This window comes from Lissotriton vulgaris, chromosome 5, assembly GCF_964263255.1.
Source record: "Lissotriton vulgaris chromosome 5, aLisVul1.2, whole genome shotgun sequence".
NCBI classification, from domain to species: Eukaryota; Metazoa; Chordata; class Amphibia; order Caudata; family Salamandridae; genus Lissotriton; species Lissotriton vulgaris.
Window position 1 is genome coordinate 469,151,900 of NC_141693.1, and position 288,358 is coordinate 469,440,257.

The following is a 288,358-nucleotide window of genomic DNA, read 5'->3' on the forward strand; positions in this document are numbered from 1 at the left end:
GCTAATCACCCCTGGATTTAACGGGCACATCAGAGGTGTTGGAGGGGCACATACAAATGGGAAACGCAGGCCCCGATAGTAAATAACAATAAGAAATGAACCCGTACGGGACGGAACCGGCTAAAACAACCACGGCAGCTTAACCGGACCACGGAGAGAGAGTAGGTGGGCATCCATTACTGAAATCGACGAATCCAAGACTGGACCTTACCTAGACACACACATAATGGATGGCACATGGTGAAACTGACGAGATAGATTTATACATGCCGGACCACGAACGGTCAACTGGACTTGAGACTCCCAGCCTGGTGCAGAGGTGGGCCCTTACCGAGTGCTGATCACCGCTGGATCTAGCAGGCCCATCAGAGGTGGCGGAGCGGCTCAGACAAAGGGGAAACATACCCCCTGTAGCCGATAGCAAAATGGAATACATCCCTTATAGTGCAGTACCGGCTAGAGAAACCAAGGTGGCCACACCGGGCCATGGAGAGAGCGTAGGTGGACATCTGCTACTGGAAGCGTCAGATCCAAGACTGGATCTTACAGTGTCGCTGACGCGGGACAAATGGAGCTCACTGTAACACCTACAGGCCACGGGGTGACACAGAGCCCTTGGCAGGCGGTGGTTTCGGTGGGGATCTCATGATTGAGGCCCAGTCCCTCCCCCCTAAGCAAGAGGAAAAGTGAGAATCAGATTTGACTGCGTGTCACAGAACCTATGAGATGGCTGGCAAAAGACCCAAAAGTGGCCACTAATCAAATTGGATAAATAAGCGATCCATTAAGAAGTGTTGGCCCTGGTTGAGGTAGCAGATCCACCCCCAACTACAATGGCCGACCCCACCGCTGATGACTCACTAACACTTCGAGATGTCATGACAGCCATACAGGGAGAGCAGTCATCTCTGGAGAATAAAATCGTCACGATGAAAGTGTAACTCATGCTAGTCCGAGCCGACCTGCGTAATGTAGGGGCCAAAGTTAAGGAAGTGGCGACCACTACGGCAGCACTAGAGGTGAAAACAACCTCCCTCAAGGCCCAGGTGTCTGACCTGGAGTCTGCCATGGCAGACTGGTATGCGCGTCTAGAAGATGCAGAAGAACGCTCAAAAAGAAATAACATCTGCATACTTGGCATACCAGAAAAAGTGGAGGGCCCTGTGACTGACCTATTAGCTGAAGACTTAATACTGAATATATCCTGCAACCACGAGGACTATCTAAATTCTTTTCAGTGGAGAGGGAGCATAGGGTGCCGGGGGCCTGTCAACGGCAGGGGGGTCCCCCACGCCCTATCATTGCGTGAATCTTTAACTTTTGGGTTTGAGATGTGATCCTGCAAACTGCGAGGAATGCCCTGATACTGAAACATGACAATGCACTATCACATTCTTCCCTGATTTTACTCTTTAGGTCCAGAGGATGCAACACTCCTTCCTGAAGGTTAAAAAAGTGCTTCGAGATAAAAACATCAGCTACTCTATGCTCTTGCTGGCCCGCTTGAGTGTGTTTTCCGAGGATAAAACCTGGTTCTTCGACTCAGCTGACTAGGCCTGGAAGAGGCTGGAAGGTTGGAAAAGAGCCCAGGGATCCACATCTCAGAACCAACGCGAAAGGCAAAAATGGGGAGAAGAGAACAGCGGCCAACAGCGTGGGATGAACGGGCGAGGCATCCTGGGAGGCTACCCCCGGCCCAACAGCACCTGGTGACTCTGCAATAGACATAAACCAAAAGTTGCTGGGCACAACTGACTGAAGCTCTTAAGGTTGGATGAGGGAGAGGCGGCAGTGGATTCCCTCTACACAGTTGTTTGATCTGTTATTTGGGATGCAAGGTGCCCTGCATAGTTGGGGTGATGGGCAGTTCAAGGCTCGTTTTGCAAGGAGGCAGGGTGGGGGATAATGTTGGGATTTAGGCACTGTTTTTATTATTATACTTAAAATGTTACAAGGAAATCCTCATGAATGGTACAACTTATCACAACAAATAGAAATAAAAGGCAACACTGGCTTAAATGACAGTAATGAAGAACCATGGCAGACACACTAGATACAGTGCACTTACGAATTCTGTCCTGGAATGTTAATGGGCTGGGCAACAAAATAAAATGAGGGGTAGTACTCCAACATAAAATGGCATGCACCTAGAGTGGTCTTCCTCCAAGAGACGCACATGACAAAAAACAAGAGTAAAGCATTGGACAGATGGGGATACAAAACGATGACACACGCTAGCTAACATCCAGGTCTCGGTGAGTGGGGATACTCATAAAAAAAATAGCTTGCATTTCAAAAACACATCCCCCGAGGGGATGAGCATGGCCGATACGCAGTAGTGGCCAGCGCGTTGGAAGCATCCCCATTAACCTTATCAGCATATACTGCCCACCAAAACTCCAAGAAGCCAACCTGATGGGATTAAGTGAAATACTACTTACCTTCCCTCAAGGGGCACTATGCATGGGGATGACTTTAATCTAACCCTCGAAAACTCTGTTGACTGCTGGCCTCCGAGAAATATCCGGGGGGCGGCTACAGTTGGGAGACTTCATAAACGCCATGGGCCTGACCGACATATGGCGTACCCACCACCCAGGGGAGCAACAATTTATGTTCAATTTGGAAGCGCATGGCTCCCTCTCCAGAGTTGATTACCTCCTGACATTGACACAATACTTGCCACCATACCCAACAATTAGTCATTTGCCAAGAGGCATTTCAGGTCACGCACCCCTATGGGCAGTATATAGTGGAGCAAAACTGAGACACCACCAACACATGAAGTTAAATCCATGGTTCCTCAAAGTCCCCACCATCAGGAAGGTACTAACAGTAGCAACAGAACAATATTACACTGAAAATTGGGCCTCGGTGGACTCTGCAATGCTACTGTGGGAAGCGTACAAACCCGTCATCAGAGGACAGGGGGTCTCCTTCGTCGTGGGGCAATAAAGGGACAAGAGGGCACAAATAGAAGCCATTGAAAGAGACATAGACCAGCTTGAGGCACAGCTTAATGATACCGACAATGCAGACATAATGCATAGACTGGCCCTTAAGAGTAGGAATATCGTGGGCTCGCAAGAGAAGAAGCCAGGGTGAAACAAAGGGCGACTCTCCATCGTATCTATGAGATCGGGGATAAAGCCAGTAGATTGCTGGCCTGGCTAGACAAGAAAGAAAAAGCGAGGAAATGGGTTCACAAGCTTTATTCCAACAAGGATGAGGACATAACAGACAGAATGAATAGCAGAGGAGTTTTCCAGATACTACACAGGACTCTATTCCCCATCTGGATACACGACCTCGGCAGAATGTTGTGAATTTCTGAGAGATATTCCATTCCCAGTTCTTACAACTGAAGACAGGACTCTCCTTGAAGGAGACCTGACTCAAGAGTAAATAATGCAGGCAATCCGAGACTTGAAAACAGGCAAGGCGTTAGGACCAAATGGACTGCCAGTAGAACTATACTAGCTTAACACCGCAACACTGGCTCCATACCAGTTGGGGATGTTAGAGGAAAGTAGGGACTGGGCAATCCTTCCAAGAGACCAACAAAGTGCTAAATTATCGCTATCCACAAAACTGGGAAACCCCTAGGAGAATGTGCCTCATAAAGACACATATCAATCATTGTTGAAACCAAGATACTGGCAAAGGTGCTAGCCTCCCAGCTGGAGCCGGCCTGCCAGACTGCTCCCCTCTCGAAGATCGTAAAGCGACCTCACAAATAATTTGCCTGACACACTATCACAACTACGGGAAAATGGGTACTTACCGTAGGAGACTTAGATGACGAATGGGCAGAGGCGCTAGCTGCACCTAAAGAGATTGCCATCAAGGCTGGGTTCAGATTGATAAAACTCAAGGTACTACACCGGGTCTACTACGCTCAAACTACATTGATCAAAATGGGTGAGGCACAAACTGAGACCAGTCGCTGCGCATGTAATCAAAAAGGCAAATTTTTTCACATTATTTGAGAATGTCCAATGATACAACTCTATTGGGAGGCAGTAGTAGCTAAGATGAATGAGGACTGGAGCAAAACTGTTACCCCAACACCAAAATGGTGTCTCCTGAAAGTATGGGACAAATCAAATGTTATGAGAACGAGGAAAATATGGATGACTTTAGGGCTGGTCATCGCCAAACGTAATATAGCTCAAGGATGGGGTGCAACTGGGGCCCCCAGCCTCAAGGACTGGGAAAAAGACGTGGACACAAATATGGTCGCGGAAAAAAACTGTATATGTTAACAGAGACTGTCCCAGAAAATGGGACAAGGTCTGTGGCAAATGGAATGATGCACGAGAGGGGCAGTGCTCCCCCACAACCCTCCCGGACAGGACTTAAGTGATCAATGGCGCTGGACAGATGCAATGAGACAGCCCACATGGACAATGCTGTCTGTGTTGCTTAAATGAAAAGATAACAACCTGATCTATGTAAACTGATTCTCAGAGGTGATTATGGAGCATTGTTACCTTTCCTTTTTCTCCCTTTCTCTTTGTTTCCCTTACCTCCAATAAAACAAGTTAATTACCTTCTGTAACAATATATCTGTAAGAAACATAGGTTAGTTATAGATTCCTTACCTTAGAATTACCCCCAGGCGTCAGACTGGATCCGGAAAGTTTTTCGTCAACAGTACCCCTGCGCATCGGAAGGTGGCGTCGGTCAACTCAGCGTCCATCGTTGGCGTCGCGGTTGCCGGGATGGCGTCAAGGTAGCTACATAGATGACGCCCTCTCGTGCTGACATCTGTTCTGAACACGACTTTCCATGCCAGAAGCGCAGAGCCATGCAAGACACTGACCACTGGTGCACAAAACTAGGGCCCTGAAAGGATATCCTTAACCCTAGAAATCAGTTCGTAGAACTGGGAGGATGGGTGGGGTGGTAAGGAATTTATAACTAACCTATGTTAATTACAGATATATTGTTACCGAGGGTAAGTAACTTGTTCATCTGAAAGAAACAGTTATTTATAGATTCCTTACCTTAGAATAGATACCCCAGCAATACCAACCATGGAGGTGAGTTGCAAACCAAGTTCACACCAGGAAGTCCTGTAGAACAGAACGGCCAAAGAAGCCATCTCTACGGACTTTGCGGTCCAGGCAGTAGTGTCTTGTAAATGTGTGCAGTGATGCCCACGTAGCTGCCTGACAGATGTCATTTAGGGGGCTCCTCGTCCCAAAGCAGTAGTAGCTGCCGCTGACCTGGTGGAATGGGCAGGCAGCCCCAACGGAGGCAAATTCGTAGCTAAAGAATAGCAGGCTTTGATGCACCTAACAACCCACCTGGAGATTGTCAGTTTGTGCACGGCCCGACCTTTCTTAGCGCCCACATAACCAACAAAAAGGTGGTTGACCACCCTTAATTGTTTGGTGCAATCCAAGTAGAAAGAAAGTGCACGTTTTGGATCCAGACTGTGGAGCCTCTCTTCCTCTTTTGAAGGATGCGGAGGTGGAAAGAAGGCGGGCAAAGTGATCCTTTGGTCAATGTGGAAAGAAGTAACCACCTTAGGAAGAAAGGAAGGCCTAGTTCTAGGGATGACCTTGTCCGGATGGACAGCCAGAAAGGGAGGCTTGGAAGACAGATCTTGTAGTTCACTCACCCTGCATGCAGAGGTGATGGCCACCAGAAAAGCAGTTTTCAAAGTGAGGAGTCTGAGAGGACAGTTATGCAGTGGCTCAATGGGAGCAAACATAAGATATGTCGGAACCAAGTTCAAGTCCCACTGGGGCATTACGAAGGGAACAGGAGGAAAAAGATGAGTAATGCCCTTCAGCAATGTATTTACAACAGGGGAATTGAAAAGAGAAGGCTGATCAGGGAGACTGAGGAAGGCTGAAATGGCCCTTAAGAGTGCCAAGAGCAGAGCCCTGCTGGGCCAAAGATAGGAGGAACAAGAGAACCTCAGAAAGAGAGGCAGAAAGGGAATCCACAGCCTTTGCTGTGCACAATGCCACAAATGTATTCCATCTGCAGGCGTATACCGTCTTAGTGGAGGGACGCCTGGCTGTCAAGATTACATCACAGGCTTCGGGATGCAGGTCAAATGACATCAACTGCCACCGCTCAATTTCCACGCAAGGAGGTGGAGGCTGGACTGGTTTTGGTGGAGGACCGTCTCCTGCTGCTGCTGACAGAAGATCCTCCCGAAGAGGCAGTCGGATCGGAGGATCGATGGCCATGTTGAGCAGCTCGGGATACCAGACTCTTAATGCCCAATCCGGCGCCACAAGAATGACTTGGGCCCAGTCGCGCTTGATCCTCTTTAGCACTCTGGCCAGAAGTGGTATAGGTGGAAAGGCATATACCACTACTGTTCCGGAAACAGCTCAAGGCACATCTTTTTGCTAAATTTTTTAACTAATATTTTCTTCTCCCTCCTGTCCCCACTTAGCTTCCGCCCTCATGTCCAGTTCTCTGTCAGTTTAGCGCCATGAAACCGCTGGTGTACGTGCGCTGTATAAATAATTTTAAATAGAAATAGAAATATAGAAGACCGCAACTCCACTCGCGATGAAAAGGGTTGCCTAACGAGTGCCGCCTTGGAAATTCCAATGTGCAGAATTGCTAACATTGCGTGTTCTCTTTGGTGGCGAATAGATCTAACCAAGGCTCTCCCCACTGTTGAAAGAGATCTTGCACCACCTCCGACTGAAGAGGCCATTTGTGATCCATCAAGCACCTGAGGCTTAGTTTGTCCGCCCTGGCGTTCAGTGAACCTGTCAGGTGTTGCACCACCAGGGATATGCCCTGATGTTCCAGCCATGTCCAGAGGCGGAGGACCTCTTGACATAGGGTTTACGACCCCACCAGCCCTGTTTGTTGCAGTACCACAGGGCAGTGGTGTTGTCCGTGAACACCTGCACTATTCTTCCCCGGACAGAGGGAAGGAATGCTTTCAGTGCAAGACAAATCGCCGAAGCTCCAGAAGGTTGATGTCGAGCCCGGACTCCGCCGGAGACCAGAGGTCTCTGATCTCTGCCTCTCCCTTGTGGCCGCCCCACCCCAAAAGGGATACGTCTATCACTACTGTGCATTCTGGTTGGGGAAGGGAGAGGGATCTGCCGTTGACCCAATCCTGGTTCGTTAGCCACTATTGCAATTGTCATGCAGTGCCCTCTGAGATCTGGACGCAATCGGACAGATTCCCCTGATGCTGCGCCCACTGGAACTTCAGGCCCTACTGCAGAGCCCGCATATGCCACCGGGCATGATCGACCAGTTGGATGCAGGAGGCCATGAGACCCTGCAGCCTCTGGGTCATCCTGACCGGAACCCGGGCTAGAGGCTGAAAGAACGGAATCATAGCCCGAATATCCTGGACTCACTGTTCGGGAAGATAAACCCGAAACTGCGACGTGTTCAGAACCGCTCCGATGAAGAGGAGCATCTAAGAGGGGGTCAGGTGTGACTTCAACGCACGTCGATGGAGAACCCCGACCACCGCCATCACTTTTGTGAACACCTGAGGGGCACTGGTAAGGCCAAAGAGAAGCACGGTAAACAGAAAGTGCTTGTGGCCTACCGTGAATCGCAGGTAATGCCGGTGGGCCGGCAGGACAGGGATGTGAAAGTAAGCTTCCTGCAAGTCCAAAGCTACCATCCTGTCTACAGGGTTGAGGGCAGACAAGACCTAAGCGAGCCTCAACCTTTTTGAACTTCTCCTTCTGGAGGAAGCGGTTGACGTTCCTGAGATCCAAGATAGGACCCAGGCCTTTGTCCTTTTTGGGTACCAGAAAGTAGTGGGAATAGCAACCATGACCTATTCTGGGGCAGGAACGCGCTCGATGGCACCCTTGGCCAAGAGTGCCGAAACTTCCTGTTGGAGAAGGGCTAAGTGATCCTCCGACATGCGATGGTACTGAGGTGGCATGGAGGCTGGGGTAGTCTTGAAGGGAAGGGAATAGCCCCTTCGGGCTATTTGCAAAACCCTCCTGTCCGGCGTGATGGTGTACCAGTGGGGGAGGTGATGGGGGATCCTGCCACTGGCATTTGGTGGCCCTGAAAGGTCAGATTAGGAGGGTTTGGAGGCTGTTGCAGAGGGGGTTGTGGTGGACTGGCCCGGCCGCTGGCCCCCAGAAACACGACAGTGGTTCCTACGTCCCCAGCCGCACTGGGGCTGTGCAGCCTGTGCCGGCCTGTGGCTCTCGGCGAGATGTAACGGGGCACCGCTTCTGTAGCCACGAAAGGGACAAAAAGAAGACTGTGCAGGGCAGGTGGTGGAGAGGCCCAAAGAGTTGGCCGTAGCTCGAGAGTCCTTAAAGCGCTCTATCGCGCTGTCTGCATTGTTGCCGAAAAGGCGACAGCCATCAAAGGGCATGTCCATAAGGGTGGATTGGACAGAAAAACCAGTCAAACGCAACCAGGCATAGCATCGAAGGGCTACTGATGTGGAAATCGTCCTACCAAGTGCGTCTGCAGTATCCAGCCCACAGCAACTGCTGCATCGCTCCCCTCGGCAACTGCACGGGAGTGTATGGCCGGGCCTCCTCTGGGCACTGAGGCAGGACCTGCGCCACCTTATTCCACACAGAGTGGGTGTAACGACCCAACAGACATATGGTGTTTACTGACCGAGGTCCCAAACTGGAGGAAGAAACATTTTCTTCCCAAGATGGTCCAGCTTTTTGGATTCCCTATCCGGTGATGCGGTAAGGGAAGGTGCCTATAGCAGTTGAAGCTTGAAGCACAAAGCTCTCAGGGGTGGGGTGTTGAGAGCAGAAAGAGGGGTCGCCCGGGGGCGTCGGCCAATCATCCTGTCCACAGGAGCCCCTGTGTTGGGCCTGCAGTAAGTGCCCAAACGGATGTCCGTGAGGGCTTCATTAAAAGGCAGCAGGGGCTCAGAAGAGTTCGCTGCCGGTTGAAGGACCTCTGTCAGTAGGTTAGTCCTGACTGCCACCGTAGGTACCTCGAGGTGGAGAGCGTATGACGCTCCCTCTTCAGTAGCCACGGTAGGAGGAGACAACAGGCCTTGGTCTGGGGAGGTGTCCAGACCACTGGCATCCCCAAGTTCCTCTCTCCAGTCCGGATCGTAATCTAACTGGTCTGTTAAAGGGACACTAGACTCCTCCCAGTCTTCCTCACCCTCCTCTGGCTGCCAATCAGGTTGAAAATGGCAGGGTGGAACACAGGGACAAAAGTACCCATTGGCACTGGATCCGGCGTCGATCAATGCCGGTCCGGCTCCGTGTTCACATCGGGGCAGAAGCCGGGGTTGACGCCAGCTGGGGGTCCAGCCGGCATCGGCTGCGGACGTGGTGCTGGTGGAATCGGCACTGTTGGATGTGTAACGAGGTCAACTGGCGCTGATCCGGATCCAGGCCTGGATCCAAGAGGGCCCTACAGTGCTTTTCATTTTATTTATATCACTTATGCAACCTGTTCATTTCACTGCATATATTGAGGTATAAGTCACTATTCTGCATAGGATTTAATGCATCCCCCCCTGGGTCAGCGATACATGTATTTTCATTTGTTTCTTGTAGAAAATTTCCCCTGAAGAAGAGCTGCGGCTCGAAATGCATCAGGGATACATTTTTCAACGTGTTAACGTATTAACCCCTTCACTGCGGGGCTGTTTCCCTCGGTATGAGGTATAGGACATCAATGGAAATAATGATCAATTATCCATCATTGTTGCGTTAACCCCTCCTGTGCTCATGACGAGGTCAGCTCGTCATGAGCAACGGCGCTCCGGAGCTCATGACGAGCTGAGCTCGTCATGTACACGCCCTTTCCAATGGAACGCTCAGCACAGCAGGAGAATTAGCCCAGCATGCGGCCATTCCATTTAACGGGCGCGGTCATGACGAGCTCAGCTCGTCATGAGCACCGGAGTGCCGTTGCTCATGACGAGCTGACCTCGTCATGAGCACAGGAGGGGTTAACGCAACAATGATGGATAATTGATCATTATTTCCATTGATGTCCTATACCTGATTGATTTACTAATGGATGTTTTATCATATGACGTAATATAATTTAATATTATAAACGGAAAGAGGGACAGGTAGGGCTTTATTTAACAGGGTCCAGTGCATGCGCCCTAATAGCACAGTGTCAAAGAAGGAATGCACAGTTCCCCTGGGTCCAAAGACCTTGGATGCGGCAGTTGAAAGGTATAAGTGAGTGGAGGCACACAGGAGAGGGATCCTCCTATTCGGAACTAGAGGCCTCACACACCCAGCAAGCTAGGTGTCATGCTTCATCATATGGCCTTGCCCCTCATCGGGTCGGTGGTGCAGTACCCGACGGGCACCCATAAAGGGCCTCTTTGGCGGGGATCTTTTGTTCCTGCCGTATGGTGCTGTGGGTGTGAGGGCCTTAGGGAATAGTGGTGAGTGGTGTAGATGTGTGGTAAAGTGATATTAAAAAAGGTTGGGTAGTCCACAAAAAATGTTTTAATAAAGTGGTAACCCACCTTGCTAAAAACAAAGAGAGTGGTTGCTTAATCAGGCTCTAAGGTCCGTGAAAGCAAGAACCTACTCTAACATAAAGTAGTCGACATGTTTCATGCTAAAGTGTTCAAAGCGATACTCAGCATTTCTTCATTACCAAAAGGGAAACTATCTACACAGCTAGATGTACACAAAGTTAATCTAGACTAAAGTGTGCCTGGTTCCGCCATGTAGAAACCCACCTATCAAGGAGCGAGTGCACTCACATGTTCACCCGGCGCTAAGACACCACGTAGTTGATGTCCTCTTCTTGTTAGAAGACCCGCCAACCTCCTAGAAGACGCTCCTGCCGAGAGAACGGTCTTGGTCTCTCAGATTAACTGTTGTTAAGAGGAGCTGCAGAACAGGACACAGATATTACATTTGATAGTTTTGAAAAAAGAGATTAAAACATTTGTGGTCTCAAAAACCAAAGTGTGTTTGTATATGTTGTCCGCGCACTCACCAGAAGATTCAAACACAGACTGTTGGCTTGAATTTAAAAAGTGAAAAAGTAAATAATGTTAACCGGCAAAAGTTATCTATGTATTTATTTGTAGAGGAATGTTTTGACTTGTCCATATGGTAAGTTATATGTAAGAAGTGTTACCATAAATTAGAAGATAATAAAAAAATGAAGACCACATAGATATTAGATAGCCATTTTGTAAGATAATAAAATACCTGCTAATGTAGAAAAACTATGAAAGGCCAAAAATAAAAACAAATCAACATTTATGATTCTTTGCTCTCCAGCACTCACTACGGCCCACAATCCATGCAGTATGATGCCATCCGGGAAAACTGTGGAGCCAAATCGTGAAGATAAAATTAGACCTCTGTCCTGGTGTTGTTGCGGTTGCTATTGAGGTTGAGGGTCCTGCAGCCTTACATTGCCTTCTGGCTGCTTTATCACTATTGCTATGGTTTGTTTTTAGGTGGTAAAGCATGGATCTAGTCCCGCAAGAATATTTTTTATTTGTACCCCCTGACAATGTCTTGTGACATATTGTGCATTGCTGAAAATCTGCCCACTATGAACTCCTCTTAAAGAATGTTCAAGATGGATAAATGGGCTTGTTCTTTTTTTTTGTTGAAAAATGTATTATCCAATGACATTGCTTTATTTCTCGGTGACATGATTTTCTGTTTTGTTTTTGTAAAGTTTTAAAAAATATATATTTTTCGTGGTAACAAAATGGCAACTGGGACAGAAGGAATTCGAAAAATGTGCACTGAGAAATGTGCAAAAAATATAAAATGTGAGAAAAAGTTAGCTTGTATGTTTTTTTGCAGCATTGCGAATAGCTGTAACACACTGCTCACCAGCACTTATAGCAATACTACCTTCCATGCAATACGTGGCTATTCTTGAAAACTCTGGAGCCATATCTGTTATAGTAGTCTGCATCTCTGAAGGGACTTTCGATTCGGGTATTGTTGCAGCTGCCACTGATGTAGATGGTCCTCCAGCTTCCCTTTGGTAAATTGCCAGTTGGGAGACGTTTTCTATGATAGGTTTCAAAATAATATAAGATGGATGTCGTCCCCATTAATATTTTTGGTTTGTACCCCTAGAGAGGGTCTTGTCACACAATGTGCATTGCACTAGTTTTGCAGCAGTTTCTGATTCCCCATGAGCTTGGGTACCAATGGATAGTTTGATATTTGTTTGGAAGTTATGTAGTGTTCGTGAGTTCAGATGCTGAAAGTTATTTTTTTAAACTGCGTTTTTTTCAGAAATATTTGTCAAAAGAAAGTTAAACCAATATGTAACACGAACCTCATAAAAAACACTCACAGTCGCTGGATGATGTTATCAGTGATGTCACTGACCATGTCATGAGTGATGTAATATGTGAGGTCATAAGCAGTGCATTGTGGGGGCATGAGTTATAGGTAGCTCAGCTAAAATGTGAACTGTCAGCCTACCTATATCGTCCCTGGAACCTTGGGTTTTTCCAGTGAATTTCTAAGGCTTTTTAAAATTATATTTCCTATCTATAACGGGCCTGGAACCTTTGTTTTGTTTCAGTATATATCTATATATATATTGCAAGCTCGTTCTCCGTCAGCTTCCCCTCACTCGCGACCGGGTGCTGTTCAGGCGGGGTGACGGACACCACGCTGGTCCCTCAGACCTAAGCTATATTTTGTACAGAAAGTACACAGCACTCGCGGGGACGAGTCCAATAATCTTCATTGGGCTAACACACTCGTAGACGCATTTAGGCTACCGCCTTTGTCAAAAGAGGCCGGCGCCACCATTAGGCAGAGTTTAAATAAATCCATTCATTAACATAAATAAAGGACACATTTCTTCCTTCAAAGAAGGCCACCATTACTAAGTGGTAAATCCAGTTTGAGTTCACTGTTTGATATTGCGCCCTGGATGGGCAAACACAAATAACAATTGCAAGCGTCTTAAAAATATATACATTTTCAAAACAAACAAAATGAATTATAATTCAGCCCTGAGTGATGTAATATGTGAGGTCATAAGCAGTGCATTGTGAGGGCATGAGTTATAGGTAGCTCAGCTAAAATGTGAACTGTCAGCCTACCTATATCGTCCCTGGAACCTTTGGTTTTTCTAGTGAATTTCTAAGGCTTTTTAAAATTATATTTCCTAACGATAACGGGCCTGGAACCTTTGTTTTGTTTCAGTATATATATATATATATATATATATATATATATATATATATATACATATATATATATATATACATATATATACATATATACATATATATACATATATATATATACATATATATATATATATATATATATTACCTACTGGCGGTCGCCAGTAGGTATATATAGTTAGGATTTTTTTGAATAGGGATTTCTGAAAATTCTATGTTGAATAACTTTGGCGTTGATGGACGGAATTGGCTGAAATTTTCAGGAAAATTGCACATTTTGTTTCTGAGCGTCCCCTGAAAGTTTGGGGGGGGTTTCGGCAAGCGGGGGCCGAGAAAAAAGGGGGGTCCCAAAACGTGTTTTTAACATTGAGTTTTCCATAAGGCGGTTGGACTCATTTTTAGTTCGAACGGCTGAATGGATTTCTATGAAACTTGGCAAAATTGTAGAGACTGTTTGCCCGATGTGCCTTTGCTAGGTCTCAAAATATGTGCTCCAGTGGATTTTGAGAAATTAACGTTCAAAAAAATATATATATCTGTGACAGCGTCCCGGTTAGCGCCCCGGTTCGCGTACCAGACGCGTAACGGAACTTCGCGAGGAGAAGCGGATTGGCTCTCCGGTGACTGTCAACATTCTAAACAGTCCGGAGCGGCCGCCATCTTGTCTCTCGGTAGGATCGAGAGACAAGAGGTGGAAATAAACGAAGGGGGAAATTAATGAAAGGGGGCAAGGTAGACCCCTCCTGACCCCCTAGGATTGATGTGGGGGCAAAAAAATAAGATATTTTTTTTTCAATTTTTCGTGGATGTCATTTGAGATGTCATCAGTGATGTCATCAGTGATGTCACTGACCTTGTCATGAATGATGTAATATGTGACATGATCAGCAGTGGATTGCGGGTGCGCGATATATAGTTAGTGCAACTAACTATATATGCGAATTTCAATGGTTTTGTGTGAGTAAAATAAGGTTTTGCAAATGCTAATTCCTAACTATATATGGTCTATAACCTATGGTTTTTTCAGTGAATTTTCAAAGTTTTGTAAATGCTAATTCCTAACTATATATGGTCTATAACCTATGGTTTTTTCAGTGAATATATATATATTCACTGAAAAAACCATAGGTTTCACACCGGTTATAGTTAGGAATTAGCATTTAAAAAACCTATTAAATTCACTGAAAAAACCATAGGTTTCACACCAGTTATAGTTAGCTGGAAATTTTACTGATATAAAACCATTGAAATTCCCACGTTATAGTTAGTCGGACTCACTATAACTTGCGCGTGCAATGCACTGCTGATGACATCACATATTACATCACTCATGACATGGTGAGTGACATCACTCATGACATCACTGATGACACCATCCAGTGAATATGTGTCTTTCTGAAAAATAAATATTAGTGAGTTATGTTTAAATATTTAAATACATATATTAGTGTTTCACTTTGTGTATAAGTGGCTACATGTGTTGATAAGTAGCTACATGCGTATGTATATGGGTTATTTGATATTTTTATTAGTATCAGTTTGAGTGTCTATATGGTTTGGTGGGGGTATTACTTAGCACATAGATGCATGAGTGACTGACTCTTTGTTTGTATGTGTTTTGAAGACAGCATATGTACAGGACTGTATGGGTGGATGAGTGTCTATATGTGTTTGTTAGTGAGTGAATGACTGTCTCACTAGTGTCTTTATCAGTAACTACATATGTTTTAATCTAGTATATATGAATATTGATGTATATAAGTGAGTATATGTGAGAGTAAGAGATTGTAAGAGTTCCTGTTTAAATAAGTATGTGTTTCTATAAGTGATTGTTTAAGAGAATAAATATGTGTAATTTTCAATAGAAGTAAGGTGGAAGTGTGTGTATAACTCTATATTCAAATAAATGGTTGTTCAATAGTTTATTTGCACGTGTGAATATGTGTGTGAGTAACTTTTGGATGAATGTCGGTGTGTAACAGGATGTATAGGTGTATCTCTTCATATGATGAGTGAGTATATGTATGAGTGACTATATAGAACTGTTGGTGAATGAGTGGATGTGTATATAGATAGTGGAAGTACAGAATTGCTTGTTGTAACTGATATAGGTATGTCCATTTTTTTAAAATTTCAGTTTCTATTTTTGAATATGTGTCTCAAGGGTTACTTTACACTGAGAGGAGGTCTGTCACTGTGTCACAAGGATGGTGTCATCAGTGATGTCATGAGTGATGTCACTCACCATGTCATGAGTGATGTAATATGTGATGTCATCAGCAGTGCATTGCACGCGCAAGTTATAGTGAGTCCGACTAACTATAACGTGGGAATTTCAATGGTTTTATATCAGTAAAATTTCCAGCTAACTATAACTGGTGTGAAACCTATGGTTTTTTCAGTGAATTTAATAGGTTTTTTAAATGCTAATTCCTAACTATAACCGGTGTGAAACCTATGGTTTTTTCAGTGAATTTCATAGGTTTTTTAAATGCTAATTCCTAACTATAACTGGTGTGAAACCTATGGTTTTTTTAGTGAATTTCATAGGTTTTGTTAATGCTAATTCCTAACTATAAGTTTCACTTTATAAATAAGACTGTTAGCACTCTAGTTGTTCTTTTTAACACTCTGGTACATTCTGTCATTGGGCTACAGTTGGGCTACATCTAGTTGAAATTTGGGCTACATTTACAATTTTTGGTCTCTGGTGGCCATCTTTGGGCTACATTGGGCTACTTTGGGCTACATTTGGGCTACATTTTGGCTCTAACATATATTAAGCCCAATGTAGCACAATACATATTTTTATAAAGTTAATTTTTTTACAAACCACTTCAGAATAGGGCTACCTGTCCCTACAATTATCCCATTTTTTTTTTTAATTTTTGGGGGGAGCGCTCCCAGAGCGCGCCCCGGAGAGCGCCCCGAAAAGCGTATTTCTGAAAAGCGCCCCAAGGCGCGCTCCGGGGAGCGTCCCGTGAGCGCCAATATCGCAAACGAAAACATGATCGTGACGTATCGCGTAGCCGCGACCGCGTGATACGCACGGCGTAAGCGCACCCGGAAGTACTCGAGCGAATACGATCGCACAACGTAAACTTCCGACGCGCTTACGCTGCGCGCCCCCGGGCGCGCCCTGGGCGCGTAGCGTAAGCGCGTCGGGTCATGTGAGCAGAAAATAACACTTTTCATTGGTTCATAACAGTTTTAGTTTCATAATGATGAAGCCCCTGGTCTTGTGACCTGAAAATAACACTTCTCATTGGTTCAGGACAGTTTTTTTTTCTAAATGATGAAAGACCCCACCTTTTTTCCTTATTCTGACTTTGTCCTTTGACTGAGGAAGACCTGTTTGTTGCTCTCTCTACTTTTTTGCTCCAAATAATGGCTTCAGTAGTAGCATCAGCTGGTGCATCTGCCCCACCACCACCACCACAACCACCAAGAGGACCAGCTCCAAATTATATTGGTGGTCAAGAACAGGAGGAGGAGGAAGAGGAAGAGGAGGAGGGGAGAAGAAGATGGCTGCCAGAAGAAAATACACCTTACAAACCCAAACCACACATTGTATGGCAGTTTTTTTCAATCCCAGAGGGGCAAAAAAAGGTGAATGCGCCCAAGGTGACTTGCCTCATCTGCAATGATGAACTTTCACGGGGCAACCCAAACAAAAAATATTCTTTTGGTAACTATACCATGATTCGGCACATGACCAGAAAGCACCCAAACAACTACTCTCGTGCAGAGTTCAGGGAACTGGCCAGTAACCACCCCCAGTCATCAAGGACCCCCTCCCAAAGAAACCAACCCACCTCATCAGAACCAGAAACATCCGAGGTGATGCCTTGCATTCAGCCGAGATTTGCTGATTTTAAAATCACTTGTTCTGCATGTGGCAAGCTTATCGCCTATGGCGAAAAAAGCGTTAAGCTCATCGTCCTTGCAGGTGATAATCACAAGTGCCCCAAAAAGAAGTAATTTTTTGGGTTTTTCTGTTTTTTTGCTCCAGTTGAGCCAGTTTCAATTCCCTTTTTTTGTTTCTCCCCCTAAAAAAATACCAAAAAAATATAAAACTGTTTAGAAAAGCCAAAAAAAGTTCAAAAAGTTCAAAAAACACAAAAAAATATAAAACATCAAAAAGAAGAAAAAAAAAGTTCTTTTTAGAACTACCTCCAATTTCTAAATAAAAACTTCATTTTTTAAAAACTCTGTCATCTTTTTCCCTCATTTTACGCTCTCCGGTGCGCTACCTGGTGCGCGTACCGGGCGCTTCCCCCGCGCAAAACAAAAAAAAAAAATATTTTAAATGCCCCGCGGGGCCCTTTTATAGCCCCCACATCAAACCTAGGGGGTCAAAGGGGTCTATCCCTGACGCCTTATGGTCAGTTCCCCCTTTGTTTTAGCCACCTCTTATGTCTCGATTTTACCGAGACACAAGATGGCGGCCGCGCTGGACTGTTTCGAATGTTTACAGACACCCGAGAGCCAATCAGCTTTCCATGCGCACCTCGTGTCACGCGCCCGGAGCACTCCCTGGTGCGCGCACCGGTGCGCAGCTATAGATATATATATTTTTTGTAACCTAAATTACTCAAAATCCACTGCAGCACATATCTTGAGACATAGCAAAGGCACATCGGGCTACCAATCCCTACAATTTTGCCAAATTTGGTGGAAATCCATTCAGCCGTTCGGGTTAAAAGTGAAATCGATCGCCCTATGGAAATTAACATGGGGAAAACGCGTTTTGGGACCCCCCTTTTATCTCGGCCCCCGCTTGACGTATCCCCCCCAAACTTTCAAGGAAGGACCGGAGCTCGACGAGGCCATTTTCAGGAAATTTTCAGGCAGATTCGTCAACCGGTGCCAAAGTTATTCCAAATAGAATTTTGAGATGTAACATTGAAAAAAATCCTAACTATAACTACCTACTGGCGACCGCCAGTAGGTAATATATATATATATATATATATATATATATATACATACAACACGTCCTTCCCCTTCTTGAAAGGATGTAAGCCCACACTAAGTAAGTGAAAGTTCCTCCTTTTATTGCAGTGCAAAGAAACAATCTGCATGATGCATTTCATGGCCAATAGCCTTCCTCAGATGCCTTTGGTCGAATGGTGATTAACTGTTCACTTTTTGAAGCACCTCACTTCGATTGGTAGAGACACTCCCACATGATTTCAGGGGCGGGTATTCAAACCAATGTCCGAACTTCCACAGCTGCAGCACCACCTGTGTAATACTCGCCCAAGTGGACGGTGTCTGCAGCTACACCACTGAATCCTGGATCTTGTAGTGAAGGGAACAGGACTTTCATTCCTTTATCCATCCGCAAGTCACCACACGAGCCAAGGCATCCACCGCTTCAGTAAGCATGAACGTAGCCACACAGTCATGGCCCAGCAAATCCTGGCTTAACAACTCACTGTGGAGTGTGGCGGTTCGGCATTTATATATGTATATATATATATATATCCGTTATAGTCACGAAATATAATTTTAAAAAACCTTAGAAATTCACTGAAAACCCCAAAGGTTACAGGGACGGAATATATATTATATATATATATATATATATATATATATATATATATATATATATATATATATATATATATTCACTAAAAAACATAGGTTTCAGGGACGTTATACTTAGTTGAATATTTGACTCATATAAAACCAGAGAAATTTGCCTGTTATAGTTAGTTGAGCTAACTATAACTTGTATGCCCGCAATTCACTGCTGATGACGTCACATATTACATCACTAATGACATGGTCAGTGACATCACTGATGACATCTCAAATGACATCACTGAGGACATCATCTACGTGATAATCTGATGCACATACTGATGCTCTAATATAAACTTTGATACACCCATTCTAAAACGCAGACTACTATTTTTGAAACCGTATAGACAAGAATGCCATATACTACATACCACTCACTATTTCCTAGGTCTACACACACATCCAGTCACTTATACTTGTAGTTACTCATCAATACAGGACTATAATATGCACTCATACATCTATACATGCAGTCACACTCTGCCACTCATCCATAGAGTTACTCACACACCTAGTCAGTAAAGCAAAGAATCAATCACATACGCATTTACTCATGTATACAGTTATACACACCTACTTCGTTATTTGTAGACATACCACATCACTTATTTATACAGAAACTAACACATATTTACTGTCTTATACAATCACTGATAGAAGCAGACACTTATTTATACACGCACTCTTCTAATAAATTAGTCTCACGTATATTCATTTATATACTTAAACACTCACATATAATGCCTTAAAACATATGTAGTTAGTCACAAATATACCACTGAGACATTCATTCAGTCACCAACACACACACTAACTCACCCATACAGTCCATCCCAGATGTACTTTTTAATCCATACAACCATTGAATAACCCACTTACACATCTATGCACAGACTCATACACCCCCTCACGCAGCCACCCACACAGACACTCAGGGAGCCATACAGATACTCACACAACAAATCAATAACCTATATAGGTACTCATGTAGCTATTAAGCAACCCATGCAGTTGCTTACATACTAACGGAGAGACTAATACAGACTGTCACACAGTTTAGTCACTAACCCATGCATTCAGTAAGACACATTCAATTACTCACTTATACAGTCAGTCATATACATAAATAATAATTCCTTTAGGGACTTGTAAATGCATTCATTCTTTAATACACCTTGATATATATACACCTTGATATATATATATATATATATATATATATATATATATATATATATATATCATATTTAACCTTTACAGAAACACACATTCACTGGATGATATCATCAGTGATGTCATGAGTGATGTCATTTGAGATGTCATCAGTGATGTCATCAGTGATGTCACTGACCATGTCATGAGTGATGTAATATGTGACTTCATCAGCAGTGCATTGTGGGCGTGCATTGTGGACATCACTGATGACATCTCAAATGACATCACTGATGACATCATCCAGTGAATGTGTGTCTTTCTAAAAATTAAATATTTTTTATATATTTATAGCTCAAAGTCGATGGAAGAATATATAGGTAAATAAGTGTCTAAATGGATGGTTTTCTTTTGTAAAATTGATTGCATAACTGACTGTTTAAGTGTATTTTAGTGAATACATGGGTTAGTGACTAATGTTTAAATATGTAAATATCTGAATCAGTCTCTCACTTTGTGTATAAGTGGCTGCAAGGGTTGGTGAGTAGCTACATAAGTGTCTCTATGGGTTATTAGTTGCTTTTTGAGTATCAGTATGAGTGTCTGAGTGTCTGTATCGTTCGGTGAGGGGTATTACTCAGCACATAGATGCATGAATGAGTGACTCACTGTTTCTATGTGTTTTGAAGACAGCATGTGTGCAGGACTCTATGGGTGGATGAGTGTGTGTATGGGTAGGTTAGTGAGTGAATGACTGTCTCAATACTGTCTTTATGAGTAACTACATATGTTTAAAACTAGTATATGTGAGTATTGGCGTATATAAGTGAGTATATGTGAGAGTGAGAGATTGAACGAGTTCCTGTATAAATAAGTATGTTTTTCTATAAGTGATTGTTTAAGAGAGTAATTTTGTGTACATTTCCGTAGAAGTAAGTGTAGTGGTGTGTGTATAACTGTATATGCAAGTAAATGGTTGTTTTATTCTTTATAAGCATGAGTGACTATGTGTGTGAGTAACTCTATAAATGAGTGGTGGTGTGTAACAGGATGTATAGGTGTATGAGTACATATTATGAGGGAGTACATGTATGAGTGACTATACAGGACTGTTGGTGAATGAGTGGATGTGTATGTAGATTTTGGATTTACTGTTGTAACTGGTATTAGTATGTCCATTTTTTTGAAAATGTTAGTTTCTATTTTTGAATGTGTGTATCAAAGATTATATTAGGGTGAGAAGAAGTCTGCCACTCTATCTCAAGGATGATGTCATCAGTGATGTCATGAGTGATGTCACAGACCATGTCATGAGTGATGTAATATGTGACGTCATCAGCAGTGCATTGTGGGTACGTGAGTTATAGTTAGCTGAACTAACTAAAACGGGGGAATTTCAATGGTTTTGTATGAGTGAAATGTCTAGCTAACTATAACGCCCCTGAAACCTATGTGTTTTTTCTGTGAATTTCTATGGTCTTTTTAAATGCTAATTCCTAATTAGAACGTGCCTGAAACTTATGTTTTTTTCAGTGAATTTCAAAGGTTTTTTAAATGCTAATTTCTAACTTTAACCTCTCCCACGCTCATGACGAGCTGAGCACATCATGAGCCACGGCGCTCCGGTGCTCATGACCAGCTCAGCTCGTCATGGCCAGTGGAACGCTCAGATGCGGGGAGAATTCCCCTGCTGTGCTGAGCGTTCCACAGGAGCCAATGCATCTGTGACGAGCTCAGCTCGTCATGAGCACAGGAGCGCCGTGCCTCATGACGAGCTGAGCTCGTCATGAGCATGCGGGCGCTGTGCACGCCCCTCCCCCCAGCACAGCGGGGGAATAACCCCCACAGCAAAGGGGTTAACGTAACTGAAACCTATGGGTTTTTAGGTGAATTTCAAAGCTTTTTTAAATGCTAGTTTCTAACTAGGCCTACATAGGTAGGTCATGTGAAGAAAGAAGAAAAAACACACAGAAAGAAGAAAAAGAAATGCAGAAAGAAGCAATCGAAGTCCTCAAAGACGAAGAAAAGTGCTGGTAGAAGGAAGACGTGCAGAGAGAACAAACAGAGGAGCAGAAAGAGGCCTTGTTGCTAAATCATATTTTACCCTCACATTTTTCAGATGGGTACTTGTGGTAACTGACTCTGGCTAACCAGTCCTAGATCCAGTGCTATGCTAAAACACACTTAGAATACAGTTAAAACACCTACATACACCAGGGAACACTATGCGTTGGGGTATCCCTGTTATTAGCATGACCTCCTATGTAAGCCCCTAGCATATAATAGGGCAGGGGGATGAAAACTACCTCTTAAATGTGCCACAGGGCACGTTTGCACACTGGTGAAGAGAGGGAGGTGGCTGAGCTGACGTGTGCAAACCAGCCCTGTGGCCGTTTTAATTTGGGGGATAAAGTCCCCTTGAATCCTGAGTGTCCCTTTGGTACAACTAGCCCATCAGGTATCTCTAGTTAGCACCACAGAGCTAAGTTGCAGAGAAAATGGACACAGCCTGGACCACCTCTCTGCAATGCAGCACAGTGGCGTTTACTGGAAGCACCTGGTGGGCTAGTTGGCCCCCAGAGTCCATCAGGGTTGAAGGGGAATTATTTCCCCAACTTAAAACACGCCACAGGGCGTGTTTGCACACGTCACCTCAGGCCCCATCCCCTCCCTTCCCCACTGTGTAAACGTGCCCTGTGGCCATTCTAAGTTGAGTGATTAAGTCCCTTTAAATCCTACGGGTCACTAGGGTCAAACTAGCCCACCAGGTACCTCCAGTAAGCGCCACAGAGCTGCGTTCCAGAGAGGTGTAAAAAGGGGGCCGGCAACACAGCTCCCTGGTGCATACTGTAGATATCTGTTGGGCTATTTGGCCCTCAGGGACCCTCAGTATTAATTCTCCAACTTAAAACGCGCCACAGTGGTGAAGGAAGGGGGCGTGGCCTGGAGGTGACATGTCTGCAAACATGCCCTGTGGCTCGCTTTAAGTTATATAATTAATTCCTCCTCAATCCTGTGGGTCCCTGGGGGCCAACTAGTGTACCAAGTACCTCCAGTATGCGCCAGGGGACTGCGTTGCAAAGAGGTGTTTAGAGGCCACGCCCCTTTTTACAACACTCTGCAACGCAGCTCCTTGGCGCTTACTGGAGGTTCTTGGTGGGCTAGTTGGCCCCTAGGGACCCTCAGGATTGACGAGGAATTAATTCCCTAACTTAAACTGCGCCACAGGGTGTGTTTACACACATGTGCACTCAGACCCGCCCCCTCTCTTCTCTATTGTGAAAACGCGCCCGTGGCGCGTTTTAAGTTGGGGGATTAACTCCCCTTGAATCCTGAGGGTCCCTTGGGTGCAACTAGCCTACCAGCTACCTCCACTAAGCACCACAGAGCTGCGTTGCAGAGGTGTAAAAAGGGTCGTGGCCTCTGACCACCTCTCTGCAACGCAGCCCCCTGGCACATACTGGAGGTTCCTGGTGGGCTAGTTAGCCCCTAGGGACACCCAGTATTCAAGGGCAATTTGTTCCCCATCTGCAAACGCGCCCCCAGGTTTCAGAGTGTTGAAAGGAGGGGGCGTGGCCTCAAGCTAACGGGCACGAGGGGTTGAGGACCTCATCACTCATTAGAAGGCCGAGGGAAGGGTACTCACCTGCACCCCTGCAGCTTTGCTTTCCTGTTCAGTTAAACCTGCCGGGGCTTGGAGGTAGTTCACTTTTCATAGTGAGTGATACTCGCGCATTGACCTCTCGATCCTCCATTTAGTAACAACGTCCTCGCTTCCCTTGTCACTCATGCGCGGCATCGGCTTTCTCGCCATCCTTGTTTTTTCTTCCATGGTCAGCGCACCCACAAACACAGTCCCTCAGTTTGTTCTTGCTCCCTCGCCCCAGCTACTCACTCACTTCCTTGCTCGGCACATGCTCATTCGCTGACACGATCGCTAACCTCATTTACTCAATCCCTGATTTGCTCACTCACGCCATACACTCACTCCTTCACTTGCTTACCCAGTCCCTTCCCTACCCGACTCCCCAGGCCCTCAATCACTCTCAGTCTCAGTCGGTAGCTCAGTTAGTCACACCACTCACGGACCTGAAACCAATCATGGGATGATTTTACAGAGAGCGCCTCAGCAGTTCGGTTTGGGTATCTGTGAGCTACATTTGACGAGAAGGAGGCGCCGTCCCACCTCCCCCCACAGGGCCCTGATATAGTCTAAGATAATTAGTGCCCGTTGCAGTTTGACCCAAATTTCTGGTCTGGCAATGCGCTTAGGCCCCTGGCACCATCTCACCCAACGTGGTGCCCTGGCATCGCCCTACACCACTTTGTGTGCAATGCACTGGCACTGCCCCACCTCACTCTGTGCCCAGCCACCGGCTCAGCCAGCCCGGTGCCCCAGTACCTTCTCACCATAGTCAGTGTCCTGGCACAGTCTCACCCAACTGTGTCCGGCCCCGTCCAACCCAGCTCCATGCCAACCCAGTGCCCTGCGAATCAGCGCCCACGTACAATTGAACTTTATGCAGTGCCACACTGCCCCATTCTATGCACTGCCCTGGCTCCGTCCCAACCCACTGAGTACTCCGGGCCAGCCTCACCAAACTCAGTTCTTTGGCACCAGCTGAGCCCACTCAGTACCTGGACCCGGCACTCCAGACTGAGTGCCCTGGCAGTGACCCATCCCGCTCAGTACCCAGGCACCTTACCAGCTTACTGAGTACGCTGGACCAGCCCACTGAGTGCCCGGGTATGTCCTGAGCTACCCAACCCTGGCCACGACTCAGCCCACCGAGTGCCCGGGCTTTGCTCTACCATAGTCAGTGCCCTGGAACGATTCAGCCCACTGAGAGCTCCAACCCAGCCCGCTCAGTACCCAGGCATCAGATTAGGCTACAGCGTGCCCCGGCGCTGCAGCACCCCCTGCAAGTGTGTTTTCCATCAGGGCGGAGTCACCCTGGACTCTGCGCCACAATTCTCAGGGTCGTTCCAGTGGACGGGTCTTGAGGCCAGCGGTCTTCAGCTACCAGCAGGTCAGTCTCAGGCCCTTGCAGGCTGCATCGGTCCTGTCCCCTCACAGAGGACATGGAACCAAAGAAGCTAATCTCGTTTTCTGTATTTGAACCTGCTGGGGCCTCTCGGGTCATGCCCACTCCGCAGGGTATTTTTTCTTTTTAAAAAAAGCCCCGGCGGTGGCGGTCCCCGGGGCTCGGTGGGGCCTTAGTGGCAGTTCCCGGGGCTGCGGGGGGTCATGTGCCCCCGCAATTATTCATACTTTGCCCCGGGGGTTGGCGGTCCACGGGGCTGGTTGGAGGGGTTTGCCCCCCCCCCCTACACTTTATTTTCAACATGCCCCCGGGACTTGGCCCCCGGGGGCTAATTAGCATCGAAGTTTTTTTTTTTTTTTAAATCGGCAGGATTCACGCACCCTGCGTGGATTTATCCGATTAAAATTTTTTATTTTTTATTTTGGGGCCTTGGGAGTCCTTGTGGGACCCCCTAAGCAGGCCTAGGGGGTCAGGGTGTTTTGTGCCTTGGTTCAACCGATGCACAAGATGGCTTCCAACACTTCCTGGTTTGGAGTGTTGACAGCCAATTAGCAAACAGCTCGGTGCGCGGATCCTGCGCGGCCATAGATATATATGTGATATTGATTTTGATTTTCTCAGGAACTACTGAACGTATTTACACCATTTAACCAAAAGCTACAGCTCTGAACCAAGGTCTACCTTTCTACCAAATTTGGTGTAATTCAGTCCAGCAGTTCGAGCTGTAGCTGCGACTAAAGGTTCCTAAGGGAAATTGCATGGGGGTAACACATTTTGGGACCCCCCTTTTTTCCCGGCCCCTGCTTGATGAATCACCCAGTGACTTTCGGGATAGGAGCGGACCGGAGTGCCCCAACAGTTTTGAAAATTTTGCGAAGATTCCTCAACCAGCGCCAAAGTTATTCCAAATAGAATGTTACAGATTTCCTATGGATAATAGGTCCTAACTATAACTACCTACTGGCGACCGCCAGTAGGTAATATATACATATATTCACTGAAAAAACAATAGGTTTTACAGACGTTATAGTTAGTTGGACATTTCACTCATAGAAAACCATAGAAATTCCTCTGTTATAGTTAGTTGAGCTAACTATAACTCGCGTCCCTGAAATGCACTGCTGATGATGTCACATATTACATCATTCATGACATAATCAGTGACATCACTGATGACAACTCAAATGACATCACTGATGACATCATCCAGTGACTATGTGTTTCTATAAAATGTAAATATGTTTTATATATATATATATATATATCTCAAGGTGTATTGAAGAATGAATGGGTGTATAAGAGTCAGGATGGATGATTAAGTAGGTATGTGACTGACTGTATAAGTGAGTGATTAATTGTGTCTTGCTTAATGCATGTGTTAGCGACTGATACAGACATTCACACAGTTTAGGTTGTTAGTTGGTGTGTAAGTGGTTGCATGGTTTGGTTAGCAGCTAAATGAGGATATATATGGGCTATTGATTGCTTTTCTGAGTATCTGTATGGGTGCCTGAGTGTGTGTGGGGGGGTGTGACTGTGCATAGATGGGTGAGTGGATAATTCACTGGGTAGATGTGTTCGGCTGGGTGAGTGTGTGTATGGGTGTCTTGGTGAGTGAATGGATGCCTCAGTGGTACATGTGTGAATAACTGCAAATGTGAAAGGCAGTATATATGAGTGTTGGACTGCATAAATGACTATATGTGAGAGTGACTGATTGTGAGAGTGCCTGCATGGATCAGTATGTGCTTGTATTAGTTATTGTATTAGAGTGTAAGTATGTGTTAGTATATGTTTAAATAAGTGAGGTGGTATGTGTATAACTGTACAGGTGAGTAAATAAAAGTGTGATTTATTATTTCCATTACTGACTAGGTGTGTGAATAACTCTATGAATGAGAGGCGGTGTGTGAGTGACTGTATAGATACGTGACTGGATATGATAATGCTGTATTGATGGCTGACTGTATGTATGAGTGACTGTATGGGTGAATGAATTGATGTGCGAGTAGACCTAGGAATTAGGGAGTGGATATTTACTAACTGGTGTTGGTGTGTTCATGGTTTTGAAAATTAAAGTCTGTATTTTAGAGTGGGTGTATCAAGTATTATATTAGGGTCTGATAAGGTGCATCAGATTTTCACGTGGATGATGTCATCAGTGATGTCACTGACCATGTCATGAATTATGTAATATGTGATGTCATCAGCAGTGCATTGCGGGGGCGCGAGTTATAGGTAGCTCAACTAACTATAACAGGGGAATTTCTATGGTTTTCTATGAGTGAAATATCAAAATAACTATAACGTCCCTTAAACCTCTGTTTTTTTCTGTGAATTTCTAAGGTTTTTTAAATGCTAATTCCTAACTACAATGTCTATTAAACCTATGTTTTTTGTGTGAATTTCAAAGGTTTTTTAAATGCTAATTCCTAACTATAATGTCTATTAAACCTATGTTTTTTGTGTGAATTTCAAAGGTTTTTTAAATGTTAATTTCATGTGTTAATATTTATAAAATCTATATTTTTTCTAATTTTTTTATATTTTGGAACTCTGTTATCCTTTTTTTACTTTAAAAATTATGTAATGTTTAAATCTTAATATAATATTTTTTTTGTGAGAAAACTAGAGTCCCGTACCGGTAGTCTACCAAGCTCCATCGGTATGCGATGGGTACGTAGTACCAAGCCGCGCGTTATGTCATGTACATATGGGTTCGCGCCCGCTGCATGTTGCGTATGCGACGAGTGCACGCTGCCAGGTCCTGTGTTACATCATAGACGTGTGGTGTTGCGCCGGGTACACAATTCCCAAATTTTTTTTGCATTTTGCATGTCTCAAAACTATATCTATATACCTTTAAAGTGTATATGAGAGAAAGCAATAATCTAAATTATTTTAAACATTTATATATTTCTAACTGTAATAAACTTATATTATAGTAAATATATTTTCTCAAAATCGCGTGGGGCGCGGGCTCCTTGCGCGCTGGGTGCGCGATTGCCATGTGACCTTAATAAAAAGCATTTGATTGGTTCATAACATTTCCCATTGTAGCAGTTGGTAAATGCCATCCATTTTAGGCATTCTCTCTACAGCATTTGATGAGACACACCTCTTCTGCTTAGAGAGCTTTTTTGAAAACGTTCTGCTATGTACACATATCTTACACTACAAGCAACATGCAACCATCATCTTCATCAATATTCATGGTCTGTAAAATAGCCTTCCACCTGTGTTATGTAACCTAAAAGTTACATAACCAAAGCTTTCCCCACTGCCAGAGGTAACATGGTTGCATACGCTGTCCACAACACAATGTAATGTGGTACGGCTCAGGGGCAGTATCATGCATAGATAATGAACACACGGACACAGATAGATAGTGGAAGTGGATACGGGCACGTGCGCTCGACACCTTTTTATTACCAGGGTCACATATCCAGTGACGTCTGTGCTGGATGCGTGTGGTGTGAGTTAAACCAGGCCTCAGGGAATGGTTGCTGCTAGCATCAACTACAACAGTAATCATTGGATCACACACAGAGATTCAATAATAAAAGAGTCAATAGTTTGTGCTGCAGTAAGGTAGGGACAGTAGATGTAAAATAATACAGACAAAGTTCTATTGTAAAAGAACCATAACTTGTGATATACTGTGACACAGGCAATAGATCTGAAATAATACACAAAAAGATTGCATCATAAAGGTTCCACCATTTCTAGTGTACTCAGATAGCCACATAAAAAGCATCCAGCATGTGCACAGCCAGCGATGATGCGTGCTGCAGGCGGGCCGTACTAGGAGCAATGTCTGTTGCCATCAACACTGCATCATCTGCAATAGCGACTCGATCTGAATTGTGAACACTGCTGTCTGCAGTGTAGGCCAGAGAGAGCAGTCAGCAAGGGCCCACAGCCACATGCCGTGGACTTGAGCTGCCCAGTTTGTCATACCCAAAGAAACAAAAAGCATGTGCGGAGCCTACGATGACGCGTATGCGTGGTCGGACAGAGCGCACTGGAGCAATGTCTTTTCCTAGAGGACTGCGTAATCTACAATAGCGACCCAATCTGAATTGTGAACACTGCTGTCTGCAGTGTAAATTGAAGGCAGTAGTCACACATACATCCATGAATACTTTTTCTCACTTCCTCTTCACAAAATACAACATAAATTACAGAAAACTCTGCAATAAATAAAACAAAACAATGCAAATTGCGATTTCTGCTGTCCACAGTGTAGACTATACAGTGTTCCTTTGAACTTGCAAGATGAATTTCGTCATTGTAGTAAACCTATAACTAGGCTTTCCTGTTTTCAGTTTCTATTTTTGGTCAATTCTGGTGTTTTTTTTCTGTTTTATCAAGTGATGTCAATACCTTAAAAAAACAGTTATCAGTGGTTACACATTTTTGCTCCACTAAAAACAACAGAAAAAGTGTTTATCCGGTGTTTATGGAACATTTTGCTTTTATTATTGCTTGTTTTCTGCACTGATAGAAAATGGTATATAGACATTGTACGTAAAGTGAATATGAGGTCCAAATAGATTTTTGCAAATTAAAATTATTGTAGTACACCATACAATACTTCTTCAGTGAGTCTTTGGTCATGTGCACTCGCTCTTTCCTTCCCATGGAAACTCTGTGAAAAGGCTCTCAACATTGGCACTTGAGACAGGCAATGCCAAAACAGCCAGTACACAATTTCTTAACTCTGGCCACTGACATAGCTTTCCATGCCAGTACTGGTGCACTTGCAGATTGCGATTCTGAGGGCAGGTTCTGCAACATTTGCGTTAAGCTGGGCCCTTATGCCCTCAGAGTTATTGAAGTGGTGAATATGAAGCATTCCAAATGACACTGCGTTCCATGTTTTCCAAATGTTTGGGGTCATGTTTTCACCACTATCCCAGATACTTGGTGATAGCGCTCTTTATACATATACCTGTCACTATACCTTGCATTGAATGTTTAAACCCAGAGGTGTTGGCAATTCACCTACTATCAATACTGACCCACTAGAAACTGTGGGCTGATGTATTAATGGTTTTTACCCTTTCTCTGTGGGTAAATGTGATGACACATATTAGGAAAGATTCTTATGAAACCAGCCATTTAACTATCAGTGAAAGAATCAAATGCAGCCCAAATATCAAATATCATTTTGATATTTCCTGATTCTCTACAGTTCATAAAATAATTAAACAAGACCTAAAACATGCTTCTAAATCCTGCATCTTTAGACCAAAGACCACAAAACTGAAAAAAGCAGAAGGAAGAAGAAACAATATTTTAGTGGCATCTCTAAACAACAAAACTTAAGCAGAATGTTAGCCCAGTCTTTCTTACTTCTAGCGTGCATAACAAAGTTACATTGTATTGACCCCTTCAGGAAGAAAATAAATTACTCTTTCACTCTATTTCCTTTCATTGAATGGCATTTAGTTTGCGGTTGTGCAGGTGTTTTTTCAGTTTTTATACGTTTTTACTGGTGAGGACTAGTTCTCTTTCAGTGGGGTTTTATCAGTTAGTATAGGTTTAATCCTAAAACCCCACAGCCTACCTATAACTCATCTAAAAAAAGTTCTTCGAGCAAGTATACTAAAAGGATATTGTGTATATTTCAAGAGACATTGTAGTTAGTTGCCTACTGGATTCTGTAATTAAACAATCACCACTCGATCTGAATTGTGAGCCCTGCTGACCACAGTGCAGGCCAGAGCCAGTGGTCATTAACGCCTCACAGCCACGTGCCATTGGATTCGGAAGCACGGAGTTGGTTGCACCTGATCGGAGGGGCTACACAGAAATAATCACAGACTTTAACTTCTTACATCCTCAATCATAGAATCAAGACCCCGTTTCACTGTTCGGACCTGCTGTAACGCGGTGTACTCCACCGACTGGTGTCAACCAAGCACAACAATCATGTGCAACAGTTAGCTACGCAAGCACAGAGTCTGATGCACCTCAACAGAGGGAGTTCTATGAAAACCAAGCAACAGGTAATATCGGACATCTTCCATTGTGGGATAAAGACACCGTTCCACTGTTGGGATCTAGAGTTGGTTGCACCTGGTCGAAGGGAGTACCTTCATCTCCACTCTCAGATGCCTTGCTAACATCGTCCATTGTGGGATCAAGACACCGTTCCACTGTTGGGAACTAGAGTTGGTTGCAGGGGGTACACAGAAATCATCACAGACTTTAACTTCTGACATCCTCATTCATAGAATCAAGGCCCCGTTTCACTGTTCGGACCTGCTGTACCGCAGTGCAGTCCAGCGAGTAGAGTCAACCAAGCCCAATAATCCTGTACAGCAGTTAGCTACGGAAGCACAGAGTCTGATGCACCTCAACGGAGAGAGTTCTGTGAAAAGCAAGCAGCAGGTAATATCGTACATCGTCCATTGTGGGATCAAGACACTGTTCCACTGTTGGGACCTAGAGTTGGTTGCACCCGGTCGAAGGGAGTACCTTCATCTCCACTCTCATATGCAGTTCTAACATCGTCCATTGTTGGATCAAGACACTGTTCCACTGTTGGTACTTGTTCGACTACTGTGTTAGTAGTATACAGAGCACTCCAGGCTGCTGGACCTCAGGCTGAGCACTGTGTGCCTGTGTCGCGGTAGCCAGCGTTGATCTCAGGAGCCTTCCGAGCTCGCATACCTCGGGCCAGCAGCTTCTGCCGGCACGTGGTGAGCCCTCTTTCACATACGGCGGTGTCGAAAGATGAACTGTGCGGCATATATGCGTTGCAGCGGCCATGACGGATTCTCGGTACCAGCACGCTGAGAGCATCATTCACGCAGCCACCTTCGCTCACGGGGTCAACCTCGTGGAGGTGTAAGCTGCGCAGACCTGGCAGACACGTTTGCCATTCCGGAACAAAACCACACCCAGAGAAATGTGCCTTTTATTCATACCCCTACACTAGCCTTGCGTACGCTGAGCCAGCCCACTAAGCTAAAGATTTGGGGGGAGGAGGCACGTACGCGCTGTTTCCGTAATCTTTCCTACTGACTGTACTATCATGGTTGCGTCCACTGTCTACTTCACTCAATAGACCATCAGTGTATGTTGACATATACATGTCTGTGCTCTGCATACTCAATTCTGTCCAGCACATCCCCTCAACACTTTGCATAGTATACTTTTATAATCGAGAATCACTTGCCACCTTAGCACATACTTTACTCCCATTTCTCCCCACATTCTGCATTGTGTAACAGAGGTGCCATGCCATGTTTGGTTTGTGTACATGGCTAGCCACGGTTCCCACAGTACGTAGTGTTGTTGTGTCTGCTAGGTGTACATGTTGTTTGTCATGTTGTATGTGATTAAACAAGGTAGTACGTTCATTCACAAGCAGTGGTTTCCTCCCATTTACATATTGCTGTCTTAAAGAGCATACAGAAGTTTTTCTCACAGGTAAAACATGCGACCACAATGGCAGTCATTCATTACTATCCATGAATGTCCAACTGCACAACGCTTCTAAGCTTACAGCCCCCAATTGTGCGTGCTTTCTTAAAAGCACACCAACTCTCACAATCAGACCAACATTCACACAGCTTTATAACGGCAGTTATCTGCTTCTCAATAACATGCACTCCTATGGAATGTGAGCTGGCATACCATATGTCCTTACTCTTTCAAATCGAGTAACTTCCAGTGGGAATGTCTATTCCCACCCACACAAAGTAACTCCCAAACTTCAACTTGGCCTTCAATCCATACTTTGAAAACAGATTTCTTTAAACTAACCAAGGTAAAGCGCTTTTGTAAAGAACAAAAGTGTCCCTCACTTCTGCAAAAGAAATTTATCGACTGCAGATAGCACGAACTTCAAGTAAAATACAGTCCCATTTAAATACGAACCTCCCATTACACTTTGTGAATTGTTACACAATTTTTAACACATCTCACACTCCATTTTCAATTTCATACAGTTTTATTCGATCATTGTGAACAGATCATAAAAGCAAAAGAATACATATAAAAAATATCCAGATCAATAAATATTTATATATACATTAGTTAAAACATTATTAAATACATTTTGCTGTGGTCCAGTTAACCCTTTCGATGCTGATGACGAGCTCAGCTCGTCATCACCCACGGGTGTCGTGTGCTGATGACGAGCTGAGCTCGTCATGGAAACAGCAAAATGGTAATTCCCAGCACAGGAGGGGGAAAACGCCTAGCAGCCAAGGTGTCAAAACATTTAAAATCAGTTATAGTAAAAAAAAAATTAAAAAAAATTCAAATGGGTCACATAGGGCTTTTAAGAAATACATTGCGACCCGACATTGCCTAAAATGATGATGCTTCAGAATTGGCAGTATACACAATTTTCTTGCTTCAGAATATTTTTGACAAAATAGTAGGATATGCAGATCTGTCTGCGCTGCAAGGTTGATACAGGGGCAGCGATCAAGAGCTGCTAGCCTACACTTCTTTTGTGGATATCCCAGGAGTAACGGGATCATGTTTAATCTGAAGCGCAGTAGAATAAATCTGTGCTGGGCGTTGATTATTCGTGCTAAGTAATGGAAACCATCTCCTGGTATTAATGGGACCAAGCCATACGCAATAGTAGAGTGATGGATCTGTTTTTTTTCCCTGCGGGCGAATTCTGCTCTTTGGGAATATAGATCTTTTAACCGTTTCTTTGTGACCCCCTTACAGGAGTGAGGGTCCTGAAAGAGTTTTTACATCCCTAGCCTTTAATACAGTTTCTAAATGATTTAGCCACCTAATTCTTTTGTAATAATCTAGGTTACAGCATTCTCTTATAATGGTATGTGTCAAATCTACTGTAGTTCTTTGCCAAATAAATAGCCACAAGAGGACCAGGGCCATACTCATGTGTCGCTCAGAAAGGGGAGCCCTAATTCAATATGTAGAATATAATTTGAAGCCGATTGGGGTAAGGACACACGGTTTTTAAAAAAAGAGTCTTCCATTTGCTGTAACAGGCCAGTATTGGCCATCCCCCACACACCTGCTCCATATGTTGTGGCTGATTTTATTTTGACTTGATAAATATTCTTAGTTACGCCCAGTGAGCTTCCACCCAATTTTTTTGCAAATCTTTTAAATTCGTTTAGGCTCCTTTGGATACCCTGGGCTCTTGTTTTTACTAGTTTGGACCAAGAATGATCCTTATCAAAGAGCACTCCTAGGTATGAAAAGGAGTCTACCACCTTAATTTCATTGACGGCTATCTGGAATTGTGGCAGTTATTCTCCTCTGGCAGCTCCAGCTACAATTATGAAAGATTTTGTTTCATTTACTTTTAGGTAAAGGGAAGCCATAAAGATGGCGTAAGCTTTAATTCGTTTTTGTAGGGCTAGGCCCGTTCTTGCCATCCGCACCGCATCATTGGCGTATGCCAAAATCAGGAGGGGGGTTTGATCAAATTTGGGCACGTCCACAGAGAGAGCAGACAGGGAAGACAACTCCGTTCGTATAGATTGAAAAAAGGAACGGGGCTAGCACACACCCCTGTCTAACTCCCTTTTCAATTTTAAAATGACGTGTGCACTCCCCCTTCCTACCATACCTTACACAGGCAGTGGCATTTGCATACAGCTGGCGGATTAACCCAATAATAGGTGGGTCTATACCCATGTCCTCCATCATGGACCATAGCCTAGAGTGTCATCACAGACTTTAACTTCTGACATCTCACACTCAAGGTCTGGCACACTTTTTTAACACGGTCTCCTTCGGCCTTCTCACAGGCTTTCAAACTGTTTTTGGTATAATACCAGACTTAATTCATTCAATCATCTCTTGAATTACAGGAACAGTGCCCATAGTTCTCGCTCTCTTTGCAGCCATCCTACTAATATTTTTGCTTGTAAAAAATGGCTGCGCTCCCTGTAGTAACAAGCATGTAACAATAATAATAATAATAATAATAATAATAATAACACCTTTTATATAGCGCCTGGTTACACTAGGAACAGTGTGTCCCCGCGCTTAGAAACAAGTTCCCCAGCACTAAACCCCAAAACAAAAGCCACTAAGGGAGAGGTCAGGAGAAAATTAAGCTTTGGAAAAGAGGTGAGTTCTGTCCGACAGAATATGCCTCTACGCGAAGCTATATCAATACCGTAAAAAAATTGAACTACTTTTCGGCTGCCTGCCTCTATCTATTATCGGAGTCAGCTACATGACACTTATTTACATATATGCAATCTGCGTTCAACCATCTTTTTATTGCAAAACCTGCCCATTCGACTGGCGAATGGATGTATGCCTTGCCAACATCCCAACAATTGCTCCCGCAGGTAATGCAGTATCTTGAAAACCATGGACTTGATTGTTCATGCAGTGGAGCAATGGTGGATGCAACGCAATGGGATTGGGAATGGGAATGGGATTTCTGCGCAGCTGCGAAAGATCTCCTGCAACATGCGACCTTTCACAACATCGCAGATTGCCTGGCAATTCAAATTGCCGCTCCAACATTCGAGGAACATTACTGTCCTTTCGAGGATATGAATTGGATCGCTTTGCTTTTCTCACATGATGGGCATGGCCTTGGACCACTCTCAGCAATCCAGCTGTGTGGGGCTTACTGGAGGTACCTGGTGGGCAAGTTGGCCTCCAGGGACACTCAGGAATGAAGGGGGCTTACTACCCCAACTTAGAACGTGCCAGGAGGCGCGTCTGCAGAGTGGTGGAGAAAGGGGACATAGCCTGTGTCCACCTCTCAGCAATCCCACTGTGTGGGGCTTACTGGAGGTAAGAGGTAGGCTAGTTGGCCCCTAAGGATCCCCAGCAGTGACGGGGACTTCAATCCCCATCCAAGAGGACGCCAGGGAGCGCGTTTGCGGAGTGGTGGGCAAAAGGGGTGTGGCCTGCTATGAGAACTTAGCAATCCTGCTGTGTGGGACTTACTGGAGGTAATAGTAGGGGTCCTTGGGGGCCAACTACCCCTCCTGTTACATCCAGTAAGTCCCACACAGTGGGATTGCTAAAACATCTTTGGAGGAGAAGCTCCTCTTTCTCCATCACGCCGCATATGCGTATCCTAGCAGACTACGGGATGGGAATGAGGTCCACTTTACTCCAGAGGGACTTTGGGGACCCAGAAGCCCTCCTGGTACCTCCTGTAAGTCATTACGCAGCAGAATTCCTGAGCATTGGTTGGAGGCCCAGCATCCTTTCTGCACCACTCTCCAAACGTGTCTACTAGTTAAAGAAGTGTTTGCAATGCAATAAGGTTCGCATTTTCTATAGGCATTGTAAATGTAAAAGTTTTTTCCTAATGTTTTTTGGAGTGGACTGGATTTACGTTGTGTGTATTGGAATTATGTTTTAAGCTGTGCAGTGAAATTATGTGGATAGAAAGTATGTGGTATTTAATGTGTAGGAATTATGTAGAGTGGGATTATGTGTTATGGAGAGTAATTATGTGGTATCGTAGTCTTTGTTGTGGAGTGGGAACCTCAGGTTTAGTCTTCCTCATTACCGTAGAAGCTCAACTATGAACTCAGTGAGACAAAAAAGAAGGAATCACTGAGGAGCACTTGTGGACCTAGGCAGAGGCATGAGCAGGGCCACTGGAATTATGCGACAGTTTGGCTGCACTGAGTTTCGCACAATTATACATTTTCCACATTAGTCACATATTCCATCATTTGCTCCCTAATCTGCAGATTTGAACAAAAAAGCCTTGTTTCCAGCTCAAATGTTACTAAAAACGTGCTTTAGCATGGTGAAAGGCCCTATGCAAACCTAGAACTTATTGCTAAATGTGGTTGTTAAATTAGTACTAATAGTGTACAAGCCACTCTTGCTTCTTTCTGCGCCTCTCTTGCCTCTTTCTGCATTTCCGTTGCTTCTTTCAGCACAGTTTTCTTTTTCTGCAAATCTCTTCTACTTTATGCACCTCTGTTAACTATTTCTGCACCTCACTTGCTTCTTTTTTAACCCTCTTTCTGCACCCTTCTAGTCTCTTTCAGCACCTCTGTTGCTTCTTTCTGTACTTCTCTTCCTTCTTTCTGCACCCCTCTTGCCTCTTTCTGTACCCCTCTTGCTTCTTTGTGCACCTCTCCTACCTCTTTCTGCACCCCTCCTGCCTCTTTCTGCACCTCAGATGGTTCTTTCTGTACTACTCCTGCTTCTTTCTGCACCTCTTTTGCAAATTTCTGTATCCCTGTTCCCTCTTTCTGCACCTTTCCTGCCTGTTTCTGCACTTCTCTTGCATCTTTCTGCACCTGTTGCTTCTTTCTCTACTTCCCTTGCCTCTTTTTGCACCCCTCTTGCCTCTTTCAGCACCTCTGTTGCTTCTTTCTGCACTTCTCTGGCTTCCTTCTGCATCCCTCTTGCCTCTGTGCACCTCTGTTGGTTCTTTCTTCACCTCTTTTGCACATGTATTTATTCTTCCTGACTCTTTCTGCACCCGTTCCCTCTTTATGTACCTTTTCTGCGCTTCTGCACTTTTCTTTCTGCACATCTGTTGCTTCTTTCAGCAATTCTCTAACCTCTTTCTACACTTCTCTTGCCTGTTTTGTACCTCTTGACTCTTTCTGCACCTCAAGTGCTTCTTTCTGCATTTCTCTTGCCTCTTTCTACACTTACCTTGCCTCTTTATATACATCTCTTGCCTCTTTCTGAACCACACTTGCCACTTTCTGTTCTTCACTTGTCTTTCTCAACCTCACTCTCTTCTTTCTGCACCTCTCTTGCCTCTTTCTGCACCTCTCTTGCTTCTTTCTGCACTCCTCTTGCCTTTCTGTACCCTTCTTGTCCCTTTCTGCACCGCTCTTACTTCTTTCAGCACCCTTCTTGCCTTTCTGCATCTCTCCTACCTCTTTCTGCACCTCGCTTGCTTCTTTCTGCACCTTTCCTGCCTGTTTCTGCAACTTTCTTGTCTCTTTCTACACCTGTTGCTTCTTTCTGCACTTCTTTTGCCTCTTTCTGAACCTTTCTTCCCTCTTTCAGCACCTCTGTTGCTTCTTTCTGTACTTCTCTTGCTTCCTCCTGCACCCCACTTGCCTCTTCCTGTATTTCTTGCTTCCATGTGCACCTCTTTTGCTTCTTTCTGCACTCAGCTTGCCTCTTTCTGTACCCCTCTTGCCTCTTTCTGCACCTCTCTTGGTTCTTTCCGCACTGCTCTTGCTTTTTAATGCACCTCTTTTGCAAATGTCTCTCGCTCTGGCTTCTTTCTGCACCCCTGTTCACTCTTTTTGCACCTTTCCTGCCTCTTTCTGCACCTCACTTGCTTGTTTCTGCACCTCTCTTGCCTCTTTTTGCACCCCTGTTTCTTTTTTCTGCACCTCTCTTACCTCTTTGTATACATTTGTTGCTTCATTCTTCACTCTGCACCCTTTGCGCCTCTTTCAGCTCCTCTGTTGCTTCTGTCTGCATCCCTCCTGCCTCTTTCTGCACCTCTCCTACGTATTTCTGCACCCCTCTTGCCTCTTTTTGCCCCTCTGTTGGTTCTTTCTGCACTGCTCTTGCTTCTTTCTGCACCTGGTGTTCAAATGTCTGCATCCCTCATGACTTTCTGCCCCCTCTTCCCTATTTCTCCACCTCTCTTGCTTCTTTCTGCCCTTCTCTTGCTTCTTTCAGCACTGCTCTTGCTTCTTTCTGCATCCATGTCCCCTCTTTCTGTACCTTACTTGCCTGTTTGTGCACCTCTCTTGCCTCTTTCCGCACCTGTTGCTTAGTCCTTCACTTTTCTTGCCTTTTTTGTACCCCTCTTGCCTCTTAAAGAAACTCTGTTGCTTTTTTCTGCATTTCTCTTGCTTCTTTCTACATCCCTCTTGCCTCTTTCTGTACCCCTTTTGCCTCTGTGTGCACCTCTCCTGGCTCTTTCTGCACCTCTTGCCTTTTTCTGCAGTTCGCTTGCCTCTTTCTACACCTCTTTTGCTTCTTTCTGCACTTTTCTTGCCTATTTCTGCACCTCTGTTCGTTCTTTCTGCACTGCTCTTGCTTCTTTTTGCACCTGTGTTGCAAAGTTCTGCACCCCTTTCCTCTTTCTGCACCTTGCTTGCCTCTGCATACCTGTTCCCTCTTTCTGCACCCCTTCTGCCTGTTTCAGCAGTTCTCTTGCCTCCTTCTGCACCTCACTTGCCTCTTTCTGCACCCTTCTTCCTTTTTCTGCACATCTCTTGCCTATTTCTGCATATCTCTTGGTTCTTTCTGCACCCCTCTTGCGTCTTTGTGCACCTCTTTTGCTTCTTTCTGTACCCCTCTTGCTGCACCTCTATTGCTTCTTTCTGCACTTGTATGGCCTTTCTGCACCTCTCTTGCTTCTTTCTGCACCCCTGTTGTATGTATGCACTCGTCTTCCCTCATTATGCACCTCTCTTGCTTCTTTCTGCACATCTCTTGCTTCTTTCTGCACTGCTCTTGCCTCTTTGTGCACCTCTTTTGCTTCTTTCTACACTTTTCTCCCCCTTCTTTCTGCACATCTGTTGCTTCTTTCTACACTTCTATTGTCTCTTTCTACACTTCTATTGTCTCTTTCTGCACCTTTCTTGCTTCTTTCTGCACCTCTTGCCTCTTTCTGCACCTCTCTTGCCTCTTTCTGCATCCTTCTTCCCTTTTTTTGCATCCCTCTTGCCTCTTTCTGCTGTTCTCACCATTTTCTGCACCTTACTTGCTTCTTTCCACACCTCTGTTCCTTTTTTCTGTGCTTCACTTCCTTCTTTCTGCACTCCTCCTGCCTCTTTCTGTACCTCCCTAGCCTCTTTGTGCATCTCTCCTACCTTTCTGCACCCCTCTTGCCTCTTTTTGCACCTCTGTTGGTTCTTTCTGCACTGCTCTTGCTTCGTTCTGTACCTCTCATGCCTCTTTCTACCATTCACTTGCTTCTTTCTGTACCTCCCTTGCCTCTTTTGGCACCTCTGTTGCTTCTTTCTACATTTCTCTTGCCTTTTTCAGCACCTCTTACTTAGAGGTAGTTTTAATCCCCCTGGCTGATTATGTACTAGGGCCTTGCGGTGGAGTTCATGCCAATCATAGGGGTACCCAATCCATAGTGTACCCTAGTGTATGTAGGTGTTTTCACTGTATTCTAAGTGTCTTTCAGCAAAGCACTGGCTCCAGGCCTGGTTAGTCAGTCAGTTTCCTACCAGTACCAATACCAGTACCAGTCAGCAAAACGTTGGGGGCACCGGATGCCTTTGCAACAAGGCCTCTTTCTACACCTCTGTTGGTTCTTTCTGCCTATCTCTTGCTTCCTTCTGCACTTTTATTTATCGTTCTGGACCTCTGTTGACTCTTTCTGCATTTTTCTTGGTTCTTTCTGCACCTTTATTCTTCTTTCTTCACATGTCCTACCTATGTACGAATAGTTAGAAATTATCATTTAAAAAACCTTTGAAATTCACTGAAAAAAAACATAGGTTTCAGGGACATTATAGTTAGAAATTAGAATAAAAAAATAGAATTTCACTGAAAAAAACATAGGTTTCGGGGACTTTATAGTAAGTTGGACATTTCACTCGTACAAAAACAGATAAATTTGACTGTTCTAGTTAGTTGAGCTAACTATAACTCGCGCCCCCGCAATACACTGCTGATGACATCACATATTACACCATTCAAGACATGGTCAGTGACATCACTGATTTCTCATCACGGATGACATCATCCACATGAAAATCTGATGCACCTCCTCATACCCTAATATAAACTTTGGCACACCAACTCTAAAATATAGACTACCATTTTATAAACCAAAGACACAACAATGCCAGTTACTACATACCCACTCACTGATTCCTAGGTCTATACATACATTTACTCATTCACCCATACAGTCACTCATCAATACAGCACTATCATATGCACTCAGACACAGCCAGTCATCCACAGTTACTCACACACAGTCAGTGCAAAGAACCAATCACACTCCCATTTACTCACATTTATTACACAATTATTCATACACCACCTCACTTATTCATATAGATATTAACACATCCTTCTCTTTTATACAATCATTGACACAAGCACACACTCATATATATATATATATATATTCACTGAAAAAACCATAGGTTTCACACCAGTTATAGTTAGGAATTAGCATTTAAAAAACCTATTAAATTCACTGAAAAAACCATAGGTTTCACACCAGTTATAGTTAGCTGGAAATTTTACTGATATAAAACCATTGAAATTCCCACGTTATAGTTAGTCGGACTCACTATAACTTGCGCGTGCAATGCACTGCTGATGACATCACATATTACATCACTCATGACATGGTCAGTGACATCACTCATGACATCACTGATGACACCATCCAGTGAATATGTGTCTTTCTGAAAAATAAATATTAGTGAGTTATGTTTAAATATTTAAATACATATATTAGTGTTTCACTTTGTGTATAAGTGACTACATGTGTTGATAAGTAGCTACATGCGTATGTATATGGGTTATTTGATATTTTTATTAGTATCAGTATGAGTGTCTATATGGTTTGGTGGGGGTATTACTTAGCACATAGATGCATGAGTGACTGACTCTTTGTTTGTATGTGTTTTGAAGACAGCATATGTACAGGACTGTATGGGTGGATGAGTGTCTATATGTGTTTGTTAGTGAGTGAATGACTGTCTCACTAGTGTCTTTATCAGTAACTACATATGTTTTAATCTAGTATATATGAATATTGATGTATATAAGTGAGTATATGTGAGAGTAAGAGATTGTAAGATTTCCTGTTTAAATAAGTATGTGTTTCTATAAGTGATTGTTTAAGAGAATAAATATGTGTAATTTTCAATAAAAGTAAGGTGGAAGTGTGTGTATAACTCTATATTCAAATAAATGGTTGTTCAATAGTTTATTTGCACGTGTGAATATGTGTGTGAGTAACTTTTGGATGAATGTCGGTGTGTAACAGGATGTATAGGTGTATCTCTTCATATGATGAGTGAGTATATGTATGAGTGACTATATAGAACTGTTGGTGAATGAGTGGATGTGTATATAGATAGTGGAAGTACAGAATTGCTTGTTGTAACTGATATAGGTATGTCCATTTTTTAAAAATTTCAGTTTCTATTTTTGAATATGTGTCTCAAGGGTTACTTTACACTGAGAGGAGGTCTGTGACTGTGTCACAAGGATGGTGTCATCAGTGATGTCATGAGTGATGTCACTGACCATGTCATGAGTGATGTAATATGTGATGTCATCAGCAGTGCATTGCACGCGCAAGTTATAGTGAGTCCGACTAACTATAACGTGGGAATTTCAATGGTTTTATATCAGTAAAATTTCCAGCTAACTATAACTGGTGTGAAACCTATGGTTTTTTCAGTGAATTTAATAGGTTTTTTAAATGCTAATTCCTAACTATAACTGGTGTGAAACCTATGGTTTTTTCAGTGAATTTCAAAGGTTTTTTTAATGCTAATTCCTAACTATAAGTTTCACTTTATAAATAAGACTGTTAGCACTCTAGTTGTTCTTTTTAACACTCTGGTACATTTTCTCATTGGGCTACAGTTGGGCTACATCTAGTTGAATTTTGGGCTACATTTTCAATTTTTGATCTCTGGTGGCCATCTTTGGGCTACATTGGGCTACTTTGGGCTACATTTGGGCTACATTTTGGCTCTAACATATATTAAGCCCAATGTAGCACAATACATATTTTTCTAAAGTTAATGTTTTTTACAAACCACTTCAGAATAGAGCTACCTGTCCCTACAATTTTCCCAATTTTTTTTTAAAAAATTATTTTGGGGAGCGCTCCCGGAGCGCGCCCCGGGGAGCGCCCCGAAAAGCGTATTTTTACAAAGCGCCCCGGGGCGCGCTCCGGGGAGCGTCCCGTAAGCGCCAATATCGCAAACGAAAACATAATCGTGACGTATCGCGTAGCCGCGACCGCGTGATACGCACGGCGTAAGCGCACCCGGAAGTACTCGAGCGAATACGATCGCACAACGTAAACTTCCGACGCGCTTACGCTGCGCGACCCGGGGCGCGCCCCCGGGCGCGCCCCGGGCGCGTAGCGTAAGCGCGTCGGGTCATGTGAGCAGAAAATAACACTTTTCATTGGTTCATAACAGTTTTGGTTTCATAATGATGAAGCCCCTGGTCTTGTGACCTGAAAATAACACTTCTCATTGGTTCAGGACAGTTTTTTTTTCTAAATGATGAAAGACCCCACCTTTTTTCCTTATTCTGACTTTGTCCTTTGACTGAGGAAGACCTGTTTGTTGCTCTGTCTACTTTTTTGCTCTTTGAGTAATATTTTGTACTATAAAATGGCTTCATTAGTAGCATCAGCTGGTGCATCTGCCCCACCACCACCACCAAGAGGACCAGCTCCAAATTATGTTGGTGGTCAAGAACAGGAGGAGGAAGAGGAAGAGGAAGAGGAGGAGGGGAGAAGAAGATGGCTGCCTGAAGAAAACACACCTTATAAACCCAAACCACACTTCATTTGGGAGTTTTTTTCAATTCCAGAGGGGAAAAAAAAGGTGAATGCGCCCAAAGTCACTTGCCTCATCTGCAATGATGAACTTTCACGGGGCAACCCAAATAAGAAATATTCTTTTGGTAACTATACCATGATTCGGCACATGACAAGAAAGCATCCAAACAACTACTCTCGTGCAGAGTTCCGGGAACTGGCCAGTAACCTCCCCCATTCATCAAGGACCCCCTCCCAAAGAAACCAACCCACTTCCTCGCAACCAGAAACATCTGAGGTGATGCCTTGCATTCAGCCGAGGTTTGCTGATTTTAAAATTACTTGCAAAGCTTGTGGCAAACTTATCTCCTATGGGGAACAAAGTGTGAAACTCATCGTCCTTGCAGGTGATAATCACAAGTGCCCCAAAAAGAAGTAATTTTTTGGGTTTTTTGTTTTTTTGCTCCAGTTGAGCCAGTTTCAATTCCCTTTTTTTGTTTCTCCCCCAAAAAAATACAAAAAAATATATAAAACTGTTTTGAAAAGCCAAAAAAAGTACAAAAAGTTCAAAAAACACAAAAAAAATATAAAACAACAAAAAGAAGAAAAAAAAAAGTTCTTTTTAGAACTACCTCCAATTTCTAAATCAAAACTTCATTTTTTAAACACTCTGTCACCTTTTTTCATCATAGTGCGCTCCCAGGGCCGCTCCCCGGTGCGCGCACCGTGCGCTTCCCCCGCGCAAAACGAAAAAAAAAAAATATTTTAAATGCCCCGCGGGGCCCTTTTATAGCCCCCACATCAAACCTAGGGGGTCAAAGGGGTCTATCCCTGACGCCTTATGGTCAGTTCCCACTTTGTTTTAGCCACCTCTTATGTCTCGATTTTACCGAGACACAAGATGGCGACCGCTCTGGACTGTTTCGAATGTTTACAGACACCCGAGAGCCAATCAGCTTTCCATGCGCACCTCGCGTGGCGCGCCTGGAGCGCTCCCCGGTGCGCGCACCGGTGCGCTGCTATAGATATATATATTTTTTTGAACCTAAATTACTCAAAATCCACTGGAGCACATATCTTGAGACATAGCAAAGGCACATCGGGCTACCAGTCCCTACAATTTTGCCAAGTTTGGTGGAAATCCATTCAGCCGTTCGGGCTAAAAGTGAAATCGACCGCCCTATGGAAATTAACATGGGGAAAACGCGTTTTGGGACCCCCCTTTTATCTCGGCCCCCGCTTGACAAATCCCCCCCAAACTTTCAGGGAAGGACCGGAACGCCGCGAGGCCATTTTCAGGAAATTTTCAGGCAGATTCGTCAACCGGCGCAAAAGTTATTCCAAATAGAATTTTGAGATTTAACATTGAAAAAAATCCTAACTATAACTACCTACTGGCGACCGCCAGTAGGTAATATATATATATATATATATATATATATATATATACATACACATGTTAGGTGTTGGAATGAGAACTGAGCTTATATTAAAGAAAAATACTGAAATATATATCAGCTGTAATTTCATTAACTAACTGCAACTTGAAGCCCCATCATGAACTGCTAATGACCTCACATATTACATTACTCCTGACATGTTAAATTACATAGCTCATATCCTCTGGCGTGACCCAACATCCAGTTCTAGGAAATGATAACACCATTTTTTTCTGGATAATTTCCATTAACCGGTTCAGTTTAAATGGTTTTCAGTAATGGTATTCTATGAAATTGTTTTTCTCTGAAATGAGAGTCAACTTCATCCAACATAGGGACCTTCAAATTTAGATCTCTTCGTAAGTCCAGAGAATGCACAAAAACCTGCTTGCAAGCAAGTGGTAGTGTCCAGGAACTCATGGAGAAGCCCTTTCAATCTCAATATAAATTCCTGTAACCTTAATTTTACAGCAACTTTGAGCCAAGAAAAAATAGCCTTTTTAGATACGGAAGTGTTTGTAACTGAGAATGGTCTTCAAACACGCCAATATAGAAAAAGCACTGCAGGTAATACCACGCTACATGCAGGCAGTGCGCATCCGGCTCATTTAATTGCAAGCATACCCTATGGGGAAATGATCCGGTTAAGAAGACTGTGTAGCAATGACAAGGAGCTACAGTTGGCACAAGAATCTAGCATGGCCAGATTCTTGGAAAGAGGCTATCCTAAAAAAACTATCAGGAAGGCTATACGGAAATCGATGTTGATAACTCGATCTCAGTTGCTTAGTAAATATTGTACTACACAGGATATACCTAACTTGCAGCTGGTAACTACAAGCTCCAATACTGTGCCAATAGAGCCATTCAGAATCATAATGGGCTTTTGCAATCAACATACAGAACTGCGTAAGATTATAAACAGAAATTGGCCTATTGTATTGAAGGATGTCATAATTGGTAATTTACTTCCCAGTAAGGCATCTATCACTTACAGTCGTGCACCCTCAATGAAGGACAAATTGGTAGATACTAGTCCTGAAGTACTTGACAAAACCTCGTGGTGGCAGACCAACAAAGGTTTCTTTAAATGCAAAACTTGCAAGGCCTGTGCACATGGCATCAACAAAAAGATCTTCAGAGATGGTTTTGGCAATAAGGATCATATAATCAATAAGGTCCTCACATGTAAAACAGAATTTGCCATTTATATTCTCGAATGTCCATGTGCTCTGCGATATATCGGGAGTACCAAACTCCCGGTACACAAATGTATATTACAGCACCTTAGGGCTATTACAAATCAGGACAATACGTATATTGTAGCAAGGCATTTTAAGGAATTCCACCAAAGTAACAGTAATCAGCTACAGTACTATGTCATTGATTCGATATGTGCAAGTAGAAGAGGTGGCAATAGAGAGGCCCAGTTAAGAAAACTTGAGAGTAAATACATTCTCCAATTAGATAGTAAACAACCTAACGGTTTAAATCTTATGGAAGATATGTATACCTGTTTACACTGAGGCCTCCAGATATAAATTCAAATCTACCTAGTCACAATGCAAAAATACATTGTTGCAATATATGAATTTTAGACGGTTTTTAACTTTTGCTAGTTATTTATTGTTTTATATTTCAAGATTTAAAAACTTTGTACAACAATTTGCACATGATTTCATTGTACTGTATGAACTGTTTATGCTGCTATGCGATTTGCACTCAGGTATCTAGTTAAAGTTATCATATGGCTCTGAATCTCAACTATTAGTTCTTGCCTTTATAATTCTCAGTATCAATAGCTATTTTATATAAAAACCAGCAGGGAGGTCGGTTCCTCTGTGATCAATTCTGGGCTCAGTCTGATCCAGAGGAACAAGTCCAGATTTAATTTTAGACTTAAGTCTTTTTTCAATAGCACATAGCACCATGCACTTTATTTTTAGCACAACTTTGGGTATATGTCACTTAGGTTGGCAATTATACATAGGGATTTATCCCGTGATTGTTATCAGTTTTAGGACTAGTAATTCAATGGTGATAATTTAAATACCTTGACATTCAAATGTTTACATACGGATTTTATGTTTACATTTTGGCTTTATATTGCACATATATCTTTAGCAATGTATAGGGAAAAATATTGTAGATATTTATATATGTATGAATTAATTTTAATATATATTTATATCCCCTCAAAAGCCTTTATTTAATCGTCATGTTTTAAAGTATGTACTGCTTTTTTACAATGACATTATATGTATTTTACTAGTCTTTTATCTATGTCCAGCCCGTGTGACGTATTTGAAATGTGGCACAAGCACTTTAAAAAGAAATTAGCACTACCTTCACGTTGTCATGTGATCAAGGCTCGTTGTGAGCAGAAACGTTATGGCGACAGCACTGAAATAAACCGGCATCTACTATCTTGTGGTCTGTGTCTGTTCTTGCCCCACGTCTGGGGAAGCTGCAGCTTGTGGGGAACGGAGTTCGTGCATATATATATATACATACATACATACACACGTTAGGTGTTGGAATGAGAACTGAGCTTATATTAAAGAAAAATACTGAAATATATATCAGCTGTAATTTCATTAACTAACTGCAACTTGAAGCCCCATCATGAACTGCTAATGACCTCACATATTACATTACTCCTGACATGTTAAATTACATAGCTCATATCCTCTGGCGTGACCCAGCATCCAGTTCTAGGAAATGATAACACCAATTTTTTCTGGATAATTTCCATTAACTGGTTCAGTTGAAATGGTTTTCAGTAATGGTATTCTATGAAATTGTTTTCTCTGAAATGAGAGTCAACTTCATCCAACATAGGGACCTTCAAATTTAGATCTCTTCGTATGTCCAGAGAATGCACAAAAACCTGCTTGTAAGCAGGTGGTAGTGTCCAGGAACTCATGGAGAAGCCCTTTCAATCTCATGACCAGAAACCTTTGATTACATCTTTCTACCAATTCCACTGGCTCCCAAGATTCCTAGGACAGTTAAATGGGAGTCATGCCATGTTGTCCTGATTACTTCTGCATGAGCCAGACATTTTTCATACAGAGATCTATGGATCTACTGATGGGCAAAGTTGATCCAAGTCAAGATAAAGCCATATCTCCTGGCGACAGACCACTGCAAGTTGTTACACCACAACACAGACTCTATCCAATTAAATGCTTTGAATTCTGACCTTTAAATATACCTCCGAAATGTCTTAAGATCTTCCAAACAGAAAGGATTGATTCCACTAATAAAGCTTACCTTCTGAAGGGGAAGGGATTTAGCATTTTGGCAAAAACATGCAATTTAAATTCGCTCCAGGTGAGTCCTCAAGATTTCCTGCCAAATAGCCTTTAATAAGAGTTCAATTGGTATCCATATCCAGATCTTTATGATCTCCATCTAAACCACTGCTGTTTTTTCAGAATTGTAACCCTTTTAAGCACAAGCCCCCATTATAACGTTTTCTAAGGGCAAAGTCACATCAGCCACCAATCCACATTTTATTCCAAAATTCCCATTATCATTCCACCTGAATGAGAATATCCAGTTGATGACATTTTTTATCCAGCCTTCCACTTCTGAGCAAAGGGCACGAGATTACTTGGGCGTTAAACAATGCTCACATTTTTATATGGACTAACGTTTGTATAATTTATCCATGACCCTATCTCTAAAAAGGTTATCTCTTCAAGGGTTGCCTCATGGATCACTTCTACCAGTTAAAAACTGACAGGCAAATATTACACAAAGTGTAATACACTGGAGCTCTTTGCAGGCATGCCACTTACAGACATATGTAAAGTTGCAATGTGTGCATTTACATTGACTTTTACAAAGCGCCACTGCGGAGATATGCAGTCCAGATTAGAGACAAAGACTGGACAGGCTGCAATGCAACCACTTTTATTATAACAAGCCTCTTCCCACCATCCTCTTATTTTGTAAATTACTTTCATAGTCCTAAATCAAGCATACAAATCTGTGAAAGTCCCACTGCTGGAGAACAAAAATGTTACTTGCCTGTAACTACAGTTCTTCACTATTGATGTTTGGAAGGGAGTGGAGTAAGAGGGACCAAAGATTGAGTTATAAAATGAAGATAATAGACTACTTGTGGTCTATAACTGCTTTCAATGCAGTTGAATGGATAAACATACTGCTAGGTTAACATTGATTATGGAGAGTTCACAGTCTGATGTCAGTACATAATTCAATCATGTGAATCTAGAACAGATGTTAATCCTAATTTTTTTTTACTACAAATAAGCAACCTATTTCTTCTCATACCTTGCCTTTTCAGTGCCTTGGAGGAACTACGTGAATTTAGGAATATAAAAGAGTGAAGAAAATATCTTTTGAAAACATAATCAAAACCTGTGCCTAGAGATACATGAAAGTACAACTGGGCAGTAGTAGGGGGTTCATTATTTTAATTAGTCAAAAAATGAATCTATGAATGCATATACACCATAGGGAATGACATTCACATATAGAGTTGTTATTGAATAATGTGCAGCAGAACTAATTCATGTCTCAACAATACAATAGATCACTCACTCTATTGCATTGCATGAACACAAAAAGAATTCACATTTATATAGAGAAATAGCATTTTTCTGTCTGGAAACCTATCAATTTTGGTAGTCTTCTTTCAAATACTTTTACTAAGCACTGTTCATGCTTAATTTATTTCATACTTTGAATACCTGTAACATTCATTTTGATAGGACATTTAAAAAAACAAATAGAGAACACAAACGAAACCCAGAAAATAAGAATTCATAGGACAGTCTACAAACAATTTAGAACATGTCACAGAAACTTAATATTAGTAAGCATTTCATAAAAAGAGAACAAAATGGAATATTGTTCAGGGCTAAATAGACAAACAAATCTCTTTGGTAAAAATATTAGTGTGAAGTAGACATTTTACATGTATGAAATTCTGACAATGGCACAGACTTTTCATTTGAAATTAAACAGTTTAAAAAAAAAAATGAAAGTCTTTGCAATACTGGGTTCTACCACAATGATAACAGTCCATGTTGTTCACACTAAATCTAAGACAAGTAGAAATCAATTTTACTGATGGCAAATTTAGTCCATTTGGTCATTCAACAGTTAAAGATAAAATATGGAGGTGAAGAGGATTACAATTATCAGACTGCTTTCATTAGCATAGCCACATAACCCCCTGCAGATAACTAGAAAATGAAAAAGTCTGAGGTTCTAAGGACACAAGTATTCCACCTACAAATGTTACTGTATTTTGTTTTCTTTGTAATGCATTTACATTCTAGAAAACTCGTAAAACACCCGTCGCAATTTGAGGCCCAACCATTTGAGAACGTTTTAGGAAGTCTTCTGATTGGATTTCTTTGAGAAGGTTAGTTAATTATTTTAGAAAGTCTAAAAATTAGAGTGAACCCCTAATAAATTCGGCACAAGTGCAGTAAAGCATCAAATTCAATAATTTAAATTAACACCAACAATAGTACTTTTAAATACCTACAGTATCCATAAAAAGGTTTGGAAGTACTGCATACGCAGTCAAAATATTAGTAAGGTAAGAGGAGTTGAGAAAAACTCATTAACTCTCTGTTAAAGTTCATCATGATAAAAATGTTCATCATGCAGTTGCCTGCCAAAATCTGTTGCTTCACTGGTAAGAAAGAGATCCAGGTTTTCAATAATTTCTGCCTCAGTCAGCCTGTTATCTTCATCCATGTCGATCTCTTCAATGACATGAATAGCCTTTAAAATAAAAACAAACTTGTAAGGATGAATGTATGTAGTACCTTTACTGTTTTAACTCTTTAGCCAGGTATAAGACTGCACACAATTTTAGGTCAAGATAACTCAGCCAACTTCTGAAATGGTTTTACATAACATCAAACACATCAAAGAAAATGTCTCTTTTTTTGTTTCATTAAACTTCAGAAAAAAAATGTGCATAGGTGACACCACCATACAAAGCATAATTGTGCAATTACATCAATTGGAATCACCCCCCCCCCCCCATGAAAAGCTTTGAGGAATATTATTTGTTAAAATGATTACAAGAAAATCAGCAATAGCCATTCAACAATAGAGAAATGCTTATTTCAGATCTTGTAAAATTTTGCACCACTGTGGACCCTCTGAAGAACTAAAAACAACAAATTACTTACCTGTAACTTTAGGTCCAAAAATATTTACGCGTTGAGTATGTTACCAGTCGGTCTCTCCATGACAAAAGGTAAATGCATGAATTACTGTCCATGCATCACTTTAATAATAATAATAATGATAATAATAATAATAATTAAGAAGTACCATTCCCTGTCCATTGTTCTCATCATTTTAACACAGAACTTGGTGTGCCTTTCCAATGGCCCAGTCTAAATAATAGCTACCACAAGTTAAGGAAGACATTTCTAAGCTGTCTCTGGAAGATAGGAAAGTTGTAGAGGTAATCACCACTGTGCTTGCTGTCCATAGTTACAGATACGTGTCATACTCTGCATCACACTGAATATGTAAGTTCACACTCTTAAGTCACTCCCACCGCAGTGTCAGCCTGGGATTTGGGAAACTACAAATATCTGACCATTATTATATTTGCAGAGAATGTCTCTCTAAAACTGGCATTAGCCCTGAAGTGAATGTCTGTACAATAATGCCTTACAAAGCAATCCAATGATGTTCAGGTTGTAGCCCTGAACATCACCAGCAAAGATGTTATCCTTATTAACTTGAAAAGCAAACAGCAAAGTGATGGTAACAGCCAGTATTTTAAAACAAGAATAAATGCTGAAAACAGTCAAAATTATAATTCAGTTAAGACAGCAAGTTGAATAGTGGAGTGCTTTATGCAGACACCCAAGGCCTTATGACTGCTGTGATTCCTGGAGCCTGACTCAAGTTTCTAAACGAAGGATTGAAAAATTGTCATCAAGATAAATCCCCCCTCTAAAAAACTTAGCATCTTTTATAGATTAGCCAAGAGGTCTGCCTCATTGTAGATATAGCAATCTGACATTTAATGGTCTGCTATAATCAATACTTACAGCACTGTCATTGGAAAGCCTGGAGTTCCAGACATACAGACTTGGGCAGCAAATGTCCCCCAACCTTAGACCAAGATGGAAAGATAGCTCTCTGTTAATATTCCCACCTGAAAACAAAACTGAAATAAATAAAAACATCTTATGCAGTGGATTGGATAACCTAGCTGCCTCATATCCTATTACAGAAATAAATGTGTTACTTACGGTATGTGTCATAGATTCATATCCTTGATTCATTCCTCGCTGTCAGGCTAGGAATTCCTTGTAACTTTAAATCCCAGTAAACCGTGTTAAAATTGCCATAGTACCAATAACAGTTTGTTTAGTGGCACATCCCCATCTTATTCGGAACAGCCCACACTTCAGCTAATGACAGAGAAGGGCTGAGTGCTCTACTCCTCACTAGAAGCCAACATTGCTCAGATTTCATAACACAAAGGTGAAGGATACACAGGTTAGGTAGTGAGCCTCTGACTAAGGAGGGCCACTTTCAAATCTAAGAAAGATACCAACGCTGACGAACTGCAGTTACTGGTAGCTTGTTTCTTTTACAGCATTAGATCTTTCACAGATTTGCATGCTTAAATGAGAATTAGAAGCAGTACAATAAAGCAGGAAGCGAGGTAACTGTTGAAAAGTAAAAATTCAAACTCACGAAGGAAGGTAAGTTCCTCCAAGATTTATTGCAGCATATACAGAGTCCGTAAGAAGACTTAATGTAAAGAGCGATACCAGCCACTACTCCCAAGTGCTCCCCCACTGGCAACTTCAAACCACAACGACCAATGTTCCCTTCCACCCGAACCTCCACCTCTCCAGCCTTCTCTCCCCATCATCCCAATGTTCCACACACCTTCCCCCAACAACCTATAACAAATACAAACAACGAAAAAACACACACAGAATATATATATATATATATATATATATATATATATATATATATATATATATATATATATATATATATACACACACACACACACACACACAATTAACAGTAATTGAACACCCTTGTACACAGGTCCAAAGAATGAATCGCCAGGTCCTTAAGGTCCATTCATCCATCATGAACTCTTTAAGGTGCTCTGGTAATCTCCTCTCTCTCACACTAAGACGTACCAACACTTCAGGAGCACTTTGAGCCTCAGGAGAATACCAAGCTCTGCCACTTGCCACAACAAAACGTCCACTCCCACACCCCTCATTCACCCTCAAATTAGGTAAATTTCCTGCCACATTACCAATCAAATATACACCCACATCCTCCTGAAAATTTCACTCCTGACCACCGTGAACACCAGGGGCCCCTTTACACAAACACACATGGCATAAATTCCGCACCCTTCCATCCTCAAGTTTTACTGCACCTTCTAATACAATCACAATCCTCAACGGATCTGACCAACTAGGTGCTCCCTTTTCCACCAAAAGCGGTACAAAAGGGGGTGGTGATGGACGGAGCATTTGAATCAATCAAACACTCACATCCAGTCAAAATATATGGGTTTAATCCATCACCGTTCTTTAGCCCACTCTGCCACCCCAGTTCAGACATGGCTATATGCAAATCAGTCTGACCCTGTGCCTCATGGGAACAGTCCAGCCCGAACTGCCAAGCCATGTCTTCCCTGGACCGGAAACAAGCTTCCGAGGACCAGTTTCTGGCATTCCAGCCGTCTTCAGCCCGGCTTGCTTGAATCCAGTGGCAAAGTGAGCAAGGGACTCACGACTGAGCATACCCTGCCACACTTATGGCGGCCAAAAGCGGTACAAAAGGGGGTGGTGATGGACGGAGCATCTGAATCAATCAAACACTCACACCCAGTCAAAAGATCTGGGTTTAATCCATCACCGTTCTTTAGCCCACTCTGCCACCCCAGTTCAGACATGGCTATATGCAAATCAGTCTGACCCTGTGCCTCATGGGAACAGTCCAGCCCGAACTGCCAAGCCATGTCTTCCCTGGACCGGAAACAAGCTTCAGAGGACCGGTTTCTGGCATTCCAGCCGTCTTCAGCCCGGCTTGCTTGAATCCAGTGGCAAAGTCAGCAAGGGTCCGCCCATCACCACCCCCTTTTGTACCGCTTTTGGCAGCCATAAGTGTGGCAGGGTATGCTCAGACGTGAGTCCCTTGCTCACTTTGCCACTGGATTCAAGCAAGCACCGTCCATCACCACCCCCTTTTGTACCCCTTTTCCACCAAGCCTGGTTTCCTCACTCATACTTATTGACCTACCGAAATACACAGAATTTTCTTACCCACATTGAGCTTTTCCTGGAACAGGCTTTTCTATTTTTTCACTTTCCACTTCATTCTAAGATCAAACTCCGACTTACATTCCTCTCCCTTCTTAAGTCTCAACCACCATGGTACAAGTTTTGAAGAAGGTTTCCTCTCTCTTAACACTTAAAACGCCGTTCTGTCCGTTATGGAGCACGGAGTAAACATACTATGAAGAGATTACTTCCAAGACAACCCAGACTTCAGTGCTAATTGTATAGCCTCTTTGACCAACTTATTGAACCTCTCAACTTGCCCATTACTTTCGGGATGATACAGCGGCACCCTCACATGCTTGATCCCACATTTTCCCCAAAACAATTTCATTTTACTAGACGTAAGCTGTACACCATTATCAGATACCAATGTTTCAGGGACACCTTTGATGGAAAAAAACAACCTCCATAAAATCAATAACCACCTCTGTGGTCACGCTACCAAACATGCGTACTTCCAGCCACTTAGAATAATAATCAATAAGAACAATGGCGTACGCCTCCTTAGATGGCAACATGGCGAATGGCCCAATAAAATCAATTGCAACTTTCCACCATGGCTCGTCCAGTAAATCTGTTGTTTGTAAAGGACTACAATGGGTTTAATCACCTTATCACTCGATTGACATGCACTACACTCCCTCATCCAACGGTATACCATTCCATCGACTCATGGACACCAAAAATGTTCTTTAATTTTCCTCCTGGTGCTGGACATTCCGCAATGACCCTCATAACCCAATTTACCATGGTCTTTGTGCATTCCCGTGGGAGGTACAATCCCATCTCCCATCAGAACCATACTATTGCACACAGACAATTCCTCTTTCACTTTCTAAAATGTACAATACTCTCCTTGTAACTAACGTTCCGATGGCCAACCATTTACAATAAATTCCTTAACACCTAAAAAGCCCTACATCTTTCCCCATTTCATTCATCCACTTGAACCTCTGACAATTCCGACCAACTCTCAACATCACTTTCCATACCACATGTCACATCTTCATACGCGTATGCCACCTCACATTCATTCACATCCTTTTCATGTATGTCACATGATTCCAGAGAGAGCTGTGAAAACCCATCAGCAATACATTGTTCTTACCTGAAGTATGTACAATATCATGATGATACATTTGCAACTTTGAAGCGAACTGTGCTAACCGCTTTGTAAGATTTCTCCCACCCCCTGGTTTTAAAATATTTACCAAAGGTTTATGATCTGAACAAATTTTTAATTGACTTCCCCAAATGTAAATTCCTAATCATTCCATAGCCCAAGTTGCAACAATTAATTCCTTTTCTATGACAGAATAATTCCTTTCCATTTGTGTAAGGGTGTGTGATGCATACAGGGGTGTGGAATTTAATAAAATATCTACTTGTCCGTGGGGCAGGTTGCTTCACAATTCTACTTGTCCTGTAACAAAATACACTTGTCCCCCTAAGTGCCATGTAGTGCGGTGACAAATCATGGCAGCAATCTCATTATATAAGAGGTCTGATACAGGGCTCATACCATAATAGTGTCTGAATACTTGCAATCCACTTATGTTGCCACGTTTTTCGCAGATCTATATACTGGGGCTGAAGGTAGTGGTAAGCAATAGTTTAAGGGTTATAATTAGGGCTGGGCGTAGTTTGTGAAGTAGCGCTTCGCGAAGTTACGCAAATTGAATTTCGCACTATGCGAGCTACGTGTAGCACTACGCAAACTGAGTAGTAGCCTGTTCGCACTGTGCAAGATGCCTTTTCAATGACTGCACAGTGCAGACAAGCATCCGGCACTGTGCAATCATTGAAAACGGCATCTTGCATGGAGCAAGCTGTAGTTTTCTGCCGCTCGAGTAGATTTTTACTCGAGCGGTAGCTTTCTCAACGCGGACTGGTACTTTCTTATCGCGAACGGTCACAAGCTTACACAACTATTCGCAATGAGAAACCTGACCTCTCTACGAAGAGAATCTCGCCGGGAGGTTTATTTTCCACGCTCGCGATCAGCAACTTGATGTTGCTGATCACGAACGAGGAAAAGTCTCGCCGGCATGTCATTTTGCTTGCTCGCGGTCGCCAACTTGACGTTGAGGACTGCGAGCAAGCAAAAAATGACCGCTGCACTACGCTACTCAAGTTTGCACTTTGCTACGTGCAGCTCGCGTAGTGCGAAGTAGCGTAAACTTCGCTAACTACGCAAGCATAGCATAGTGCTGCACCCAGGACTAGTTAGAATGCCCTTTTAAATCTGTGCAAACCTTCTAACTTTCATGTTTTTAAGGGTTTTCAGTAACTCCTGACAATGGCAGATGTAAACCTTCTTCTAGAGTTGGGAAAAAAGTGGTTGGAGGGAAAGTGAACTAGCAAACACTCAGATTTTTGCATAAGCAAATCTACACATGCATATTTGCTCATGCTAAAATGCAGTTCACAAATATTTTCTAGGAGTACAATTTCTTCTCCTACTTCTGTAAATTCTAGGGAATTCACGAAAGCTGTATAGCTGCACTTTATGCAAGAACATATACCATGGCTGCACTTTTGAGACTTTCTTTAATATTGGGCCCCTAATCTGGTCTGGCATTGACCTTGACCTTTAGCGTTTATTAAAATTTTCTCTCTCTCTCTCGCGCTCTCTCTCTCAGTATCGGCTGGCATCACTGAGTGACAGCATTCTGCACTTTCACAAGGCATATCGGCACACAAAGTAGTTTTTTTCAGTGCCAGTAACTACTGCGCCAGTGTGAGCTTTATAAACCAATAACAGTTTTTACTTTTGCCAATGTTTGTTATAATGATGAGGGCCTGGCAACTCCCACACCAATAAGGTTTTACAAAAACCATGCCAAGACAAGTCACACATTGACAAAACTAAAAAGCTGACCACCAAATTCAGTCCTACTGGCTTTGCCAATGCTTGCTTATTTTTGTTTCCCATAATCTTATTGAAACTGGTTACACTGATTTTCCATTAGGAATATTTTTGGGAAATACTAGCATACACATGTTACTAAATTATGCTGCAAATAAATGGTACCAGAAACCTTACAGTAGTCTAGTAAAATGTTTATTTTCCTGCTTTCATTTCTGATCAACATTTTATTTTGAAAGCAAAGAATCCTCAATCTTGCTTACAAGCGTCTGCAAATGTTTGCATCAAATCAGAAAGCATTCTGGAAGCATTATACATAGCCTCATATTGTTAAACTTTGAAAACGTGTGTACACATTTTTATACTGGAACCACTGTCGGTAGTGCAGTTAGAGCTTACGATATTTACTTAGAGGGCTCCTCCTAATAATAAAGGCTTTCAAATAGTGAACCATAAATACAAATTTGAACAGCATTAACATATGGACAAAAATATTACCTTAACTGCAGACAGTGCAGTTAAGGCTTCCCTGATCCATAATGTGGCACTGCAAACTGGCAGCTAAAGGGTTTGAGCTGCAAGGTGTTGGGCCTACTTATCCCAAGGACAAAATATACACCAAAACTTGTTGCCCTTGACCCCAAACAATATGTCCTGGGCGCCAGGCTATAGGAATTCCATATCCCTGTGTATATGCTACAACCTACTCATTATCGTCCTTCTGCTGGGATAATACAGCTCCAACCACTGACATCCACTGATATGGTACAATCAACACCCATTACAAATGATTTGAAACACCCTGCTTTTACAGCAAAATTCTTAATTGTTGCAAACTCCTCACTGTGCACTTGTCACCAAAAAAATAAAAATAAATTTAGTAAGGCCAGCAAGTTCTCCCCCTTTAAAGCATAATTCTTCAGTTCAATCTGATGATACGCGCTAGTCAAATTAATTGTGGTGAAAATAGTAGCTTCTCCAACAGACAATACCAGTTCTTGCAAATTAAGTAAAGGAAAAACATCCACCCAAATACCCTCATTAAGACAGCGTAAATCCACGCACAATCTTAAATCCCCACTAGGCTTCAAGAAAATTACAATCGGGGAAAACCAGTCTGACTTCTCTATTGGTTCAATAATGTTTTATTCACATAAATCCTACAACATACTTTTTAACTTTGCTCTGTAGTTAAATGGAACATTTCTAATTTTCTGCCTTACACTAGCATCTTTGCTTAAAACAATCCTATGTTCAAAACCTGTCATCCTGCGCAACTGCCCTCCAAACACACACAGAAAGTCTTTTTTTAAATTAGACTATATAATTTTTTCTACCATAGAGTAGCAGGATTTTGCGATCGCAAACGCTGCGAATCGCAAAAATCGGCCGTTTGCGATCGCAAAATCTGCTTTTGGAATGCATGAAGGGTGAAGGCCCTCGCAATTTGAGAATTCGCAAATATTTGTGAATTCTCAAATTGCGATTGCATTTAAGGAATCACATTTTGCGATTCCTTAAATGCAATGCATGAAACTTTAAAAAATTGCGAATTCGCAATTAGGGGGAGCAAATTACCATGAGGTTGAACCTCATGGTAATTTGCGAAAACTTTAAAAAATGCACTTTTGTGCATTTTCAAAGTTTCATGTTGTGCACACACATGCCCTAAGGGCATGTGTGTGCACAACATAATAATAATAATAATCCACATTTGTAAAGCGCACAATCACCCGTTAGGGTCTCTAGGCGCTGGGGGCCATTGGGAAGATTAAGCAAGCTATTGCCCAGAGTCACATGGTGCTGGGCTAATCTGCCGCCGGTGCCGGGGATCGAACCGTGATCCCCAGATTCCGGAGTCAGTCGCCCTAGCCGCGGCGCCACACCTCTTCCTTTCAGGGGTGCAACAGGGTGTCCTTTCGACACCCCTGCACTCTTGAAATCGCATTCTCAATTTGCGATTGAGACCCATAGGAATGAATGGGGAGGTATTCCTTAATTGCGATTCGCAATTTGCGAGTCGCAATTAAGAAATTTTAAGAATTCGCACATTTTTCTGCGATTCCTTCATGCATAGGCTTTTGCGATTTCTTAATTGCGATTCCTTAAAAATCGCAATTAAGAAATCGCAAAAGCCAACAATGATGCATGTGCCTGTTACTGTCCTCATCCACTGCATACACAGACTGATTCGCACATGGATCCATCTTCAACCCAAGTTCAAAAATATGCGGCTATCCCAGAATAGTAGACCCCTTTTCAGCCACAAACACTTCACCAACACACTTCCTACTATCAAACTTTAACTCAGCTTGCATGCACGACGAGTCAATTCAATGCTGTAGGATCCTCTGAACTGAACTGAGTGTGTCACCAAGAACACACATGCACTGCACAAAGAGCTCAATACAAAACGCATTGCAGCTTATTCCACTATGGCAACGACGTGGCGTGCCGTCGTAACATGCCGTAACGTGCCGACGTCACAGTATGCTTACGTATCGACACTGCTTGCCTCGCTCCACTTTACAAGTAACCTTAGGCCTTGCGCAGCAACTGCTCTCCAGCTCCACAATGCACATGCTCTCTGGTAAGTAATCGCAGGCCCATTGCTGCCCTCCAACTCCGCAATGCACGCGCTCTACGGCAACAGACGTCCCAACATCAAATATTACCTCCGATCCACGGAGAGCACAGATTCACGTCAGGGCAACAAACTCCTCGGATCTACTTCAGCTTCGTCCCGCTTGGAGCCCGTCATGACATCGCTCTCGCCCATCGCATCGCCATTGTTGAAAAGTAAACCTACCCACTCACGACGGCAGGTAAGTTTATCAAAGGTTAATTGGCACATATACAGAGTCCGTAAGAAGACAATGTAAAAAGTGATGCCAGCAAGTACTCCAAACTGCTCCCCTCCTGGCAACTTTAAACCACAACCACCAAAGTTCCTTTCCACCCGAACCTCCGCCTCTCCAGCCTTCTCTCTCCATTATTCTATTCCATCCCAATGTTCCACAGTTACCTTAACACAGGTGGTGTAGAACTGCTTGACACACCGACGTATCAGCAGCTGCATCGACATGCTGGCAGTAGTGCTTGGTGAAATTGTATTTGCTTTCTCATGTGGCTGCGCAGCAGATACCAAGAGGCACACTCCTGCGTATTATGCAGCTCTCATTACTTTGCTTCTTCTGGAATGTGGCCATTCATTGATGAAAAGCAGATGTTTTGATCTACTGTAGCAAAAGGTGATGGAGGCTGACAGTCAGTGGGTAATGCCTATTTGTGACAGAGGTGGACGCTGATAGAGTATCTAAGAACAGATAGTAGATCTAAGGTTCCTATCAAACCCTATGCATCAGTGTACATCCAACAAATGGAAGATCTTTCTACCAACAAGGATGGATTTGGGGGAAAAGTGAGGAGAAAGACAGGCTTGTTTAAATAAAATTTTGAGGAGATCTTGAGAATGAAACAAAAGGTTGTATGTAAGGTGACTTTTTCTCTTATTGTGAATGCCTGCAGTGTACCAATTCTCCTTTATGAGGTGAGAGCCAATAGTAGCCCAAAAAAGACTGTTCATGAATTACTTAATGATTCTCTGATAAAACAATGATTCAAATTCATCTTTTTTTTTAAATCTCGATACTGAAGCCAAATACATTCCAAGTGATGAGTATGAGTCCTTCTTGGCCTCGGTGCAATAAATACGGTAGCATTTAACACATCTACATCAAGTTGGGATTAAGTCCTTTATTCTTGCACCACAAGCAGATGAGTTTCTAAACAGCATTTTAAGTTTTCCTCACATTCATTGCTCATGCTTGAAATAGGATTTATAAGCAGTCAGCAGGGATATTGAGATGGCCAAATTCTAAGATGTCAAAAACCAGGCTGACAAATTAAGTGATTTTAGGATGTGGTGGAGGACCCAACCGTTGTGTCTGCAGAGGAGCTTCTTAGAATGGTTCTAGAATTTCATTGGTGGTATTGTAACAGTCACAGTAGGTCAGTATAGCCAAAGTGATGCAGACACGCTGAGGAAAACAGATTAATTGAACAGTTGTGCTCCTTGTCCTTGCTCAGCACCCTGGGAATGGGGGGGAAAGTGGGGGAAAGGTGGATGCGAAGATGATTCACCTTGTCATCAGAAAGAGATTGCGCTTGGACCCTGGGTGCCAGTACCAGCTTGCGTAGTACAGGCTTTTTTTGTTCTGCATACTGGCAAATAGTTGTATAGTCAGATGACCACACTTTACAAAGACCTGCTGCAATTAATCCTACTGGAGGTTCCACTCGTGGCAGTCTGACAGGGAGCAATAAAGAGCAGCCGCCTAGTTGTTTTGAATTCCTGGTAGCCGTTTCACGGAAATGTCCACCTTTCTAGCTATGACCGAAGCAGGCAGAAAGGCAATCATCCTATGCATATTGACATCTGCTTCAGTAATGATTTTTAAATCCTGAATTGGATCAATTGTTTGCAAAAGATGGTTTTCGCCAACCGGGCCAGTTCTAGGATTTGTGGGCCCAGGGCAGGAGATGAACCTGCGAAGCCCCTCTAATTTGCATAAAATGCAATATCACAGGAAGTTACATCGTGGGAAGTGTCAATTGACTATTTATTTTTGGCTCTGTTGAAGCAGCTTTGCAAGAAGCTACTTATCTAGTGTGGCCCCCCTCCCGTGCCACTAATAGCCCCGGGGACCCCATCCCCCAGGGCTTACCCTCTCTGTTGGGGACCCCAATCCCCCCACGGTCCCCCTGGCCCCACACGTCCTGCGGGAGTCGGCATTGCTTTTCCACATGGGGATGCAGCTCCCCATGTGGAAAAGCAATCATCTTTGGTATTTGGAAGAGAGAGCAGGTAACCTGCTCTGTCTTCCAAATACCATAGCAACCTACAGTGTCCCTGGGGTGGGCACCCCGGGACACTGCAGGAGCCGGCCCCGGGGGGTGGCGGTCCCCAGGGCCATGACAGGGCTCCAGGAGGAGGGCCGCGCAGCCCCCCTCCCAACATTACAAAAGCCCCGGTGAGGTGGTGCTCCCCGGGGCCGGGGGGTCCGTCACGGACGCCCCAATTATAATACTTAGTGCCCCGGGGAAGTGGTGGTCCCCGGGGAGTGTGGAGGGGTTCAAGCCCCCTACACAGGAATATTTTAAAATTAAAGCCCCGGGGGTGGAGGTCCCCAGGGCTAGAGGGGCTCTGCGCCCCCCTCATATTTTTAAAAAGCCCCAGGGGGGGTGGCGGTCCATGGGGCTTGTGGGCCCCTCTGGGCCCCCCATTACTTAAATATATTACCCCCGGGACATGGCCCCCTGCACATATTTGAGATAAGCCCCGGGGGTAGCGGTCCCCAGGGGTTGGGGGGCCCCTCTGGGCCCCCCATTACATTAAATATATTGCCCCCTGGGGCTAAATACTAACGAAGCACGGGAGTCCGCACTTCGTTTTCTTTTTTCTCTGCAGGATCCATGCACCCTGCACAGATTTTGCCAATTTAAAAAAAGAAAAAAAAAACATTTTTGGGCCCGGGGGGTCCTTGTGGGACCCCTAAGCAGGCCTAGGGGGTCAGGGTGTTTCTACCCTGCCCCCTTTTTGCGTTTTGCGCCTTAGTTTGACTGATTTCTTGTGCCTCGGCTCTACAGAGGCACAAGATGGCTGCCAACACTTCCTGGTTTGGAGTGTTGACAGTCAATTAGCATAAAGCTCGTGATTGGGATGGTGCGCGGAGGATGCGCGGATCCTCTGCGGCCATAGGTATCACTATCTTTATTCCTTAATTTCTCAAAAACTACTGAACGGATTTACACCATTTTTAAAAAGGTAGCTTTGAGCCAAGCAGTACCTTTTAGCCAAATTTGGTGTAATTCCGTTCAGCAGTTCGGGCTGTAGCCGTGTCTAAAATTTCCTTTGGGAATTAACATGGGGAAAACGCGTTTTGGGACCCCCCTTTTTTCTCGGCCCCTGCTTGACGAATCACCCCCAAACTTTCAGGATAGGAGCGGACCGGAGCTGACCGTAAGTTTTGAAAATTTCGCGAAGATTTGTCAACCGGCGCCAAAGTTATTGCAAATAGAATGCTGCAGATTTCCTATGGAAAATAGGTCCTAACTATAATAGGCAGTTGAGTTATGCCTTTCCTCTATATATGGCTTCACCCTGACAAATAAGGTGTTCAGGTTGGACATATTTACTGTTATTATGTCTGTTTGTTATTTTGGATTCTTTGTACATGTGGTTTTTTTCTGACAAATATGACGTTAAAGTGGGTACAATGATTTGTATTGTGCCCACTGCTTCATTTCATGAGTATGACTGCAATTATCTTGACAGTTGCATCATAGATATCTGAATTTTATGGTACAGTTAGCCCTTCTTTTCCAACGATGGTCTCAAATGGATAAATGTGATGTAAAGGGAACTGTTTTCTCTTTGGTTTCTTGCTCTCCCCATTCGAAACCTTTACCAACATGTCAGAACCGGACATTTATTTTACCTATCTATTGACCTGTAGCACAAGTTACTTACCTTCGGTAACGATATATCTGTAAGAAACAGTAGTTAGTGTTATATTCCTTACCTTAGAATATCCCCAGGAGTCAGACTGGATCCGGAAAGTTTTGCGTAGCAGTACCGCTGCGCGTCGGTAGGCGTCGTCTGCGGGTCCGTCATCGGCACCGGGATGACGTCGTCGGAGTACTTAGATGCCGCCCTCGCCGCTGACGTCAGTTCTTATACACAGCTTTTCCGTGCCAGAACGCAGAGCCATGATAAAAACCGACACTGGTGCCATGAAACTTGGGCCCTCAAAGGGAAGAACCTTAACCCTAGATATCGGTTCGCAGAACGGGGAGGATGGGTGAGGCGGTAAGGAATCCAACACTAACTACTGTTTCTTACAGATATATTTTTACCGAAGGTAAGTACCTTGTGCATCTGAAAGAAACAGGTTAGTGGGTTTGCGAACCAATGATCACACCAGAAAGTCCTGGAGAACAGAACGGCAGAAAAAGCCATCTCTCCGGACTTGGCTGTCCAGGCAGTAGTGTCTAGCGAACGTGTGCAGCGAGGTCCACATAGCTGCCTGACAGATGTCCTGCAAGGGGACTCCCCGACCCAGGGCAGTAGTAGCTGCTGTGGCCCAAGTGGAATGGGCATGCAGCCCCACAGGAGGCTCCTTTTTAACCAGTGAATAACAAGCCTTTATCCACAAACGACCCATCGAGAAATGGTTTGTTTGTGCACCGCCCACCCCTTCTTAGCGCTCACGTAACCAACAAAGAGCTGATCGTCCACCCGGAACTGGCGTGTGCAGTCCAGATAGAATGAGAGCGCATGTTTTGGGTCCAGACGGTGGAGCCTCTCTTCCTCTTTCGAGGGATGCGGAGGTGGAAAGAAGGTGGGAAAGGTGATGGACTGCCCGATGTGAAAGGCTGTAACCACCTTGGGCATGAAAGAAGGACGTGTTCTTAAAACAACTTTGTCCGGATGGACAGAAAGAAAAGGAGGCTTAGAAGATAGAGCCTGGAGCTCACTCCCTCTCCTGGCAGAGGTGATGGCAACCAGGAATGCAGTCTTTAGAGAAAGAAGACGAAGAGGGCAATTGTGAAGTGGCTCGAAGGGAGCGCACATCAAATAAGTCAGAACAAGGTTCAAGTCCCACTGAGGCATCACGAAAGTAACAGGAGGAAACACGTGAGTGATGCCCTTCAAGAATCTATTTACAACAGGGGACTTGACAAGAGAAGGCTGATCAGGAAGCCTCAAGAAGGCAGGAATGGCAGGGAGGTAGCCCTTAAGAGTGCCCAGAGCAGAGCCCTGCTGGGCAAGAGAAAGAAGGAAGAAGAAAACCTTTGAAAGGGGGGCAGAGAGAGGATCCACAGCCTTTGCTGTGCACCATGCCACAAATTTGTTCCACCTGCAGGCGCATACCGATTTGGTGGAGGGACGCCTGGCTGCCAGAATTACATCACAGTCTTCAGGAGGCAAGTCAAATGGCCTCAACTGTCGCCGCTCAATCTCCACGCATGGAGTTGGAGACTGGACAGGTTCGGGCGGAGGACCCTCCCCTGCTGCTGCGACAGAAGGTCTTCCTTCTGGATAAACCTGAAACTGCTCCGAATCCAGAACGGCTCTGATGAAGAGGAGCTTCTGAGAGGGACACAGTTGTGACTTCGGCACATTGATGGAGAACCCCAGCAAGTGCAGGCGGTCGGCCGTAGTCTGGAGGTGGCTGACAACTGTCTGGGGCAAGCCCACCTTCAACAACCAGTCGTTGAGATAGGGGAAGACTGACAACCCTAATCTGCGCAGATGAGCTGCGACCACCGTCATCACTTTCGTGAACACCCAAGGGGTGCTGGTAAGGCCGAAGGGGAGCACGGTAAACTGAAAGTGCTCTTGGCCTACCATGAACAGCAGGTGACGCTGGTGGGCCGGCAGGACGGGGATGTGAAAATATGCATCCTGCAAGTCCAACGATACCATCCAGTCTCCGGGGTCTAGGGCAGCTAAGAACTGAGCCAAAGTCAGCATATTGAACTTCTCCTTCCAGAGGAAGCTGTTGATGTTCTGCAGGTCCAAGATAGGGGGCAGGCCCCTTTTGCCCTTCTTGGGAACCAGAAAGTAGTGGGAGTAACAACCACATCCTACTTCTGGCCCCCGAACGCGCTCGATGGCCCCCTTGGCCAAGAGGGCCGTAACTTCCTCTTGCAGAAGTTGCAAGTGATCCCCCGACACGCGGTGGTACTGCGGTGGCATGGCTGGAGGGGTTGCGCGAAGGGGAGGGAGTAGCCCCTTCAGACGATTTGCAGCACCCACCTGTCCGATGTGATAGTGCACCAGTGGAGGAGGTGATGGCGAACCCTGCCCCCCACTGGCGTCAAATGGGCCTGAAAGCTCGGACTAGGAAGGCTTTGAGGCGGATACTGGGGGTGGATGTGGACTGGCCTCGCTGCTGTCCCCTGGCACCGCCACGGCGGTTACCACGGCCGCCGCCGCGCTGGATGGTAGTCTGCGGCCCGTGGCTGGCAGGACGTGAGGGCGCGCCCCTTCCTTGGCCACGAAAGGAGCGAAAGGCAGAAGTTTGCTGGCACTGGCCCGACAGGCCCAAGGACTTGGCCATAGCCCTGGAGTCCTTGAAACGCTCAAGCGCACTGTTTGCCTTGTCGCCAAAGAGGTGACGGCCATCAAATGGCATGTCCATGAGTGTGTTCTGGACATCAGCCGAGAAGTTGGCGGACCTCAGCTAGGCGCGGCGGCGAACCGCCACCATCGTGGAAACCGCGCTGCATAGCGAGTCCGTGGTATCCAGCCCACATGAAATAGAGTACCGTGCTGCATCTCACCCTTCCATAAGGGCTTGAGCACGTTTTGACCGGGCCTCCTCCAAGCAGTCTGGCAGCACGTCCGCAACTATGTCCCACAGAGAGTGGGTGTAACGGCCCAAAAGGCAAGCGGTGTTGACCGACCGCAACCCCAAACTAAGTGAGGAGAACAGCTTCTTACCGAACTGGTCATACCTTTTGGATTCCCGATCAGGAGGGGCAGTCGGGAATGCGGTCTGGGAGTTAGAGGCCTGGATAACCAGGCTCTCGGGGTGGGGTGGGTGGACAAGAAGCTCGGTTCGCCCGGGGCCGGGCGGTGGCGTCTGGCCACGTTCCGATCTACAAGGGGGCCTGTAGCGGGCTTGGACCAGGTGCCCAACAAAACGTCAGTAAGGGCCTCATTAAACAGCAGAAGAGGCTCCGAAGAGCATGCCTGCGGTTGGAGGACCTTGGTGAGGAGGTTAGTCCTCACGGCCGTGAGGGGGAGGTCAAGAGCCAAGGCCTTGGCCGCCCTTGTCAACACCACGATGTAAGCAGCCCCCTCCTCCGTAGCCACGGTAGGAGGGGAGACAAATCCAGTGCCAGGCGAAGTGTCCAGCTCTAGCTCAACTGCCAAGTCCTGATACGACTGGCATTCCTGTGCCAGAGGGTCCTCAGACCCCTCCCAATCCTCCTCACCTCCCATCTCCTGATAGTCTGGTGCAAAGGATGGGGCCGGAACATAGAAGAATTGCTCTTCTCTCAGCGTCGAATGCGGTGTCGAGCGACGCCGGTCCGGCGTCGGATCCGGACCGAAGGAGGGACCGGGGATGACGTCGTCCAGGGACGGCGTTGAGGGCGACACCCTGGGGGCCGGCGGAGGGGTCGTAAGGTCGACCAGCGGCGACCCAGATCCGAACCGAGCGGGGCCCTGCGGCGTTGGGACCGAAGTCGTCGACGGGGCCGAAGCACCTGACGGCGCTGGGGCCGAACTCCCCGGCCCGCTTGGGCTCCTAGTCGGGGCCGCGGGGCCCAAAGGCACCACAGCGGGACCAGACAGAAGAGAGAGCGACCTCATGGCCATGAGGAAGGCATCGATCTCCTCCGGCGTCACATTCAGGCCAGGGACCGGTGGGTACGGAGCTGCCCTGCGGCTCCAGCGGAGCCGCGTGGGCGGTGTCGCCCGAACCCCCGGCCGCATCGCGCAAGCATCAGGGGGATTCGGAAGAGGGATGTCGTCTCTTCAACTTCTTGTGCCTCTTAACGGAGGACTTGGAGCCCGCGAATGGTGTAGACTCGCCGAGTTGCGATGACTGTGGCCCTACGACCGGTCCTTCGACCTCCTCCTCGACCGGGACCGCGAACGGCGCGGGGCCGACTGCCGGAGCTCGAGCCGCTTACGGGGACAGCTCCTGCCTAGCCTTCCACGTCAAGGCCCGGCAGTCGGGGCACAACTTGTCATCGTGGTCAGCCCCAAGGCAATACAGGCACCGATGGTGGGGGTCGATAACCGACATCAGGCGGTTACAATCAGCACAGGGTTTGAACCCGGGCATCCCTATCAGCACAGAGAGTCTACCGACTCGAAAAAGTTAGTCAAAAAGTGACTAAGAAGTACTGCTTTTTCCGGATCTGCGCTTGCTGGCGCGGAAAAAAAGAAGAACTGACGTCAGCGCGCGAGGGCGGCGTCTAAGTATTCCGACGACGTCATCCCGGCACCAACGACGCCAACGACGGATGCAGAGCCGCAGACAACGCCTACGGACGCGCAGGGCTTCTGCTACGCAAACTTTCCGGATCCAGTCTGACGCCTGGGGATATTCTAAGGTAAGGAATCTAACACTAACCTGTTTCTTTCAGATACCCTTACCAACATGCCCGAACCTAACGGATATGGAGTTCGCATTTTGACATCACTTCATATAGCAACCCTGGGTGTAGTTCCATATTCAATATAGTTGTTTTCTATCTTTAAATATCTATTATTAATATATTGGGGACAATCTGACATGACTATTTTTATCCAATGCAATGTGCATGGATCTTTAAATTGCATTGGTTAAGATGGTGGCTATTAACACAACTTAAATACAGCTTACACCTGCATACTCCACAGATACCCGTAATTGTTCGGGTTTTAAACTCCGCCCTTTCACTTGAGCACGAATTTTTGAATTTGCCTTTTCTGCCCGACTGGCCACATTCTACACGCATGGTAAGAAGGGGGATTTTGTTTGTTTAGACACATGTACTTGTGCATCAAGCAATGGTTGAAGGGACTTATGGGTATATTGACAGGTCTTGCACTACGGATGTATGGTTACTATGCAACTTAGGGGGACAATACAGGGTGTTTATTTATTAACAAGACAGACGGGCCTGAGGTGGTACTGTACATGCTATGATTTGCTGAAGGGGTACAAATTTGGGGCAGTAATTCAGTTCAATTCAAATGGATACAGCAACAAACAAACCGTTGGAGAATGTATGGATCTTTTAATGCATTGAGGGACTCTTGTTATCGAACAGGCAATGTTTTGATGGTACCCTGTATAAAGTAATGTGGGTGCCAATTATAGGAGCACAATACAAATACCAACAGTATACCCATTGTAAATATTGAACTAGGATGCAAATGAATGATATTGGTTGATCATATCCACTTGTGCCTGCGTGGAACGCGTGATGTAGCAATAGTTTCCTTTAATTGGAATCGTATTGGCTGGCCCCTCTTTTAAAAAAATATATATATTTCCGGAGCAGCCGTAAATTATCACTTGGGCCGCTCATTCAATATGGGCATGGGGAAATCCCTTTAACAGAACATTCATAAACTAACAAGTGTGTTACCCTTGGGGTACAATTGTAATTTATGAATTAATGATGTGTGTCTTAGAAAATGTAACGTGGTGGCATGCAGCATTGCAAGAATAGGAACAAACCATAAAATCAGTGTTTATCAAATATTTTGAGAAATAGGGATGTAGAAGAGAGGTTGTGTTGGAAGATGTAATTGCTTTCTCCTCTTCATACTCTTGATAGATTCTGACGCCGACATGGGTTGGACTTTATAATACATAACGACATGAAGTACACTAATCAATATTTGGTTTTAAAGAACTATTGACGTCTCCCCTTGAAAAATGACCCACAATAATTTTCGTTTTAGTGATCATAAATTTATCAACAACTGACAAAGGTCATAAAACAAATATTTGGACTTTTTTGATTGGCTACCAAACTTCGGCTTTTAGGCTAAGAACGTACAAGGCTTTCGTAACCAACAATTGACACAGGTGCCAATATGAACATCAAGGTACATTACGTTTAAATTGATTGGATACACCATTCTTTGTCCAATGTATTTGGGAATGACTGGTATTGTGCACCTTAATTTTATGGGTATGAGCAAAACCTGAATTGAATATCACTGTTGGTCTAATCATAAAATATCTTTTGTGTGTGGATGTGTTTTGAGATGCATGCCATATATGAAAACATTACAACGGCCGTCGCGTGCACTACCTTTGGAGTGCTGCGCACGTCCATTGGCCGTCGGGCCCCGCCCGCGCAATAGAACGTTCCGCACTAGCGCGGAACGTTCGGCGCAGTTCAGGAGTTAAACTGGGATATGGTTTCGCATTGGGTAAATTGAATTGGTAAACAATGAGATGTGCACAGCGAGTATATTGTTTGTAGGATATTAATCGAATCATTACTTGACAGTACGACATGCATCAATCACATGGATTGGCAGTTTGAGTGGAAAGGGATTTTTGTAATTGATTTTGATTATGTATGTATTGTCTAAATTTTGTAGCCCTGAAGAAGTCTCTTTCAAGAGACAAAACGAGTTAGCTAAATTGGGGAGAGACTCTTAAGCAGATATGAATAAGCAAATCTATTTTCGGAAAAAATGTGCATGCGTCTGTGCACCTTATGACTTAATTAATCCGTATCTCTTACATATTGTATATGACGAATGGTATGTGCCGATCATGTCTTTGTGACAATGACGGCAAACGTTGATTAGCACCAAACTGGGAGAAGAACTCCTGGATAATAGCTTATTTGTTATGTCTTGGTCATAGTTAACCACTTGTGTTCTGTCGCGGGATGTAGAGCATGAAAAAAAAATTCTGCTATGGCAAACAGGAAAGGATAGCTTGTGCGCTCGACAGAAAAAGCAATGTGAGAGAGTCTGATTGCTTTTTACTGAAGTAAACATGCTGGTCTATTTCTCATTACATAGCAGGTAATAATTCATGCTTTCTTTCATAATTGTTATGTTGAGAAACAATCATATATAACTGGATTGCACAGTTGGCTGTGTTCCATGGAATTATTTTATAGTTACTGATTGAATTAAGAAGTTTGATAAAGCTGTTGTGAGCTTTATATGGAAATGGTATATCCTAAGGAACAGAGCAAACACAATAAGATGATGGGCGGAGCGCTGAAACTTTTCAAACCCTCAACCCCAGTCACTATTCGATCTGGGTTAAATCCATCATTGTTCTTCTGCTCACTTCGCCACCCTAGTTCAGACCCAGCTATATGCAAATCAGTCTTGACCCTTCTCCTCATGGAAACAGTCCAGCACAAACTGACAGGCCAGGTTCTCCCTGGCCCGGAGACAAGCAAGCAAATTAGGTTCCTTTTTTCTCCCTTCTGCTTCTGTCAGAGTGCTGACATTTGATACACAAGACTAACAACTTTGTCTTTCAGTGCTATGATATTTCAGAAGTTCTAGGTACTACACTCTCCTGGCGCACTTTGGGACAATCAAGATGACTTGGGCCTGGAATGTACTGTTGTTCGTTGGAGCCTAAAGCAAGGGAGACATCAGTGGGAAGGTGTACAGGAGTTTTTCTCTCCAGTCCAGGTGGAATGTGTCTTCTAAAGAGTGCCTTGAAGGAAGCCCCAGTGCACAAAATTACTTACAGTACACGTTTCTTATGATGACAAGTAGATCTAGTCAGGATTCTACCCCAGTGGTCAAAGACACCTTGAACAACTAGGAATAGAGACGCCACTAATGAACTGCCAAACAACACCTACTCACTTCATCCACTCTGCCATTCAAGGACTCTGCTTCGTGGTTGGCAACCAGGAAGATGTTCTTTTTTTCTATATTTCAAAAATTGTCTGACTGCAGAATAAAAATATCATGAATGTTTGGAAACAGAACTAGTCCTGTGTTGTTTCTAACACTCTGTTTAATCATTGGCATTAAAGGAAGAAATCTTATCGAAGCTGCCATCACCATAAGGAAACCCTACATTTGAACCTCAAATATTGTCTATTTATGCTTTTTGGTTTGTTGGTGTATGGGGGAATGCACTACAATTATTTTTTAGGTTGTTTAGGTCTAATTATAAGAGCTCCCTGTTTCTCCTCCTTGACTCTTAAACCAAAACCAGGTGGGCATGAACAAGGATAGGACCATGTAGCAATGAAGGCATCAATGAGTACAGCATTAAGTGGTAGCAAGTGCTCCAGCAACATCTGTTTGTGTCTCAATGGGGAGCAAGTGCAGATCTAGCACCTTAGTTGCCCTCTGGACCACTGCTGCAAACAAGGCACTTTAGGTTGCCTGTGTGCAAGTCAAGTTCTGTTTAAGGGGAGGTGCCTAATCCACTGACATTTTTTCAATCTAACAATAGTTCATCATCAGTATAGTGAAGGGGGAGAAATCCATCACCATCATATTAGTTCTGGGGCACCCTATGTGTATCTTTTAAAGGGTCGAAGTTAGAGCCAAAAAGAGAATGGAGTCTCTGCTAATAGTTGAGCTACAACAGAGGCACTGGGTTAGAGTGAGGATGCATGAATACCAGTTGGGCATTTGTGATCTTGTGGCACACCATCGGTCAATCGCAGGCTGACGTTGGTTCAAACATCAGCACTGCTGGGACTTCCACTGGTACAGGTTGAGTCGATATTAGCGCCAGTGTTACAGGAACTGGCGTGGATCCCTGGGCCAGTGTAGAAGCCTGTATCAGAGTCTTTGTGGACCTGGTAATGGATTTCAAGGAACCATACAACTCCAAGTAAGGCCCACTGGTGGTAATTTCACTGGAGGCGCCTTTGCGTCTGTGGGGCTCAAAGGCACACACTTTATAACTCTAAAGATATGTAGCACGGCCTGCTTCAAGGTCACTATATACTGCATGGTCGACGATGGTCCAGGAAAATGTGAGCTTGACAGACCAGCTTACAAAGCAGTTCTGAAACTCTGAACTTTGAAAAAGTGCAATGTTTACACCCTCAGGTCTTCTACTCTAAGCATGGGTGGTGGGATGGGGCGAGTCCAGCTGTGTCTATTTGAGTTTGGGCTTGAACTTCGAGTTACTCAAAGATTTCGGGCAAGAAATGGATCGTTGGTGGAAACGACCGTGTGAACGAGACCTGACCCACAACCTGAAAAGTGAGCAACACCTGTGCTGCTTCTTATGTTTGACGATAGTCCCGGATCATCTTTGGGTGCAATAGGGCGCACAATTCACGACGCAAAGCTCATGACTGGAGTCCAAACTGTCAAGACAAATCGCGTGCAGGACAGTCAACATCTATTTCCGGCAGTCTTGGCACGGTTTAAAGCCTGCAGTTTTCAGAGGGGATGTAATTCCCTAGCACACTAATACTTTTGGAAACGTCAGAAAAATAACAAAAGATGGGACGATAGTAACAGATTATAGGTCTTCCTGTTGAGATGAAGATCAAATATGAAAGCACGAAAAACTATAAAGCTTGAATAATCACTGGCGAGATGGCACAGAAAACACAGTCCTGCAATGAAGTCTCTTAAATGAATCCCAAAGAAGGACAATTTTACAACAAAGTCTTTTGTGCATAAGGCCTTAATCATAACTCAGAAATTTATCACCTCAGGTTAGGCACTCAAAACCCACTGCTCTTACATCCAGTAAAATATAAACGTTTAGAGGTAGGTTATTTCGTGTTTCAAGGCTGTCCCTCTGAAACTCACCTAATTTCCCCTCTGCACCAGAGACAAGTTCTTAAAGTTCCGACAGACCCATATCAAGGATCTCTTCAGGCAGGCTTTTGGCCTGAACGCTACCCAACAACACAAGCTCCAGTGATCTCTCATTTTAATGCAATCATTAGGTCAGTTGATTTTCCCACTTGCAATTCTTTGTACCCTATTTCCCTGAATAAAAGGAAAAAAATACATTGACCAAGAAGGTCCCTACTAATAAAGCATGTTTAAATGTACAGCTACTTATTTTGAAGTTGGAAATCCCAAGATAAAGTACAGGCACATCTGTGAATTTAAATTAAGATTTTGTGAGTTGTATTTGTTAACTTAAGTATGTAACTTTTTGTTCTCTTCAGAAAAAGAAGGAGATGGAAGGAAATGTCCAATTTTCAACCCATGTTCATTGCTAAGTTCAATTAAAGGCCAATTTGAATAGTTCCGTTTTCAGACGTTTATGTGAGTCACATTTGACTGGATTCAGATTTCAAGTGTAGGCTGAAAGTATTCCTGTCTGGGTCCTTGTACAGATCTTGACTGGAGGGCTCTGCTGCTGCATAAAAATGGCCAGTTTCTGCAGGTATAACACAACTTTAGAACAGTAAGCATAGTGGACAGGGAACTTAACATGAATTTTAATCCTGGCAACCACTGGAGAGCTTTAAGGGCAGATTGGTTGTGGTCCCACTTACGAAGGTTCAGGTTCATCGAGGCTGCTTTGCGCCAAAGTCTTTTAAGCCTGCAATTCCATTATTGGAGAAGTCAGACTTCATGATAATTCAGTGGTCAAGGAGAGTCAGGAAAATGGCTTACATCAGCTCAACTCTGTGGTCAGTGTCAAGAAGAGGGGGCATTTTTGGAAGACAGAGCAGCCATTTGCCACTAAATTGAGACGAGGAGCCAAAGTGATATCAGCATCAAATAGTATCCCCAGACTCCTTAATTTTGTGAGGTTTATGGCACTGTACACTTTTAGAACGTGGGTACCTGAAGACATCAAAGAAAAAAACGTGTTGCTGCTTAGGGATTTTTGGTCTGTATTTTGAAAAGAGAACGTAGATCAAGTTAGGAAAATGTTATCTAATGAAACAGCCTTTGGTCTTTGGTTCAAGCAGTGTTACACTAAGCGGTTTTAATTGCTTTGTTTCCCTTCTCATTTTACTATAGCATTAGTTAACAATTTTGAGAACACACAAAGTCTGATGATTATATAGGATTTTCCCATCTTCTTTGTGAAAAATATAGTATATTTGAATAGAGAGACCTGCTGTTTTCTTTATCAACTTGCAGTTACTCGTTGCTTTTACTTTGCCCAAAGGATATGGTTAACACTATTTTTTTTTGTTTTATAGATTTTTCTCAACCTTTTATTTTACTGATTACTTATTAACCACAATCAAATATTTTTACTTTCCCTACTTTCAAGTTTATGTTAATTTGGCAATTCCTGAAATTTACTGTGATGACCTATGGATAATTATCTCATACAGTACCTCTTCTTGTGCGATACCCTCGTTATTGGGAACTATCCAAGACAGTAGCTCTTCAGGGTTCAGTTGCCCATCACCATCTTTGTCATAATCATTTTCAAATCGGTCCTTCTCAACAAGGATCCATTCTGGGTCATCCTTTGCTTCTAAAACAGAAAAAGAACGACAGATTAAATGTTGTAAAGAGAAAATTATTTCTATTCATTTTACTAATAGAGTTGGATTTCCCTCATAACTAGATAAAGATAATTTACGTTCTGTGGTTTCATGTCTTAAACATATTTAGTTTTTCTGACTCTTCAGCATCCCAGAGTCATATTTTTTTATTGCTGAGAACCTGGGATATTTTTTCTTCAAACTGATATTGTTGCTAAAAGAATCCAGTTGAGTGTAGATGGCTGAATAGCCTAGCTGCAATATCAAAATGTATATTTCTTGAGCTACTGGGTAAAGACTCGTGAAATCGCCCCCAGTTTTGAAAACGTACACACCGATTACTCCAGACAAACACACTTGTAATAAATCAGTGGGGAGATCACTCATTCAGGATGCTTTGCAAAACCAAAAACTACATTTAAGGCAATCGTTATCTGTAAACAAGTCTCAAGAAAGCTTAGTGTAGATCGGTGGGGTCCATCATAAGTCAGGGAGGGCTAGATCCAGACCAGATGATCAAGATATATGTCTGAGACACATTATCATACAAATAATCTAAGTGGGACGTATTTATAGTTACTCAGCTAAGGGGGAGGGGGTAACCCCAAAACACAATCTGGGATCAGCTACACAGTCAGAGTTAAAGGGAAAGTTAAGTGGTCACAGAAACCATGGAAGATCAGGAAACTGGTGAAAAAGAGGCAACTTGGGACAGTCCTATAGGTTGGGGTGTACATTATTAGGGGAGGATTTGCCAGGAAAAGTGGTTTAAAAAGTGGTTTCTATGGAATTCAGTACTGGAATGACACCAATGTAGATGACAAAAGAATGAAATGTTTGACTTTGTAATAAATGTTCATTAAAACTCCTTACATTTACATCTTAATATTCCTTACATTAACATGCCAGTGCCCATTAAGCAAGCTGATACATAAAAGTCTTTCAAATAGGAAAACAATCAACTACCTTCTTAGGCTTGCAGATCTGCCTGATGGTCCATCTTTCCGGTGCCACTTCTTGACTTATTGTCTAATCTGATCAAAGGAGTTTGTTACCACAGTCTTCAATGCTTTTGTGAACATCCCTGCTTCTTTAGTTAAAACCCGACACCTTGCACCACACCACCACTAGAGATACCACTAATACAACTGAAGTGCTCATGAAAGGGTGGGCTACCCTCAGGACTCGATCATTCCAAAAGTCATCACTGGAAAGGTATGTCTCATCTACATTCTGAAATCCTTGCTGTTTCTCTGCCTGGCCGATACTGCCTCTTGGATCCTTGCTCTTACCCCGCTATATGCAATATGCAATTTGCAGCAGTCACTTTATCGGTCTGACACCACCCTAGGGAACTACACTGTAGGCACCTTTCCACCAACCCACCTCTCTGCCATCAACAAAGGGTGGGCTATTTCACTGACGTTACACCATTCTGAGGATTATTACTGGAGGCACGTATCCACATGTACAGATCTCATGGGTAGGTAGGTCAGTACCCGCATTCTCTGCCTCTGCACCCTGGTTTAGTATATCATAATGTCAAATAATAGGATGCACCTACCAGGGCTTCCAAGTAGCAATCTAATCAGCCAATGGCACTGGCCTTCTCACTCAAGCCAGGGATGGTGTGCTCATCACTTTCATATTTTAACTGCTACCATCATGGCTGCCTTTTCAGCTATTTCTTTCTTGCCATTATGTCCCTTTTTTTCTCAAACACCTTGTCATTATCCACCTTGTGCCCCAAGCAACCTTTGTCTTTCTAACCTCATAATTGAAAGTGCTGCCTGTGTTTTTCCAATAACAAGCTTCACTCATAGGAATTCACGTGCTTTGTGCAACAAGACCATTTACACTGCTAGACCCTAATTATGAGATTCTCGAACTCTCTGATAGGGGTAGTAACGGAATTTAACAGATCCATAGATTCACAGTACAACCTCAGACCTAGATATATTCTGGCTGCTTAAAATAACTGAAATATCCAGGGGAAAATATGTGAAATAATGGGAAATAACCAGGGAAATGTGTCCCAGAATTACTGATTTCACATACTAATTCCCCTTTCCTCAGTGGAATCGCAAGGTTCCACCTGCAAATGTTAACGCCACACCCTTGGATTAGTACCTGGGTGATGTTGGATCTCCACTGCAACAACGGGCACTCGTATGATGGTCTTGATCTTCACTTTTCCTTCTTTTCAACTTCAAGCCAAGTTCTCTGCATCAATGCATCATTTATTTATTTTTATTTATAAAGTTTTATATTGCGCAAATATGACCCGATTGGGTATCAGAGTGCTTTAGAGGTGATACAAAGTAAGTAACATGTGAGGAACAGTGGCACAAACTGAGAAACAGCAAAAATACGGTAAGTAAGCTCAATACATAAGTTCAGCAAGGCAAATAATATACATATGGTGGAACAAGAGTGCAAGATAATGCAATTAGGGTAGCCATTGGTTCATATAAAATGATTTCATTTCTTTTTTGAATGATGCAGTAGAAGGGATCGTCCTGATTTCAGGTGGTAAGGAGTTCCAAATTTTCAGGGCAAACCCTGAGAAGGCTCTGTTGCAAGTTTTCTTTTTATGGATCATCTGTGGTTTTCGCAACAGGGAGCGGTTACTTCTAGAAGGTCTGTCTCCACCAGATCGTTCTAAGTTGTATGCCAAGTATTGTGGTGTGTTGTAGTTTTGGGACTTTGACTTTGGGAGTCATGCAAGCAAGCTTTAGTTGTATTCTTACCTCATAAGGTTGCCAGTTCAGGGACTTTACATCTGGGGAGATGTGTTTGTATCTTTTAGTTCCAGTGACGAGTCTGGCAGCAGCATTAAGTCCACAAAGAGACGCACTTCCAGAATACAATCTTAGAATGACTAAGGCTTGGAACACTGATTTGAGTTAGTCATGAGGGAGGAAAGGTTTTAATTTCCTTAGAATGTTCATTTGGTAGTTTGCTCCTTTGGTGGCAGCACTAATGAGCTCCTGCATATTCAAGTACTTTATTAATGCTATCTCCCCAGAGATTTCTCCGAATCGAAAATGTGAGGAGAGCAGTTAAGGGCTGCTATATGCTTCATCCATAAATCAGTCTTGGGTTTCGGATTGGGTGGGGCGATGAGGAGCAATTGGGTTTTGATAGCGTTTAGTTTGAGATGGTTATGCGTTAGCCAGATTTGAGAATTTTGTAGAGTTGCATTGAAGGACCTGACGTCATCTGGGGAGATTTTCAAATACAGTTGAGCATCGTCTACGTACATGTGCTATTGAATGTTGGAAGCTTTCAAGGAATCTGCTACAGGTGAAAGAGAGGACCCTTGTGAAACCCCTAGGATGACCGATGTAGCAAAGGAAAGGGAGTGAATCACCTTAACTCTTTGGGATCTGTTGTGGAGAAATGAAGTGAACCAGTCTAGTACGGTTCCTGACAGCTCCATTCTATATTCAAGTAAATCTAGTAAACTGTTGTGTTTGTTGTGTTTAATAGTATCAAACGCAGAAGACAGGTCAAAGCGGATGAGAAGGCACACTTCATTTTTATTCAGCATCTTCAGAAAATTATCAACTATGCGCGTGAGCACTGATTCAGTGCTGTGGCCTTGGCAGAAGCCAGATTGGAATTGGTCTAGAAATTTGAATTGATCTATATGGTTGTAAAGTTGGGCCTGAACACACTCTCTAGGAGCTTTGCCAGGGTGGGAACGTAGGAGATGGGCCTGAAATTGTTACGGTCCAGGCCACCTGCATCAGGTTCTTTTTAGGATGAGGGTTACCTGCTCTACTTTTAGGCAATCTGGGATAGTGCCTTGGTGAAGTGAACAATTAACTATCTTTGTCCAGAGTGAGAGTAAAGAAGATTTGATCTCCCTGAAAATATTCGGAGGTAACGGAACTATGAAGTCATTAGAGGGTTTCAATGCTGTAAGAAAGTTGTGGATGTTGCTTTGAATAAGGGATGTGAATGAATGTCAGGCAGCATTGTTTTTGAGGGAATGTACTGCGCGAACCCCAGAATCAATTGTCGATTAAGGGGGCAGATTAGTGTGAGGAATGATCGGAAGGAGCATCCTCGCTATCTGCAGAGCATCCTCGATTTTCTTTCCTTTTGCTCTCGAAGAAGGAAGCAAAATCAATGCTCTTTGGAAGAGGTTTGTACCATTGCAAGAAGAATTGGGATTGATCGAATGTTGTTTGACAAGTTCAAAAAGTTTTTTAGGCAGGTTTTTGGCTAGATCCAGTTGGGTTCTCAAGAAATTTGCTTTCAAACTTTTAATTCGTTTATTGCAGGTGTTCCTCACCGATCATTGGTGTTTTAGTTGATCAATGGACAGTGAGGATCTCCAAACTCTTTCTGCTAGTCTCAGCTTGCGTCTTTCCGCATGCAGGCTCTTGTTGAAGCAAGGTATAGAGTCTTTGGTAGATATTCTTTATAGTTGTAAGGCCGCAACTGAGACAAGAATGTTCAAGATGGAAGTGTTGTAGGAATCAGTGAGAATGTTGAGTTCTGCCATGTCAACTTGGGGGACATGGCAGAAAATTGTTAATGAGGGCAGTCCGGTCATTAGGGTTTTGGTTCCACAGACTTATTTTCCATTATTTGGGTTACTTTAGTTGATACTTTTTTAACTCATCACCTTAGAAATGAGGATGGTAATACAGTGTTGATCTGATCAATCACAAGGGGATAATGAGTTTAAGTTGGATGTTGTTCCTTTTCACAATGTTTAAGTCCAAGCTCTGAAGCTTGATGTGAGCAGGGGTGTCATAGATTTGGAACAGCTCAAGGTCTGATAAAAAGATTTTGAAGCTGTTCACTGCATGTTCATTCAGATTATTCTAGTGTAGGTTGAAGTCTCCCAGGAAGAACTGAGTAGCTTGCTGATCAGTGTTGGTTGAAAAGATTTCCATGATTTGTTCAATGAAAGGGAGGTTGTCTCCAGGGTGATGGAAGATCGCGTGAAGTTTGCAAACATGTTTGTTTTACTAGCAATAGCAATGCCTAGCTATTCGCAAGCGGGAAGAGTAGCGGTATTTGATTGTTTCTCGTCAAGGGTGTTACGGAAGATACAGGCTACCCCACCACCTTGTCTGTTTGCTCTATCTAGCCTAATGATACAGTGACTAGGAGGTCTAGTATAGGAGCTGAGGCAACATTAAGCCAGGTGTCTGTAAGTATAAGGATGTCCAGCTTATGAGTGAAGATGAGGTCAAAAATATCTGGTGCCGCCGCTCTGCAGTTGAGGAGCATGAATTTAAGATAAGTAGAGGCATTAGCTAAGGGAGACTCTGTGATGTTAATGCGCTTAAGATTGTCTTAGTTAACGGCTCAGGAATTATGCCTAGGTTCTCTGTGTGGATTAGCAGGAATAGTTTGGATTTGGCTCCTCCTATCAGTTTCGGAATTTTTTAGGGGGTTTGAAGAGATGAGGCGGGCTTTGATGTCACAGTCACGAAGTTGGTTAGTCAGTTTGAGAGGCAGAGAGGGGACCTTCAGGAAGGGTATAGTCTTCCTAGTTAGAGGAGAACTGTGAAGGAGGGTGAGAGGGTGCCCTACAGCAGAAGTTGCCGGATTGTACATGGGTACCCGTAAAGCTCAGCAGGAACCTTTTGGGCCTTTGAATGCCCACCAACTCTGCAGTGATGAATGTGAAGCTCCATAGATCTGCCTTGAGTTGACAAAGGTTGAGTGAGATCTCATCTAGTCTGGATTCCATAGAGGTGTGGTAGGGCGTAGGCCGGTAGAGGAAGGGAAGCCAAGGGTAGTGGTAAAGAAATGTTGCTGAGCAAGGAGGTCCAGCACAGGGTATATCTGGCTGGACTAAAGTGGCAGTGGGGTAAGGGAGAGGTCTGAGAGTTGAGCGGTGTTGTAAGAGACGCAATGTTAGTCGTGTTAGGGAACTGATTCCGAAATGTCTGACGCTTGTACCAAGGGGAAATCAGAGGGCGTGCAGACAGGAATCACAGGGGTGAATTCGGAAAACCATAGTACAGTCATGAGGGAGGGCTTAGAGTCAGGCCTTGGAGACTCTGTGCTCACTATTCTGAGAGCACAGACTTAATGAGGACCTGCTTGGGGCATCAATCGGAGAGCCATTGTCCTTCGAAAGAGAGGAATCTAAAAATTAAGAGAGGGGAACGAGGTACGGGCACATGGTATAAAGCAGCTGAAATGGGTCTGGAAGTGGCTACGGCAATAGTAGGTGATACTAGAGATTCCTGAGAAAAGATCGAGGGGCCAATGTGAGCTTGAGAGGGGAAAATAGCCCCTTTTGGCCACAGCAGTTTTGATGGTGGTAAACATTTCGTCCAGTATTTCTAGGTTGTTATTAGACGATTATAAGAGGAGGATCCTATTGATGTATTAGGAGGTGGTAGTATCTGCTCTGTAAAGGGGAGAAGGGGCTTCCGATAGTCTGAGACCATAGGGCGCTTTCCTCCATTGTGCTCATCTTTTAGTGAAGAAGATGAGGTCACTGATAATAGTCCCCTTATTAGAGCAGCAGAATAATGGTTTGGAGATAAGAGTTTCTGGGTGAGATTTGAGGAATCTATGTTTAAGTCTTTTAGAGGCATTTTTAGTAAGATTAGGAGGGTACTTAATTATGTAGGCATTGCATCCTGTTGGTTCTAGTTTAATATCTATTACTCTTGGTAAAATGTGCTCATATTCTGCAAAGAGATCCATTAACAATAGAGGAGGGTTCCAGAAATGAACATGCAGTACTTCGGTTACAGTGTTGGCTGTGAAAAGCGAACAATGTTAGTATTCTTTCCTGTTTATTTAATTATTTTTCCCTCTTTGTCTCTTTCCTTAATTCCTTCTTCTTTATTTCACTTATATTTTGTCAATTCGTTTCTCCCTTCATTTCTTCAACTCTTCCTCCTTTTTTATTTTCCTTTTTTTCCTTCCTTCCCTTTTCTTTTTCTTCTCTGAGTGCTTTCCTTCTCGCTTTAGCCACCTTTCTCATCCTTTCCTTTTTACTTTTTTCTTTCCTGGGGTAGAAGGGTAGACCTTATCAAATGAAGCGGGAGAAGAGAAAGAAAAAAAAGTAATTTGTTTTTTTCCATGTGGGTAATACCAGATCCACCATCTTAAGTTGGTCCTCAAGTCCAAGGATTAAGAGGGAAAGTTAAAATGGCCAGGAATGCAAATGCTACTTACCAGTATGCATCTGTTCTTGGCATGTAGGGCTGCTGACATTCATATCTGTGCATAGATCGCCGCCTAGTGTTGGGTCCGGATGATTGCACATTGTTGTCCTGGAAGAGTCTTCGAAGTATCACGAGATAGGTGGCTCCTCCCCTGGACTACAGTGCGCATGGGCATCGCCTCCATCCCCAGATTGTTTTTAGCCATTGGCAGAGATGGAGTGAAGTATGTGAGTGATGCCCATGCTAAGAGCATATAAATATATGTAAATGAATACTGCAGCTGCTACAGGCGCCGGGGAGGAGGGCGGGCGATATGAATGTCAGCAGCCCTACATGCCAAGAACAGATGCATACTGGTAAGTAGCATTTGCAGTTCGAGGCATGTGGGCTGCTGAATTCATATCTGTGCATAGAATACATAGCAGTCCCTCCATTAGCGGCGGCCGCCCGTGCCAGCTGCAGCAGTTTGAAAAAGTGTTCTGAGAACAGCCTGACCAACAGCTGCCTACTGTTTAGAGTGCACGTCTACACAGTAATGTTTAGTGAAAGTATGTGTGGTAGACCATGTGGCTGCTCTACAAATATCTTCTAAGGGAATGTTACCTAGGAAAGCCATAGAGGCCCCCAACTTTCTGGTGGAGTGGGCTCTTGGTGGAATTGTGAGAGTGCGTTTAGCTTTAGCGTAACAGATCTGAATGCATTTCACGATCCACCTAGCGATCCCAGCTTTGGAGATAGCGTTTCCCTTGTGGTGTGAGGCAAATGCAACAAAAAGTTGCTTGGTCTTACGAAAATCTTTTGTCCTGTCAATGTAGTACATCAAGGCTCTCTTAACATCAAGGGTGTGGAGCATCCGCTCCGCCAGTGACTCTGGGTTTTGAAAAAACACTGGTAACTCAATTGTCTGGTTTATGTGGAATTGAGATACAACCTTGGGTAAGAATTTAGGGTTAGTGCGGAGCACCACCCTGTTAGCGTGTACTTGGAAGAAAGGTTCTTGGATGGTGAGCGCCTGCAACTCGCTAACCCTCCGTAGCGATGTAATTGCTACTAAGAAAGCAACCTTCCAAGTCAGAAACTGAAGCTCACAAGAGTGCAGTGGCTCAAAGGGAGGACCCATCAGCCTTGCAAGAACCACATTGAGGTTCCATTCCGGAGCTGGTGGTGTCCGTGGTGGAATGACTCTTTTGAGACCTTCCAAAAAAGCCTTGATAGCAGGGACCTTAAAAAGTGATAGGTGTTGCCTATTCTGGAGGTATGCTGCCATCGCAGACAAGTGAATGCGGATGGAAGAGTACGCCAAATTGCATTGGTACAGGTGGAACAGGTAGCAAATGATGTTCTGAATGGAAGCATCCAGTGGGTCAATATCGTGGTTTACACAGTACATGACAAACCGCTTCCATTTGGCCGCGTAACAAGCTCGAGTAGTGGGCTTCCTTGCCTCCCGAATGATGTCCATGCAATCGGGGGGAAGATTGAGGTAGCCAAACTCTAGGACTTCAGGAGCCAGATCGCCAGGTTGAGCTGTTGCGGATCTGGGTGCTGAATGTCGCCATGGCTCTGCGTCAGAAGGCTGGGGGTGAGATGAAGCCTTTGATGCGGTACCACGGAGAGTTCCAGAAACGTGGTGTACCATGGTTGGCGAGCCCACGTTGGAGCAACCAGGATGAGAGTCATCGAGTGCTGCCTGAGTTTGCGTGCCACCAGCGGTATCAGAGGTGCTGGGGGAAAAGCGTACGCAAATCTGCCTGACCAGTTCATCCACATCGCATTGCCCTGCGATTGCGGGTGTGGGAACCTGGCGGCGAAGCTTTGGCATTTTGCGTTCTCCTTTGTGGCAAACAGGTCTATCTCTGGATGACCCCACTTTTGGAAGTACGGGTGGAGTACTGATGGATGTATCTCCCACTCGTGCATTTGGTGGCTGTGCCTGCTGAGCAGGTCCGCCATCTGGTTGTCTTTGCCCGGGAGATGCTCTGCCATGAGGAAGATGTTCCTCTGAATGGCCCACTTCCACATGCTCTGAGCCAGATGAGACAGCTGCGGAGAGTGTGTGCCCCCCTGTTTCTGAATGTAGTACATGGCCGTCATGTTGTCCGTCCGGATCAACACGACCTTGTTGCACAGATGTACTTTGAATGCCTTCAGGGCCATGAAGATTGCCATCAGTTCCAAAACGTTGATGTGCATCTTCCTCTGCTGTAGTGTCCATAGTCCCTGCACCGTGTAATGGAGTACATGCGCTCCCCATCCCTGGAGAGAAGCGTCCGTTGTCAGGATAATCTGTGGCACAGGCTCCTGGAACGGTCGGCCCTTGCAAAGGTTTTGTGGATTCCACCAATGCAGAGAGTTGTACGCCCGACCGCTCACCAACACTAGGTTTGTCAGTTGCCCATGAGCCTGAGTCCACTGACGTGCCAGGCACTCCTGAAGCGGACGCATATGTAGTCTCGCGTGCGGGACGATGGAGATGCAGGAGGCCATCATGCCTATCAACTGCATGAACACCTTCGCTGGAAGCGAGTGCTGAGGTCTGAATCGTTGGATCAGTGTTTGGATACTGGCGATTCTCACTGAGTTTGGCTGCGCAGTGGCTGCCAGGGTGTTTATTGTCGCGCCCAGATACTGCCGCATATGGGCGGGTTGGAGATGGGATTTCGGATAGTTCAGCGAGAATCCCAGATCGTGCAGGAGATGAATGGTACGGGACACGTGGTCGGCGCACTGCTGCTTTGTTTTTGCCTGAATGAGCCAGTCGTCCAGATAAGGATAGACGTGGATGTTCTGGCGTCATAGATGCGCCGCCACAGTCGCCAGGCACTTTGTAAAGACTCTTGGTGCTGTGGTGACGCCGAACGGCAGAACCCTGAACTGGTAGTGCTGGTCTTGAATCGTGAATCTGAGATACTTCCTGTGGGAAGGATGCAGGGGGATATGAAAGTATGCATCCTTTAGATCTAACGTAGCCAGGAAGTCCCCCTGTTGAAGCAGAGGGAGTACCTGCTGTAACGTGAGCATATGGAAGTGCTCCGAGAGAATATACCAGTTGAGGGGCCTGAGGTCCAGGATGGGCCTGAGGGATCCGTCCTTTTTGGAGATTAGAAAATACAGGGAGTAAACCCCTGTTCCCCTTTCTTGCAGTGGAACGAGCTCTATTGCCCCTTTTTGCAGCATGACTTTGACCTCCTGCTGCAACAAGTGCAAGTGCTCGCCGGACATAGGACGGCTTCTTGGAGGTATGTTTGGTGGAGTGGAAGTAAGTTCCAGACAGTAACCGTACTGGATAAGAGATTTGACCCACCTGTCCGTGGTGATGGATTTCCACGTGGGCAGGAACTGTTGGAGTCTCCCCCCGGCCGGTGTTGTGTGGTCGGGGGGCAGTGACAAGACGTCACTGCTTGTTGGCGGTGGTGGACCTGGAGCTGTTGTTTCCACGTCCCCTGCCCTTGACGTTGTTGCCTCTGTAGCCACCTCTACCCTTGTTGGTGTATGAGGTTTGGGTATTGCTCTTATAGTACTGTGTGGATTGCGATGCCTGACCCTTTGAGGTGCCTCTGGTATTGAAGCGGCGAAAAGAACCACCCCGAAACTGCTGAGATTGGAGGGCCCCCATAGACTTGGCAGTGTCTGTGTCTTTCTTCATTTTTTCAAGTGTCGCATCCACCTCGGGGCCAAACAGGTGGTCAGGATTAACTGTTTGGTTCAGTATGGTTGTTTGTATATCTGGTTTAAAGCCTGATATCCGAAGCCATGCATGTCTTCTTAGCAACACACTAGTGTTGATTGCCCTGGAGGCTGTATCAGCCACATCTAGCGCACATTTGATGGAAGCGTTAGTGATTAGCTTGCCCTCCTGAATTAACATCTCCCCAGCCTCCTTGTACTGGTCAGGTAAGTGCTGCAACAGTGTTTCTAGGGTGTCATAGTGAGCCCTATCGTAGCGTGCAAGTAGGGCCTGCGTGTTTGAAATGCGCCAAATGTTAGCTGCCTGCGCAGCAATCCGTTTCCCTGAGGCCTCAAATATTTTCGACTCTTTGTCTGGGGGAGGAGCGTCACCAGTTGTCTGTGAATTCGCCCTCTTCCGAGCGTTGGATACAACCAAAGAGTCCAGTGGCAAGTGTCCCTTGATGTATGTTGGATCCGAGGGCGCTGCCTTATACTTTTTGTCAATTCGAGGATTGATGACACGTGCCCGAGTGGGCTCCTTGAAGACCTCCGGCGCGTGCTTTAGCACTCCTTTGAGCATTGGCAATGTCTTGACTGACTTCTCGGCCACTGAGAAAGTGTCAAACAAAAAATCCACATCCACAGGATCTGAGTGGAGCTCAACATCATGATTAGCTGCGGCCCTCTCAATCAAAGCGTTGAAGGCTGCAGAGTCCTCCGTCGGTGAGGTTTTAGCCGCAAAGAGCTGCGGTTCTTGACCCGACTGCGGGTCGTCTGGGTCGGCTCCGGCCGACCAAGGTTCATGTTCCTCCTCCGGATCCGAGTACGCCGGGTAGTTGTACTCGACCTCCTCCTCATCGTCACCCTCCCCCGCGTTGGAACGCGTTGGAGAACGTTCCACATGTTTGGGAGACGAAGGCTCCATAGGGGCCGAAGTACCCGCCGAGTCTTTGAGAGGAATCCGAAAATGTTCTAACACCGGCTCCGTGGTGATTTTCAGTTTGAGGAGAGACAATTTCCCATTATAGGTGTCGATGATGACATCTCAACGCTCTTCCTCCGCGAGTGGCTGGAGTCGAAGCTTCGACACCACCAATGACGCTTTGGACGTCGACATCCCCTTCGAGGGCACGTCCGCCCCCTGCTTCGGAGCGAAGGCTTTCGGCGTCGACTTCGGCGGCAGGGTGAAGCGAATAGGCGTTTGCACCTTTGCCGTCTTCGATGCGGTCTTCGGCACCACGCCCTCTGGTTCGGGAACCACAGCGTCCTTCCGAATCCGTTGCAGGGACTCCGCGACCTTTTTCGTCAAGGCTGGAGAGGGCTTGACCGGCTCGAACGATTTCCCCGAGTCGGGAGTCGGGTCGGCTGGAGGCACCCGTCTTTGGAGCCGACACAGTGCCATCCTTGGCCCCGACGGCCGGAGCCGGCGCAGCCAGAGCTTTGGAATCGCCTTGACGCTTCTTCGAAGCTTTCTTCGGGTCGTCGACCTCGACCATCTTCGGCGCCGACGCAGCCGCGTCGGCCGCCTTTGCCTTCGGCGTCGACCCCGAGGCTTTGGGGTCGGCCATTTTGGCGTGGCTCTTCAAGTCGGCCATTTTGAGTTTTTTAGATGTTGACGACTCTAGAGCCTTCTGTCCCACCAGTGGAGCTTTCACTTTCGGTTTCGAAACCGTTGGTGTGGATCCCGATGGCTTCACTTTCGTTTTCTTCAACGGGAGTGGCGCATCAGAAATGTCCGTGGCCGGGCCGAGAGGCGGGGCTGCTGGACTAGTAACAAGGTCTTGGGTAAGGCCCGAAGGCGATCCCTCGACCTGGGCCGTATGTTGGGGGTTGACCCCTGAGTCAGTTTGAGGGTGCTCTTCCTCCGAGCTATCCCCCACGGTGGCAATGGCCCCATCGTCGTCCCCTACCTCGTCGCCGGCTTCATCAAACTCCTCATCTCCCGCGTCGTAGTCATCTCCCTCCGACGCAAGGCTAGAGTCCGAAACCTGAAAGACATTGTCGTCTTCCACAAACTCTTCGAAGATGTTGTCCGGCGGGGGCGCCGGGGGTGCCGACAACTGGGCCTGGAGTCGAGCGGCCCGACGATGCTTGAGGGTCTTCTCACACCGGAACTTTGAGCAGGCCATGCACCTGGCCTCGTCATGGTCCGGTGACAAACACTTGTTGCACACAGGGTGCACGTCGAGGTGTGAATATTTGGAGGTGCACACCGGGCACCTCTTGAACGGAGTTCGTTCCATGTTCAGTAGTTTGGAGCGTCGAGTAGGCCCGTCCGCGCCGACAGCACGCGGAGGGGCAGGAAGCGTTCGGAGCTGAGAAGGAAGACAGACCCGAACGAAACAATACCGACGCTCAGCCTAAAGACCTTTTGGTCTCAAGTTTAGAAAATTAAACAACTATCGATCCCGACAGAGGGAACCGATACACATCCGAACCCAATGGCGGAAAAAAACAATCTGGGGATGGAGGCGATGCCCATGCGCACTGTAGTCCAGGGGAGGAGCCACCTATCTCGTGATACTTCGAAGACTCTTCCAGGACAACAATGTGCAATCATCCGGACCCAACACTAGGCGGCGATCTATGCACAGATATGAATTCAGCAGCCCACATGCCTCGAACTAGTCAATACCAGTAACTTGCCAAAACAGAGAAGGGCTCCTTCACACAAATCACCTCAATCCGGAGAACACAGCCAGAACTCCATCCCAGGCGAGTTACACAGCACCTCAAGCGATGGAGGAGGGGGGTGCTGAGGGTGTGGTTCGGGGATTTACCGTGGTCAAGGCTCAGTTCGGTAGACACCGGCTGCTGAGGGGAACATCAGCGAGCGGAGAGGGTGAACCACCAATGCTGATCCACAATGCGATGAGGGCGCCGAGCCCCGGAACCCCTTACTCCAATCAGCTTGGTAATGATCACCTAGTAGGGAGCAAGTGTGGAGCTCGCAGCGAGAATTGTGGAAACAGTCCCTCCTTCAGTCAAGACTCAGCCGTGCTTGATCCCCGGCCGACAGGACCATGACCAGAACCAGTAGGGTGGATAGTGTTCTCCAGCTGGAATCCGAACATTGGATCCGGCAACAATGGGCAAGAGGACAAGTAGAGAGACTCGGAAGAGGCAGGGAGAGCCAAGTCGCAAGCAATCGGATGTGACAAGGCAAAGACACCCACCAGATCATGCTAAAAAGCATACTGGGGCATGGCCAAGCTACCGATGGAGTGAGGCGTGTCTCGCTGTGTCCCCGCTCCTACGTAGCCTACCAAAGCAGATCTTAGACCATCAGTGCCTGCAATCTCACCACTGCGGCTGCCCGAGTTTCATACTGCTGCCTGCTGTTGGGGGAACAAGCCAGACGTCCTCCATTACTGCTCGACAGATCCGTTGATTGCTGCCGGAGAGAATACCATGGCATGAGCTGCCATTTTGAGGCCTGCGACGGAGCCGCCTATCTTCCCCGGATAGCCTTGCTGAGCCCGCTTCTTGACTCCTGTGTCCTCGGCGACAGCCTACCTTCTGCTGCTGTGGAGGGGATGGGTCGAACACCTGCCGCTCCCTCCTGGCACCTTCTGCGGCCGATGCCGCACGGGCCCTGGCAGTTTGACCAGCCATCTTTCGGCCTGCAATACCGGCCCCCGCCGTGACTGGGGACACCGCGGGGATCGTGCCTAGTCTCTTGGTCCTTGCGGGGTGGCTCATCCGGCACTGTAGCGCACTGCAGTGGCGTTTGACCAACGAGGGAGACAGCAGGACCTGCATCACTATGGGGATCGGCAGTCTCCTCAACTGCTGCTAAGATGCCCAAACTACTGGTGTCGCTGGCTTGGGGCCTGCGGTGGTGCTGTTGATTGCCCCTGGGGGGCCCGGTGTGGCTTGTCGAATACATCTTGAGGCTCTGACAGTGACCTGCTCCCCCCCGATGCAGGACTACGGTGCCTTTCAAGAACACAGCCACACGCACTCCAACGGATCCAACCTGCAACTTCACGGCCTGTACTGCTGTCATTAGCAGCGAACAGTGGAAGCCATGGGCCTGAACTGAACTCTGCTCTCTGGCCCCCGCCGAACATTCCGCCCGTCCAGTACAACACACGTCGGAGGCCTTCACGCATCTGAGAGGGGGTGACGGGGACTGTGGTCCCCCACTGGCAATGGAACCATTGGTGGGGGAATGACACCCGAAGCCTGGATTGGAGCCAGCCGAAGCTGCAGTACTGACCCTAGCGAGTACCCCTGAGCTGGTCTGGGACCACTGAACACTGTCTCTACACCACAGGTAAGGGGTGATCGGCTGTGATATCGCACAGCGGGATTCTCCCCCACCCTTTCCTATGGGTCACTCACCTGGTCCCTGCCAATGAGACCTGAGTACATCCTTAGACTCCACGAAGCTATGGCTGATGTTTATCTTGGTGCTCCTCCTCAGGACTATCACCTACCTCATTGGTATGACCTGCTGATTCCAAAGTCTGCCTGCGCCACCTCTGGGCCCCACTGACACTACACTTTGGCGAGACCTAATGCTGTCAAGGGACATTCTATGTGCCACCGACTCTCCTGCTGACCCCACTGCGGTGTTCGTGGTCTGACTTTGGGGCCTGACCTGCGATCCATAGGTCCACAGTCTTCTTGGGGTGTCAGTGTACCTGAACGAACACCCGGTCGTGCTGGGTATAAGGGGACTCTTTACTTCGGGGGACCCAATTTGTGCCTTATGCAACAAGGTAGCCTGCACCCCTACTGGTGCCGGGGGGATCTGTGGGTGGGGCTTTACGGAACTGGTTATCAGTGGTGGAGCTACGCTACATCCTCTCCTTTGGTCGGAAAGGACTGCGTCTTGCCATAGCAGACCTTTAACTAATGCCGGGTTCGCAATACGAGGACCCCAGACGGAGGCTACGCTCATCTTGGCCCAGAGATATCATAGCAACCCCCCCATGTCACTCATCAGACACTGGCAATTGGAGTTATCTGCTCCTGATCATGCCACGCAACAAACCTAGCAAAGACATTCCAACCAGCCTTCCTAGGGATAATCCAGTTCCCTCAATGTGGCTCAAATCAGGCCCCCTGGTCCAGGCTCCCACTGACCCGCGCCTCCCCCCACCCTCCCCTTGCCCGGCAACCGCGGGCGGTGAATCAACGGCCACCCCCTTATACAGGCCTATATGAACAATTTCCTCCAGGAAATAAAAACTGAAATTGGACCCCACTAGACCGAATTCAAGGTCTGTCTTTGTGTCCTTCAATGTGATATTACTGAGATTGGGGGACGGGTTGATGACCTAGAACATACAGTAGATGCACGCTTGGAGGAACAGGAGAACCTGTGGCGCAGAATGGCCACTCTCGAGGAGCAGCACATTGACCTTAAGCTGAAACAGGAGGATTTAGAAAACAGGAGCAGAAAAAACTATCTGCGCATTAGAGTGGTACCTAGAGGGGCTGAAGGCTCAGATATCATGGCGTTTACAGCGGATCTACTCCAGACTGTTAGAGGTGACAAGGATGCCTCACCACCGACCTTAGACAGAGCCCACCAAGTAGCATGGCTCAGTGCTGTCCAGACTTTGTCTCTGATATACTCACATGTGTACACTTCTTCACTAAAAAGGAAACTACCCTGCAGTCCGCACAACGTAAGGCGGATTTGGACTAGAAGGGGACACTATTCAAGTATTTCAAGACATCGCTCCGGTGACGTTGCAGTGTCGCAGAGATTTCAAGGTTGTTGGAGACAAACTACGTGACCTCCTCATCAAATACCAGTGTGGTCACCCCTTTGCTTTGATCTTTACATATGAGGGCAGACGCTGGGTGCATCGCTCCCTATGGGATACTAAACAACTTTTGCATATTCCAGTAGATTCTTGCCAGGCTTGCCCGTCTCCCCCTTCCCATCTCGTCCCGAGAAACCATACGCCCTGAGTGGTCCATGGTGCCCCCTGATAAACAGAGCCCATGATAAGGAACAGTCCTCCGCTGAAGCCTAGCAAGACATCATCCAACACCTCCGCTCCATGGACAGTGCACACTCCCCAGCCCGATTTAATTCAGCCTCTGGGTGAACACAGGATTGCTCCTCCCTTGGCTGGGGCCCTAACTGTTTACTTGGTGTTACTATGCTCCAGCCGCCAGCACAATGTTACTCTGGATCCTATGTACATGGTAGGGCCATACTGATGAGACATACACCCAGGGACTATTGGCCTCCTGTTATAACAGTCACGGACGCTGGCTTCATAGTGGGGAAACCCCTCGTCCTGACTACCACTCGCTGCAGAGGCTGGAGACTAGAAGATTCACTGATTTCTTCCATGCCCCCAGCTCAATATGTTCCCTCGGAGAGTGACTTCTACAGAATGGCCCGTGCCCAGACTAATGGGCCATTCAGGACTTAAGAGTTTTTTGCCCGGTTTGCCTTTTATTGGCAATTCCTCTCTCCCTTCCCTTATCTGTATCCTATCCTCGGGGGAGCTCGGGTTGGAGGTGGGGACTTTTTGGGCTACTCCCTATATCTGCTCAACTCTATGGGAGGGTGGTTATCCACTTCAAACTCTGATGTAGCCTCTTGACCTCAACTTTTATCGCTTTTTTTTCTCTCCTCTGGCACGGGGGGGGGGCAATCTCTTAGATCACCACTAATGCTCACCGAGACTCTTGGAATTGGTCCCTTCAATACCCGGGTTGGACACCCTTCCCTACTTCCTCCGCTATAACAGCGGACCCTCTCGCTCTAGACAATGGTTGATGCCCCATCCATCAAAGCTCTCTCTCTCAATGTGAGGGGACTTAATGCTACTAACAAGCGACGCCAGATATGGCGCTACCTACTTATACACGACCCAGACGTCATTTTCTTAAAAGAAGCTCAGCTTCTACAATATTATATACAACGAATGGCCCACCCAAAACACCAGACTCAAAACTGGGCCCTCTCCAATTAAGAAGGCTGGGGGTGCAAACGTATGTAAGGAAGTATTCTGCTCTAAGGGTTCGCGGGTGGTATGGGACGGGGAAGGTTGTTTTTTAAAAATCAAGGTCCAACACAATGCACAGCCTCTCACCCTTCTCAATGTTTACACACCAAACCAGTGGCAGGACGCATATGTTAGAACCTTCTTGAAAAAAAAGTTATCACAGGAAGGGGACCGCTTAATTATGGGAGGGGATTTTAATTTGGTCTGGGACCCTGAAAAGGACTGCTTTGCTGCTACCTTCCAGGGCATGGGGGCGAGGTCCGCTGCCCTGAACAGGGATTATACGGACTTGAGCCTCACAGATGCCTGGCATTACAAGTTCCCAGACACTCAGGACTATTCCTTCTACTCACATGTTCACCACTCATATTCACATACTGATTACTTCTTTTTCTCATACTCGCTAACGCGGAACATGGAGTCAGCCCTCATCTTAGACATATTCATCTCTGACCATACTCATCTGGAGATGGTGCTGAGATGCTGAAGCGCTACATCACGATCCTCCCCCCGCTGGTAACGCTTTCCCCATATCCTATGCAACCCAGTTAATGTAGATGAGATATGGTGGGAAATGTCAGCCTACTTTGAATTAAATGACTTACCCGATATTCCAGGCTTTATTCTATGGGATGCCTTTAAGGCGACAACTTGGAGCATCATTACCTCAATTGTTATTGCCCGCAATCGGGAGGCTCGGCTAGTGGAAGCCGGACTGACTAAGGACATCAAGGCCCTGGAAAGGCTGGATCACTCAGCGCCCTCTAGACGTCACAAGAAGCAGCTTGCCCTACTGCGGGGCCAACTGAGGGTCCACTGGATGAACAAGGCGGAGCGATCACTATTGGCATTGAAACAAAGATATTATGAGGGAGGAGGTTAGGTGGGATCCATTCTTGCCCATCGACTCCGCCGGCGGGCTACACAGACCCATATCTCAAAGCTCAACAAGCAGATGGTACATGGGCTACTTCTGAGCGTGACATGCAGTAAGCGGTTCACTCTTTCTACTCTATTCTCTGTGAGAAGGAAAGCCCTCCCCAAAGATCTGCCCGTTGGCAAAACCCATGGCTCAGATTGCCTCCCGGTTTTATTTTATCGCATGTTTTTGCCCCAGCTACAGGACCACTAATAAGTCTTTTTAATTAGTTCTCTGAAACCACGGGCCTCAACCCCACTATTTCCACGGACAAAATAGCTCTCATCCCTAAACCAGAGAAGGAGGCCTCTTTGTGTGAATCTTCCCACCCTATTGCCCTGCTGAACACAGACACCAAGATTTATACTAAAATCTTAGTAAATCAACTGGAACCATATTTGCCCAGCCTGGTTGCCAATTTAGTTGAGAAGGACTACCAACCACTGGGACATCCCAGAATGCCTACTCTCTTTAGATGCTGAAAAAGCCTTTGACCAAGTTGCTTGGGTATTTTACGCGCAGTCCTGCCGAAATTTGGCTTGGGCCCGGCTATGATATCTCCGATCATGGCATCTCATACCTCTCCCACAGCACAGATTCAGGTTTAGGGCCAGCTTTCTCCACCCATACGCATACAAAGGGGCACCAGGCAGGGCTGCCCACTCTTTCCTCTGCTTTTCGCCCCAGTGGTTGAACCACTGGTGATTGCCATATGTCAAGCTACAGACAAAGTGCATCCCCTTTGGCGGCCTAGAACACAAGGTTGCTTTATTTGCTGACGACCTCTTGCTCACACTGACTAATCCTAGGACCTCCCTGCCTACATTAGTATCTCTTCTTCGATCCTATGAGGGACTCTCAGGAGTCAAAATTAACACGGCCAAATCCCAGGCACTGAATCTATTGATCCACCCACAGGATGTACCCGATTTACAATCACTTGCTCCCTTCAAATGGGCTTCGCACTCGCTACGCTACCTAGGTTTGAATTTAACTCAGTCCCTGTCATCATGGACCCAAGCCAACTGGTCGGAGTGTAGACGATCTGTTCCAGATGACCTGTGAACCTGGAGACCACTTTCCTTGTCTTGGATCAGTCAAGATGTCCATTCTGCCAAAAGTCTTGTATTTATTTCAAACATCGCCCCCTCCTATTCCGCAGGCTGCTATCCTATGACTACAACGCAATGTGACTACCATCTGGGGGAGGGGAAGACGCCCAAGATTCTCTAATACATTTCTCATGCTGTCCAGAGACCGAAGGGGCCCGACAAGTCCCAACCTCTTGGAGTACTATTGGGCTTCGCACCTCCGATATATTTTGGAATGTGTCATCCACGAAAGCGAAATGCACTGGTTTCCATATGGATCATGCGGTAGCCTGTAGGCCCCTTTGGGGTGGCTTCCGAGGTATATCTGACCCTGTAGCGCCTAAATAGCCACCCTAATGAAAACGGTCCTCGATATCTGGGACAAGAATGCAATCTCCAGGGGTCTCACCTCCTTTCCTTCTCCCAAAACGCTTCTGGCCCATAACCCCGATTTCCTCTCACCTAACAACCGCAATGATTGGTTATATGATTAAACAACTACTGCCTGAACCACGAATTCCTTAACCACGAAGGCTAAACGACGAATAATGCCAAACCACTACATTTTTTTCAACGAGTTCCTAAACCACGAAATAAAAAACACCTCCTGACTGGCCAATAGATGGCACTATTGCAATTACAATACTTCCGTTTGTGAAGCAAATTGTCTAACTGAGAAGAAATTATGTGTAGAAGTCAGCCCACACACTACCATAAATCCGACACACAAACCTACTTGTCAGAGTGACCATTCTGGCAGTGCCAGATTGCCCAATATGCCCGTCTGACCCTGGCCCCAAACTGAAGGGATGGCAGCAGCTAAAGTATCAAAGAAGAGGCCACTCCTGCGCCATTACTTAGGTGTCAGAAGGTCTGATGCATCTGTTTTATCTCTAATTGAACCTGTACCTGTCGCACCATTAGAAACGCAGCACGGGAAATCTGCTAATTTTTGGGCAAATGCTTTATTCCTACCCTCCTCTAAATGAAATGAAAAGAACAAAGTCGCCGCAGTTTATGTCAGCAGTTGTGCAGGCTGAAAGCCCATCCTATGTGATGTATATACGGGAAAAGTACGAAGGTAGGAGGCTTCAACTTGGAATAATACACAATCAAAATGTTCAAGCCTCACCAGATGAGAGAATGACGGCACAGACAGCCATGGAGTGTGTTGTTATGTGTGGCTCTGTTTGCATTTTGGAAAGTTTGTGTAGTCAACGTCCTCTACACGCTGCACAGTTGGAAACTTTATGTGCGAACATTTTGCTTCTGCACAGATCTAAATTTAGTTAAAACTTGTATGTATCAACATGTTTTTAAAAAAAATAATATTGCTTAATGTGATGCAGTTAAACGGTAAAGTGATTGATTGGTCGGCTCCCTGTATTCTGTAATACAAGGAAGGAAAACCGCGGCCTCTGCCCTCCTGCCCTCTATCTCAGTAAACTTCAGAGGCTAATTATCAGTTATGCTCCAGTGACAGGCACTCCGGGGCCAGTTCAAAGCACAGATCACGCACAATAATTGCTCTGCTTCCAACGCCCTGACCTTCGAGGAGGGGAAGAGACTTGTGGTTAAGGAAAGTCGTGGTTTAGAATTGTCGTTGTTTTGGATTGGTCGTGGTTCAGGATTCGTTGTTCTGGTAAGTAGTTATAAAAACTTCGTGATTGAGGATGTTTCCCGCAATCATTCTTAGCTTGGGGAGAGGGTGAGTGCTGCATGATTCAAGATCTCTTTGAGGGGGATGTGCTTAAAACTTTCAACCAATGCAAGAAAGAATTCTGCCTTACTGATGCATCACGACTGCGGTATTATCAAATCAGACATTGTCTGCTCGCACCACTGAATGCACAGGGGCAACTCGGCCACTCACTCCTTTTGAGACACTGGTATGCTCTTTCGACGGCACACGGGGATTGATCTCTGGCACAAATCAGGCGCTACAACACTCCACCCCTTCCCAGCTCCACACTTACCAAACACAATGACACACAGACTCTATAGAGGAAATCTCCTCGAAACAATGGGAACAGCTTTGGTGCGATATTCCTAGGATATACAGGAGCATACCCAAATGTGAAACCGCCTATAAACTCATGACTAGGTGGTATTACACTCCAACATGCTTACAGAATATATGTTCCCCGCCTCCTCTCCTCGCTGTTGGCACTGTCAATCGGCGATTGGCGATTTCACTCACATTTGGTGATCCTGCCCCCTACTCACTTTACACTGAAAGGAAGTCCTGAGGCATATCAAAGACACAGTAGGCTTTCCCCCACCGAACTCACATACAGTGGTCAATCTGGGTATTTGGCCCCAAACACTTACTCTACGACCCATTCCGACTGGAACCTTATTGCAAATATGCAAACAATTACCAGCTCTCCACTGGAAGAAACCCTCTGTACCATCTATTACTATGTGCTTCACACGCCTCTGGCATGTCATGGCAATGGAATTCTTATCACGCCGGTTGACACATACAGAAGCCAAATTTACTTGCATTTAGCAATCACTGATTGATCACTTCTGCAAACTGGAACACTCCTGTTTCATTGCTCCCCGCCTTCGCGCCCTCCAACTCTTTGAAGATGTCCTCCTAGCTCGTGGAGCCGAAACTCCTCTGAGAGATGCCCAGCCCCATAACATCGAAAATCCGATTCCCTCCCCCTAGCCTCCAACAGAAGCATCAACGGATATAACTCAAGATATTTCATCCCCTCCTCTCTCACCCCCTCCTTTTTCCCCCCCATTTCTTTCTATTCTCTTTCTGGTCTCTTATCCTCTCTTATTCTACTCTTCCCTTCACTCTCCCCAACTTTAGCCCACCCATGGCCCAACCTGCTGTATCTCTGGCTCATCTACTCTCCCCTTCCCCTTCCCTGTTTTCATGTTCTGTTGACAAAGGCGTTGACCCCTCTTGAGATCGGGGGAAGTTTTTGTTTCTACCTATTGAAACAGCTGCTGCTTCTCTGGCCAGTCACAGCTCTACCTTTAATGCTTATCCAGCTGGATATTTATTTATTTATTATACGTTTTGTATAGCGCTAGCTGGACCCAAGGGTATCAGAGCGCTTCACAACAGGTACAACAATGTGCCTTAGCGGCGAAGGTAGAATCCACATCTGGACAACTTATGGGCATTGCAAATAACATAATCATACAGATCATTAGGTCTACAGGGGGGTTCTATGAGCTTCCCCTTCAGTTCAGGTGCACTCAAGGAAGAGGGCTTTAAGTAAAGTCTTGAATTTCGGGAAATAGGAGGTCATTCTAATGTGGGGGGGGGGGGGGGGGGGGGGGGGGGGATGGCGTTCCAGATCTTGGGTGCATTACCCGCAAAGGATTTACTTATTTTGCGTTTCCGAGATTTCAGTGGAATGAGAAGGAGCGTGTTGGAGCTTCTGAGATTCCTGGACTGGCCGGCCCTTTTGAGTTTCGCGGCCAGGTATTCTGGTTTGCCTGTTAAGGGCTTTGTGTGTAAGGCATGCTGTTCGAAAGTTGGCTCGTTGTTCAATAGGGAGCCATTTCAGATCCTTGAGCGCGGGAGAAATGTGGTCGAATTTCTTGGTTCCTGTGACCATTCTAGCCGCGGCATTGAGGGTGGTTTTCAAGGGGCCTAGGTGTGATTTAGCTGATCCGGTCAGGGCTGCGATTCCATAGTCAATTCTGGAGAGCACCAGTGCTTGAGTGGCCTGTTGAAGGTCTTTTGGAGTCAGGAAGGGTTTTATTTTGTAGAGAAGTTTCAGATTGAGGAAAGCGCTTTTGGCGGAGCTCGCAGTGTGTTTTGTCATGTCTAGTTTAGGTCTAGGGTGATACCTAGGGACTTAACAGAGTCCTTCGGCTTGAGGGTGCCATTGAGGGCGTCGATGGCTTTGAGCCATTCTTCAATTTGGGAGTTTTCGTCTTTGTTGGAGATGAGTAGAACTTCAGTTTTCTCTTGATTAAGCTTCAGGTGGTTCTGTGAGAGCCATTGTTAAAAGTCTTTGAGCGTGTCATTAAGTTTGAGCATGTCGTCCCTGGAGGTGGTTACCAGATAGATCTGCGTGTCATCAGTGTAGAGGTGGAAGGGGATGTTGGAATTCCTGAGTAGCGTGGTGAGGGGTTCCATGTAGATATTGAAGAGTTGGGGAGAGAGTACTGACCCTTGTGGGACTCCTCTGATGAAGGGTAGGGGGTCGGATTCAAAGTTTTTGATTTTTACTCTTTGCGAGCGATTGTGTAGAAAGGAGGTGAACCAGTTTAGGACCGTCATTTCCAAGCCTGCTCTTTCTTGAAAGACTTTGAGGAGCAATGTGTGATCAACGGTGTCAAATGCGGCCGATAAGTCAAGGAGAATGAGAAGGCAGCATTGGTCTGAGTCAAGTGATTTTTGCAGATCGTCTATGACGTTTAGGATGGCAGTGTCAGTGCTGCATCCCTTTCTGAATCCCGATTGGTGTGGGTCGAGGAGCTTGATGTTCTACAAGTGTTGGGTTAACTGAGGCAGAACACATTTTTCCAGTATTTTGGATAAGAGAGGTAGATTTGACACAAGCCTAAAGTTGTTCATATCGTCCGTGTCTAGCCCTGGTTTTTAATAGTAGCGGCGTGACTTGTCCGACCTGGAGGCAATCTGGGATATTTCCCGAGCTCAGCGAGCTGTTGATGATCTTGCACCAAATTGGGGCTAGGGTGTGTTTCAGGTCTTTGGCCAGATTTATGGGAAGCTGATCCAGGGAGTGGGATGACGGTTTGGCGTTGGCGATCAGAGTGACTATCTCTGCTTCCTGAATAGGGGTGAAGACGGACCATTGAGTGGGTGGGATCAATAGGGTGCTTTCAGTCAATGATGGTGTCTTGGTCTCCCTGAGAAAGGAGGGGTTTGTGCTGAGAGAGAGGTCGATCTTGATGATTTTTTCGTTGAAAAAGTTGGCAAAGTTGTCGCATTGTTCTTTGGAGGACACTAAATCGGATGTGTTAGATTTGGATGTTTGGCTTCTGATGATGCTAAAGAGCTCTTTGGGACGGTTTTTAGCACGATCTAGAGCGGAGCAGAAGAAAGAAGATTTTTTGTCCTTGATGAGTTTGTTGTAGTTTCTGCGTGCTGTCTTGAGTTGTTCGCGGTGATGGGCGGAGGGATTACTTCTGCAGATTCTTTCTAGGGATCTGAGAAGTCTTCTTTCATCATTCATCATTCATGTCAGAGGTGAACCAAGATCTGGATGGGGTGTTTCTGTTTTTTTTTAGTTTCAAGGGCAGCAGGCGGTCTAGGGTGGAAGTCATGTTGGAATGGTAGAGAGAGGTGAGATCTGTGGTTGAGAGGTGCTCCGTCGTATTCGGGAGGAGCATGATTAATTCTTCTTCAAGGATGTTCTGTGGGACTTGGGCAGTATTCCTGATCAATTTGGGAGGAGCTTGTTTTAAGGATTGAGTTGGCACTCGTTGGTTGATATGAAAAAGAATTAAGTGGTGGTCTGACCAGTCTACTGGAATGATGTAGTCAATAGTGATTGTGTAATTGTCCGCAATGATTGCGTCGAGAATCGCTCCTCTGTGGTGTGTTTCTTCAGAGCAGTGTTGTGTCAGATAATTTTCTAGCAGAAGGCTGTTGAGGGATTGGATGAGCGGGTTATTTGTTTCATTCCATCTAATGTTGAGATCGCCCAGGATTATGTTGTTGGCGTTGTGAGCGCGCATTGGGTGATTAGGTCAGAGAGCTGCATTCCGAATTCCTTTGAGTTTCCTGGAGGGTGGTAGAGGAGATGGCAAAGTATTGAACTCTTTGCGCAAGATTTGATGTTAATAGAGAGGCATTCGAAGGAGCTGTACAGGCACGATGAGCTTTCTGTGATAGCGAGTTTACTTTTATGAATGATAGCTACATCTCCACCTCTCTGCTCATGACGGTCTTTGTGGGTAATTGAAAATCCGGGTGGCACCAGCATGTCCATGATAGGGATTGACAGGGAGTTGAGCCAGGTTTCCGTGATAAAGGCTACATCTAGATCATGGGAGAGGATAGCTTCTGCTAATTCTGTTGCATGTTTGGAGGCAGATCTGCTGTTGATGAGCATGCATCTGATGAGGGGTTCTTCATCGGGCATCGACTTGCTGGGTTGTGCTCTGGTTAGGGAGGTTAGGTGAGCCGGGGGTCTGGGGAATCTAGAGGGGGAATGTTCCCTGCCCACTCCTGTGATTACTTGAATAGAGGACTTGGGTGAGGAGATCAACATGGGGTCCTGTGTAAGGGCAGGTGAAGTCCCTCTCTGTGAATGCTGTGAGGTGTTCTGGTCGGGGGTCGTGGGGTGGTCATTTGATGAGGCAAGTGTGATCGCTTCCTGGGGGAGAGGGAGGGTTTCACTCTTCTCGGTCTGTCTGCTCGCTTCTCTGACTCTGGTATAGTGACGTGCGGAAGCGATCGGGGGGGCGAGGGTTAGGATGGGGGAGGTGGTTTGGGCAGTCTGGGAAGGGTGGGGGTAGGGGGGTGAGCGAGCTGTTGGGTGGACACTTCAATTTTGGCTAGGGAAGAAAGGGTTTCGTTCAGGCCTCGGACCAGGGTTTCGAGCTGAGCTTCCAGAAGGGTGAGGCAGTGCGAGATATTTGTGTGAGTAGGAGGAGGAAGGAGGATGGTGCTCTGTGTTGATGATGAGTGTGTGCTTGTAGCGATGTTTCTGGTATGGAACGGGGGCGTGGGTGAATTGACTCTGTGGTTTCAGGATGAGCTTCCCGCAAGCTGTCTCGGTGCGTCTGGTTATTAGAGTGGGTGGGAGGGGGAGGGAGGATGATGTTCAGCGTTGGGGTGGAGTGTGCCGACTCGTCTTGAGGGATGTGTGAGGGCGAGCCGCAAGTGAAGATATTTCAAGGGAGGATCAGGGGGAGTGGGAGAGCTCTTTCTAGTTGGGTGATAGGCTGCACTGTGGGAGGGTGGGTGTGCGGGCCAAGGATCCATTGAGTGTGGGAATGTGAGTGGGGCTCTTCTCTGGTGATCGGACTATCAATGTTGGGGGTGTGTAGTGTGGCGGCTGTGGGAGGACTCTCTAGTTGGGAATGTGAATAGGGCTCTACTCTGGTGTGCTGAATATGATTGATGGTGGGGTGGAGTTGGGTGGCGGTAGGAGCTCTCTCTAGTTGAGTGATTGGCTGCGCTATGGGAGTATACGGGGACGGGTTCTGGGGCAGTTGTGAATGGAGATGGAGTGGAGCTCTACTGTGGTGTGTGGAGTCTGAATGGAGGGTGGGTAGAGTTGGGCGGCGGTTGGCACCATCATAGCGGTGGACGTTTGGTGCTGGTTGTCATTGGGAGGCGGGGGTGGGGCATGGGAGGGGTGTTCAAGCGGGGTCCTGTGACTTGCTAGGAATGGAGTTTGGCCAGAAGAGCTTTCAATGCCTGTGGAGGGATAAGAGATGAGGTCCTCTTTAACGTGAGGAAAAAGGAGTCTAAGAACTCGAGGTTCTCATTTTTTGCCTGTATCAGGATGGTGCCATTCTCGAAAATGGTTGTGGAAATGGAGCAGGTGAGGGACTGGTGTTTTTGTAGGGAGATGGTTAGTTTGCGACTTTGTGCTGTGATGGTGGTTTTGGCGACTAGGAGGTGAGCATTAAGGCTGTTGATCCAGTGGTCGGGTCTGACGGTGTAAAAGATGAAGTCCCTGTATGCTGATGATATTCTTCTTTATTTAACTCTTCCTGGCCGTTCGCTCAGGGTTCTTCTTAACATCTGTGAGATCTTTGGGCGAGCCTCAGGAATACAATTAATTGGTCCAAGTCGGTGTTATTTGTTCTCAAGGGGCCACCACCGCGTCTACCGGACGGATGCCCCCTGGTGATCGCTAATGGGCCCTTCAAATATTTACGGGTGTGGGTGACACCTAGTCGGGAGATTTTTTACCATCTCAATTTACTACCCCCACTTGAAAGATTCCGCACAGATGTGAGGCATTGGCATACCCTACCATTGACCCTTCTAGGTAAAGCTGCGTTATTTAAAATGATGACCCTACCGCGCTTGCTGTATATCTTGGAAAATACTCCGTTTCTAGTGCCTCCTAAATATTTTACATCCATAAACGCCCTAGTCTCTGGTCTCCTCTGGGGGGATAAACCGGCATGCATTTCCCGGCAAAAGTTGGTACGAGGTTGGTTCGATGGCGGCATAGCGCTCCCCGATGTCCAGTTGTACTACTGGGCTGCCCAATTGAAGATTATAAACCACTGGCTCCATGCTTCGCAGACTGAGCCTGCGTTTAAAGCAGATAGGTACGACCTGGGGGGCGGAGGAGTGATGGCCGCACTCTATGACCCTAGAGGAGTGACGGCCCTGTTGGGCCCTACGGCTCACACAGTAAAGTTATGGTATCAGGCTTCTGCTCGCCTCAAGTGTAAGAATACGATCACACAAATGACGCCACTTTGGGCATCGCGGCGCCTCGGTCGTCTCTGTAATAGTAAGGGTTTTGAGGCCTGGGACCGCATAGGTATATCGACGATTGGAGACCTCTATAGGCGGGGTGCGGTTCTCACCTTTGACCAGCTGGCGGCTCAATTCAACCTGGTGGAGACGGAACGTTTCCGCTACCTGCAAATCACTCACACTCTCAAGTCTGTGCTCCCGGCTGACGGAAAGTTATTAGAATCCACGCCTTTGGAAGATAGACTACTTACGGAGCACATGCTGAAAAAGGCGACCTCGTTGGTCTACCGTAAGTTGGTCAATAATATGCCTGACCCTATGGAAAGACTTAAAATGGCCATGACTGCGGAAATCGGTGAATTCGATGAGTCGGACTGGCAGGCCGTGCTCTCCTCTCCTCAGGAGGTCGCTGTGCCGTCACGGCTCAGACTGATACAACTGAAAGTCCTACACAGAGTATATTACACCAGGGTCACACTACATAAGATAGGAAGAATCGCACACCAGTACTGCTTGAGAGGCTGCGGGAGGAGGGGACGTTTTATCATACCATCTGGGATTGCCCATTGATTGCTGGTTACTGGTCCAAGGTTATGCGAACTATATCTCAAGTGGTTCATGTTTTGCTGCTCCCTGAGCCACGCTGTTGTCTATTGAACGTTTGGGAGCCGAATGATCTCCAATACTCTTCGTTCTGTTCACAAAACCATTGGCAATAGCCATTAAGCAAAAAAGCCGCATTTTCAGCTCCTATGCATGGTATGTCTAATATAACATTATATGCTGATGATATTGCCTTCTTTCTTAAACCTAGGAAAAAATATTCAAAAGGAAATCTTTGCAATATTCAGGGAGTATCAAGCACTTGGCGGGTATAAAATAAATACTGGCAAGACCGAAATCCTACTTTGTAATGTTCACAGGATACATTAATACCTGAATTCCAGCCATTACATAAATTAGAACCTAAGTGATATTTAGGTATATTTGTCACTGAAAATGTAAACGACTTATACAGATTAAACTATGCTCCATTAATACAAGAGATCAAGAGATTATTCGTAAAATGGAACCAATTTCAGTTATCAGACAGGTAGGTCTAATACACATGTTGATTTTACCACTTTTTAACTTTCTATTTTCAGCGATCCCGTACGCATTACAAAAGTCTTTTTTTAAAGAAATACAAAGGCTATTTTCATCTTTTATATGGGCCAACAAGTCACTGAGATTTGCACTAGCCACTTTAAGTAATCCAACCAAGGAAGGAGGTATTGCCCTTGCTAATCTTAGGGAATACTATCATGCACATTTTGCAAATAATATGCACAGAATTTTTAGCTACTCTGGTCCACTTCATACAGAGAATTTTTTTATAACAAGAATTATGAAGGAATATAAAATACCAGCTCTAATGAGGCTAGTGAAGAATCCAAAAAAAGTGTGTTACAAGGTGCTCCAGTGGCTTTTAAAACAAAAAGCGCAAATGTTTAAGTTTAATAGTATTCCGCTTATAAACTGCACCACAAGCCTGGTAGACTTATATGCTGGGAAGCAGCGACTTGTCGAACCTAATATTGAAATGGAAGAAAAGGGATACACCATGGTAGTAGATTTTATGAATGTTGAGTCCTTGAAAAATTGGACAGAAATTGAAGGAGGTCTAGTGTCTTTTAAAGATATACTTAAATGGTCTTTTATCCAAATTAAAACTTAAAAAAAATATATAGATCCTACTTCTTGCAAAGTTAGACCTTAGTAAAGCCCTTTTGGAACTAACCACATGTAGATCGATCAGCGGTTGGCAGCAAATAATTAGAGTGCATAAGGACAAGAGGTTGTTTGATAAGGCCCGAGATAAATGGCAACTAAAGAAGGCCTATATCTATCTGGAACAGAATCAACAAATTCAGTACAACTCTACTGCGAGGAGCAAATTACAGGAAAATGCAATTCTACACCTAATGGTTGCTATATAGGACCCCAGATTTTCTAAACAGTATACACCCCCAGATAGAAGATAAATGTTTTCGCTGTTCAGCAGAAGGAGGGGGTAGCTGGACTCACATTGTTTGGGAATGCACTAAGAGTAAGCCACTCTGGGACGAGATCGAGAAATACTGTAGAAATAACGTAGGGCCGGGGATAACTATTGATAGCCATATTGCAATTCTCATCAGCTCCCCAAATATAACAGTCAGCATTGCACAGGTGGAAGGTTTATATATTCCTGCCTTATTGGCAAGATCACCAACACTTCAGAACTGGCGGAATGAGTATATACCCACTTTTGGCCACCGGCAGATTAATCTACACAGAGTTTGAGAACAGGAGAAACGATACGCCCTTAGGTCAGTTCTTATGCTACGTTTCAAGCCCTATGTAAATCTATGTGAATTAAGCTGAGAATTATTGGAGATTAAACATAATATGGTAATATTTAAATTATGTAGGCCATAAGTGGGATTGTGCAATAGGTGTGTTTTTTAATATACCGCTCGAGTATACCCTCCTTATTTATAAAAATTACATTGTATTGTTTGAATATGGATCCTCGATGTTATGTTTTAAGCACATTACTGGATAAGAATACCTGACATATTTATTTATAAGAAATATACTGTATCAATTGAATATGTATCCTGGATGTTTTACCTGATATATCAGGATCATTTGTATATGTGTTATTACTAATTGAACTCTAAATACAAAAAAATCTATGTGCGTTCTCTGATGGTATCCCATGCCTGAAAAACAAGTGTTCAGCTTTTGATTAGTCTGTCACTAATCAACATAAAGGTGCAGTTCAAATGTTAAACTCTGCATTTCATCCTAATCTTCAAAATGCATGTATCTATACATGCAATACTACCATCGGCTCCCTTGCTAGTAGCATCATCTTCCAAAGTAGCACAGCCTCCTTACATGCCTAAACAGCGAATACTTCACATGGCAGGCAAGCGAGATGAACGCGTGTTCACCCTGCCAAATGTAATTACAGGCTGTTACTTAGTCACTCTACATTCCAATGGAATACATACAATGGTGTAAGTTCCAAAACAGTTATCGCCGTTTTCCTCATCCATTTAGCCAAAATGTACCTTAAATTGCTCTCACTAGATACCACCACCTTATCGCCAAATTGTATCTACCATAGGATCTATCACAGAACCTTTATCCAAATTAAAGCCTGCATTCTACGACCACATGTAATTTAGGATTGAATCATACATTAAAGATACTAGGGAGATTATCAACAAAGTAGAATGTTTATCCTTCAACTTGAATACTGATACGCTGATAACTCTAGATACTGAATCTTTCTACAGCAATATACCTCAGATCCAGGCGTTAGAAGCAATGAAATGTTTCACAGAGGCACAACACATTATATGCCCACACGCATTTGTCATTGAATGCCTCAGTATTGGATTATCTGAGAATACGTTTGAGTTTGGAGGTAAGCTATTCAAACAAACTAAAGGTGCCCATAGAGTTAGCATCTGTAGCCCCATCATTAGCCATTATTTGTGACTTCTTGAAAAACATCAATACTGACAACGAGGTCGCTCCTTTTTTTTAAATCTGCGACCTATTGGTCATGCTATATTCATGACATCTTTTTTTATCTGGAATGACACGAGCAACTCAGAGTTGCTTCTTTGGCTCAACCACTGTGACTCTAATGTTAAACTCACAGCCCATACGAGCGATTATCAAGTAGATTTTTAGACATCTTAAATCATAACAATGATGGGATCCTAGAAGTAGACTTGTATGTGAAGCATACAGCTAGAAACACCTTTTTACACTATAAGAGCCCCCATCTTGTGGCCCAAACACAAAGTATACCTTTTGGACAATTCTTAAGGCTTCAGAGATATTGCTCCAATTTACAGGATTACGACACACAAGCGATTGAAACGAAGGAAACTTTTTATGAGAGGTTATCCAAAATGACTTGTGGGAGACACATTTAAAAGAGCTAGAATTTTTGATAGAGACCATCTCCTACGAGAACAATCATGTCAGTCGGTACCTGAATTAGTGTGGATCACTGAACATTCCATCATGAACGAGAAAATCAGACCGATAATTCATTCTAATTGGCATATTCTAAATAGTGATGCCACATAGGAATCAAAACTTCCCAAACCAATTTTTTTTCCTTCTGCGAAATAAGAGTATCAAAGATATTGTTGTACATTCTTGTTTTAAGACTGGCGTACCCGTCATACAAAAAAACTATAAATGGGAATAAACCACTAGAAGGTACATATAAATGTACACAATGCAAAGCCAGTGATAGAGACAGGCACTTTTACCCACAATGGGTATACAATAAAGGCAAAAAAGTTTACCAACTGCAAAACTATAAATATTCTCTATCTAAGATTATGTCCATGTAATTTGGGCTACGTCAGTGAAACGGCTCGCCCTATTGCTACACGTCTTAAAATCCGGTATTTGTAAAGCGCAAACTACTCACCCCTAATGGTCTCAAGGCACTGCGGGCCGTCGGGGAGATTAAGTGAGCTTTTGCCCAGAGTCTGCTGAGCATAGCTGCCGCCGGCGCCTGGGATCGAACTGTGAGCCCCACGCTCCGGAGGTAGCTGCTCTGGCCGCTGCACCACACCTCTCCCTTATTGAACACTGGGCAGCTATACGCACATCTAAACTCACAGCTCCTTTGGTAAAACATTATTTAGAAAAGGAGCATACTGCAGATGAGATTAGATGGCTTATACTGGAGAAAATCGAAGTAGATCAAAGAAAACTTAAGCCAAGAAATCAGAAAAAGACGCAAAGGCTTCTGGATATTTATTATGGACACCTTTATACAGAGACTGAATAATAAGATTCGTCGAGAGAATGCTATCAGGTACAACATTGTCATTTATTCAATTTACTCAGACCTTTGGGTATACTCCACCGTCAACATAAATAGATTTTTACACATATTTACAGTTCTATAAGAGTACAATAAATTGTACGTAACCAAGCAGTCAGAAAATATTAAGATTTATAGGCTTAATATATTCTGTCTTTTAAGCCGATTAGAACTTCTTTGCCAACATTGAAATCCTTATTTTGTTCTCATATTAGTTTTAGTTTACCGTATAGTCTTTTCTTTATTTTGTTCTTTTTTTTATTCCAAATAAATAAAGTTAGCTGCCTAGATGTAAACATAGGGTCACGTAACATAGAGAATCATAGGCATTACAATAAAATATATTTTCAGCATTTAAAGATTCTTCTGATCATCTGGCAGCAGTTCATGTAATCCAATAATCTTTTGTTTATTTCCCTATACTAACATGACTTCCGTTTACACGAGTTAGCAGTCTACTTGTTCCCAACTCCATGGTCGTCCGTAACCACCTTGACACCTTTTACGTCAGTCATATCGTCTCCCAAAATCCTTTATAAAGGAAGCTTTTTCCTCTTCATCCATCTATCACCATTCTGGAGCAGATGACCTTTGCCGACCGCTTGTAATCTACCTACTATCACAGGTACATTTTTTTACCCTTTTGCATGTTAGTTCCCTTTCAAATCTCATGCAATCTCATATTATTATTTTTTTAATGTATTTATTAGCATTTTTCATCGTAGCAGTACAGAAACAACCCTCATCAATAAAGTGAAGACGCTTTGTTAATAATACATCAACATCATGTTCTTTTAGCAGTGGTAAATGGTAAAACTGCGGTTTCACGTCACTCAGGTTCACCTCAGGCCCACCCTTCTCATCCCACCCCCCACCCTGCCTTAGGATATCATTGGGAGTCAGTGAGCGTAAGTCCATAGTGTTTGAGCCACAGCTTCCATATTCTTCAGAACTTTTTGGGATAGCCCTGTGCCCAATAGGTTGTTTTCTCCCCAAGCATATACATGGCCATATTGTTTTTCCACTAAGTCCGTGATGGGCACAGCATAGCCCCCCATGCCTTGGCCACCACCAATCCCAGCTGGAGTAGCAATAACTTTGTTCTGGGGAGATCGACCTCCATGGAAATTCCCAGCAGAACAAACTGAGGGCTCAGGGGAATAGTCTCCTCCAGGATGACTCCTAGCTCATCTAGAAGGGTCACCCAATACCTCTGAATCTGGGAACAATCCCAAACCGTGCGGAAGAAGGTACCCTCTCCCGCTCGACATCGCTAACAGTTGGGTTCTTCCGCACTCCCTATGCGGTGTAATCGTGCTCTATCATAGTACCCTCTATGTAAGTACTTGAATTGGATCAGTCGTAATCGTGATCTGATGGCCACCTCACGGGGTGCATCAGCGCCATTTCCCAGTCCAGATCATCTATTTCCCCCATACCCAGCTCCCACTTTGCCCTCAACTTCTGCAAGGAGTCTGGCTTATTGTTGATTGTGGTTCTGTATGTCCAGGAGACCACCTTGTCCCCTATCTCACCCATCAGGAGGCGACCCTCTGGTGCTGCATATTCAGGGATATCCTTCGTGTCAATATGTTGTGCCCGCCATGCGTGTGTTAGCCGTAGGTACTTATAGTGTTGGGACTTTTCCATAGCATACTCAGTCTGGAGATACGAAAATGTTACCAAGTCAAGTCAAGTCAAGTCATAAAATTTATATAGCGCACTACATACCCAGAGGGTTTCAAGGCGCTTAGGGAGGGGAGGAGGATTATTTGTCAAATATCCACGTTTTAAGTTGCTTTCTGAACGCTAGGTGATTCTGGGTGAGGCGAAGGTAAGCGGGGAGTGAGTTCCATGTTTTGGCAGCCAGGTATGAGAAGGATCTGCCTCCCATGGTGGTTTTGTTGATGCGAGGGACAGTGGTGAATGCTTGGCTGGAAGAGCGAAGTTGGCGGGAGGGGGTGTAGAAGGACAGTCGAGAGTTGAGGCAATCTGGTCCGGTGTCGTAGAGTGATTTGTGTGCGTGGGTAAGCAGTCAGAAAGTAATCCTCTTATTGACGGGTAGCCAGTGGAGGTCTTTAAGGTGACCAGAGATGTGTTCGTTGCGTGGGATGTCTAATATGAGCCTGGCTGAGGCGTTTTGGATTCGTTGTAGTTTCTTCTGGAGTTTAGCGGTGGTACCTGCGTAGAGGGTGTTTCCGTAGTCCAGTCGGCTCGTGACTAGAGCGTGGGTGACTGTTTTCCTTGTTTCGGAGGGGATCCAGCGAAATGTTTTTCTGAGCATGCGAAGGATGTTAAAGCAGGAAGAGGATACAGCGCTGACTTGTCTGTTCATTGAGAGTGAAGAATCCAGGATGACGCCAAGGTTCCGTGCGTGGTCTGTCGGGATGGGTGCATTTCCGAGGGCTTCCGGCCACCAGGAGTCGTCCCATGCAGAGGGGGATTAACCTAAGATGAGGACTTCTGTTTTGTCTGAGTTCAGTTTCAGACGGCTTTGTTTCATCCATTCGGCGACTTCTTTCATTCCTTCGTGTAGGTTAGTTTTGGCGGTGCTGGGGTCCTTGGTGAGAGATAGGATCAGTTGAGTGTCATCCGCGTAAGAGATGATGTTGAGGTTGTGTTGGCGGGCGATGGCCGCGAGGGGGCTCATGTATACGTTGAAGAGGGTGGGGCTGAGTGAGGATCCTTGTGGTACGCCGCAGATGATTTCAGAGGCTTCGGACTTGAATGGTGGGAGGCGGACTCTCTGGGTTCTTCCGGAGAGGAACGAGGTGATCCATTCCAGTGCCTTTCCTTGGATACCGATGTTTCTGAGGCGTTGTAAAAGGGTGCTGTGGCAGACTGTGTCGAAGGCTGCAGAGAGGTCAAGGAGGATGAGGGCGACTGTGTCTCCATTGTCCAGTAGAGTTCGAATGTCGTCTGTTGCTGCGATGAGGGCGGTCTCAGTGCTGTGTTTTGCCCGGAAGCCGGACTGTGAGGAGTCGAGGGATTTGTTGGCTTCGAGGAAGGCGGCGAGCTGGTTGTTGACAGCTTTCTCGATGACTTTGGCCGGGAATGGAAGAAGCGAGATGGGGCGGTAGTTTTTGAGTTCGGTGGGGTCTGCTGTTGGTTTTTTCAGAAGGGCGGTGAGTTCAGCGTGTTTCCAGTCTTCTGGGAAGGTAGCGGAGGTGAAGGAGCAGTTGATGACGTCTCGGAGGTGCGGAGCTATGACGGAGTCTGCTTTGTTGAAGATGTGGTGAGGGCATGGGTCTGTGGGGGATCCAGAGTGGATGGAATTCATCAGGCGGATGGTGTCCTCAGTGGAGATTGGGTTCCAGGCGTTAAGGGTGTTAACGGGGGGAAGATAGTCAGCTGATGGTCGGGTGGGTTGGCTTCCGGGTTGGTTGTCAAAGCTGTTGTGGATGTCAGCAATTTTGTTGTGGAAGAAAGAGGCTAGGGAGTCGCAGAGGGTTTGAGAGGGGGTGATGTCGTTGGCCGAGGGGTTGGAAAATTCCTTGACGATGTTGAAAAGTTCCTTGCTGTTGTGGGCGTTGTTGTCGAGTCGATCCTTAAATGCTGTTTTCTTGGCTTTTCGGATCAGTTGGTGGTGAGTACGGATGGCGCTTTTGTAGGCGTCCTTGTTGCTGGTGGATGGGTCTTTTTTCCAGGCCTTTTCAAGGGAGCGGCATAGTTTCTTGGATTTCTTGAGGTCTTCGTTGAACCATGAGGCCTTCTTGAAGCCAAGTTTGTGGTGGCGTTTTTTCAGTGGTGCTAAGGTGTCGGTGGTGTTGGATAACCAAAGGGTGAGGTTGGAGGCGGCTTCGTTGGCGTTAGAAGAGAGGGCTGGGGAGGTTTGAAGGAGCGAAGTGGAGATCTGCTCCGTGGTGATTTTGTTCCAGTTTCTTTGAAGAGTTGGTTGGAGGTGGATGATGGGTTTCGGCTTGTTGTAGGAGAAGTGGACGCAGCTGTGGTCAGTCCAGAGGAGATCCGTAGTGTGGTTGAAAGAGACGTGGTTGCTGGAGGTGAAGATGGGGTCGAGTGTGTGACCTGCGATGTGGGTGGGGGAAGTGACCAGTTGTTTAAGTCCGAGGTTGGCGAGGTTGTCCAAGAGGGTGGCGGTGTTGCGGTCGTTGATTTTCTCAAGGTGGAAGTTGAGGTCTCCCAGAAGGATGTAGTCTTTGGAGAGGAGCGCGTGTGGGGTGATGAAGTCCGTGATGTCTTCACTGAATTTTGCGCGGGGTCCTGGTGGTCTGTAGAGGAGGGTGCCTCTGAGTGTGGTCTTGGGGTCGATGTGGATCTGGAAGTGAAGGTGTTCGGAGTTGGCGAGGTTGGCATCAGAGCTGGTTGAGATGCGGATAGTTTTCTTATGGACGATAGCGATTCCGCCTCCTGTATGGTCGGTGCGGTCCTTGCGTGTGATCTTATAGTCATCAGGGATAGCGATGGCGATGTCAGGGGCGGAGGAAGCGTTCATCCTTGTTTCCGTTAGGAAGGCGACGTCAGGAGAGATGTTGTCTAGTAGGTTCCAAAGGTCAATGGCGTGCCTGTGGACCGAGCGGGTGTTGAGAAGGATGCATTCTAGGTGGTTGGGGTCGGGAATCTGTGGTGTGGTCGGAGCGGAGACGTTGTTGGTGCCGCAGAATTTGCAGGAGAGGCAGGAGAACGGTCCATGGGTGCGTCCAGGAGCGGCTTGTACGCAGTTGGGGGCGCGAACGGGGTTAAGGGCTAGGAGGGCGGCGGCATCGTAGGTAATGCGGGGGGGCTGGGCTGCGCGAGGGGCAGGGGGACTGGCGCTGGGCGCGGTCCAGGCGCGGACGGGCGTAGACGGGCTTACCTTTGGCGCACCTTCGGCGCGGATTGGGCGCGTGGACGCTGCGCGTGGAACCATCAGACATTCATACACTTTGAGGGGGGGAGGGGCGTGGGAGGGGCAGCAGGGAGGCGGGAGCGTTGCGAGGAGGAAGGGCTCTGACCAACAACACAAACAAAATGGACGTAGAGACAAGTCGAGTGAGGCTGGGGCACAGGAAAAGGTCACAGGCGCTTTAAATATGCTGAATAAAGAATGAAGTAACCAGGTAGAGCGCTGCTCCGTTTCCGTCGCGCTTATTAAATGGCCTGAATTATGTTGCGCTGCAGAATGCCTGAAACGTGCCACACACAGAGCGGACTGAGCAGTAAATCACTAGCGCTGAGACAGATTCACAGTTACAAGCGCTGATGCAGATGCAGGTTAACAAAACGCCAATTACAAATCACGAGTGCTAATGCAGAAAGCAAATCACGAAAGTAAATGCAGAGGTAAACAGAGCCAATCCCACCTCCGGAAACCTCTCAGTTTCGCAATTTCCTTGAGTCTGTTACCTATCTAAAGTGAGGTTTCCCTTGCCACCCGGCCTTCCAATTTCATCTGCCTTTCCGCCTTTTTCCACGTCGCTATAACGATCTGGTGGCTGTTAGGAGACGTGTGGAGCCCTTGCCACCATAAATATAATGTGTATAGGAGTGCCCAGTAAACTGCGTATGTTCAAGTGCGTATGTCGGGTGGTCTCTATCTAGGTGGCCCCATTTGTTCACAACGATGAGGTGGGTCGCCCAATAATAGGCCCGCAAGTCAGGCAGGGAAATACCGCTAATATATTGGTTGCATTACAGTGTCGCCAGCGCTTTCCTCTGCGGTTTCCCATCCCAGAGGAACGTCCTCAGTGTGCCTTCTATTCTGGTGAGTACCTCGTCCGGGATCCATTGATACGTGTTTTGCAGAACGTACAAAAACGTCAGGGGCACTATCATTTTATAGAGTGCAGCCCTACCCAGCAGAGTCAGCGTCAATGTATGCCACCTGTCCACATCCGCACGGAATTCCATGTGTAGCCTGTAAAGATTGCGATCCAGTGCCACCGCTGTGTTCGTCGTGACATAAATCCCTAGGTATTTTATACCCTTTGGGTATTTATTATAAGCAAATTTCTGATAACTAATTGGCTAGAGAGAGACCAGCCCAAGTTAACTTAGTACAATAAAAATAGGCTGATATTAATTTTCCCTATTAAGACAATGTTTTCATGTTCACAACCTTAGTAATTGCATCTATCACACATTAGTTCTCTACACCATATTACATATAGGTTGGCGTACCGGTAATATTGACATGTTCACTTTCTGAGGACCTTTTTCTAGTGATTGGGTTACAGTACTTTTTATATCTCCTTGAACATGTTAGTCCTATTAGCTTTTATTACAGCATATCAGATCATTTAAAAGGGATATTTTAATAGCAGTTTGAAACACCATCTTCTCCACTCATTTATACTTCTCCTTTTTACCTAGAAAACCACTAGTGGCATCACTTGATACAAATGTATCCACAAACAAGCTAAGCTGTATCATCAATACCCTTATTTCCTGATTCGTGGAAACGATAACGATGAGAAGAACCTATATTTCAGGGTAAATACTTATGGATAAGATCCATCATAGCTAAACCGACACTTAAGATGGTTACTTCTGTGGCAATTTTAAATAAGAATGACAGAAATGTTTCTTTATTCAATCTTTCCAAATGAGTCATACTTGTTTATGCCCTGCACTTAGATTTGTTCAGATGGAAAACTTCTTGAATTTCTTTTATCAATTTTGATGCTTGCACCAGCCTACTAGAAATTACTTCTTCGGCTATTTTGTGTGGCACCCAACGGTAACGGACCAAGGTACAATATGCATTTTAAAGATCTTTTAAGGATAATTTCAAAGGATTCTCCATTATGTGCACACTAGACTATTTCTTCATTAATTTGAAATTCAAAGGCCCTAAATATATTTTTTATTTGTCTTTACAGTGGTCTGTTCAAACTATTTGTCTTTGCATATTTTTTCTATCCTCATTTGTATGATTTCTCAGTTGCATCAGTTTTCTGCACTACCAGCTTTTGTAAGAGTTGGTTTTTATTCATCCCACTTTTTTGCAAGTCTGAGTTGCAAACACCCTGTTGAATCTGGGATCAAAACAGGGCGCTCATTATTCTTTTTTATTTTTTCTTTGTTCTTTTATCTTTTGATGATAAGATTCATATTTTTGCTCAAATTTGGTGATGGTCTTTATGACAGGAGAATTCACTTTCTTTGCAACTTTTCCTTTCTCTTTTGTATTTTCTTACAATTTTTTTAATAAGAAACTTAGAAGGCTGAATGTACTTACTATATATTTTTAGGTACGTTTTACTTGTGGCTTGACTGATAAAGGCACTTGGGTGGTGAAGCGCGTGTAGACTTGATTCCATGAAGATTCATCAATAATGGAACGCAATACTTTCCCTCTCATGTTGAATATACTTACTGTTAAATCCTATGACCTATTGTATTTCTACTTGAAAATTATGATTACCATAAAATATTAGATTTTATCCTATAAGAAAGATTTATCACAAATTGTATACTTTGATCTAAGGCTATCAAGCAAATCTGTATTCAGGTCATCAAGATCTTGTTCTGACTATTGAACACGTTTGTATGAGAGGAATGCCTGTTATGATTGTTTTTGAATTTCATTGTTTTTAGAGATATTTTGTAAAAATAAAGTGTTTTTTTCCTTCTTGGGTATGCTTGGCCTTCATTTTAATATATCAAAAATTGTGAAGTAAACAGTTAGTTGCTAGGAATCTGTTCGCACAATTGTGTTTTCTCTGCACTGGAAACTGTTAGCAGTAGGAGGGGTCCTGATATATACCTTGATCATTGGTTACTTGCCATATGCAATAGCCCAGTAGCAACTGTCACGCCCAAAATCTTCATATACCACTGCTGGGATTGAAAATTATGATGGAACCCACCCTGGTGGTAAAGGGAGATGAGACAAGATATCAGATTGATCAAAGTTTTGGGAGTTTTTTGATCAATCTGAACAAAGTAACATCTGCTATGTGCATGCAAAAGAAATAAAGGAACAATACCGATATTCAATTGTTTTTATTATTTGTGTAAATAATACACTGTTGTGGTTATTCACAGGAAATCCTAGTACCCATCATATGTAACTTCCATTCATTCATTACTACTCCAATCTCGCTGCAAAGCATTTTTATAAAGATAAATATCCAAATGAAGAGCGGTAATTTTACGAATGCTTCCCTTAGGCTTTTTATTCTTTTGTGTGGAATTTTTTTTTATGAAACGTGAATTAAAGGAGATTACAGGGCAGCTTTGTTATTTCATTCCCCCATAAAAAATAAAAAAAGTACAAAAACACAAGGAAATTTTGAAGCCTCAAAGACAAAGGATGCACTATCACTTTAAGACAGGATGCCTGCTAAATGGTCTCACAAGGTACTGCAAAGGCAGTTAGCCCTATGTTCCTTTTGACTGCTAAGTTACAGAAACAAATATGAGATGCTTTACCCTTACAGAATATTGTATAAATTTCCTGAGAAGACAGATCTCCCACTATTCCTTCTGGTCAGCACAGTGGGAACGAAGAAACCTATTTTCCATCAAATATGAAGTCTCAGAAGGACATTTGCTTCAAGTATTTTAGGCACTCAGTGAACCTTTATTGAGGACGGTATACCAACCACGCTAGACCCAAGTGGGAAGGAATTGCAATTTCTTATTTGCATGTTTGGAATATATTTACCCATTTATACACTACATGCAGATTCCATTCCATCTGGAAAGATCTTTGGTTACTTTCAGAGTGTTGATATACAAGGAAAATGCTACTTACCCAATGTGCATCTGTTCTTGGCATATACAGCTGTAGATTCATATGCGTTAGCATAGATCGCCATCTGGTGTTGGGCTCGGATGTTTGCACTTTGTTTTTCTTTGAAGAAGTCTTTGTAGTCACGAGGTAGGCAACTCCCCCTTTGGGTGATAGTGCACATGGGCATCAACTCCATCCTTAGATTGTTTCGCCTTAAGGGTGATGATGGAGTTAGTACGAATAGAAAGTGATGCCCATGTATAGTGTATCTAAGTAAGATAATACTGCAACATGTAAAGGTACCTGGGGAGGCAGGTGGGTGCATATGAATCTACAGCTGTATATGCCAAGAACAGATGCATACTGGGTAAGTAGCATTTTCCGTTTGAGGCATATGAGCTGTAGATCATATGCGTTACCATAGACTATATAGCAGTTCTTTCCCAAGCGGAGGCTAACCAGTATCTGTTGCAGAAGTTTGAAATAGTGTTCTTAAAACAGCCTGGCCCACACCAGCTTGTTGTTTTGCTAATATATCTACACAATAGTGTTTTGTGAATGTGTGTGGTGTAGACCATGTTGCAGCTTTGCAGATGTCATTTAAGGGCATGTGTCCTAAAAATGCCATGGAATCCCCTATGTTACGTGTAGAATGCACTTTAGGGAGAACGGTTAAGGTGCGTTTAGCTTTGAGGTAGTGTATTTGTATGCACTTAACTATCCATCGCGCAATATCTGCTTTTGAAATGGGGTTGCACTTATGTGGTGGTGAGAAAGCAACAAAGAGTTGTTCAGTCTTCCTAAAAGGTTTGGTTCTTTCAATGTAATAAAGTATCGCTCTTTTTACATCTAATGTGTGAAGAGCACGTTCTGCTACTGAGTCTGGTTGAGGCAAAAAAGACGGGTAACTCAGACTGGTTGAGAGGAAAAGCAGAAACGACTTTGTATAAATTTTGGGTTAGGCCTAAGAACCATTTTACTTTGGTGAATTTGTAAAAATGGTTCTTGTATGGTTAGTGCCTGGAGCTCACCAACTCTCCTAAGAGATGCGATAGCTATAAGGAAGGCTACTTTCCAGGTTAGAAAGACAAATGCTACTTACCAGTATGCATCTGTTCTTGGCATGTAGAGCTGCAGAGTTGCACACTATGCATAGATCGCCATCTGGTGTTGGGCTTGGATGCTTGGACTTTGTTTTTGTGTTGGAAGAGTTTTTTGTAGTCACGAGATAGATGACTCCTCCTTGTTGGCTTCTTAAGTGTGCTGCTACTGCCGCAAGGCACTTTATGAACACTCTGGGAGCGGTGGTCACCCCGAATGGAAAGACTTTGAACTGATAGTGTTGTACGTCTACTATGAACCTTAGATACTTCCTGTGAGCAGGGTGTATGGGTATGTGGAAGTAGGCGTCCTTGAGATCTAGTGCGGCAAGGAAGTAGCCTTGTTGCAGCAGTGGGAGGACCTGTTGGAGAGTGATCATATGAAAATGATCTGACTGTATATAGAGATTGAGGGGTCGGAGGTCGAGTATTGGACTTAGGGTCCCGTCCTTTTTGGGATTAGGATATACAGCGAATAAACCCCTGTTCCTTGATGCTGTAAGGGAACTGGTTCTATTGCATCCTTTTGAAGCAGTGAGAGAACCTCTTGTTTTAAGAGCGTGAGGTGTTCTGTGGTCATTGGATGCTGTTTGGGTGGTATGGTGGGCGGGGTTGCTGCAAGTTCCAGGCAGTAACCATACTGGGTAATTTGTCTTACCCACTGTGTTGTGGTGGAATCCCAGACAGGTAGGAACTGTGAGAGTCTTCCCCCGACCTGAGTGGAATGGTCTGTAGGGTGTGGTGGGAAGTCACCGTTTATTAGTGGGGGAGGCGCAAGTGTTGTTGTTGCCTCGGCCTCTCCCTTGGTTGTTATGTCCCCAGTATCCGCATCTAAAATATCCTCTGTTGGGGTATGTTTGCGTGGTGTTTTTGTAGGAAGAGGAGGCAGTGTCTGTTGCAATGTTTTTAGATGCTCCTCTATAGAAGGAGAGATGAAAGGACCCACGTGTGGATGGAGACTGTAAAGCTCCAATGGATTTAGTAGTCTTGGTATCCTTTTCATCTTCTCCAGAGTGGTGTCTACAGCCGGTCCAAAAAGTTGTTCCTGATTGAACGGATGGTTGAGGATAGTTGTTTGTACCTCCGGTTTAAAGCCTGAAATGTGTAACCAGGCATGTTGTTTAAGTAGCACAGTAGTGTTAATGGACCTACAGACTGTGTCTGCTGCATCAAGGGCACACTTGATTGATGCGTTGGTTATTAATTTGTCCTCTTGAATTAAATCATTTGCCTGGGTTTTGTTTTGATCAGAAAAATGTTGTAATAGGGTTTCTAGTCGGTCATAGTGAGCCCTATCATACCTAGAAAGTAATGCTTGGGGGTTGGCTATGCGCCAGTGATTAGCTGCTTGGGCAGCAACTCTCTTGCCAGAGGCATCTAACAAATTAGATTCCTTATCCGGAGGTGGTGCGTCACCGAAGGTTTGAGAGTTGGTGCGCTTCCTAGTGTTATATTCCACTAGTGAGTCTAAGGGTAGCTGCCCTTTGATGTAGGCGGGATAATCTGGGGCAGGTTTATCTTTGTCAATCCTGGGATTGAGAATTCTAGCTCTCACTGGGTCTTTGAGTATGTCGGGCATGTTTAATAACACCTTTTAGCATTGGCAGGATTTGGACAGTTTTTTGTGACTGTTCAAAGGTGTCTAGAAGGAAGTCCTCGTCTGCAGGGTCTGAATGCATGTGAACACCATGGTAGACAGCAGCTTTATTTACCAGCTGACCAAAAACAATATCGTCATCTGGGGGAGATGGTTTGGTTGGATATGGCTGGGGATCAGGGAGGTCTGGAGGATCTATTGGATCATCATAATCATCCCAATTGTTCTGTGGTGTGTTTGTGTCATCATCAGGGTCAGTGAAAGGGTCATTGTTGCCTCTCCCACCCCTAAATTATTATCATCATCATCCTGTGGTGGTGGTGAATGAGGTGGGAGGCTTGGAGGCTGTGGAAGAGAGACAGGCTGAGGAGGAAGAACAGGCTGAGAAGGAAGAACAGGAGAAGAGGCTCTTATAGGTGAAGTGGCACAGTCTTTTTTCTTGACAGGTACTGCAGGAGTTTCTGGTGTGTCCAGCTTCCTCTTGTTATGTGGAATAGTAGCCATGTGTCCTGTTTTGTGGTCTATATGGAGTTTTTTCTGCTTGGGATCGACAGAATCCGGGCAAAAAAGTTCTTCCTCTTAAGTGACTGTTTTCGGCACCGACTTTTTAGGATCCGAGCAGGGTTTGGATTTCTGCTCCGAGGCCTTCTGAGGTGGTTGGGGTCCTTTGGCTTGGCTATGGAGATGGAAATCTTTTTCGGTTCCAAAGATTTAGGCTTTGGATCTAACGGTTTTTGTTTCAGCGTCGAGGTGGTCGGTGCTGACTACTTTTTGGGAGTAGGTTGCTCTCCAGTCTTCAGTGCCGAAGGTGCCTGCGGGACACTAATATGCAGTTTGCTCGGTCCCGAGCTACTGAAGGCTTGTCCTTTATCTTCGGATTCGGGCCCGAGGGCGGGGCTTCTGAAGCTTGTTTTCGGTTGCGACTGGGGCCAGCAGGCGAAGTCTTGACCAGGGCCTTCTTTTTTTCGGGTGGAGATGGGGTAGGGGCAGTTGTACTCACTCTGGCACCAGGAGTGATGTGGTCGTCTGAGTCTGAGCCGTCTGCTTCGGACACGATTTCCAGGTCCTCAGAATCCTCCTCCAGGACATCGGGGCCTTCAGCAAAGATGTCCACTGGTGCCCGAGCTGCTTGCTGCACCATGATGTGTCGTCCGGCCTGATGATCACGGATGGTTTTCTTGGATCAAAAAAGGGCGCAGGCCTGGCAATTGTTCTCGTTGTGCTCGGGCGTGAGAGACAGGTTACAGAACTTGTGATGGTCACTGTGGGGGAATTTCGCTCCACACTGGGGGCATTTTTTGAATGGAGTCCTTTCCAAGAGCTGTAGACCCAAACGGCGTGGATAGGCCCAGCGGCCCACGTCGACGACCGGAATAGAGTAGTTGAGATGTACGTCGAAGATCACGTGATCGAAAACAATACCATCGAGTTGTAGATAGTTTTGGCATCGAAAAGGTTTGGAAATACGGCACCGAACCGGAATGCAACAGTTACATCCGATGGCGGAAAAAAACAATCTAACCATGGAGTTGATGCCCATGCGCACTATTGTCCAAAGGAGGAGTCACCTATCTCGTGACTACAAAAGACTCTTCCAAGACAACAACAAGTGCAAGCATCCGAGCCCAACACCAGATGGCGATCTATGCATAGTGTACAATCTGCAGCTCACATGCCTCAAACCTGTAGTTTGCATTTGTGCATAGGCTCAAATGGTGGGCCCATGAGTTCTGTAAGAACTATATTAAGATTCCACAAGAGAGAAGGTGGAAGTTTAAGGAGGAATGATTCTTTTCAGTCCTTCCATAAAGGCTTTGATAGCGGGTACTCGAAACAAAGATAAGTGTTGTCTGTTTTGTAGGTAAGCTGCTATAGCGGCAACATGTAATCGTATAGACGTATATGCTAAGTTAGCACATTGTAGGTGTAACAGATAGCAAATGATGTTTGGAGTTCAGGCATCTAACGAATTGATTTGGTTTTTAGTACAATAAATTGCAAATCGTTTCCATTTTGCTGTATAGCATGCTCTTGTGGTAGGATGTCTGGGCTCTTTAATGACGTTCATGTAGTCTGATGGGAAGTTAAGGTAGCCAAATTCCAAGACTTCAGGTGTCAGATCGCAAGGTTGAGTTGACTGGGGTCTAGATGTCTTATCACGTCATTGTTCTGAGTGAGAAGCTTGGGGGAGAGGTGTTGCTTTTGATGAGGAACTATTGCTAGTTCCAATAGGGTTGTGAACCATAGTTGTCAAGCCCATGTGGGAACAACTAGGATCATTGTGAAGGATTGTTAAGTGAGCTTCCGAACCACTAATAGAATTAGCGGGAGAGGTGGAAAAGCATAAGCAAATTTTCCTGACCAATTCATCCATAGAGCATTGCCTTTGGATAATGGGTGTGGGTATGAAGGACTGGGTTTTTCTAAGACCCAGCGGTGCCAGGGATAACACCTAAAACCTTCGTGGGTAACCTGTTCCGGCGTACAAATGACAGAGACACGGGACACTTCCTTCGGCGTCAAAGATTCGAGGTTTATTACTGCAGGGAACACAGAAGTCACAGGAAGTACAACACGTGTAGGTTCGAGGAGACTGTTTCAACTTGTATCTGTGGGTCGCTCCTTTTATACAGTTTTCAAGCATAGGATAACATGGTACACAAAGGATTACAACTCGGTTCCCATCGTAAAGATCATGAAGGGTCGCTTTCATGTATTCAGAGCCCGGAACATGATTACAGTAACATTTGGCAGTTCCCAACTGTAAAAAGTACATCTTCCCACCATTAGTACATTCCATTCAGTAGTAAACGAATCAAGGAAAGGACAAAAACAGGTGCAGAGGAAGACGAGGACAGTGAACAAAATGAAAAGGGTGTAAAAGGGGTGGTACCAGGAAACACGAGTTGCAGGCATCAAAGGGGACGTGCCTAATGAATGCACAACTGAGACAATAGACCGGCACGGCAAGATGAGCCTCGAGTGGGGCCATCTGCCTTACAGTGTCGTCCCCCTCATCATAAAGACACCTTCAAAGGAAACGTGTCTTCCGCAAGAGTTTGGGAATCCCAGGGTCGCGAAGCGGACAGCGTCCGTTCGCTGGCTACTTGAGGGCAAGAAACAAAATGGATGCCGTATCTAAGATGGAACCCGTGGGTTCAGATGAATAAACCCACGAAACAAACGAACGGTTCAGGTTAGCACAGCGAAAACGCGTACACCCACTAAACACGTCATTTGCGGTTCATAGATACCAGACTCGACCATATTCGTGCGAGTCAAAAACACCACTTACAATTGTCACGGAACCTCAGGTACCTGGATGCGAAGTTTGGGCATTTTGTGTTGTGGTGTGTGGCGAACAGAACTATTTCTGGGTAGCCCCATATTTGGAAGAATGGGAGGAGTATTTGGCGATGTAGTTCCTATTTGTGGATCTGTGGTCTTTGACTACCGATCTGATTATCTACTCCTGGGAGATGTTGTGCAAGGAAGTATATGTTTTGAGGAATGGCCCACCTCCAAATGCTTTGAGCTAGGCATAAAAGCTGTAGAGAGTGTGTCCCTCTCTGTTTTTGTATGTAGTACATTGCTGTCATGTTGTCTGTACGAACTAGGAAAGCTTTGCCTACTAGATGGGTCTAAAAAGCTTTCAGTGCTAGAAAAATTGCAACCAGTTCCAGATAATTTATATGAGGCTGCTTTTGTTGTAGTATCCACATGCCCTGAATGGTATGTGTCTGAGGATAAGCTCCCCAACTAGTGAGGGATTTGTCTGCTGTTAGCACTATCTGTAGAACCGGATCAATGAATGGCTGCCCCTTGGAAAGGTTTTGTGTATTCCACCACTGCAGAGAGCAATGAGTGCGGCCGTCCACCAACACCAGATCGTATAAATGACCTTGAGCCTGGTTCTGACATGCTAAACATTCCTGTAGGGGGCGCATTTGGAGTCTTGCGTAAGGAACAACTAGAATGCAAGACGCCATCATTCCGATCAACTGCATAAACACTCGGGCTGGTAGTGAGTGTTGCGGTTGAAATTGTGATATTAGGGTTTGCATGTTGCGTATTCTGACTGGGTTGGGGTACGCTAGAGACTTGCGGGTGTCTATTGTAGCTCCTAGACACGCTTGCGTGTTGCAGATGAGACTTGGTGAGGTTCACAGTGAATCCCAAGTCGGAAAGTAGTTAAACTTTTTTTGAGTGTGGTGTAGGCAGCTGTGTTGCGACTTTGCTTTTATTAACCAGTCATCTAAGTAAGGGAAGACGTGAAAGTGTTACTTCTTAAATGAGCTGCTACTACTGCTAGGCACTTGGTGCATACTCTTGGTGCAGTAGTGACCCCAAATGGGAGGACTTTGAACATGGTAGTGTTGTTCGTCCACCACGAACCTGAGATATTTCCTGTGAGCGGGGTGAATGGGAATGTGAAAATAGACGTCCTTTAAATCTAGAGTGGAAAGAAAGTCATCTTGCTGAAGCAATGGGAGCTGTACGGTGACCAATTGAATGTAGAGGTTTAGCTGTCTGAGGTCCAGTATGGGCCTGAGAGAGCTGTCTTTCTTGGTAATTAAAAAGTATAGGGAGTACACTCCTGTTCCTTGGTGATGTAAGGGGACTGGTTCTTTTGCATGTTTGTCTAACAGAGCGAGAATCTCTTGTTTTAACAGGGCGAGATATTCTGGTGACATTGCCCGCTCTCTGGGAAGGAGTGTTGGCAGTGTGCTGGTTCTAGGCAATAACCATTTTGGATCATTTATATTACGCACTTTTTTTTGCAGAGTTTTATATAGCGCGAACTTGACCCGAAGGTATCAGGTATCAGAGTGCTTTACATAACACCAGTTCTGTACATGAGGACACACATTCATTTTTGTTAGGCACAGGGAGATTAAGTGATTTGCCCAGAATCACAAGATGTTTTTAGCGTCATTACTGAGACTCGAACCCAGTTCCCTAGGTCTGAGATCGCACGCCCTAGCCGTTTTGGTAGGAACTGTGAGAGAAGTCCCCCAACGGGAGTGGAATGGTCGGGGGTAATGGGGGAAAGTCACTGTTTGTTGGCAGGGGAAGTGTGGGTGGAGTTGCCTCTACTTCTGCCCTTGTTATTGTTCCCTCTGTAACCTCCACCAAATAGCCTATGGAGGGAATAGATTGGTTGTTCCCTTTGTAAGAAGAGGAGGGGGTTTCTAATGAAATTGTTTGTGAGCCACCCCTGGTAAAAGAGCGACAAAAGGAGCCCCTGCTAGAAGGTTCTTGTAGGGCTTCCATGGATTTTGCAGTGTCAGTATCTTTCTCCATGTTTTCTAATGAAGTATCCACTGTTGGCCCGAAAAGATGTTCTTTATCGAAGGGCTGATTAAGTATTGAGGATTGTACCTCCTGCTTTAATCCAGAGATTCAAAGCCAAGCGTGTCTTCTGAGGAGTATGCTAGTGTTAATAGCACGCAAAGCTGTGTCTGCAGCATCTAGGGCGCATTTTATGGACGTGTTTGTGATAAGCTTCCCTTCCTGAATAAGGTTGTTAGCTTTGGTCTTATGTCCTTCTGGCAAATGCTGTAGAAGTTTTTTTCTAGTTCGTCATAATGTGCCCTGTCGTAATATGCCGCTAAGGCTGGAGCATTGGCAATACGCCACGAGTTGGCAGCCTGGGAAGCTACCCTTTTTCCCGATGCATCGATAAGCTTTGACTCCTTATCAGGAGGAGAAGCGTCACCAGCTGTGTGAGAGTTAGCTCTCTTGCAGGCATTAGACACAACAAGAGAGTCTAGTGGTAACTGACCTCTTGGGTGTACAGGGTCTGAAGGAGTCGCTTGTATTTTTTATCTACCCAAGCTGTTAGTATTCAGGCTCTAACTGGATCCTTGAATACCTCATTTGTATGCTTTAACATACCTTTTAGCTGGATAGAGTGTTAGTAGACCTCTGGCAATATGTAAACGATTCTAACAGGAAATCCTCCTCTAGAGAGTAACTATGAGGTTCCACCCTGTGATATTGGGCAGCCCTGTTGGTGAGTTGCGCAAAGCAAATATTTTTATCTGGTGGGGAAGGTCTAGAGGGATAAAGATCTGGGTCATTAGGTATATCTGGATCCTTATCGTAATCATCCCATGGGTCAGTGTTGTGTGGTAGGTCTGTGTCTTGTGGGTTGTGATAATCATCGTCCCCAATGTCGTCCCCATCCCCATCATCGAAATTGTCATCCTGTGAGTCTGGTAACATTGGAGGTGGTGAATTTGATGGTGTGATATCTGGAATAGGAGGAGGAGATGGAGGAGAAGGGTTGGTACCTATGTCTCTTTTTTGCTTAAGATGTATAGGGGCCTCTTGTGGAAGGTCTAACTTCTGTTTTTTGGGAAGAGTAGTCATAAGGTGTTCAGTATTGGGATCAATACTGAGTTTTTTCAGTTTTGGATCCAGAGGTGGTTCTTCAGATGGAAGTTCTTTGGAAGGAGTCTCTGTCCCTTATGGAGTGGATTTCGGCATTGAAGATTTTGGTCCAGAGTCTTTGGGTGCAGAGTGTTTGGGAACCAGTTCTTTAGTTTTAGCCAGTTTAGGCAGTGTCGTTTTCGGAGTGGTTTGTTTCGGCTCCAAAGTTTTCGGCACAGAGGTTGTCGGCTCCGAGCTTTTAGGTGTGGAGTTTTTTGGCTCCGAAGATTTCAGCTTGGACGACTTCGGTTCTGGCTCCTTTGGCCTGGAGGGTTTCGGCGCCGAAGATATCCTTGGTACCGATGACATGTTTGTCCTAGCTTTGGTGCCGAAGGTGTTGGTTCGGCACCGGACTGGGATCGGCTCGAGCCCGAGACGGAAGGCTTGTGTTTGTGTTTCATAGCCGGGCCGGAGGGCAGGGCATCTGAAACTTTTTCACAGTGTCGACCGGAGCCCGAGGGTGACACCGGAGCCTTTTCCTTAGGTTGAGTGGGCAACTGGGGGGTCTGTACTCACAGTCCGTTGAGCCGGAGTGATGCTGAGGTCATCTTCCATGTCGGAGTCAGCTTCAGACACGGAGACAGTGCACTTCTTCTTCGGCTTCTGCGACAGGACAGTGTTTTGTTTCGTTGCCGAAGATGTCTGGTACGGAGACGCTGCTGCGTTGCATCTCGCTCTCGCCAGGACTGGCGGGGTGGAGTAGGATTCCAAAGTGTTTGACACCAAACACGACATGTTTCCATGCAGCCATTCCAAAGTTAGCATTTACCGCGAAGTTATAATGCACTTAAGAGTAAATGGTCTGGCTGCATCACAGAACAGCCTCAGAGAATAGATTCTGAGAGCTGCAGAGGGGTCCTGCTCATTAATGGACACCCTCTCACACTAAACCAAGCACTCTGCCTTCAGGATTGATAAGGCCTGCCATAGGAGTGACTTATAGGTGTATATGTGTCATTGATTTAAGGTAGATATAGGTAACCTATCTTAGTAAGGGGTGCATGCGCCACCTTACGCAGGCTGCAGTAGCAGACCTGTGGTGCCATTTTGGAAGGCTTTGCACAGGTGGCATAATACATGCTTCAGCCCCTGGTAGGCCCTGGGGTACCTATGCCCTTAGTACTCAAGGTACCATATACTAGGGACTCACAAGGGTACCCAGTAATTCATCTGGAGTGTACCTAAAGTACATGCAATCAATTTAGAAAGGAAGCAGCTAGTCTGGGGTCCTGGTTAGCAGGGCCCCAGCCAGACTAAAGTAAAAAAACAGTGAAACACCAGCAAAAAGTGGGGGTAACCATAGTAAGCCGATCCAGCTCTCCTACAGTAAGTAACGTGTTCTTCTGATGGATACATCTGCCTGTGGATTCCTCACCTTTTATATTGAATCCCCAAGCAGTCCCGCTCCTGGCGGAGGGTGCCTGCCTCCCTATACCAAAAAATCCTGCAGCACAGAACGTGCAAAATGGTTGTCTCCCCTCAAATCCGAATCTAAGCAATAGTGCTTCGCAGAAGTGTGGAGGGAGGCCCAAATTGACGCCTTGCAGATGTCTACCAGAGGGACACCTCTGGATAAAGCCAAAGATGAAGACTTAGCTCTGGTAGAATGAGCTTGAATACCTTCAGGAGGCTCCTTCTTGGCCAAGGGGTAGCAGATGATCCACCTTGACAACGTTCTTTAGTGGACCCCCTTGCCCTTCATCTTGCCCACATATCCGATAAAGAGTTGGTCATCCAACCGGAGGTCCTTAGTCCTATCCAAGTAGAAGCTGAAGCCCTCTTAAGGTCCAGGCAATGAAGTCTCTCCTTCTTAGAAGGGTGAGGATAGAAAGTGGGTTGAGTGATGGATTGTCCTAGGTGGAAAGGAGTGACTACCTTAGGCAGGAAAGCAGATCTGGTCCTAAGAACCAACTTATCCGCGTGGAATGAAGTAAATGGAGGCTTGGAGCTAAGAGCTTGCAACTCACTCACCCTCCTAACAGAAGTGATTGCAATCAGAAATATAGTTGTAAACGCTAGGAGCCTTAGGGGACAACTATTTAAAGGTTCAAATGGAGAACCCATTAAGAAAGTGAGAACTAGATTTAAATCCCACTGAGGCATGATAAAGGGAGTCGGATGAGACCTTTAATGAATCTCATAACTATGGGAGATTTAAACAACAAGGGTTTTATCTGGTAAACTGAGAAAAGCCGACAAGTCAGATAAGTGGCCCTTAACAGTATCTACTGCTCAACCCTGTTGAACCAGGGAAAGAGAGAAACTCAGAACATCAGACAAATGGGCCTGCACAGGATCAATTGATCTCACCCCACACCATTTAACAAACTTGGCCCACCTACCAAAATAAGTAGATTTGATGGAGTGTCTTCTGGACGATAAAATAACATCCACCACATCCGGTGGGAGAGAGAAAACTCAGGTTGCCGTGTGCAATCTACAGGCATGAAGGTGCAGGCTCTGAAAGTGGGGTGTAGAACCTGCCCCTGCGACTGCAAGAGGAGGTCTGCCCTGAGCGGAGATTGTGCGATGAGAGGTAAAAGAGGTCTGTGTACCACATCCTTTGCAGCCAATCCGGGGTGATCAATATGACTTGGGCCCGGTCTTGGCGTATCTTTCCCAGAACTCAAGGAATCAAGGGTTTGGGAGGAAACGCGTACAGAAGTTGTGAACCCCAATCTAATTGAAATGCGTCCCGCAATGCTCCCCGCATTGTATACTGAAGACTGCAGAACAACGGGCAGCGCACATTCTCGTGAGTGGCAAACAGGTCCATCTTAAGAAACCCCCACATCCTGAATATGTGATGAACCACCTCTGGGAGGGATTCCTCTCTATCTTGGACGTTGCTGCCACATTCTCCAGAGCATTTCCTTTTATTTCAACTCAACCCACATCTTGCGGTACCCGCTCCGCGGGTCCCGCTGCGAGGAAGGCGGACTGAAAGCTCTAACGAGGGAAAGTGAGAGAAGCAGGGCTGCGAGCTGTTGCTGGCGCAGGACTACCTGTCCCAGGAGCGCCAGCAACCTCCCCAAATTGCAATCAGCTGGGGCGCTCTCCCTGCCGGCTCCTCCCTCGCTCCAGCAGTGCAGATAAGCCTCTTTCCTTCTGCTCACCAGTGGATTCCTCTCTATCTTGGACGTTGCTGCCACATTCTCCAGAGCATTTCCTTTTATTTCAACTCAACCCACATCTTGCGGTACCCGCTCCGCGGGTCCCGCTGCGAGGAAGGCGGACTGAAAGCTCTAACGAGGGAAAGTGAGAGAAGCAGGGCTGCGAGCTGTTGCTGGCGCAGGACTACCTGTCCCAGGAGCGCCAGCAACCTCCCCAAATTGCAATCAGCTGGGGCGCTCTCCCTGCCGGCTCCTCCCTCGCTCCAGCAGTGCAGATAAGCCTCTTTCCTTCTGCTCACCAGTGGATTCCTCTCTATCTTGGACGTTGCTGCCACATTCTCCAGAGCATTTCCTTTTATTTCAACTCAACCCACATCTTGCGGTACCCGCTCCGCGGGTCCCGCTGCGAGGAAGGCGGACTGAAAGCTCTAACGAGGGAAAGTGAGAGAAGCAGGGCTGCGAGCTGTTGCTGGCGCAGGACTACCTGTCCCAGGAGCGCCAGCAACCTCCCCAAATTGCAATCAGCTGGGGCGCTCTCCCTGCCGGCTCCTCCCTCGCTCCAGCAGTGCAGATAAGCCTCTTTCCTTCTGCTCACCAGTGGATTCCTCTCTATCTTGGACGTTGCTGCCACATTCTCCAGAGCATTTCCTTTTATTTCAACTCAACCCACATCTTGCGGTACCCGCTCCGCGGGTCCCGCTGCGAGGAAGGCGGACTGAAAGCTCTAACGAGGGAAAGTGAGAGAAGCAGGGCTGCGAGCTGTTGCTGGCGCAGGACTACCTGTCCCAGGAGCGCCAGCAACCTCCCCAAATTGCAATCAGCTGGGGCGCTCTCCCTGCCGGCTCCTCCCTCGCTCCAGCAGTGCAGATAAGCCTCTTTCCTTCTGCTCACCAGTGGATTCCTCTCTATCTTGGACGTTGCTGCCACATTCTCCAGAGCATTTCCTTTTATTTCAACTCAACCCACATCTTGCGGTACCCGCTCCGCGGGTCCCGCTGCGAGGAAGGCGGACTGAAAGCTCTAACGAGGGAAAGTGAGAGAAGCAGGGCTGCGAGCTGTTGCTGGCGCAGGACTACCTGTCCCAGGAGCGCCAGCAACCTCCCCAAATTGCAATCAGCTGGGGCGCTCTCCCTGCCGGCTCCTCCCTCGCTCCAGCAGTGCAGATAAGCCTCTTTCCTTCTGCTCACCAGTGGATTCCTCTCTATCTTGGACGTTGCTGCCACATTCTCCAGAGCATTTCCTTTTATTTCAACTCAACCCACATCTTGCGGTACCCGCTCCGCGGGTCCCGCTGCGAGGAAGGCGGACTGAAAGCTCTAACGAGGGAAAGTGAGAGAAGCAGGGCTGCGAGCTGTTGCTGGCGCAGGACTACCTGTCCCAGGAGCGCCAGCAACCTCCCCAAATTGCAATCAGCTGGGGCGCTCTCCCTGCCGGCTCCTCCCTCGCTCCAGCAGTGCAGATAAGCCTCTTTCCTTCTGCTCACCAGTGGATTCCTCTCTATCTTGGACGTTGCTGCCACATTCTCCAGAGCATTTCCTTTTATTTCAACTCAACCCACATCTTGCGGTACCCGCTCCGCGGGTCCCGCTGCGAGGAAGGCGGACTGAAAGCTCTAACGAGGGAAAGTGAGAGAAGCAGGGCTGCGAGCTGTTGCTGGCGCAGGACTACCTGTCCCAGGAGCGCCAGCAACCTCCCCAAATTGCAATCAGCTGGGGCGCTCTCCCTGCCGGCTCCTCCCCCCATAGCTCTAATAGTTCATTAGCAGTCGAAGAGACCCGCTGCGCGGGAGCGCGCGGGAGGGCGCCGGGAGAAGCCCGGGACAAGGGCGGGACCGACTGTGACCGACAGAGACTGATAGAGGCTGGGCTGGGACACATCCCTTTTATCCTTCATTTAGGTTAATACTGGTAACATTTTCAACCATTTTTTTCCATCTTCACTGTTCAATTTTATATTATTGATATTTATAGGATTGTATTGTGTCCCACATTTGCCCTCGTCTTTTATATACAAGATGACTACCAAGAAACTAAGATCCGGGCGAGTGCTAGTTGGTAGAGCTTGTTCTAAAACCAAATCTAATCCTTTGCGAAATAGAAACGGGCCAGCGGTACAAGTAAAAAGCACATGCCAGTTATATTCATTATGGGATAAGGGTAAAGACAAAGCGGATCGAGAAGAAGTCAACTCTGATAATACTATCATTAGTGCTAAAGATCAGGTACAAGACTTCTGCATGAATAAGATAGTTAGTAATTCGCCAGATATTACAGCCCCATCCCACACTGAAGTGTTAACCTATAAGAATCAAGAACAAGATATAGTTCCCCCTCCAGAAACCCAAAACTTGGTAACTAAAGAGGTAAATCAAGATTCCCCATTATTAATTATAGCTCATAATCCTTCTCCCTTTTTAAATAATGATCAAAATATATGCCCTGGTTCATCATCCCCGCTGCATATTCCTCCAGAGGACTACACCCTTCCTGATATTAATCTTGAGTCCCAGAAAGTTCTAATTCAGAATCTTACCCCAAGACAGGATATTATGGCTACTCCTATGTTGCATCTATACAGCAGCACACCCTCTCATAAATCAGATTTTTCTACCCCAGAAATGAATCTATTTGTTAGTCCTTCTCACGACCAAAATCAAGATAATGATCGGCATAATTCATATGTACGAGAAAATAATGTAATCTCCGATTCCTTATCTACTCTAGAGCGACTAATTTCTTCTATCTTAATACTCTTGGAAAAATTAGTAAATGGATCAGATAATGTCTTTGACACAGTAACTCTGATCCTAAAGGCACTATTGAGTAATCATACAGGACTGGAAGATATCATCTACCCAAAAATATCAAATTCCCCTCAAAATTTAGGTGAGGAACAACAATATGAAACAAAGGATAAAATAATAACTGACCTGCCTACTGCGTCTGATTTTCCGGGTAAGACTAATACAGATCTTATAGTTCCGATCCACTCTCCCATCCAAAGGAATGGGAATTTAATTAAAAATAATTGTGCCGCTCTTATTGGACAAGAGATTAAGACATCTCCGCTTTTGGAGAATAAAGAGAGTAATACCTTACCTCCTATCTTTCCTATTTTTGTCCCCCAAACAAATAAAGAAACCCTAAATTCATTGGCCATAGTGGATAAAGTGCCTCCCTCAGATGAGAATAAATTCGAAATAAAGGTATCTAAAAAACAAAAAGGGAAAAAAAGAAAACTAAATCGTAGATTCTATAAAAAGAGACAACGGAAAATTATTTTCGAAAATGTTAAAGATTCTCTAATAAACAACTCCAATCTGGTCGATTCGGATCCTAATTCATCAAATGAACTAGTGTCAAGTCCAAAGGTAACTCTTTCAGTAGTACAACAAGAACCAATAAGCCACACAAATCAGCAATACGCTGATGTTCAACGTACTATTGTAAATGATTCAAATCTAACTCCTGCTTCTGTTCCAGTTTCAAGAGCAATTCTAAATCCTTTGGCTATTCCTTTCTCACAAGTTGTTGTACCTGAAATTACATGTAAGACAGCCCCTAAGACTAGAGAATACGTAGATACTCTCTTTCTTGATTTTATTCCCATCTTTGATCCAGACCTGATTTTAAATAGATCTGTATTAGTTAATTGTTTTCAGGAAATAGAGAGCCTAAAATTAATCCACTCGGCAGATATAGATGTTGTAAATCTAATAACTTCGAATAATGGAAAGATAGCTCGTGTGAAATTTTACTCCAAACTGGTATTAAACCACATTCTCCAGTGGGCAGAAGAATTTCAAATAAGAGGAATTGATGTTGATACTCACATACCGGCCAAATTAGTCGGCCAAAACTGTAAAGGATTGTTAACCTATCAGGGGTTGAAAGCCTGTTCTTCGGATAATCTTCCTGTAAAGAATGAAGAGTTGAAAATACGGATACAAAAAAATAAGCGACAAGTGATAGTTAATAATCCACTCTCGTTAAAACAGACTAGGGTAAAAGATGCTGATTTTGAGTGGAGTTGGTTACCCTCTATCCTGTCGAATAAATCGGGTCCTTCATTCGGAGTCAATCCTAATCTTTAGCGATAACTCAAAAATAATTTCATGGAACGTTGCTGGTTTAACCCAGAGTTCCGATAAATTGTTATTTTTAAACTCTTTAGATGCAGATATAATCTGCTTGCAGGAAACCTGGCTAATAGGGCACTTTCCAGTCATGAAAGATTATTATGTGCTAGAGAGCAGCGCCACTCCCTCTATCAGAGGCCGAGCCAAAGGTGGGCTAGCTTGTTTGCTATCTAACAAAATAACATGGAATTATACCCACTTTGTAGATTCGAATAAATTATTCCAGGCGATCACATTAATAAATTTCCTGAATGATGGCTCGAACAAATCGGTCATAATAATAAATGCTTACTTACCTCCTGATTTAAAATATAACTGTGGTATTAAGACGATTTCCTCCTTCATCCTTAACCTACAGGAATCCTGTCCCCCTCCACACATTATACTGGTGGGTGATTTAAATGCAAAAATATCAAATGGAGCTTTAGGGTTATTTAGAAACAAAACAAAGGAGGAAATGTTCCAGATACCAAAAGCCATATTCCCAAAGAATATTAAAACAAATAAAAGAGGGAAATTAATCTTAGAGAGCTTAACCGAAGCAGACTGTATTATAGCCAATGGGAGGTTTCCCTCTGACAGTCCTGCTCATTTAACACATAAATCAGGAAATGGTGGTTCAATTTTGGATTATGTGATTGTCGATAGCACATTTTTTAATTTTTTGAAGGACCTGGTAGTGTTAGCCACCGATCTTAGTGATCATAATGTCTTGATGCTGAAGTTGAATGTATCATCTCCCAAAAATCACTGGAAAATCGGGGATGATTTATTGAACTTTAATACTAAAAGCAGGAAGTGCTATTGGAACCCCGGGACTATTAAAAATCTGTCCAACTTACTGGAATATACAGTAGATAATTTAGCTTTATGGGAAGGCAGAGAATTAGACTGCTTTACGTCATTTTTACAAATTTTAAAATTAAAAGCTCAAAAGCAACTAACAGCTAAGGTAATGCATAAAATTCCCTCTGATCTCCTTAATTTAAATAAGGAAATAAATAAGCTGGTAAGGGCCCAATACCTTTCTCCCTCTCCAGACCGTAGACAAAGAATTTCACTCTTGAAGAGGAGAAGAAACAGGCTGAAGGTCAGATTAAAACGTCAGAAGGAAGACGCTCTTTGGTGTAAATTACGGGAAGCAGCCAAGAATGGTCGGACTAAGACCTTTTGGTCACTAATTGGGGAGGGTTGTGGGGTGAGAGCCAGACCCTCTCCGATATCAATAAATGAGCAGACTTGGGTAAATTTTGTTCAGGGTCTATATAGTAGTAATGGCGAGGAGTTTGATCGCAATAAATTGCAGGAAGATTTATGTCCTTATGATCCTCCTTCCGAATTAGAAATTGAAACTGCAATTAAAGCTCTCCGCTCGTCCGGTGCCCTCGGCCCAGATGAAATTCCAATCTCTGTATTGAAAACTCATAGTGCCTTATGGGGAAAAATTCTATACCCCGTCTTTAAAGCCTGTTATAATAATGGCATTGTTCCACATTCTTGGAAAGGGAGCTTGCTAATTCCTATCTACAAAAAGGGCGCCAGGGATTCTCCTGAAAATTATAGACAAATAGCTCTCCTAGACGCTATAGGCAAGGTTTTCACCAAGTGTCTATTGAATTCTATAAATGACTGGGTGACCATGTCTGCAATTCTTCCACTAGAGCAGACCGGATTTAGAAAACACCACGGTACCTTAGATAACTCTACTGCTCTTCAAATTTTAATTGAAAAATATGTCACAGTCCGTAGAGGAGGTCTTTATGGAGCATTTATTGACTTCTCTACGGCCTTTGACAAGGTGGAAAGAGCTCTGCTTTGGAGTAAGCTAATAAAATTAGGAATGCCCCCGAGCCTATTGAAACTAGTTATTGAACTCCATACAGACACCTGGTGCAGAGTTTTAATGGGTGGTGATAGAGGACTCTCCAGGATAATATCTACCAATAATGGGCTTAAACAGGGCTGCCTCCTGGCCCCACTGTTATTTTCCTTATACATTGCAGATTTACCTAAAGCCATGTTAGCCACGAGTAATGGTATTGCCCCTGTATTAGGGGGATTATCCATCGCATGCTTAATGTATGCTGACGATATTATAATTCTAGACCTCACCCCAAAGGGTCTGAATAATCGTTTAAAAAGTTTGTACTCCTACTCCGTGGCCCACTTTTTAAAAATTAACACCTCAAAAAGTAAAATAATGTGCTTCTGTGGAAGGAGAAAACCTAAATACAGCGATTATTTCTGGTCTGTCGGGGGGGAAAGATTAGAAGTAGTTAAATCCTACCCCTTCCTTGGGAAGATCGTCACGAGTAATCTCTCAGAAAAAACCCATACAGAGAAGAATGGTAGGAAAGCTCTCGCTCAAGGGAGGAGTCTTATCTCCTTATACAAAGCGACAGGTCGGAGGCATTTTTCTATATTGCTCGAAGTCTATCGGGCAAAAATCCCCGCATCTCTAATCTTCGGACTAGAAATAGTGGACATGGCATGCTGGAAATTCCTGGATTCTATTGAGGGAAGAATTCTTCGTAATCTAGCCTCTGTAAATACTGCAAGCTCTACGTCATCGTTGCGACAAGAGTTTGGTCTACGTAGTGCACGGTCCCAGGCAGTGGCGAGTGTTGTGAGATGGGTTTTTTATATTGCTGAAGGAAAACCTGGCACCCTGAGGTTTCAAATAAAAAAAGAACTGCTGGGTTCCTATAATGTTTACTCCTCTATAGTAAAAAACTTCAGACAGGCAATTTCTCTATTACAGATTGATGAACAAAGTCTTTTTACACTATCAACTCCCCAATTAAAATTATCTTTAAAAACCTCATCTTGGGAGTTGAGTTTTAGAGCTGATAGTACGATCCGAAAGTCTAAGAGAGGAATGTTCACCCTCGGTAACTCTTGTGAAATTAAAAAATTTCAACCATATTTAGGTTGGAATCTTCCTCATGCAGTTAGGCGATTTATCTTACTGTTAAGATATGATTTACTCCCATTGAATTGTTTATTGTCTAAATGGCATGGTGGTACAGATATCTGTGACCTCTGTAAACTCTATCCCCAGGATTTATACCATGTAGTTTTTGTTTGCCCAGCCCTTATGGTACACAGACGAAAATGGGTAAAACCTCTGTGTTTTCAGCTGGGTATTTTTACTGCTTATGATTTCATTGTAGCTATGTTTAATCCTCCAAACGAAATGTTTTGCTTTAAATTGTTTTCCTTCTTTAAATGTTTTTTAACACTGTATTGACATTTCTATTTAAATATGTATTGAAAATTGTTTCTTTTCTTTTTTTACTTTATTGCTAAACTGTTATGTGGATCTCGACAGAGTTCCGTTATCATAAAAATAAAAACTTGAAACTTGAAACCTCTGGATGGAGACACCACTCGTAATCGGCCAATAACTGACAACTGATAGTGGCAGCATGCACATTCAGTTCTCCAGCCAGATGATTCGCAATCACGCAGATCTGATGGTCCTGAGCCCATGACCAGAGTCGCAGAGCCCCTCAGCAAAGAAGATACAACCCTACTCCTCACTGTTTGTTGATTTACCACATCGCTGTAGTGTTGTCCGTCATGACCTGAACCGACGGACCGTGAAGGGAGGGATGGAAGGCCTTGAGACCAAAACGTATCACCCACAATTCCAGAAGATTGGCGTGAAATAACCTTTCCTCTGGAGACCAAAGGCCTTTGACCTCCAGATCCCCCAGATGAGCTCTCCACCCAAAAGTGGAGACATCCGTGATCACTCTGGCCACCGGAGAAAGAGGTTGAAATGGCTTCCCTTGAGACAGGTTGCCTGGAACACTCCACCATAACAGCTCCACTGCAGTGTCTCTGGAGATTCTGACCAACTCTTTGGGATCTCCTTTGTGTTGAAATCACTACCTGCAGATGCACCACTGGAGGGCCCTCCTATGCCAGCGTCCATGGTTGACCAACAGTATGCAGGAAGCGAACAGACCGAGCAGGCGCAAGACCTTCAGGACTGGAACAAGCGCTCCATTCTGAAAAAGTGGAATTATTGCCTGGATGTCTTGAATCCTCTGTAGAGGCGAGAAGGCACGACTCACAGTAGTGTCCAGTTCAGTTCCTATGAACAGGTTGCGCTGAGAGGGCATCAGGTGAGAGTTGGGTACATTTATCGATAACCTCAAGTCGAACGACAGTCGTGTTGTTACTTGCAAATGATGCAGCAACATCCCTGGCGACTTTTCATTGAGCAGCCAGTTGTCCATATAGGGAAAACAGGAACCCCTGATCTTCTGAGATGTGCTGCCACCACTGCCATCACCTCTGTGAAGACCCGAGGTGCGGACGTAAGATCGAACAGAAAGACTGCAAACTGGTACGGTTGAGACCCCTCTGTAAATAAAAGATACTTCCGATGCGACTTCAGGATGGGAATGTGAAAATGTGCATGCTGCAAATCAATCGACACCATCCAGTCTTGCTTCTGCAGCGCAAGAAGAACGTGAGCCAGGGTCAACATCTTGAATTTCTCCTGTTTGAAGTAAAAATTAAAAACCATGAGGTCTAGAATCAGCCTCAAGCGACAGTCCTTTTGAGAATCAGGAAGTATCGGAAGTAGCATCCATGACCCCTTTCCTGCTACGAAACCACCTCAAAGCAGGAGGTGCTCTTCTGAGCACAAACCCTGACGTGGAGGGAAAGGAGGGGGGGAACTCCTGGAAGGGTAGGGTGTATACATTCTCTAGGAAAGTTCAACACCCAGAGATCTGTAGTAACAGACCTCAAGTTTTATAGAAAATTGAACACCCATCCTCCCAATGGACAAGCATGCTCCAGGATGGAGGAGCTAGAGCTGCTCCCATGCCGTACCAGCTGAAGGGGTAGAAGAAGAGGAGGAGGAGACTTGCTGTTGTGCTGAACCTTGCAGACAACCTCTGTCCTTTCCCCTGTATGACCTGTACAGGGGGGTTACTAGCTGTTGCTGCTGCTGCTTGGCACGAAAGGATAGTGTCCTGCAAAACCATGAAACCTACGGTATCTAAAGCCCTTGGATTGAGACTGGAGACCCAAAGATCCTGCTGTGGCTCTGCTGTCTTTAAAGCACTGCAGTGCAGAGTCTGCTTTGGCCCCAAATAGATAAGGTCTAACAGGGAAGCTTGTAACTAAGCGTGCCTCCTGGTCGCCAGAGAGAAACCCATTGCCCTGGCAACCGAGTCAGCAGTGTCCACACCCTGTATGGCCTGGCGGGCCGCAGCTTAAGCATCAGAAATAGCCTCCGAAAAATGACCCTGAACATCCTCCGGAAGTTTTGGGAGCACTTCCCTTGCCAAGTCCATAAGTGCATGGATATAGCGACCCAACAGACATGTAGCATTAGTTGACTTGAGAGCCATACTGCTAGAAGAGAACACCTTCTTTGCAGATTGCTCCATGCGTTTGGACTCCCTATCTGCAGGTGTAGACGGGAATGATCCTGCAGACTGCCTCAAGGAGCACGAAGCCTGGACGACCAAACTTTCCGGTGATGGATTAGTGGATAGAAAAGCAGGATCCCCAGGAGCCACCTTATACCTCCTCGCCACTGATCTGGACACAACAGGAGCTGTCATCGGCTTCTGCCACACATCAAGATGGACTCAGTCAAAGCCTTGTTGAATGGAAGCAAAGGCTCCGAGACAGAAGAAGGGGAATGAAGCACCTCTGTCAAAATGTTAGACTTGAGTTCTACTGTGGGCAGAGGTAACTACAGCAGATCCGCTTGCTGTCTTCCGGATCATTGAGTTATAAGATGTTACCTCCTGCGTTGGGATACCTGTTGGGGGAGGAGAGTTCCCATTAAGGAGATGTATCCAGGCCACTAGCTTCCTGCAGACCTTCAAATCCTGATCAGGGTCCACAATCTCCCCTTCCTCAGCCTCCTCGTGTTGTTCATGATACTCCTCTTCTTCCATTAACCTCTGTGTTTCTCTTCTAGATCTCATCCTTGGAAACGGCGTTGGTGGTGATGGATGCGGAGCTGGCGGCTTCAGGATCAGTGTTGAAGGAAGGTCTACAGGGACAGTAGACGACACTGGTCAAGGTCAAGTTGGCGCCAGTTCGGAACCAGATGGCGCCGGGGAGATCCGTCCAGTGGCACGTGCCCCTCCAGAGATTTTACCGACGTCGAACATCTCGGCGCCGGGAGAGGCCACCTCACTGGAGCCATCAGCATATAAGGCATGAGAGGTGACTGAGGGAAGTGAGGAGGCAAACATCCCAGGGAGTATGCCAGCGGGCCCATGGGACAACCGGCGCACCAGCAGGGTTGCCGCTCTGGAGAACAAGACGAACATCGCATTAAGAAAATGCGCAGGATCCGTACTCAGAATTGGGAAGGCATGATACCCTGGATCCAGTACTGCAGGCTCTGAGACTACCCGAGGAGGAAGCATATTCGGCTCTGGTTGCGGCACCGGAGACACTGGAGCCAGAGGTGAAGTGGTCGGCAACAGTGGAGGGGTTGCTGCTTTTGGCGCTGGTGAAGTCTCCGCTCTCATAGCCGGAAACGGGCTGGAGTCACTTCAGGAGATGGAGAGACTTTGTCCTTCCGATGACGCCGGGGACACCAACTTCGGCGTATCATCTTTTGATGAACAACCCTAGACCCATGGCACCGCTTCTTCTTATGCTTCCTCGACTTCGAGGTATGCAGAGGCGGTGACTTGGATTGGGACCTCGACCTTCTTCGACCCCCTTTTTTTTTTTTTTTAGATTTGGCCATGAACAATTTGGCCTCCCACTCCTTCAATGCCTTGGGGTTCATGCGCCTACATGACGAACACTCCCCGATGTGGTGGTCCGACAAGAGACACCACAAACAGTCTTCATGAGGGTCAGTAATCGACATCTGACCCCCACATTCCCTGCATGGCTTGAATCCGATTTCCTCTGAGTCGCCATGGTCGCTGCTACAAAGACCCGAAGACTTGCAACAAAGAAGCTCCCAGAAATGGAGAGCCCTGGGAAAAACCGTTACACGTCGACGGCACGGAACAAAGGGAACTGACGTCAGCACGCCGATGAGGACTTCTTATGGCTCAGATTACTTAGGACTATAGTGCATCCTCTTGTTCCTCTAGTAAGCAGCAAAGTTAAAGTTACCTTTGGTTCAGGAGAGTGCTACTCTGTGAATACTGAACTAGGGCTGAACGTTGTGATGGCTAGCAAACAGATATCAGAGAATAGTTAAGCTTGTACCAGAAAGTGCTGAAAATATAAGTGAGGGTTGCCCCCATAAAGTGATATTTATTATATCAACCTCCAAAAGATGGAAGGATCTATTCTTATTAAAACCTGTGACCGAATGGTAGCACAAGACTTTTTGCGGGAGCCACATTAAACTGTTGTTCTATTTCCTTGACTGGTTTCCCAAATCAGACATAAGCACAAGCACAACTGAATGTTTTCAACATTTTCAAATACAGTTCTCATTTATTTACAGTAAACTTAAACTCCTCCATTTTCAGCTGAAAATCCTAAATATTCCGCCACCATAGGGATGTTATTGTGGAAGAAATTCATCTGAAAGATGCCATTTCATATTTAGGGTTTCCTCCAGCTACTGGAGGATTGTCAGTTCCCTCCAAACCCTAAATGAGACCCTTAGCCATGGAATCTCTAAACCCTTCTCACAGTGAATATGAAAGGCTTCATTTGTTAAACCATTTAAAGCAGTTTCAACAGTTCCCAAATCTGAAAACAGAAATTCAGAAGTTTAAAGATTATTCTGACCCTAAGTCACAACTAAGAAGTTAACAAATAGAGTGGTTTAGCTATGTTCCATGGTCTGAAGGTTAGGGTTGTGGTGGGAGAGGAAGGGTGTTGCCGAGTAAGAACAGATGTTAGCCATTTCAAATGGTTTTTACAAGTAATTTGCCTAGTACATTAGTCGTGTGAACTACTGGGGTTAACAATGAATTGTGTGTAAAAGGTAAAAATCATCATCTGTTAAGAAAAGACTTTATGTGAAGACAAAAAGTTAAGTGTATTTGTAATTTAACTCCTAGATTATCCCTCAGGGAACCACTGCAGGCTAGAGTGAGGCAAAAGTATTGACATCAATGATTTTACTGGCTGTCCTTGCACTGTCTAGGGACTTTTATGAATTCCACCACACCACCAAAAAAAGAAGAATTGATTGTGATGTAATTTTGTTGTTGTGAATCAAACCCAAAACGTTCTGTATGATACAAGTAGGATTAATTTCACACAGCACCACAGCAATGGCATGTTGAATTTCTAACTTTTTTTCTTACCTGGGTCTCTCCTGTAATCACCAAGGAATTCTTCTAAACTTACAAATCCGTCACCGTCTTTATCATGTTCTTCTAATGCTCCATCAATGACAAACTCCTGAAAGAAGATTCATAAACATGAAATGTTATAAGTATTCCTAATAAAACCTTCATTTGGAGACTCCACTGAAAATGTTTAAAATAAAAAGACAAATTAATAAAAATGTTATGAACCACCTGTGGCATTAATCAATGAACCTCTGGAATGCCCCACCTCCACAGGTCGATCTTGCTATATTTTTTCCAATATTCAAAAAATGCTTAAAAAATATTTTTTTTCTATATTTAGTCCAATGACCCATTATTTCTTTGTAAACATGATCAAATGTACTTTTAACTGAGTCTCTAATGTAATTACTGTATTTTAGCCAAGCCAACCAGTGGTCACTGTATACTATAGTCGGTATACCATATATCAATACTGTATCAACCACTATCTTCTTATCAAGCGCTCTTTCATTCTTCCTGTAGGGTTTAGTTTGCACTATAGAAAAACCAAGAAAATAAATATAAAATAAATAAGATCATCAAATTTAAAGGTGATTGTCAAAATCATATTTCTTTGCATTCCCAACAGATTTGCTTTCACAGCAGGCTATGACAAAGAATTTGAGGTGACTGCTTCACGTACATAGATGATGTCTTTCACTTACATACCCAACTATCTTTTCACTCATGGCCGACAAAGCTGTCAATTAGAAGCTATTTTGGTGACAGAAGCAGTAGTCACGTAAACATGATATAGAAACGAATGAGGTCTTGTTCCAGTCATATATATATATAGCACACTCAGCTATTAGTTGGGTCTCAAAGCAGCAACAGAGTTTAAGTAGCTTCCGACCGTTGTTTCGAGTAATCAAATCACAGATGAGGGTACAATTCATCTTGTGAGTCGGGCATGGCCAAGTAACACGGCCGGCAGGACGTGAACCTTCATAGCTCCCAGTCCGCTCGCTCGTGAATCCTGCTAATATCCTGCTGCAGATGTCCTTCACTGGTCAAAATAGATGCACACCGATCTCTGGAGTGCGAGGAATCGCCCGGGAGACTGCTACAACAGGATGTGAGCTGCTGTCCGTGAAAGAGATCGCAGCGGTCGGGAGGCCTGGCTTGGGAGTGGTGGAGGCCTTCTGTGGGCGCTGGAGTCTGGGAACGCCTGGTGGCGTGGCGCCGCATTTACAGCTGACTGGTGGGGATTGTTGCCCTACACTACTCGCCTCCTGAACGTTTAGGTGGATGCCACGGCAGCGGACTTTGATCCTGGTCCTGGACAGGCCCGCCCTGTTGACAACGCGCGGTGGGGCAATCTCCCTGCATCTGCACAGTGCCGGAGAGGCTCATCGGCAGGAGGTCCGGGACGGACTCCGGCATGCTGTGGCTTAGGACCACCTGGCGATTTCAGCGGTGGAGGGGCCGCGTGGTGCGGGGCCCAGCTGGAGGAGGTTATTGCTGTAGAGGTGAGATCTGTACGAGTGTGGCGCCCAGCTGTGTGTGGGGCAGGAGAGCCAATTTCATTCCTCTGACCGGGGCAGATCCAATAATCATCTGAAACTGCTAGTGGCCCTGAAGGAAGGGACGCACCAGCGTGAGAATATCGACGTCGATTATGACCGGCGGTGTCGCCTCGACGGCGAGTGCCGGCGTCTTGACCCCTCTCGACGTCGATGAGAGCTCGACGACGAACCAGTCCTCGACGTCAACCTAGACGGAGATCTCGACGTCAGTCCCCTCGACGTCGAACATTGACGTCGCTTCGACCCGGAGCCCCGGGGAGACGGAGAACAGACTGTGGTCATTCCTTTTGACGCCGACGTCGAGGCTATCGACGTTGACCGAGACCGGTGGCGTTTTCTGGCCTTTTCTTTACTGGGGAGCCCCCCAGAGGCCGACGCACAGGCAGAGGAAGGAGCCCCTTCATGCCCAGACCCACCTTGTCCTTGCTGCCTTCTCAGATCCAAGCCCTGGAGCCTGGTCTTCACCCTATCCTTGAGGGTTCTTTTAGGAAACTGCAGACAGATATCACACTCCTCAGGAACATGAGAAGAAGGCAGGCACAGGATGCACACCCTGTGAGGATCCGATTTTGTTTTTTTCCTGGAGCACTCAGGACATCTATCAAATAATGCAGGCATATTTGATAAAAAGAACAGCCAAAACAGCAGAGAAACTCTAGTCAGATGTAGACAAGGCAAAAACACGTCAAGTGAACACACTCTAACACTTTAAAAGTGCACAATTAGTAGAAATAAACCCAAAAAAGGGAGAGCTCAATGCTCCAGGGTCCTGCTAGCAGGAGCCGGAAAAAAGAACTGAAAGTGGAGGGAGTTGCTGTGCATTCTAGGATACCAGGAGAGTTCTGGAAAGTTTCCTTAAAGGCACGGTATCCCCTGTTAAGCCACATAATGGCAGCCTATGAGGGCTTGTCGGTCCTGTTCTTCCTCTCTATCATTCCAAGGGGGGGGGGGGGGGGGGGGGGGGGGGGAGAGTGTTTTCCATGGTTAAACCTGGCAGACAGGTCTAGTTGAAGTACTGGACAGTGTAGCCTTGCATGTATAGGCTGCATTATTTGTCTTTAATTTTCTCTTAAGTGTCTATGCAGCACTGCAAAGAAGAAAGCTTAAGAGATTATTTTTGATTGCTCCGGGGTCCCCGCACATGAGCGGAACTATTCACTAGATTATGACTATACACAGAGATCCCCTACTACAGAAATGTGTGGAATGTACAGCTCTGTCTCAGAGTCAAAATACAGGGGCCTGGCCAGCTTCTGTCTTGACCTGGACACTGTCCAGTACAGTCAGCTCGGTTTTTCGTAACAGACGAAAGGGGGCGAGGCTTCTAGAACCTTCGCATCAAGTTGAGTAAAGGTATTAAAGGCAGGGAACCTTGGCACCCAGATGGGAGCTCGCTTGTGGGGCAAAAGTGTCGTCACAAGGAAACAGAAATTTTGAGAGTGCCAATTGGAATCCTGCCTGCCTGTCAGAAGGGCTCCTCCAGCCCGAGTTGACAAGGATGTCGAGTGAACGATCGGTGAGGTGTTACTTACTTTGTGCATATAATTTCTAAGTTTCTCTACTCCATGTATATATGAAACATGTTATTCTAGTTTTGCGCCTAAGTTACTTGATATTTGGGAGTCTCCATTAACCAATATATTCTGCCTTCCTTTTCAAAGTGCTGGATTAATAAATATGCACCTGAATTCGTTTTCTTGCTTCGCCTTAAGAGAGTGCTGCGTCTTGTTTTGTGGTCTCGTCTTTTGGGAGTGCTGTTTTACAAGTTATTTAAAAAGGTACAGCAGTACATTTGCCTCCTCTCGGGAGTGCTGGGCTTAAGTGTGTCCTATTGTTTCAAATCTGAAGCATGACACCTACTCCTACTGCTTGGGAGATCTATCATATGGTCAGGCAAGCATCAGAGTAACGGCTGATCCTGCAAGGCCGTTTCTGCTCAGAGGAGCGCTCCAACCATTCCGGTCCTTACACACTCACAGAACCGGTACTGGAAACAAAACACGGCATTCACAAAAAAACTAATTAAATGAGACATTCTTATAGCACAGATTGTCCGCTCCTGTAAAGAGTACGACTTAAAGACTCCTGGACATCATATCAACAGTTTGGTGTAAACATGTTGGAAAGAACGAATAAACACAAGTTAACCACTCCTTTAGTACTTGTACTGGAGCCCCCCCCCCCCTTTACACCAGAAATTCACTGCAACAACCTTCACTAATCTCACCTGATTTCAACATTCTTTTTAAGCTGTGTTTGAGGTTATGCGGGCAGATGCCATTTGTTTATTTCATTGTTTTTATAAAGTTGTTTTGAGTCTTGAAGGCTTAAAGTTTTGGCGAGAAAAAACTATGGACCTGATTTAGTGTTTGGCAGAGAGGGTACTCTGTTGCAACTGCAATGAGTACTCTCTCTGTCAAATGCTTCGTTCGCCATCTGATTTACTGATGGGTGAACCCTTAGTATCTCGACAACGGAGCCTGCTCTAGCTCTATCACAGTAATAGTGTTCATATAGCCAGACAAGAAGTATGATTTATTGGAGTTTGGCAGTTTGACCACTTGCCCAATTTAGAGTGGGTGGGTGAATGACCAGTTTACACTGTCCAACACCGCCGGGTACACAGTGAGGGTTGTGTTGGACTTGGCCCTTTTTCCAGGGTCATCTCTGAACTTTTTGGCTTCCTCCTGGTATTTTTTCTGACCTGGTGTTGGTGGTTTTAGGACTCTTAACACTTTATCACTGCTATCCAGTGTAAAGTGCATGCGCTCTCTATTATAAACGTGGTAAGATTGATCTGTTTGGCGTATTTAATTTACCTATCAGTACCTTGTAAAGTGGTATCTCATATACCCAGGCAAGTAAATTAAAAGCTACTGGTGGGCTTGCAGCGCTGCTGGCGCCACCCACCAAAGTAACCTTTCAAACCTGTCTCAGGCCTCTGCCATTGCAGGGCCTGCAAGCGCAGTTTACTGCCGCTGTGACGTGGCACATAAAATGGGTGCCACGTCTGTGACTCCCCAGTCACCACTATGGTAGGCCCTAGCTAACCCTATGGGCAGGGTGCATTGTAGGTAAAAGGTAGGGCATGTGCCTTAACTGTGTGGCACATCCTGGTAGTGACAAACAGCCATTTTGGTTTCTCACTACTGGGAGGCTGTCCTCTCATAGGAATGCTTTGAGGATTCCCTGATATGTGCTTCAGTGGTAATTCCTGGTAGGAGAGGAGTAACGTGATCAAGTGTGGTATGTTTGGTATAGTGGTAATAAATGCTGTGCATAAGTGTTCGCAGATTTATTATCACTATTTTAGAAGTGGGCATTTCTGTATGCTATGTGTCTTTGTGCCTGCCTGATGTGTATTGCATGTCTGGCTCTGGATGACAGGGGCTGGGTGAGTCAGCGCTAGGCTGAATAGGCCAATCTGCATTAGGATTAGTGGGAGGAGTAGCACCTGGACCTGAATAAGTCTGTGCCTGCCTTACACAATGCTGGCTCCACCCCCCTGTGGTTTGTCTGGGGCCAGAGCCTACACAACAATGATAGTGTTTGAGCAGTGTAAAGAGGTATAGAAGGTACCCCCAGAATTAGTTTGTGCTGGGATTAGGCCTGTGCCAGGGGGAGAACAAAGGCACTAACTGATTTAAATAGTGGGGCTGTGACCCTATTATTGGTACCTGCTGGAAACTGTGCTGCTGAAGGACTGCTGGGCGCCAGGAGGAACCACCACAAAGGACCACCCCTCTGCTGGAGGGCCCTGTGAGCTGGCCTGCATGGGCCCAGCTCTGCCTTGTGGGACTTTGGGGACTGAGCATTTTGTGAGTGCTTAAATTTCCCTGGCAAGCAATCAGCGCGCTGGAAGTGCCCTGCTGTCCCATACAAGTAGAGTGTGGTGAGCTTTGTGCATCTAGTCACCGCTGGAGCCGTTTGACTACTTATTTCCCCACAACGGGGAGAGGGCTGGCCAATGCTGTTCTAGGAGCCCGAGAAGAGAACTCAACTTTCCTAGATAAGGAGGGCACAGTGTGCGTTTGCGCAGTGAGGAGATCGCCCGGTCTTTCCCTCGATTCATGTCCGGAGCACCGTGTGGCCGTGCTGTGGGCGTGGGGCTGCCTTCCCCAATCCAAGAAGTTGCGGAGGCTTCGCTCCGTATTCGGTGGCAAAGGAAGTGAGCCGCCAGAATGGGACACGGAGATGGGACCAGAAGCCAGGCAGCTGCTGCCTGAGTGTGGGTGGGGTCGTGCAGCAATAACTGACGGCGAGGGCGGACGCCCCCATCAGTGGAAGTCAGGCGTTGCCTGGTGGTGGCAGAGGCGCCGCAGAGTCTGCATCCTGCCGGGAGCCTACCCTGCCTTGCCGATCCGCAGAAGGAAGCAGACAGAATCCAGGCGGGGTCTGGGTGTAGGCAGGCGAAGCAGGCTCGTGCTCCATGCCCGTAAGACGGAGGAGCACAGGGGCCTGGACCATCGGTGGCGGGTTGACTGCCATGTAACTCGCTCAGCCCCCAAGGAATGGTGAGTGGAGCTGAGCTTCTGTACATTTGAGCTCTGGTCACCGTGAAGGTGGGAGCATCACGCTTCCTAATCCGTGGCAGAGGAGGGGGAGCAAGGTATCGGTTTCCCTCCCCCCTCGGGGACAGAGACTGCCCAGGGTCGCTTTTGTGTTGCCCTGAGTTTGAGGGCAAGGATATGTGTTCCCAGCTGCACAGCCAGATCGCTGGCAGCTGCTTGATGGACACCTAGTTAGGAGAAGCCTGACTTTTGGACAACGGGCCCTCCAGGTCAATGCCAGTAGGCCTGATGGTGGCCCCCTATGTTTAGGTGGGGCCTGAGGTGATATGGTGTAAGGGTCACCTCCAGCGATTCGGGTGTATGCCTAAGAGGGGCATGAGGTAATATGAAAATGATACATTACTGATGATCTTTTCTGCCTAATGTGTTTACACAACTGGTGGTTTGTATTTCACTACTTGTGTGTGCTAATGGTTAAGACAGTGACCTGATTGGCCCTGTAATGTATATAATCCCCTGTAAAGTGATACCTAGTGGCAGGTGGCACAGTGTGTATATGTGATTGCATTCTAATGTGTTTTATGAGTAAGGCTCCCCGTTTTCCGTTTTTTTTGGATTTTTACAGATAAATACAGACGGAAAACAATATGTTTTCGGTCTGCATTTATTTTCAAAAATTGATGTATACGGAAAATTGTGCTTCTTTTGACTCCCTGTGCTTTCTTTCACGAACTATAGGCAAGCAGCTGGACAGCATGGGAAATTAAAAAACAGGATGACATTTCTTTAAATAACGGTTATGTCACCATACATTTATGGTATAATGCTAGTATTTACCATGTGGATAGAGGGGGGGGGGGGGGTGGTGTGTGTGTGTGTGTGTGTGTGTGTGTGTGTGTGTGTGTGTGTGTGTGTGTGTGTGTGTGTGTGTGTGTGTGTGTGTGTGTGTGTGTGTGTGTGTGTGTGTGTGTGTGTGTGTGTGTGTGTGTGTGTGTGTGTGTGTGTGTGTGTGTGTGTGTGTGTGTGTGTGTGTGTGTGTGTGTGTGTGTGTGTGTGTGTGTGTGTGTGTGTGTGTGTGTGTTGCGCAAACGCTTTACACATTGCCTGTAGGATAAGCCTGAATGCTCTGCAAAGCTACCAATGGGGTGAGCATGGGTAATCTTCAGTGTGTAACTCCCTTGCCCTGACTAGAATGGTGGTTTCTGCCTGGCTTAGGCGCATGCCCTAGCCAACCAGAACATTGAAAACAATGGGGTAGACCCAAGAAATCAATAGGACCTGGGTAAATGAATGTATATAAAAAGAAGGCGGTCCTAGATACAAGTTTTAAACACGAATGATGATGTGAATTATTATTACTTCACAGTCAACAAAAGATCAGACTACATCTGAACATACACACACATGGAGATGTATTATTAGCTTAATCAGCTCAAAAGATGCAAAAAATGCAGGAAACCCAACACAACAAGAATATAACAAATGTTAATGCAGTTTATTTACAAATTCATAAAATTCAGCAAAAGAGGAAAGGCAAGAAAAAGAGTTGGTGCTCAGGTGAAGGAAGGTGTAAGGATAGATTTCAAAGTGATTTAGTGCAACAGAAAGATTATTTGTACATTGCACATGTAAAGCCTACCCATTTACAATCTATATACAATATTATACAAGGGGACAGGGAGGGGCAGGTGTAGGCTTTAAGGAAATAACGGGGGGGGGGGGATCGTCGGCTTTAAGGAAATAACGGGGGGGGGTCGTCAAACCAGAATTCCCATTTCTAACAGCGACTGAGTATTTTACTTCTTCACCCTGATGGAGTTCAACCAATACTACGCACTATAAAATCAGTCCCTATGTAACATTATCAAAGAATTGAAAGTTGTATACAAAAAAAACACACAGTTCATTAGATATGGTGGTAGTCTACACAGTGCTGCTTTTGTAAATAAACGCATTCTTCTTAACAATAACACTGTGTCATCCTTGGACTCTTCAAAGGACATAGCCATCTTCAAGTTTCATGAATTTTAAAGATACATACATAATGATAAGAGTTTCAGCACATGCCATTTTAAAATAATTTACTTTTAAAAGTAATTTTCCGACAAATTACATTTTTATAATGACTCACAATCACATATTCTACTGCTCTGCATATATTTCCTGCTATCAGAACTGAAGTTAAATAGTATCTGTTACACAAAGGTGAAAAGAGCTAAAGAAAATTTAAGGGGCTGATTACAAGTGCGGCGGTCTTCTCAGCAGTGGCGGTCCACCGTCTGCTGGATTACGACTTTCAAAGTTGTAATGGCGTTGGACCGCCGCCTGCAGTGGACCGCCGCCTGCGGTGGTACAGCGGAGGCCCAATGTAACATGCTGAGCGGGACCGCTGAGTATATTACGAGTTTCTCCACCGCCAGCAATTTCACGACGAGCTCCCTACCATGAAAAGGCTGGCAGTGGCGGAACATACGGAGCCCAAAGTTGTAATTGGCCCCTAAGATTTGCACAACTTTTACAGAACATGACATACTTTCACCATCTGAGCAAATGATGCCGGACATTGGAAAATATTTAATTTAATGCATCAAATACAAGTTAAAGAATATCTATAACACCTTCATGTCACCCAGGACTGAATGTGAGAGAAAACGTTCTCCACAGACACAGTGCATGCAACGTGCCAGTGTGAAGATGGAACAAACCTTACCATCATGTGCTCGGTCTCTTCAGGGTGTTCAAAATCGGTGAATTCATTTACGTTCAGCCCAGGTACCCCATCTATGTCAGCATGTTCAAAACGCTTCTTGTCCTTCAAGTGAATCTTTAAAGACAACATTGTTTTTAAAATCTATTAATTTCCAAATAAATTGAATAACAAAAGGAATTTAAAGAACTAACAAGTCATAGATTGGGGGTAGCTTCTTTTCCTTTTTTAAAAAAAACTTTTTGTGTCAGTATTTAGTAGCTCTTTTTCGCGTTGGCTAATGTACCCTCCATGAGAAGTACAAAGGTAATTGCCACCCAATGTCCGATATTAAACCACCTAGTGTACTTTCTGGCCAAATGTAGTCACACATGCTGACTTCAGACCAGTGAAAGCCATCCTAAATTTCTTCAGGGTAGCTTTCAGGAATGAGATTTCTCCCTTTCTAGCCCTACATCTTCCTCAATCCTGTCCCCAATAAAGTGAACAAGTGGGCAAACTCTACCGGGCTAGGCCAGGCTAGCTCTGGGCAAACAAGATTAACAGTGACTTCTACAGATATCACTACTGAGTAGATGTGGCCACATTGAGAGGATTCTTTGGGCATATTATGCCCTTCTCGGTCTATCGAGAGCCATAAAGCTGTAACAAAATTAGTGATCAAACAATGGAAGGGTGCACTCTGCAGGTCTAAATCCAGGTATGTGCCCAGGACACTCAACATAGTGGGGAAGGGAGTCTCAGGCAATGTCACCCTTCCTTCCATAGGGGGCCTGAGATGCCCTCTCCCAATCGCAATCTTCTAAGCCATTTTTCCAATCCAGACTGAACACTCTATAGCTTTGCTTTCAACCAGGACATTACCACACGGTAATATTAAATTCTGGTATGCTACTTAATCAGCATTTCTTTAAAAAAGATGGGAACTATAGTCTGTGAGAAAATAATCAATTTAAAATATTACCCCTACAAAAAGAACTGCCTATGCAAAGATTAATTTACAGAGAAACTCATGACTCACAAATTCCAAACATTGTCATAACGTTAAATAGGCTGGGACTCTGGGGGGTTAAAAAAAAAAACCGGAGAGCACATAAGTATGCAGAGCTTTCATTATTTTCAGAACGGACAAGGAGTTTAGTAAATCACAACAAAAGGGAAGGAAAATACAATGATACTCCAAATCCACTTACAGCACTGAAAAGCAAAACAAAGGTTTTCAGTCCTTTGAACAATTAGGGCTAAATCACAAAGCTGTCCAGTTTCTCTGACTTCAACAGGTGGGGAGCACAGAAGACTGTGGAAGACAGGATTCTGTCTCATTTTAAATTGCAGAGGAAGAAAATCTAGGAGAAACCTCTTTGGCGGCAAGAAGGTTCCAAACCATGTGGACATCAGAGTGTACACTAACATTTCCAAAATATTTTCCCTTACCTGTCTAAATGATTCTTCTTCATAATCATCCAGTGCGGTGTTTTCATCAAAATCTATAAAGCGATCATACATTTGAATATTGTACTCTTCCCAAGTTACTACTCCATCACCATCTTGATCATATTCGATAAACTGTTGTTTTGCATCTTCATCTCTATAATGCTTGAAAGACTTTTGGATCCAGTGACTGATTTCCGCTGCAAAGTGTGTTAAGAATCTCACAATTAGTTTTCACGTCTTTAACACAAACTTTTCAATGATCAAAAAATATATTATACAAATGGACAATGTTTTATAATGTAGTGCAGTGAGGTTCAATTTAATTTGCCAAAACAGGTCTCACATAATAGGGTAGAATTAGTGGCACTGCCAAAAAAACATTAACCCCTTAACTGCTGCCGACGGCCAACGGTCGTCACGAGCACTACCTCCCCAGTGCTGCGCACGACCGTTGGCCGTCTGGCCAGCATTCGTTCTTCGAACGTTCAGCACTGGGCGCTGAACGTTCGAAGCTCTGATGAGGTTAACCTCAGAAACTGCTTCATTAAATTCAAAACAAATTACCAACCATCTATCCCCCTGCTTTTACAATCAATACAGCTTTTAGATTCTTTTACATGTGAGAGAGATTTTAAGGGAAGAAACAGTTATATATCTCTGTAAGACCTGGACCTTTTGACAGGGTTATCCCCATACTTTTTGCCTTTTGCCTCCTATTTTTCTGACTCTGTTTTTGTTGGCTATAGGATTCTGGGCACTTTTCCACTGCTGAGCAGTGCTAAAGTGCATATGCTCTCTGTATAAATTGTGACAATGATTGGTTATCCATAATTGGCATGTTTGATTTACTGGTAAGTCCCTAGTAAAGTGCACGGTGTGTGCCAGGGCCTGTAAATCAAATGCTACTAGTGGGCTTGCATCACTGGCTGTGCCACCCACATGAGTAGCTCTGTAAATGTATCTCAGACCTACCACTGTAGTAGCTGTAAACTGCCATGTTGTCCTGACAAGGGTACCCACTTGCTAGGCTGAAACCTTCCCCTTTCTTACATGTATCGCCCCCTATGGTAGGGCCTAGGTACCCTCATGGGCAGTTTGCAGTGTATGTGGAAGGTAGAACATGTACTGATGTGTGTGACATGCTCTGATACTGTGTATTTCATTTTTCACTATTGAAAGGCTATCTGTCCCATAGACTTATCATTGGGGCTGCACTGTAGCATTTGTAGGCCTCGCCTACGCAGTGCGCATGAAATAGAGTCACTTTTTCGCCCAAAAACGTGCACGCTTTGCATTGCTTTCAATGGCAACGCGTGCACGTTTGGCGATTCCCTTGCGGGAGCGAGCTTTGAAACCATCTGTTTGTAATTAACTTGCAACCAGATGGTGCCCCTGCTTGCTCCCGCAAGGGAAACAGGCGCAGGGTCCCTCCTCTCTCCCCTCCCCCTGCTGCCTCCTCCTCTCCTCCTCTCCTCGTCAAACTTATCCTCTATGGCTTTCGTTTTTCTGCTCCTACTGTTTTTTTTTTTTACACAACACCGGCTGGGTGGGATCCCGTCTCTTACGCATCCGTGCTGTCAGACGACTTACCTTTTGTTGCAAACTGCTTAAGTATCAGGTAAAACCCACCTCAAAGAGGGCTGAGATATTAAAGCAAGTGGCGTATTCATTTTCACAGCGCTCCTCCCAGAAAAATGTCGCGAAAAAAATCTGATCAACCAACCTCCTCAACGTACGCAGTCGTCACCCTCAGCGTGTCACATCACACGACCAGTCCCCGTTGTCTAGCTCGCACACCTCATTGGCTGACGTCTAGATAGCGTGAGCTCTACTCACACGGGAGGCCCACCTCCAATTGTTCGGGGAAAGTGAATCAATGAGGAGAGGGCGGATGTTAAAAGATAACAGGCTCTTAGGATTAGCACGTGGCTTGCAATGGGCTGAGGACGCGTGTTCCGTTAAAGAAAATAACTGGACTGTACTGTACATGTATGCTACTGAATATTGCGCTTGGCCCCTCCCCTTTACCTGCCAATGACCGTAGGGTGGCGTTCATGAGGACCAGAGGAGCGCTTATAGGATCCTGTGTCACCAGAGGGCGGCCTCATCCTCCGGCCAGCCATAGGCTTTCTCGTGATCTGCTACATCCTTCTCCATCACCCCACCAAAAGAGGCAGCAGCACCCGGCATAGGTGGGATAGCCCACAGCACCTCATCAAAAATACCCCAAATTAGTAGCACAGATATTATTCATCACTAGCTCCATTCCAACACCATTCCCTCTCTACCGCAATTCCATTCTAAATAAGATCTTCAAGCATTAACTCGAAAGAAAAAGCTGCCACCCCACTAAGTAGGTCTATCGCTAGCTAGCAACTGTTCCTAAAGCAAGCATTTCCTCTCAGTCGAGATAACAGACGGACAGGGGCAATGTGGATCCCTAGCGTACTGTAGGAGCGACTGACTCCACTTTACATGAAAGTGGATCAGAATGCATTCTCCTCTGGACACCAATACCACGGTCTATTAGTTTTGTCCCAATGCGCTCCATTGGCCTGCAAATTAGAGATGACAATTAATTCTGAGCTTCACACCAAGAAAAGCCTCACCTTAAAGCTATTGTAGCTAATGATTGTTCTTAGTATTAACTAGACAACAACCACTCCAACCACTCATTAACTTGATGAGTGGGCTTTTAAAAGTCATGCACAGAGGGTATGGTTTTATACTTTGACAAAGTCCTCAAAGGAGGGTGAAACATTGATGCTTTTTTCTTACAGTGAAGACTGTCAGACAACCTATTTTTAAGATGTATATTTATCTAAATAAATAAAATGTTGTTCCTTTATTCATTTGCAGTCCTGGGCATTTGAAACTTAGACAAACTAATATGGAGAGATACTCAGTGAGGCATTTTGTTTCTGTCGGGTTTAATTACTACTGAAATGTCATATAGGTTTTTATTGTTTTACATCAACTGTATGCGGTTTCCTAAACTCTAAGGATTCTTGTACTCTGCATGATTATAATGTTTCTTTTCAGTTGTAGCTTTGATGACACTCGTCATCAAGGTATTTGTGTTACAAACTTCTGTTGCCCTTGGCATCTTCCGGATGCAAGAAATCATGGTGTTGCCCATTGATTGCATTATTCCTGCTGTCAGAATGTAATCATTAAAGAAATGTTTTCTCTGAAGGATGGCTAAAACTCGCTCCTCCTAAGCAATTTAGAGTATTGTATGACTCCTCAAAAATAAACCTTATGGGCGATTCAGAGGGGATTTTTGACATTTCACACATAGCGTTGCAAATGTATTGTATGAAGTGCATTAAAGAGGTTTTTTGTTCACTCAAAGGTAATTTATCTAACTGGTTAATCATCCAAGTATTGATAAAGAAAAAAGTATTTATTCCTGAGAGAAGTATCTAATCCTGCTAAGCACTTGTAGAAGATTCTTGGGGTAGACTACGAGCTCAGTGGTAGAATATTGAACTAGTTTGACTTATCGGTTTATGATTTATAAAGTGTAAACTTTAAGGCACGGCCAAATTACGTTAACCATTGAATACATTGAACAACATAAAACAACCAGAAAACAAAACGATGATGCATACAAACAAAATATATTAATACAGCTACACCAGAGCACACTATCACTGGAAATAAAGTGGAAAGTTGCAAAAAAGACCAGATTGTTGGAACTGTGATTGAAACATTTTTTGGAGCCTCTAAACTTGGAATATTGGAAACAATCAACTGTTGGAAATACACGGGTGGGAGACTGCCCTACATTGATCTCTGTTCTCTGAATAACCTGGGTTGTGTTTGGGATGACAGATATAGTGATAGAGTGTGCTCTGATGTAGCTGTATTAATTTTGAGCTCTGGGCCATTTTTGGTCTCGGGAATTATTGTTACCCTGGTGAGTGGGTACGTAAACACCATCTATTGAGCACCTCCTACCAATTGAACTAAACACTGTCCCAAGATGTGCAGACCATACAGCAAATCCACAACTTGTGTCGTAACATTAAACAAAATATATTAACACCGACCTACAAAGATAATTACTGCCTCACAAACCCCTTTGACAATAATTCAAGTACCTATTTGAAAAGGTGGTCCTTGCTGGAATCGACATCCTCTGTATAGCTTCTGGGAGATGGACCACCCTGTCCTTGTTAGATTTTCTGTAAAGCCTGCCCCCCCCCCCGTGAGCTTGTCAATCATGCAAGCCCACCGATTTGCTCCATATCATTAGGTCTGGCTATTGAGACAGCTTTACATGTCTCAACTGACTATTGTTTTTCCCAAATAAATCATACATAATAAACATACATAAAGGGGCTTCCGGTAAGCGGACTTCATACTTCATCCATTTGTCTGTCCAAGTAACCTCCACATTTTGCTTATGGCCACAACAGCATTCAGCACGAATCAATTGGTCAGAACACTTTACCCACTGACTCCCTTCACTCTGAGTAAATGTACTAAGCCTGTACACTGTTCAACATCTACCTAAAAGTACTTTCGTTGTCTTAAGTTGTAAACTGATTGAAAGTGTGCTTTTTAATTGCATCAATTTTTGCATTAACTTTAAATGCCAGCTGTGTTTTTGCCTGCACTCCATTCAAATGTTTTTTTTAACGTTTTTAAATGACATTCTATCATGGTACCTGGATGCAATTTGAGTGCTTGGTTAGGTGGTGATTTATTCTTGCCTGGTTCACAATTAACAATAAATCGACAGCCTTGCCGTAAAAAAAATTTTTTTAAAGGAGAATAGCTGTATCTGTAAATGTTTTTAAATGTGATATTTTTAATACAAGTATAGGGCGGCCATGTTTAGGTGAAGACCCATTTTCTTTTTTTTTTCCCCCTTTTTCTTTTTGGAGAATATGCTTGCAGTACACAAGAAAAAATAAATGCCACCAGTTTGTCAAGGCCAGGGGTTATATCTTGGCTGGAAAATTTACTAGCGCCTTCTCTTTTCTGAGTAGGTCTTCATTTCAACTGTTCGATTTGCGAACAGGATAATATCATTTTGTTTTCTAAAGAACAGCACAGACTGAACACTGATGTGGTCAAGTGTTCTACACTGTGACATAGAAAATCAGAGTTCCTAACCACCTCCACCTCTTGGATAAAGCCTTAACTGTTCTCATGAAGACCTTGAAAGAGTTAAGTGTCTAGAGACAGTAGTATCCTGGCTATCCAATTGGAGTGCACCAGTGCTCTGGCCCTTGGACACCAGTGTTAAACAGTACACCTAGGAGGAATGCTGACCAGAATCCATTGCCGTTCTCTGGAGCACATGAAAAGTCCTTGGAGACCTCACATTTCTATCTGCACTTTAGGTACTTCACATTGTACTACTGGGCACCTTCAACCTTCAGGGTTTTCCTTCCATCAGAACCTGAAAATAAGTCAGGATTTACAGGGTTACATCTGCAATAAAAGTAAGTTGCTGCAGAGATGACTAGCCTTCGACATTTTCCTCAAAACTGTGTATTGAGTGCACTTCAAAGTTAATCACAATATATGAACATTAGAATTATACCTTCAGTGAGAAATCCATCTTCATCTAAGTCGATTTTTTTGATGACACCTTTAAGTCTTCTTATCTGTTCATCGGGACTAAGTTTTGCGAATTCCTCTGCATCTTCCTTTGGGAAAAAACATACAAATGTAATACCTCAAAAACACATATTTTCAAGAAATACACATGTTCAAAATACAATTGTTTGAAAAATGAACTAAGGGGAGTACTGTACCGCATTACCTTCGTACTTTTGATTCCACAGTTATATGACTGAGAGTACACCTGGAGCCAAAGAAGTCAGCGGATGTTTTGTGGAAAGGCTCTCCTGCCGCCAGCCCAACAATCCATTTATGCTGTGAAAATTGGCATGTTTATGCACTAGCAATAGCAGTGGTAGTGCATGATAAGAAGAGGACCCCAGACACACAATGAAAGATGTTGGATGGTTTCATATTTGACCTTGATGGGAGCAACGGTCAGCTGGGCTGGAAACAAAATGGCGCTGGCAGACTTTGAGCTCTGTGTTTGCCCTGTTGGGAGCTGCACTGTGACCTAGTGGACACCGCTGACCCCATGCTGCAAGGCTGCCATCCTTTCCTGCACGCAAGTACTGCTATGGGAGAGTTGCTGCAGCGGGTTCGAAAACATTTCCGCTACCTCGAACTGGATAGCCGTCTTTTTCCCTGTGTGAAGTGCAACACAGCTGGTTCCTGGTGAATGGAATAGTAGGTGTGCCCCCAAAGAAGCCTCCCAGGCGTGAATCAAATTCAGGCACCATCATCGATCAACATATTTGCGGTCACCCGAGAAGTTGTCCTGTTTGCCACTGTGCATCCGTCAATGTGTGACATGCAAAAGAGAATTAAAGATCTCTCTGAAGCTGGATGTATGCTGCACGATGAAGCAGAAGATATCAAGGGCTGCTCAAGGAGGAATAACATATGTATAGCAGAGCTATGCAAGAACGCCCAAGGTTCCTTTGTTGATTTATTTTTGGAATTATGGCTGACAGAAACAGTAATTCCAGAAAACCTTTCACTTTGATATGGAATTAGCATATAAGGTACCAGCACAATCCCTCTAGACCTGGTACCCTCCCAGCTAGATTGCGATTCAACTTTTACATTTGGAGGCAGGGATAGTATCTTGCAGGTGGCCAGAAGACATGGCCCATGGGAGATTGAAGAAGGAGAACTTCAAATTTCTCCAGATTATACGCCAACATTCCAGTAATTTTCTGACTGTTAAAAAACATATTGCAATACATAGGCCTTAAATATGGTCTGATATGCCATGTGAAACTCTGGATGATAATAAATAATGTGGTTATTTTTTTTACAGCCTCATATGAGGTTTGGAAATGGACTGAGGATAGGGGAATTTTAGTCGTCCACCCTCAGACCAATGATGGACAACGTCACAGAAGCCATAATAAACAATATATACAACAAGCATTGGCAAGCAGACCTCTCTAGGCAACGGGCAGCTGTGCTGCAGAAGCATGACGGCTCTCTTTGCATGATCAGGAGTTGTCTGGAGCAGACAGACACAACTACATCCTCTGAGGGTGTTGTAACCCAAAAAGGCGCCCGTTCACCCAATGACTGCAGAAAAGTTTGTGTGACGCTAAGAGCAACCAAAAAAGCACTGTATGTGCAAATTTCTTAAGAAAAGGTGATATAGGAGATTGCAGTTTATTTCCTACTGTATTATGGAGAGGCCACAAGTCAGCCTATGAAATTATTTAATGCACCACTATCTGTGCCCTGCTGACTTCCGTAGCACAGTAACAGTGTTTCCATCAATATTCAGTCATGCCACCTTCAATCAATCAAGTGGATTTATATAGTGAGGCTAAACACCCAAGAAGGTATTTAGGTGCTTGCGGGTCATGATGGTTCATGTTGAGGTTCCGTGACAATTGTAAGTGGTGTTTCCGACTCGTACGAAAATGGTCGAGTCTGGTATCTATGAACCGCAAATGACGAGTTTGGTAAGTGTGCGCAGTTTCGCTGTGCTAACTTAAACCGTTCGTTTGTTACGTGGGCTTTTCATCTGTACCCACGGGTTCCATCTTAGATACGGCATCCATTTTGTCTCTTGCCCTCAAGTAGCCAGCGAACGGACGCTGTCCGCTTCGCGACCCTGGGACTCCCAAGATATTTGCGGAAGACACATGTCCTTTGAAAGTGTCTTTATGACGAGGGGGTTGCTACTGTAAGGCAGGTGGCGCCGCTCGAGGCTCATCTTGCCGCACGGACTTATTGTCTCAGCCGTGCATCTCATTAGGCACGTCCCTTTGATGCCTGTATCTCGTGCTCCCGACACCTCCCCTTTTACACCCATTCCGATCTCCCCACTGTCTCCGTCTTCCTCTGCACCTGTCTTCGTTCCTGTTTCGATTTGCTTGATTGCTGATTGGAATTTGCTAATGGTGGGAAGATGGGTTTTTACAGTTGGGAACCGCCAAATGTTTCCGCACTTATGTTCCGGACCTTATGTGTTTCAAAGCGACCAAAGCGACCCCTCTGGGAGCTTGATGTGGGAACTGAGTTGTAAACCTTTGTGTTTAATGTTAGCCTATGGGTAAAAACTGTATAAAAGGAGCGATCCACATAACCAATTTGAAGCAGTCTCCCCAAGTTGCACGCTGTGTACTTGCCGTGACTTCTGTGTTCCCTGCAGTAAATAAACCTTGACTCTTTGACGCCGAAGGAAGTGTCCCGTGTCTCTGTGACTTGTACGCCGGAACAGGTTACCCACGAAGGTTTCAGGTGTTGTGCCCTGGCACCGCTGGGTCCAAAAGAACCCAGTCCTTCAGTTGGCGCCCAACGTGGGGCTGCATCAGTGGTACCGGTCCAAGCCCGACGATCGTGAGGAACTTCGTGTGAAATCTCCGAGGGAAGGTGCACCCCGCTTCATCGATCCTGTTGTCGAAATAAGTGGCCGAAGACTTTTCCCGCGAAGATTCCCGCCTCCTGACGGCTGCGACGGACTGCTGCCCTGACTGTAGACCTGTTTTGGCGCCTGGCGTAGACCTTGGTATAGCGAGACGATTGACGGGCCTTCCTGAGGACGCCATTGATCTTTGAGTTAAGTATTTGTGGGTCGCTCCCAGAATCCTTGGTTGTAAACACTTTAGCGAGTGTTTTTGTTGTAGACACTTTTAGCGAGTGTCTTTGTTGTAAACACTAGTGGCTTTGTTGTACACGCTGTGTGAGTGTTTTTGTCGGTGACACTTTGCTAGCGTAACTTTGTTGTTGTATTTGTTTGACGACTGCAGCCGCCAAAGACCGAGGGTTTTGTTCTTGCTGGGACTTGGTAAATCCCGTAACCCTTGAAGTTTGTGAAACTCGGCTAGTGTGCAAGATGCCTGGTCGCAGTACTTTGTTCAGTTGTTGTAGACCTTGTGGTGCGGATTCCCTGCTGGAGGACTCGTGTCCGATACCTCCGGTAGGAACTCCTACTTATGACTTATATAGCAAACATGGGCTAGGCCCGATTGCTTTTAATGATTACTGGATAAAATATACAAAGAAAGACGGCGATCTTCGTTGGCCACCTCACGGTAGCTTCGAAGCGTCGATCTTAGATAATTTGGAAATTAAGTTGTTCGAACGTAAATCTAGGCCGGCCATGTTTGATGCCTTTCGGTTGTGGCGCAAAGAAGCCCGACAGAAAGAGATCAGACAGAATAAACGTAGTGAGCGAGATAATGTTGCTACTATTGTGAAGAAAGCTGAGCAGTTTCAGCGTGATAAGGAGGATAAGGATAAGGAAGTGTTTGAGAGGCTGCAACGTATGACCATAGATAAATGTTATCCTGTTTTGCCTACGGAGTCGGATAAGAAGGAAGAGGCAGTTGAGGATCCTTTAATGTCCTATCTTATGAAGTCGCCACCCCCGTACGTACAGGGTACCGCAGCTCCTGTGGTCCCTGCTGTACCTGTTCTTCCACCTGTTATTCCTCCACCCGTTCCTCAACCTGCACCCGCTCTTCCGACTGTTCCTGCTCCTGTGCCTGTTTCTATTCCTACTGCTCCTCCGCTTCCACATACTCCTGCTCGCGCTACTGCCCCTGTGTTGTTAACTCCTGTTGTTGCTAACGCTTCTATTCCTCCTCTTGTTAGTCCTGTGTCTTACTCTTGTCCCTCTACTCGTAATCGTAGCTCTCCCATTGCGACAAATTTTTTCCAGTCGCTCGGACCTGTCTTTGGGTCCGCTGGTTCTGATGGTCCTCAGAGACGTAGCCAGCTTCCTGGTAATAGGGAACGCGCTGCGCTATATAATATGGCGATGGGTTGGATGGACAATCCGCAAAGAAATCCACCCCGAGTCGTTCTTGAAACATTTAGTCAATTCAACATACCGACTCAGAGATATGTGTTTGACGAAATGTGTAAACTCCTACATGATCAGATAGCGGCTGTTGCGCCTGACGAGGTGCTGACCGCCCTGTCTAATCTTCGGCTTCAGTTCGCAACTGGACTGATAGTCGATACTAATGTCCGGCGTGCTATCGAGCAGTTGCTGTCTTTTCGCCTTGCTCCTATTCCTCACGCACTGTTTGTTGAGGATCTTGAACGCCAACAAGCCGAGTCTGGCCAATATCCTATGCGTGAAGTTCCGCCGGTTTGGGTACCCGCTGATAATACTAATGCTAACGCTCCAATTCCGGCACATTTCCAGAGAATATGGATACATCTCCCATGGAAACGATCGGAAGTGCTTCAGGTGAAACAAACTTTGCCCGATCCTCGCAAAAACCCTGCTGGGTATTATAAGGAATTATCGCAGCTTGTAGATGCTACGGTAATGAATCTTGCCGATATCGACATGTTGTTTGGCAACGTCGTACCGCAGCCGGTATGGGCTAAGATTCGTCACCAAGATCACACGAATGAATTAGGTGGTGATTGGGCTGCTATTACAGCGGCAGACGCTGGACAAGCGGCTGCTACTAAACCCGATCAGTTGATTGAACTTCTTCCCCAGCGAATCATTACGTTAATGAAAACGCTCATGCCAGCTATGAGGGTAAATTGGGACAAGTTGTCAGCCTGTAAGCAAAAGAAAGATGAGAGTGTTTCAGACTTCTTTACGAGGTTTGAGGAAACATTCGTTGATCATAGTGGACAGGATATGGGTACTGAGGGTGGACAAAGGCTGTTTGTGGATAAATTTGTATCGAACTTATTGCCCGATTTGTGCAATAAATTGAAGAATTCAGAAAGTGCGTGGGCCGTTTCTACCTCAGCTCAGATTCTGGCTACGGCACAATATTATGAAAATAGAGAGAAAGAAGAAAAAGACCGCGCTGATAAAAAGACCAAAGAACTGAAAACTAAAGTGTTGTTACAGCAAGCATATCCGCCGCGTTCTAATCAGAATGCGTCTCAGCAGAATAGATCACAGTCGCAATCGAATCGATCGCAGTCGCGTAATGATTCCTCTTTCAACAGATCTTCGTTGGGGTACAATCAATGTGCTTATTGTAGACAGGAGGGACACATTAAATTTGATTGTCCTGCTTTAAATGATCGTAATAGTGGTAATTCGTCTAGAGGAGGCCGTGGTGGTTCACAGAATGCATTACGTGGTAGAGGTCGCGGTGCTCAGAACGACCGCTCTGACAACTCATCAAATTCTAATAACTGTTTCGACCAACGTGGATCATCGCAAGGACGATCTGCGCAGTACAATGTAGACGATTATTACGTCGATCAGGGAACTGACGACAGTAATTACTAGGACAGCCGAAGACAAGGAGAGGGAGTGGTATCAGTTCCGGTTGATCAGAGAGGGCCTTACGTCGCGGTTGCTACATCGGGCGTCGTTGAGCCTTTTCTGTTGGACACTGGTGCAGCGAAAAGTTCCATTATGCATTCGAAACTCCCTGGCGCACCTTTGTCTGGCTTAACAAATGTATCCGTTGGATTCTCTGGCGCCCCCGTTAGCAATCCAGTTTCACGCCCTTTGCCCCTTCAAATTGGGCCGCGTGAGCTCGAAGCTCCACTGATTTTGACCACTGGTTGTGGCGAAAATCTTTTGGGTCTGGATTTGCTTAAACGTTTGTATGCAACTTTGTATTGTTCTCCTGCGGGTGTAAAGCTTACGTTTGGGGAGAAAGTAGTCTCTCCTATGTATTTGTCTCTCGATAAGCTTCCACCGGAATTGGATTCTCTTCCTGCGTCTTTGTGGGCGACGGGTCCAAACGATGTGGGCCTACTTGATATCTCCCCTTATGTTGTTCAGTTGAAATCGAATGTGCGATTGCCGCGTATTCCCCAATACCGTATCTCCCTTGATGGTGAACGAGCACTGTTAGCGATCATTTATGATTTGATCGAGAAAGATGTTATTGAGGAGACTCGGGGAAACGTGTGCAATAGCCCTGTACTGCCCATTCTTAAACGTACTGATCCTACCAAACCGCCTGTTTATCGTTTTGTTATCGATTTACGGGAGGTAAACAAAATTGTGGTTCCTCAATTCCCTGTTGTGCCTGACATCACGGCGCTACTGACTCTGATTCCAGCTACTGCATCATGGTTTTCGGTGATTGACTTGAAAAATGCCTTTTTCAGCATCCCGATTGCCGAAGAGAGCAGGGACCTTTTCGGTTTCTCTCTTGGTGGACGTAGCTTCCGCTTTAAATGCGCTCCTCAAGGCTACTGTTAAAGTCCATCGATTTACAGTCAAGCTTTGAAGGGTCAACTGGATGCGTTTAGGTTGCCGGTTGGTGCGGCCTTAATTCAATATGTCGACGACTTATTGGTGGCTGCTGATACTCAGGACATTTGCAAAATTGCTACGGTGTCTTTGCTGCAACATCTCTGTGAGTTGAATCACAAGGTGTCACCTTCTAAACTCCAATATTGTTGTCAAGAAGTAACCTATCTAGGTCACTTATTGTCAAAGGAGGGAAGGAGATTGACCCCAGAGAGAATTGCAGCGATTGCGCGAATGGCTGTGCCACAAACCCAAAGAGATGTGCGTGCCTTTCTAGGTATCACATCGTACTGCAGGCAGTGGATTCCTAATTTTTCATTGCTAGCGAAACCATTGGTGGCTCTTACATGCAAGGATGTTTCAACTCCTTTACCATGGACGGAAGAATGTCAGAAAAGTTTTTCTGAACTACGTGATTCATTGTGTTCGGCTCCTGTGTTAGGTACCCCTGATTACAGCAAACCGTTCACGTTATATGTTCACGAGAGAGAAGGCTGTGCGTTGAGCGTCTTAACGCAACCTTTTGGTGGTAAGCAACGTCCATGTGCATATTTTTCCTCGACCTTAGACCCAGTAGCTAGAGCATTGCCGAGTTGTTTGAGAGCAACTGCGGCAGCTGCGGTCTCCATCCGACAATCAGCAGGATTGGTCATGGATAATATGCTCACGGTGATGGTTCCGCATGCAGTCGACACTCTTTTGAATCGAACGAAAACTCAGCACTTGACGAGTGCGAGGTTGTCTGGGTACGAATTGACGCTTTTGGCAAGCCACATTCAAATAAAACGTTGTAATGTCCTGAATCCGGCAACTTTGTTACCGATTAGTGCAGAGTCAGATGCAGTAACAGAACATGACTGCTACTTGCGTACAGAAGAGGAAACAAAAGGTCGAGTGGACCTTAAAAACACCCCATTGGAAGACCCTGACGGCACTTTGTATGTGGATGGGTCATGTTTTAAGTTGCCGAATGGTGATGTGACTACTGCTTATGCTGTTGTGACGTTGAATACTGTTGTTGAGACTGCGAGATTGAATCAGAATTCTGCCCAAGCTGCAGAGCTGATTGCTCTTACTAGAGCATGCGTGTTAGCGAAAGGTAAACGTGTGAATGTGTACACCGATAGCCAGTACGCTTTCGGTGTAGCGCATAGCTTTGGACGATTGTGGCGAGAGCGTGGTTTCTTGACGTCACACGGCACGAAAATACAGCATGGCCAGCTTGTGAATGATCTTTTGGATGCATTGACTTTGCCTGCTCAAGTTGCGATTGTTAAGTGTAGTGCGCATCGTAAAGTAACGGATGATGTTGGTCGTGGTAACGCGTTTGCAGATGAGATTGCTAAGGAGACTGCCCGGAACCTTAGCACTCGAATGTATGTGACGAGTTCGGTTAGGTGGCCTACAGAATCGAGTATGTGTGAAAATACTATAGAGAGCGTGAAAGCAATTCAGAATGAGGCCACCGATACGGAAAAGACGAAGTGGAAGGAAAGTACGGGAAAGTTGGATGTGAATGGTTGTTGGATTGATTTGTCGGATCAGAAAAGATGGATGTTGCCTGATGCGTATGTGCTGGCCGTTGTGACAATGGCACATGGGTTAGCACATATCAGCGCGAAAGGCATTTGCAAGTTGTTGTCGCCTGTGTGGAAGAATGATGGTATTACGAAGTGTGCTGAACGTCTGGTGAAGAATTGTATGGTGTGTATAATGTACAATCCTGGCAAAGGAACCCCAACTCCCCCTGGCAGTTTTGCTCCTCCTTCGTATCCCTTTGAGGTGATCCAATTGGACTTCATCCATATGGAGCGATGCAATAACTTGAAATATGTTTTGGTTGTGGTTTGCGCATTCTCCCGATGGATCGAGGCCTATCCCCTCAAAGACAATACTGCTTTGTCTACTGCGAAAATCCTACTGAAGGAATACTTTCCTCGGTATGGAATGCCTAGAGTCGTGTGGTCAGATAACGGAAGTGAGTTTGTTGGAAGTGTGATGAAGAATGTGTGTAAGGGCCTTGGAATTAATCAGAAATTCCATAGCGCCAATCATCCCCAGTCAGCTGGATTGGTTGAAGGGTACAATGGTACCCTTAAACTGAAGCTAGCGAAGATTCAGGCTACGACTGGACTTTCGTGGCCTGACGCTTTGCCTCTAGCATTACTGTCAACTAGGGCGACTGTACACTCCCGAATAGGGCTTAGTCCCTATGAAATAGTGTTCGGCCGTCCTGCGAATGTGTGGGGGGTTCCTAGGCCAGGCATATTCGTTGATCTTGAGTATCCGATGTTGATTGACTACTTACATGACTTGACTGCTAAACTGAGGTTAATTCATCAACAGGTTTACGACGCATTGCCGACGCAGACGGAGGGTCCAGGCCACCAGCTCCAGCCCGGTGATTGGGTTGTCACCCGAAATTTTTCACGCAAGAAGAATCTGGACCCCCGTTTTGTTGGACCTCACCAGGTGCTCCTGGCCACGAGGACTGCCGTTCGTCTTGAGGGGCGGAAGAATTGGGTACATGCTACCCATTGTAAACGAGTCCCTATTCCTTTACCGGCAGACCCGTGGGTGAGGAAAGGCATTGCGTCAACAGAAGCAGAGACATTGCCGGCGTTTGTACCTTTTAGCGACGCACAGCTTGTTGGTGAACACTCAGCGCAGCAGAAAGCCACTGTTGAAACATTGTCAGCTAAGGACTCAAGATCAAATCAACAAACTGATCAGCAGGACGCTGTCTCTTCAACGGATCCTTTGTTCGACGAGCAGACACGTCCCGGGAAACATCGATATTCTTTGCGTTCTCGCATTAAGGACTAATAAAATTTCTTGCTTTGCTGAAATTGATACCTGCAATATCCTCGTTTCCCCTGATCAACTTTGCACATTTCGTATCATTGAAACTTGTTTGTATATACATCAAGCTTCTTCCTTGTATCTTTTTCCTTCCACAGCTGAATTATTGTGCTAAATAAATACATATTGTGTATTGAGGGCCGTAGGGCCGCGCGCGTACTTCCTTCTGGACAGTAGGTCTTGACGCTAGGTTAAAGGCCGTCGGTTCCTAGGAACTCCTAGGGATTGACCATTGCTGCACAGAACGAAGTGCGTCAAGAAACGTTGCGGACGGTCATAGGGAAATGGCATTTTCGAAGCTGAACGATTTGGAAGGAGCTCAGGCGTATAGAGTCAAACTGCAGAAACTCAGTCGTACTAAATGTTTTGTATTCCAATTGTTTGTATTGTTTTTAACTGCTTCTGCATTCTTGGCGGGTGGGGTGTATTACGCTATGTCTTACTTTTTACTTCCTATCCCTACTCCTACTCCTTACCCTAATCTTACTCTTACTGCTACTACTGTTTCTCCCCATTCCTTTCACATTTTACCGGAACACGAACAGGCTAGACGTGTAGAATTCCGCAACAATTCCTTTATCCAGCTCCTCCATCAGCATCAGTTAGTGGTTAACACTACTAATTGTTGGGTGTGTGGGTTGATGCCACATACTACGGTTAAGGGAATTCCATATCTGGTGTTACCGTATAGTTCCCAAGGGTCAGCTCGAGCATACCAAACAATGCTTCGAAGCGCACTAGGTTTCCACCCCACTCCAGAACAACGTTCCCCCAAACCTGGTCCTACCTCGTACCAGTGGGTGCTATCGATGGCAATAGAGGATATGGAAGATGAGATCCATGATGCTTTTCTCATCCCTAAGGAAGAGGTACAAGCCTATAGGGTCCTGAGTAGAGGGGAATATAGTATGTTCGCTAATGAAAAGCAACTTAAAAGCTCGCCTCCAATATGGGTCGTACCCCACACTGGTAATCTTTGTCTTGTGGGTCGTGGTTCGCAAGCCTCACTTGGAGTAAGTGCTTGCATTGAAAGTTACGTTCTGCCAATGTCCCCGACCCCTGTGTTTCTGGCTGCCAAGGGTACGTACTTCATCTGTCATGATCGTGCATACACATGGTTGCCCTCAGACTTCATGGGCTCATGTTTTGTTGCAAATCTGTTGCCTCCGACGTTCACTGTAGATGCCGATTACCATAAGACTAGAGTTGTACGAGGCGTAATTAGCGAAGAGGACACTGCCGGTCAAGAGGCAGGAGACTTTTTCAAGGGTTTCCTCCCGTTTTGGGGACCTATGGTTAATAGTAGGAACCTGAGACATTTGACTCGAGTGGTAGAATCGACAGCTAATGTTACTGCCAGTGCCCTTGGTAATATCACCACAGAACTTCAGGCGGAGAGACTTATGACGTTGCAAAACCGTATGGTTTTAGATGTCGTCTTGGCAGATCGTGGTGGGGTATGTAAAGTGATCCATTCGAGCTGTTGCATTTTCATACCTGATAATGCTCCTACTGTCTATCAAGCCATCTCGAAGTTGCATAAGATCTCCGAATCCATACACGTGGATGTAGGGGATTGGACGCTACTCGGTTGGTTTTGGGGCCTGATGTCGACTTGGGGTTGGAAGATTCTGATGATCATCGGGGTTGTGGTAGTGTTCCTGTTCACGTGTTGCCTTTGTGTGCAGTGTGGTCCTGCCTTATGTGGCCTCTGTGCTACAACGTGTATGAGACAACCACCTGTTACCAAGGGGACTCGGTTGGACAAGGCTATGCTACAACGACATCTTGATGGTCTGATGAATATCGAATATGATTCCGACTAGTGCTTGCCTACATGAGGGCAAAAGGAGCGTCTGAGGTTCCGTGACAATTGTAAGTGGTGTTTCCGACTCGTACGAAAATGGTCGAGTCTGGTATCTATGAACCGCAAATGACGAGTTTGGTAAGTGTGCGCAGTTTCGCTGTGCTAACTTAAACCGTTCGTTTGTTACGTGGGCTTTTCATCTGTACCCACGGGTTCCATCTTAGATACGGCATCCATTTTGTCTCTTGCCCTCAAGTAGCCAGCGAACGGACGCTGTCCGCTTCGCGACCCTGGGACTCCCAAGATATTTGCGGAAGACACATGTCCTTTGAAAGTGTCTTTATGACGAGGGGGTTGCTACTGTAAGGCAGGTGGCGCCGCTCGAGGCTCATCTTGCCGCACGGACTTATTGTCTCAGCCGTGCATCTCATTAGGCACGTCCCTTTGATGCCTGTATCTCGTGCTCCCGACACCTCCCCTTTTACACCCATTCCGATCTCCCCACTGTCTCCGTCTTCCTCTGCACCTGTCTTCGTTCCTGTTTCGATTTGCTTGATTGCTGATTGGAATTTGCTAATGGTGGGAAGATGGGTTTTTACAGTTGGGAACCGCCAAATGTTTCCGCACTTATGTTCCGGACCTTATGTGTTTCAAAGCGACCAAAGCGACCCCTCTGGGAGCTTGATGTGGGAACTGAGTTGTAAACCTTTGTGTTTAATGTTAGCCTATGGGTAAAAACTGTATAAAAGGAGCGATCCACATAACCAATTTGAAGCAGTCTCCCCAAGTTGCACGCTGTGTACTTGCCGTGACTTCTGTGTTCCCTGCAGTAAATAAACCTTGACTCTTTGACGCCGAAGGAAGTGTCCCGTGTCTCTGTGACTTGTACGCCGGAACAGGTTACCCACGAAGGTTTCAGGTGTTGTGCCCTGGCACCGCTGGGTCCAAAAGAACCCAGTCCTTCAATGTGACCAAGCCGAACAGCCAGGACGTGAGTGCTCTGTTGAATTCCAGTAGAGAGGTGGAGATCCGTAGCTGCAGAGGGAGGTTGCTCCAGGTGTTCACCATGAGGTATAAGAGGGAATGTCCTTTGTTGATGCGGGAGAGGTGGGCGAGTGTGAGGGAGGCTGAGGTAGAGGTCTGGTAGGGTGGTGGAAATTCAGGTGGTGGTTGATGTAGGCTAGGTCTTCAGGGCTTTGTAGACGTGGATCATCAGCTTGAATTGGCATCCCTTCTGTATAGGTCAGTGGAGGTTTCTGAGCTGGGGGTGATGTGAGTCTGTCTGGGGCGTTTAAAGATGAGTCACACAGATCCTTACCGCCCCTGTTCTATCAAAAGAACGTGCTCTGGTTAGCTTTGCCCTGATCACAGGAAAAAACACAAAAGGCCTATGCAGTGCTACCTGGAGAACTCAAGATCTGTGCCCTAAGGACCTGGTCGCACTGGAGGTACCTTCACCACCTGTGCCTCACTGACTGAAGATGTGCTGCTGTCTAGATGTTTCATAATAGTCATGTCGTGTTGACTGGATGTGCCATCAGTGCACATACCCTTTTGATTCGGGGTACTCTTGCTGTCCATGACCTGCTGACCACAGACCTCAATATCTGTATCCTAAGGCACTCGAGGTACCCTCACTAGCTGTGCATTGCCGACTTTAGATATGCCCATATGCTTCTGACTTGAGATTCCCTTATTAGTCAGGTCTAGTTCACTGGTGCCATCAGTGCACATGCCCCGCTGACTCATGGTGCTCTGGCTGCCCATTTACTGCTAACTGGATGTATCATCACTGTGCATAATCTCTGACTAGAGGTGCCAATACTGTTCCACACTGCTGACTCGGGGGCTGTCGCTGCCCATTTACTGCCGACTGGAAGTACAATCAGTGTACTTATTCTATGACTGTAGGTGCACTCCGTGTACAAGTGCTAATGTCTGAAGATGACCGTACCGACTATAAGTGCTGTATGCGCCTTGCTGACTGAAGGAGCCTTTGCTTCCTTTGTTTTGTCTACAAGAACCAGAGTCATTGCCCATGTGCCACTGACTACTGCCACCCCATGCTCCAGTGCTTAGACCTTACTGACTCTGGGCTGTCTCAAAATCCCCTTAGTTCCCCCATTGTTGCTAGGGTTCTCACAATCCCCTTTGCCCATCTGTAAGTCCCTAAACCCTGAAACGGGTAGGCAGGATCCAGGTGGCAATTACTATGAGGATTATGGCAAGGATACTGGCAACATGTGATCTGATAACTAGGAGTGATAACTATCCTTCTCACAGCTGCCTACCTAAGAGATTGGCCTCCTTGGAGGACATGCCCAGCAATGGCTTAGTCACCTTCACAGTGTGGCCATGTAGCAGAAACTGCCCCAGCTTCCTGGCCAGTGCCCAGAGAACACCCTCTAAAGTTATTGATTAACACTTGTGCCTGGTCAATATGAAATGCTGGGAAGTCCGAGTTGTGGGTCTAATAGGCAGCGTAAGAAACAAACAGCTGCCTGCTTTCTAAATATTCCTTGCTTAAAGAGCAGTAACAATTAAGTGGAAGGATAGGGCACCTAGCATGCCACCTTACAGTGGGTCGAGCTGGAGAGTAAAGCTTTGTGCAGAAAGGAGACCAGAAAGGCCTGAGAAAATGCCTGCTAGCTACCAATTGGAATGACATGAGGTTTAATCGAGACTTGCAAGCTTATTGCTCTCCCTGAACATAATGTGCAGTGCATGCCACCCTGCACATTGCATCTCACAAAAGAAACAGGAAGAACTTGGAAGAACCCGCGCTAAGTCACTGCAACCTTATTATAATTGTGCTACTTTTCATACCCCGCCCCCTTTTTCTTTATTTTTTTAACTGAAAATGTAATTGTCATTAATGCCCCACTGCTTACGCCATATGAAGAAACCTAGACTGCTCCTCTGCCATAACACTAACAAATATGCTATCTGCCATCGCCCAGCCTGCTCCATCAATGGTTTACACCCAAAGTTTACTTTTACTCAGCATGTTGGTTCATCACAAATTGGCATTATATACCACATTCTTACAACGAACACAATGCTGTTCACTGTGACTACGAGTAGTGACACAATCCCATATTAAAACTGCAAGATCCAGAATCGAGATACTTTATTCGGTTCCACAAGCAGCCATAACAGTGCATAAATACAATAAAACAAGCAGAAATATCCAGCTTTTACTTGACATTTTCCATCGACTAAACAAATGTGTGAGTGCAATAATAACAAGCATGCATGTCCGACAGCTCCTTAATGTTATACATAGGCTAACAATGCATCACAAAAAAGTGCGTAAGTGCAATAAAAACAGACTTGGGTATCCGTGATCACCTTGGCGTTTACAATGAACTGGCAGCATTCAAGCCTTATAACACATAAATCAGTAGTCTAAAAAAGTATAAAAGAATGAGCAATAAAAAAAAAACGTAATTGAAGTGCATTGTGCCTCAGGAACGCACTGCAGCACGCAGGAAGATATCTGTTGAACATAATGATATACTCGAGTATATTGTCTGAAGTTTCTAGATTTCATAAAAGGAACTACAAAGGTTTTCTCTGTATCTTTTGTAATAAACTGCAGAAAAAGATAAAATGTAACATTGATTGACCAGAAGTGTCCTTGCAAGGGCATATTCTAGATTATGCTGATAGCCTGAGGGAAACCAGGCAGGTAATTTGAAGTGAAACAATAACTTGCGTCCCCATCTCCCACCAATATTCCGCAGAAAGTTAGTAGGGGAGTTCTCAGGACTTAAATGCAAGTAGGCTGCAACAGTCGGTTTATATGTTTCTATACTTGGCCTATGTGCTTGTGCCAGTGATAATAACAATGCTTGTACTTGCTTTCTTCCCATGGGGACATGTGATGCAGCCTTGGAAAAAACGCAACTTGGGCCAATATCGTCAAATGATTTATTTACATAGGCAAAACAAGGGATGGTGAGACCTCTGTCGCAAGCTAAACAGTCGTTAATTAGATCTCTTGTTAGAGAGGTCTCTTCTGTTTTCTAAGTGGGCTTCAATAACAATGGAGTTCGAATAGATGTTCGATCACTCGGTAGCTTTAACCCAACTACATTTGGCAGATGAAATAGGGGACGGATAGGGGTGCAGACAGAATCTTGCTACAAAGATAGTTTTCCTCCATTTGTAGGACCATGGAGGAGTGTGGCTCACTGATTAGAGCGGCAGACCCTGATGCAGAGGTCTGGCCCGGGACCAGGGTTCAATTCCCGACGCGGCAGGGTCCTGAGCCCAAAAATGTTCACGGACTCGATAATTCTCGCCTCGGTGCCTACTCTAATCATGGGGTCCCACGCTGCAACTCTGGGCAATAGCTTGCTTAATCTTCACTACGGCGGCCCACTCGGTTGGTATGCCTGGCTTTCACCTTGGGGATTCCCAGTAGGGGTTATCTCACAGGGAAAAGCCAGGACGGGTTCCCAAGGCAAGCGCCTTGATGCCTTCGGGTGATACGTGCGCTTTATAAGTCGCAATACATTTACACATTTACATGCCGTTGGCAATACCCCAAAATTCTGCCCCGTAAGATGCTACAGGGACTCATTGGGTGTGTGTATCTGCAGAAGTGGAGCGAGTGCCCTGCCACCCAGTGGGAATGGGAGACAAAGAAGTGAGCTGACTGCCCTAGATAGCTTTGCCCTGCACTGTGCTATGATTTGGAACCGAAGAACCAGCCGCCCTGAAAGTAGCCCCCAAATTGGGGAAGCTGCTAAATTAACCGACAGTTAGAACCAGCTAAAATGCTGGAGAGATGGGTGACAACTGTCAATGTTGATAATTCGTATGCATTGCAGTACAGGCTAATGCCACGTTTTTATTATCATTGCAAACGTTTTGATTATAAACTATATTTCTGAAAATGCTAATATAGATGACTTTAAAAAATAATGGGAGTTGCTGCACAGAGTAAATAAGTCCACTCTAAGCATGGAATTAAGACAAGGGCAAAGCTGTATTCTCAGAAAACAAGCACCATTGTACTGTCTTCAGTGGTTATTTCAATTCTGGTATTTCACCTTGTACATTGGGTAAGGAATTGAAATATTCTCTGTTTCTATAGTTTTCAGTGGAATAGGAGTGAACTGCTACTATCTACTAACTACACTTACTAGAAGGTCCTTAGAGCAGACTATGGTCCACTGAGGGTTTTATTCTAAAGGCTAATATGGGCTGTGCTTCATAAGAGGAATGTAGTGCATAATGGTCTTGAGGGTAAAGAAAAGCATTGAGCATGCCTACTGTGTGAGAAAACAAGTTGATCAAAACATGGAAGGCAGCACGAAATCAATCGTAAAATGTTTTTCATTTATTGCTAAATATTGTTTTTAACTAACTTGCGATGATTTTACACAGAGATGCACGTTTTACCCAGTGTCACATATTTTGGTGAAATGGGACCTCTAGATTAGATCCAAGATCTTCTGGCTCCACTGCAGCTTACCACTCAACCATATCTTCTTAGACATGCAATGATAAATAATATTAAAGACTAGCAAAAACACCAGAGGAAAATAAATCTTACCTCTCCACCCAGAAATGCCTCCCGGTCATACTTTGTGTTATGGTCTCCATCCATATAGTGCTCCTCACTATCAGGTGCATGTGAATGGTGCACGTGTGAAGCACAAAGTGCAATGCACACAATGAAGAAAAACATAAAAGTATTCATCGCCTTCACAGATGTGCATCCTAAAAAAGCAATAAAGAAAAATATGAAGTACACCGTACAAAATATTTAAAGGTTCTGATATCTGACATATTATCTATATTTGAAAAGATGATATGAAGAGTAGTTACAAAGAATGTAAATAATTGTCACTAAACTAGAAGTTGGAAGAAAAATGGAAACTTGATAATCAAAAATAAAATTAAAATATGAAATACATTCAATCTGATCACCGAAGGCTGAACATGTTCTAATTATTTTATAAAACACTTAGGGCCTTATAACAAGCACTGAATAATTTGGTGAAGTACTACTGCACGTAGTAAATACCGACACCATTGATAGCAGTATTTACCGGGTATGATATTACCCTTTCATTCAAAGATAACCACCATGAAATGGGGGCTAATGCAATAACACTGCAGATTTCCAAGCTGCAAATCTCAAAATATCTCATTGAGAATAAAATCTGAAAAGCTTTTTGCAGATGGGCAAAAAGAGTACAATAATTTTCATTAACGGTTCGAGTATTAGACACTCAAATAACAATAGCCCAGAGACAAAATTAAATAGAAAACGTAAGGTTAAAAGATACTGTGAATTGAGTCGTCTGTTTGGGACCTGACAGCACTGAATCCAGAGCTGAGAGCAACACTGCAACCTTTGCTCATACCACCTACCAATACGAATCACAACATCTTAGTCTGATGAAAAAGTACATTGGAGTCTCCATTAGTCCAGATTTGCAGCGTTGGTGAGTTATATCTGTGAACAATAGTCTATCTGGAACGAAGCAGACTCATTCTTCAGAGGCAGCTAAGTAAATCTTCAAAAGGCAACTTTTGTGTTAAGTAGTGTCTTAGATCGAATTTTTAAAAAGGTATGGCCTGTAAAGTTGGGCCAAAATGTTCAGCAGTTATCACAGATGCTGCTAAGATAAACTAACTAAGGTATTATTACTCTGGGAGTTTCTGGCTGACTTGGAGCTTCTCAAAGAAGACACATCCACTGTGCACCCTAAAAAACTGGCACCATGTGATTTGTCTCTGGAATCATAACCATTAAAAGGCATATCTGTCCAGACATGACTCTTCTTGGCCACACATGGCAATGCTAAGAACAGGTGAAGCTAAGGATGGGGTCGAGAAGGGTTTGATGGAAAAAAGAGGGGTAGGGGGAGGATTTGAAAAGAGGGTATTTATATCTTCTTTGTGGGCAATTTTCCCCAAAGCTCTCGTTATGATTTCCAAGACTGTAAAGCCTTTTCTTACAGCAGTAGTGTGCGCATGTTATGAGAATGACTGGTATATGTATCTGCCTGTGAATGGATGTACCCAGTTATCAGCAGAAGGGATGTGTGAACATGGAAGCAGAGAAGTGACAGCTTTGCTTATTACAGACTGCACTGCAAGGCCTGTGTTTACCAAGATGCCCTAGTAGGCCAAGTTCTCCCCAGCAACAGGAGTTGGATTTAACGCACTGAAAAGAAACAAGGTGTGCCCTTGTGTCTGTGTGTTCTGACTTTTCAAGTGTGGATGAAGTTACTCTTTTGGAGCGAATGAAAGGTTACTTGTAGGTGAGAATCTGAGGCATCAGTCCATGGTGTGGCTGTATTGTGTTGCCCAGATCTAGAGAGTTCTCCAAAAGCGCTACCCAGGCTTGTGGGCGATACTGGGAGATTAAAGAGACAAAGCAGGTGCATAAGTTGCTCGTAAGAGCCATCTAGAAGTTTCAGGGGATCTGCATAAACACGTCAAGCAGTGTCTTCTCACAAAAATTGAGCACCATGCATGAACAAAAGAGACCTTAAAATTACCAACGGTTTCCAGGGGTCTCTGTAATTGGTGCCTTTGTTAGATAACTTGGACAGGTGCCAGATCACCAGTGTAAGATGATTAGTCCCATTTACATACGTCATTCGTATCAGGGCCTCAAGCCCCCTGGTGTTTAGCAGTACCAAAGAGGGGTTACGGAAAGGTACCGTCCATATAGCAGACAGACTCTACACTGGTGTTGTTGGCATGTCTCTTGACAAGCAATGTCCTTTAACAAGAGACAGGAGAGTAAAATTCACAAGAATGTGGGCAGTCCATCCTTCACTGAAAGGATGGTGGATAATCATGTTGCCATGCTTAGGAAAGGGGCCTAAGTGCATGCTACCACAAGTATACCTGAATAAAAGATCCATAAGCTAACGTGTCTGCCTTTACTGCAAGCATCTTGTAGAATGTTATTCCTGGTGTTAAGTGCCAGGGATTATCTGCAGAATGTTTAAAGGAAAATAATTCCCCCAGGAGAAACTGTATATGTCAATGACCATGCCACACAAAGGTGGCCCTCTATGTTGATCCCTTGGGTCTAGGAGAATCCCACGCCTTACAGCGAGATGGAATACCTGATGACTACAGAGCACCAAGTGCAACACATCCAAACATCTATGTGGGAAAGGAAACATTCTACAAAAGATACTTAAGGTATTTTGAAGCCTGTCCGGCCAAAGTGAGCACTGGCTCTACAGCTGACGTGCAATACATAACGCCTGCAAAACAATTGGGGAACTCTGAAATCCCATCAAAGGAGAGAACTGCAGGTCTTATTCCTCCTTTGTGAAAAAGACACAACCATGAATATATTCTCCAACTACATTAGTTTAGTACTGCAACATCAATTTCAGAAGGTTTTAGAGTTTGGACAGTTATCAAAAAGAACACGTACATTTAAAAAGTAATGGGGTCTTCGATCAAGGCAATACAAGTGAAGGCGTTCATCTAAATACAGCCTCACAAAGAACAAATAAATACTTTCTGGTCAAGGATCCGGAATACCAATTTGAACTTCTCAGTTGATCCAACCTTTATGCATTTTTTTTTTAAAACAGCAAATATTGGATGTCACTGACATTTTTCAGATTGCGGCTGTCAGACAATGACAGGCTAGTAATGGCTTTGGCAGTGATCTAATAAATATGTTCTATGAATGCAAAAGAGTAAATCAACTTTAAAGACTAATCTTCGAAGATCATGTTAAAATTTGGAAATCCAAATAAAACAATCTTTAAATCAATGATTATCCTTGGCTGTGATTATCACAGAAGCATCAGAAGCAGCACCTATGGAAATCATTAAACATTGTAAACAGATTCATTTTGAAAATATGAAACGATAACGTGCTCCCTAGCATCATTGATTGGAGAAGTTTTAAAATATAAAGACGACATAGCCATATGATTATATATATATATATATATATATATATATATATATATATATATATATATATATATATATATATATATGTGTGTGTGTGAAATAGAAATATTTTTTTGAAAGATATTATGCATTGCACATTATAAGACACTTTTTGAGGTTTGCTCTTCCCTAGCCACCACCTATTTTTCCTTCCTCTTTCCATTTTCCTTGTGCGTTCACCTGCAAACGTCCGCTATCACCTTAACTTCATATGATTATAGCCTTCATACAGACTATAGCTTTCCTTATCATTATTGTAATGCTTAGACAAGCTTTGTGAAGAAATATTACCAGGTACAAACCTTTCTTTTTTGTTTATTATTTTAAGCTTGACATTTAGTATCTGTACATTTAGGAACTTGTGTTTCTATTTTTGGACAATATATATATATTTTTTAACATGAAGATCCACAAATGAGTTTAGCAACATAAATCACTGACTGTAAACTCCCTATATGCCAATCTATGACAAAAATGATCTGCCTGACTCCAAGTGAATAACGGAAAGAAAAATGTCATGCACGTGGGAACAAATTTACATAGGTACCTTCTGTACGCCTGCCAACAAGTTTACAATTTCCTAGTGGGCACTACTTAATTGACATCATCCATTTTAACCATTCTTTGAACAACCCCCTACACGAAGATAAGGAACACAAATGTTGTATTAAACCATTAAATAACAAAGAAACGAAATTCCTTTATAGTGCATTATTGATATTAAGGACCCGATTATGATCTTAGTGGGCAGGTTACGTAACCATTAAAAAGGTGACAGATATTTCATCCGCTGTATTACAATTCCATAATATTCTATGGACCTTGCAATATGGCGGATGGGATATCTGTCATGTTTGTGACAGTGTATCCTAACCGCCTAGATTGTACTCATGCCCTAAATAATTTATTAGCATACATATTCTTAGAAAAAACTTTACTTAGTGATATAATTTCTGCCCACATTCTTCTCCTTGTCTCTCGGTGTTTTGGTTTTACAAACAGATGGTTTGGACTATGTTTTGTCCCCTTATCCACCGGGTGGTAGTCCTTATAGTGGAAGAAGGAAATCTGTAGAAAAGCAGCCTCTCCAAATATAGCTTTTGATTCCTCGTTTGATTGGCTGGTTACATCAACTTTGTAATCATCCGGCTTTTTTACGGCTGATCATTTTCTCTGCTATTGTTGAGCTTCCCATATAACAGGGATAACAATTCAGCCCATGATTGCTCCTTTTTTGGCTTTGGGCAATAGTGCAGGATTACTTTTCCCAATAATGTCTCGGCACTGCAAAAATCACTCTTAATCAAAGATTTCAGAGGAGAAAATGGTGGCTTGGGTTAACTTCTCTTGATCCTATGTTCTTAAGAGTCTGATTAATTTGTAAAACTACTAATGGTCATTTGTATGGATATGCCATGCATTTCTTCTTTTAATGCATCCCATAATACCTTATGGAAAGTAGTACACATGGCTCTCATTCCAGTCACAATCGGCTGCCACATATTTACACTTGGCAAAATATAGCTTTTGAGATCTTTTCTATAAAATTCACAAATGTTTGTGGCTTCAACAAATTTCACACAATTGCATATTTTCACACTTAATTCTGTTTCATGAAGTAATTGTATAAACAGCTATTTATTTAGTGACTGATACCAATGTGTAGTCTGTATCCAAGTGTCAACAATTTTGGTACATAGAGGAACTGTGGCAAGGGGAGGTTAAGCAATTTGCACAGATGCATGCTGTGTACATTTGTGGGGAAGATAGACTGAGATATCATGGCACTCCATGGTTTAAAAATATTCCATCACCCGATACCATAGTTTACCCATGTTATTGAGATTCCCTCTCATCAACTTAACCACTTAACCTGATCTCCTTCAAGTACAAAGACGGGTAAACAGAACAGATCTTGGGAAGTTTGAAGGGAGTGCTACTTAGAACATCAAATGGAACTGGCAGGTCTACAGTAGGCAAGTCTACAGTTCTTGAAGTTGAGATCTCTGAAGTATGCAGATCTTTAAACAGATTTTAAAAAACTTTTTTTTAAATCTGTGAAAACAATACCAATCCCCATGACTCTATGCAAAATACATGATAGAGTTAGCAACATTTTTGGAACTTCACAACTTTCTCCAACCATTTTGCAGAGAAATAAAACTGAGATTTGATTTTTAATTTGTGACAAAACAGATTAGCATTCTAATTAAAATACAACAAAGTGAGCTTGGCAGTGATAATATTCATGTCTTATCGAAAATATTTTTTAAAGTGGAGTGTTTTAGGGAGAAGCTGAATTACTGAGTTACACAGTAAACGACACAAGAAATATTTATATACGTGTATACATATATATACACATTAGCAATCAATCTGTTGATTTCCTGGACGTTAAGGTATACCACAAGTCAGGCATTTTGGCAACCACCCTCCATAGAAAGGCCACTGCGGGCAATTCTACTCTGCACGCCAGTAGTGCCCATCCGTACCACACAATTGAAAATATCCCCTATGGGGAACTGCTCCGTCTCAAAAGGATTTGCAGCAGTGAAGAGGAATTGGAGAAGTGTACAATGGAAGCCCTTAGCAGGTTTCAAACAAGAGGGTACAGTGTTGATTGTCTTAAAAGAGCAGTCAATAAAATGAATCAGAAGTCTAGGGACTGCCTCCTACAACAAAAAGGAATTAGACCAGCAAACAGTGAAGACCCTGAAAAATCAGTGTTGAGATTTATCACACCATATAGTTGTCAAAATAGGAAAATAAGATCAATCCTCACGAAGAGTTGGCCAATTCTTCAAACAGACAGCGTCATCTCACCTGAACTCCCTGTTAACCCTAAAATTACTTTCAGGAGAGGACCTTCTTTACGCAACCAGGTCACCAATCCATTCCCTGAAATACTAAAACAGAAACCCTGGTTCCCGCAACGTGGAGGTTTTTTTAAATGCTCGAGTTGCCGAGCTTTCAAATTTGGTGTTAACACCAGCACCTACATGACTCAATTCAGTCCAACACCGATACAGATCAAGGGTAATTACAGTTGCAGGACAGAGTATGCTGTTTATGTCCTGGCTTGTACCTGCGGCCTGAGGTACGTTGGTAGTACTCGGCTTGCGGTGCACGCCAGGATATTACAGCATCTCCGAGCAATTGTCAATAATGACAATTCTTATCCGGTGGCGAGACACTTCAAGAGTGTGCATAATAACAATCTGGAGTGTCTCAGCTACTTCGTGTTGACATCTGTACCCCAACCCCGTCGGGGGTTGGGGTACAGATGGAATCTAAAATAATATTGGAGCTTGATACGAAGGTTCCAAATGGTCTCAACACCACAGAAGACTTGTATCATTTTCTTTAAGATTGTCTTTTACACCATATTTACCCTGTCTCTTTAACCCAGATGGACTCTAGAATTTGTGTTTATACACTTTGGATTACAAGTCCGCTTATAGGATATTATATTGACTTTCCTCGCAACCCAATTTTTCTTTTTCCTTTATTGTTTATTTATTCCTCATTTACCCTGAATATTATTTTGCATTCTTTGAATTTAAAAGTGAATACAAGTAACCAGTCCCTATTGGGCTATATCAAAAAAGTAGATTTATATAGAAAAACTTTTTCTTTTCTTCTTTTTGTATTTCACTTATCAGGTGTTGGGCACACATTTCACAAAATTTGGAGATTAACTACCAGACATAGGAAATAGGTTTGAAAAAGGAGGGGTTGCCATCATGTTTAGATGTCCCCTTAATATCAGTACCAAGTTGGGGTTGCCATCAAAATTAGATGTCCCCACAAGATCGTAAATATGGTTTATGTTTTTTTATGTATGTATAGTATTTATTGGCAATTTTTGCACATAATATATCATTCATATTGTACAGGTATATAATGTATTTTAGAACGTTTGTTCATAACAGTACCTTTTAGTGATATAGTATGTGTGCTCTGCATCACTACGTTGTTTACATATGCTTTTTTCCGTATCAAGTTTTATGGAAGTCAGTGTGTATTCATTTTGCAAGCTGCTAGTACGTTTAATTATATATAAAAAAATATACATATTTGTATTTTACCATTTTTCCATTTTATAAGTATTTATGCAGAAGCAATCTTGTTTTTTCACATCAATGAATTTATTCAGGTATTATTTGATGTGTGGGAGACTTACATTATGTAGAGTGACTGTAATCAATCCTGCCTTAAATCCATGCCAGTGATACGTAGTAGCAGTATTTTCTCCATTTCTATTGTTATCACATGGTGTGTACTAGCACTTTAAAAATTCAGGCATGATGGGTCAAAATTTGACTGTGATCAAGGGCATCCGCCCGAAACGCGTCAGTATTTTGCTTCTGTTCAGCTTTGCTCATTAAAGTGTCAACTGCCTCATATTGGAATTGCTGAGTCGTCTGTTCGGCCCTGGGGATCCGGGGCTTCAGTCTGGCTTCTGTTTTGAACATTTATCCCGCGGAAGGTGGTTGCTTCCGCCGCGATTCCACTCCTCTGAAGCTGTCCGACGTCGTCAACCAGGACGAGATTCATTTATCTGTGGGAACAGGAATTTGATGACGGACCCTGCCTTGCGAGAATAGACACACCCACATGAAGATCAAGCTTGCCGAGAACGCCGAGCGCTGAAGGAAGCACGCTGTGTGAAAACGCTTCGTGACATCTGAGCGACACAGGCAAATATCGGCGAGGCAAAACTACTGTGTGGTGAGTGATCTTCGATCATATCAGGCGGTGAGGAGGAATTAGGCATCTGCGGGTGGGGCAGTTTCAATATCAGTCCCCACCGCACTATACATACGAGCACACGCGCTGATAAACAGAAGCAGAATTGAAAATGACGGAAGATGCAGTAAAGGGGCGAGAGGCGGCCTCATTAAAATTGTTTTCCAACTTGCCAAAAATCCCCCAGAGGGGAGCTACGAATATAGCGGGCATATCGGGGGTAATGCAAACTCATCCCCCGTCAGATGAAACGCAAATTAAGGCTCTTATGAAGCGCCTGGAGAAGGTGATGAAAAACGAAGTTACCAAGTGGTGAGAACATAAGTCGCTTACAATGTACATTGCAGAGGAACGTGTTCCACGGGGATTACGAATTTTATTAGCCCCTAATTATGACAAACCCCATCCAGAAATGTTGAAAAAGTGGGGAAAGAGTAATCTGGAGGCTTCACGAAATTTGATACTTATTCTAATTGATTACGCTGAGATAGAACGTGTAACATTGTTAAAGGAGTTGGATACGTGTAACATTGTTAAAGGAATTGGATACGTGTAACATTGTTAAAGGAATTGGATACAATCAATGAAGAGCTACTTAAATTTGAACCCAATGATCTCATTATATCACTGAGAAAGGAGATCCAGGAAAGGGTCAATGCACATGAAGAAAAAATCAAGGTGAGTAAGGCGTGGAAGTTTGCGCGCGATAAAGATGACTATGAGCACGGTAAAATCTATACCTTCGCGCGCAAATTTGATGACGCAAAACGATTGAAAATTAATCAAAATAAAGTACCAGTTCAAGCAGGTGGAGGAGCAACCTCATTAGATACTATTCCACGGAAAAATCTCATTGAACGAGCACCTAGTACAAGTGACTCCAATTCAAATCTGAGTAGCAATGGTAGTCTGTATTCAAATGAAAATTTAACAGTAGGAGACGAAGATGATGAACCATCAAGGGTGCTGGATTTGGGCGAAGAAATTGATTTTTTAGTCAATGCACGATTACAAACTCTACGCCCACGGAAGCAACAACAAAAACAAAAACAGCAGAAAATAGGGCCAGAATTAACCGCCGCAGAAAAGAGCGACGCCGAAAAAATAGGCACAAAAAAACAACAACAAAAAGAAAAAATTCTGGCGCAAGAACAAAAACTAAATGAAAAAACAATAATCAATCTTTCATCTACAATACTGACAACAGCAGAAAAACAGTTGCTCAGTCTTGGCCTTGCCTACTGTCCACTTACAGACTTCAGCTACACAGCTACAAGAATAGATGTGTTCCGCTACATCCGGAAACTGAAGCTGTCCAAATTCTTCAAAATCAAACAAAATCCAATTACCACGGAATTAAATTCAGCAGTACCTTCCACTTCAACCCTCCAAGCCTGTGATGTTAGAGGCTTACTCACTCTATGTCAACTGGGTGAAGGAGCAAATGACACGACTGATGATTTGTCAACGCAAGAGGAGCTAAGGATTGCGGAAATCCAACAAATCGGAGCAGGAGCAAGTCATTTTAAACCATCGTCTAGTTTTATGTCCATTATGCCTAAAGATACAATAGACTCATTCCATGATGTAGTGATCTCAGACCTCAAGAAATTACACCACCAAGTGAAACATCGAGGCAGAATCAAGCAAGACCAAGAAAAACAATATTGGGCTTTGGTTTCAAAATTGAAAAACGACCATCGTAATGTGGTGTGCAGCTCGGATAAAGGGGGCAATATTGTGATTTGGCCTCAAGAACAATATATTGCGGAGGCCACGCATCAATTATCCGATACTACATGCTACACTAAATCTTGTGTCAAGCAATAGGATATAGCCAGGGAGAAATTAAGGAAACTCCTCCTTCAATACAAGAGGGAGGGTTTGATTTCCACTCAAGAATTCAAATTCCTGCATGTTAAACTACCGGTCATGGCACGTTTTTATCTTATACCCAAAGTCCATAAGGAAATATTGCCTATACCAGGACGGCCCATTATATCGGCCATCAACAGTATGGGTGAACATCTTGCTCAATATATAGATTATTTTCTGCAACCCCTGGTGGTTAATTTACCCACCTATATTAAGGACACAGGACATTTCTTGAACAAAATCAACAATACCGCTTGGACAGATGACTCTCTTTTGATTACGCTTGACATTGAGGCTCTATATACGAGCATAGAACATCAAATTGGACTTAGAGCTCTTGAATACTTTCTGAGCACTAGGCCTGCAGATTGCTATAACCATAGTAAGATATTGGTAGCTTTAGTTGCATGGAGCCTCAATCATAATTTCTTTATGTTTGGTAAAGACATTTATTTACAAAAGAGGGGAGTGGCAATGGGGGCCTGCTTTTCCCCTAGCTACGCGTGCTTGCACGTGGGCTATTGGGAGAAGCAGGTCCTCATGGGCACGCATCATGACATCTTTGTAGAAAATGTGCAAATGTGGGTAAGATTTATCGACGATGTGTTTTTAATTTGGAGAGGTGATGAATTGAGTGCACTTGCTTTTATTGACAAACTTAACGCCAATGAGTATAATTTAAAGTTTACCCATCACATCAGCAATCAATCTGTTGATTTCCTGGACGTTAAGGTATACCACAAGTCAGGCATTTTGGCAACCACCCTCCATAGATAGGCCACTGCGGGCAATTCTACTCTGCAAGCCAGTAGTGCCCATCCGTACCACACAATTGAAAATATCCCCTATGGGGAACTGCTCCGCCTCAAAAGGATTTGCAGCAGTGAAGAGGAATTGGAGAAGTGTACAATGGAAGCCCTTAGCAGGTTTCAAACAAGAGGGTACAATGTTGATTGTCTTAAAAGAGCAGTCAATAAAATGAATCAGAAGTCTAGGGACTGCCTCCTACAACAAAAAGGAATTAGACCAACAAACAGTGAAGACCCTGAAAAATCAGTGTTGAGATTTATCACACCATATAGTTGTCAAAATAGGAAAATAAGATCAATCCTCACGAAGAGTTGGCCAATTCTTCAAACAGACAGCGTCATCTCACCTGAACTCCCTGATAACCCTAAAATTACTTTCAGGAGAGGACCTTCTTTACGCAACTATGTCACCAATCCATTCCCTGAAATACTAAAACAGAAACCCTGGTTCCCGCAACGTCGAGGTTTTTTTAAATGCTCGAGTTGCCGAGCTTGCAAATTTGGTGTTAACACCAGCACCTACATGACTCAATTCAGTCCAACACCGATACAGATCAAGGGTAATTACAGTTGCAGGACGGAGTATGCTGTTTATGTCCTGGTTAGTACCTGCGGCCTGAGGTACGTTGGTAGTACTCGGCTTGCGGTGCACGCCAGGATATTACAGCATCTCCGAGCAATTGTCAATAATGACAATTCTTATCCGGTGGCGAGACACTTCAAGAGTGTGCATAATAACAATCTGGAGTGTCTCAGCTACTTCATGTTGACATCTGTACCCCAACCCCGTCGGGGAGGGGACAGAGACAAAATGCTTCGCCAACTGGAATCTAAAATAATATTGGAGCTTGATACGAAGGTTCCAAATGGTCTCAACACCACAGAAGACTTGTATCATTTTCTTTAAGATTGTCTTTTACACCATATTTACCCTGTCTCTTTAACCCAGATGGACTCTAGAATTTGTGTTTATACACTTTGGATTACAAGTCCGCTTATAGGATATTATATTGACTTTCCTCGCAACCCAATTTTTCTTTTTCCTTTGTTTATTTATTCCTCATTTACCCTGAATATTATTTTGCATTCTTTGAATTTAAAAGTGAATACAAATAACCAGTCCCTATTGGGCTATATCAAAAAAGTAGATTTATATAGAAAAACTTTTTCTTTTCTTTTTTTTGTATTTCACTTATCAGGTGTTGGGCACACATTTCACAAAATTTGGAGATGAACTACCAGACGTAGGAAATAGGTTTGAAAAAGGAGGGGTTGCCATCATGTTTAGATGTCCCCTTAATATCAGTACCAAGTTGGGGTTGCCATCAAAATTAGATGTCCCCACAAGATTGTAAATATGGTTTATGGTTTTTTTATGTATGTATAGTATTTATTGGCAATTTTTGCACATAATATATCATTCATATTGTACAGGTATATAATGTATTTTAGAACGTTTGTTCATAACAGTACCTTTTAGTGATATAGTATGTGTGCTCTGCATCACTACGTTGTTTACGTATGCTTTTTTCCGTATCAAGTTTTATGGAAGTCAGTGTGTATTCATTCTGCAAGCTGCTAGTACGTTTAATTATATATAAAAAATATACATATTTGTATTTTACCATTTTTCCATTTTATAAGCATTTATGCAGAAGCAATCTTGTTTTTTCACATCAATGAATTTATTCAGGTATTATTTGATGTGTGGGAGACTTACATTATGTAGAGTGACTGTAATCCATCCTGCCTTAAATCCATGCCAGTGATATGTAGTAGCAGTATTTTCTCCATTTCTATTGTTATCACATGGTGTGTACTAGCACTTTAAAAATTCAGGCATGAGGGGTCAAAATTTGACTGTGATCAAGGGCATCCGGCCGAAACACGTCTGTTTTTTGCTTCTGTTCAGCTTTGCTCATTAAAGTGTCAACTGCCTCATATTGGAATTGCTGAGTCGTCTGTTCGGCCCTGGGGATCCGGGGCTTCAGTCTGGCTTCTGTTTTGAACTATATATATATATATATATATATATATATATATATATATATACACACATATACACACACACATATACATACACACACACACATACATACACACACACGCGATCAGAAAGAGCTTTAAGAAGCCCTGTATCACAAGTGATGAACAAACATTGGCAAAGACAATAGCTCTCGCCTATGCGAGATCTATTGGGTTTGAAAAGTTTTTTTTTAGTTTAGCCATGACCATCTTATACAGCTGCTATACAGCTGATTTGCAGCATAGCTAACAGTTAAAAAAAAGTGCTATGGCTTGTTCAGCTGTGTCATATCGCTTATTTTCCCCTTTCAACCATGCTGTCCATGGCTAAAAAAAACATTTTGACAAAGCCAAATAGCTCTGAAGTACGTGAGAGTTATTTGGCTTTATCAATCGTTCTTTTGTTTGTGGAGGGATGGGAGGGACGAACAATGTGGGAAGGGGCGGGAGGGGTAGAGGGGGCAAGCAACAATAAAACAGGGCGCCATAGCTCAAGTTTAAATAAAAAAGTTAAAAAGAATTAAAAAGCTCTATGACGTTGTCAGCGTTGATCAAGTTACAATAGGTGGGGTGAGCCAACATGGACAGCAGGAGGAGGGCTGGAGAGGCTCGGAACATATCAGACAGCAGGAGGAGGGTGGACGGGGCAGCAGGTCGCCGGAGGTGGTCGGGTGCAAACAACAACACAGGGCAGGGAGGAGACTGCCTGCAAAGACATTCACTCTTATAGAGTGCTGCTACTAAAAGAAGTACCTCCAAAAGTGCAGCAGTGGAAGGAAACAGGTACGTATGCCATGCTCCAAGGGAGTGACAAACACGTAAGGCATGCAGGCACTAGCCAAAGAGAAGCATGGAAATTAAAATGACTATGAAGCCAAACAATGATAAGCAATGGGTGGACTCTAAGCCCCCTTCAAGTAAACAAAGTGTCTTGCAAGTGCTCTCAGGCAAAAAAAAAATTACGTGTTTGAAAAAAGATGCAGCCTTAAATAAACTACAACAAAGAAATGCAATATGGTCACACAATATGATCTCGAATGTTGCTGAACTAAATTATCACTAAACTAACCATTGCAACTTCAGCTAACTGGGAAGACTACCAGCTCTCACCACCTGGTGGCTGTTTGACATTCTTTACTAAAGGAGCCTGATCTCAGGCTTATCACACACGTTCAGATATTCAAGTAAAGTGGTCAGGGTGAAAAGCCGATTGGAAATGTCTTCCTTAACTTATTTAAGCATCTTCGAAAAAAATAACATGTAAAAAAAAAAAACGGAACTTTTAAAAATACTATTTCATTTTACAATTTATCACCTTAGAGCATAAATGAAATTGGTAATACTAATTTAGGAAAAATAAGAGTATCTATTCTACCATACATTCTATCACTCCCCCAGTAACTCATTCAAATTGCATTTTAGGTACTCACATTTTGTCCATGTCAAATATAAAATACAAAAAATTAATTTTATTGAGACATTAGAAAAAAAATGACGGACAATTTTTATTGTACAGAAATTCTTTTTTTATAAGGACACCAAGAAATGTATTTGTACCCTTGAAAATGAATTTGCCTGTTGTGTTGTTGCTGGTTATATCAGTAGGGCTGTACATAGAAGGAAATCTCTTGCTTATCTAGATCATCTAGTTTATTAAGCTGATTGAAGAATGCCCCTGATTGAAAAGTAAAACTAATGAATGGGACAAGGTGATTTGTACATATGAAGTCATATTACGTATTATACAAAATTCATTGATAGCAATGTCTTGATTGTATGTACTTTTATGGATCAAAACAATATTCTAATAACGTTTTATGATTGATTGAATTTTGAGGGCAAATAAACACGCACACTTATGTATACATCAGCATATATAATTGCAGAAATACAAACAACAACATATCCTGAAATTATATAGAGAGGAGGTGGAGAAAAGGATTATACTGATCAGCTTTACAATTAATGGCAATGGCATGTCGCAAGAGCAAACTGCTGTCAAGACTGTTCTACAGAAATGCAAACGAACATGATTTATTGTTCAATATAAAAACAGTGTGTTCCAGAATATCAGAAAGCAAGCAAACGACATTCTTGACTCTCAACATTAATTAAATAAAAGTCAACATAAGATACTACTGCATTGTATCGTATAGCAGCATTTATACAGCATTTACAACCCCTATGCGGGCCTGAACCACTTGCCTACAAGGTGTATGGTTAGAAGGGTGTTGTCGTTGGATTTTTGATCCTATGTGGCAAGTGTTTGCATGTCGGTCGTGATGACCAGTGACCTGCAGTAATGCTGTAATGGGAAGCACCGCTTAACAGAGTGGATAAATTATCATCTAGAAATACAAAATCTACACCACCCTACCCCAAGATATAAAATACAAGATTGCTAAGCTGAGCTATATTTGATTATTGTTTTTGTCTTCCATTGCAATGCTGTAAAAGGCAATCAATAAAGTTTTCAGAAAAAAAAGAATTACAAAATGCAGATTACATTTATAAAATACGCCCCCCATCAAAAGAGAACACAAAGTTACAAATAAAAATCGCCCTTTCATCCACCTCATTAAGGCATTACGCAGAAATTCATCACAAAACTAAAACCACAACCAAATAATGTTAAACATTCAACTAGTTGTATTTACAGAGTAAGTAAAAATTAATCATCAGCCAAGCTACTCCATGTCCTTGTTATATAGGGGTGATCGTGCACTCTACTGTTGGGTCCCATGAGACAAAGTAAAATTAGCTCCTCCTTTGCCCTTAATTTTGGACTGATGGAACAAAAGTTAGCAAAATAAATGACATCCTGGCACCATTTTCAATAGGCCTGAGCAGTGAAACCTACTGGGTTTGCCAATGCTTTTTTGGCTAAGTTAGACCCTTTGAATGTGCATGCATCTCCAGTTGTCATGTTTGAAAGGGTTTAAAAACTTTACAAATGCAATAAAAAATGCTTTTAATCGGTGTGCTGATGTACGGAAAGAATAGGAATACATTTTATAGACACACACACAAATATAAAATCCCAAACCCCAATACAAACATTTCAGGTGAGGGATAGTTTTAAACCTATGTAAGTATTGAGCCGGCTTATGCTAATACAAGACGTGCTAAAAAAGATAACTGAGTTCTTCAGAAATACATAGATCACAGTGCACATTCGTTTTAGGAAATACACATATAATATTGTATGGTCACTTTAGCTGCCCTGAAACACATAAATAGATTATATTTCTTTGCAGACTAAAACTTGACAGGACATCAATATTTAGTATAAATGTCACAGAAAAGGTTACCACATCTCTATTTGTTAAACAAATGAAATGTCAACAGTAGGAACTGTTTTTGCATTGTCATGGAGCACTGAGTACAGGTTTTAAACATGGGTGGATTCGGACTAAGCGCAAGCATGTTGAGAATATGTTAAAGTCAGAGATAATCACTTGCTACGTAGAAAAACAAAAATGTGCTTATATATTATCTCACCTTCATTCTGAGAACTAACCCACAAATGGGGGTTTCTGCTAAACATGGACACATGCATAATTCTTGAAAATGTTGACATGTTTTGGCAATATCTTATCTGCCCAGCTTTCTATTTGCATAATATAAGATGATATATATATACACATACATACATACATACATACATATACACACAAGCTTCGTGGGGAATGTCCAACAATTGGGCTGCACTCGGACACAGAAGAGCTTCTCTGCAGTTTCTTTATTCTGGTAGAACAGTCGCGCTAGCCCGCCAATTCAAGCAGCAGACCGCAGCCTGAGGCGTTTCGAAAGTTCTCTTTTTCAAAGGGTAAATGCAGGCAAAAGCACACATTCAGCCACACCTTCCTTTTTCAGCCATATCGTGAGTCCTGATTGGACAACTCTATATGAGAATTCATGTTGTGCCCTGGGAGGTGTAGTCCGTGTTCAAATCCCTCAGTTGGTGGTGCTCCAATTTCACTGCAGATTAAAGGCTCCCCATGAGCCCCGGACAGCGCAACTGTATTCATCCACATCTGTGCCCCACGACCGAAGCCCTTCCTGATTAGGAGCTCCGTGGCCCCCATTTACTGAAGTGGTGCAGACCCTGAAGTAGGTGGATTAGAAAAAGATAGAACCCACCGAAACGAGTCGACGCCCTTCCCCGCATGGTGACATTCGAGGAACATCTGAGTCTAATCATAGCATAACTGATAGACTCCAACTGAATTGATTCAATCGAATTAACCCAGTCATGATGTCTTTTTAATATAGCACTTGTTTTTTGTCTCTCGAATACATTAAGTATCTTGTTTGTCTTTTGATTGTCCCGTATATGAATTTGTTAATATTCTTTTTTAATTGACTCAAAAGTTGTTTTTTAACTTTATGAACTTTGATTTCAATAAATGAATTATTGTGATACTTAAATTTAGTGTTTGTGTGTTTATAACTGATGTATGGGTCCTATTTTTTTAGTACATTTAGTACTGTTGTATGTTTTTTAGGGTTCTGGCATGGTTGAATGTAGTATAGCTTGACCCTTGTGTTTTATCAGCCAAGAGAAATTCTTCTTTATACTGCGATTATATTTGGTACCCTGTCTCTTGGTGAATGGGGCCACTCCCTTCTTGTGTTATATGCATGTATGCCTGGCCAATAGAAGTGTCACAGAAAATTTTGTGTGGTTTTTAGAGCCCTCGAGTGCCCTGCTAGCAGATGTGAGTGGGCAAAGAACATTATCTGGTCGTGAAAAACCCATGGTACAAGCAGTTGCAGGGATTCGTTCAGTCCTCCTGTCCTTCATAGGAGCCCATTTGTCTCTGAGAAGCAGGGATATACTGGGGGAATTCATGTAATTAGGTTTTCGGGCTTCTTGCCAAGCATTTTGCAAGGACGGGTCGTTGACCTGGACCAACCGGACATTTTTGTCTGGCTGCCAAGGTTCTTGAGTGATGAGGGCGCGAGGGGTAATGGATTTGGGGGGTTGAGGTAGGTTCCCTTTTTTTCATATTGCCCAGGATTAATGCCAAGAAACTGGGATTGTCTGTTCCTAGTATAAGTTCCATTGGAAGGTTCTGTAGAACACCCATAGTCATCACTGTTTGTGGTCCGTTTAGGGGTTGAATGGGTATGAGAGCCACTGGGTAGCCCTTAACATCCTCATGTACACAACGGATCTGTACCTGTTTCCCAGGGAGTATCTGTGCAGCCCCAACCAGATCTTTTTGTACCACGCATTGGTGACACCCTGAATCAAAGAGGGCGGTTACCTGGGTTTGGTTAATTAGAAAGCTCAAATAGAAACAAGCGCCCATCTCTTCTGTGTAGAGAAGGGACTTTGGAATACAGCTGACGTCCATCGGTTCGTTGCTTGGCTTCTTGTGGGGACAGGTCCGAGCGATGTGGCCCCACTCCCCGCAGTCAAAACATTGGGATCCCCGGTAGGGGGGAGCCTCGGGTTTGTAGGACCAAGATTTCGGAGGCTCACTGACGGGTCGTATGTTATTCTTTGGCTCTTGACTCCCACAAGGGGTTTTCTCCACCTCCCACAGGGAGACACGCGGTTGCGCACAAGAAAAGGAGGTGGCCATTTCATTTGCATGCTCGACCGTGAGATGGGAGTGTTGCTGCAGCCACATGTGAGTTGAAATAGGCAAAGCTTTGAGGTAATGCTCTAGGTAGATCTGGTCCATAATTTCCTCCTTCGTTTTTAGGGCTCGGCCTACGTCAACCCTGCGTCAGCAGGGGAGGCGGAGCTCCGAGCTCTTATGTTATAAAAAAAAAAAAGTTTTTTTAGGGGTCCGGGCTGCAACATTCTTTAGTGCGCGCGCGTTGTTTATGCCATCTGCCTATTGATTCGTCTTCGCTGTGCTGTCTATTTAGTAGCCTTGACGTGATAGGCTATATTTACTTTTCGTCCGCCATTTTTTTCATTTTCATGGCATTTTCTGTGTGGTTACGCGCACAAGCGACTTATTAATCTTAATTACGAGCTGTCAGAGTGCCCGTGTAATGCAATCCAGATGGTCTGAGCGGTGCAAGTGCTTCCAGACTAGGAGCAGGGTAGATCCGCGAAGATGAGAAACACTGAGCGCGAGAGGTGCACCCCGGGCCGTCTCAGCAGGAGGCTTTCACAGGAGCTTGTTTTTGTGCGACGGGTTCGATTCCCCGCCTGGCACACCACAGCTCCTCGCGCCCCATGCGTGCACGCAACGTTGCACATCCTAATTAGCAGCGCTTGTGAGCAGAGCTCGCTCGCATCCCAAGAAACTCGAAAGTCATCACTTTGGGATTTGGGATTTCCTGGCACGAAGCAAATTGTCACCGATGGAGCGGCTGCTGGAGGTTGCCAGCACCAAGGTTGTGCGCGGTAAGCAGCTCTCTGGTCTGCATGAATGGGCTCAGCCGAGCATGGCGCTGGCAGAACACCCCGGTGGTCGTCTCGTGGAGATAGGAGCCGCAGGTGAAGGTGTTTTGGAGATTTACACATTTCACAGAGAAATGATTTACTTGTTGGTATTCTGCCCGTGTAGTTAGGAAATCGGTGCTTTTGCCATTGTGTCTCAGAAAGAGGGCCGCTCTTGAACTTTTGAACTCCTGATTCACAATTTCGTCGGGAACCTGATTGATTCCGAAGTGATTGCACATCTGAAACCTCAATTTCAGCTGTGTGTGAAATAGTTTCCCACCGTTTTCACCCCAACACAGTGGGTCCCTGAAAGCATCCCATTTTAAAAATAGATTTTCTCAGATTGACAGGGAACAAAGAGGTTCCTGGGATTTTGCCTCGCGTGGGTCAAGTCAAGACATTGTGTTGGAAAGCGCTGTTACTCGGTACCACACAACAATGTGAGTGCAGAGTGAGTGTGCAGAGTAGTGAGTAGTGAGTGCAGAGTGAGTGTAGTGAGTGCAGAGTGAGTGTGCAGAGTAGTAAGTAGTGAGTGCAGAGTAGTGATTGCAGAGTAGTGAGTAGTGAGTGCAGAGTAGTGAGTGCAGAGTAGTGAGTGCAGAGTAGTGAGTAGTGAGTGCAGAGTAGTGAGTAGAGTAGTGAGTAGTGAGTGCAGAGTAGTGAGTAGTGAGTAGAGTAGTGAGTAGAGTAGTGAGTAGAGTAGTGAGTGCAGATTAGTGAGTAGTGAGTGTAGAGTAGTGAGTAATGAGTAGAGTAGTGAGTGCAGAGTAGTGAGTAGTGAGTGCAGAGTAGTGAGTAGAGTAGTGAGTAGAGTAGAGTAGTGAGTAGAAAGTAGTGAGGTGAGTAGAGTAGTGAGTAGAGAGTAGAATAGTGAGTAGTGAGTGCAGAGTAGTGAGTAGAGTAGTGAGTAGTAAGGTGAGTAGAGTAGTGAGGTGAGTAGTGAGTAGTGAGTGCAGAGTAGTGAGTAGAGTAGTGAGTAGTGAGGTGAGTAGAGTAGTGAGTAAAGTAGTGAGTGCAGAGTAGTGAGTAGAGTAGTGAGTAGAAAGTAGTGAGTAGAGTAGTGAGTAGTGAATAGTGAGTAGAATAGTGAGTAGTGAGTGCAGAGTAGTGAGTGCAGAGTAGTGAGTGCAGAGTAGTGAGTGCAGAGTAGTGAGTGCAGAGTAGTGAGTAGCGTAGTGAGTAGTGAGTAGTGAGTAGAGTAGTGAGTAGAGTAGTGAGTAGAAAGTAGTGAGGTGAGTAGAGAGTGGAGAGTAGTGAGTAGAGTAGTGAGTAGTGAGCAGAATAGTGAGTAGTGAGCAGAATAGTGAGTAGTGACTGCAGAGTAGTGAGTAGAGTAGTGAGTAGAGTAGTGAGTAGAGTAGTGCGTAGAGTAGTGAGTAGAGTAGTGAGTAGAGTAGTGAGTAGTGAGTAGAAAGTAGTGAGTAGAAAGTAGTGAGTAGAGTAGTGAGTAGAGTAGTGAGTAGAGTAGTGAGTATTGAGTGCAGAGTAGTGAGTAGTGAGTAGAGTAGTGAGTAGTGAGTAGAGTAGTGAGTAGAGTAGTGAGGTGAGTAGAGTAGTGAGTTAAGTAGTGAGTGCAGAGTAGTGAGTAGAGTAGTGAGAGTGAGTAGTGAGTAGAGTAGTGAGTAGTGAGTAGAGTAGTGAGTAGTGAGGTGAGTAGTGAGCAGAGTAGTGAGTGCAGAGTAGTGAGTAGTGAGTGCAGAGTAGTGAGTAGAGTAGTGAGTAGAGTAGTGAGTAGTGAGTGCTGAGTAGTGAGTAGAGTAGTGAGTAGAGTAGTGAGTAGAGTAGTGAGTAGAGTAGTGAGTGCAGAGTAGTGAGTAGAGTAGTGAGTAGAGTAGTGAGGTGAGTAGTGAGTAGTGAGTGCAGAGTAGTGAGTAGTGAGTAGAGTAGTGAGTAGAGTAGTGAGTAGAGTAGAGTAGAGAGTAAAGTAGTGAGTGTAGAGTAGTGAGTAGAGTAGTGAGTAGAGTAGTGAGTAGAGTAGAGTAGAGAGTAAAGTAGTGAGTGCAGAGTAGTGAGTAGAAGTGAGTAGTGAGTAGTGAGTAGAGTAGTGAGTGGAGAGTAGTGAGTAGAGTAGTGAGTGCAGAGTAGTGAGTAGAGTAGTGAGTAGAGTAGAGTAGTGAGTAGAGTAGTGAGTAGTGAGTAGTGAGTAGTGAGTAGAGTAGTGAGTAGAAAGTAGTGAGTAGAGTAGTGAGTAGAGTAGTGAGTAGAGTAGTGAGTAGAGTAGTGAGTAGTGAGTGCAGAGTAGTGAGTAGAGTAGTGAGTGCAGAGAAGTGAGTAGAGTAGTGAGTAGAGTAGTGAGTAATGAGTGCAGAGTAGTGAGTAGAGTAGTGAGTAGAGTAGTGAGTAGAGTAGTGAGTAGAGTAGTGAGTAGAGTAGTGAGTAGTGAGTAGAGTAGTGAGTAGTGGGTAGAGTAGTGAGTAGTGGGTAGAGTAGTGAGTAGTGAGTAAAGTAGTGAGTAGAGTAGTGAGTGCAGAGTAGTGAGTAGAGTAGTGAGTAGAGTAGTGAGTAGAGTAGTGAGTAGAGTAGTGAGTAGAGTAGTGAGTATTGAGTGCAGAGTAGTGAGTAGTGAGTAGAGTAGTGAGTAGTGAGTAGAGTAGTGAGTAGAGTAGTGAGGTGAGTAGAGTAGTGAGTTAAGTAGTGAGTGCAGAGTAGTGAGTAGAGTAGTGAGTAGAGTAGTGAGTAGAGTAGTGAGTAGAGTAGTGAGTAGAGTAGTGATTAGTGAGTAGAGTAGTGAGTAGAGTAGTGAGTAGAAAGTAGTGAGGCGAATAGAGTACTGAGTGGAGAGTAGTGAGTAGAGTAGTGAGTAGTGAGCAGAATAGTGAGTGCAGAGTATTGAGTAGAGTAGTGAGTAGTGAGTAGAGTAGTGAGTAGAGTAGTGAGTAGTGAGTAGAGTAGTGAGTGCATAGTGAGTAGTGAGTAGAGTAGTGAGTAGAGTAGTGAGTGCAGAGTAGTGAGTAGAGTAGTGAGTAGAGTAGTGAGTAGAGTAGTGAGTAGTGAGTAGAGTAGTGAGTAGTGAGTGCAGAGTAGTGAGTAGAGGAGTAGAGTAGTGAGTAGAGTAGTGAGTAGAGTAGTGAGTGAAGAGTAGTGAGTAGAGTAGAGTAGAGAGTAAAGTAGTGAGTGCAGAGTAGTGAGTAGAGAAGTGAGTAGTGAGTAGTTAGTAGAGTAGTGAGTAGAGTAGTGAGTAGTGAGTAGAAAGTAGTGAGTAGAAAGTAGTGAGTAGAAAGTAGTGAGTAGAGTAGTGAGTAGAGTAGTGAGTAGAGTAGTGAGTAGAGTAGTGAGTAGAGTAGTGAGTAGAGTAGTGAGTGCAGAGTAGTGAGTAGTGAGTAGAGTAGTGAGTAGTGAGTGCAGAGTAGTGAGTAGAGGAGTGAGTAGAGTAGTGAGTGCAGAGTAGTGAGTGCAGAGTAGTGAGTAGTGAGTAGAGTAGTGAGTAGAGTAGTGAGGTGAGTACTGAGTGCAGAGTAGTGAGTGAGTAGAGTAGTGAGTAGAGTAGTGAGGTGAGTAGTGAGTGCAGAGTAGTGAGTGAGTAGAGTAGTGAGTAGAGTAGTGAGTAGAGTAGTGAGTAGAGTAGTGAGTAGAGTAGTGAGTAGAGTAGTGAGTAGAAAGTAGTGAGTAGAGTAGTGAGTAGAGTAGTGAGTAGAGTAGTGAGTAGTGAGTGCAGAGTAGTGAGTAGAGTAGTGAGTGCAGAGTAGTGAGTAGAGTAGTGAGTAGAGTAGTGAGTAGAGTAGTGAGTAGAGTAGTGAGTAGAAAGTAGTGAGTAGAGTAGTGAGTAGAGTAGTGAGTAGAGTAGTGAGTAGAGTAGTGAGTAGTGAGTGCAGAGTAGTGAGTAGAGTAGTGAGTGTAGAGAAGTGAGTAGAGTAGTGAGTAGAGTAGTGAGTAATGAGTGCAGAGTAGTGAGTAGAGTAGTGAGGTGAGTAGTGAGTGCAGAGTAGTGAGTGAGTAGAGTAGTGAGTAGAGTAGTGAGGTGAGTAGTGAGTGCAGAGTAGTGAGTGAGTAGAGTAGTGAGTAGAGTAGTGAGTAGAGTAGTGAGTAGAGTAGTGAGTAGTGAGTAGAGTAGTGAGTAGTGAGTGCAGAGTAGTGAGTAGTGAGTTAAGTAGTGAGTAGTGAGTAGAGTAGTGAGTAGTGAGTAGAGTAGTGAGTAGTGAGTAGAGTAGTGAGTAGAGTAGTGAGGTGAGTAGAGTAGAGTAGTGAGTAAAGTAGTGAGTGCAGAGTAGTGAGTAGAGAAGTGAGTAGTGAGTAGAGTAGTGAGTAGTGAGTGCAGAGTAGTGAGTAGTGAGTGCAGAGTAGTGAGTAGAGTAGTGAGTAGTGAGTAGAGTAGTGAGTGCAGAGTAGTGAGTAGAGTAGTGAGTAGAGTAGTGAGTAGAGTAGTGAGTAGAGTAGTGAGTAGTGAGTGCAGAGTAGTGAGTAGTGAGTGCAGAGTAGTGAGTGCAGAGTAGTGAGTAGAGAGTAGAGTAGTGAGTAGTGAGTAGAGTAGTGAGTAGAGTAGTGAGGTGAGTAGAGTAGTGAGTTAAGTAGTGAGTGCAGAGTAGTGAGTAGAGTAGTGAGTAGAGTAGTGAGTAGTGAGTAGTGAGTAGAGTAGTGAGTAGTGAGGTGAGTAGTGAGCAGAGTAGTGAGTGCAGAGTAGTGAGTAGTGAGTGCAGAGTAGTGAGTAGAGTAGTGAGTAGAGTAGTGAGTAGTGAGTGCTGAGTAGTGAGTAGAGTAGTGAGTAGAGTAGTGAGTAGAGTAGTGAGTAGTGAGTGCAGAGTAGTGAGTAGAGTAGTGAGTAGAGTAGTGAGGTGAGTAGTGAGTAGTGAGTGCAGAGTAGTGAGTAGTGAGTAGTGAGTAGTGAGTAGAGTAGTGAGTAGAGTAGTGAGTAGAGTAGAGTAGAGAGTAAAGTAGTGAGTGTAGAGTAGTGAGTAGAGTAGTGAGTAGAGTAGAGTAGAGAGTAAAGTAGTGAGTGCAGAGTAGTGAGTAGAAGTGAGTAGTGAGTAGTGAGTAGAGTAGTGAGTGGAGAGTAGTGAGTAGAGTAGTGAGTGCAGAGTAGTGAGTAGAGTAGTGAGTAGAGTAGAGTAGTGAGTAGAGTAGTGAGTAGAGTAGTGAGTAGTGAGTAGAGTAGTGAGTAGAAAGTAGTGAGTAGAGTAGTGAGTAGAGTAGTGAGTAGAGTGAGTAGTGAGTGCAGAGTAGTGAGTAGAGTAGTGAGTGCAGAGAAGTGAGTAGAGTAGTGAGTAGAGTAGTGAGTAATGAGTGCAGAGTAGTGAGTAGAGTAGTGAGTAGAGTAGTGAGTAGAGTAGTGAGTAGAGTAGTGAGTAGAGTAGTGAGTAGAGTAGTGAGTAGTGAGTAGAGTAGTGAGTAGTGGGTAGAGTAGTGAGTAGTGGGTAGAGTAGTGAGTAGTGGGTAGAGTAGTGAGTAGTGGGTAGAGTAGTGAGTAGTGGGTAGAGTAGTGAGTAGTGAGTAAAGTAGTGAGTAGAGTAGTGAGTGCAGAGTAGTGAGTAGAGTAGTGAGTAGAGTAGTGAGTAGAGTAGTGAGTAGAGTAGTGAGTAGAGTAGTGAGTAAAGTAGTGAGTAGAGTAGTGAGTGCAGAGTAGTGAGTAGAGTAGTGAGTAGAGTAGTGAGTAGAGTAGTGAGTAGAGTAGTGAGTAGAAAGTAGTGAGGCGAATAGAGTACTGAGTGGAGAGTAGTGAGTAGAGTAGTGAGTAGTGAGCAGAATAGTGAGTGCAGAGTATTGAGTAGAGTAGTGAGTAGTGAGTAGAGTAGTTAGTAGAGTAGTGAGTAGTGAGTGCATAGTGAGTAGTGAGTAGAGTAGTGAGTAGAGTAGTGAGTAGAGTAGTGAGTGCAGAGTAGTGAGTAGAGTAGTGAGTAGAGTAGTGAGTAGAGTAGTGAGTAGTGAGTAGAGTAGTGAGTAGTGAGTGCAGAGTAGTGAGTAGAGGAGTAGAGTAGTGAGTAGAGGAGTGAGTAGAGTAGTGAGTAGAGTAGTGAGTGCAGAGTAGTGAGTAGAGTAGAGTAGAGAGTAAAGTAGTGAGTGCAGAGTAGTGAGTAGAGAAGTGAGTAGTTAGTAGAGTAGTGAGTAGAGTAGTGAGTAGTGAGTAGAGTAGTGAGTAGAAAGTAGTGAGTAGAGTAGTGAGTAGAGTAGTGAGTAGAGTAGTGAGTGCAGAGTAGTGAGTAGTGAGTAGAGTAGTGAGTAGAGTAGTGAGTAGTGAGTGCAGAGTAGTGAGTAGAGGAGTGAGTAGAGTAGTGAGTGCAGAGTAGTGAGTGCAGAGTAGTGAGTAGTGAGTAGAGTAGTGAGGTGAGTAGTGAGTGCAGAGTAGTGAGTGAGTAGAGTAGTGAGTAGAGTAGTGAGTAGAGTAGTGAGTGCAGAGTAGTGAGTGAGTAGAGTAGTGAGTAGAGTAGTGAGTAGAGTAGTGAGTAGAGTAGTGAGTAGAGTAGTGAGTAGAGTAGTGAGTAGAGTAGTGAGTAGTGAGTAGAGTAGTGAGTAGAAAGTAGTGAGTAGAGTAGTGAGTAGAGTAGTGAGTAGAGTAGTGAGTAGAGTAGTGAGTAGTGAGTGCAGAGTAGTGAGTAGAGTAGTGAGTGCAGAGTAGTGAGTGAGTAGAGTAGTGAGTAGAGTAGTGAGTAGAGTAGTGAGTAGAGTAGTGAGTAGAGTAGTGAGTAGAGTAGTGAGTAGAGTAGTGAGTAGAGTAGTGAGTAGAGTAGAGTAGTGAGTAGAGTAGAGTAGTGAGTAGAGTAGAGTAGTGAGTAGAGTAGTGAGTGCAGAGTAGTGAGTGAGTAGAGTAGTGAGTAGAGTAGTGAGTAGAGTAGTGAGTAGAGTAGTGAGTAGAGTAGTGAGTAGAGTAGTGAGTAGAGTAGTGAGTAGTGAGTAGAGTAGTGAGTAGAAAGTAGTGAGTAGAGTAGTGAGTAGAGTAGTGAGTAGAGTAGTGAGTAGAGTAGTGAGTAGTGAGTGCAGAGTAGTGAGTAGAGTAGTGAGTGCAGAGTAGTGAGTGAGTAGAGTAGTGAGTAGAGTAGTGAGTAGAGTAGTGAGTAGAGTAGTGAGTAGAGTAGTGAGTAGAGTAGAGTAGTGAGTAGAGTAGTGAGTAGAGTAGTGAGTAGTGAGTAGAGTAGTGAGTAGAAAGTAGTGAGTAGAGTAGTGAGTAGAGTAGTGAGTAGAGTAGTGAGTAGAGTAGTGAGTAGAGTAGTGAGTAGAGTAGTGAGTAGTGAGTGCAGAGTAGTGAGTAGAGTAGTGAGTGCAGAGAAGTGAGTAGAGTAGTGAGTAGAGTAGTGAGTAATGAGTGCAGAGTAGTGAGTAGAGTAGTGAGGTGAGTAGTGAGTGCAGAGTAGTGAGTGAGTAGAGTAGTGAGTAGAGTAGTGAGGTGAGTAGTGAGTGCAGAGTAGTGAGTGAGTAGAGTAGTGAGTAGAGTAGTGAGTAGAGTAGTGAGTAGAGTAGTGAGTAGAGTAGTGAGTAGTGAGTGCAGAGTAGTGAGTAGTGAGTAGAGTAGTGAGTGCAGAGTAGTGAGTAGAGTAGTGAGTAGAGTAGTGAGTAGAGTAGTGAGTTGAGTAGAGTAGAGTAGAGTAGTGAGTAAAGTAGTGAGTGCAGAGTAGTGAGTAGAGAAGTGAGTAGTGAGTAGAGTAGTGAGTAGTGAGTGCAGAGTAGTGAGTAGTGAGTGCAGAGTAGTGAGTAGAGTAGTGAGTAGTGAGTAGAGTAGTGAGTGCAGAGTAGTGAGTGCAGAGTAGTGAGTAGTGAGTGCAGAGTAGTGAGTAGTGAGTGCAGAGTAGTGAGTGCAGAGTAGTGAGTAGTGAGTGCAGAGTAGTGAGTAGAGTAGTGAGTAGAGTAGTGAGTAGAGTAGTGAGTGCAGATTAGTGAGTAATGAGTAGAGTAGTGAGTAGAGTAGTGAGTAGAGTAGTGAGTAGTGAGTAGAGTAGTGAGTAGAAAGTAGTGAGGTGAGTAGAGTAGTGAGTGGAGAGTAGTGAGTAGTGAGTAAAGTAGTGAGTGCAGAGTAGTGAGTAGAGAAGTGAGTAGTGAGTAGTGAGTACAGTAGTGAGTAGAGTGGTGAGTAGTGAGTGCAGAGTAGTGAGTAGTGAGTAGAGAGTAGTGAGTAGAGTAGTGAGGTGAGTAGTGAGGTGAGTAGTGAGTGAGTAGTGAGTGCAGAGTAGTGAGTAGAGTAGTGAGTAGAGTAGTGAGGTGAGTAGTGAGTGCAGAGTAGTGAGTAGTGAGTAGAGTAGTGAGGTGAGTAGAGTAGTGAGTAAAGTAGTGAGTGCAGAGTAGTGAGTGCAGAGTAGTGAGTAGTGAGTAGAGTAGTGAGTAGAGTAGTGAGTAGAGTAGTGAGTAGAGTAGTGAGTAGAGTAGTGAGTAGTGAGTGCAGAGTAGTGAGTAGTGAGTAGAGTAGTGAGTAGTGAGTAGAGTAGTGAGTAGTGAGTGCAGAGTAGTGAGTAGAGTAGTGAGTAGAGTAGTGAGGTGAGTAGTGAGGTGAGTAGAGTAGAGTAGTGAGTAAAGTAGTGAGTGTAGAGTAGTGAGTAGAGAAGTGAGTAGTGAGTAGAGTAGTGAGTAGTGAGTGCAGAGTAGTGAGTAGTGAGTGCAGAGTAGTGAGTAGAGTAGTGAGTAGTGAGTAGAGTAGTGAGTGCAGAGTAGTGAGTAGAGTAGTGAGTAGAGTAGTGAGTAGAGTAGTGAGTGCAGAGTAGTGAGTGCAGAGTAGTGAGTGCAGAGTAGTGAGTAGTGAGTGCAGAGTAGTGAGTGCAGAGTAGTGAGTAGTGAGTGCAGAGTAGTGAGAGTAGTGAGTAGTGAGTGCAGAGTAGTGAGTAGAGTAGTGAGTAGAGTAGTGAGTGCAGATTAGTGAGTGCAGAGTAGTGAGTAATGAGTAGAGTAGTGAGTAGAGTAGTGAGTAGAGTAGTGAGTAGTGAGTAGAAAGTAGTGAGGTGAGTAGAGTAGTGAGTGGAGAGTAGTGAGTAAAGTAGTGAGTGCAGAGTAGTGAGTAGAGAAGTGAGTAGTGAGTAGTGAGTACAGTAGTGAGTAGAGTGGTGAGTAGTGAGTGCAGAGTAGTGAGTAGTGAGTAGAGAGTAGTGAGTAGAGTAGTGAGGTGAGTATTTAGTGCAGAGTAGTGAGTAGTGAGTTGAGTAGTGAGTAGAGTAGTGAGGTGAGTAGTGAGTGCAGAGTAGTGAGTAGTGAGTAGTGAGTAGAGTAGTGAGGTGAGTAGAGTAGTGAGTAAAGTAGTGAGTGCAGAGTAGTGAGTAGAGAAGTGAGTAGTGAGTAGTGAATAGAGAAGTGAGTAGTGAGTAGTGAGTAGAGTAGTGAGTGGAGAGTAGTGAGTAGAGTAGTGAGTAGTGAGCAGAGTAGTGAGTAGTGAGTGCAGAGTAGTGAGTAGAGTAGCGAGTAGAGTAGTGAGTAGAGTAGTGAGTAGAGTAGTGAGTAGAGTAGTGAGTAGTAAGTAGAGTAGAGTAGTGAGTAGAGTAGTGAGTAGAGTAGTGAGTAGTGAGTAGAGTAGTGAGTAGAGTAGTGAGTAGTGAGTGCAGAGTAGTGAGTAGTGAGTAGAGTAGTGAGTAGTGAGTGCAGAGTAGTGAGTAGAGTAGTGAGTAGAGTAGAGTAGTGAGTACGACATCACAGGCAGCAGCTGTGCAAGCTTCTTACACTCACAAGGAGACCACAGGCAGCTGAGGTGTAATCTTCTCCCACTCACAAGAACGACATCACAGGCAGCAGCAGTGCAAGCTTCTTACACTCACAAGGAGACCACAGGCAGCAGAGGTGCAAGCTTCTCACACTCACAAGAAGGACATCACAGGCAGTAACGGTGCAATATTCTCACACTCACAAGGAGATCACTGGCAGTACACACCACATGAACACACTCCATAACACATAGTAACAATACATTGGCATTTACAATGCCATTAGCTCAAACTCAAATAAATCCGAGCCCGATTGCATTTCTAATGCTTGTTTCTGTAGGTTTCAGCCATTTATCTGCTGCTAATTTTAATTTAAAGAACAGTGTCTTAGGGTGATCACCCAGGTCCCCTTTTCTTTCTGGAATTTAAATCTGTAGGACTCTGCATCCATACACAGGTGGTCAAGGATAATGGTTTTTATTTCCTCATAAAGGGTAGTACCCCCAGCATCAGCTACTTGGTACACAGCTTGAGCTTCCTCTGTCAGGAGGGGAGCCAAGAAAAACGGCCATCCTGATGCTTCGGACGACGTTTCAAAGTGGAGTAGAAAGGCGTCCGGATCCTCTCCAGGTATATACTTCTGAAGGGCTATGTTTGGATGAATCGGAGTTCCCTGAAGCCTGGAGGTGCTCTGTCCCTGGTCTTCAGCCACTATGTGTATGGCATCTACCCGGGACTTGATGATGTCCTTAAAAGTGTCCCGATCTGCTTGTAGTATAGCGAGCTATGAAAGCCGTGGCTCCTACTCCTTGTAACCCTTACCGTCTTATGTTATATATCCTGTAAATTAATTTACACACGTAATGATTTATTGTTAATGTAGAACGTTTGTGTGTGATGTAAAGCGCTCAATGTTAAATACAGTTTCCGTTTAACGGGAGGTGGCGTAGATATTTTTTCATTGTTGCCAAAACCCGCTTTTATGTTCTAAAGTTATTTCTACGGTAACAAGTAGTAGAAAACATGTATTGGGCACATGATTTTAAGTACGCCACTTTCTGAGCACATGCCCGGTTTCCGAGCCTGTAAAATGGCTACTTTTAAAAATGCCTGTTTTTTTCAAGCGCAGGCTATTGTGTAAAGCTTGATTTGAATCCAAACTCTACCTTTTCCTTAGAATAGTCCAGAGTCAAAATGTGCAGTTAGGGACTGGGAAGCGTGTCATCTGTGCCCAAACTACATTTCAGTGGTGCTATATATTCGTAGAGGATTTTAAAAAAACAAGCATTTGCAATGCAATAGGTGTCGCATTTGCAAATTATTTTGCTATTGGCATTGTAAATGACAAATCTTTTATCTATGTGCTGGTTTTGAAAATGTACGCTACTTTGAGCATTGACATTGCTAATAACAATGCATTTTATTTTTCATTTCGAATTTAAAACATAAATAAACGGCTTTGTCATTTAAAATGGAAATAGCTTCAACTTGCATAAATGCGAGACCTATTGCATTGTAAATGCTTGTTGATATCCTATCAGTACCAACTCTGCTACATTCAAAAAAAAAAAAGCTGAAGACACACATCTTCAAAGAGCACCTCTGCTGACCTGACAGTGCACACATTTGACCTCCCAATTATTGCATTCCTAGGGGGGCATGACCTTGTTCACTGTTTTGTTACTCTTGAGCTAAGTTTGCGCTATACAACTACCAGCACATAAACACATACATCCAAGGAAGCAAAAAGAACAGTTCTATTTGTCCCGTTTTGCATCACAAGCAATCAGTAGCAAAAAGCATTGTAAAATGCTCCTTTGTTTGATGAGGTCTGCTTGGATTTTTAGCCCTATTATGAGATCACTGGACGGATGGCCATTGTAATATGGAATCATGCCCCTTAGTTGTGACACTGTATTATTTATTTACCAGTATACTCATATAGCAACATACTTTTGGCCTTCGCCGTGTCTTCAGGAAACCCAATCTGGTGTGGGATGGCTGACGGAAAGATTGTGGGGCAGGTGGGAAAGTCTGTGTGAAGGTTTTGGGTGTATGTGGGAAAGGTCTGCTTGTGAAGAATCTGTGGACTGTGCATATGAGTGCTGTGCTTTTTATATGTGAGGGGTGTAGTGGAATGTAGAAAAGTGTCTTGGTGTGTGTAAAGGTTGTGAGGGTTTTCCTGTAGGATGCGTGTGATATGTGGAAAAGATGTCTGTGTGAAATGTGTCACTTATGTGTCATGGGTCTGTATGTGTGTAAGAGGCATGTGGGTCTAGGGTGGAATGTGGAGGTGTGTGTGTGTGTGTGTAGTATTGGACTATTGTGTGCAAATGTTTTTGAGGTACGGACAAGCTGTGAATGCTTAGGTATCTGCCTATGATTTTGGCAGACCAAAAGAGGGAACAAACCACCGAGAAACAAAAACAGAGAGGAGAATGCAGGAATTCAAGGAATTTAGAGGGGGGCGGGATGATGTTTGGAGAGGGAAGGATGCTGAAGCCCGTGTTGGTGAAATTGTTATGGTGCGAACAGGGTCATCACCTTTCCACGCACTGGTCGCACCGCGGGGGTCGTGGTGTCCCGGGTACCTACCGGTGTAGAACCCATCATAGCAGTTAATTGGCAAGAAGGCTCCTAATATCATTAAGCGCTCGCTGCTGGCGTCCGGTGTGATCTGGAAATCACACAGTCCATCCCCTACCCACTGTGGCTAAACTACCATTACATCGAGGGACACTCTAAAAGAAGAAACCCCAACAGTGCGGTTAAATCACCATATAAAAAGTTATCATAACATTATCCATAACAAAATGCTACGTAACACCCCCCAAAAGAATGTGCCCGAACACATATGTGCTTGAAGAGGATTCTAGCGCCTCGTTTGTAACCTCTGGCACAACGTGTGGTTCTGATGAAAATCGTCGCCAGAGAAGGCGCTACATCTCTCATGTTACAGTGCATGCACATACACAGCATCTTCTCGAGTCTACCCCTTCCTCCTTTTATCACTGCTCACAAACAGGGCAGTGCCTTGGGGTTTGAATTATACACGCGTCCTATTACTTAAAATGACCTACGCATTTTATCGACCTCGCAAGGATGAAATATCGATTGATTCTGGCGAAATTAGAGCCTGTGAACTGCTAGGTTATACACAAGCCTCTAAACAGGTGAGTTAACCAACGGAGCTATCCTCTTGGGTCGTTATATCTGAATAGTGCAGCGTGCACCCCCATTCGCATGCACACATGCACTTACTTCCTGAAGGGTGGGGTGGTGTCTCGCCTGAGCAGATGCCCTGTCCCGCTACTGCAGCTATGGGTGGCCCTCCGAGCCTCCCGCCCAAGCCCAGGCTGTGCTCCACGTATTCAAGCGCTGCCTCCATATATACATCCCTGCCCTCCTTCCCGATCTGAGGGGCCGGGTGGGGGCACCTGAGCGGCCCGTCCCCCTCCACAACAGTTCCAGCCTTAATGGGGGCTGGGGGCGACATGACATTTAGTTAAGCTCCAAGAAGGATCGGTGTGTAATTCTTCAGCCTACGAGTCTGGAACACGAGAGACGCGTATAGTGCTGCGGGCGGCACCCTGGGAATGAACAGGAGAGTTTTTGAGCTATTGCTTTGGACCAAAGTGAGCTCCCCGAACTTCCCGGGGTACTTTCGCTGCGGCTCTGCGCCACACAGCGTGATCATGTCCATTACCGACCGCGGACCGAGGTCTCCAGCTGTCTGCCTGCTCATGTCCCCATCTCACCCCTGACAGAGCTGGCACGGCTCCCTATACAGGCTGCAAGACCTCAGCCTACAGAGAACAACAAGCAGCGAGGGGCGCGAACCAGGCACCATGGGGAAAAAACCCAAAGTAGTGTCTACATTAAAAGATGCCGCCCTGCAGCGCAAGTTAACAGTAGTTGATCGGTGCTGATTCCGCCAGAAACGGAAGAAAGCGGACATGACATGACGGACAACCACCCAACAAAGAGCACGTTAAGAAGAGCAATGACAGATTTCACCAAAGGTAAGAGACGAAGCAAAGAGAAATGCAATGGGTGGAGTTTAACTACTAATGCTAATTACTGGATACCTCGTAGAGGCAGCGCATGCGCTGCCCTATGCGAGACAAAAAACATAGGGACAATATCTACAAGCGTTTGTTCTTCTGGTTCTGTTTGCGCGGGGTAGGAGGGAAATCACAGTTTATTAAGCAGTCATTCGAAGACAGCCACTATTGATATTTTTTGTGCGTCTGAACAGTAAAAAATTGAGAAGAGGTATATTGGATTGCATAATGCTTAACATAAACAAGCAATGGCAAAGCCAACAATAGGTCTCGCTTTTGGGACCTTATAAGTATTTTGTTATGCAGCACAATTTTCATGGTGCAACAACATCACTTATAACCTTATAAGGTCTTATAAGGTTCCAAAGGCAAGACCTATTGGCTATGCCAATGCTTGTTTTTTGTATTATGTAGTGTAGGACTTATGATTTCCTATTTTGTGAAGTATGCTATACAATGTTAGGAAAGAAAATGTAAGTAATTGACTGAATTAGGCATGCCCTTAAGAGTCCACGACTAACCGTGATTCAAATTGAGCCTCCCCTGTGACCTTGTCACAGACTAAATACCACAAAGTGAACTGTATGAAGATTTTTTTAACGTAATTTTTTTAACGTAATTTTTTTATATTAAATGACCCTATTAAATACCATAACAAAATAGAAAGGCTCACTATAGGGAATTAAATATATATAATAGTTCCAATATTAATGACGGACATACCCTTCAACATGGCACCAAATGTTACAGTTAATCTTGCACTAAAATTGACAAGGGAAAAATGACAGAGGTACAGGAATAATAAAAAATAGACAAAAAATTGATCTTTGAATTTTCAAATAGAGACATGTTGTTCAGGGCCAGAAATTGTAACAAACTTCGAAATATTGTTAATAGATGCATTAGACAGATTTATGGACCGCATTAATAACAGTCAGTATTTGACAATATTCTCCTATAGTTCTGAGAACTAACTCACAAGAGGGGGGCTTCTGCTATACAGGACACCTACATAATTCTTGGAAATATTTACGTGTTTTGGCAATATTTATATGCTTAGGTTGCTATTTGCGTCATGTAGGAATTCAGAACCCATGTTTTTGTCGCTTTTGCAGTATATATACCAGTGTCTGTAATACAGAACTTTGAACTTCAGACTTTCGTCTCCTTTTGAGACTGGCTGATTATCCCAATTGATTGATTGACTAAAACTATATTATTGTGCAAAATTGTTCTGTCTTACTTTATTAATAGATTTTCCCTCCAACAAAGGAGAAAACGAGAAGCAATAACATTGACCCATGAAAAGTATAAGTGCAGTATTAGTACACCGAAAACGTAAAATAAATAAGAAATACATAGGTTTGAACAAGCTTGATGTCCGAAAGGATGGATGGATGGCATGGTTGGGACTAGGCAGACATCTGACTGATGAATCTATGGTTTGGGGCAGTGGACTTTTATTGCAGAAGCTGTGCTGTCTGTTACAGGAAAGGGTCCATGGAACTTAGAGGTCTTTCTCTTGTGAAGGTTTCTCAATGTGAATTGTAGTTCCCAATGACGAGGGTGCCTGTGCATTGGCGCGCATCAGCTACAAATGTAACCTGTTTAGAGAAGAACTTTGTGGCTTTTTTAGATTAGACATGTAAACAGGCATTACAGTTTGTACTACTTCAGGCGCACTCTCAATCTGCAACTTATGTCTACTTAGTGTACGGGGTACAGAAAGACTGATGTCCCATTTAAATGGGGTGGGGGCATGGCCATACCCATGGTGGGCAACTCCCACCCTATATTTAAAAAAGCAATTATTTTCCCTGGTATGTAGTGGACTTTCCGGTGGGGCAGATCGGGGTAAGTAACCTCATCCGCCTCCCAGAGGGCAGAAACACTGACATATTTAAACATGCTAGGGGGAGCACAAGCCCTTGATTAAGGGCCCGGTTCCGCCATCCCTGGTGCTTAGGGGGTGGATCCCTGCTTTGAGATCTATCACTCTCCTGTGGATATCCCCAAGCAGGGATTCACTGGGAAGATGTAGCATTGGAAAGTAGAGATTCTCCACTTTTCAGCAATACCTCTACCACCCTAATCAGTGCTGGGGCCTGAGATATGCCCCTGAGCACTGATACAGCTAAAGTAAAATGAGCCATTCAGCTAATTTTAGTTTAACTTTACTGTCAAGACAACACGCCCTGCGCACTGATCGTCATTACAGTAAAATTTAAAATAAACACTCAGGCTATTGGGGACGATCTTCACAAGCAGCCCGAGTTTAAAGTGAAATAAAGGAATCACTCTGGTGCAGAGCATCAGAGGGGCCTTTATTTATCTTGCCAGTGTCAGTTAATAGCGGACACATGCACTGGGGAGGTACTGTGGTGTCGTCCATTGGCGGACACCTGCACCCAAGGGGTTAATGATAACCTTAAGTTGCCTCAGGTTGAAAGGAAAGGACGCTGAGTGCTGGGGGGGGGGGGGGGGGGGGGGGGGGGGGGGGGGACATGTGTTTTTGCCAAAGCCCAGGGACTACAAGGACCAGCTAATCATACTACAAGGAGGAGCTTGTCACCAGCTACCAGCTACCTCCTGCCTGCCTTGATGCGCTATATAGTGCCTGACCATCTCCCACAGCACGGGACATTGATTGCTGGGGGCTGTGTGTTTTTGCCAAGCCCCGGAACTACAAGGTCGACCTAATCTTGCTACAAGGAGGGGCTTGTCACCAGCCTCCCGCCTGCCGTGATAGCGCCTTACCCCCTGCCGTGGCACAGGACGCTGAGTGCTGGGGCCTGTGTGTTTTGCTAAGTCCCGGGACTACAAGGTTCAGCTAATCTTGCTGCAAGGAGGGGCCTGACACCAGCCTCCCACCTGCTGTGACGAGATATATAGCACCTGACCATCTCCCGACACGCCAGGACCAAGGGCGGGCCTGTCCTGCGCCAGTTGGCAACAGCAGGAGACAGGGCAAGGCCATCATCCCCATTGGATCTGCATTCGGCTATAGGAGGATCTTTCAAATATTTGAATGGTGCACCTGCACTAGCATTAATATACTCTTAATGTTCAGACTGACTTTACATGAGGATCTCTGTGGTATCTGGGAGCGATTATACGATTTGAGCCAGAGGGAATCATTTACATTTTTAGGTGTCAATCGCACAATCTCAGTCATTGGTTGACCATATTCTTTGAGCACTGATTGACCCTCCTGATGGTTTGCATTTGTGTGGGGTGATCTTCCTTTGGAACATTGCAGTGTTCTCGCTGGTTCATTTGGTGCCCTTAAATAGCGTAAAAACTATGTAACTGATGTTTTTTTCTTTCATTCCTTGTTTATCAGTTTATTTTATGTTGTAATTTAAATACCACCCATAGAGAAAAGAGGAGGAACGAATGTTAAAATAGGTACTATAAAAAGAAAAAAGAAAGAAATAACTAACCACGAAACATCAAAATGGGCAAGAGAAATGCCACTGAGACAGCGATAGGCAATGGAAAAGTAGCGAAAATAACGAGTACAGCAGAGATTGACGTTCTAATTGAGGAGGTGGAGTTCATATTTTCGGACACAAAGAAAGAGCGTAGGGACAAAAAAAAATAACCTTCTATAAATGTAAAGAAACTTACATAGTACAGGATCCAATGGAAGCAACGCTGTTTCAGGAACGGTCTCTAATGACACTAGAGCATTAGATATCGTGCCTTCCTCCTTTACTCAGGATCGTATAAAGGATCCTTACTCAAACATTTTCCCCAAAGTAATTGTTTTAAATGGTGCAGAAAGTGGGGGTGTAATAAGTATAAAATGTGCAAATAGATACGAGCGGCTAGCCACCCTGAAGAGCAAGAAGGCAATGTAATCAGCCATATAAATTGTAATCTCAAGCCTACTGAACATAGCAATGAACTAAACGCAACTCGAACCACAATGGGAGGTAGCTGCCCGACTAAGCTTGACATTTCAAACACAATGGTGGCTGGGCTTTGTTCGCGACTTTACGCCCTTACAAAGGAAGTTAAAGAGCTAAAGTAATTAATAGGGAAATTGGTGACCAAAACCAGCAATCCCCGGTAAAAGCACAAGGGAGATCCTTGTAATGCCAACAATACAAGTGAGGGAAAAGACCAAGTTATAAAAATATTTGACCAGGGATCTCACTTACTGTACACTTACTGTAAACCCAGTAGGCACCATCAGTAACGCACAGAATGTAAGCAATCTAAAAGCAAATAAAGGGAATAAGAAACATGGGGGTAAGGTCATTTGGAGACCATTTGTCAACAGGAGGGCGGGTAGTAATGAGGGGCTTCGATATTCATGGAGCTAGAGAGTCTAACTGATTATTTACCAAAACCCAATACCCAATAGACAAAGGTAAGACTCTGAACCAAGGAATAGAGGGAGAGGATTCTCCAAGGACCCAAATGTACCCAAAAGTGAAGAATGTAGGGTGTATATATATACTAAAATAAACATGTTGCTTTATTTAAAACAGGTTATTCAAGAGAATTACTTGTAAACTATTATTTTGCAAACCCATTTATTTGTCATGAGGCTACATAAAACATCAGACAGACAGACAGGGAGAAAAGAAGCTGCAGGCAGGTCAACAAACAAGTGAAGATGCAAGAGAAGGGTATGTGTTCACACCCTCAATCATTTACCTTTTTAACATGAGCAGAACTGTGGAGGCAACAGTTGTTCCACAGCAAAACAGATGTATGCCTGAAATTATTTTCTACATAAAACTTGTTATTAACACATTAATCCTATTACTCTGTGATAGAAGTGCACAGCCAGTTACTCTGCTACAAATATCAGTTTTGTGTTTTTCCCCTTCTGAACATTTACTGTTAGAAGCAGTACAAGCAGCAGTATTACAGACTATTATTTGGTGCCCGATGAAGATCGAGGTCTTCATAAATGTTTGAAAAATGTATGTTTAGCATTATTTAAAAACAGGATAGGAGGAGCAAACAATTACATGCAGTATTATTTGCCCTGAGGGATCTCACTGACGTCAGACAGGAAGAACAGCTGTGGAAAGGTAAGAAAATGGGACTTGTAAACTAGGCCTGAACTGGACCTTTGCATAACCAGAATCATTTCCACACAAGCAAAATGTTTTGCAGAATGAATTACCCAATTACCTGCTGTTAACAGTAACTAGTTTATTTCTTGCCATTTAGAAACTGTTAGAGGTTTTTTGAATTTCACGAGCTGGGAAAGAGACTGCAGTGGGCTTCTCACCCCAACCCTACGCACCTCTGTGCAACTACACCTGCTGCACTACCGATAATTGCACACACTGCTGCAGTGGGCTCTTTCTTCCCACTGCCCTGGTGCCGCTGAACTAATGAGAACAGCGAACCTGAGCTCCATGCAGAGTGCAGGCTGCAGAGGGTTCTCACACCACCGAGCACTGGGAGCAGACTGGGGCCTGGTGCCACTGCACCTGCTGCACTAAAGAGAACAGCAACCCTGTGCTCCATGGCTGGAGCAGGCTGTAGAGGGTTCTTGCGCCACCAAGCACTGGGAGCAGGCTGGGGCCAGGTGCCACTGCACCTGCTGCACTAAAGAGAACAGCGACCCTGTGCTCCATGGCTGGAGTAGGCTGCAGAGGGTTCTCGCGCCACCGAGCACTGGGAGCAGGCTGGGACCTGGTGCCACTGCACCTGCTGCACGAAAGAGAACAGCGACCCTGTGCTCCATGGCTGGAGCAGGCTGCAGAGGGTTGTCGCGCCACCGAGCGCTGGGAGCAGGCTGGGCCCTGGTGCCACTGCACCTGCTGCACTAAAGAGAACAGCGACCCTGTGTTCCATGCCTGGAGAAGGCTGCAGAGGGTTGTCGCGCCACCGAGCACTGGGAACAGGGCCTGGTGCCACTGCACCTGCTGCACGAAAGAGAACAGCGACCCTGTGCTCCATGGCTGGAGTAGGCTGCAGAGGGTTCTCGCGCCACCGAGCACTGGGAGCAGGCTGGGACCTGGTGCCACTGCACCTGCTGCACGAAAGAGAACAGCGACCCTGTGCTCCATGGCTGGAGCAGGCTGCAGAGGGTTGTCGCGCCACCGAGCGCTGGGAGCAGGCTGGGCCCTGGTGCCACTGCACCTGCTGCACTAAAGAGAACAGCGACCCTGTGTTCCATGCCTGGAGAAGGCTGCAGAGCGTTGTTGCGCCACCGAGCACTGGGAACAGGGCCTGGTGCCACTGCACCTGCTGCACGAAAGAGAACATCGACCATGTGCTCCATGGCTGGAGCAGGCTGCAGAGGGTTCTCACGCCAGCGAGGGCCGGGGACTCCTTTATATACTGATATTGTAACGCTTATCACACGTCCATTACAACGCAGCACATTTACCACAGGTAAGCAGAACGCATGGTACTTTTCAACACGGGACTTAAACACAGATATATATGTATATATTTACATGACAGGAGATGTAGATGTATGTGTATGTGTGTATAGTAGACTTATGCCATTTAAAACAAGCATTTGTAATGCAATAGATCTTGCATTTATGCGAGTTTGAGCTATTCACATTGCAAATAACAATGCCTTTTATATTTGTTTTCGTTTTAAAAACATAAATAAAAAGCAGTCATTTACAATGCCAATAGCTTTAACTCGTGTAACTGCGAGACCTATTGCATTGCAAATGCTCGTTTTTTTCCACTGATAAGGTGGTGCTTCATCTTGGGCCAGTTTCCAGAGTCGATCCACAAGAGGAGTGTCTACCTCTGGGGTGGCTTTTAAGAGCGTTTACTTAAATGAAATTTGTAATCCTGCTACCTTGGCATTTCTGCACAACTTCATGCCCTATTACAACTTCAGGTGGATGGATGTTTTACTTAAGATTTTGATTCACATGTAATAACTTCAATGAGGCCTTGATTAAAATATCACATACTGTTATCATGATCAATTTTGGAAGTTTTTCTCTTTCTTACATTTTCCTGTGGGCTGGTGTTTGGTTGGTCTGGGTACATACTAATTTTGTAAGTATACTGGGACAAGAAAGACAGGAGGAGGAGGTAATCATGATTACCTGCAAGTAATACAATCATGTATCTTTTTCCAAACTTTAAATTATGGAAGTAGGATGCACACCTATATATTCAACACTATCCAAACTTGTCCAAGTGTTCCCAGAGTGCTTGCAGACTGGTGTGGTGTCATGCCCTAACGACTCCCAGGTAAACAACAACATTACGAAGTGGGGCATCATCTCGTCCCAACCAATCGCACTGCTAACTTGCACCATTTTGGCTATAATTTTATCTCCACGATAATCCATGTAATCCATTTAATCAAACTATTTTGCTCTTCTATTTACTTAAATATCGAATGTTATGATTCACACGCGGTTTTCTATGCCGTTTTCCCAGATTTCTTCTGTTCAAACTGTGCCCCTCCGGACCTCTCGTAAGAACATGATTGATGCAGAGTTCATTTAAAAGGTAGTGTTTATTCAATACACCCAATGCATTTCGGGCTGGGGCGCCCTTCATCAGGGGTCACTACAAATCACAATAAAACAATAGCCAATTATTACTTCTGATCGTAATATAACTTCTCACTTAAACATCACAAATTCATATAAAATTTATTGCAATGCCATTTTGCATTTCCACCCGTTTATCTATGTCCACAATCAGCCCCTATGTCAACAGTGTTGTTTAAACACCCCCATAACATTTACTTAGTGCTCCATTGTCACAATCGAAACATGGCCCAACTACATCTGTCTATTACTTTGGTTCACCTCGGACAATCCCCTCTTTTCACTTGCTGCAATATCAATGTGTCACATGCCCTCATCAGCCCCCATTCTCTCCCTTCTTCATACCCATCTCTCCTAGCAGTTGACTTTCAAACCCAATGCTATTTACAACAAGCATTTACAATGCAATGGTTTCGCCTTTGGAAAAGTTTGAGCTATTGGCATTGTAAATGACAAAATTTGCATTTATGTGTTGGTTTTGAAAACAAATAAATAAATGGTATTGTTATTTACATTGCCATTAGCTTTATCTCACGCAATTGTGAGACCTATTGTACCCTACGGATGAGCTCAGCAGACAGCAATTACTACTACACACACACACACCCAGAGCCACACACACCCACACCCAGAGCCACACACACCCACCCATACACCCACACACACCGAGAGCCACACACACACCCAGAGCCACACACACCCAGAGCCACACACCCACACACACCGAGAGCCACACACACACCCAGAGCCACACACACACACACACACATCCAGAGCCACACACACCCACACACCCAGAGCCACACACCCACACAACCAGAGCCACACACACCCACAACCAGAGCCACACACACCCACACAACCAGAGCCACACACACCCAGAGCCACACCCACACACCCAGAGCCACACACCCAGAGCCACACCCACACACCCAGAGCCACACCCACACACCCAGAGACATACACACACACCCAGAGACACACAGACACACACACACACCCAGAGCCACACACACACACCCAGAGCCACACACACACACACACCCAGAGCCACACACACACCCACACAACCAGAGCCACACACACACACCCACCCAGAGCCACACACACGCACACCCACCCAGAGCCACACACACAAAAACGTCCCTAGTTAGTTTAACCGGCTTGTATATGGCTTTGTACTAATGGAATATGTTAATGTAACAACTCACAGTATGAGGTTTCATTGGTTTCTCTGCTCGTGATGCATAATTCTGTCCTCAGTAAAGTTACCGGAGCGTTCAAAATACTGCGATCGTCCCCAGCAGTGGCAAAGCCAACGCTTTGTCTGTACAGCACTGGCAAAGTAAGAACGATTGGCTTTGCCAATGCTTGTTTGCTGTATTTGTATCACTGGGAAAAAATAATCCTCCCCAGCACCCGAATCAGATTAGAGGGTTCCTTTCCCGCCCTCCACCAAGAGAAGGGATTAATTCTTTCTTTTGGAGACATTTAATGTCTGAATATTTCCTAAGTAAGAAAGTGGAGATTAATACTGAGAAACCTGCAGCACGCGGCGCCCCAGGCTCCCAGGAATGTGGAAGGAATCCCCCCACCTCAGTGACTCAGGGCTTGGTTTAGAGCTCGGCAGGGTGATGGACTTAGAAAAGGAGGATGGAATTTCCCTAAAGTTTGTGGTGAGCCCCCCCCACGGCAGCGTTCCAGTGCCCCCTCAATGTTTTCACTGTTGCACAAGTGCCAGCCCGACCCTTGTGCACCAGGCGGGCGCTGGGTTGTGTGTAGGAAGCATGTGTGTAAGAGTTGTAGGGAGTTTTGTGAGCGGGCAGGGCGGGGGGCGAGACATCCGTGTGCACGTGTCCGTGTTCTTGGACGGCTGTTCATGAGCAGGGGGGCACGTGTAAACGATCCGTCCGGAGGCGGGGGTGCATCATCATATCATTTATAAATATCGCCGAGGGAGCCGCTGGTGGGGCATCCTTTCCAGAGCTGCGCCCGCGGGTGTAGCCAGGCTGTGCCCACGCCGCTCCAGAGAGGCCCGGTGAGTGTATGGGGGGCTTTAGCGCTTATTGCGCCTCGAGGCCGCCAGGGATGCAAGGGAGGTCTTGTGTAGCAGAGAACTCGCCATCCCTCCACAGCAAGTTTTCTCTCTGCAGTGCAATACTTGCGTTTCCACGATTATATGTAGGATACTACGTTTCGGGGGTACAAAATTTAAAAAAAACATATTTGTCGAGCTAACGGAAGGTAGCGAAATATTTTTCCTCAAAAGCTGTAGGACCCCTATAATAAAAGAGCCAAATTTGATTTCGCACGGAGTGCAAAGGCCGACCCAGCGCACTCCCACACAAAAAGCCACATACTAACAAGAATTAAATAATTTCAGGTAAAGAAGTACCCCGTACACTTCGAACTGCAGTCATCTTCGAGCTGTGCCTGCACTCCCCTCATACACCTCTAACGGATCTAACTGAACCGTGCCCTCATACGTCCTAGACTGGAACTCGCAATCGTGCACCACAGACAGAACAGCAGCGTATTGTATGGCCCTAATAGGACGAACACCGGCCTAATCTTTCTAAAAAGTGGGCCTTGTGCGCACTAAATGCAAGAGTTCCCACCTAAGCCACCGCCTGCTCGCACCTCCCGAAAAGCCAGGAGACGACATTATTTTGTATCTCACCCTGGTTGTTGCTGGTTGCTGGTCCTGGGGCTGATTTTAACACAAGCCGTCTGTAACTCGCGCCACAATCCACTTGCCGCGAAATAATGTCATCCAATGAAATTAAGCCAGCTTCGAGCTACAGCCAACCACGTGCGTGCTTATTTCGACATGCTAGGAAGACGGGCTTGAATGGCTTGTCAATTGAAATAGAAAACTGACGAATTGGGGTTAATCCGCTTGTCCGAGGTGTTTTGAATGTGTTTGTCTCTTTGGCACAGTGTCCTGCGGCGTGTCAGGCCGGGCTCTAGGAAGTCATGGGGGGGGCAGGAACGGGCACACGGACAGCGGGAGGGGGCCGGGAACGGGCAAACGGACAGCGGGAGGGGGCCGGGAACGGGCAAACGGACAGCGGGAGGGGGGCGGGAACGGACAGCGGGACATCGTGCAACCTACCCCTGCAAACAACACTTCCAAAATGGCGAAAACAGAGCGTTTAAAAAAAAACAAAAATAACCTCCGCCGCATGACGATCGCAAGGGGGCGGGATGAGTAAAAATGGCCGGAACGCCCACGAATCTGCTCCGGCAATGACGGACAGATCTCTCTTCCAATGGCTAGCCTCCATTTATGGAGCTAGCCAATGGAAGAGAAGGCGGGACCAAAGCAGTACTGTTCTAACATTAGATTTCACCTGCGCGAACGCTGCTGTGCAGCAGACGCCAGGCGAAACCTAAAAACCTATTCGAACACTCTGGTTCCCTCCTTCTCTCTCCCACTTCCCCTCTGTTCTTGCATATGCATTCATTACTTCCGCTCCCACAAACCTCATTCACACTTTATCTCCGTGCACTCATTCTCAATCATTCATTGCATCCTTCCCCACTAAAAACAAGCATTGGCATAGCCAATAGGTCTCGCCTTTGGGACATTATAAGTGTTTAGCCATGCAACAGTTTATGTTGCACCAAGGATATTGTGCTGCATATTAAAATACTTATAAGGCTCCAAAGGCGAGCCCTATTGGCTATGCAAATACTGGTCTTACTTTAAAGCTGGCTGTGTTGGGAGAGCCTTGGTCCATCCAGCTGCAAAACCAGTAGCAGGAAAACAACATTTTCTTCAGGTTTATCCCTGGTTTACTGCTGTAGAGAAACAATGCTCCTGGTTTTTCGGACAGACCTGATGCAGTGGAATATGGCATGAGTTTTCCTCCAGCAGTGTTTGTGGAATCTTTAACTTGTTGCACAAAATACTTAGAAGCACGATTTATAAAATTAATAGTATAGATTAATATAATTAATTTCCAAAAAAATACACAACCTTGGGTGGAAAGGTCCTCTGAGGGAAAGTCCTCTGACTTGCTTGTTTGCTGCATTACTCGGCTGGTTTGTATACCTTATCCACAGGGACTGGTTTACCCTACTCCAGTTCTAGAACTGTGCATTGGTTCTTATTCGAGACCCCACTGGGACCCTACTACAAGGGGACTCCGACCTCTACCACCATGACTCTTCTCTCTAGCTTGTTTCCTTTCTGTTCCCCATCACCCCTAGGATGAACGGACCTCTGACTATCTCCCTGCTATGTCTGGCGAGGAAGGTGTCTGTGACTCTCAGAGCCAATTACAGCCCACAGAGGATGGTTCAGACTCACCCCAAACACAGGGTGACTCAGTTTCCATCCTTCCAAAGTCGATAAACTGAGTGCTTCTAGATCTGGGTAATACAAGTGTCTGCAAATTACATTGTTTTGAAGTGGCAGAAGTGCTCTACGTATGTAACAGCTCGCTATTACTGTGTTTTACATGTAATAGAAATTCAGTGTCTTTCACTCCAGTTGCCACTAAAGTCTCTGAGAAGGACCAGTAGAACAATTATGTACCTAGAAGAAATAATAATGCATTTTGTATAGCACCAAACGCTACTATTCTGCAGTTTCTAAATACTGTAAAACATGGACTTACCACCTCTCGGAGGAATGAAAGACTGGGTCTGCCTTATTCAGATTTGAACTCATGACTTTTTCCAATAACTGAAGATAAGAGAAGATGTGGTATAATGGCAAGAGCTAGTGACTTTGGAGTTGGTGAACTAGGTTCGAATTTCACGTGGGCTCAATATCCTGTGATTCAGGGCAAATCACCTGTGTCCCTTAGGAACACCCCAGCCAAACCTCCCGCAATTTAGGAACGAGTTGAAGACGCTCTTTAAGAAGCACTGCGTCAGGACCAGTGACACTAGAATTATGTGATTGTGCCACCACCTTTTCCGCATAAATGATGGATACTGAAAGTTTCCTTTGGAGCAGAGTCAGGCTGTGGAAGCTTTGAGACAAGGCGGTGTTAATTGGCATGCAGGGGTGGGGGGAGCCCTACCATCGCCCTGTACAAAAGCCAGGGGCAGGTTCAGACCTGCCCCTTGTGGAAGTGTGCCCGGCGCTGCCCTCCGTGCTAGCTCCGCGCAGAGTGGCGTCGTCGCCCGTGAGACCCGCGGGATGGGGTGCAGGAAGGTACGGTACAAACGCCGGGGGCAGGGGCGCTTTCATCCCTCGCTGCCACCCTGCCCTCCGCCGCTCATGGCTGCAGCAGTCCTATGCACTGCGCTTCATCTATCAGACGCATGCGCTCTCTGACCAGGTACTCTATCTGTAGTGCACTCGAGTCCCCCCCCCATCCCCCGTCACTGTTTAAGACGACCCCCAACCCGACAATTATCTTCATTTCAGTCCTGTTTCCCCACCTTTCGAGTCATGCCATGCCGCCTCTTTTCAATGAACCGCCTTCTTGTCCGTAGACGACTTCCAAGCGCTGTGTGCCGACAGAAAAAGCGAGAGTGGCATGAAAGCTAAACTGAGAGTAGAAGGGTCCGGTGGAGAGGGAAAGAAAGAAACATGATATGTGTTTTTTTTAATGCACTTTACACTTCCACACATTGACAAAGCTGTCTCGAAGCGCTACTCAGGTTTTCTGAATAATTGTCATTGATTTAGGTTTCGTTCGCTGCATTCCCTCTATATGCCGCTTTCTTTCGCTCTCACTAGTGCGCCAGGTGTCCCAGATTTCCGCGGACCGGCAAAGCTTTAGAAGACTGCTCCAGCCCCTTCTAAGTAGCGCGCGCCTGTTGACGCTTTCACCGTGCAGCCGTCCCATCACACCATGGATAACAGAACAGTTCCCTTCTTTAAATAGTAGCCTGCTGGGAGCCTCGGGTCCTTTCTTTACATAGTCGCCTGCTGGGAGCCTTGGGTCCTTTATGCAGCTGTGAGCAGGAGTAAGTTTGACAAAAGGCAGCAGGGGGAGGGGAGAGAGGAGGGGGCAGGCACCTGTTTCCCTTGCGGGAGCGAGCAGGGACCATCTGTTAATGACTAACAGATGGTTTTGAAAGCTCGCTCCCACAAGGGAATCGCCAAACGTGCACGCCTTGCCATTGAAAGCAATGCAAGGCGTGCACGTTTTTGCCTGCAAAAGTGAAGCGATGGCTAAAGGTTCTTTCCTATGCATGCGCGCTGCGTAGGCGAGATATAATCATTCACACTCTTTGCCTTCGTTTTTCAAATTATAGCCAAACTGCCGCAAGTTAGCAGTGTGATTGGTTGGGACGAGATGACGCCCCACTTCGTAATGTTGTTCTTTTCCAAACTAACCATATGGTTTACCTTCAGAAATAATTATAATAGTAAGCAAATTGTGATCGCTATGAATGCTTGGGAATACATCCTTTAGAAAAAGCTTTTGCAGTAAAGATGTGATCTATAACGGAGTTAGCTCCATGTCCCACAAAAGTGGGCTGCCTGGAGATTTCAGGGCCAGGGGATTCAAAAACAGATCATGTTCCAGTAGTTAAATATACAGCATAACACCCTGAGGCTCCTGAACACGAATGACATCAACGTTTGAGTCTGTGCAAGTAAAAGGATTGTCATTTAGGTACAATGACCTGCTCCCCAAACTATCATTAAAATCACCCCCCACCAGTAGGAAATATCCCTTACCTGGATCGGACCATAAATGTGGTCATTTGTCAATAAAACCGAACAGATAGAGAAAGCTTAAATTATATTTGCCCATAAACTAAGCGTTTAAAAAAAATTATCACCACCAAATTAAAGCTATGAGGCCAAATAAAAAGGAACGTTTGGATGAGGAAGCAGTTAATGGTGTTTTCGTACATGGAAGGGTAGTCCTAAACCAACAAATGAGCCTGGGTTTTCCTTACCGGATGGGGACAGGTTTGTGGGATCAGTAAAACACACATAACAATCGCAATAACAATAAGTAGTTGCCCATTGTTCCTGCATTAAAATATGATCAGACCTGCAAATATGTTCTAGCCAGTTATCATTGCTAAATTTCGACAATAAGCCTGTAACATTCTCACTGGCGATTCTAATAGTCAAATGAGTAGTACAAATAGCATTTGCTATTATTCCTCCCTCTTTTGCCTCGCAAGGCGATGAGTGGGGGTCATCTATTCAGCTTGCCATGTCAGTCATTAGCATAGATCTTAGAGTACAGCAAACCTATGAAAAGTAGTAACCTCAATAACAGGGCTCCATAGATGGGTGCAAGCTATGATCGTCTCGTCTGGGCTTAGAGGTCTGAGAAAAAAACATTTTTGTAAAAGCTAATGGATACTTAGCTGCTTAAAAGATATCAAGGTATCATTCAAGATTACTCCTGCCAAGAACGAGAATCTAAAATTACCATCTCAAAGTTTGAGGCTACAGGCTGCACTTATGGAATATGCTCGTAAAACGTATTCCTTCAGCACCAGCTTTAGATGAGGGTGATACCAACCCTGACCTCCCATCCCCCATACGTTTTAAATGGCCCTCTATCTCTTCTAAGCATGTGCATAACAGACAAACATTTATCCAAAAGTGATTTTAATTTTATACACATCCGATCTAGAAGGCAAAGGAAAGAAATTGGATCCGATTTCACTTGGTCTACTTGACTCCTATTGGCCCGACTACTCTTTTTGTCTCTTTTAATGATTTTATATTTTTTCTCTTACGCTTTGGTATGGGCTCCACAGAGAGATGACACTCAAAGAAGTTGGTTAGCGAGCCAGAGATTTTGTAGGGATGTACAATTTAACCTTTCTTGTCAACAGCAGAGCCATGACGACTTTGGACCTTGTTACTAGAGCTGGGGTGTAGAAGGGGGCAGGCAGGTTACTGCTGATAGAAAGACGCTTTTTGACAGTACTATTTCCTTTGAAATTACCTCAACTGCTTGCTCTAAAAAGCCATGGTGGTGTTTTGACACCTCTCTGGGCAGTCTCTTCTCCATTGCACTTACACATTGTTCTTCTGTTAAAAAATGAAAGAGGGATGGCCAAGCTGGTCTCCTTCAGACTCTGATGGGTGCAAACGGGCCTGCTCTTGGCCTGGTCTCAGGGGCGTAGCTGGGTCAGTAATATTTGAGGGGGTGGTGTAGGGGGGGTTGTAAGCTTAAAATTTCCCACCAGTCACGCGGGGATACCTTGCTAGAAAACATTGTGAGAAGAGGACATGAGTGGAGGTAGTAGTAATTTAAGATGAGTGTATATTGTTAGGAGTACTGAAAACACAATAGTTTTCAAACTACCCAAGTTTTAAGGCAGAGATGAGAGAGAGTGCGTGTGTGTTTTTGTCAGGAAGGGCATGCAACAATCCAGGGTGAACTTTGACAGACATAGCACAATACCCGACTGAAAGCACCTGCACCAACTATTTACCAAAAAAATTGATTTTCAGGGGTTTGTAACAAGTGCTAACTAGGCAGATTAGCTTTGCCCCTCGGCAGACAGAAACACTATGTGGCTGAAATTGAAAGCCATCTCTCACTTGAAGTAAATCATTACCTCCAAAGCAATATCACTTTCAACTCAGAACATTCAGTTTATTTGTTGTTTTTGCATAATGGTCACAGTCATAGGAGACTGCTTCAGAGCAGTAATAAAAACATAACATGATGACAAACGTAAGAGAGCCCTGGATACAAGTCTTGTCCAAAGGCATACTTTGCCATACATATTACAAAAGAAATGCATTTGATGAGACACAAAATCAATGGTATTAAATGGAGGAGTTTGACATACGAAGAATAACGCGGATCAGATTCTAGTGTTCATATTTCACTGAATGGCAGAAAAGACAGAATGTTTATAAATGAGTATGTTACTGCTCATACATAGTCTTAAACATTCCTGGCTTTGCATTAACAATTAAGTCATAGCCTTGAATACATATGAAAGCATGCATTTTATGTTACACATTCACAGAAACAATTAAAATGTGCAGCAACGTTTGCGCTCGAGCTACGACTGCACAGTACATGCAATGATATATTTTTGGCTTTTCAATGTTTCCTGCGTCTGTATTGTAAGGTCATTCCCAAGCCTGGTCCAATGATCGTGTATGGTGCATCTGACCTCAACGGTACTGCGCATAAGACCTTTGATCCAGATAACCCTCACCAATAATTTGATTAACCTGCCCCCATGCAGAGGGTTGATTAACTCATTACAAATTCTTAATGTATCCCACTGTGCAACATACAAAAACCCAACTCCTCGAGGCTGCCACATTACAAAGGAGATAAGCGTGGCCACCCAGCCAACCATTTATATTGGACATTCAGCTTTAATGGACATTCTGTACAAAGTAGGCACCCGCGACATGTATATACCCAGGTCAAACAGGATTACTTTAGAAGCCATCCCAGAGTCATTGCATGATCTTCCAACTACCTTAGAAGTCATTAACAAGTCATCAGACATCATGAAGCTCTTGAAGTCATCAGCAAGCTGCAGAAGCTCAGCCTGATGATTTGAGGATGACTTGAAAATGAGTATCTGAAGAATTTAGAAGGTGTCATTATTCGTGATGATTAAAGGATGACTTGAAAAGGAGTACCTGATGACTCTAGTAGGCATCATTATTCGTGATGATTTAACCCCTTCGCTGCTCATGATGAGCTCAGCTCGTCATGAGGCACACTGGAGCTGTGCTTATGACGAGCTGAGTTCGTCATGATGCATGGACTTGAGCAATTTCCAGCACAGGAGGGGAATTGTCTTAGCAGCCAAGGTGTTAAGGAGGACTTGAAAATTAGTATCTGCTGACTTCAGAAGGTGTCATTATTCCTGATGATCTGAGGATGACTTGTAAATGACTCTCCGATAACTTTACAAGATGACATTGTTCCTGATGACTTTGGGGTGATTTGAAAATAAGCATCTGAATACTTCAAAGGTACTATTGTGTTTTCAATAAGATGTTTTTGCGTCTGGTGATTTTAACAGGAATTGTTTGTCTATTTAACCCCGTCGCAGCGGCAACTATTCCGCCGCAGCGCTAAGGGGGTGGGGCGGCCGCGAGCCGGTTCCGTGCTTGTGACAGAACCGCTCCGTCACGGCTCGCGGGTGAGCTGTGCTTGTGACGGAACGGTTCCGTCATGGCCCCGCCCGTTCTTTAGAACGTCAGCGCAGGCGCGGAATTCGTGCCGCGCAGGCGCGGCGGCAGGGCCGTGACAGAACCGTTCGGTCACCAGCACAGCCCATCCGTGGCTCGTGACGGAACGGTTCCGTCACGAGCATGGAAGAGGTTAAAGAGCACGTCCACCACTTTGGTTTCAGCTTTCCAGAAAAATGCAAACTGTTGGATTATTGCACAATGAATTGCAGATAAACGTCTGACCTCCTGCAGCTGGGAGCCCCAAAACCCAAACACACCCTGAACCCCCAAATTAACCCTTGCACCCCAAACACACCCTGAACCCCAATATTAACCCTTGCACCCCAAAACGCAAACACACCCTAAACCCTAAAAGTAACCCTGGCACCCCAAAACCCAAACATACCCTAAACCCTAAAATTAACCCTGACACCCCAAAACCCAAACACACCCTGAACCCCCAAATTAACCCTTGCACCCCAAACACACCCTAAACCCTAAATTTAACCCTGGCACCCCAAAACCCAAACACACCCTGAACCCCAATATTAACCATTGCACCCCAAAACCCAAACACACCCTAAACCCTAAAATTAACCCTGGCACCCCAAACACACCCTGAGCCCCCAAATGAACCCTTGCACCCCAAACCCAAACACACCCTAAACCCTAAAATTAACCCTGGCACCCCAAAACCCAAACACACCCTGAACCCCCAAATTAACCCTTGCACACCAAACCCAAACACACCCTAAACCCTAATGTTAACCCTTGTACCCTAAAACCCAAACACACCCTAAACCTCAACACTAACCCTGGCACCCCAAAACCCAACCTGATCCCCCAAATTAACCCTTGCACCCCAAAACCCAAACACACCCTGAACCCCCAAATTAACCCTTGCACACCAAACACAAACTGAACCCTAATATTAACCCTTGTACCCTAAAACCCAAACACACCCTAAACCCTAAAATGAACCCTCGCACCCCAAACCCAAACATGCTCTAAACCCTTAAATTACACCTGTCCCCCCAATACACAAACCCACCCTCAACCCTAAAATGACCATGTACGCTCTAAAATCCAAAAGCCCTACAAACCCCCAAACTTTTTATGAATGCGGAATGCCGGGAGGCGCTGCTGTGATATGATACTTTCTGTACCCCCAGGCTGCACTTCCTTCATAGCGTATTTCCATCAACACATAGTTTAGTGGAATCCGATTGTTAGACTCTTTAAACAACTGAGGACAGACCTGCTCATGGCCCGAGGAATAGAGTCTTGCAAAGGAAAACAAGCTTTGTCGTCATTCTGACTGCCGAATTCACTCCATCACTATACTAAAATACATTTTAAAAAAGCACAGCTGCCTCGAACACAATGCCAAAATCACCTACTGTAAACCATCAGTCTCCCGGCTGGCTGGGACTCGAACCACAGGTCTTCAATGGAGAGCAGCTCTCGCACCTTTTCATATATCGGAAGCCGGTGGGACCTCTAGCAAAAGCCTACGCACATCGGGAGCGCCGGGAGTGACGTCATTGGTCTGCGGCAAGAACGAAGACTAGCGTGAGTGCAATGGCCATTAAAGGGACAGGTGGATTGGCATCGGTCTCTTTATTTTTCCAACTCCACTTCCTTCATCGATTCCAGCGTATACTCAGGTAAGTGCTGCAGCTGTTAAAAAAGAGCAGCATCGATCCTCCGCTCTCGGTCCCAGCTGCTCAATTTCCGTCCCAGACCAGCTTCCTCGTTTTTCGGAAAGCACGAGTTTTCATTAAGGGGGCAAATTGGGACGCAGCTCCCTGCATGTGTGTGCTTCGTACGTGTTATAATTAATGCCTGCGTTGCAATGTGTGTGTATTATGTGTTTGATGTTTGTCTGTATCAGCCAGCCTGCTTGTTTAATATGCACCTTTTGTGTTTGAGCATGTGTATTTTTGTGTATGTGTGACGTAGTGCGTGCTTTTGTAAGTTGTGGAAAATTGCAAAAAGCCTAAAAAATGTGTTTTACAGCAAGTTCTTCGCCGTAAGGAAAAATAAATTACTGCCCGTGTATTGTAGGTCCCATGTTGGTTCCAAGTGCACCTGCGTGTGTTAAATATTCTCGACCAAATGGAACAGTTTTAAATCTACTGAAAAGTTGTAAATCAAAGAAGGCTAAACACATTTATTTATGTGAATATTGTATATTGTTGAGCATTACTTGTGTCCTTGCAACTTGTAGTGAGCTTTCATTACTAAATGAATGTGTGCTCTATTGTTGAATCCTGGTCACGTTCCCCAAGCTGTGTAGTGTGCAGAGAAGCACATCTTCTAAAACACTGGCAGTTTTCATGGATGCGTTTCAAAGCATAAGGATAAATGCTTCAAATAACTTAGCCGTTGTAATGCTGGTTCCTTATTTTGTTTGCTATTTGTGTAATTGAAAGGCCTGGTTGCCTGTGGCAATTGAGGTTTACGCCCTATTTAGGAAACATAGTCCGACGCATTCCAACATCTTGCAATATCTACTTTCGCAAAACAGGCTATCATTCTGGTTTCGTTCCATGTGCACTCAATGTTTTTAACTCGTTTGTATATATTATTGAGACAGGGCTAATTACGTATTCCCTGTTTGTGCTAATTTACCTTGACCGCTAAGATCTCCGTAAAAATGAAGCAGGTCTTGTTAAATCTGCCACTATCGATCCCAGCCATATATTATCCAGTTACAACCTGACCTACTGCTAAAGTGCAGAGGGATCGAGCCCTGAGATAAATCACATTTCTCTCTCTCTCGCGCGCGCTCTCTCTCCTTGCGCGCTCTCTCGCTTCTAGCATTAAGGTGAAAGCACGCACAAGTTGCAGTAACGCGTGCCTTCCCCATTGATTGAGATCTTATAAGGGGTTTTCCCATGCCCTCTTCTCGTTTGAACTGCGGGTACTGCATGTGTCAACGAGGTATGGGATCCCTTTATGTTAAATTGCATCTCTTACCAAACTTCCAAACACCTCTGGCAAAACACTTATAAGGTCCCAGAGGGGAGACCTATTGGCTATGCCAATGCTTTTGCTTTATGTATTTGCCATTGTAATGCCTTTTGTTTCATTTATAAAGCCATTACATATTGCACAATTAACGTACAATACCACTAGCAAAGCTAATATCTTTAGCTTAATAAAAGGTGAAACCTATTGCATTTTAATCGCTTGTCCTTTCATGTTGGGGGTGCCGGTGGGCAGAGGGTAGCAGGCATCTGACTCTCTATGCATCTGTGGGGATAGGTAACTTGATTTCCCGTCACAAACCCCAGTGTGAAAGTTCACTTATTGATAGTTCTTCTATTTCTCTCATAATGCCTCTACTTTGCTATTACTATTTGTCCTGAGCAGCAAGACCTAAGCATACACTCTAGCTCTCCGAAAATAAAGTTGATTATTAGGTAATTTCTTCAATGGCCTTCAGTGCATGCCCAAACACTTCTTTGTAGTCCAAAATCTAGGCATATTAGATAGAAATTGCACCAGGTCAGTGTACTTTTTGGGGTGCTTTTCTCCAATTAAATCTGTTAATCAGTTTGATATGCTTTGTATTTTACCTCTGAAACTTAAACCACACACAAACTAATTCCTGATTTTTATATCTAGCAGGACATAATCATGGCTTCATTCAACATCCTGTTTTTCACTTGCGATCATTCTGTGTGTGTTCGAAAAGATGGTGACTTCCTGCTTTTGGACAATCCCGGGGAAGTTCTTTGTAAATGGCTGGTCGAAAATGTAGATGAAGCTGGTCGGCCAATCACCGAAGAGAGAGATTTTAAAGCTACGATTCTGTTCCAATCATCTTGTAAGCCCAATAAGTAAACCTTTATAATTAGTTTGCAACTGCAGGATAACGGTACAAATTACCAACCTGTTTCAGTAAAAGCCTACTTTGTGATTAATTAATCCAATAATGGACAGTAAAAATGAACATGCATGTCCCCACATATGCCTTGGATTGCTCTCCAGAGACATATGTAACACTTATGAAAAGGACTGAAACGTTTAGCTTGTGGCACTACTATAAGGCAGCCATTTTTGGATAAACTATTTTTAGGTCTCGCGACCTATCGATGTGCGCAAGCGCATCGAGCGGAGCGAGAATTCAAGTGGCGAAAATCTTCTTCAAACCACGGGCTTTCAGCCCCGCGGTTTTCATGGAGTTCACGTGAACCACGTGATTAAACATGCACGCGCATCGGCAGCAGGCTCGCAAAAGGCTCTCCTCCCTCCCCACATCAAAGTAATCAATCGCCCTCCCACAGGCTTCCCCAGCGCTGCCCCGCCCCCTGCTTCACACCCAGGACATCTGTTCCCTGCCAGACCTCGTTTAACTTGTTTTCCCTGCTTGACTCTCCCCCGCCCCCCTCCCCCACCACAGCAATGCCGAGGGCTGGTTTCACTTTCAGCACAGAAGACTTGCCTGCTTTGCCAACGCTTGTTGTTAATTTTTTTTTATTTATTCAATGCTTGTTGCCGTTGCCTCTCTCCAGCTCCACGCCTGTTTCCCTCTCCAGTTCTTTCCCCCTCCACGTCTCGCCTTTGACCCCAATCTCTTCACCTCTGCGTCTCTGCTTTCTCTCGCATCGCCCTGTCTCGACTTTTATCTGTGTATCTCATTTCTCTGTTCTCATCACTTCCCTCTGTTCTCACCACTTCACTCTCTTCTCACCACTTCATTCTTTTCTTCACTCCCATGCATCGTTTTCCTTCTCTTTGTCTCTACTCCCATGCATCTTTTTCCTTCTATTTGTCTCGAATTTCCCCTCCTTCGACTTCTTGCCAGTTCCTGTTTATTTCCCACTCCTTTTTGTTTTCCTCCCCTGTGATTCCACTCACTTTGTCTGCATCTGCTGTTCCATCACTTTACTTATTTTTCCTTCCAACGTAGTCTAGATTGCCTCTTGTTCTCTCCTCTTCACATCTTTGTTTCGTTGTCTGTCTTCTCCGTACTCTTTTCTCGGTTTCTGCACTAAGCTCTCCACCAGTTTCCATGTTCTCCCCTCTCGCTCTGTTTTTCCCTTCTCTCCCCCTCCCCGCAGACTACTAATTATATATCTTTTCCGCCTGCCTACCTGAAAGATGGATTAGGCAGGGTCAGTTACTCGTAAAAAGACCCGAAGGCCCTGAATCGGAGCGGAAAAACGTAACCAAAATGATGGGAGGCTCCGAGGGAGATCCAGCCGCCTTCACAGTCGACAGGAGGCTGCCACTGCCGGGGCTTTTGAGCAGGAGCGGAATTTCTTAAACTCCTAAATGCACATGCATTTTCATTTGCCAGCTGTTCTTTTTAAACAGCATCTGGATTTCGATAGTCATAAGAAAGCCGTCTGCAAGTGTAATCGTGGCAAGGTATTTGAATCGAAATTAGGGCCGCATTCGAAGTGATCAGTGCGTGCGCACTTTCGGCTGCTCACTTCAGGTGCTCTTAAAGTCTCACCTGATTGTAAAGATGTAACGCTCCTTCACGTGCGAGGCTCAGTGCGCTCCAAAAGGCCAGACTTCTGTTTCCTTGAGACAGAAGTACTACTGCGATGCTGCCAGTCTCTAGCACTCAATAGGTTCCATAATCATAGCACGTTATTTGAGGTGTTACAGAAAAATCGGGCAATGATTAAAGGCACGATATTTAGGTTTACACAATAGTCTTATAGTTTCGGCTCTTTTCCGGCCACTCGCCCACGCAACGCCACTCGCCCACGCAACGCCACTCGCACACGCAACGCCACTCGCACACGCAACGCCACTCGCCCACGCAAAAGGCATTGTTATTTGCAATTGTAATAGCTCCAACTTTCCTACTGCGAGACCTATTGGCAACGCCAGTGCTTGTTATTTAGGCAACTTTTTTTTTCAGGAGGTTCAAGTTCAGGCATACAATGTGTACTGTCTATTAAGGAAAACTTACTTACTTGGTTATGGATAGATTGTACATTTGTCCATTATTATCAATACCTCTTTATTTATATATTATGGCTAGAGCGTGAAGATATATTGCAAGTGGTCAATGTGTTCTTTTCTGTTTTGACGTTTATATGTAAATATATTTTTTTTTCTCTTGCTTTTTTTAGTGAAGAAACAGTGTCTAATGAATCAGGATATTTTTCAAGAGATAATTGCAAGCTTTTCTGGCACAACAGAGGGTCTAAAACAGATGTTACTTCAAAGGGCACTGGAGAAAAAGCAGATGTTAATGGACTGTGGCAATCGGGGAAGCGCTGGTAGACTTAAGAGGGTGTTACGCGAACTACAAGAGGAAGAAATTGCAGAGAAAAGATGCAAGGACAAAAAAGCCAAACAGTGGACTGGATTATATAAGAGTTGGTAGCAAAGCTCATGCTGAAAGCACAACTTCTCAGCCTGGTGATGCAAGTTTGCGGATGAATTTGCAGAAACTTGAAAACCTGGCCCTTTTAGCAGGGGTGGCTAGTGTCCTTCATCAAAAATCCACAACTAAAAATGACGCATCAGACCATGAAAATGAACTTGTCTTGGAGTCCCCGCTTAAATCCAAATATCAAGGACAAAAATATGCCCCCCTTTCACCACGTCATCCTAGAGTAATCAACACTCATTCTGAAAATACAATGGGGCCATTCTGATGTAATCAATAGCCATCCTGAAGCTGTCATGGGATCATTCCAGAGTAATCCACTTCCATCCTGGAGTGGTTATAGGATCATCCTGGAATAATTGACAGTCCTCCTTAAATTAGCTAGAACCCATCCTGGAATAATTCTCCCTAATCCGGAAGTGGTAATCGCTCCCTGCCAGTAGAAGTCATCAGAACGCCATCCTACTGTAGTTTTTCTGATGAGTCTAGGTTCGTCATTACATTTACATTTTTTGTCCTACAGGCATACTTCAGGATGGCTTGGGATGACTTCCCCAGATAATTGCAGGAATAGCCTGACTGTAATCATCAGATGAGTCCAGGATGATCTTCCTTTTTGACATGGGTAAGCAAGTGCCTCAAGTGAGACGGACTTGTTCTGAACGCTCTTCTAGACGGCTTCAAGAGGTCAGTCTGTGTTAGGTATAGTATTAGACAGACATAATGGCTAGGCGCATCTCACAAAAAAATGCCACTGGAATCATGACACTTTAGGAATCATTTGGGGCTGTCACTGGTAAACAATGTAAACACAAATATTCAAAACTCCACGGACAGAAGGGGCCTTACCTCGACCTGTCTGGCAGGGAATACTAAAAAATCCCATCACTTCTTTTTGTTCTCGACTCTCCTCAACTCCAATAAGTGAAGACAGAAGTGGGCGTAGTGAGAAGGTTTTAAGTGATGGGTGGTTAAAAAGAAGCCACTGGGAGGAGCTTGGTAGCTAGATTTCTCCTCACATCCTGCGATTGGTCAGAAAGAAACGACCCGCCCAGAACGGTACGACTCCCTCTCCCATACAATAGAGAGAAAAAAACACCACCTACACCGGAAGTGATCATCGCCTGCCCCGGAATCTATTGCCAACCAATTGGGTGGTTCTTTAGGTAAAAATGTCTCGCCTCTGGCGTGGGAATGTTTGAATATGGTAGCCCCCGTTAGGGTTACCTTCAGCCTGTGACCAGGGAGGTCTGAACACCTGTCACACAGCGATTCCTTGATAGCGATTACTTGGATTTCTTCGGTTGATACAATGGGAAGGGGGCATAGATCGCAGTCAGCGGCGCGTGGTTTTACACGTCTGTGAAACTGCTTTTTTACCAGCAGCTGAAAGACTCATTCTCCATCAATGTTTCGCCTTCACCCGTGCCGCAGGATTTGTTTTTACTGCCTCTCAAATTTCCCATCTCTGTGTGTTTGATGTTATTCCGTCCAGGTGTGTTTTTGTTTGCATTCTTAGTAACTAGTCCTCTAGCCGTGCTTTTATAAATTTAGGATGCAAAACCTAAACCTGGACTGAATGAGATACTCGCGCATGGGTGGGACCTGGTAAATATGAGAGGTCTTCACTGACCTCACAGGTAACTTAACACCTGGCCATTTCTAACAGAACTAGAATTCATTTGCGCAGATCGATATTACATACCCTTTACTATATTTGGCTATGTAACGGGCAGTTTAGAGAACATTAGACAAATCTTTAATGGTTTTTTTTCTAAGAGCACGGGCACTTTATGCTGCTCAAAATTTTGGGTTCTACATTTCTGTCAGAACGGTATTTATGAGGGTAATCCCAATAATTGTTATTAACAGCGCTTACAAACATGGGGCAGTATGAAACGCTAAATCGGACACGTTATTTTCAGTGTCCTTTAATATAGCTTTGTAGTTAATAACCCCTAAATTAGAACATTTTATTTCTGTGTATCTTTTAATCCTGGAACATTTCCTTTTAATCTTTCACTTTTATCTTCATCATTCACTGTTCCCTAGTGATTGGGCAGGTTAGTTCGCCCCCTCCTCAGTCTTTTTTTGTTTGATATTTTGCAAACATGTTGTAAATAGCCTTATTATGCTCAGTCTGTTTTCTCTGCTTATTATTTGGAATTCCTTGTGTGTTCCTTTGTTATGATTCTAGTTAAGAATCATAAGCATGTCAGTTGTTCCTGGGCCAGATGGTGTTAAGCTGTTTATCCTGTACTGCGAATAAACCTTCTACCTACAAGCTTCAATCTGCATCTGTCATCTTTACAACATTTTGGCGACAAGGACTTGTATCTGGCCAGAAAGGACACAACTCTGTGGAACCCATAGTCGGTGGTTTACAGGATAAAAAAAAACGGCTTTCACCGCAAAAGAACTCCGTGTATTTGATTTGAACCTCTGTACCTCTTCTCTACAACCAACTGTTATCACGCTAAAAATTTGTGAAGGTGAGCGCTTATTACTCGTTTTATAATTTAACACATACCGTCGACCACCTTCAACGGTCACTGTTGTTACCTAGCTGCCGCGAGCGTTCTTCCCTTCAGCTCCTGAACTGCTTCCCTCGCGAGCCATCCCCAGCGCTGACTTCACCGAACGCGCAGAGATAGACATTGCGTCACTCATAAGCCGACGCGCAACAGAGTTTGTGATCGCGTCATTCATAAGCCGACGCTGATTCTCACGCACTTGGAACGCTGCGTGCACGTCATCCGTCTATCTTAAAGTGACAGCGCTTGAACTACGTCTCTGCTTTACCACGGAATTAATAATTACCGGCGCTTCCTGCGTGACAAGAGCACATCTTTCAAGAGATTCTGAATTTAATAAGATATAAGTAAGATTGTCGTTTATTAGTCAGCCTCAAATTGTCTCCAATTGTTTTCCAATATTAATTCTAACCCTGAACATTATTGTATGTTGTGTAGAAAATATTCATAATATACACTGTACAGCCTGTGCTATTTGACATTAATACTTACCTCCTCAAAACAAAACTAAGATGTCACAGCAGGTCAATGTAGCACTTCCTCCACAATTTTTATCTGAACCAGGGAATCCCTCCACTTCCTGGGAGGATTGGATTGTAAGGTTTTACAACTACATCGAGGCATTGGACGGAGAAGATTTTTCTCCTAAAAGGAAAAAGGCACTTTTAATGACAACATTGGGGAAAGAAGGGCAGAGAATTTTCAAGTACTTACCCCAGGTTTTACCTTCTGGTTCACAGTCCCCTCTTGACGAATATAAGGAGGCAATCGCTAGGCTAGAGACTCGTTTTGCCAAGGAAGAGAATCTTGTTCTTCAGAGATTTAAGGTTTACAAAAGCAGTCAACGTGAAGATGAGTCCATAGATGACTTGGCGCGCCTTCGAGAACTTTCTGTGAAGTGTAACTTTGCCCAGATGACAGATGAACACATTCGTGACCAATTGATTGTGCAATGTAACAATCGGAAAATACAGGAACGTCTTTGGGCAGCAAAAAACCCGACTTCAAAAGTTGCCATTGAACTTGCAAAAATTGTGGAGGAAAGTGAAAAATGAATGAAGGAATTACAGAGGTTTCTAACAAAATAAGTGTTTCAAGCGATAATAGTGACACTGACAGTTGTGCTGTTGCTCTTGTTAGAAAGAAGGGGTTTACTGTTCAAAAGAAGAATTATCCTCAGCAGTTCTCCAAGCCACATTCTAAAGTGTGTGGTAGTGATACCCATTCCTCTGATGCGAAGTTTTGTTTCGCTAACAACAAGGAATGTTTAAAGTGCGGTAAAATAGGTCACTTTGCAAAAATGTGCAAGAATAGAAACAACCCTAGGGTGACAGTTGTGAATGATTATAGTGATCTGAATCGTGATGTCAACAAATTACTAGTTCTGAATGATTCTGTGTTTATTATTCAAGGAAAACCTATTAGCCTTATGGTTGACACTGGTTCTAAGTGGACCATCATTCCCTTCTCTTTAAACAAAATTGGAGTCATAAGACTTTACTTGAGTGTGATATTTTCCCTTCTGGATATCAGGGGGAGAAGATAGATCTTCTTGGATATTTCAAAGCTGAAATCCTTTTTAAAAATAGATCAACAATTGGTAAAGTTTATGTGTCTGGTGATGGACCGGCTATACTTGGTCGTGTTCATCAATATGATCTACACATAGTTATAAATCCCAGAGCAGAAGACCCCGTAATGGTTGTAGATGACCTTAGTGTGAGTGACATTCTTTCAAGTTTCAGCAATGTTTTTAGAGAACAACTAGGGGAATTACAAGGTTATTCTCACAAAATTATTTTGAAGGAAGGTAGCGTTCCCATTCAACACAAGGCAAGGAGGGTTCCATTTACAGTACGCAAGGAAGTGAAGGCTGTTCTGGAAGAAATGCTACAGGGAGGGATTATTGAGCCGGTTGAAGCATCCCCGTGGATTTCTCCCGTGGTTATTTCCCAGAAGCCTGATAACAAAATAAGATTTTGTGTGGACCGTAGGTCACTAAATAAATGCGTTGTAGCAGATATCTTTCCGTTGCCAAATATTGGGGAATTAGTTTCTACCTTGAAAGGAGCCAAATATTTTAGCAAACTTGATTTGAAACATGCCTACCACCAGATTCGACTTGAGCAAGAGTCTAAGCATCTAACCGCTTTCATTACTGGTGAAGGAACGTTTCAATTCATGCGATTACCCTTTGGGCTGATTTCAACCGCAAGTGTCTTCCAGAGAATGGTCTCTGAGGTATTTAAAGGGTTGGAAAAGGTCATCTATTTCCAGGATTATATTTTGATTTTTGGAGACTCAATTGAGAAACACAACAACATTCTTCAAAGGGTCTTGCGCAGGATAGATGAAGCTGGCCTTACTTTGCAGAAGGAGAAGTGTGCATTCTTAGTATCTGAGGTCGAATATTTAGGGTTTTCTCTTTCAGCGGAAGGTGTTAAACCTAAAAGAAATTTGTTAGAGGCGATAGATCTTGCCCCTTCTCCTGTCGACAAGGACAATTACGATCCTTCATGGGTTTAATTGAATTTTATTCCAAATTTGTGAGGGACTTTTCTAGCAAGACTGCTCCCTTAAGAAGCTTACTGAAGAAGGGTGTAAAGTTTTCATGGACCAGTGAACAAGAAGTTTGTTTCAAATCTATTTAGAGGGAGCTCTCTTCTGCCAATGTTCTCACTCCTTTCGATACCAAACGTTCGTCTATTTTAATGGTTGACGCTAGTGGAGTTGGTTTGGGTGCTGTACTTTTGCAAAGGCATGGGAGTGATGAAAAGACCATTGCATTTGCTTCCAGGCCTTTGACTGTATCGGAATCCAATTATTCCGTTATTGAACGCAAGGCACTGGCTGCTGTGTGGGGCACCTATTATTTCAGGACGTACTTGTGGGGCTCTAGGTTTGTGTTGCGTTCTGATCATAAACCTTTAGTGAATATCCTGGCTCCCGGTGGCACTGGCAAGGGATCACCCAGATTGGCGAGGTTAGCTTCCCGCCTACAAGATTTTCAATTCGATGTGCAATTTGTTCAGGGCTAGAAGAACATTCAGGCTGATTGCTGGTCTCGTTTACCCATGAAATCCATTGAAAGTGGAAGGTCTTTGGCAGTACCCCAGGATGACTGTGCGATTGCCTTCACACAGGACGTTTTGTTTCTTTGTGCAGAGTCATTTACACTTGATGAGTGGTCCAAGAGTATGGATATGGATGTTGTTTTGAGTCAGGTTGTGGACCTCATAGTCAAGGGGTCAAGAAGAGAGAGTACCGTTGAACCCTCTGTCAGGCCTTACATTAGAGTTCTGGATGAATTGTCTGTGTCCGACAACAACGTATTGATGCGTGGTGACAGATTTATTCCTCCTTTTTCTCTTAGGAAAAAAATACTTGATTTAGCTCATGAGGGTCACTTAGGCCAAACTCTCACCCAACGAAGAGTCAAGGAAAATTTTTGGTGGCCTTCCATTGATGCGGTTGCTGCGACCTGTGTAGTGCAATGTTGTTTTTGCAAGGAAGGGGAGAAATGCTTGAAAGTGATAGGCTCTCAGAATGAGAATAATCTCTTTTGAGAATTATCCTTGGCACACCGTGTCTCTAGACTTTATTAGACCCATGAATAAGTTGCCGTTCAACCAACGATTTGCCATTGTAATCATCGATTGTTTTTCTAAGTGGCTTACAGTTCGGTTTGTTAGAGACATTAATACTGATTCTACCATCAACTTTTTGAAAAGTGTGTTCTTAGATGAGGGTTTTCCCTCTGTGTTGATAACCGATAACGGCACACAGCTGACTTCTGCAAAAATGGTTTCATTCTTAAAAGAGTGTGGGGTTTGTCATCACCGAACCAGTTTATATAACCCACAGAGTAATGGAATGTGTGAGAGCGTCAACAGGTTGATTAAGGGGATCATACAAATGTCTGTTGAGTTTGGGTGTTTTTCTAATGATAAAGTTCAGGAACTTGTTTGGGCGTACCGTTCAACTCCCCACAAACAAGGGTGTAAGTCCCCTTTTGAGTTGATGCGTGGTCGTCCTCCTGTGACTAAATTAACACCTTCTTGGTTAAAGAATCTGGACAAAGTTTCCCCGGCGAAGCCTCCATTAAGTGGCACTTCTGTGTCAATTGGTGTGGGAGATTTGGTAAAAGTAAAGCCGGGGAGATTCTCCAAGGGTCTCTCGAAATTTAGGGGTCCTTATTCTGTTAAACGTGTTTGTCCTCACAGTGTTCTTCTTGACAATGGTGAGTGGTGGAATTTTAGGAGGGTGGCTTGGTACAAGAGGCTTCGTGAGCTTGATATGAAAACCACTCTACCTTCTTCTGATTCCTCTAGCAATGGTTACATTGTTGTCTGCTCATTGTGATGGGACTTATAGTTCTCAAACCAGTGTAAGGGGGGAGGTAGGTAGTGGTGATACTTCCTTTTCTTCGTTTGCTGATAATGACATGGCTGTCCCTACTTCTACACCGTCTTGCTCTGGGGACACCGTCTCTTCTTCTAAACCTCTGCTTTCTCATAAATCTGTTTCTACTAATGTGTCTTCTTCTAGAAATGTTAGATTTCGTCGCCCGCCTACATATCTTAGTGATTATGTTCAATAGCGGTTCTATTTGTTTTCTTTATGGGTTGGGGGGGGGGGGTTTCTTTTGGGGTTTAAGGGAAGGAGATATGTTGTAAATAGCCTTATTATGCTCAGTCTGTTTTCTCTGCTTATTACATGGAATTCCTTGTGTGTTCCTTTGTTATGATTCTAGTTAAGAATCATAAGCATGTCAGTTGTTCCTGGGCCAGATGGTGTTAAGCTGTTTATCCTGTACTGCGAATAAACCTTCTACTTACAAGCTTCAATCTGCATCTGTCATCTTTACAACATATTACATCAGAAAAAGGAAGAATTCAATTTGAAACAATATAGTACTACAAAATATAAGTATGGTAAATTTCATTACTAAAAGCAAAATTACTTTAAATAAAACTTTGTTACACCAGCCATAAGACTCCACTTAAAGTCTCCTCTTTGTAACACAAGCATTAGTAAATGCATTAGGTTTTGCCTACGTGAATATTAATAATAAGCTATTTCTGGTTGTAGCTGGGTGAGCAGCTGTGCAATATAATTACTGAAACTTTAAGTATTGACTTAGAATTAGACTACCCTAATGGAAATAACCGGCAGTGAGCAGTCTGCCATACAATTTACTGTGTTTAACAAGAGAAGGGCACATGATTAAATGCTTCGTAAGTAATGCGTAGATGACAGACGGAGCAGGGACGGCACTTGCAGCGAGGTTGGCATAGAAAGAGATGATTTGTTGGCTCCAGGTGATGGGGCGACATTCCATCACTATGATGTGTAATATTAGGGATACAAGTGCATCAATTGTGTGAGTATATCTGACTAAAGACCACCTGAATCATGTTGAGAGCAAATGTTTAAGGATTCCCAGATGCAGATATTGTGCGTTTTGATGGTTGTGGTGTTGAGGAAGGCATCTGCAAAAGCTCAGAGATTTGAAGGAGGCATTTAATTAATGAGCATGTTACAGTTTGAGTAAGTAAGCAGCTGACAAAAAACACGTTTGCACACTGAAACTTCCCGATCGAGTGTGTACCATGAAGTCCTGTTCGTTATCGAATATGGATGGAGAATTGAAACACTACTAGTTAATACACAGTTGTTGGACTTGGCCCTTTTTGCAGGGTCATACCTGAACTTTTTGCCTTCCTCCTGGTATTTTTTCTGACCTGATGTTGGTGGTTCTAGGACTCTGGGCACTTACGCACTGCTGTTCTGTGTAAAGTGCTTGTGCTTTCTGTGGTAAACATGGTAAGATTGGTCTACACCTGTTTGATGTATGTAATTTGCCTGTCAGTCCCTTGTAAAGTGGCATTCTAGATACCCAGGGCCAGTAAATTAAATGCTACTGGTGGGCTTGCAGCGCTGCTTGTGCCACCCACCAAAGTTGCCTTTCAAACCAGTCTCACGCCCCTGCCATTGCAGGGCCTGCACGTGCAGTTTAATGCTGCTGTGACATGGCACATAAAGTGGGTGCCACGTCAGTGACTCCCCTTTTACTACATATCAGTCACCCCTAAGGTAGGCCCTAGCTAGCCCTATCGGCAGGGTACATTGTAGGTAAAAGGTAGAACATGAGACTTAAATGCATGGCATGTCCTGGTAGTGACAATCCACCATTTTGGTTTCTCACTGCTGTGAGGCTGCCCTCTCATAGGAATGCATTGGGGATTCCCTGATAAGTGTTTCAGTGGTAATTCCTGATATTAAAGGAGCAGCGTGATAAAGTTTGGTATGTTTGGAATAGTGGTAATAAATGCTGCGTAATGGTGTGTGCAGATTTATTATCACTATTTTAGAAATGCCACTTTTAGAAGTTGGGATTTCTGTGTGCTATGCGTCTTTGTGCCTGCATGTCTGGCTCTGGAGTGACAAGACTGGGGAGGAGCTGTGACACCAGAGGGGCTGGGTGAGTCAGCGCTAGGGTGAATAGGCAGATCTGCATTTGGAGTAGTGGGAGGAGTAGTCCTTAACCCTGAATGGGTCTGTGCCTGCCTTGTACAATGCTGGCTCTGCCCCCTTCTGGTGTGTCTGGGACCAAGACCTGCAATGTCGAAGGGGACTGTTGTGCACTGCAAATAAAATATTGAGTGCCCCCCCAGAACAGGTTTTGACTGGATCCCAAAGCCCTGTGCCAGGGCAGAACGAAGACCTGGCTGGTTTAAATATTGGGGCGTTGACCCCATGTCAAATGTTGGTACTGCTTGGTGCTTACTTTTGTGGCCAGCAGTCTGCCCCAGGAGGAACCACCCCTGGGATTGACCTGCTGCCCTGCTTGGCAGCTGAGGGGTCTGCTGTCTGTCTTGGAGCCCCACCGTGCTGGCCTGCCTGTGGACTTCTTGTAGGGAAGTGCTACCTGCTCCCTGCTGGTGTCTGCAAGTGTGAGTATCTTGCGAGTGCTCCATGTTTGTTGTACCCATTGACTGGGCCACAACGCTTTCAGAGGAGTAGTTGGGGAGCACTTGGAGTGTGGTCCCTTTCTCCTACAGCGGAGGAGAAGCGGCGGGTAGAGCACCCCAGGATTGATGTGCCCTGGGGGTTTGGAGACCTGACGGGGGCTCGTGGGGCGTGATTGCCCACTCAGAGCAGAACGAGAAGCTGCGCCGTTCCTCGCAATTTGAAGGAGACCTCGCTCCGGAATTCCATCGGGCCGGATGTCGGGCATAGACCCAACAACTCTGGCGACACACCAATCTTCAATAAACAAAAGAAGAGAGGTTAATGTCTCTTATAAGCCACTTAGATGGAGCCAACAGACTCAAGAAGTTCGCACCCTATTTGGGTTTGAAAGGAAAGCCCTCACACACCGACCTAGTCAGTGTCATGCTTCATCATCGGGCCCCACCGAAGAGACCTAATGCCTCTTCGGTGTGCTGCGACGCCAGGAGACTGCGGAGCTGGTATTGTGTGAAGGGTGTGTTGTGAAGATAAATTAAGCTTAAAAGTGTCTAATGGGTATCTAAAAAAAGTTTATTAATGATCCCTAGGACACAAATAAAAGGGTTCTATGTGTCTGAATTGTAAAGCCAAAGGTAATGGATGGTTTAATTCAGATTTTACTATGTCAACATGTTTCAGCCTTAGTGTTGGTTTTATTTTACCTAGGCATTCGTCAGGACAATGATAAACCCCGGCGGTATGGACTCTCTAATCGTCCACCCTGACCTGGGGGTGTGAAAGTGAAAAAATAATAAAAAAGTGTTTAAAGTGCATCAAAAATGGAAGAGCAAAATGCTCATTCCAAAAAATCACTCCTAGTTCTGGAGTGCCTCGGCACCTGTGGAACAAGAATACGGACAGACATATAAGACAAACAAACAATTATTTGTAGGGCTATGCCATAGCGTTATTCTGTTCAGGGTGCTCCAAATAAGTGGCAGCAAACGTGTTCCCAAACTAACTACTAGAGTTAAACACCATCCACAAACCCTCTAGGGATGATACATCTAGTTCTGGGAAGTGTCGTGACAATAGTGGTTTAAAAAAGCCGTGAGTGGCTTGGAAAGGGTTAAATTCACATGGTAGAAGTGTTTCAGAGGATCAATGGACAAAGTGTCAGTGACCCAAACGCGTAAGTTTGATATAAAAACAAGTCTCACTTTAAAGATTGGCGCTATCTGCACCATGGGTCTCAGGAGGGGGGTTGGAGTGTCCCTGGCACATCCTAAGGATAAGAAAACATAGGCTAGAAACATTCGGAATCGCGTTCAACTTAGCTTCATAGCATGGTTTCGGTCCGATCGTCATTGCAGCATTACTCACGCCCTCAGCACTCGCAGCCCACTTGTACACCTCGTACTACCTCAACCGGACCCCGACGATGGAAAGCGGGGCCGGTGGGTATGTTTAAAAAGGCTGTGTAACGTTGTTGGCGCTCTTCCGGGTGGGCGTGGCTGCTCCCGATCGAGGCCAGGGTGTTCTTCCCCGTGGGCGGGGTTCGGCGAAAAAGAGGCTTGGTTGCGCTCGTTTCAATGTGAAACATTGCATTGTGTCTCCAAAGGGAGGCTTGAAACATTGGGCCAATCCCTGACTTCGAGCCAGGGTGTTCATTCGCCGTCGACGGGTTTCGACGAAAGCGAGGCTTGGTTGTGCTCGTTTCCATGTGAAACATTGCGTTATGTCTCCAAAGGGAGGCTTGAATCATTGGGCCAATCCTTGACTTCGGGGATGTAAATACATAACAGCAGTGTTTCTTAGCTGCTCGAGATAAGTTAGTTTTTATCATAAGTGCAAATCTATTTGTCTAGGCTTCCCTGTTTAGTTGAGATCTACAGGTGTCTGCATATTGGGGAGCGCAGAATGAAATAAACTCGATATTCACTGAATAAATGTATATAGTCATACGGATCTGAGAGTCAATTTGTGATATTTAAAACAAGATGTTAATTTATAGTAACAGTAATCTGAATTATGCGCTACTAATCAGACGGAACTAATAGGTACTTATTTCATTTTGGCTTTTCCGGGATTGTTGGTGACCTGGCATACATTAGTATGGGTGGGTGTATCAGTTTAGTACTGTATTCCATGGACTGTATTCCAAGACAGAGGATATCCTTCTGCTATCCTTAACAAGGGCTTTAAGAGAGCTAGAAATCAGCCGAGAGAAGTCTTACTAGAAGAAAGAACCAACAACCAAGAACCGGTACCACTCACTTGTGTGACAACATTCAATGGGCTGTCAAACTATATGAAAAAAACCATAAACAAGCATTGGAGTATCATAAAGTCAGCAAAAAAAGACTGGGAAAAACCCATGTTTTCTTTCAAAAAAGGCCGAAGCTTAAGAGATGCCCTGGTTCACACCCGCCCAAAACAGAAGATTGACCTTCAGACACCCTCAGTCACAACAGCATGGGGTCTTCCCGCCATTACAGGGCACTATCCCTGCTCAGACTGTAGTATATGCCACCTTACTGAAGCCTCAAAATCACTTTCATTGGAAGCAGGAAAAATCTGGACACAAGTTGCTCACACGAATTGCAATTCAAACAACGTGATTTACTTAATAACGTGTCCCTGTTCCTTACGCTACATCGGCATGACAACAAGAAAAGTGAAACAGCGCATTGGTGAGCACCGGAGTAATATCCGATGCAAAAAAGTAACAACTAAACTGAGCCGACATTATTTGGAACATAACCATACCCCGAATGATATGAAGTGGACAATAATTGAAAAAATCACTGGTACCACAAACATCCCTAGCAGACTCTTTGAGAAAGAACAGCGGTGGGTGTACCGTCTAGGTATCAACATCATTGGGCTCAATGATGATATCCCATGGAATACAGTACTAAACTGATACACCCACCCATACTAATGTATGCCAGGTCACCAACAATTCCGGAAAAGCCAAAATGAAATAAGTACCTATTAGTTCCGTCTGATTAGTAGCGCATAATTCAGATTACTGTTACTATAAATTAACATCTTGTTTTAAATATCACAAATTGACTCTCAGATCCGTATGACTATATACATTTATTCAGTGAATATCGAGTTTATTTCATTCTGCGCTCCCCAATATGCAGACACCTGTAGATCTCAACTAAACAGGGAAGCCTAGACAAATAGATTTGCACTTATGATAAAAACTAACTTATCTCGAGCAGCTAAGAAACACTGCTGTTATGTATTTACATCCCCGAAGTCAAGGATTGGCCCAATGATTCAAGCCTCCCTTTGGAGACATAACGCAATGTTTCACATGGAAACGAGCACAACCAAGCCTCGCTTTCGTCGAAACCCGTCGACGGCGAATGAACACCCTGGCTCGAAGTCAGGGATTGGCCCAATGTTTCAAGCCTCCCTTTGGAGACACAATGCAATGTTTCACATTGAAACGAGCGCAACCAAGCCTCTTTTTCACCGAACCCCGCCCACGGGGAATAACACCCTGGCCTCGATCGGGAGCAGCCACGCCCACCCGGAAGAGCGCCAACAACGTTACACAGCCTTTTTAAACATACCCACCGGCCCCGCTTTCCATCGTCGGGGTCCGGTTGAGGTAGTACGAGGTGTACAAGTGGGCTGCGAGTGCTGAGGGCGTGAGTAATGCTGCAATGACGATCGGACCGAAACCATGCTATGAAGCTAAGTTGAACGCGATTCCGAATGTTTCTAGCCTATGTTTTCTTATCCTTAGGATGTGCCAGGGACACTCCAACCCCCCTCCTGAGACCCATGGTGCAGATAGCGCCAATCTTTAAAGTGAGACTTGTTTTTATATCAAACTTACGCGTTTGGGTCACTGACACTTTGTCCATTGATCCTCTGAAACACTTATACCATGTGAATTTAACCCTTTCCAAGCCACTCACGGCTTTTTTAAACCACTATTGTCACGACACTTCCCAGAACTAGATGTATCATCCCTAGAGGGTTTGTGGATGGTGTTTAACTCTAGTAGTTAGTTTGGGAACACGTTTGCTGCCACTTATTTGGAGCACCCTGAACAGAATAACGCTATGGCATAGCCCTACAAATAATTGTTTGTTTGTCTTATATGTCTGTCCGTATTCTTGTTCCACAGGTGCCGAGACACTCCAGAACTAGGAGTGATTTTTTGGAATGAGCATTTTGCTCTTCCATTTTTGATGCACTTTAAACACTTTTTTATTATTTTTTCACTTTCACGCCCCCAGGTCAGGGTGGACGATTAGAGAGTCCATACCGCCGGGGTTTATCATTGTCCTGACGAATGCCTAGGTAAAATAAAACCAACACTAAGGCTGAAACATGTTGACATAGTTAAATCTGAATTAAACCATCCATTACCTTTGGCTTTACAATTCAGACACATAGAACCCTTTTATTTGTGTCCTAGGGATCATTAATAAACTTTTTTTAGATACCCATTAGACACTTTTAAGCTTAATTTATCTTCACAACACACCCTTCACACAATACCAGCTCCGCAGTCTCCTGGCGTCGCAGCACACCGAAGAGGCATTAGGTCTCTTCGGTGGGGCCCGATGATGAAGCATGACACTGACTAGGTCGGTGTGTGAGGGCTTTCCATTCAAACCCAAATAGGGTGCGAACTTCTTGAGTCTGTTGGCTCCATCTAAGTGGCTTATAAGAGACATTAACCTCTCTTCTTTTGTTTATTGATATATGATAGGGAAGTATAGGAACACTCTTAATCCCCAATCTCTCCCATTGTTTTTTGTGACACACCAATCTTGGCAAGTGCCACTTCCTTCTTCTCACTAGCAACTTTCTTGGTACTGTAGGATCTGGTACCTTTCTTCGGGGCCATCTTCTTCAGATGTCAGCAGGACGCAGGTGCACAAGTTGCAGAGATGTCTCTGGTCACACGTGGACGTTTACTTGGTGCGCAGCAGGACTTCTGTCTGGCAGTACAATGGGTTCTGATGATGATGACACCTCCTGTCTTTTTGTGCACCTAAAAGCAAAGAAGCCAGGAGAAGAACATTAGTTAAATGTTGCATTTGCTGTTGTGGTTCAATTACTACTAGTACAAACAAATCAATAAAATATATAACTTAGTGTAGCCATTTGTGAGACTTTGTCAACAAGTGCTTTCGTGGTATACTGTGTACCCTCTCAGGAAAGATAGGAAAGAAGAGGAACAACAACAAAAATACAAATGTAATGGAAGTGGGCCCTGTTTAGCATTACATCACTCAGGGAGCTGCAGCTGGCAAAGGGGATGGATGGAAGCAGTAAGCCAAGAGGAAAACCATGCAGGCCTAAATGGCAACAGCAGCCCACTTAGAACTCCCACCAGAAATGGCCACCAAACGCATGGACACTCACAAATCACAAGCAACAAGCAGGAGGCCTGGAAAAAAATGTACTGAAAACAGGGCTATAATAGCCAGGCAAAGGCTGCATGCTAAACCACACTATTTTGCCTGTATTTAAATAAAATGCAAAAACGAAAATCCACAGGGCTAAACAAGGTCTGCAAGGTACACAACAAAGGCATTTATTTAACACACCCCCAAAAACTGAAAACACCCAAAAATACACATTTTGCAATTCAATCCAATGCCATCCATGCCCTAAATGATGTTTGAGATACATTCAACACACACGTAAGTTACAGTTGCTTCATCATGCACCCACCCATGACTAGCTCTGGACCTACTGGCTACCCACAACAATTTTTTTAATTATGAAAAGTACTAAAATTGTAGTTGCAGCAACTGCAATGCCCCAATCAAACATAAACAACACTAACTTACTTTTAAAATGTCAAATCCAAAAGTCCTCAAATCCAATGATAATGATGCAGCAGACACAAAAAATGATCCTTTCAGCTCAAATCCAAATTAAAAATGACCAGGAGATGGACAAAGCACTGGGAGAAGCCTGCTGGACAGGAACATAAAGTAGGAGACTCTGTGGCACTTCCTCCCTCTTCCCCTTAAAAAAATTGACAAATAGGACAGCCAAATGTCAATATGAGGAGTTTTTTTTCTTCCAAATCATCATTTTACAGAAGGTTTTATGCTGCTCGAGATATTGTTCTTCTCCAGATTGAAAATTTTGCGTGTTCGGGATTGCGAGCTTCACCAACATTCTGCTGGATGTCCAATGGCGTGCCTGAATGACGTGTTCGGGCTCACAATCTCTCTCGCGGTGCACGATGGCGTGGCAAATAACGTTATCGCGATCGCACACTCTTGCGGTGTCCCATGGAGCAGCGAATGACTTGTTTGTGATCGCAAGCTCTCGCAAATCGCACGGCCGCCTACCAAAATCTGGTGGCGAATGGATAGGAAAACTCGTCGGCGATGCAGAATCCCAGCAAGTCACTATCTCTGGCGCTAGAACGCATTTTTAAAGCGAGAACAAGAAAATAATTCCGCTATGCCACAGATCGTGGAATTTTTGGCAATTTCGCGTCCTCCCCGGAACGTGAAATTGCCTTAATTCCGCGAACGGAGCGGAATTTGATGCCCAGGCCTAATAATTTGAGACTTTCATTGATTGGGTGGAGTAATCTGATCAAAATGATATTCCTACCCAAGATTCTGTATCTCTGCCGGGCTGTTCCATTGCAGATAGGTAGCAACTGGTTTAAATTACTTGACGGGATGTTAACACAATTCCTTTGGGCCTATGCTAATCCCAGGAGAGCGTTAAGATTTATGACTCTGCCGGAGGAACGCGAGGACTAGCAGTGCACAATCTCAAATTTAATTATTTGGCTGCTGCTCTCCAACAACTGGCAGTCTTCTTGGGAAGAAGGAGGCCATCTCTGGGCAGCATGCTATGACCCCATCTATATATGACCTTCTATTAGGGGAAAAAAGCTGGGGTCCCTATTTCGGCAAACTGAATTTGCGTATTACAAAAGAGTCTGATTTAAAGTTATTATGGTGGCCTATCGCATATGGTGCAAAGTTCGTAAAATAATTAGCTTGGGGAGATTCAATCATTATACCCCAATACAGGAATATCCACTTCTACCTGAAACTTTTCAGGATATATATTTTACATATGTTGGTAATTGGGCGACACACGGATTACTTATATTAGGAGATTTCTTTATGTCAAACTCATTTAAGACTTTTGACACCATTCGACAACATTTTAAGCTTGACCATAAGGATTTTTTAAAATACTTTAAAATCAGGGATTTTTTTAGGGAGAAAGGTGGTGGGACGATGTGATTTGACAAGATAAAGGCTATTAGTTTGATTTTGGCTGATGATAGTGGCTCACTGGTTAGAGCAGGCAGACCCTGAAGCAGAGGTCAGACCCGGGACCAGGGTTCCATTCCCGACGCGGCAGGGTCTTGAGCTCAATTGTCCACGGACTCAGTAATTCTCGCTTCGTGCCTGACCTAATCATGGGTTCACACTCTGCAACTCTAGACATTAAGCTTGCTTAATCTCCACAACGGCCCCCCCCGCGGCGGGATGCCTGGCTTTCGCCTTGGAGATGCCCTGTAGGAGCTATCTCACAGGGAAAAGCCAGGACGGGTTCCCAAGGCAAGCGCTTAGAGACCCCTGGGTGATAAGCGCTATATAAATACAATATACAATACAATACAATAGTAGGATAGGGGCCCTATACAGAGTCTTAAATAACACATGAGAACATGACTTGGCTAAACATTCAAAGGGCTGGGAAGATAAGACCAATGCTCAATCCAGCGACTTGTTAAGGTAGCTAGAAGGCGCACAGAGGTTTTTAATATCAGCCAATCTACAGGCTCAACATTTTAGAAATTGTTTTAACCTCTGTATAACTCTGGGGAAGATTGCCAAATGGGGAGGGGTCATAGGGACAAGATGCCCCAGATGTAAAGATTTTGGAGCAGATCTTGTCCATATGTTGGACACATGCCCTGTCCTAGATGGTCTTAAATCAGGGATGATAGCATTTTTGGTAGACAAGCTGTGAATAGATATTACCTTATCCCCTCTGTGGGTTCTATTAAGGGTTCATGAAGAGACAGCCCCATCTAATAACATTCAATCCTTCATGTTTGTCGCCATGGGTGTTTATAGGATTTGTTTGACAACTGCTTGGCTTGACCCCCCCCCCCCCCCTCCTTCCCTCAGTGTTTCAACAATGTCTTGAACGCCTATTGTCCATTTACCATCTGGAAAGGGCAATCTATTCCTGGAAAAGTAAGAAGATTTGAGAAAAAATGTCAAGAGTATAGCTTCCCTTAGCAACTGGGAATCAATAAGTACTACCTGAAGTAGTAGTTGAGTGCAATATGACTATGCAGGGTGTGGGATGTTTGGATTGGAAGTGTATTTGTTTTCTTACATGACCTTTAATATTTAGGTGTTTATTTGTCTAAGAGTTTCTCTTTTCCTCCTTTTGGATACCTGATGCTGCTTATAGATGTAGCGGTACAAAAGGGGGTGGTGTTTGACGGAGCATCTGAACCAATCAAGCAAGCCCAGCCTCCTACGATGCAGCAGGGCCTCCAGGGAACACCACAGCAGTGGCTCCTCGGGTCATCACCACCTTGCCGGGACAACAACCTGAAGCATCTCGGGTAGGAAAGGCTTGGGCCAGAAGCAGCATTGCCTCTATTCTGCCTCAGCAGCCTTGGTCAGCCCTCCACCACAACCCAATCCAGGTGCCGAGGCGAGGGGGCCCAAGGCAGGATCCCCTGTGCAGCTGCCGCACCCGGCTTCACTACTGTACAGACTGATAGCCCAGGGCACCCTGAGTTTGCACCCCCTCCACACCTGGCTGGATTACGTGCGGCAGTTTTTCGGCTGCGAAGTCTGAAAGGTCTGATTTACAGCGGAGGCCCCCCTTTCCTCAGACATGACAAGTGGAAGGGCAGCGCCGATGAGCTGGGGCCTCTCCATATGCTCAGTCTCCAGGGGAAAGCCTCACTACCATGCAGGTCAGTGGGAGCTGGGAGCCAACATTTTTCATACAATCCTGTGGCGCCAGATTATCATTATCCTCCGCTACGCTGATGACAGTTTCAGGGCGCCAGCAAGGAAGTGGAGTGCTATGAGGCGCAGCGCTGTGATGGCCCGTGATGCACTACCAGCCAGGATGAGTGCCAATGGTCGGGCTCACTCGCGGAGCACCAGGCCATCTTGGCTTGCTCGGACACACCCACCTTTGGAAGCACGCAATAGTCAGACTACATCTAAAAAAGCCTTGTCTTGACCCCGTCAATGTATTTAAATAACTATAGGTCTATCTCTTTGCCAAAAAGTCTAGAAAAATATGTTAATAAGAATCTCTTTTTGGAATCTCAGCGGTACAAAAGGGGGTGGTGATTGAAGGAGCATCTGAACCAATCAAACACTCCCACTCAGTCAATAGATGTGGGTTTAATCCATCACCTTTCTTTAGCCCACTCTGCCACCCCAGTTCAGACATGGCCATCTGCAAATCAGTCAGACCCTGTGCCTCATGGGAACAGTCCAGCACAAACTTCCAAGCCATGCCTTCCGGTCCTAGGAAGCTTGTTTCCGGTCCATGGGAGGCATAGTTTGGCTATAATACGAATCATACACTATAAGGGTGGGGAATTTAGAATCCTCATTCTCAAGTGCAAAAAGCAAAGCCTTCAATTCAGCCAACTGCGCAGTACAGTCCCCAAGAGACTGTGTACGAGTGATATGAGGGAGAAAAACGCCAATAGGAGATAATACCAAGAATTATGGCGCATGCTTCAGAATATTGCTGTTTAGAATCTGTAGTTGGCTGAGCAGAACCATCAGTATAAATGATGGATTTATGTTGGTCAACAGAACCAAAGAAGACAAAAGATGTTTGTATTCTAAAAATGACTGTGTTTGCAAAGAAGGGTCAAAGACACAGTCCACATCTATGGCTGATGAGGATGTAGCCCACTGTATCCAATGAGGGTGGAGGGCTTTAGAATGTGGAATGCTGGGTTTTGTAACAGCCTCTAAGGCTGGTACAGGAAAAACAACAATAATGCATTTACCTTGAGCAAGTGGCCGCTCATTCAGGATGGTCATCTGCACAGCAGTTAGAACTTTTTCATTGGAAGCAAAACATATTTCTTTTTTTTTTTTTTAAAGTTCAAAAGGCTGTATTGAGCTTTACACATGTACCACAGCAGTGTGCCTACAACCCGGAGGCCGGCAGCTAGTATTAATGAGATCAGCAGTCAATCATACACGGCCTATCAGCCGACATCCCGGGGGACCGGCGGCGATTCAAATAGAGGCGTCTCAAGCGACCTTAGTACATGGTAGGTAAAAGATAACAGAGTGTTTCCAGGTGAACTTTGTATTTTTTATTTTTAAACCAGTTCAACTCTAACAAAAACAACCTCTGAGGCATGTGGACAACAAGCGACAGGACAAGCAGCTCGGATCTCACAGAGATCCAAATCATTTCGTAGAGAATGTACAATATGGTCAACACAGCAGTACAAGCAAAAATCAGGAAGAAAGGGACCGTATGCACAAGCCACTCCTACGACAACACATCACTCCTGCAGCCAAAGAGTCTTCACAGGTGTGGCTCGGCCATTAGAGGCGCATCAGGGTCAGTAGTAGGAGCCAACCCAGCCGAGTCACCCCGTTCCCCGTCAGATGCTACAGCTGCTTCCTCAGACTCCTCCCCATGAATCCCGCCATCTAGCACTGCCACCAGTAGTTCTTTGGCCTATTCTTGGGGGGCATTAGGTTACTACACAGTCCAGTCTGAGTACAACAATAAATCAGTACCCTCTTCCACGCTCACACCGTGGTCAGGGAACCTCTCATCCAGGTCCTGGCGACACAGCGCTTGGCCATCAGGAGCGCCAAGTCTACAATACGTCGCTGGGAGGAGCGCAAGGGCCTGGAATAACACAGTAGCGCCAATAATGGGTCTGGGGTTAGTGTCAATTTAACGATTTTGTTAGTTTCGTCAAAGATCGATTGCCAAAAAGCGAAAACCGTGGGACACGACCAAGCAACATGAAGGAAATCCGCCATGGGGGCCCTGCACCTCTCACATTCTGGGGATTCACGGAGTCCATATCTATGGAGCCTCGCCGGCGTATAATACGTTCTGTATAGGAATTTAAATTGCGTGAGCCTATGTCGGCCGTTAAGGGAGATCCTGTGGACGCTGGTGCAGCAATAGCTCCAGAGGTCCTCAGTCATATCTGTGCCCAGATCATGTTGCCAAGCTAGACGCGGTTTGGTATAATCCGCATACAGCTCCGTCTGCGCTATTCGATAAAGAGTGGAAACCAGTCTCTGAGGGGTGTCAGCCGTAACCACGTAATCAAAGGAAGTGACTGTCACTGGTTCTGTCATGTCTGGTCCCAGAAGGACCCGCAGAGCACTGCGCACCCTATGAAACAGCAAGCGCGACATCAGTGGAGGGTCCTCCATCCCGCTAGTCACCTCGTCCACGCCACGCCTCTCGAAAACAAGTCTCCCATGGTGTGGATGCCAATCTGTGGTAACAGCCAGAATCACTCCTTTCTCCTTGCAGGGACTCAGCCAGTAGCACCACTCAAGACTAGCACTCGGGGAATACAGAAGCGAACATGGCTGGACGTTCGCTATATAGTGCGAGGCGTGGTTGACCGATAAAAGCGAGTCCACCAGGCCCGTACACCTATCCCTAGTCTGCATTAACAGGGCCGGAAGGGGAGTCGGATCTGCAACTATTCGCTCAATACGGACATAAGGAGTGTCCGGGGAGCGTGGATCCACGCGAAGGCGTGGGCAGCCTGCGCCGCGCGGTAGTAGAGCCCTAGATCCGGAGCATTGAGCCCGCCCGCCACTTACGGTCGAACGAGAATATGCCAAGCAACTCTAGGCTGTTTGCCTGCCCAAGCAAGGCATACCAGCAACGATTGGAGCCTGCGAAAAAACTGGACAGAGAGGACCATGGCTATTGTATTGAACAGGAAAAGAAATCGCGGGAGTACTACCATTTTCATCAATGCAATGCGTCCCAAGAGGGACAACGGAAGGGAGATCCACCTCTCCACGTCATTCTCTAACCTCGAGACCGCGCAGCCATAGTTTTCCCGGAGGACAATCTCTGAGTCGGTATGGAGCCGGTTGCCAAGATATCTGACCGCCTCGGTCGTCCACTGTAGTGGAAATTCAGGGTCAAATTGCACCGTAGCCGCTGTAAGTGGGAACATGATCGACTTCGACCAATTCACCCGGATACCAGAGCGGGCGCCAAACCGGACAACCTCCCGCAATACCGGGGAAAGATGAGTCTCTGGGTCTCTAACATAAAGCAGCGTGTCATCGAGCTTGTAAGTAGGGAAGCGAATCCCCCGGTGTGCGTGATACTCTCGGAGGGCGCAGGCAAGGGGCTCAGCGACCAAAGCATATAGCATCTGGGAGAGTGGACATCCCTGCCTCGTGCCTCTGCCTATCTCAATGGGCTTGGAAGTCAGCGGACCAATGCGGATTCGGGCCCTTGGACCAGCATACAGGACCGATAACAGCTGCAGGAAAAGGAGGCCAACTCCCATCCTGCGAAGTACATGATGCATACAGGTCCACTCCACAAAGTCAAACGCCTTCTCTATATCTAAAAAAACTGCAACAGCCGGCACCTCCGGCCGGGTATGTTGAAAGGCAGCGAAGACCGTTCTGACGTTATAGATAAGATTGCGCGTAGGAATAAAACCTGACTGCTCCGGAGCGACCAATGTCGCAACCATGGGATGTAAGTGGTTAGAGAGCACTTTAGCGAAGATCTTCGCATCAACGTTCATTAGGGAGAGCGGGCAATATGAGGCGCAGTCGTTAGGGTCTTTGCCCGGCTTAAGAATTGCCACAATGACCGCCTCGCACATGGAGGGTGGCATAGATCCCGAGTTGGCCATGTCGTCGAGCAGGCACAGTAGGTGAGGAAGCAGCAAGTCAGAGAAGGCCTTGTAGAAAGCCACCGTGAGCCCGTCGCTGCCCGGGGTGCTACCACTCCTCATAGAGGACAGTGCCAGCTCTGCCTCCTCCGCGCGCCAAAAACCTACGATCTGTATCGGTGAGCCAGGGGAGTTCTATGTGCGAAAAGTAGTCCACTATGCCCTTTTTCGGAGAGGGACCTCTCGAGGTGTATAGGGCCTCGTAGTAGTCCCTGAAGCGCACTGTTATCTTGTCGTTCGTGAGCGGGAGCCCATCCTCGCCAGATCTCATTGTCTGCACAGAAGAACGCTCTCTACCCCACCTAGCCAAGTGGGCCAGCACCACGCCCGGGCGCTCACCCTCACAGTAAGCCCTGGCTATGGCGTATTTCCCCAAGTGCTTGATCTCCAGATCAGCCTCGTCATAGTATTCGTGAAGAGTCTTAGCTATCAACCGGTCCACAGTGCTGTCGCCAGACCTTAGACGCAGCTCCTCAAGCTTTCGTAGCTTCCGCTCCAAGCGGTCAAGACAGTTCCTGATCGACTTTAACACACCGCCGTGCTTAGAGATCGTAACCTCTCTGGTATACAACTTAAATGCTTCCCAAATCGATTGGAACGAGTCGACAGAGCCCACATTGGCCTCGAAGAATGCCTCAAGAGCCTTCAGCAGCTCCTCCCTGAATAGTGGATCAAGGAGAGAGTAAGGGGGGGAATCGCCACGAAAAGGGCGGTATCTGCCGCGCAGGGGCCAGGCAGGAGAGCAAAATAGGAGGGTGGTCTGAGTAGGTCCACGGGAGAACCTCGCATGTTTGCACGTCCCTCACACAGGCCGAGGACAAGAACCAATAGTCAATCCTCGTGTGAATATCATGTGGGGCTGAGTAATGTGTAAACCCTCCCCGCGACGGGCATCTGTGACGCCAGAGATCCAGCAGATCAAGGTTAGTCAAATGTGCGCTCAGTGTACGTGCAGAGGCCGACGGGGTCCGAGGTGGGCCGGTTAAAGTCCCCACCCCAAAAGACTAACCTTCTGTGCCAATGTCGTGTAGAAGCTAGGGAGGTCGTAATTGGGGCCATACGTATTTACTATGCACATGTCAAGGCCTTTGCCAGAGCAAGTCGTTATCGTACACCTACCCTCACTGTCAGGGGCCACCGGTGTCCAAGCAAACGAGGATTTAGGATTAAACCAAGTAAGAACCCCCTGGCATGAGAAGTAAAACCCGCAGCATGGACATTGCTGCGAAGTCCTCTGTAACCAAGGATGGGACTATTAGATGCCAGGTGCGTCTCCTGCAAAAGCGGAATGTTCACTCTGTGTTTAGTCAAGTACTGGAGAACCCTACGGACCTTACGGTGGTCATTCAGGCCCGCACGTTCCATGTAATGAGACGTATCGTGTCAGGAGCCGCCGCCCCTCCTGTCATGTCCCCTGCCATGGCAGAGGAAAAAGAAACATAGGTATCGCATACAGTTCAGCAACTTGTGTGAGTGTGTGCCCATCGCTGCCACACCTATCAGCCAGTCCACATGCCTCAAACAACATTGGCCTTGCACCGCAAGGCAACAAAAAGGACTCAGAAAGAAGTTCAACCCAACCCCCCACCCACGCTTGCCCTACCCCAACTAGGCCGCGCTCATCCATCCATCCCAACAAGCATACCCCGCCTCCCTTCACACACTTTAAACCCATAACTGTTTCACACACCCTCGTCACCCGCCAAGCAACCCCACCCTATTAAACCATTGGTGTCTGACTACCTCCTAGTGCACCCCCTAGACTTAATGGGAGGGCACTCAGCCTTTGCTGCAACATTTCTTTAGGGTGAAAAAATGAAAAAGTTTGTATTTTTTGTCATTTTGTACTTTTGTCAAAAGTGTTTATGTTGTTAAATGTTGTATATAGATGTGTATATAGGTATGTATATGGTGTATAAAGAGTTCATAAAAAACATTTTGTTTGTTAAAAGAAAAAAAGAGAATAAGAATTGAGATAAAAAGAATTCATGTTGATTACAAAAAATAAAATATGTAATCATGTTCCCTTGTGCGAGTGGTGATGTCTAGAATGTCTGATTAATTCCACATTGAATTTATGGCATAGGAATAGGTGAATTGATTGTCTCCTATTTTGAAATAACAGTATAGATCGGTCCCTCCTTTCTCCATTTTTCCTTGTTCCTTGACTGAAGCTCTAGGAGCAGGAGGAGAGGTGAGTGAGACCATTGCGCTGCTGCTGTTGTTGTCTTGTGGTGACCCGTTGTTGAGCAATTCCCCTGTTGGTTGTTCTGAGCAGTCCGGGAGCAGCACAGGAGGTTGCTAGAGATGTGCTGCTGGTGACCCATTGGAGCTCTGCTAAAAGCCCTGTGATGCTACATGTGATTCCAGCATCGCCCGCGTGGGGCTCATGGTCAACAACTTGCCAACAACTCTGACAATGTGGAGTCCTCATCACGGTGAGACGGTGGAGAGACGTCATGGAGAGCCAGCCTCTGTTCGCTTATGACTGCCGCTGTTTGCCACCAAAAGAGGCCACTATTGAGACTTCACCCAGCACCCCACCTTCTCCGCGTTCCTGTCACGCTCTTGTTTAGACTCTGGCGGGTGGGGGGGTTAAAATGCTATGAAGACTTACCGCTGGGATCTTGCTTAACTGTCTTCACTTCTCACAACTCCTCATTACTGCCCCTGGTGCTGTGCCCATGTTACTGGTACTGTCCCCTCTTTGGGACTCTGTCAATTATACTCTACTTGCACTTACGTCTTGCAAAAAGCTTGTTAAAGGGCCACTTTCTAAACTCCGATCTGCTGCTAATTCTAATGATCTTTTAATACAACATTGGTAAAAGTAAGAGTACTAGCACACCTCCTGGGAAGCCAGTGGATAATACATCCATTGACTGTTCCCACATTGTCACACTTCATGACATTGACAATCTTTAAAGGAAGTGGAAAACATTCTACAGCCGGAGAATCCTTGCCCTAGGGGGACATCTAAAAAAAAGAAGCAAATGGATCCTATATTTGAAAAAAATCTGGTAGCTCCACAGCTTTGCTACCAACAGCTCCGATTTCAAACGAGAATCACAAGACCCACGAGTATCAGCGAGAAGAGAATGTTGAAGTCAGTTCCCCCATGTGTAGTCCCCTTCACCTCAATCTATTCCAGTTCCTCTAGAACCTGTTGTTACATAAGCAAATCGATTATCTGTACCCCCCACCAGAGAAGTACCCACCGCAAAACATTGAGCCACTTGCCACCTTACCCCAGCAGACCATAGAGACTGAGAATGATGGTGCCCAGATTAAGGATCTCTAGGCTGTCATTAAAATGCTGAGGGCAGAAGTCAAGTCCCTCAGAGAAGAGCTCCACACCCTGTCAAATGCTAAATCCGGTGAACACTTTCAGGAGAGGGAGTCAGGGGGCCATAGGGTCATTCATAAACTGGTGACTGACCACCAAAATGAACCTCATTCTAAAGTGTTGATGACCAGACCATGGAGTTTAGCTATATTAGCTATTAGACCTTTGGGAAATCTGAATAGCACTGAGGCGCGAACTAACAAATCCTTCCCGCCCGAGTCGCAAATCGGGCCTTGACCCACGATTTCGCCTAATCCCCTCACCCACAGTGCATCAATGGGAGGTGACCAAGTAAGCTAAGGGGGTATGTAACCAAATCAATATACTCAAATGTCCTACCCTCTGATTTCCCCTCCTCCTTCCATCACTTTCCCCCACAGCTGAGCCAGCAATTCCAATGCACTCCTTACCATACCCAAATCAAAAATCTCCAACCCATCCAACAAGACGATATTTATGACTGGGGTCACAAAATATTTGCTGCAAATCATAGAAGAGGAGGCTTCCCTGATCAATAAAGTGATCCATTGGATCGACAGCATGAGGAAATGCTCAAGTGTCATTCGTGCTGACATTATAAGGGCTTCCTAAATACCCTTCTCTGATTATCTGGAATGTATTGAATTACAGTTCACTTACCATACCATTGTAAATGGGTTGTTCTCCATGCAAACTTGTGCTTATAACCCCACAATGTATGTAATGTATGTGGTCTTGTAAAGCGTACTGCTGCCCTGAGGCGTCGTGGCGCTGTAGACCGCTGGGGAACCCGTCCTGGCTATCCCTGTGAGATGGTCCCTACTGGGTATCTCCAAGGTGAAACCAGGCATCCCCGGCGAATGTGGGGGGCCGTTGTAGAGATGAGGCAAGCTAATGCCCAGAGTTGCCGAGTGTGATCCCTGGTTAGAGTAGGCACCGAGGCGAGAATTATCGAGTCCACTGACCCTAGTCCACAACCCTGCCGCGTCGGGAATTGAACCCTGGTTCCGGGCCGTTCTCTGCTTCCGGGTCTGCCGCCTCTAACCAGTGAGCCACACCACTCCAATTCCCCTATCAAATTCAAAAGCCTGATTTTTCCTCGCCAAGGAAGTGGGTATCCCCAATCTCCTTCTCACCTTTCCTGCATAGACTGACTAGCAAGTCCAGTGACCACGAGTACTGATAGCAAACCAAGAAACACTGCCCTTTCTTTCTCCCCATTAACACATCCCGCACCTGCCACTTGCTAAATCCGGTGGAGTCCAGTAATACCACTCGTCTTGCCACTGAACAATTTCTCAACCCCCGCCCCCGGTAGTTCATCATCCACAGTAAAATGCTGTGTAATGCCCTCAAGCTACCACAATGTTCAAGCTACACCACTTTCAACTAGCCAAATTCTTTTATATTGATTTGGTGGGACATCGCTGGCTTGGGGAGTAAGCTAGCCCAGAGGAGGGCCTTCATAGATAAGGCAGACATAGTAATGCTTCTAAAAACATGGCAAATGATCCCACCCACAGACTGGGCTTTAAGACCTACCATGTGCCAGCCAGTAAGTCTAAATCAGGTAGACCGTCAGGTGGACTCACTACATGGGTCAAGGTCTCTTTAGGGTGCCAGGTCTAACAGTTATCCAATAACTCCCCAGATATCCTTGGTCTCAAAAGTTTTGTACCCAATTGGAATTATAAATTCCATCTGTTCAATTTTTATTGCAGGAGTGTTTCTAGGTCTGCGGACTCCCATGTAATCCATAAACTGATTGATATCATTAATAACAACTCCAAAGAAGAGACTACCAACATCATAGGTGGGGACTTCAATGTGTGCTTTGAACCGAACACGCAGCAAAAAGATTTGGCCAACTAAGAAGACCACCATTGGGTATCCCCAAACTCCTCGGCCCTTTCATTAATACAATCCCTAAAGGAGCCTTGCAACTAACTGATTTTAGCATATGTCACCTACTAAGAGCTTGCAATTGAAGAACCAAATGGGATCTGAAGAGACACCCGACATTCACCAGAAACAAGCATACAAGCCACATTGACTATTTTGTTTTTTGTCCCTCCAATAATAGGTTTACTTTGTGTCCCTCCAATGCTAGGTTTACATCGAAGACATTCCTAGGACAGAAAGCGATCACTTTCCCCTTTTTCTAACCCTCAGGGGTATAGCAAATACATTCAAAAGGGATGCGAGTATCTTGTGTGGTGGCCTGACAATGAGTAATAACCGTAGAACGGTCAAGTGAAGGAGCATTGTGGATAATGAGGCCATTCACGCCCACATCTATCTTAATTTGATCCCAACAATGACATTCCTAGCCCCTGAAGAGATTATGGGTGTCCATGCTAAATGGTTTGAGGAGCTAAAAATGCAGTTTTTTACCAAGCCCTTAATCACAACGAATTATTCTGTGCCAATAGACGCTACATGGTATGATAAAGAATGAAGAGTGGCAAAAACCATCTCCTAGGTGCCCTCAAGTGGGGTGGTTCTTACCATGAGGTCAAGCTCACCAGTTCTAATTACAAGCAAAGCCAAAAACTTGCAATAATTTACTGGGACACAGCAATCTGGAGTGACCTATTAGCAGCTGTGTGAAAGAGGAATCAAAGGGACTTTTGGCATGTAATATCTCACAGTGCTAATTTAGCCAGGATGAAACCAGAATCCCACATTTTAACACATGATTGGGTGACACATTTCAAAACCTAATTCATTTGCCCACTCCATACGATGAGTCCACAAACAGATCAGAACAACCACAAACCACTAGAGTGAACCTACCCCGTCCCAAAACAGACTCTTTCTACAAGGCTGGGCTCTTCTTTAGTAATACTGAGGTCAATTCTGCCATAATCTCCCAGAATTCAGGGAAGGCCCCAGGGTTGGACCGAATTCCAAAGGATCTCTTTATTTCAGAACAAGCCATCTGTGATCCATATCTTACCTGCATTTTTAATCTAACCTGGCAGGTGCAGATATTCCCAAATCATGGAAGGGGGCAGAGTTTATCCCTATCCACAAAAAAGGGTCAAAACTGGATCCAGCAAACTACTGGCCAATCAGGCTTATTAACTCAAGTCAAAAAGATGTGTAAGATTATCCTGGATCGGTTGCTGTCCTGGATTGAAGAGTAAGATTCGGACCCAATTCCAGGCCCGTTTTCGCCCTAAGACCAGCAAAGTCGACCATGTCTTCAGGTTCCAGTTGGTAAAGTTGAAAGAGGTGGATCTCGGTGATGGCCCATTTGAGGTTGAAAAAGAAGGTTGGCAGGGTTGTGTACTTGCACCCACACTATTCGTGTTGTTCATTAATGGATGTATTGATGACTTGCTGACCTATGATAATGAATCCCCAGCTCTTGGGAGGACCAAGATCCTAGCTTTGTTGTTTGCAGATGACATGCTGCTAATATCAAAAACCCCCAAGGGCCTAGAGACCCTCTTGAGCAAGCTTAGTCTTTTCTGCTCAGATCATGGCCTAATGATAAACGAAAGTAAAATAAATTTATGGCCATACACTCGCACAGAGATTTTGGAGAAACAATATTGCTAGAGGGGAACAGATAGAGAAAGTGAATGAATTTGACTATCCCAGAATACATCTGTCCAGTACTAACTCTGGGGTAAATCAAATCACAAAAAGCGCCGTCATCTTAAAACACCGGGCAGCAGCGTTATTAAAATTTGCAAGCAATTTCTCCATCCACCCAGTCACTCCGATTCTTGCAGTATCTATGGTGTGGAACTGTGAGGTCATGTTAATTTAGATGCACTGGAAGTGGCTGAGAATAACGTCTTGCGAAAGGTTCTTAAAATTCCCCAAAGCACTCCTCAAGTCTTCAAATTCAACCTAGGTATTCGGCCCATTGTCCGTCTAATACAACTCAGACCAATTTTATACTTGTTTCGAGTCTGGTCGACCCCCGAATTACTAAACTACAGAGAGGGCCTTTAAGACATACTTGATAGGTCCCAAGGTGGGATAAGGCTCTCGTGGTTGGCCTTTGTGAAACAGACGTCTCACTAGACCTAGAAAAGTATTGGACGGATCCACAATCGATCACCTCCCATTAAATTAAAAACCTGAAGGTAATGTACTGGGACCAGGTGGGGTCAGAATTATTCAACCAGCCAGACCCAGGGAAACTGACCGAATTTCTTAGGATTTAAGTCATATTCTCTTTTCGAGAAATACACAGACGGAATTGAAGACTCCCCCCCCCCCCCCCCCCCCCCCCCCATTCACAAAGTCACTATATATCAGATTTAGGCTGGGCACCTTACCTTTATCGTCTGTTACTTGTAAATAGAAAGTCAATCATGGGGGTTCCAATTCCTGCCCTGCAAGCGGAGATACCGAGGAAACGGCTGAATTTTTATTGTTCTTTTGTTTAAAATGCACTAGGCATGGATGACACTGGATAATTCCATTAAGCTGTTCTCTTGGCGTCTGCCACTACAGGGTAGCAATGGGATTCTGTAGAGCCGATGCATCCCTATTCATAGTTTTTTCAATTGCTAACTTTTTTTTAGAGTATTTGGACAATCCAGTGCACAGTTATAACATCTACTAACCCCACAATAAAACCTAAAGGGGAACATCCTTTACAACGCAACTTTTACCACGCAGTGCCTTTACCACGCAACTTTTACAACGCAAACCATTACAACGCATTGCGCTGGGGGGGTGCTCTAGGATAGGGAATAGGTTTAATTTACTATCCAACACCTTCCCTACTATCCACGGGGACTGGAGTTGGAATAGTAAATTAAACTATTCACTATCCAGCGCCCCAATTCACTATGCGTTGTAAAGGCATGCGTTGTAAAAACCGCGTTGTAAAGGCATGCGTGGTAAAAGCATGCGTTGTAACGTCATACATCCAAACCCAAAGCATCAGCAGAGGTTACCTAATTGTATCTCTAGAATAACGCGGTCTGATTTTGTGGACTAGACCAGTGTTTTATTTTTGCTATGCTGATTTTATGTGACTTTTATGTATTATTTTTAGACCGCATTGAAGCAATGTATTCGTATTGTATTATTATGGATATTGCTTTTATGGTTTAAGGCCGAAATAAAGTATACAAAGGAAGACTAAGTTTGTAGTATTAACACATGTATGTAAACTGCATGTTTCAAGTCAGAGTGTAAAGATCTGAGTGTGGCTCTGTGTTCCGACATTCAACTGGAAGCGGAAAAATCTGGGCGTATCAAGGTATAAAGAATTTTAATACATTGCGCATAGTCAGGTATGTAAGTCCTGCCAAAATGTAAAAATCCCAGTAGAGGCTGCAATTTTTTTAAGTGTACTTGGAGGTTGTAATTGAGCTCACTTCTCCAAAAAATGAGGGGCAAGACTTTTTCTCTCATTGGTAAGCTGCTATCCCAAGGAAATGACACTCAAAAAAGCAATACGATTTTCTAAAGTTAAATTTATTACCAAGGTCTGCAAATCACAAAGTAATGTGACCAACTCTCACCAAATGAGGGTTCAGTTCATCGTCTGTTAGTAGATACCATCCACGTAGGACAGAGCATCAGGGTCAACTTCATGAAGAATCAACATTATATGTGCTGTAAAGACTTATGGGCTATTCTTGTAGCGCATAGGAAGACTGGAGTAGCGCCTCTGAAAACTGAGGACACTAAACGTGGATCAGTAGTGGCTCTATGCAGCTATAATTGTGACTGAAAAAGCCATTGGAAATATACAAGGTCGTTTTATACTTTTTGCGGATTACATTAATAATGAGCGCTGTACTGTGTATTTTGTACCACAGAGGTGCATGTATGACTATTCAAATGTCTGTAATCTAAGACAATGTGGTAGGAATGATCTGACTTCAAAACCTGTGGGGTGGACCGTACAGGAATAATGTGGTGAGGAGAATCCTAACCCCAACCTGTATGATTACGATAAAGTGCAGAAGCCAATGCAAAGGCCCATTCAGAGGCATAAGCTTGTTTGACTTTGTGACATACATGGTGTGAGAAAGATGGGAGAATGGCACCTTCACCCTGAGGCCATGCAAGAACAAAATGCGGGGGCCAGTCCACCTCCGCCAAAAGAATATCATATGATGTAGTTAAATTGTCTGAATATTTTGCTTTAAAATGCGTTTAACGTCCCCTTCAATTTGAATATCCAAAAGAAATAGACTTTCCGGTGGGTGTCCGTTGTTGCTACTGTAATAAATGTTTCAGTTGCTTTTGCCACCAGAAATTGGTGGAGATTCCGGTATACCATGGTGACCTTTTCCTTGCTGTCGATGAGAGTCACTGCCCAACACCTGTTCAGGACAGGGTTCTCACCGTCTGTGACATATTTTTCTGTTAATGCCGCAACTTTTTTTTTCTGAAAATAGGCTTTATAAGGAGGGGGTCTATCCTCTTTATTTATCGGCACGTCAGATGAGCGTTGTCTCCTTTTTCGGTTGCCCATTCTCTCCTTGTCTGCGATCAGATTGCGCTATTCTGTCGTACTGTTGGTCAGACAATTCCTGAAAGGAACAAGGAGAATAGGGATCAGGAATCTGATACCTCTCAGGAGCTTTAATTTGTATGCGATCGTGAAAATTGTATCGCCTCTCAGAAAAGTCAGGGGACGGAGAAGCTCAGCATTGCCTATTTGTTTGTTATTGTTTCGACTTGTCCCTTGATTTCTTAGGAAACACACGGGCCAGCCTGGCATCCTTATTGGACCCAGGTTAGCAAAGAGGTGGAACTGGAGGACTGGTCCCCAAGCTAATGTTTCCTAAAGATGTATAGTCATTAACAAAATGAGAGGCAACTCGCATTTGCAGCCGGCAACTGCCACCGCGGCAAAGCATTGGAGTATGGCCAAATACACTGCTTCACCTTTAAAATTAGAAAGAATCATATCCGAGATGACAGGAACATTTCCTACAAGTTTCATCCCCAAATCGAGGGTAGGATCTGCCCCATGCCCATTTGGTATCTGTTTGAGAATGTTCAGTAGAACGGCCATCGAGGGAGTGCCATGACAAAGTGTGTAAACTGTGGCAAAATGAGTCCCCCAGGTGTTGCAATCAGCCACAGTGGGAACCAGACTATTGGGTAAGCACATGGTCGGAATCCTGAGCTTGTCTTGTGGTCGCAAAAGGGGAAACACAGCTTCTAGTTGATCTATTTTCTGGTCAATCTAAAAAAGGTATTTCCTCATGATTCGTGGGTCGTTTCCCCATTACTGAATTAACCACAACAGGAATAACTTTGGGCCCAGCAAGCTGTTGTGCTTGCTCCTGCAGGCCAATCCTGGTGGACCAGCTTACAAAGTATGAGAAATTAATTGTTTTTCTTTGTGGTTTTTTAAAAGTCCTCATTCGCCATTGGGTATATACAGAGTTCTTTTCGGTTTCTCTGAGGCCCCCCTCTTGATTGGCACCAACCAGAGAGCTCTGTATCCAAATAGGTGCACTGTACACAGAATCTCTCCTTTCGTGGTTGATCAATTCCGACCCTCTCTCTGAGTTACCCACAGACCACCCGGAGTGGTGAAGTATCTTAGTGTAGAGGCATAATCATCAGACTGTGTCCGCCCCCCCCCCCCTTTCCAACCAATTTACGCAGGGTAGCCAGAAGTCTTTCTTCTTACTTATCTCATTCAGGGATGCCCTATCTAACTTCATTGTATATTTCAGAGCGTTAATCCAATCTAGAGTTGTCGGGGGAACATTTTTAATCCAATATTTACAAATTTCCCTCCATGCAAGTAAAATTAGATAAAACAGTGACTTATTTTTATCTATGGATATAGATTAATGACTTACCATGACACCCAAAAATACCAGCATTACGCTTACCCGTGGGTCCACCCCAAGTGTAGCTGAGATATTTTTACTTACATCGGTCCAGAAATGTTGTAACATTGGGCAGCCCATAAACATATGCACATCATCTGCCTTTTCTTGGAAGCATTTAGGGCATTACAGGGTGGCTCCCTTCCTGAATTTGGAGAGCCTTAAAGGAGACCAATACACCCTGTGGAGACAAAAGATGTGATTTCTCCTTAGGTTTGCAGCTTGGACTGTGGAATACAAAGTGATACTTGCCATAATTCTTCTCAATGGATCCCAGGCAAGCTCTTTCCCCACAGCTCCAGTGGAAGTTCAAAATCGCCCTCCGCAAGATCGACCAGGAGCCAATATGAATTTGCCACCTCCTTTTTCCTTTCGATTTAATCCTTAAGGCGAACTCCAAATCATTGGGTATACCATCGGTTATTCTGACTGCTTGATGCCAGCTTTTCATTTGCAAATACTTAAATCTAGATAACTCAGTACCCGTGATGCTCCACAAGTCATCCCAAGAAAGCAGAGAGCCCTCTTTAACAAGTTGCTCCCAACTCAATATTGTTTTTTTTCAAAGGTGCTGCCAAGGAGTCCTTAGTCCATTCTGGGGAGCCAGGGGCATCCCATATAGGTGCCAATGCACTATTGTAGCTGATTTTTAATGTCTTCCTGATTTTGTGCCACGTGGAAGCTAGCCCATGCAACATCTTGAGGCGCACCTTTTTGAAATATCTGGGATCTCCAAATTTATATATAAAACCTTGACCCCCTCCCTTCAGATCTAGCAGCATCACCTTCAACATTTTCCCAATATCTAAACAGTCCGGTTCATTCAATAGCATTTTCCCAGTCTTTATAATAAAAACCAATGTATAAAAAACTAAATCCGGCAAACACAGACCTCCCTTTTTTTTCCTACAAAGTTTTTTCCCATGCAATCTGTATACCTCTAGATGCCCAAATAAAGCTAATTATTTATGACTGGAGTTTCTTCAACCACTTTTCTCTGAAAGCTAGAGGGATATTCTGGAATAAATAAATGAGTTTTGGAAGGACCATCATTTTAATTAAATTTACTCTGCCAATTATTGTCAGTGGTAGATGTGCCCAACTTATTAGAGATTTACATATCTCTTTGCTAACTTTGTTCAAATGTATTTCCGGAATTTTCTCGAAGTTTTGTGAGATCATGATGCCCAGGTATCTTATCTCCTTTTTCATTGTATATTGCTGCGCATCCATGTTCCATGCCATGCACTCTGTTTTTGATGTGTTCACCTCACAGCCAGAAACCAGGCCAAACTGTGAAGCCAAGTTATTCAAAATTGGGACCGCCGTAGGTAAATCTGACGTGTATGCCATCAGATCGTCGGTGTATAGGGCCAACTTTTTTTGTGGTTCCTATATTTAAAGGGAGATATTTCAGCCTGCTGTCTGATCTTTACAGCTAGGGGCTCAATATACAAGTTAAAAAGTAAAGGTGATAACGGGCACCCCTGTCTAGTTCCCCCTCTGCATCTTGAATGGGGCAGACATATTCCCATTCACTAAGACTTTGGCCGTGGGGGTTTGGTATATCAGACTCACGGTACTGCAGAAGATTTCTCCCAGATTACACAGCCTCAGTATTCGTTGTAAATACGGCCAATTAACCATATCGAATGCTTTTGTTGCGTCTAAGGTGATAATGGCCAAGGGTGCGTTATGAAGTGTAGCTAGGTCTATTGCCCCTATCAAAGTATGTCAGGTCCTGAATTTCTCTCCAGCGGACACAACCTTATTGATCCTCATCTAAAAGGTCCCCCACCACCCCATTTAATCTCTCTGCTAAAATGTTGGTGAAGATTTTATAGTCGGTATTAAACAGGGAGATGGGCCTGTATGAATCACCAGAATTTGGTGGTTTTGATGGTTTGAAGATCAAAGATACTATGGCTTCATTCCATGATAGTGCCATGTTCCTGCCCTCTTTAAAAAATTGAGAAAATAGTTTCTCCATTATAGGGATGAGAACCTCCATCAGGCACATATATAGGTCTGCTGGTATCCAATCGGGGCCTGCCGCTTTCCCAGACTTCCCTACCATTATCGCCTTCTTCACCTCGCTTCTTATAATTGGACTATTAAGAGTTTTAGAATATTTCTGTTTAGTTTTCCAGGCTAAAACGTTTTCTGCAGCCTTCCCCATATTCAAGTGGGCAAACTTGCTAGCTTGCCACCGTTTCATTAGTCTCTGTTCCATCACCCCAGCAAGTTCCAGTTTAAAAGATTGAAGAACTGCTCTGGTGCCTTCTGTCTCCTGACTACTCCCCTGGGTTGATAGCTGTTGTTCCAACTGCTGGATGTTACGCTCAATTTTCCCCACTTCAGCTCTATATTTCTTTTGTCTGGATATCTGGAGAGCCGTTATGTATCCTCTTAAAAGGCTTTTTAAGGGTCCCAAACAATTGCTATTTGGGCGCTATCCAAATTGATTCCAAAGAACTCCTGTGTCCCTACACTCAACTTCTCGATCATCACTTCTTCTAATAGAATGTATTGGTCTGACTAGTAGTTCTAATACTAGAGTTTTTGCTGAATGGTCCGAAAGATGTGCACCCAGATGCTTTGTGGCTTTAACCATCTTTTCAGATAATGGTTAACTAGAAAGAAATCCAGTCTTGATTAACTTCCTGTTATTAAAGGTATATCCTCTTCTGTTTCCCATTTTAACTCTCCATATGTCTACCCATCCTAAATGCCTCATAGAAGCTTTTATTATTGATCTCATATTGCAGTTTGATGTTGCTCTGCTTTTTAGTGAACGATCCACAACCGGATCTAAAACCACATTGATATCTCCTGAAAGGAATGTAGGATCGAGAAAATTTAACAACTCCGTAAGCAGGCCTCTAAAAGGGCCAGGGTCATGTATATTTGGCCCATAGTATCCTGCCACAGTAAATGTATGAGAATAACATTTAATCTTAGCTATGGTCCATCTCCCCATTTTATCTACTCTGCTGTTTTCTACAATAATGTATGGATTTCTTTTAATTAAAATTGCCTCTCCTTTTGTTATCTGTTGAGTGGTACAAATAAATTCTGGACCCAACTTCTAGATTTAAACAGGTTTCTCATTTGCGTATCTATTCGATGCGTTTCCTGTAGTATAAAAACCTGATCTGGAACGTCTTTTAGATATTGTTGAATCTTTTCCCTCCTATACTTAATCCATTACATTCCATGACAGAACCCTCAAGTGCACATTTTGATCGCTCGTTGGCTGTGTCATATCCCCTACACCAAAAGAGTTTTAAGAATCGTGCATAGGCGAATCGGACAGATTTTTAAAAAATGTTCTCCCACTGCTCCCCACCCAGTACTCCCTACCTTCCCCCCCTTGCCCCACTGTGAACCCCACCCTGGAGAACCACCTCTTCCTTCCTTTATGGCCCTACACAGGCCTATGGGGCCCCCTTCCTGGAGTCAGAATATACAATTCATGTTTAAGCTATTTAATGCTCCTTACCCATCATTATTTATTGCCTTAAGTAAAGAGAGAAAAACATTTTTTATTATTATTTTTCTCCTCTAGTTTACCCCTACCTCTGAGATGGATTGTAGGAAGTTTTCCGCATCTTCCACCCGCCTGAAGACTTGCATTTTATTGTTATGCATCACTTTTTATATATTGGGGAATTTTAATTATGCTGTAACGCCCTGTTTCTTCAAAGGATCAAGAAGCTTCCCCAGATCCCATTGCTTGGTTGCAGTAATTGATGAAATGTCAGAGCGTATTTTATTTTTTTGTTAGTGTTTTATATAGCACAAACTTGACCATAATCGGGTATCATAGCGATTTACATAGCACCTGCTATTAGTGAGCTCATCTTGATCGCTTTATTCAGGATCTCTTCCTTTAGTTTGTACGTTAAGAAATGGATTACAATTTTTCTGGGCCTTGTTTTATTCGGGATTAGACTGAACGGGTCTCTGTTAACCCTCTGGATATCAGCCATAAGAGCTTGCTCAGTAATGTCAATTTGTGTAGCTTGTCTAACCTTCTGCCCCCTCTGGGATCTTAAGCAACTAATTGTTGTTTCTCCTTTGAGAATTTTCAAGGGATTCAAGCTTTTCTTGAAAGCCCACTTCTTTTTCTTTTATCCGAATTATGTCTTTTGTATTTTCTTCTGCTTGAGTGACTAATGTCTGCTGCTTTAGCCGTTAATGAATCTAACTTCTCTTTCATCTTTACACATGTTAGCTTAATATCAGCTTGATTTTTTTTCCGATTCTTGAAATCTATTTCTAATTTCAATTGTCAGGAATTGCACCAAATCTGAGACTGACTGGGAGGCTACCTGGCCTGAAGGTTCTTTCTTCTGATCCAACATTGGTACTAGATCTAGGAGGTTTTCACATATTTGTGTGTCCCTCCAGACCCCGCTTCCCCTTGGTTCAGCACGGAACTCATAACTACATCTTTATTTTCTTTATCCGCCGTTGGAATTTCCCCAATACTTTCCTCTGATAACTTAGAGTTGCCTGCAAGCGCTTGAAATCTTTTGGGGCTGAGAATACCTTCTGGATATTTGAATGTTTGGGGGGCACTGTTAGAGATGGAAATGTCTGTGGGTTTTAATATTAGGGTACTCGGCTGAAACCTTAAAGAAACTCCTTAGGGAGGGGGTAAGTTTTACCTTGTATTGGTTCAAGGGGGGGGGGGGTTACCTTTCTTGATATTCTTCTTTTGGGGTTAATCCACTCCTCCACTTCTGCTTCCTGCTGGGAAGGCCGGGTGATTGTGTATTGTTTCCCACTATGGGTTTCCTGCTTTTGAGCTATGTCCAAGTTATTTTGAGAGAGTTGGCAGCCTGATTTAAAAGGTCTTTTAGCTGCCGTGAACCAGCACACCTCAGGGCATATCTCTTTTGCTGTCTCGTGCCTCTAATACTCGCTCTCACCCCCTTCTCCAAAGTTCCTTCAGGGTTCCTTCTAATGCTGTAGTCCCCTCGTGGCAACCCCGTGATGAACTCTTCTCCTTACCTGCTTCGACTTCCACACCAGCAGGGGCCCTTCCTGCAGCCTTTGTCCTTCCCAGACTCCCTTGTGATTTCTACACGGGGCAGAATGTGCTTGTGCTGCCCCTGCCTCCACCGCCCCGGACGGTGATCCGAGCCACGCCTCTTCGCCCTCGCTCCAACTCGAGGGCTGCACGAGACCAGAACAGCTCAGAGTGTACCAGACCAGCCCCTTCGAAGCCGCCGCTGCAAGCTCCACCAACCCTGTCACAGCCACAGCAAGGGGAGAAAACCTGAGCAAAGAGGAGCCTCTCAGGAATCGCAGTAACAAGACACACCCTTTCCCTCTCTTTCTCGCCCACAATGAGATAACCAGGAGACAAGAAGAAAGTTTAGAATACTTACTCAAACTATTGTGCTCTGAAATGCAGTATTCATGCCACAATCAGAAAACGGATGCATAATAAAAATACTGTTAGCATGGTTAATAGTCCATATACCATGAAACTGGCTGTCATTTCATAGGACAGAGTCACCTAAGCTCCTCCCCTACTACTGAAGCTAGATGATTATATGAAAGATCTCTGGGATTACCAGCAGACCCTCTACCTTTGTACACACAGATGGACGCTCTACTTCTCAGCGGATGCAGTGCTCATGTATCCAAACTCTCATCCCATGTGTCTGTTTGTGGCTCATGAACTCATCTATATGATAGGACTTGTGTGCACATAAACAACAACTGCATTCGTGTGTTATGTCTAGGTGCTAGTGCTTGGCCAGAAAACATAATAAGGGACATTGTTGTTTGACCTTGTCAGTGCTGTTCAGACTAACTCCCAAGAAAAAAAAACCACAAAAACATATTCAGTACAATGTTGCAGAAAGGCAAACATTTATATAGTAAGGTGTGCAAAGGAAAATAAGGCCTACAACATATGCAGTTCGGCTAACATAGGGAACTACAATGGGCCATGCAGGAAACACATGACAGCATCAAGTTTGCATTAAGGGTCATGAATGATGTCGCCCTAAGCAACCTGCAGTTGCTGGTGGACCGGGGAGGCCTGGGGTCCCATCCTTCGAGGCATACTTTCTGGCAGTGCAGCTCCAGTGGCTGTCTCGCTGGATGGCAGGGCGTTACCTCGGGAGGCTTGCTCAGAATCTGAGCCCTTGCCAATGCCGGCAATTCACCACTTGCTCTGATCGGGAGCCCAACCTGCTTTGCCCTATCCCATACAAGTTACTATAGCGAAGGCTAGTAGGATTAGGATACATCGCCTGTCACAGGGAACTCCGTTCTCTGCCCCTCAGCTGCCATTTGTTGGCCTGCCTCGGCTATTACACCACCTGGGAACTACGAGTCTGGACCAACCACTTGCTGCTCGAGGTGGAGGCTTAATTTTCTGAGGGTCTAATCCTCCCTTTTGACCAGCTGACCAAGAAGAGTGGGCTCCCCCCGGGGCAGTTTTTCCTCCATCGACAGCTCATACACACTTGCCAGTGCCTCTGGGACCTATCTAGATGCGAGCCCTTGACACACCCAGTGCTTTATGCTATGTTAAGTATGGGCCCTGGTCGTCATCTAATCACCTGGCTGTATAAGGCTATACAAGAACTGTCGCTTGTTCCACTCACCCACGAGCTCTAGAATTCCTGAGGAAGGTTTCCCAGAACTCAAGCTTCAAAAATATTCAGTTTTTCATACTACTACAGGCCTATCTGACACCTGCGCAGCTCCACCGCCACTTCCCAGAGTCACAATTTGCCTGCCCCCACTGTCACGCCCCTAACGCAGCTCTACTACACATGTTCCGGGCTTGCACATCAATTCCTGTAAAGCCTGTTCGCTAGGCATATATAGGCGTAGGAAGCAACACAAGGTGCAGACACACTTCGCAGCCCTGGCCCTCCTTTTATCCAAGCAAACAATCTCACTACACTGGTGCACGCTTGCGGGCCCTTCTTTGGAGGCATGGACAGGAGCAGTGCACACATGGGGCACCGCAGAGGATGAAGCGCTCCGAAACTAAGGAGTGTGCCGGGAGTGCCGGCGCCCGATCTACCCGAGTGGGCCATTACTGCAAGGCGCACCCTGTTAAATATTCCCCCCGGTGGGGGTGAGCTACTCCCCTATGAGGACCACCCTTCGTAAACTCATAGGTGCTTCTACTACTGCAAAGTACATTGAGATGCCATAGTGTGCTTTTGTGCGCCGGAGCCCGAATTCCCCATCACCAGTGCAGTATCAACATGCTACCATCCTACCCTCCTCCCATCGTCCATACCTGTATTTGCTTCCCAAGTTAACAGTTTTAAGTTCTTTTTCCGGGTATGATAACATGAGGCAACACCTCCCATAGGGGTAGCTTTCAGTTCATAAGCATACCATTGATTACTCCCCGATGCTTGCTTTATAAATTGTGCAAGCCATATCTCTTAGATTTACTATTGGATCTCTTGTGTATCACATGCAGATTCACGTGGCAAATGTTTGTAATGATACTAAAACATCAAAAAAAAAACACAAAATGTTTTCAAAAGGTAGGGGACCTGCCCGCTTTTAGCTTGTGTATACATGATCTTTAGATTAGGCTTGAGATGTTCACACCATGCTTAAAGTAGAGATTTATTGATTTCATATGTATTTCATTAGTGATTATGCTGTAATTGTAAGTATGTTTATGGTTTTTATTAACAAATAAACTTTATTGTGATTGATTGACCCCTACCTCTGAAATGGAGACCACCAGTGAACCTCTCCAAAAATCTGAGACGGACTTAGGATCACATGTTTTGTATGACTTTTTGTTTGTAATATCTTTTGATAATTCACAATCTACATGTTGTTGAGCAGCAGCACTAGTTGGTCCTTTATAAAGTCGCTACACCTCTACATGAGGGTGACAAGGCTGAAACATGTGCCCTGTTTTTAATCCTGGCCCAGGGGCATTCGAATAAAGGGATATTACGCACCCTGGAGCTAGTTTTACTCTTGCATACTTTTTCTTTGTGCTGCCGTCCCCACTGACCTTGAGCTCATCGTTGTGGTATATAGTATAGCTTCTTTTCCATAGAAAAAATCCCTGAGCTCCTCCCTCTCAGTGAGGGAGTTGAAGCTTGTGCCCTGCTTAGACATAACCGCACAAGGAGAATACCAATGATGAAGCATGCCTCCTTTGGTGGGTGAGGGATTTCGTCCTTTTAAAAGGAAATCCCTTTACAGCTAGGTCGCCCTTTGTGACAGTCTCTTTCATGTTGCCCCGAGTGTTTCTTGTTTGTGACAAGCTAACCCTTTCAGGTCTTTAAACCTCCTCAGACCCATACTCCCTTCTCTTTTGTGATCTATGTGCCAGCACCAACACCTGGAAAATCCTCCTTCTGGCTGTGAAACGGGGTAGCTTGAGAACATTTCTCAAAAGCCTCAGAATGCCATAGCAGCTAGCAGATTTATTTTGACTTTATATTCGATTGTAAGATTGGGGTCTAGCTACACCCCCTGCCTTTTTATTGGGCCTGGAGTGGTGGCAGCTTGCTCAGACATTCTGCAAAAGACCTTAGGACACTACGTCAGAAGTTATTACCCAACAACATGACTTCCGTCTTGTCCTCGTTGAATTTTTAACTTGCAGTTGGCCATCCAGCTGGCTACTTCCCGGAGGCATGAAGACTGGGATAGATGATTAGAAATGTGGTCGGGTGAAATTGCAGGACTATCTGGGTGTCATCGGCATAGGTTACCAATGACAATCCAAAAAAGTGCACGATGTCGGCAAGTGGAAACGTACAAATTAAAATGGGGGGGTGCTCAGGGAAGAGACCTGTGGCACCCCGCAGCTGCAGGGAAGATAGGTTGAATAATAGGCCCGATCTAAAACCAGAAATGTTTGATCCTTCAGAAAAGCCGAGAGCCTTTCAAGTGCTCTACCCACGGCACCGGCATTGAAAACTCTCAGGATGAGGGTAGAGTGGTCCATGATGTTGAAGGCAGCACTTAGATTGAGAAGGATAATGGCTGCAGATCCACCTTGGTCCAAGAGGTTTCTTAATTCCTCGATCACTGGCAACAGAGTTCATTCAGTTCTGTGTTGTTGACGGAACCCCATTTGAGTGGAATAAAGTACTGCCTGAGATTCCAAAAAGGCTGAGAGATCCTTTTTTTTTTTTTTTATTTAAATTTTTTTATTTTATGTTTTCCAAACCAAACAAATCTACTAATACATTTCAAACAGAGAAACATATACATCATATATAAGATTTTTAACTATATTCGACGAGTAACAAAATAACACTAGAGAGAGAGAGAAAGAAAAGAAAAGAAAGAAAAAAAAAAGAATAAGTAAATAGACAAGTAGATAATGAAAAGGTAAACAAGAAGGAGTGGGGAAAGACCATACAAGACATTGTTTCCTACTAGACACTTAAGAACCCTACCTCCTATCACAATAAACATTACGAGCCTATACATCATGATACATTATATTTCTTCCTTCCATTTTGTTATTGGCTCCCATATTTTCAACCCCAGTTTCCTCCCCTTTTTTCCTTTTCTAGAATATATTGCTTTTTCCAAACTGTAAATATTTAGGATCCTGGCTAACCCCTGTTGAAATACTGGTGGTGACTGATCAAGCCACGCTGATGCAATACATAATCTCAATACAGCCATTGCCACAAAAATAAAATAACAACCCTCTCCCTGGGTGCTGTCTGAGTTCACTCCCAGTATCACTATCGTAGGGGTTAAGTTGACTACTATTTTCAATGCTCTTTGTAGAAAGTTCTGTATTTCTTTCAATATTGTCGATTAAGTGCGGACAGGTTGCAAATATATGAATATCGGCCTGCAAACTTCCGCATCTGGGACAATTAATTCCAGTAACCGCCCCCCATTGTGCAAGTTTTGCCGGGGTATAGTACAGCCGATATATAGTTTTATAATGCTGTGCCTGTAATGCTGCAGAGCACAGAATATTTTGACCCAGTTCTAGTGACAATTTAAACATTCCAATTCTGCCTCCAACTTAATCGACCAGCTTTCCCCCCACTTATCCATGTCATCTGGTTTTGTTTCAATTAACTCGGCATAGAACCTTTTAATAGTACAGTTTACTCCCTTTTGTACCACCTCAAGTATAGGATTTTTCTCAAATCCACTCAAACCCCCCCTTTTATTCGCCAGAAAGCTTCTTACTTGGAGGTACTTAAAAAAATGCCTTGTTGCCTGATCATATTTCCCCTATATTTCTACAAACTGCTTCATCCCCTGCGTGCCCATCAAGTCCCCCACCCTTGTAATTCCCTTCCTGTGCCATTCTATATAAGTTGAGTCGGAGAATATATCGTCAGGGAATACTGAGTTGTTTTTTATTCTAGTATATCTATTAATTTTCCCCAGACCATACTTTTTAGTGAAAGCTTTCCAGATGTTATAGGCTCCCATAATAGTCTTAAATTGCGTCCTTTTAAAGTAAGCTGTATCAAAGTGTCTTAAAAATATATTCTTTACCTCTTCCCCCATCAATAAGCCATATATTGCTAGTGATCCTAGAACATCCTCCCCCTCCGCTCCGCCTATCAATCCAGTCATGTATTGTAGGGCGGCCGCCCAATAGTAAAGTTTCAAATCCGGTAAAGCCCACCCTCCTCTCTCCCTTGGGAGCGCCATAAATCTTGCTGCTCTCCTAGGCTGAGAGATTCTTGTTAACATATTTTTCTAGAATTTTTGTGAAACTCACGGTAGCAAAGAGATAGACCTATAGTTATTTAAATAAATTGACGGGGTCAAGACAAGGCTTTTTTAGAAGTAGTCTGACTATTGCGTGCTTCCAAAGTTGGTGGACCTGCCTTTGGGGGGTGTCCGAGCCAGCCAAGATGGCCTGGTGCTCCGCGAGCGAGCCCGACCATTGGCACTCATCCTGGCTGTTAGTGCATCACGGGCCATCACAGCACTGCGCCCCATAGCACTCCACTTCCTTGCTGGTGCCCTGAAACTGAGATCAGTGTAGCGGAGGATAATGATAATCGGGCGCCACAGGATTGTATGCAAAATGGCGGCTCCCGGCTCCCACTGACCTGCATGGTAGTGAGGCTTTCCTCTGGAGACTCTGAGCATATGGAGAGTCCCCAGCTCATTGGCGCTGCCCCTCCACTTGTCATGTCTGAGCAGAGGGGGCCTCCGCTGTAAATCAGACCTTTCAGACTTCGCAGCCGAAACACTGCCGCAAGTAATCCATCCCGGTGTGGAGGGGGTGCGAACTCGGGGTGTCCTGGGCTATCAGTCCGTACAGTTGTGAGGCAGGGTGTGGCAGCTGCATAGGGGATCCCCTCGCCTTGGCACCTGGATTGAGTTGTGGTGGAGGGCTGACCACGGCTGCTGAGGCAGAATAGAGGCAATGCTGCTTCTGGCCCAAGCCGTTCCTACCTGAGATGCTTCAGGTTGTTGTCCTGGCAAGGTGGTGGTGACTCGAGGAGCCACTGCTGAGATGTTCCCTGGAGGCCCTGCTGCATCGTAGGAGGCTGGGCTTGCCACCATTTCCTGCACTGAAGCTGGCAGCAAGGCCTACGGCTGTGGAGAGTGCTGAGAGGCCGGCCTTTGGGTGTGCCCCTGCGGGGCACCTGACAACAAAGTCTGACAGGTGAGAAATGTTGTGGTGTGACTGGGCGCCCCCCCCTTGGACCCAGAACCGGCTCCATAATCAAGGCGCAGCGGTAAGACCACTGTTGAAAGCCTGAAACCCTACTTCTCTTTGGCGTTCTTCTGCTTTTTTTTCTGGCTGATCCTGTACACAACAGAGAGGTGGCCCCTTAGGGGTAGCCCCTAGCGACAATTGGCCCCTGAATCAGTGCCATAATTGTGGTGCAGGGGCTATTGCCTGGGGGTTTGTGCAAGGCATTTCCCCGTCTGCCGCTGACTCTCAACCTGTTTCTGCCAGACTGGTCCTGACTGCTGTTGAGTGGGGACTCCTTTGGGACCACTAGAGATGGCATTCCATGACTCCTGACCCCAGGGTTGGTGCCATAATCGAGGCGTTGGGTCTTGCCGAGATGCCTTGAACTTGCGCTCCTGTCTCCTCCTTCCCTGACTCAGTCTGTTTGGGGCTGAACCCCCCCCCCCCCCCCCCCCAGAGCGGTGGACCCAGTTAGATTGGTGTTGGGGCCTCACCCAGTGCAGCAGCTCAGCCTGAGGAGGTGGGTGACAGTAGTTGGTTGAGGCCGAGGCATCGGTTCACACACAGGTTTTCTCATTCCAGCAGTCCCATTGGCGTGATCTAAGCCAGGGTCTCCCTGAGGCCTTCAGTTGGCATTGTGGGATCACCCTATGCATAGGCAGACTATGCTCAGCTACTGGGCCTCAGACGCTGGCTCCTGTGTAGTAATCGTCCCTGGCACCTTGCAGGGAGAGCAGGAAAATGCGCCCTCACTACAGACGACAGCTGGACAAAGTGCTGGCGGCCATAGAGCATTCCAGGGTCACCATGGAGGACATGTTCGGAGTCTTGGCCACTGATCTAAACTTTCTCCGAAGACAACAACTGCAAACTTGCTAACAGAGTCATGGACGGTGAGAAAACCCTCTCTGCCTTGCAACCACTCACTAAAGACCACCAGGCAGCGATTCACGACCTTCAGGACTGGGTTACACAGCTGGATTGTGGTGGGGATGAGTTGGAGTGCAGCTCCCGGAGGAGCAACACCCGAACTTTGGGACTCCCAGAAGGAATCGAGGGGACTGACCCCATTGCCTACTTAGAGACCTGGTTCAAGTAATTCACTCCAACCTCAAACCTCATGTCCTTTTTCTCCCTTTACAGAGAACATTGCATCCCAGCATGTCACCCACCCTCGGGCTCCCAACCTCGTCCAGTGCTGGTGAAAATTCTTCACTTCAAGGATAGGGACACAGTGCTTCACGCCACCAGACGGATTGGACCCTGCAAGCGGAGAACAAGCATATTATGTTATTTCCTGAATACACCCACACCGTGCAGCCCCAGCAATCGTCATTCCTATAGGTAAAACATTGTCTCTTCCAGCGGTGGATACAATATTAGCTGCTGTTCCCAGCATGTCTCAAGATCATCTCTGAAAGTGCGCCTTTCTTCTTTACTGACCCTGCCGAAGTGTGGGATTGAACTGACCAGCACTCAAGAGCTTAGGCCTTCAGACACTGTCTGCACCCTGCTGGCCAGAGGGCCCCGGAAATAGCAATGACCAAGAAGGGAAACCAGTCATGCATTAAGTCCTCACCCTAGAGATCCCTTGCTAGTTCCCCAACCTTGAACAAATCATTGCAGACCACACGCGAGCCCTGCAGGCTGCAGCAGACTTGGGACCAACCTCTACGGCCACAGACGACGAGAGGGGCCCCCTCATCTTCACTTCCAAGGAGGACTCCAGTGGCTCAGGCACCTTCCACAGTCACTCCCCAGATGGCAGATACTCTTATTTAACTGACCCAGGTTATCCCACCCACGCCGTAGTTTAAGATATACTACAGCATTGATATTGAGGTTCCGTGACACTACTGCTGCCCTTCCACCCTAATCCTTCAAGGCCAGCTCACCTCGTCTCGTCGGGGCATACGTTTAGCTCACCACCCATGATACATTAGCGCATATACATAATCATCTGTTTGGACGTACCATCATTTATGGCAGGATCCCCGCATTGGTAATACTTCCCTCTCCAGTGACTATACACTCTCCTTAGCCCTCTCTTCCTTCCATTCCCAGAACTGTGGTAGGAAGGTGTTATGGCTGGATTTTCTGGTTAGATGGGATCAGCCCCTAAGGGCCCCTCCAACCCAGCCAGAACGTAATCACATCCCTCCTCAGGACCAACTATCCAGGCACCTGGGTACCTACCTGAGGATGGGGAACTCGCAATATACAAGCTCATATTATTAAAAACACCACTAAATCTATAGGGATACTAAGAATACTCACTGATTACTAGGGATATCCATACCCTATACCACACTTATATTCACATCAGTTGGTCTCGCGGCCACCCCGACCCAGACCGGTCTACCCTAGGGCAGATATGGCGCACAATCCGGTGCGACTACACATGGGCCTGCAGAACCCAATGCTCCCTTTTCCAAACGGTTCGCAATCCGGCAAACCTACACGCCAGTCTCCTTCCTGGCGCTCTCACTTATTCAAGCCACAATCTTGTGGGTATCTACGCTGGTCTCCCACCCAACGCTCTCACTAACGCCGCATATCAACGACGACCACATTCCTATGAACACCTATATATATATATATATATATATATATATATATATATATATATTGGGAAGTCTCTTCACTAAGGGTCTGCTACTACAATATTAGGAGTTAGCCAATTAATATAATGTGCCTCTTATTCTTGGCATCATAGGTCCACTCACTCCCTATTTATGTGATCACCACTTACCTGATTGGGATTACTCATCCATTCATGTACCTAGTAAACACCTAGGAGATTTATTTACCTAAATTGACCAAAAATATGAAGCGCATGGCAGTTCATTAATAAACTGGGTGTTTCTTTAATCACAACAATATAGATACATACACAGATCTGTATTATAATTAACACATGTAACTGACAAAGACTATAGGTAGAACACACCGCTGAAAGAGAAAAGATTAGCAATGCAAAAGCCTAGGGAATAAAGATAAGATTAAGATGCAAGTGTAAAGTAAATTAATATAACAGGAGCGCCTTCACCTTATTAGTGTGTAGTCTTGTTCTAGCTGTCATCTGGGTTCCTCTCTCGTCTGTGCCTTGGCTCATCTCAGACTCTCTCTCTCTCCTGCACTCTTGGGTACACCTCTGCGCTGATCACTTTGCACTGGACTCCTCTCTCCCACGAACTGTCTCCACCTTCCAGCTTCAATCTTAATGGTTCCTGCCGCTCTGATCACCGTTCACTCCACTAGCTTATTCACTCTGTCTCTGCGCCAATGTCCAATTAACTCCATCTGCTCCCATAGGTTAGTCCACGATCTCTCCTCCGTCTCTTCTAAAAGGCATTACTTCAGACTCCAGCTATTCACACCTCCTCCTGATAAGTAACTGCTTCTGACTGCTTCCTTCAGTTCCAGCTCACTATTCAACTCAGCTCTCTCCAGCTTGAACCCTCTCTCTCTGCCAACTCCACTCCACTGCTTTCCACTCCTCCACCTTAACACGACTGCCTGGCTTCGCCACCTCCACTCAACTCTCACTCTACTCGACTCGACTCACTGACTCCGCCTCTGCACTTCACTGATATAGAATGCTGTTTCCTCATGGAAAGTTCCAGCCATCAGCCTGCCGCCCACCAGGTCTCTGCATCACTTCGCATCAAGGACACACACCCAGCTGGCCAGCCTTTTGTGGTGTCTTCAACACAGAGAATAATACAGCCTACCGATAAGGGCTGGCCCAGACCGGTTCTCTCCAAGTGAAAAACAGCCTTAACTATAAACTTTGCCTTTACCCTGAAAAGCCTCTCAGCTTCATCAAGATGGAGTCCCTCTAGCTCTAGGCCTGTAGGCCTGAAAGGGATGAAATGCCCCTTAGCTCTGTCAGAATACCTACATAAACCATCTAGTATGTCAAAGCCAATAGGCAATAGACAGGTTAAAGTCAAGAATAAAGGCATATTAAGCAGCTATCCTCTTCTAGGTCTGGAAAAAGGGCTTAAAAGGGCCAACACAAGCTAAGAATACCTATCCTAGATGTGAGCAAGACTAATGATCTATATCACTGCTAAATAAAGCCAAAAACCCTGCCATAACAGAAGGTGACACCAGGTTCCTGGAACAGGCACATCTCCACTGTAAAAGGGCCCTCTTGTGCGTCTTCCACACACTCCTACCACCTCGCCATGGTTTCTTCCGCTGACACTGTGTCCTCACTCTCAACGCTTGAGGAATGCACACAGGTCGTAAATGCTATGCAGTGTACTCTTACATCTCAAACTTCAGCAGGCACAGATAGCTTATTTGCTGTAGACACATCTCACCGCGGGGGAGCTGGACCGTCTGCGCAAGCGATGGAACTGTATTTTTTGTGCCATTACCATCTCGGCATTTGCGCAAGGGGTTTTGGTATGGATTTGACCCGACCTCCCATTCCAGGAAACTTACAGAGTGGTTGACTCGGAGGATCGGTACACTTTCCTCGAGGGACACTTGGATGGTGAGCCTGTACTCCTAGGTAGTATTTATGCACCCGACACAGACCAGATACAATTCTGGGAATCCCTTTCTAGCACGTTGGCCCACTATACAGCGACACAATGATACTACGGGCCGGGCTATAATTGCTTACTTGATCTTTCCCTGGATAGGTACCGCCCTTCCCCATGCCCCGCTTTATGTGCAAACGGAATGCTTCCTTGCCTGGGTACAACACTGATCACTCGTGGATGCTTGGAGAGCACACCATCCCATGACTAAACTATATTTTTTTCATTCTGTTCTGCATGATCTTTATGTGCGTCTTGCCCGCTTTCTATGCTTTCCCACGGTTGTCCCCCCTGATCCAGCATGCGGACTACTTAGGCCGGGTTCTTTCTGTCCATGACTCGCACATAAGACTCTTAAGTGGAGACCCCCTCACCTCCTACTCCCACCTTGTGGCTGCCATGTGATGGTCTTGAGGATCAAGTGTTCCGTCAGGAGCAGGAGATCAGCATCCGCCGTTATTTTTCTGAAAACCCCCATACTCCGTCCACCAGAACACTGGAATGGGACACATTTAAAGTTGAGACTAGGGGATTTTGCATTCAACAGATAGCTGGAGTCCTCAGAGCGCTTGAGAGAGACTTGAAGGAAGCAGAGCGCAACCTGGGTAATTTAAGCAAGGTGGTGGACACTACTTCGACATCCAGAACCTGTCTGGCGGAGGCGAAGACCACCTACGCGGCTCTCCTCAAGGACCTGAGGCGCTGCAACTTTCAGGCTCACGCCAACAAGGTGCATCAAGAGGGCAATAGACCTGGCACATTGTTGTCATGAATCATCTGCCAGGACTCAGAGTCCCATCCCATTAAGGAAGTGGTTGTCCTCTCCGGCATACATGGTCCGTACACAAACTGACATCCGTTGTATACCGGGCACTGCTGAATGATCAGTCGTAAATAATAGATAAGTTCCTAGCTGACCTTGCCTTGCCCCAGATCCACCTTCCCACGAGGACTTCCCTAGGCACAGAGATCACACCAGCTGACGTCAAACAGGAGATCATTGATCTGGCTCAAAATAAAACCCCGGGTCTAGATGGCTTGCCTCTAGAATACTGTAGCACTTTTGCAGCTCTCCTGGCGCCAATGTATAAGGACCAATGGGGAAAGGTGAGCCCACACACTCTTTTTGTGAGTCCCTTTTAGTCTCGATTCCAAAACCAAACAGAGATCCCTCCCTGTTAACTTCCTATAGGCCAATTGCTATACTAGGGGCAGACTACAAAATCTAAGTAAAATACCAGCTTAGGTCCTCTTGGAGCTCGTGCATTCAGACCAGAATGGCATTGTCCCGGTAGAAGCACCTCTCAAAATATCTGCCATCTTTTTCACGTCAAGGTTCTGCTGCCTGTCTTGTCGTTGACTTGGAAAAGGCGTATGATACCCTGTCTTGGCCTTACCTATTGACAGTACTCACTCATATGGGGGTGGTACCTAAACTTCTAGCATACACACAGCTGTTGTACTCAAACCCCACCTCCCGGATTCGCTTGGGCTACTACATCTCGGGTCCCTTCCAAGTAGGTCAAGGAATGTGCCAGGGGTGTCTGCTCTCCTCCTATTAATTGCGCTTGCTATGGAGCCCTTAGCTGTGCACCTCTGAAAGGGGGATGGAATGGGATATCCCTCTATCGGGTGAGACCCACAGAGTGTCCTTTGTACGCAGATGACCTGCCCCTTTACATAGGGGATGTTTCAGCTGATCTCGACCCTCTTCGGGTCACACTGGCGGACTTTACTGCAGCAGCTGGACCACGGGTCAACTGGACAAAATCTGCTGTTTACCCCTTCAGCCCTGTCCTCTCCCCATGAGAGGTGTGTATAGGCAACTCTTGGCTCGCTTGGCAAGCAAAGACACCTTGCGATGTGGGTGTTCGTCTGTATCATACACCCTGTGATCTGTATGAGGGCAATCACTGCAGGGTTGTGGCGGGTATAAGCTCCCAGGTAGGCTTTTGGAGGACTCTTCCCCTAGCTCCTATAAGAAAGATCGGCCTGGCAAAAATGGTCATCCTGCCCAGCCTTCTATACTAATTTGTGAATCTTCTGGTTATCCCTCCCTGCCCCTTCTTTAAAGAATTGGACACATTGCTTTGCTCACTTATATGGTGAGATAGATGATGTTGAGTCACCCTAACCAAGCTGCAGTTGCTGGTGGATGGGAGAGGCCTTGGGCCCCATCCTTCGAGGGATACTTTCTGACAGCTCAGCTCCAGTGGCTGTCTCACTGGTGGAAGGGCGTTACCTTGTGGAGGCTTGCTCAAAGTTTGATCAGAGCCCGATGCTGGCAATTCACGGCTTGCTCTTACCGGAAGCCAATCCGCCTCAACCCACCCTAAGCAAGTGACTGTAGCGTGGGCTAGTATGGTTAGGTTACATCACCTCTCCCGGGGAACTCCACTCTCTGCCCCTCAGCTGAGGATGGTTGGCCTGCCTCGTGGCAAGGGCTATTACACCACTTAGTAATTACAAGTCTGAACCAGCGACTCGATCCACGAGGTGGAGGCTTTATTTTCTGAGGGTCAACTCTTCCCTTTTGACCAGCTGGTTAAGAAGAGCGGGCTCACACCTGGGCAACTCCTCCTCCATCGACAGCTCATACACACTTGCCAGTGCCTCTGGGACCTATCTGGAGGAGAGCCCATGACTCACCCAGTGCTTCACAATGTGTTAACTATGGGCCCTGGTTGTCATCTTATCATCACCTGGCTGTATAAGGCCATACGAGAGCTGTTGCTCGTTCCACTCACCCCACTTCACCAAAAATGGAAGGAAAAATACAGGAGCCCGCTCAATGATAGATAATGAATAGGAGCGAGCTCTAGAATTCCCAAAGAAGTAAACTCACACTTCTAAAATATTCAGTTAATCATACTACACCGGGCCTATCTGATGCCTGCGCAGCTCCACCGCCACTTTACCGGAGTCACAATTTTCCTGCCCCATTGTCACACTCCTAATGCAGCGCTAGTACACATGATCTGGGCTTGCACATCTATTCCTGGGTATCCTTTTCGTTAAGCATATTTAGGCGTAGGAAGCAACACAAGTTGCAGACACGCTTCGCTGCCCTGGTCCTCCTTTCAGCCAAGTGAGCAATCATTAGTGCTTGCCTGTGGGCCCTCTTTTGGAGGCATGTGCAGGAGCAGTGCATACATGGGGTGCTACAGAGGAAGACACGCTCTAAAATGAAGAGGTTTGTCGGGTATGCCGATGCCCCATCTCCCCCGAGTGGGCCATGCTGTTCCTGTGCTTCCGGCAAAAAATTGACAGCAATGTTACACCCCACAGTCCCAGGATCCGCAGGGGAGCTCAGTTGAGTATTCCCCCTGGTGGGGGTGATCTGTTTCTCCTATGAGGACCACCCTTCCTGAACTCATAAGTGCTTCTACCACTGTTAAGTACACTGAGATGTCATAGTGCGCTTTCCTGTGCCAGAGTTTGCATTCCCCATCACCAGTGCAGTATCAACATACACCCGCCCTACCGACCCCCCCAATCATCCATCCCTGTATTTGCGCCCCAAGTTAACAGTTTTAAGTTCTTTTTCTGGGTACGATAACATGAGGCAGCACCTCCCATACGGATAGCTTCCAGTTCATAAGAATACCATTTAATACTGCACGATGCTTGCTGTATAATTTTTGAGAGCCATGATATGCCTCAGATTTACTATTGTATCACTTGTGTATTATGTGCAGATTCCTGTGGCAATTGTTTGTAATGATAATAAAACATTGAAAACACAATAAAATGGTTGGGGGGAAAAGGTGGGGGACCTGCCCGCATTTAGCTTGTTGTATGCACAATTTTTAGCCTATGCTTGAGATGGTCACACCATCTCAAAGACAGTAGAATGGCCCGGATGAAGGAACAAGAGTGAGGCAAGGAGGACGACTCTGGAGATTCAAATGGCCAAGTGGTAAAAGACAATTGAGATTAAGTGTGTCAATCAAACATATACTGCCTACAATCATTACAGAAACACAATCAAGTGGTATAAGTGACACAGAAGAGGACCAGCAGACTCTGAGGAGATCCAAAACAGCCAGAGTACCCTGTTGAAGGTATTAAGCTCATGAGGGAACTTACCACTTGAGAAATGTGCGAAGTGACTCAAAACAAAGTTCAAATGAACTGAGCTATGAGTTGTTTAAGCCTCCATCATATGCCACACTGACAGACACTATAGATTAAAACAAAATATTTGAGGTAAACATTGCAATGGTGAACCTGACAAACCTTATCTGAACTTTAGACTGAAAACAGTTTTAACTACAAGTGATTAACTGTGTTAAAGTCAAGAAATAAAAAGAGACAAACAATAAAAAGAACTAGTAAAAAAATAAAAGAATTAGGCAGAATTCCTTAGGTCCAAGTTTGAAGTAGAAGAGTAGGGAAAGCACATTTAGAAGAAGACGGAGTAGTGTTAGGGATGGCTCATGAAGATTAGCAACATACTCATATTTTTTCACCACCCATTTGAAAAATGCACAGGTCTCTCTCATTGATGGCCAGCACCGACATACACTTTTAGACACACCTCCCGCCACAAGTTCTAGAATTGCGAACTTTAGAGCTGGGGAGCTACGTTCGAATCTCGGCATCAGCTCAACATCTTGTGATTCCAGGCAAATCGCTTTGCTTCCCCGTGCCTACCACAAATTAATGTGTTCTTCTCTAATGTAAATTGTGCTCATGCCATGTTGTCGAGTTTGCGCTATATAACATTGCAAGGAAAAATAAAGTAGGGAAACTCGAGTTCACACACTACTGAATGCGCACTCTTAAGTGCATCAGCAGTGCACTGTGAATCGGAGCGTTTCACAGGCCTGTCACAGATAAGAAATGCTATCAAAATGTAATCCTACAAAACAATATACTACAGGCCGGCAGCAATTCATACCCGGACAACGTCGGGACGGGCTGCTAGTTGTATATAAGCTGAATCAAATAACCACAAGTCAATTTTCAAAAAGAAGACCTGGTTTTGCTTTTTGCACAAGTAAAAGTTAAGACAGAGAATTGAACCTGCTTGCACCTATATGATACTCAATGGTCTGATTGTAGACAAACGTTTTACTTTACCAAGGCTAGATGTAGGATCATTTTAGGTGTTACACAAATAGTTGTATCAATTGGAATCATAACATGGTTAGTGGGATTACATTTTGCACTAGAGATAGAGATGACTGTATTTACACCTGAAACTACAACAACTGGCCCCACAATAGATGAAACAAAGTGAAAGGGTTCATTTGTAGACTATTTGAAAGATTAATTTTCAACTAATGTTGAGTCTAGATTAGTTCAAGAATATACACGAGCTTTAGATGCCAAAGATTGCTATGCCTGCACTCATTTTCCTTCTTCAGCTACAGGTGACTTATCATCACATCCCACTGTCATATGCAATTATATGTAGCATACTGCTTAGTTTATTTTAGAGACCAGAACGCTTTGAATATTATTTTTAAAATTACCACATGATTCTTTCAAAAGTACCTCTTTCGAAAAGCGTGAATTTACACCCACGTGCAAAAGAGCAAGACACTGCTTGGTATTTCTTTAGATCACCTACTTTTATCGACACTGTTAAAGCATACAAAAACAATTTGGCCTGTCAAATGACACCATTAGAAAAAACATACATTATGAAACCAGAAGAAACAACATCTCATATATTTCATAGCAGAGATAAGGCTTACATTTATAAGAATGTTTGGAAGAAAGAAGAAGATGAATGCAAAACGAAAATGGTATTTCCAAAATTGAAAATAGGACAAAAGATAAAAAGGAAATGATTTGTCTACAAAAGAAGAAATCAATCTAGAAAAAGGCATATTGGGATTAGTAGTTGTGAACACACATTTGAAGTTTTAGGAGTTCCTGTTCAAATTCTTACAGGGGAAGAACAGTTACTCCAGGGGGTTATTTTATTTTTGGACAAGATACTTATTTCCAGTTGCTGCTGATTGGGAGGGCCTTGCTATTTAGCTTTATTGTTTCCCAAAATGTTTCATGTAAATAGTATAGATGGTTTAACCATGACATCATCTCATAGACTTGAACATTGTTTTTATGATCGGACACATTTAATAGGAGATATTTATGGAGCAATCATAGCATCTGTAGGAGTAGTTTTCAATAATGAAAAGATTTGAAAAAAGCTGTCATCAGTAGTGGGTAAATTAGCAATTAGTGCATCTGGCGCTTTACTGGCTGTTAACACAAAATTAGTGACTATTAGATCAATGGTTTTACAAAATCGAGTAGCTTTAGACATTTTACCGCCAGAGATGCTGAAAGCTCATTATTGTTGCACATACATACCTGATAAGAGTAAAATGATAGAAGAATTTGCAAAGAACATTTCTGAACATTAGAAGAAGCTGATATCTAATTGGTTTACAACAGTCGGAGGAGGAGTTTTTAGAGTCATGTTTGAACCTGTACTTATTATAGGTGCTTGTTTGATTACCGGTTATGCTGAATATAAAATAGTTAGGTGCTGTTTAAATAGAAGGAAGAGTTGAGAAAGAAATAGAGAATTCAGGAGAGAATTCGAATTGGAAGCGAAAAGAATAAGGAATAGAAGAAACTGAAATAATTTGGAAAGCATACATTTGAAAAATAGGGCTCAATAGGGAGTGAGAGTGTATTTCAGAGGGGGAGAAACTGCCACCGCGAATTTAAATATATGGGAAAGACTTTATTAAAGATACAAAATGTGCAGAATTTGTGTAACTAATAAATATGTTTAGTGTAAAAATTGTAGTAGGTAACTATACTTAGAAACTTTATGGCCTGTAACCTAGTAAGAAGGCCTTTATTTTAAAGTTGACATATGTAATCACACCGCGTTTTAACGCAAAGGCCCTTAACCCCTTAGCCGCGGCAGTGCGACAGTTCCGTAAAATGGGCGGGGCCGTGTCAGCCGTTGGACGTTCGCAGCACCAGCGAGGTAGTGCTCGCAGCGGCCAATGGCCGACGACAGCAGGGAAGGGGTTAATTCTGAAATTATTGTTTTTCACTTTAACTGAAAAATTGTGCAAGTTGTTTTCCTTCTGTTTGCTGCGGGTGTTGTATTTCCAGAAGTTACTGTTTATTAGTTAAAGAATAGACATTTGTTGTATTAGACGACTATTAGTGAGGTTCACATCATAGAACTAATAGACGCAGGTAGGAAGATTCATGGGAAGATGATATTACAAATAGGAAAGAATATGCCTGCAAGAATCAAGGACAAATGGTTGAAAGACGAGTGTATTCTGGTGAGAAGATGGGGAGTAGATCTGTTCACCGGAGTGAGCTGAATTCTCACAGGTCAACAAGAAGAACGGCATATGAATGTTGCGAACTTAGAAAACATGTTTATATTAGTCCTTGTTCCTAGACTAGTTAGGCAGATTATTCCACTCTTTGATGCAGAGCAGACGGATTACGTTTTCACTTTTCCCATTTGCTTTTCCTAACTTTCTGAGAAGATACTCTGTACTGGGTTTCGTGGACGTCTCTTTATGAGAAGTCTTAGTTTCATTCTTTATTTTTTATTATTGGAGCTGAGAATACTTTCCAGCTTATTCTGCTGAAAAGTTTTATGCTTATG

The 288,358-nt window shown here is 44.7% G+C and overlaps 1 protein-coding gene and 1 long non-coding RNA gene across 2 annotated transcripts; one reads left to right on the forward strand and one right to left on the reverse strand.

Moving 5' to 3' along the window:
* Positions 1-49,188: 49,188 nt before the first annotated feature.
* RCN2 (reticulocalbin 2) lies at positions 49,189-226,086 on the reverse strand. The gene is made up of 8 exons (XM_086921907.1): positions 225,962-226,086; positions 174,084-174,250; positions 157,135-157,240; positions 151,575-151,771; positions 150,144-150,257; positions 141,370-141,466; positions 74,776-74,918; positions 49,189-50,529 (listed from the first exon to the last, which is right to left on the reverse strand). Exons 1-8 carry the CDS (start codon positions 225,969-225,971, stop codon positions 50,377-50,379), a joined length of 987 nt encoding a protein of 328 aa, XP_086778033.1. The 5' UTR covers positions 225,972-226,086; the 3' UTR covers positions 49,189-50,376.
* Positions 226,087-226,104: 18 nt separating this feature from the next.
* LOC147711100 (uncharacterized) lies at positions 226,105-233,214 on the forward strand. The gene is made up of 3 exons (XR_015295895.1): positions 226,105-226,228; positions 228,195-228,396; positions 230,663-233,214. It is a non-coding gene; the product is annotated as an uncharacterized LOC147711100 (long non-coding RNA).
* Positions 233,215-288,358: the final 55,144 nt, after the last annotated feature.

Coding starts and splice junctions, on each gene's coding strand:
- RCN2 (XM_086921907.1), bottom strand. Junction 150,258..151,574: donor AAGAAGAATCATTTAGACAG/GTAAGGGAAAAT, acceptor TTGTCTTTAAAG/ATTCACTTGAAGGACAAGAA. Junction 74,919..141,369: donor TGATTACAGGAGAGACCCAG/GTAAGAAAAAAA, acceptor TTTCTGTTTTAG/AAGCAAAGGATGACCCAGAA.